The sequence below is a fragment of the Poecile atricapillus genome, chromosome W (genome assembly GCF_030490865.1).
Source record: "Poecile atricapillus isolate bPoeAtr1 chromosome W, bPoeAtr1.hap1, whole genome shotgun sequence".
NCBI lineage: Eukaryota > Metazoa > Chordata > Aves > Passeriformes > Paridae > Poecile > Poecile atricapillus.
This window is the reverse complement of record NC_081288.1, coordinates 71,715,046-72,003,403: the sequence shown is the minus strand read 5'-3', so window position 1 is coordinate 72,003,403 and position 288,358 is coordinate 71,715,046.

Genomic DNA, 288,358 nt, shown 5'->3' with positions numbered 1-288,358 from the left:
CAGCTGATCACACAGAAGAGGCTGCGCTGCAATTGCCTTTTCATTTGCAGCTTATAAACTGCACAGCCCACAATGAAACAATTCCACTTCCTTCTGTGCTACATACAGGATCACATTCTCTCAGTCTCTAAGAGCCAGGACCCCCAGCGGAGCTCTTCCCTGCGCTGCTCCTACACCAATGAGGCCGGAGCCGCAAACAGCTTGGCTTTTTCCCTGGCACCGTCTGCCAGCGCTCATCAAAATAACCACACGATGGCGCTGTCGACTAACAAAAGAAGGAAACGCACCGAGGCCAGCTCCAAAGGACAGAGCCGAGTTGGAAACGTCCCTGCCCTCAAATTAACTGTGCCAGGAAAAAAAGACTTTGCTGATCTTCCCCCTCCAAGTGTGCAAACACTTTTGCACCACACTCAAAGGGCAACACGAAATCCTCTGCCCTAACAAACATTTTCACTCTCGCAGAGTCCGGTAACAAACTCAAAGACATCCGCTCAACAAATGTGCCAGCGGAGAGAGAAAGTTCTTTGCTGCCTACAATTTCAGCTTCACCCATCAAACAATGAACACACACCCTGCTATTGGCACTTTTCTTTTCAGCTCTACGCTCCTAAGCTTTCAGTCTCAGAGTCAAGATCCGAGCAGCATGGCAACAGGGACTACTCACACACTAAAGCTACAAGGACAAAAAGCTCAACAACTTGCTGTCTAGATTCCCACTGTCAGTTCAACAGCTCTAACCCACAGGGAAACCTCTTGGGAAAAACCTTTAAATTCACTGAGACCACCCAAAGTGCCCATCCAAACTTAATTTCTTTGCCAAAGAGAAGAACAAGAAGCTCATTTCAAGAGAAAGGGCATCCCCTCCTCCAAAATCCAAAACATCCAGTGACTGATCCCATACAATGGTGTCAGAACACTCTTACTAGAGGCAGACAGCCTTCCAAAGATGGATACTGACTCAATGACTGTACAAATTGAGGGAGTGCTTCCAAATATGCCGGCACAAGAAGCTGCTGTCGTCCTTGAGCTGCGCGACACAGCTTCTTATCTGCACCTCCAACTCTGGGGCTACGTGCTTTCCTTCCCATGAGAAAGCATTGCCATTCTCCTTCAGGAACTTACCAAGCCAAGCTGTATGCCATGTCCTGTACTATGTCCAACAATGGCTCCTGCACAGAAGGGTCTACGACATAAATATCTTGCTGGACTATACCTCCTCATGGTACCTTTAACGCCTGCCCTATTACATTGTCACTATATCTTTTACTTGCCAAGGAAAGGCACTCAGAGTCACTTGGCCTTGCCTTGCCTTTGATGCTGTGGCTAGTCTACTCTTGTTTTGCTTGCTTGCTTATGTGTGCCTTGCCTGGCAAGACCTAGAAAGACCTTCCTTGCTTTGCTTTGCCTTGCCTACCGCTCTTTGCAATGCAAACCAAGTGTAGGCGCAATTGTAGGCAAGTCAAGGGAGAAGCTGACAAGGCTGGAGCCATGAGGGGCAAGCAAATGGAGTGGTAGGTGAGAGAAGGCCCAGAACTTCTAGGCAAGGATGGGCATAGGAAGGCCAGGCAGAAACAGGAAGGGCTAGGCAAGGCTAGGTTTCCCTGGAGGAAAGCAGTAGGCAGGTCAAGTGTGGGCATAGGCACTGGAGGGAGTGCAAGGCTAGGGAGGCAAGGCAGGGCAAGGCAAGGAAACTTTGGGGTCACCAAGGCAAGACAAATGAGAGGTACATTCAAAGACTGCTGGTACACAAAAGGGGCTAGGACAGACTTCTCTGGCTGGCCTTGATCTCACATGGGCCATCTCTAATCTGCACCTAAAACACTTGGATTACCTGCTTTCCTTGGTATACAAAAGAACTGTCATTCTGGTCCTGAAGCACAAAGGTGAAATGTGAATTTTATGTCCAAAATTCAAGACATGTAAGGATAGGTGCCAGAAGCAAGCTGCCAGGACAGATGGGTGTGCTTGCACGTGACCTCTTTTGGGCTTCCTCTCACATGCTCCTGAAACGCTGGAGGTACGTGAAAGCCTTGAGAGTCCTAGGAGAAGCAGGCAGGGCAAGGCAAGATGAAGAAATTCCGCAAAAAGAGGGGTATTGAATTCCAGGTGGGGGACGAGTGAGCAAGGGAATGCAAGGCAAGGGAGAGGAGAGGTTCAAAGGTAACGCCAAGAAAAGTGGTGGCTTTGCCAGGCAAGACAAAGGAGAGGCAAGCAAGGCAATGAGAGTCCTAGAAGGAGAAGGAAATGAAAGATTGGAGCTGGACAAATGGGAAGGGAAACCGGACAAAGTGGCAAGGGGGATGGGTGGTGCAAGGCACTGGACTGGTAGGAAGGGCAAGGGAAAGACATGGATGGGTCAGGAAGGAAGAGGAAAACAATGGCCAGGAATGACAAAGAAATGCAAGGTTGGATAGGAAAGGAAAGGCAAGGCAATGTAGGGAAGGGGTAGGCCAGACAATGGGTGTCTTAAGAGGAAGAGTATGCATAGCAAGGCCAAGAGAAAAGCGGTAAAGAAGTTAGCGTGGGGGATAGGTGAGTGTAGCTGAGAAAGAAAGAAAGTGCCTCATTCCAGTATGTATGTATGTATGTGTGTGTGAAGTTTGCAGGATGTAAAGCAGAGACTTGATGGTGGAGTGAAAGGATGCTTTTGAATACACGTGGCAAGGTCCAAGCAAACTATTTGTCTTGGCACATCTGTGTCCCATAAACTTCTTAGTTTAGATTCAGACTGTAAGCGGGACAGAGAACACCCCTAAAATTACAGCTGAGCAAGAAAGCAGGTCGCATCAGCATGTTTTAAAGGAAGCAGTTTTTTTGTGTGAGAAGAAAATGGACATATGAGACTCCAGCAGTATCGACGTTCAGCTTAGAAGCAAAGTGCAATGATTCCGTACAAACTCTGAAAATGAAACGCAGCAATAAAAAGGCAATGGGACATGTCAGCGAAAGCTTTGTGGCCAAGCAGGGTGAGATGTTTGAAGCAGAACCACAGTTTGGTTTCACTAAGGATCCATCATGGTGGATTGCAAACATGTGCCAAGACAACACATATTCTGCAGCTGTTGCAGCTCTCCGCAGGAACACTAGCGCTTTCCCTTAGACTCTAAAATGCAGAGAAATGGCCTGCGCAGCGCAGAAGCTATTTGTGCTGCTTGTACACCTCTTCCAACCGCTCAGTGGAAACTATTGCGCCTGCCTTTAGACTCTGAGATCCAGAGAACACAATGGTAGAGGCAGTGGTGGAGAATGGAAGGAGAGAGTGAAGTTTGATGAGTGAGTTTGATGTGACTTATGTGGAGCACGCAGAAAATGTAGCCCTGTACTGGTTTTTACACCTGGAGCCTATTTCTGTAAGACATTTCAGGTGGACATTTTTGATCAAGAAGCCAGAGTGAAAAAATTGACAGCAGGTCTCTCTGGGAAAGAAAAAGCAGCAAGGTGTCGTGTGCCATTTAAATGCTGCTATAAGAAGGGCGTACTTTCGCAGCATCTCTCTTGACACTTCTATCTGTGTAATCTCTAGCTGCTTGGACACAGCGGCACTGAAAATAATTGCACTGCAAATACCAAGTTACACAGGGAAAAAGGGTAGGTCAGCAAATGCCTTCTGTCCTGGCACATCTCTCAGTCAGAACTCCAGCTGAAAAATTTTGCTGTAATGATGGACTTTGCCACTTGGAGAGAATTTATATAGTTGGGAAGAAGCATTCAAAGCCCTAGTGCATTTCATCTATTTTACGGACTGCAAAGGCTCTATAAAGGCCAGCGCTAGCTTTTTTTTGGACTTTTTCTTTTTGAGTAGCTGCTGGACGTTTTGAAGCGGTTTGGGATCTGCTAGAGTGCAAGGTAATACATAGAGTTTGAGGAAAGTGATATACACATTTTATATCTCCAGGGAGGTGGATGCAGTTCAGTGTGTGCGAGTTACATGTTGAGCAGCTGATCACACAGAAAAGAAGAGGCTGCGCTGCAATTGCCTTTTCATTTGCAGCTTATAAACTGCACAGCCCACAATGAAACAATTCCACTTCCTTCTGTGCTACATACAGGATCACATTCTCTCAGTCTCTAAGAGCCAGGACCCCCAGCAGAGCTCTTCCCTGCGCTGCTCCTACACCAATGAGGCCGGAGCCGCAAACAGCTTGGCTTTTTCCCTGGCACCGTCTGCCAGCGCTCATCAAAATAACCACACGATGGCGCTGTCGACTAACAAAAGAAGGAAACGCACCGAGGCCAGCTCCAAAGGACAGAGCCGAGTTGGAAACGTCCCTGCTCTCAAATTAACTGTGCCAGGAAAAAAAGACTTTGCTGATCTTCCCCCTCCAACTGTGCAAACACTTTTGCACCACACTCAAAGGGCAACACAAAATCCTCTGCCCTAACAAACATTTTCACTCTCGCAGAGTCCAGTAACAAACTCAAAGACATCCGCTCACCAAATGTGCCAGCTGAGAGAGAAAGTTCTTTGCTGCCTACAATTTCAACTTCACCCATCAAACAATGAACACACACCCTGCTATTGGCACTTTTCTTTTCAGCTCTACGCTCCTAAGCTTTCAGTCTCAGAGTCAAGATCCAAGCAGCATGGCAACAGGGACTACTCACACACTAAAGCTACAAGGACAAAAAGCTCAACAACTTGGTGTCTAGATTCCCACTGTCAGTTCAACATCTCTAACCCACAGGGAAACCTCTTGGGAAAAACCTTTACATTCACTGAGACCACCCAAAGTGCCCATCCAAACTTAATTTCTTTGCCAAAGAGAAGAACAAGAAGCTCATTTCAAGAGAAATGGCATCCCCTCCTCCATAATCCAAAACATACAGTGACTGATCCCATACAATGGTGTCAGAACACTCTTACTAGAGGCAGACAGCCTTCCAAAGATGGATACTGACTCAATGACTGTACAAATTGAGGGAGTGCTTCCAAATATGCCGGCACAAGAAGCTGCTGTCGTCCTTGAGCTGCGCGACACAGCTTCTTATCTGCACCTCCAACTCTGGGGCTACGTGCTTTCCTTCCCATGAGAAAGCATTGCCATTCTCCTTCAGGAACTTACCAAGCCAAACTGTATGCCATGTCCTGTACTATGTCCAACAATGGCTCCTGCACAGAAGGGTCTACGACATAAATATCTTGCTGGACTATACCTCTTCATGGTTCCTTTAACGCCTGCCCTATTACATTGTCACTATATCTTTTTCTTGCCAAGGAAAGGCACTCAGAGTCACTTGGCCTTGCCTTGCCTTTGATGCTGTGGCTAGTCTACTCTTGTTTTGCTTGCTTGCTTATGTGTGCCTTGCCTGGCAAGACCTAGAAAGACCTTCCTTGCTTTGCTTTGCCTTGCCTACCGCTCTTTGCAATGCAAACCAAGTGTAGGCGCAATTGTAGGCAAGTCAAGGGAGAAGCTGACAAGGCTGGAGCCATGAGGGGCAAGCAAATGGAGTGGTAGGTGAGAGAAGGCCCAGAACTTCTAGGCAAGGATGGGCATAGGAAGGCCAGGCAGAAACAGGAAGGCCTAGGCAAGGCTAGGTTTCCCTGGAGGAAAGCAGTAGGCAGGTCAAGTGTGGGCATAGGCACTGGAGGGAGTGCAAGGCTAGGGAGGCAAGGCAGGGCAAGGCAAGGAAACTTTTGGGTCACCAAGGCAAGACAAATGAGAGGTACATTCAAAGACTGCTGGTACACAAAAGGGGCTAGGACAGACTTCTCTGGCTGGCCTTGATCTCACATGGGCCATCTCTAATCTGCACCTAAAACACTTGGATTACCTGCTTTCCTTGGTATACAAAAGAACTGTCATTCTGGTCCTGAAGCACAAAGGTGAAATGTGAATTTTATGTCCAAATATCAAGACATGTAAGGATAGGTGCCAGAAGCAAGCTGCCAGGACAGATGGGTGTGCTTGCACGTGACCTCTTTTGGGCTTCCTCTCACATGCTCCTGAAACGCTGGAGGTACGTGAAAGCCTTGAGAGTCCTAGGAGAAGCAGGCAGGGCAAGGCAAGATGAAGAAATGCCGCAAAAAGAGGGGTATTGAATTCCAGGTGGGGGACGAGTGAGCAAGGGAATGCAAGGCAAGGGAGAGGAGAGGTTCAAAGGTAACGCCAAGAAAAGTGGTGGCTTTGCCAGGCAAGACAAAGGAGAGGCAAGCAAGGCAATGAGAGTCCTAGAAGGAGAAGGAAATGAAAGATTGGAGCTGGACAAAGGGGAAGGGAAACTGGACAAAGTGGCAAGGGGGATGGGTGGTGCAAGGCACTGGACTGGTAGGAAGGGCAAGGGAAAGACATGGATGGGTCAGGAAGGAAGAGGAAAACAATGGCCAGGAATGACAAAGAAATGCAAGGTTGGATAGGAAAGGAAAGGCAAGGCAATGTAGGGAAGGGGTAGGCCAGACAATGGGTGTCTTAAGAGGAAAGTATGCATAGCAAGGCCAAGAGAAAAGCGGTAAAGAAGTTAGCGTGGGGGATAGGTGAGTGTAGCTGAGAAAGAAAGAAAGTGCCTCATTCCAGTATGTATGTATGTATGTGTGTGTGAAGTTTGCAGGATGTAAAGCAGAGACTTGATGGTGGAGTGAAAGGATGCTTTTGAATACACGTGGCAAGGTCCAAGCAAACTATTTGTCTTGGCACATCTGTGTCCCATAAACTTCTTAGTTTAGATTCAGACTGTAAGCGGGACAGAGAACACCCCTAAAATTACAGCTGAGCAAGAAAGCAGGTCGCATCAGCATGTTTTAAAGGAAGCAGTTTTTTTGTGTGAGAAGAAAATGGACATATGAGACTCCAGCAGTATCGACGTTCAGCTTAGAAGCAAAGCGCAATGATTCCGTACAAACTCTGAAAATGAAACGCAGCAATAAAAAGGCAATGGGACATGTCAGCGAAAGCTTTGTGGCCAAGCAGGGTGAGATGTTTGAAGCAGAACCACAGTTTGGTTTCACTAAGGATCCATCATGGTGGATTGCAAACATGTGCCAAGACAACACATATTCTGCAGCTGTTGCAGCTCTTTGCGGGAACACTAGCGCTTTCCCTTAGACTCTAAAATGCAGAGAAATGGCCTGCGCAGCGCAGAAGCTATTTGTGCTGCTTGTACACCTCTTCCAACCCCTCAGTGGAAACTATTGCGCCTGCCTTTAGACTCTGAGATCCAGAGAACACAATGGTAGAGGCAGTGGAGAATGGAAGGAGAGAGTGAAGTTTGATGAGTGAGTTTGATGTGACTTATGTGGAGCACGCAGAAAATGTAGCCCCGTACTGGTTTTTACACCTGGAGCCTATTTCTGTAAGACATTTCAGGTGGACATTTTTGATCAAGAAGCCAGAGTGAAAAAATTGACAGCAGGTCTCTCTGGGAAAGAAAAAGCAGCAAGGCGTCGTGTGCCATTTAAATGCTGCTATAAGAAGGGCGTACTTTCGCAGCATCTCTCTTGACACTTCTATCTGTGTAATCTCTAGCTGCTTGGACACAGCGACACTGAAAATAATTGTACTGCAAATACCAAGTTACACAGGGAAAAAGGGTAGGTCAGCAAATGCCTTCTGTCCTGGCACATCTCTCAGTCAGAACTCCAGCTGAAAAATTTTGCTGTAATGATGGACTTTGCCACTTGGAGAGAATTTATATAGTTGGGAAGAAGCATTCAAAGCCCTAGTGCATTTTGTCTATTTTACGGACTGCAAGGGCACTATAAAGACCAGCGCTAGCTTTTTGTTGGACTTTTTCTTTTTGAGTAGCTGCTGGACGTTTTGAAGCGGTTTGGGATCTGCTAGAGTGCAAGGTAATACATAGAGTTTGAGGAAAGTGATGTACACATTTTATATCTCCAGGGAGGTGGATGCAGTTCAGTGTGTGCGAGTTACATGTTGAGCAGCTGATCACACAGAAAAGAAGAGGCTGCGCTGCAATTGCCTTTTCATTTGCAGCTTATAAACTGCACAGCCCACAATGAAACAATTCCACTTCCTTCTGTGCTACATACAGGATCACATTCTCTCAGTCTCTAAGAGCCAGGACCCCCAGCGGAGCTCTTCCCTGCGCTGCTCCTACACCAATGAGGCCGGAGCCGCAAACAGCTTGGCTTTTTCCCTGGCACCGTCTGCCAGCGCTCATCAAAATAACCACACGATGGCGCTGTCGACTAACAAAAGAAGGAAACGCACCGAGGCCAGCTCCAAAGGACAGAGCCGAGTTGGAAACGTCCCTGCTCTCAAATTAACTGTGCCAGGAAAAAAAGACTTTGCTGATCTTCCCCCTCCAAGTGTGCAAACACTTTTGCACCACACTCAAAGGGCAACACAAAATCCTCTGCCCTAACAAACATTTTCACTCTCGCAGAGTCCAGTAACAAACTCAAAGACATCCGCTCAACAAATGTGCCAGCGGAGAGAGAAAGTTCTTTTCTGCCTACAATTTCAGCTTCACCCATCAAACAATGAACACACACCCTGCTATTGGCACTTTTCTTTTCAGCTCTACGCTCCTAAGCTTTCAGTCTCAGAGTCAAGATCCAAGCAGCATGGCAACAGGGACTACTCACACACTAAAGCTACAAGGACAAAAAAGCTCAACAACTTGGTGTCTAGATTCCCACTGTCAGTTCAACAGCTCTAACCCACAGGGAAACCTCTTGGGAAAAACCTTTAAATTCACTGAGACCACCCAAAATGCCCATCCAAACTTAATTTCTTTGCCAAAGAGAAGAACAAGAAGCTCATTTCAAGAGAAATGGCATCCCCTCCTCCATAATCCAAAACATCCAGTGACTGATCCCATACAATGGTGTCAGAACACTCTTACTAGAGGCAGACAGCCTTCCAAAGATGGATACTGACTCAATGACAGTACAAATTGAGGGAGTGCTTCCAAATATGCCGGCACAAGAAGCTGCTGTCGTCCTTGAGCTGCGCGACACAGCTTCTTATCTGCACCTCCAACTCTGGGGCTACGTGCTTTCCTTCCCATGAGAAAGCATTGCCATTCTCTTTCAGGAACTTACCAAGCCAAGCTGTATGCCATGTCCTGTACTATGTCCAACAATGGCTCCTGCACAGAAGGGTCTACGACATAAATATCTCTCTGGACTATACCTCCTCATGGTACCTTTAACGCCTGCCCTATTACATTGTCACTATATCTTTTACTTGCCAAGGAAAGGCACTCAGAGTCACTTGGCCTTGCCTTTGATGCTGTGGCTAATCTACTCTTGTTTTGCTTGCTTGCTTATGTGTGCCTTGCCTGGCAAGACCTAGAAAGACCTTCCTTGCTTTGCTTTGCCTTGCCTACCGCTCTTTGCAATGCAAACCAAGTGTAGGCGCAATTGTAGGCAAGTCAAGGGAGAAGCTGACAAGGCTGGAGCCATGAGGGGCAAGCAAATGGAGTGGTAGGTGAGAGAAGGCCCAGAACTTCTAGGCAAGGATGGGCATAGGAAGGCCAGGCAGAAACAGGAAGGCCTAGGCAAGGCTAGGTTTCCCTGGAGGAAAGCAGTCAAGTGTGGGCAGGTCAAGGGTGGGCGTAGGCACTGGAGGGAGTGCAAGGCTAGGGAGGCAAGGCAGGGCAAGGCAAGGAAACTTTGGGGTCACCAAGGCAAGACAAATGAGAGGTACATTCAAAGACTGCTGGTACACAAAAGGGGCTAGGACAGACTTCTCTGGCTGGCCTTGATCTCACATGGGCCATCTCTAATCTGCACCTAAAACACTTGGATTACCTGCTTTCCTTGGTATACAAAAGAACTGTCATTCTGGTCCTGAAGCGCAAAGGTGAAATGTGAATTTTATGTCCAAAATTCAAGACATGTAAGGATAGGTGCCAGAAGCAAGCTGCCAGGACAGATGGGTGTGCTTGCACGTGACCTCTTTTGGGCTTCCTCTCACATGCTCCTGAAACGCTGGAGGTACGTGAAAGCCTTGAGAGTCCTAGGAGAAGCAGGCAGGGCAAGGCAAGATGAAGAAATGCCGCAAAAAGAGGGGTATTGAATTCCAGGTGGGGGACGAGTGAGCAAGGGAATGCAAGGCAAGGGAGAGGAGAGGTTCAAAGGTAACGCCAAGAAAAGTGGTGGCTTTGCCAGGCAAGACAAAGGAGAGGCAAGCAAGGCAATGAGAGTCCTAGAAGGAGAAGGAAATGAAAGATTGAAGCTGGACAAAGGGGAAGGGAAACTGGACAAAGTGGCAAGGGGGATGGGTGGTGCAAGGCACTGGACTGGTAGGAAGGGCAAGGGAAAGACATGGATGGGTCAGGAAGGAAGAGGAAAACAATGGCCAGGAACGACAAAGAAATGCAAGGTTGGATAGGAAAGGAAAGGCAAGGCAATGTAGGGAAGGGGTAGGCCAGACAATGGGTGTCTTAAGAGGAAAAGTATGCATAGCAAGGCCAAAAGAAAAGCGGTAAAGAAATTAGCGTGGGGGATAGGTGAGTGTAGCTGAGAAGGAAAGAAAGAAAGTGCCTCATTCCAGTATGTATGTATGTATGTGTGTGTGAAGTTTGCAGGATGTAAAGCAGAAGAAAGCAGTGACGTGATGGTGGAGTAAAGGGATGCTTTTGAATACACGTGGCAAGGTCCAAGCAAACTATTTGTCTTGGCACATCTGTGTCCCATAAACTTCTTAGTTTAGATTCAGACTGTAAGCGGGACAGAGAACACCCCTAAAATTACAGCTGAGCAAGAAAGCAGGTCGCATCAGCATGTTTTAAAGGAAGCAGTTTTTTTGTGTGAGAAGAAAATGGACATATGAGACTCCAGCAGTATGGACGTTCAGCTTAGAAGCAAAGTGCAATGATTCCGTACAAACTCTGAAAATGAAACGCAGCAATAAAAAGGCAATGGGACATGTCAGCGAAAGCTTTGTGGCCAAGCAGGGTGAGATGTTTGAAGCAGAACCACAGTTTGGTTTCACTAAGGATCCATCATGGTGGATTGCAAACATGTGCCAAGACAACACATATTCTGCAGCTGTTGCAGCTCTTTGCGGGAACACTAGCGCTTTCCCTTAGACTCTAAAATGCAGAGAAATGGCCTGCGCAGCGCAGAAGCTATTTGTGCTGCTTGTACACCTCTTCCAACCCCTCAGTGGAAACTATTGCGCCTGCCTTTAGACTCTGAGATCCAGAGAACACAATGGTAGAGGCAGTGGAGAATGGAAAGAGAGAGTGAAGTTTGATGAGTGAGTTTGATGTGACTTATGTGGAGCACGCAGAAAATGTAGCCCCGTACTGGTTTTTACACCTGGAGCCTATTTCTGTAAGACACTTCAGGTGGACATTTTTGATCAAGAAGCCAGAGTGAAAAAATTGACAGCAGGTCTCTCTGGGAAAGAAAAAGCAGCAAGGCATCGTGTGCCATTTAAATGCTGCTATAAGAAGGGCGTACTTTAGCAGCATCTCTCTTGACACTTCTATCTATGTAATCTCTAGCTGCTTGGACACAGCGGCACTGAAAATAATTGTACTGCAAATACCAAGTTACACAGGGAAAAAGGGTAGGTCAGCAAATGCCTTCTGTCCTGGCACATCTCTCAGTCAGAACTCCAGCTGAAAAATTTTGCTGTAATGATGGACTTTGCCACTTGGAGAGAATTTATATAGTTGGGAAGAAGCATTCAAAGCCCTAGTGCATTTCGTCTATTTTACGGACTGCAAAGGCACTCTAAAGGCCAGCACTAGCTTTTTGTTGGACTTTTTCTTTTTGAGTAGCTGCTGGACGTTTTGAAGCGGTTTGGGATCTGCTAGAGTGCAAGGTAATACATAGAGTTTGAGGAAAGTGATATACACATTTTATATCTCCAGGGAGGTGGATGCAGTTCAGTGTGTGCGAGTTACATGTTGAGCAGCTGATCACACAGAAAAGAAGAGGCTGCGCTGCAATTGCCTTTTCATTTGCAGCTTATAAACTGCACAGCCCACAATGAAACAATTCCACTTCCTTCTGTGCTACATACAGGATCACATTCTCTCAGTCTCTAAGTGCCAGGACACCCAGCGGAGCTCTTCCCTGCGCTGCTCCTACACCAATGAGGCCGGAGCCGCAAACAGCTTGGCTTTTTCCCTGGCACCGTCTGCCAGCGCTCATCAAAATAACCACACGATGGCGCTGTCGACTAACAAAAGAAGGAAACGCACCGAGGCCAGCTCCAAAGGACAGAGCCGAGTTGGAAACGTCCCTGCTCTCAAATTAACTGTGCCAGGAAAAAAAGACTTTGCTGATCTTCCCCCTCCAACTGTGCAAACACTTTTGCACCACACTCAAAGGGCAACACGAAATCCTCTGCCCTAACAAACATTTTCACTCTCGCAGAGTCCGGTAACAAACTCAAAGACATCCGCTCAACAAATGTGCCAGCGGAGAGAGAAAGTTCTTTGCTGCCTACAATTTCAGCTTCACCCATCAAACAATAAACACACACCCTGCTATTGGCACTTTTCTTTTCAGCTCTACGCTCCTAAGCTTTCAGTCTCAGAGTCAAGATCCCAGCAGCATGGCAACAGGGACTACTCACACACTAAAGCTACAAGGACAAAAAGCTCAACAACTTGCTGTCTAGATTCCCACTGTCAGTTCAACAGCTCTAACCCACAGGGAAACCTCTTGGGAAAAACCTTTAAATTCACTGAGACCACCCAAAGTGCCCATCCAAACTTAATTTCTTTGCCAAAGCGAAGAACAAGAAGCTCATTTCAAGAGAAATGGCATCCCCTTCTCCAAAATCCAAAACATCCAGTGACTGATCCCATACAATGGTGTCAGAACACTCTTACTAGAGGCAGACAGCCTTCCAAAGATGGATACTGACTCAATGACTGTACAAATTGAGGGAGTGCTTCCAAATATGCCGGCACAAGAAGCTGCTGTCGTCCTTGAGCTGCGCGACACAGCTTCTTATCTGCACCTCCAACTCTGGGGCTATGTGCTTTCCTTCCCATGAGAAAGCATTGCCATTCTCCTTCAGGAACTTACCAAGCCAAACTGTATGCCATGTCCTGTAGTATGTCCAACAATGGCTCCTGCACAGAAGGGTCTACGACATAAATATCTTGCTGGACTATACCTCCTCATGGTACCTTTAACGCCTGCCCTATTACATTGTCACTATATCTTTTACTTGCCAAGGAAAGGCACTCAGAGTCACTTGGCCTTGCCTTGCCTTTGATGCTGTGGCTAGTCTACTCTTGTTTTGCTTGCTTGCTTATGTGTGCCTTGCCTGGCAAGACCTAGAAAGACCTTCCTTGCTTTGCTTTGCCTTGCCTACCGCTCTTTGCAATGCAAACCAAGTGTAGGCGCAATTGTAGGCAAGTCAAGGGAGAAGCTGACAAGGCTGGAGCCATGAGGGGCAAGCAAATGGAGTGGTAGGTGAGAGAAGGCCCAGAACTTCTAGGCAAGGATGGGCATAGGAAGGCCAGGCAGAAACAGGAGGGGCTAGGCAAGGCTAGGTTTCCCTGGAGGAAAGCAGTAGGCAGATCAAGTGTGGGCGTAGGCACTGGAGGGAGTGCAAGGCTAGGGAGGCAAGGCAGGGCAAGGCAAGGAAACTTTTGGGTCACCAAGGCAAGACAAATGAGAGGTACATTCAAAGACTGCTGGTACACAAAAGGGGCTAGGACAGACTTCTCTGGCTGGCCTTGATCTCACATGGGCCATCTCTAATCTGCACCTAAAACACTTGGATTACCTGCTTTCCTTGGTATACAAAAGAACTGTCATTCTGGTCCTGAAGCGCAAAGGTGAAATGTGAATTTTATGTCCAAAATTCAAGACATGTAAGGATAGGTGCCAGAAGCAAGCTGCCAGGACAGATGGGTGTGCTTGCACGTGACCTCTTTTAGGCTTCCTCTCACATGCTCCTGAAACGCTGGAGGTACGTGAAAGCCTTGAGAGTCCTAGGAGAAGCAGGCAGGACAAGGCTAGATGAAAAAATTCTGCAAAAAGAGGGGTATTGAATTCCAGGTGGGGGACGAGTGAGCAAGGGAATGCAAGGCAAGGGAGAGGAGAGGTTCAAAGGTAACGCCAAGAAAAGTGGTGGCTTTGCCAGGCAAGACAAAGGAGAGGCAAGCAAGGCAATGAGAGTCCTAGAAGGAGAAGGAAATGAAAGATTGGAGCTGGACAAAGGGGAAGGGAAACCGGACAAAGTGGCAAGGGGGATGGGTGGTGCAAGGCACTGGACTGGTAGGAAGGGCAAGGGAAAGACATGGATGGGTCAGGAAGGAAGAGGAAAACAATGGCCAGGAATGACAAAGAAATGCAAGGTTGGATAGGAAAGGAAAGGCAAGGCAATGTAGGGAAGGGGTAGGCCAGACAATGGGTGTCTTAAGAGGAAAAGTATGCATAGCAAGGCCAAGAAAAAAGCGGTAAAGAAGTTAGCGTGGGGGATAGGTGAGTGTAGCTGAGAAAGAAAGAAAGAAAGTGTCTCATTCCAGTATGTATGTATGCATGTGTGTGTGAAGTTTGCAGGATGTAAAGCAGAGACTTGATGGTGGAGTGAAAGGATGCTTTTGAATACACGTGGCAAGGTCCAAGCAAACTATTTGTCTTGGCACATCTGTGTCCCATAAACTTCTTAGTTTAGATTCAGACTGTAAGCGGGACAGAGAACACCCCTAAAATTACAGCTGAGCAAGAAAGCAGGTCGCATCAGCATGTTTTAAAGGAAGCAGTTTTTTTGTGTGAGAAGAAAATGGACATATGAGACTCCAGCAGTATGGACGTTCAGCTTAGAAGCAAAGTGCAATGATTCCGTACAAACTCTGAAAATGAAACGCAGCAATAAAAAGGCAATGGGACATGTCAGCGAAAGCTTTGTGGCCAAGCAGGGTGAGATGTTTGAAGCAGAACCACAGTTTGGTTTCACTAAGGATCCATCATGGTGGATTGCAAACATGTGCCAAGACAACACATATTCTGCAGCTGTTGCAGCTCTCCGCAGGAACACTAGCGCTTTCCCTTAGACTCTAAAATGCAGAGAAATGGCCTGCGCAGCGCAGAAGCTATTTGTGCTGCTTGTACACCTCTTCCAACCCCTCAGTGGAAACTATTGCGCCTGCCTTTAGACTCTGAGATCCAGAGAACACAATGGTAGAGGCAGTGGAGAATGGAAGGAGAGAGTGAAGTTTGATGAGTGAGTTTGATGTGACTTATGTGGAGCACGCAGAAAATGTAGCCCCGTACTGGTTTTTACACCTGGAGCCTATTTCTGTAAGACATTTCAGGTGGACATTTTTGATCAAGAAGCCAGAGTGAAAAAATTGACAGCAGGTCTCTCTGGGAAAGAAAAAGCAGCAAGGCGTCGTGTGCCATTTAAATGCTGCTATAAGAAGGGCGTACTTCAGCAGCATCTCTCTTGACACTTTTATCTGTGTAATCTCTAGCTGCTTGGACACAGCGACACTGAAAATAATTGTACTGCAAATACCAAGTGACACAGGGAAAAAGGGTAGGTCAGCAAATGCCTTCTGTCCTGGCACATCTCTCAGTCAGAACTCCAGCTGAAAAATTTTGCTGTAATGATGGACTTTGCCACTTGGAGAGAATTTATATAGTTGGGAAGAAGCATTCAAAGCCCTAGTGCATTTCGTCTATTTTACGGACTGCAAAGGCACTCTAAAGACCAGCACTAGCTTTTTGTTGGACTTTTTCTTTTTGAGTAGCTGCTGGACGTTTTGAAGCGGTTTGGGATCTGCTAGAGTGCAAGGTAATACATAGAGTTTGAGGAAAGTGATATACACATTTTATATCTCCAGGGAGGTGGATGCAGTTCAGTGTGTGCGAGTTACATGTTGAGCAGCTGATCACACAGAAAAGAAGAGGCTGCGCTGCAATTGCCTTTTCATTTGCAGCTTATAAACTGCACAGCCCACAATGAAACAATTCCACTTCCTTCTGTGCTACATACAGGATCACATTCTCTCAGTCTCTAAGAGCCAGGACCCCCAGCGGAGCTCTTCCCTGCGCTGCTCCTACACCAATGAGGCCGGAGCCGCAAACAGCTTGGCTTTTTCCCTGGCACCGTCTGCCAGCGCTCATCAAAATAACCACACGATGGCGCTGTCGACTAACAAAAGAAGGAAACGCACCGAGGCCAGCTCCAAAGGACAGAGCCGAGTTGGAAACGTCCCTGCTCTCAAATTAACTGTGCCAGGAAAAAAAGACTTTGCTGATCTTCCCCCTCCAAGTGTGCAAACACTTTTGCACCACACTCAAAGGGCAACACGAAATCCTCTGCCCTAACAAACATTTTCACTCTCGCAGAGTCCGGTAACAAACTCAAAGACATCCGCTCAACAAATGTGCCAGCGGAGAGAGAAAGTTCTTTGCTGCCTACAATTTCAGCTTCACCCATCAAACAATAAACACACACCCTGCTATTGGCACTTTTCTTTTCAGCTCTACGCTCCTAAGCTTTCAGTCTCAGAGTCAAGATCCAAGCAGCACGGCAACAGGGACTACTCACACACTAAAGCTACAAGGACAAAAAGCTCAACAACTTGGTGTCTAGATTCCCACTGTCAGTTCAACAGCTCTAACCCACAGGGAAACCTCTTGGGAAAAACCTTTAAATTCACTGAGACCACCCAAAGTGCCCATCCAAACTTAATTTCTTTGCCAAAGCGAATAACAAGAAGCTCATTTCAAGAGAAATGGCATCCCCTCCTCCAAAATCCAAAACATCCAGTGACTGATCCCATACAATGGTGTCAGAACACTCTTACTAGAGGCAGACAGCCTTCCAAAGATGGATACTGACTCAATGACTGTACAAATTGAGGGAGTGCTTCCAAATATGCCGGCACAAGAAGCTGCTGTCGTCCTTGAGCTGCGCGACACAGCTTCTTATCTGCACCTCCAACTCTGGGGCTACGTGCTTTCCTTCCCATGAGAAAGCATTGCCATTCTCCTTCAGGAACTTACCAAGCCAAGCTGTATGCCATGTCCTGTACTATGTCCAACAATGGCTCCTGCACAGAAGGGTCTACGACATAAATATCTTGCTGGACTATACCTCCTCATGGTACCTTTAACGCCTGCCCTATTACATTGTCACTATATCTTTTACTTGCCAAGGAAAGGCACTCAGAGTCACTTGGCCTTGCCTTGCCTTTGATGCTGTGGCTAGTCTACTCTTGTTTTGCTTGCTTGCTTATGTGTGCCTTGCCTGGCAAGACCTAGAAAGACCTTCCTTGCTTTGCTTTGCCTTGCCTACCGCTCTTTGCAATGCAAACCAAGTGTAGGCGCAATTGTAGGCAAGTCAAGGGAGAAGCTGACAAGGCTGGAGCCATGAGGGGCAAGCAAATGGAGTGGTAGGTGAGAGAAGGCCCAGAACTTCTAGGCAAGGATGGGCATAGGAAGGCCAGGCAGAAACAGGAAGGCCTAGGCAAGGCTAGGTTTCCCCGGAGGAAAGCAGTAGGCAGGTCAAGTGTGGGCATAGGCACTGGAGGGAGTGCAAGGCTAGGGAGGCAAGGCAGGGCAAGGCAAGGAAACTTTTGGGTCACCAAGGCAAGACAAATGAGAGGTACATTCAAAGACTGCTGGTACACAAAAGGGGCTAGGACAGACTTCTCTGTCTGGCCTTGATCTCACATGGGCCATCTCTAATCTGCACCTAAAACACTTGGATTACCTGCTTTCCTTGGTATACAAAAGAACTGTCATTCTGGTCCTGAAGCGCAAAGGTGAAATGTGAATTTTATGTCCAAAATTCAAGACATGTAAGGATAGGTGCCAGAAGCAAGCTGCCAGGACAGATGGGTGTGCTTGCACGTGACCTCTTTTGGGCTTTCTCTCACATGCTCCTGAAACGCTGGAGGTACGTGAAAGCCTTGAGAGTCTTAGGAGAAGCAGGCAAGGCAAGGCAAGATGAAGAAATGCAGCAAAAAGAGGGGTATTGAATTCCAGGTGGGGGACGAGTGAGCAAGGGAATGCAAGGCAAGGGAGAGGAGAGGTTCAAAGGTAACGCCAAGAAAAGTGGTGGCTTTGCCAGGCAAGACAAAGGAGAGGCAAGCAAGGCAATGAGAGTCCTAGAAGGAGAAGGAAATGAAAGATTGGAGCTGGACAAAGGGGAAGGGAAACCGGACAAAGTGGCAAGGGGGATGGGTGGTGCAAGGCACTGGACTGGTAGGAAGGGCAAGGGAAAGACATGGATGGGTCAGGAAGGAAGAGGAAAACAATGGCCAGGAATGACAAAGAAATGCAAGGTTGGATAGGAAAGGAAAGGCAAGGCAATGTAGGGAAGGGGTAGGCCAGACAATGGGTGTCTTAAGAGGAAAAGTATGCATAGCAAGGCCAAGAGAAAAGCGGTAAAAAAGTTAGCGTGGGGGATAGGTGAGTGTAGCTGAGAAAGAAAGAAAGAAAGAAAGTGCCTCATTCCAGTATGTATGTATGTATGTGTGTGTGAAGTTTGCAGGATGTAAAGCAGAGACTTGATGGTGGAGTGAAAGGATGCTTTTGAATACACGTGGCAAGGTCCAAGCAAACTATTTGTCTTGGCACATCTGTGTCCCATAAACTTCTTAGTTTAGATTCAGACTGTAAGCGGGACAGAGAACACCCCTAAAATTACAGCTGAGCAAGAAAGCAGGTCGCATCAGCATGTTTTAAAGGAAGCAGTTTTTTTGTGTGAGAAGAAAATGGACATATGAGACTCCAGCAGTATCGACGTTCAGCTTAGAAGCAAAGTGCAATGATTCCGTACAAACTCTGAAAATGAAACGCAGCAATAAAAAGGCAATGGGACATGTCAGCGAAAGCTTTGTGGCCAAGCAGGGTGAGATGTTTGAAGCAGAACCACAGTTTGGTTTCACTAAGGATCCATCATGGTGGATTGCAAACATGTGCCAAGACAACACATATTCTGCAGCTGTTGCAGCTCTCCGCAGGAACACTAGCGCTTTCCCTTAGACTCTAAAATGCAGAGAAATGGCCTGCGCAGCGCAGAAGCTATTTGTGCTGCTTGTACACCTCTTCCAACCCCTCAGTGGAAACTATTACGCCAGCCTTTAGACTCTGAGATCCAGAGAAAACAGTGGTAGAGGCAGTGGAGAATGGAAGGAGAGAGCGAAGTTTGATGAGTGAGTTTGATGTGACTTATGTGGAGCACGCAGAAAATGTAGCCCCGTACTGGTTTTTACACCTGGAGCCTATTTCTGTAAGACATTTCAGGTGGACATTTTTGATCAAGAAGCCAGAGTGAAAAAATTGACAGCAGGTCTCTCTGGGAAAGAAAAAGCAACAAGGCGTTGTGTGCCATTTAAATGCTGCTATAAGAAGGGCGTACTTTAGCAGCATCTCTATTGACACTTCTATCTGTGTAATCTCTAGCTGCTTGGACACAGCGACACTGAAAATAATTGTACTGCAAATACCAAGTTACACAGGGAAAAAGGGTAGGTCAGCAAATGCCTTCTGTCCTGGCACATCTCTCAGTCAGAACTCCAGCTGAAAAATTTTGCTGTAATGATGGACTTTGCCACTTGGAGAGAATTTATATAGTTGGGAAGAAGCATTCAAAGCCCTAGTGCATTTCGTCTATTTTACGGACTGCAAAGGCACTATAAAGGCCAGCACTAGCTTTTTGTTGGACTTTTTCTTTTTGAGTAGCTGCTGGACGTTTTGAAGCGGTTTGGGATCTGCTAGAGTGCAAGGTAATACATAGAGTTTGAGGAAAGTGATATACACATTTTATATCTCCAGGGAGGTGGATGCAGTTCAGTGTGTGCGAGTTACATGTTGAGCAGCTGATCACACAGAAAAGAAGAGGCTGCGCTGCAATTGCCTTTTCATTTGCAGCTTATAAACTGCACAGCCCACAATGAAACAATTCCACTTCTTTCTGTGCTACATACAGGGTCACATTCTCTCAGTCTCTAAGAGCCAGGACCCCCAGCGGAGCTCTTCCCTGCGCTGCTCCTACACCAATGAGGCCGGAGCCGCAAACAGCTTGGCTTTTTCCCTGGCACCGTCTGCCAGCGCTCATCAAAATAACCACACGATGGCGCTGTCGACTAACAAAAGAAGGAAACGCACCGAGGCCAGCTCCAAAGGACAGAGCCGAGTTGGAAACGTCCCTGCTCTCAAATTAACTGTGCCAGGAAAAAAAGACTTTGCTGATCTTCCCCCTCCAAGTGTGCAAACACTTTTGCACCACACTCAAAGGGCAACACGAAATCCTCTGCCCTAACAAACATTTTCACTCTCGCAGAGTCCGGTAACAAACTCAAAGACATCCGCTCAACAAATGTGCCAGCGGAGAGAGAAAGTTCTTTGCTGCCTACAATTTCAGCTTCACCCATCAAACAATAAACACACACCCTGCTATTGGCACTTTTCTTTTCAGCTCTACGCTCCTAAGCTTTCAGTCTCAGAGTCAAGATCCAAGCAGCACGGCAACAGGGACTACTCACACACTAAAGCTACAAGGACAAAAAGCTCAACAACTTGCTGTCTAGATTCCCACTGTCAGTTCAACAGCTCTAACCCACAGGGAAACCTCTTGGGAAAAACCTTTAAATTCACTGAGACCACCCAAAGTGCCCATCCAAACTTAATTTCTTTGCCAAAGAGAAGAACAAGAAGCTCATTTCAAGAGAAAGGGCATCCCCTCCTCCAAAATCCAAAACATCCAGTGACTGATCCCATACAATGGTGTCAGAACACTCTTACTAGAGGCAGACAGCCTTCCAAAGATGGATACTGACTCAATGACTGTACAAATTGAGGGAGTGCTTCCAAATATGCCGGCACAAGAAGCTGCTGTCGTCCTTGAGCTGCGCGACACAGCTTCTTATCTGCACCTCCAACTCTGGGGCTACGTGCTTTCCTTCCCATGAGAAAGCATTGCCATTCTCCTTCAGGAACTTACCAAGCCAAGCTGTATGCCATGTCCTGTACTATGTCCAACAATGGCTCCTGCACAGAAGGGTCTACGACATAAATATCTTGCTGGACTATACCTCCTCATGGTACCTTTAACGCCTGCCCTATTACATTGTCACTATATCTTTTACTTGCCAAGGAAAGGCACTCAGAGTCACTTGGCCTTGCCTTGCCTTTGATGCTGTGGCTAGTCTACTCTTGTTTTGCTTGCTTGCTTATGTGTGCCTTGCCTGGCAAGACCTAGAAAGACCTTCCTTGCTTTGCTTTGCCTTGCCTACCGCTCTTTGCAATGCAAACCAAGTGTAGGCGCAATTGTAGGCAAGTCAAGGGAGAAGCTGACAAGGCTGGAGCCATGAGGGGCAAGCAAATGGAGTGGTAGGTGAGAGAAGGCCCAGAACTTCTAGGCAAGGATGGGCATAGGAAGGCCAGGCAGAAACAGGAAGGCCTAGGCAAGGCTAGGTTTCCCCGGAGGAAAGCAGTAGGCAGGTCAAGTGTGGGAGTAGGCACTGGAGGGAGTGCAAGGCTAGGGAGGCAAGGCAGGGCAAGGCAAGGAAACTTTGGGGTCACCAAGGCAAGACAAATGAGAGGTACATTCAAAGACTGCTGGTACACAAAAGGGGCTAGGACAGACTTCTCTGGCTGGCCTTGATCTCACATGGGCCATCTCTAATCTGCACCTAAAACACTTGGATTACCTGCTTTCCTTGGTATACAAAAGAACTGTCATTCTGGTCCTGTAGTGCAAAGGTGAAATGTGAATTTTATGTCCAAAATTCAAGACATGTAAGGATAGGTGCCAGAAGCAAGCTGCCAGGACAGATGGGTGTGCTTGCACGTGACCTCTTTTGGGCTTTCTCTCACATGCTCCTGAAACGCTGGAGGTACGTGAAAGCCTTGAGAGTCCTAGGAGAAGCAGGCAAGGCAAGGCAAGATGAAGAAATGCAGCAAAAAGAGGGGTATTGAATTCCAGGTGGGGGACGAGTGAGCAAGGGAATGCAAGGCAAGGGAGAGGAGAGGTTCAAAGGTAACGCCAAGAAAAGTGGTGGCTTTGCCAGGCAAGACAAAGGAGAGGCAAGCAAGGCAATGAGAGTCCTAGAAGGAGAAGGAAATGAAAGATTGGAGCTGGACAAAGGGGAAGGGAAACTGGACAAAGTGGCAAGGGGGATGGGTGGTGCAAGGCACTGGACTGGTAGGAAGGGCAAGGGAAAGACATGGATGGGTCAGGGAGGAAGAGGAAAACAATGGCCAGGAATGACAAAGAAATGCAAGGTTGGATAGGAAAGGAAAGGCAAGGCAATGTAGGGAAGGGGTAGGCCAGACAATGGGTGTCTTAAGAGGAAAAGTATGCATAGCAAGGCCAAGAGAAAAGCGGTAAAGAAGTTAGCGTGGGGGATAGGTGAGTGTAGCTGAGAAAGAAAGAAAGAAAGAAAGTGCCTCATTCCAGTTTGTATGTATGTATGTGTGTGTGAAGTTTGCAGGATGTAAAGCAGAGACTTGATGGTGGAGTGAAAGGATGCTTTTGAATACACGTGGCAAGGTCCAAGCAAACTATTTGTCTTGGCACATCTGTGTCCCATAAACTTCTTAGTTTAGATTCAGACTGTAAGCGGGACAGAGAACACCCCTAAAATTACAGCTGAGCAAGAAAGCAGGTCGCATCAGCATGTTTTAAAGGAAGCAGTTTTTTTGTGTGAGAAGAAAATGGACATATGAGACTCCAGCAGTATCGACATTCAGCTTAGTAGCAAAGTGCAATGATTCCGTACAAACTCTGAAAATGAAACGCAGCAATAAAAAGGCAATGGGACATGTCAGCGAAAGCTTTGTGGCCAAGCAGGGTGAGATATTTGAAGCAGAACCACAGTTTGGTTTCACTAAGGATCCATCATGGTGGATTGCAAACATGTGCCAAGACAACACATATTCTGCAGCTGTTGCAGCTCTCCGCAGGAACACTAGCGCTTTCCCTTAGACTCTAAAATGCAGAGAAATGGCCTGCGCAGCGCAGAAGCTATTTGTGCTGCTTGTACACCTCTTCCAACCCCTCAGTGGAAACTATTACGCCAGCCTTTAGACTCTGAGATCCAGAGAATACAATGGTAGAGGCAGTGGAGAATGGAAGGAGAGAGCGAAGTTTGATGAGTGAGTTTGATGTGACTTATGTGGAGCACGCAGAAAATGTAGCCCCGTACTGGTTTTTACACCTGGAGCCTATTTCTGTAAGACATTTCAGGTGGACATTTTTGATCAAGAAGCCAGAGTGAAAAAATTGACAGCAGGTCTCTCTGGGAAAGAAAAAGCAGCAAGGCGTCGTGTGCCATTTAAATGCTGCTATAAGAAGGGCGTACTTTAGCAGCATCTCTCTTGACACTTCTATCTGTGTAATCTCTAGCTGCTTGGACACAGCGACACTGAAAATAATTGTACTGCAAATACCAAGTTACACAGGGAAAAAGGGTAGGTCAGCAAATGCCTTCTGTCCTGGCACATCTCTCAGTCAGAACTCCAGCTGAAAAATTTTGCTGTAATGATGGACTTTGCCACTTGGAGAGAATTTATATAGTTGGGAAGAAGCATTCAAAGCCCTAGTGCATTTCGTCCATTTTACGGACTGCAAAGGCACTCTAAAGGTCAGCACTAGCTTTTTGTTGGACTTTTTCTTTTTGAGTAGCTGCTGGACGTTTTGAAGCGGTTTGGGATCTGCTAGAGTGCAAGGTAATACATAGAGTTTGAGGAAAGTGATATACACATTTTATATCTCCAGGGAGGTGGATGCAGTTCAGTGTGTGCGAGTTACATGTTGAGCAGCTGATCACACAGAAAAGAAGAGGCTGCGCTGCAATTGCCTTTTCATTTGCAGCTTATAAACTGCACAGCCCACAATGAAACAATTCCACTTCCTTCTGTGCTACATACAGGATCACATTCTCTCAGTCTCTAAGAGCCAGGACCCCCAGCGGAGCTCTTCCCTGCGCTGCTCCTACACCAATGAGGCCGGAGCCGCAAACAGCTTGGCTTTTTCCCTGGCACCGTCTGCCAGCGCTCATCAAAATAACCACACGATGGCGCTGTCGACTAACAAAAGAAGGAAACGCACCGAGGCCAGCTCCAAAGGACAGAGCCGAGTTGGAAACGTCCCTGCTCTCAAATTAACTGTGCCAGGAAAAAAAGACTTTGCTGATCTTCCCCCTCCAAGTGTGCAAACACTTTTGCACCACACTCAAAGGGCAACACGAAATCCTCTGCCCTAACAAACATTTTCACTCTCGCAGAGTCCGGTAACAAACTCAAAGACATCCGCTCAACAAATGTGCCAGCGGAGAGAGAAAGTTCTTTGCTGCCTACAATTTCAGCTTCACCCATCAAACAATGAACACACTCCTTGCTATTGGCACTTTTCTTTTCAGCTCTACGCTCCTAAGCTTTCAGTCTCAGAGTCAAGATCCAAGCAGCACGGCAACAGGAACTACTCACACACTAAAGCTACAAGGACAAAAAGCTCAACAACTTGCTGTCTAGATTCCCACTGTCAGTTCAACAGCTCTAACCCACAGGGAAACCTCTTGGGAAAAACCTTTAAATTCACTGAGACCACCCAAAGTGCCCATCCAAACTTAATTTCTTTGCCAAAGAGAAGAACAAGAAGCTCATTTCAAGAGAAATGGCATCCCCTCCTCCAAAATCCAAAACATCCAGTGACTGATCCCATACAATGGTGTCAGAACACTCTTACTAGAGGCAGACAGCCTTCCAAAGATGGATACTGACTCAATGACTGTACAAATTGAGGGAGTGCTTCCAAATATGCCGGCACAAGAAGCTGCTGTCGTCCTTGAGCTGCGCGACACAGCTTCTTATCTGCACCTCCAACTCTGGGGCTACGTGCTTTCCTTCCCATGAGAAAGCATTGCCATTCTCCTTCAGGAACTTACCAAGCCAAGCTGTATGCCATGTCCTGTACTATGTCCAACAATGGCTCCTGCACAGAAGGGTCTACGACATAAATATCTTGCTGGACTATACCTCCTCATGGTACCTTTAACGCCTGCCCTATTACATTGTCACTATAACTTTTACTTGCCAAGGAAAGGCACTCAGAGTCACTTGGCCTTGCCTTGCTTTTGATGCTGTGGCTAGTCTACTCTTGTTTTGCTTGCTTGCTTATGTGTGCCTTGCCTGGCAAGACCTAGAAAGACCTTCCTTGCTTTGCTTTGCCTTGCCTACCGCTCTTTGCAATGCAAACCAAGTGTAGGCGCAATTGTAGGCAAGTCAAGGGAGAAGCTGGCAAGGCTGGAGCCATGAGGGGCAAGCAAATGGAGTGGTAGGTGAGAGAAGGCCCAGAACTTCTAGGCAAGGATGGGCATAGGAAGGCCAGGCAGAAACAGGAAGGGCTAGGCAAGGACAGGTTTCCCTGGAGGAAAGCAGTAGGCAGGTCAAGTGTGGGCGTAGGCACTGGAGGGAGTGCAAGGCTAGGGAGGCAAGGCAGGGCAAGGCAAGGAAACTTTTGGGTCACCAAGGCAAGACAAATGAGAGGTACATTCAAAGACTGCTGGTACACAAAAGGGGCTAGGACAGACTTCTCTGGCTGGCCTTGATCTCACATGGGCCATCTCTAATCTGCACCTAAAGCACATGGCTTACCTGCTTTCCTTGGTATACAAAAGAACTGTCATTCTGGTCCTGAAGCGCAAAGGTGAAATGTGAATTTCATGTCCAAAATTCAAGAAATGTAAGGATAGGTGCCAGAAGCAAGCTGCCAGGACAGATGGGTGTGCTTGCACGTGACCTCTTTTGGGCTTCCTCTCACATGCTCCTGAAACGCTGGAGGTACGTGAAAGCCTTGAGAGTCCTAGGAGAAGCAGGCAGGGCAAGGCAAGATGAAGAAATTCCGCAAAAAGAGGGGTATTGAATTCCAGGTGGGGGACGAGTGAGCAAGGGAATGCAAGGCAAGGGAGAGGAGAGGTTCAAAGGTAACGCCAAGAAAAGTGGTGGCTTTACCAGGCAAGACAAAGGAGAGGCAAGCAAGGCAATGAGAGTCCTAGAAGGAGAAGGAAATGAAAGATTGGAGCTGGACAAAGGGGAAGGGAAACTGGACAAAGTGGCAAGGGGGATGGGTGGTGCAAGGCACTGGACTGGTAGGAAGGGCAAGGGAAAGACATGGATGGGTCAGGAAGGAAGAGGAAAACAATGGCCAGGAATGACAAAGAAATGCAAGGTTGGATAGGAAAGGAAAGGCAAGGCAATGTAGGGAAGGGGTAGGCCAGACAATGGGTGTCTTAAGAGGAAAAGTATGCATAGCAAGGCCAAGAGAAAAGCGGTAAAGAAGTTAGCGTGGGGGATAGGTGAGTGTAGCTGAGAAAGAAAGAAACAAAGTGCCTCATTCCAGTTTTTATGTATGTATGTGTGTGTGAAGTTTGCTGGATGTAAAGCAGAGACTTTATAGTGGGGTGAAAGGATGCTTTTGAATACACGTGGCAAGGTCCAAGCAAACTATTTGTCTTGGCACATCTGTGTCCCATAAACTTCTTAGTTTAGATTCAGACTGTAAGCGGGACAGAGAACACCCCTAAAATTACAGCTGAGCAAGAAAGCAGGTCGCATCAGCATGTTTTAAAGGAAGCAGTTTTTTTGTGTGAGAAGAAAATGGACATATGAGACTCCAGCAGTATCGACGTTCAGCTTAGAAGCAAAGTGCAATGATTCCGTACAAACTCTGAAAATGAAACGCAGCAATAAAAAGGCAATGGGACATGTCAGCGAAAGCTTTGTGGCCAAGCAGGGTGAGATGTTTGAAGCAGAACCACAGTTTGGTTTCACTAAGGATCCATCATGGTGGATTGCAAACATGTGCCAAGACAACACATATTCTGCAGCTGTTGCAGCTCTCCGCAGGAACACTAGCGCTTTCCCTTAGACTCTAAAATGCAGAGAAATGGCCTGCGCAGCGCAGAAGCTATTTGTGCTGCTTGTACACCTCTTCCAACCCCTCAGTGGAAACTATTGCGCCTGCCTTTAGACTCTGAGATCCAGAGAACACAATGGTAGAGGCAGTGGAGAATGGAAGGAGAGAGTGAAGTTTGATGAGTGAGTTTGATGTGACTTATGTGGAGCACGCAGAAAATGTAGCCCCGTACTGGTTTTTACACCTGGAGCCTATTTCTGTAAGACATTTCAGGTGGACATTTTTGATCAAGAAGCCAGAGTGAAAAAATTGACAGCAGGTGTCTGTGGGAAAGAAAAAGCAGCAAGGCGTCGTGTGCCATTTAAATGCTGCTATAAGAAGGGCGTACTTTAGCAGCATCTCTCTTGACACTTCTATCTGTGTAATCTCTAGCTGCTTGGACACAGCGACACTGAAAATAATTGTACTGCAAATACCAAGTTACACAGGGAAAAAGGGTGGGTCAGCAAATGCCTTCTGTCCTGGCACATCTCTCAGTCAGAACTCCAGCTGAAAAATTTTGCTGTAATGATGGACTTTGCCACTTGGAGAGAATTTATATAGTTGCGAAGAAGCATTCAAAGCCCTAGTGCATTTTGTCTATTTTACGGACTGCAAAGGCACTCTAAAGGCCAGCACTAGCTTTTTGTTGGACTTTTTCTTTTTGAGTAGCTGCTGGACGTTTTGAAGCGGTTTGGGATCTGCTAGTGTGCAAGGTAATACATAGAGTTTGAGGAAAGTGATATACACATTTTATATCTCCAGGGAGGTGGATGCAGTTCAGTGTGTGCGAGTTACATGTTGAGCAGCTGATCACACAGAAAAGAAGAGGCTGCGCTGCAATTGCCTTTTCATTTGCAGCTTATAAACTGCACAGCCCACAATGAAACAATTCCACTTCCTTCTGTGCTACATACAGGATCACATCCTCTCAGTCTCTAAGAGCCAGGACCCCCAGCGGAGCTCTTCCCTGCGCTGCTCCTACACCAATGAGGCCGGAGCCGCAAACAGCTTGGCTTTTTCCCTGGCACCGTCTGCCAGCGCTCATCAAAATAACCACACGATGGCGCTGTCGACTAACAAAAGAAGGAAACGCACCGAGGCCAGCTCCAAAGGACAGAGCCGAGTTGGAAACGTCCCTGCTCTCAAATTAACTGTGCCAGGAAAAAAAGACTTTGCTGATCTTCCCCCTCCAAGTGTGCAAACACTTTTGCACCACACTCAAAAGGCAACACGAAATCCTCTGCCCTAACAAACATTTTCACTCTCGCAGAGTCCGGTAACAAACTCAAAGACATCCGCTCAACAAATGTGCCAGCGGAGAGAGAAAGTTCTTTGCTGCCTACAATTTCAACTTCACCCATCAAACAATGAACACACACCCTGCTATTGGCACTTTTCTTTTCAGCTCTACGCTCCTAAGCTTTCAGTCTCAGAGCCAAGATCCAAGCAGCATGGCAACAGGGACTACTCACACACTAAAGCTACAAGGACAGAAAGCTCAACAACTTGCTGTCTATGTTCCCACTGTCAGTTCAACAGCTCTAACCCACAGGGAAACCTCTTGGGAAAAACCTTTAAATTCACTGAGACCACCCAAAGTGCCCATCCAAACTTAATTTCTTTGCCAAAGAGAAGAACAAGAAGCTCATTTCAAGAGAAAGGGCATCCCCTCCTCCAAAATCCAAAACATCCAGTGACTGATCCCATACAATGGTGTCAGAACACTCTTACTAGAGGCAGACAGCCTTCCAAAGATGGATACTGACTCAATGACTGTACAAATTGAGGGAGTGCTTCCAAATATGCCTGCACAAGAAGCTGCTGTCGTCCTTGGGCTGCGCGACACAGCTTCTTATCTGCACCTCCAACTCTGGGGCTACGTGCTTTCCTTCCCATGAGAAAGCATTGCCATTCTCCTTCAGGAACTTACCAAGCCAAGCTGTATGCCATGTCCTGTACTATGTCCAACAATGGCTCCTGCACAGAAGGGTCTACGACATAAATATCTTGCTGGACTATACCTCCTCATGGTACCTTTAACGCCTGCCCCATTACATTGTCACTATATCTTTTACTTGCCAAGGAAAGGCACTCAGAGTCACTTGGCCTTGCCTTGCCTTTGATGCTGTGGCTAGTCTACTCTTGTTTTGCTTGCTTGCTTATGTGTGCCTTGCCTGGCAAGACCTAGAAAAACCTTCCTTGCTTTGCTTTGCCTTGCCTACCGCTCTTTGCGATGCAAACCAAGTGTAGGCGCAATTGTAGGCAAGTCAAGGGAGAAGCTGACAAGGCTGGAGCCATGAGGGGCAAGCAAATGGAGTGGTGGGTGAGAGAAGGCCCAGAACTTCTAGGCAAGGATGGGCATAGGAAGGCCAGGCAGAAACAGGAAGGCCTAGGCAAGGCTAGGTTTCCCTGGAGGAAAGCAGTCAAGTGTGGGCAGGTCAAGTGTGGGCGTAGGCACTGGAGGGAGTGCAAGGCTAGGGAGGCAAGGCAGGGCAAGGCAAGGAAACTTTTGGGTCACCAAGGCAAGACAAATGAGAGGTACATTCAAAGACTGCTGGTACACAAAAGGGGCTAGGACAGACTTCTCTGGCTGGCCTTGATCTCACATGGGCCATCTCTAATCTGCACCTAAAGCACATGGCTTACCTGCTTTCCTTGGTATACAAAAGAACTGTCATTCTGGTCCTGAAGCGCAAAGGTGAAATGTGAATTTCATGTCCAAAATTCAAGAAATGTAAGGATAGGTGCCAGAAGCAAGCTGCCAGGACAGATGGGTGTGCTTGCACGTGACCTCTTTTGGGCTTCCTCTCACATGCTCCTGAAACGCTGGAGGTACGTGAAAGCCTTGAGAGTCCTAGGAGAAGCAGGCAGGGCAAGGCAAGATGAAGAAATTCCGCAAAAAGAGGGGTATTGAATTCCAGGTGGGGGACGAGTGAGCAAGGGAATGCAAGGCAAGGGAGAGGAGAGGTTCAAAGGTAACGCCAAGAAAAGTGGTGGCTTTACCAGGCAAGACAAAGGAGAGGCAAGCAAGGCAATGAGAGTCCTAGAAGGAGAAGGAAATGAAAGATTGGAGCTGGACAAAGGGGAAGGGAAACTGGACAAAGTGGCAAGGGGAATGGGTGGTGCAAGGCACTGGACTGGTAGGAAGGGCAAGGGAAAGACATGGATGGGTCAGGAAGGAAGAGGAAAACAATGGCCAGGAATGACAAAGAAATGCAAGGTTGGATAGGAAAGGAAAGGCAAGGCAATGTAGGGAAGGGGTAGGCCAGACAATGGGTGTCTTAAGAGGAAAAGTATGCATAGCAAGGCCAAGAGAAAAGCGGTAAAGAAGTTAGCGTGGGGGATAGGTGAGTGTAGCTGAGAAAGAAAGAAACAAAGTGCCTCATTCCAGTTTTTATGTATGTATGTGTGTGTGAAGTTTGCTGGATGTAAAGCAGAGACTTTATAGTGGGGTGAAAGGATGCTTTTGAATACACGTGGCAAGGTCCAAGCAAACTATTTGTCTTGGCACATCTGTGTCCCATAAACTTCTTAGTTTAGATTCAGACTGTAAGCGGGACAGAGAACACCCCTAAAATTACAGCTGAGCAAGAAAGCAGGTCGCATCAGCATGTTTTAAAGGAAGCAGTTTTTTTGTGTGAGAAGAAAATGGACATATGAGACTCCAGCAGTATCGACGTTCAGCTTAGAAGCAAAGTGCAATGATTCCGTACAAACTCTGAAAATGAAACGCAGCAATAAAAAGGCAATGGGACATGTCAGCGAAAGCTTTGTGGCCAAGCAGGGTGAGATGTTTGAAGCAGAACCACAGTTTGGTTTCACTAAGGATCCATCATGGTGGATTGCAAACATGTGCCAAGACAACACATATTCTGCAGCTGTTGCAGCTCTCCGCAGGAACACTAGCGCTTTCCCTTAGACTCTAAAATGCAGAGAAATGGCCTGCGCAGCGCAGAAGCTATTTGTGCTGCTTGTACACCTCTTCCAACCCCTCAGTGGAAACTATTGCGCCTGCCTTTAGACTCTGAGATCCAGAGAACACAATGGTAGAGGCAGTGGAGAATGGAAGGAGAGAGTGAAGTTTGATGAGTGAGTTTGATGTGACTTATGTGGAGCACGCAGAAAATGTAGCCCCGTACTGGTTTTTACACCTGGAGCCTATTTCTGTAAGACATTTCAGGTGGACATTTTTGATCAAGAAGCCAGAGTGAAAAAATTGACAGCAGGTCTCTCTGGGAAAGAAAAAGCAGCAAGGCGTCGTGTGCCATTTAAATGCTGCTATAAGAAGGGCGTACTTTAGCAGCATCTCTCTTGACACTTCTATCTGTGTAATCTCTAGCTGCTTGGACACAGCGACACTGAAAATAATTGTACTGCAAATACCAAGTTACACAGGGAAAAAGGGTGGGTCAGCAAATGCCTTCTGTCCTGGCACATCTCTCAGTCAGAACTCCAGCTGAAAAATTTTGCTGTAATGATGGACTTTGCCACTTGGAGAGAATTTATATAGTTGCGAAGAAGCATTCAAAGCCCTAGTGCATTTTGTCTATTTTACGGACTGCAAAGGCACTCTAAAGGCCAGCACTAGCTTTTTGTTGGACTTTTTCTTTTTGAGTAGCTGCTGGACGTTTTGAAGCGGTTTGGGATCTGCTAGTGTGCAAGGTAATACATAGAGTTTGAGGAAAGTGATATACACATTTTATATCTCCAGGGAGGTGGATGCAGTTCAGTGTGTGCGAGTTACATGTTGAGCAGCTGATCACACAGAAAAGAAGAGGCTGCGCTGCAATTGCCTTTTCATTTGCAGCTTATAAACTGCACAGCCCACAATGAAACAATTCCACTTCCTTCTGTGCTACATACAGGATCACATCCTCTCAGTCTCTAAGAGCCAGGACCCCCAGCGGAGCTCTTCCCTGCGCTGCTCCTACACCAATGAGGCCGGAGCCGCAAACAGCTTGGCTTTTTCCCTGGCACCGTCTGCCAGCGCTCATCAAAATAACCACACGATGGCGCTGTCGACTAACAAAAGAAGGAAACGCACCGAGGCCAGCTCCAAAGGACAGAGCCGAGTTGGAAACGTCCCTGCTCTCAAATTAACTGTGCCAGGAAAAAAAGACTTTGCTGATCTTCCCCCTCCAAGTGTGCAAACACTTTTGCACCACACTCAAAAGGCAACACGAAATCCTCTGCCCTAACAAACATTTTCACTCTCGCAGAGTCCGGTAACAAACTCAAAGACATCCGCTCAACAAATGTGCCAGCGGAGAGAGAAAGTTCTTTGCTGCCTACAATTTCAACTTCACCCATCAAACAATGAACACACACCCTGCTATTGGCACTTTTCTTTTCAGCTCTACGCTCCTAAGCTTTCAGTCTCAGAGCCAAGATCCAAGCAGCATGGCAACAGGGACTACTCACACACTAAAGCTACAAGGACAGAAAGCTCAACAACTTGCTGTCTATGTTCCCACTGTCAGTTCAACAGCTCTAACCCACAGGGAAACCTCTTGGGAAAAACCTTTAAATTCACTGAGACCACCCAAAGTGCCCATCCAAACTTAATTTCTTTGCCAAAGAGAAGAACAAGAAGCTCATTTTAAGAGAAAGGGCATCCCCTCCTCCAAAATCCAAAACATCCAGTGACTGATCCCATACAATGGTGTCAGAACACTCTTACTAGAGGCAGACAGCCTTCCAAAGATGGATACTGACTCAATGACTGTACAAATTGAGGGAGTGCTTCCAAATATGCCTGCACAAGAAGCTGCTGTCGTCCTTGGGCTGCGCGACACAGCTTCTTATCTGCACCTCCAACTCTGGGGCTACGTGCTTTCCTTCCCATGAGAAAGCATTGCCATTCTCCTTCAGGAACTTACCAAGCCAAGCTGTATGCCATGTCCTGTACTATGTCCAACAATGGCTCCTGCACAGAAGGGTCTACGACATAAATATCTTGCTGGACTATACCTCCTCATGGTACCTTTAACGCCTGCCCCATTACATTGTCACTATATCTTTTACTTGCCAAGGAAAGGCACTCAGAGTCACTTGGCCTTGCCTTGCCTTTGATGCTGTGGCTAGTCTACTCTTGTTTTGCTTGCTTGCTTATGTGTGCCTTGCCTGGCAAGACCTAGAAAAACCTTCCTTGCTTTGCTTTGCCTTGCCTACCGCTCTTTGCGATGCAAACCAAGTGTAGGCGCAATTGTAGGCAAGTCAAGGGAGAAGCTGACAAGGCTGGAGCCATGAGGGGCAAGCAAATGGAGTGGTGGGTGAGAGAAGGCCCAGAACTTCTAGGCAAGGATGGGCATAGGAAGGCCAGGCAGAAACAGGAAGGCCTAGGCAAGGCTAGGTTTCCCTGGAGGAAAGCAGTCAAGTGTGGGCAGGTCAAGTGTGGGCGTAGGCACTGGAGGGAGTGCAAGGCTAGGGAGGCAAGGCAGGGCAAGGCAAGGAAACTTTTGGGTCACCAAGGCAAGACAAATGAGAGGTACATTCAAAAACTGCTGGTACACAAAAGGGGCTAGGACAGACTTCTCTGGCTGGCCTTGATCTCACATGGGCCATCTCTAATCTGCACCTAAAACACTTGGATTACCTGCTTTCCTTGGTATACAAAAGAACTGTCATTCTGGTCCTGAAGCGCAAAGGTGAAATGTGAATTTTATGTCCAAAATTCAAGACATGTAAGGATAGGTGCCAGAAGCAAGCTGCCAGGACAGATGGGTGTGCTTGCACGTGACCTCTTTTGGGCTTCCTCTCACATGCTCCTGAAACGCTGGAGGTACGTGAAAGCCTTGAGAGTCCTAGGAGAAGCAGGCAGGGCAAGGCAAGATGAAGAAATTCCGCAAAAAGAGGGGTATTGAATTCCAGGTGGGGGACGAGTGAGCAAGGGAATGCAAGGCAAGGGAGAGGAGAGGAGAGGTTCAAAGGTAACGCCAAGAAAAGTGGTGGCTTTGCCAGGCAAGACAAAGGAGAGGCAAGCAAGGCAATGAGAGTCCTAGAAGGAGAAGGAAATGAAAGATTGGAGCTGGACAAAGGGGAAGGGAAACTGGACAAAGTGGCAAGGGGGATGGGTGGTGCAAAGCACTGGACTGGTAGGAAGGGCAAGGGAAAGACATGGATGGGTCAGGAAGGAAGAGGAAAACAATGGCCAGGAATGACAAAGAAATGCAAGGTTGGATAGGAAAGGAAAGGCAAGGCAATGTAGGGAAGGGGTAGGCCAGACAATGGGTGTCTTAAGAGGAAAAGTATGCATAGCAAGGCCAAGAGAAAAGCGGTAAAGAAGTTAGCGTGGGGGATAGGTGAGTGTAGCTGAGAAAGAAAGAAAGAAAGTGCCTCATTCCAGTTTGTATGTATGTATGTGTGTGTGAAGTTTGCAGGATGTAAAGCAGAAGAAAGCAGTGGCGTGATGGTGGTGTGAAAGGATGCTTTTGAATACACGTGGCAAGGTCCAAGCAAACTATTTGTCTTGGCACATCTGTGTCCCATAAACTTCTTAGTTTAGATTCAGACTGTAAGCGGGACAGAGAACACCCCTAAAATTACAGCTGAGCAAGAAAGCAGGTCGCATCAGCATGTTTTAAAGGAAGCAGTTTTTTTGTGTGAGAAGAAAATGGACATATGAGACTCCAGCAGTATGGACGTTCAGCTTAGAAGCAAAGTGCAATGATTCCGTACAAACTCTGAAAATGAAACGCAGCAATAAAAAGGCAATGGGACATGTCAGCGAAAGCTTTGTGGCCAAGCAGGGTGAGATGTTTGAAGCAGAACCACAGTTTGGTTTCACTAAGGATCCATCATGGTGGATTGCAAACATGTGCCAAGACAACACATATTCTGCAGCTGTTGCAGCTCTCCGCAGGAACACTAGCGCTTTCCCTTAGACTCTAAAATGCAGAGAAATGGCCTGCGCAGCGCAGAAGCTATTTGTGCTGCTTGTACACCTCTTCCAACCCCTCAGTGGAAACTATTGCGCCTGCCTTTAGACTCTGAGATCCAGAGAACACAAGGGTAGAGGCAGTGGAGAATGGAAGGAGAGAGTGAAGTTTGATGAGTGAGTTTGATGTGACTTATGTGGAGCACGCAGAAAATGTAGCCCCGTACTGGTTTTTACACCTGGAGCCTATTTCTGTAAGACATTTCAGGTGGACATTTTTGATCAAGAAGCCAGAGTGAAAAAATTGACAGCAGGTGTCTGTGGGAAAGAAAAAGCAGCAAGGCGTCGTGTGCCATTTAAATGCTGCTATAAGAAGGGCGTACTTTAGCAGCATCTCTCTTGACACTTCTATCTGTGTAATCTCTAGCTGCTTGGACACAGCGACACTGAAAATAATTGTACTGCAAATACCACGTTACACAGGGAAAAAGGGTAGGTGAGCAAATGCCTTCTGTCCTGGCACATCTCTCAGTCAGAACTCCAGCTGAAAAATTTTGCTGTAATGATGGACTTTGCCACTTGGAGAGAATTTATATAGTTGGGAAGAAGCATTCAAAGCCCTAGTGCATTTCGTCTATTTTACGGACTGCAAGGGCACTCTAAAGGCCAGCACTAGCTTTTTGTTGGACTTTTTGAGTAGCTGCTGGATGTTTTGAAGCGGTTTGGGATCTGCTAGAGTGCAAGGTAATACATAGAGTTTGAGGAAAGTGATATACACATTTTATATCTCCAGGGAGGTAGATGCAGTTCAGTGTGTGCGAGTTACATGTTGAGCAGCTGATCACACAGAAAAGAAGAGGCTGCGCTGCAATTGCCTTTTCATTTGCAGCTTATAAACTGCACAGCCCACAATGAAACAATTCCACTTCCTTCTGTGCTACATACAGGATCACATTCTCTCAGTCTCTAAGAGCCAGGACCCCCAGCGGAGCTCTTCCCTGCGCTGCTCCTACACCAATGAGGCCGGAGCCGCAAACAGCTTGGCTTTTTCCCTGGCACCGGCTGCCAGCGCTCATCAAAATAACCACACGATGGCGCTGTCGACTAACAAAAGAAGGAAACGCACCGAGGCCAGCTCCAAAGGACAGAGCCGAGTTGGAAACGTCCCTGCTCTCAAATTAACTGTGCCAGGAAAAAAAGACTTTGCTGATCTTCCCCTTCCAAGTGTGCAAACACTTTTGCACCACACTCAAAGGGCAACACGAAATCCTCTGCCCTAACAAACATTTTCACTCTCGCAGAGTCCGGTAACAAACTCAAAGACATCCGCTCAACAAATGTGCCAGCGGAGAGAGAAAGTTCTTTGCTGCCTACAATTTCAGCTTCACCCATCAAACAATGAACACACACCCTGCTATTGGCACTTTTCTTTTCAGCTCTACGCTCCTAAGCTTTCAGTCTCAGAGTCAAGATCCAAGCAGCATGGCAACAGGGACTACTCACACACTAAAGCTACAAGGACAAAAAGCTCAACAACTTGCTGTCTAGATTCCCACTGTCAGTTCAACAGCTCTAACCCACAGGGAAACCTCTTGGGAAAAACCTTTAAATTCACTGAGACCACCCAAAGTGCCCATCCAAACTTAATTTCTTTGCCAAAGAGAAGAACAAGAAGCTCATTTCAAGAGAAAGGGCATCCCCTCCTCCAAAATCCAAAACATCCAGTGACTGATCCCATACAATGGTGTCAGAACACTCTTACTAGAGGCAGACAGCCTTCCAAAGATGGATACTGACTCAACGACTGTACAAATTGAGGGAGTGCTTCCAAATATGCCGGCACAAGAAGCTGCTGTCGTCCTTGAGCTGCGCGACACAGCTTCTTATCTGCACCTCCAACTCTGGGGCTACGTGCTTTCCTTCCCATGAGAAAGCATTGCCATTCTCCTTCAGGAACTTACCAAGCCAAGCTGTATGCCATGCCCTGTACTATGTCCAACAATGGCTCCTGCACAGAAGGGTCTACGACATAAATATCTTGCTGGACTATACCTCCTCATGGTACCTTTAACGCCTGCCCTATTACATTGTCACTATATCTTTTACTTGCCAAGGAAAGGCACTCAGAGTCACTTGGCCTTGCCTTGCCTTTGATGCTGTGGCTAGTCTACTCTTGTTTTGCTTGCTTGCTTATGTGTGCCTTGCCTGGCAGGACCTAGAAAGACCGTCCTTGCTTTGCTTTGCCTTGCCTACCGCTCTTTGCAATGCAAACCAAGTGTAGGCGAAATTGTAGGCAAGTCAAGGGAGAAGCTGACAAGGCTGGAGCCATGAGGAGCAAGCAAATGGAGTGGTAGGTGAGAGAAGGCCCAGAACTTCTAGGCAAGGATGGGCATAGGAAGGCCAGGCAGAAACAGGAAGGCCTAGGCAAGGCTAGGTTTCCCCGTAGGAAAGCAGTCCAGTGTGGGCAGGTCAAGTGTGGGCGTAGGCACTGGAGGGAGTGCAAGGCTAGGGAGGCAAGGCAGGGCAAGGCAAGGAAACTTTTGGGTCACCAAGGCAAGACAAATGAGAGGTACATTCAAAGACTGCTGGTACACAAAAGGGGCTAGGACAGACTTCTCTGGCTGGCCTTGATCTCACATGGGCCATCTCTAATCTGCACCTAAAACACTTGGATTACCTGCTTTCCTTGGTATACAAAAGAACTGTCATTCTGGTCCTGAAGCGCAAAGGTGAAATGTGAATTTTATGTCCAAAATTCAAGACATGTAAGGATAGGTGCCAGAAGCAAGCTGCCAGGACAGATGGGTGTGCTTGCACGTGACCTCTTTTGGGCTTCCTCTCACATGCTCCTGAAACGCTGGAGGTACGTGAAAGCCTTGAGAGTCCTAGGAGAAGCAGGCAGGGCAAGGCAAGATGAAGAAATGCCGCAAAAAGAGGGGTATTGAATTCCAGGTGGGGGACGAGTGAGCAAGGGAATGCAAGGCAAGGGAGAGGAGAGGTTCAAAGGTAACGCCAAGAAAAGTGGTGGCTTTGCCAGGCAAGACAAAGGAGAGGCAAGCAAGGCAATGAGAGTCCTAGAAGGAGAAGGAAATGAAAGATTGGAGCTGGACAAAGGGGAAGGGAAACTGGACAAAGTGGCAAGGGGGATGGGTGGTGCAAGGCACTGGACTGGTAGGAAGGGCAAGGGAAAGACATGGATGGGTCAGGAAGGAAGAGGAAAACAATGGCCAGGAATGACAAAGAAATGCAAGGTTGGATAGGAAAGGAAAGGCAAGGCAATGTAGGGAAGGGGTAGGCCAGACAATGGGTGTCTTAAGAGGAAAAGTATGCATAGCAAGGCCAAGAGAAAAGCGGTAAAGAAGTTAGCGTGGGGGATAGGTGAGTGTAGCTGAGAAAGAAAAAAGTGCCTCATTCCAGTTTGTATGTATGTATGTGTGTGTGAAGTCTGCAGGATGTAAAGCAGAAGAAAGCAGTGACGTGATGGTGGAGTGAAAGGATGCTTTTGAATACACGTGGCAAGGTCCAAGCAAACTATTTGTCTTGGCACATCTGTGTCCCATAAACTTCTTAGTTTAGATTCAGACTGTAAGCGGGACAGAGAACACCCCTAAAATTACAGCTGAGCAAGAAAGCAGGTCGCATCAGCATGTTTTAAAGGAAGCAGTTTTTTTGTGTGAGAAGAAAATGGACATATGAGACTCCAGCAGTATGGACGTTCAGCTTAGAAGCAAAGTGCAATGATTCCGTACAAACTCTGAAAATGAAACGCAGCAATAAAAAGGCAATGGGACATGTCAGCGAAAGCTTTGTGGCCAAGCAGGGTGAGATGTTTGAAGCAGAACCACAGTTTGGTTTCACTAAGGATCCATCATGGTGGATTGCAAACATGTGCCAAGACAACACATATTCTGCAGCTGTTGCAGCTGTCCACAGGAACACTAGCGCTTTCCCTTAGACTCTAAAATGCAGAGAAATGGCCTGCGCAGCGCAGAAGCTATTTGTGCTGCTTGTACACCTCTTCCAACCCCTCAGTGGAAACTATTGCGCCTGCCTTTAGACTCTGAGATCCAGAGAACACAAGGGTAGAGGCAGTGGAGAATGGAAGGAGAGAGTGAAGTTTGATGAGCGAGTTTGATGTGACTTATGTGGAGCACGCAGAAAATGTAGCCCCGTACTGGTTTTTACACCTGGAGCCTATTTCTGTAAGACATTTCAGGTGGACATTTTTGATCAAGAAGCCAGAGTGAAAAAATTGACAGCGGGTCTCTCTAGGAAAGAAAAAGCAGCAAGGAGTCGTGTGCCATTTAAATGCTGCTATAAGAAGGGCGTACTTTAGCAGCATCTCTCTTGACACTTCTATCTGTGTAATCTCTAGCTGCTTGGACACAGCGACACTGAAAATAATTGTACTGCAAATACCACGTTACACAGGGAAAAAGGGTAGGTCAGCAAATGCCTTCTGTCCTGGCACATCTCTCAGTCAGAACTCCAGCTGAAAAATTTTGCTGTAATGATGGACTTTGCCACTTGGAGAGAATTTATATAGTTGGGAAGAAGCATTCAAAGCCCTAGTGCATTTCGTCTATTTTACGGACTGCAAGGGCACTATAAAGGCCAGCACTAGCTTTTTGTTGGACTTTTTGAGTAGCTGCTGGACGTTTTGAAGCGGTTTGGGATCTGCTAGAGTGCAAGGTAATACATAGAGTTTGAGGAAAGTGATATACACATTTTATATCTCCAGGGAGGTAGATGCAGTTCAGTGTGTGCGAGTTACATGTTGAGCAGCTGATCACACGGAAAAGAAGAGGCTGCGCTGCAATTGCCTTTTCATTTGCAGCTTATAAACTGCACAGCCCACAATGAAACAATTCCACTTCCTTCTGTGCTACATACAGGATCACATTCTCTCAGTCTCTAAGAGCCAGGACCCCCAGCGGAGCTCTTCCCTGCGCTGCTCCTACACCAATGAGGCCGGAGCCGCAAACAGCTTGGCTTTTTCCCTGGCACCGTCTGCCAGCGCTCATCAAAATAACCACACGATGGCGCTGTCGACTAACAAAAGAAGGAAACGCACCGAGGCCAGCTCCAAAGGACAGAGCCGAGTTGGAAACGTCCCTGCTCTCAAATTAACTGTGCCAGGAAAAAAAGACTTTGCTGATCTTCCCCTTCCAAGTGTGCAAACACTTTTGCACCACACTCAAAGGGCAACACGAAATCCTCTGCCCTAACAAACATTTTCACTCTCGCAGAGTCCGGTAACAAACTCAAAGACATCCGCTCAACAAATGTGCCAGCGGAGAGAGAAAGTTCTTTGCTGCCTACAATTTCAGCTTCACCCATCAAACAATGAACACACACCCTGCTATTGGCACTTTTCTTTTCAGCTCTACGCTCCTAAGCTTTCAGTCTCAGAGTCAAGATCCAAGCAGCATGGCAACAGGGACTACTCACACACTAAAGCTACAAGGACAAAAAGCTCAACAACTTGGTGTCTAGATTCCCACTGTCAGTTCAACAGCTCTAACCCACAGGGAAACCTCTTGAGAAAAACCTTTAAATTCACTGAGACCACCCAAAGTGCCCATCCAAACTTAATTTCTTTGCCAAAGAGAAGAACAAGAAGCTCATTTCAAGAGAAAGGGCATCCCCTCCTCCAAAATCCAAAACATCCAGTGACTGATCCCATACAATGGTGTCAGAACACTCTTACTAGAGGCAGACAGCCTTCCAAAGATGGATACTGACTCAACGACTGTACAAATTGAGGGAGTGCTTCCAAATATGCCGGCACAAGAAGCTGCTGTCGTCCTTGAGCTGCGCGACACAGCTTCTTATCTGCACCTCCAACTCTGGGGCTACGTGCTTTCCTTCCCATGAGAAAGCATTGCCATTCTCCTTCAGGAACTTACCAAGCCAAGCTGTATGCCATGTCCTGTACTATGTCCAACAATGGCTCCTGCACAGAAGGGTCTACGACATAAATATCTTGCTGGACTATACCTCCTCATGGTACCTTTAACGCCTGCCCTATTACATTGTCACTATATCTTTTACTTGCCAAGGAAAGGCACTCAGAGTCACTTGGCCTTGCCTTGCCTTTGATGCTGTGGCTAGTCTACTCTTGTTTTGCTTGCTTGCTTATGTGTGCCTTGCCTGGCAAGACCTAGAAAGACCTTCCTTGCTTTGCTTTGCCTTGCCTACCGCTCTTTGCAATGCAAACCAAGTGTAGGCGAAATTGTAGGCAAGTCAAGGGAGAAGCTGACAAGGCTGGAGCCATGAGGAGCAAGCAAATGGAGTGGTAGGTGAGAGAAGGCCCAGAACTTCTAGGCAAGGATGGGCATAGGAAGGCCAGGCAGAAACAGGAAGGCCTAGGCAAGGCTAGGTTTCCCCGGAGGAAAGCAGTCCAGTGTGGGCAGGTCAAGTGTGGGCGTAGGCACTGGAGGGAGTGCAAGGCTAGGGAGGCAAGGCAGGGCAAGGCAAGGAAACTTTTGGGTCACCAAGGCAAGACAAATGAGAGGTACATTCAAAGACTGCTGGTACACAAAAGGGGCTAGGACAGACTTCTCTGGCTGGCCTTGATCTCACATGGGCCATCTCTAATCTGCACCTAAAACACTTGGATTACCTGCTTTCCTTGGTATACAAAAGAACTGTCATTCTGGTCCTGAAGCGCAAAGGTGAAATGTGAATTTTATGTCCAAAATTCAAGACATGTAAGGATAGGTGCCAGAAGCAAGCTGCCAGGACAGATGGGTGTGCTTGCACGTGACCTCTTTTGGGCTTCCTCTCACATGCTCCTGAAACGCTGGAGGTACGTGAAAGCCTTGAGAGTCCTAGGAGAAGCAGGCAGGGCAAGGCAAGATGAAGAAATGCAGCAAAAAGAGGGGTATTGATTTCCAGGTGGGGGACGAGTGAGCAAGGGAATGCAAGGCAAGGGAGAGGAGAGGTTCAAAGGTAACGCCAAGAAAAGTGGTGGCTTTGCCAGGCAAGACAAAGGAGAGGCAAGCAAGGCAATGAGAGTCCTAGAAGGACAAGGAAATGAAAGATTGGAGCTGGACAAAGGGGAAGGGAAACTGGACAAAGTGGCAAGGGGGATGGGTGGTGCAAGGCACTGGACTGGTAGGAAGGGCAAGGGAAAGACATGGATGGGTCAGGAAGGAAGAGGAAAACAATGGCCAGGAATGACAAAGAAATGCAAGGTTGGATAGGAAAGGAAAGGCAAGGCAATGTAGGGAAGGGGTAGGCCAGACAATGGGTGTCTTAAGAGGAAAAGTATGCATAGCAAGGCCAAGAGAAAAGCGGTAAAGAAGTTAGCGTGGGGGATAGGTGAGTGTAGCTGAGAAAGAAAAAAGTGCCTCATTCCAGTTTGTATGTATGTATGTGTGTGTGAAGTCTGCAGGATGTAAAGCAGAAGAAAGCAGTGACGTGATGGTGGAGTGAAAGGATGCTTTTGAATACACGTGGCAAGGTCCAAGCAAACTATTTGTCTTGGCACATCTGTGTCCCATAAACTTCTTAGTTTAGATTCAGACTGTAAGCGGGACAGAGAACACCCCTAAAATTACAGCTGAGCAAGAAAGCAGGTCGCATCAGCATGTTTTAAAGGAAGCAGTTTTTTTGTGTGAGAAGAAAATGGACATATGAGACTCCAGCAGTATGGACGTTCAGCTTAGAAGCAAAGTGCAATGATTCCGTACAAACTCTGAAAATGAAACGCAGCAATAAAAAGGCAATGGGACATGTCAGCGAAAGCTTTGTGGCCAAGCAGGGTGAGATGTTTGAAGCAGAACCACAGTTTGGTTTCACTAAGGATCCATCATGGTGGATTGCAAACATGTGCCAAGACAACACATATTCTGCAGCTGTTGCAGCTCTCCGCAGGAACACTAGCGCTTTCCCTTAGACTCTAAAATGCAGAGAAATGGCCTGCGCAGCGCAGAAGCTATTTGTGCTGCTTGTACACCTCTTCCAACCCCTCAGTGGAAACTATTGCGCCTGCCTTTAGACTCTGAGATCCAGAGAACACAATGGTAGAGGAAGTGGTGGAGAATGGAAGGAGAGAGTGAAGTTTGATGAGTGAGTTTGATGTGACTTATGTGGAGCACGCAGAAAATGTAGCCCCGTACTGGTTTTTACACCTGGAGCCTATTTCTGTAAGACATTTCAGGTGGACATTTTTGATCAAGAAGCCAGAGTGAAAAAATTGACAGCGGGTCTCTCTAGGAAAGAAAAAGCAGCAAGGAGTCGTGTGCCATTTAAATGCTGCTATAAGAAGGGCGTACTTTAGCAGCATCTCTCTTGACACTTCTATCTGTGTAATCTCTAGCTGCTTGGACACAGCGACACTGAAAATAATTGTACTGCAAATACCACGTTACACAGGGAAAAAGGGTAGGTCAGCAAATGCCTTCTGTCCTGGCACATCTCTCAGTCAGAACTCCAGCTGAAAAATTTTGCTGTAATGATGGACTTTGCCACTTGGAGAGAATTTATATAGTTGGGAAGAAGCATTCAAAGCCCTAGTGCATTTCGTCTATTTTACGGACTGCAAGGGCACTCTAAAGGCCAGCACTAGCTTTTTGTCGGACTTTTTGAGTAGCTGCTGGACGTTTTGAAGCGGTTTGGGATCTGCTAGAGTGCAAGGTAATACATAGAGTTTGAGGAAAGTGATATACACATTTTATATCTCCAGGGAGGTGGATGCAGTTCAGTGTGTGCGAGTTACATGTTGAGCAGCTGATCACACAGAAAAGAAGAGGCTGCGCTGCAATTGCCTTTTCATTTGCAGCTTATAAACTGCACAGCCCACAATGAAACAATTCCACTTCCTTCTGTGCTACATACAGGATCACATTCTCTCCGTCTCTAAGAGCCAGGACCCCCAGCGGAGCTCTTCCCTGCGCTGCTCCTACACCAATGAGGCCGGAGCCGCAAACAGCTTGGCTTTTTCCCTGGCACCGTCTGCCAGCGCTCATCAAAATAACCACACGATGGCGCTGTCGACTAACAAAAGAAGGAAACGCACCGAGGCCAGCTCCAAAGGACAGAGCCGAGTTGGAAACGTCCCTGCTCTCAAATTAACTGTGCCAGGAAAAAAAGACTTTGCTGATCTTCCCCTTCCAAGTGTGCAAACACTTTTGCACCACACTCAAAGGGCAACACGAAATCCTCTGCCCTAACAAACATTTTCACTCTCGCAGAGTCCGGTAACAAACTCAAAGACATCCGCTCAACAAATGTGCCAGCGGAGAGAGAAAGTTCTTTGCTGCCTACAATTTCAGCTTCACCCATCAAACAATGAACACACACCCTGCTATTGGCACTTTTCTTTTCAGCTCTACGCTCCTAAGCTTTCAGTCTCAGAGTCAAGATCCAAGCAGCATGGCAACAGGGACTACTCACACACTAAAGCTACAAGGACAAAAAGCTCAACAACTTGCTGTCTAGATTCCCACTGTCAGTTCAACAGCTCTAACCCACAGGGAAACCTCTTGGGAAAAACCTTTAAATTCACTGAGACCACCCAAAGTGCCCATCCAAACTTAATTTCTTTGCCAAAGAGAAGAACAAGAAGCTCATTTCAAGAGAAATGGCATCCCCTCCTCCAAAATCCAAAACATCCAGTGACTGATCCCATACAATGGTGTCAGAACACTCTTACTAGAGGCAGACAGCCTTCCAAAGATGGATACTGACTCAACGACTGTACAAATTGAGGGAGTGCTTCCAAATATGCCGGCACAAGAAGCTGCTGTCGTCCTTGAGCTGCGCGACACAGCTTCTTATCTGCACCTCCAACTCTGGGGCTACGTGCTTTCCTTCCCATGAGAAAGCATTGCCATTCTCCTTCAGGAACTTACCAAGCCAAGCTGTATGCCATGCCCTGTACTATGTCCAACAATGGCTCCTGCACAGAAGGGTCTACGACATAAATATCTTGCTGGACTATACCTCCTCATGGTACCTTTAACGCCTGCCCTATTACATTGTCACTATATCTTTTACTTGCCAAGGAAAGGCACTCAGAGTCACTTGGCCTTGCCTTGCCTTTGATGCTGTGGCTAGTCTACTCTTGTTTTGCTTGCTTGCTTATGTGTGCCTTGCCTGGCAAGACCTAGAAAGACCTTCCTTGCTTTGCTTTGCCTTGCCTACCGCTCTTTGCAATGCAAACCAAGTGTAGGCGCAATTGTAGGCAAGTCAAGGGAGAAGCTGACAAGGCTGGAGCCATGAGGGGCAAGCAAATGGAGTGGTAGGTGAGAGAAGGCCCAGAACTTCTAGGCAAGGATGGGCATAGGAAGGCCAGGCAGAAACAGGAAGGCCTAGGCAAGGCTAGGTTTCCCTGGAGGAAAGCAGTCCAGTGTGGGCAGGTCAAGTGTGGGCGTAGGCACTGGAGGGAGTGCAAGGCTAGGGAGGCAAGGCAGGGCAAGGCAAGGAAACTTTTGGGTCACCAAGGCAAGACAAATGAGAGGTACATTCAAAGACTGCTGGTACACAAAAGGGGCTAGGACAGACTTCTCTGGCTGGCCTTGATCTCACATGGGCCATCTCTAATCTGCACCTAAAACACTTGGATTACCTGCTTTCCTTGGTATACAAAAGAACTGTCATTCTGGTCCTGAAGCGCAAAGGTGAAATGTGAATTTTATGTCCAAAATTCAAGACATGTAAGGATAGGTGCCAGAAGCAAGCTGCCAGGACAGATGGGTGTGCTTGCACGTGACCTCTTTTGGGCTTCCTCTCACATGCTCCTGAAACGCTGGAGGTACGTGAAAGCCTTGAGAGTCCTAGGAGAAGCAGGCAGGGCAAGGCAAGATGAAGAAATTCCGCAAAAAGAGGGGTATTGAATTCCAGGTGGGGGACGAGTGAGCAAGGGAATGCAAGGCAAGGGAGAGGAGAGGAGAGGTTCAAAGGTAACGCCAAGAAAAGTGGTGGCTTTGCCAGGCAAGACAAAGGAGAGGCAAGCAAGGCAATGAGAGTCCTAGAAGGAGAAGGAAATGAAAGATTGGAGCTGGACAAAGGGGAAGGGAAACTGGACAAAGTGGCAAGGGGGATGGGTGGTGCAAGGCACTGAACTGGTAGGAAGGGCAAGGGAAAGACATGGATGGGTCAGGAAGGAAGAGGAAAACAATGGCCAGGAATGACAAAGAAATGCAAGGTTGGATAGGAAAGGAAAGGCAAGGCAATGTAGGGAAGGGGTAGGCCAGACAATGGGTGTCTTAAGAGGAAAAGTATGCATAGCAAGGCCAAGAGAAAAGCGGTAAAGAAGTTAGCGTGGGGGATAGGTGAGTGTAGCTGAGAAAGAAAGAAAGAAAGTGCCTCATTCCAGTTTTTATGTATGTATGTGTGTGTGAAGTCTGTAGGATGTAAAGCAGAAGAAAGCAGTGACTTGATGGTGGAGTGAAAGGATGCTTTTGAATACACGTGGCAAGGTCCAAGCAAACTATTTGTCTTGGCACATCTGTGTCCCATAAACTTCTTAGTTTAGATTCAGACTGTAAGCGGGACAGAGAACACCCCTAAAATTACAGCTGAGCAAGAAAGCAGGTCGCATCAGCATGTTTTAAAGGAAGCAGTTTTTTTGTGTGAGAAGAAAATGGACATATGAGACTCCAGCAGTATGGACGTTCAGCTTAGAAGCAAAGTGCAATGATTCCGTACAAACTCTGAAAATGAAACGCAGCAATAAAAAGGCAATGGGACATGTCAGCGAAAGCTTTGTGGCCAAGCAGGGTGAGATGTTTGAAGCAGAACCACAGTTTGGTTTCACTAAGGATCCATCATGGTGGATTGCAAACATGTGCCAAGACAACACATATTCTGCAGCTGTTGCAGCTGTCCGCAGGAACACTAGTGCTTTCCCTTAGACTCTAAAATGCAGAGAAATGGCCTGCGCAGCGCAGAAGCTATTTGTGCTGCTTGTACACCTCTTCCAACCCCTCAGTGGAAACTATTGCGCCTGCCTTTAGACTCTGAGATCCAGAGAACACAAGGGTAGAGGCAGTGGAGAATGGAAGGAGAGAGTGAAGTTTGATGAGTGAGTTTGATGTGACTTATGTGGAGCACGCAGAAAATGTAGCCCCGTACTGGTTTTTACACCTGGAGCCTATTTCTGTAAGACATTTCAGGTGGACATTTTTGATCAAGAAGCCAGAGTGAAAAAATTGACAGCGGGTCTCTCTAGGAAAGAAAAAGCAGCAAGGCATCGTGTGCCATTTAAATGCTGCTATAAGAAGGGCGTACTTTAGCAGCATCTCTCTTGACACTTCTATCTGTGTAATCTCTAGCTGCTTGGACACAGCGACACTGAAAATAATTGTACTGCAAATACCACGTTACACAGGGAAAAAGGGTAGGTGAGCAAATGCCTTCTGTCCTGGCACATCTTACAGTCAGAACTCCAGCTGAAAAATTTTGCTGTAATGATGGACTTTGCCACTTGGAGAGAATTTATATAGTTGGGAAGAAGCATTCAAAGCCCTAGTGCATTTCGTCTATTTTACGGACTGCAAGGGCACTATAAAGGCCAGCACTAGCTTTTTGTTGGACTTTTTGAGTAGCTGCTGGACGTTTTGAAGCGGTTTGGGATCTGCTAGAGTGCAAGGTAATACATAGAGTTTGAGGAAAGTGATATACACATTTTATATCTCCAGGGAGGTAGATGCAGTTCAGTGTGTGCGAGTTACATGTTGAGCAGCTGATCACACAGAAAAGAAGAGGCTGCGCTGCAATTGCCTTTTCATTTGCAGCTTATAAACTGCACAGCCCACAATGAAACAATTCCACTTCCTTCTGTGCTACATACAGGATCACATTCTCTCAGTCTCTAAGAGCCAGGACCCCCAGCGGAGCTCTTCCCTGCGCTGCTCCTACACCAATGAGGCCGGAGCCGCAAACAGCTTGGCTTTTTCCCTGGCACCGTCTGCCAGCGCTCATCAAAATAACCACACGATGGCGCTGTCGACTAACAAAAGAAGGAAACGCACCGAGGCCAGCTCCAAAGGACAGAGCCGAGTTGGAAACGTCCCTGCTCTCAAATTAACTGTGCCAGGAAAAAAAGACTTTGCTGATCTTCCCCCTCCAAGTGTGCAAACACTTTTGCACCACACTCAAAGGGCAACACAAAATCCTCTGCCCTAACAAACATTTTCACTCTCGCAGAGTCCGGTAACAAACTCAAAGACATCCGCTCAACAAATGTGCCAGCGGAGAGAGAAAGTTCTTTGCTGCCTACAATTTCAGCTTCACCCATCAAACAATGAACACACACCCTGCTATTGGCACTTTTCTTTTCAGCTCTACGCTCCTAAGCTTTCAGTCTCAGAGTCAAGATCCAAGCAGCATGGCAACAGGGACTACTCACACACTAAAGCTACAAGGACAAAAAGCTCAACAACTTGGTGTCTAGATTCCCACTGTCAGTTCAACAGCTCTAACCCACAGGGAAACCTCTTGGGAAAAACCTTTAAATTCACTGAGACCACCCAAAGTGCCCATCCAAACTTAATTTCTTTGCCAAAGAGAAGAACAAGAAGCTCATTTCAAGAGAAAGGGCATCCCCTCCTCCAAAATCCAAAACATCCAGTGACTGATCCCATACAATGGTGTCAGAACACTCTTACTAGAGGCAGACAGCCTTCCAAAGATGGATACTGACTCAACGACTGTACAAATTGAGGGAGTGCTTCCAAATATGCCGGCACAAGAAGCTGCTGTCGTCCTTGAGCTGCGCGACACAGCTTCTTATCTGCACCTCCAACTCTGGGGCTACGTGCTTTCCTTCCCATGAGAAAGCATTGCCATTCTCCTTCAGGAACTTACCAAGCCAAGCTGTATGCCATGCCCTGTACTATGTCCAACAATGGCTCCTGCACAGAAGGGTCTACGACATAAATATCTTGCTGGACTATACCTCCTCATGGTACCTTTAACGCCTGCCCTATTACATTGTCACTATATCTTTTACTTGCCAAGGAAAGGCACTCAGAGTCACTTGGCCTTGCCTTGCCTTTGATGCTGTGGCTAGTCTACTCTTGTTTTGCTTGCTTGCTTATGTGTGCCTTGCCTGGCAAGACCTAGAAAGACCTTCCTTGCTTTGCTTTGCCTTGCCTACCGCTCTTTGCAATGCAAACCAAGTGTAGGCGAAATTGTAGGCAAGTCAAGGGAGAAGCTGACAAGGCTGGAGCCATGAGGAGCAAGCAAATGGAGTGGTAGGTGAGAGAAGGCCCAGAACTTCTAGGCAAGGATGGGCATAGGAAGGCCAGGCAGAAACAGGAAGGCCTAGGCAAGGCTAGGTTTCCCCGGAGGAAAGCAGTCCAGTGTGGGCAGGTCAAGTGTGGGCGTAGGCACTGGAGGGAGTGCAAGGCTAGGGAGGCAAGGCAGGGCAAGGCAAGGAAACTTTTGGGTCACCAAGGCAAGACAAATGAGAGGTACATTCAAAGACTGCTGGTACACAAAAGGGGCTAGGACAGACTTCTCTGGCTGGCCTTGATCTCACATGGGCCATCTCTAATCTGCACCTAAAACACTTGGATTACCTGCTTTCCTTGGTATACAAAAGAACTGTCATTCTGGTCCTGAAGCGCAAAGGTGAAATGTGAATTTTATGTCCAAAATTCAAGACATGTAAGGATAGGTGCCAGAAGCAAGCTGCCAGGACAGATGGGTGTGCTTGCACGTGACCTCTTTTGGGCTTCCTCTCACATGCTCCTGAAACGCTGGAGGTACGTGAAAGCCTTGAGAGTCCTAGGAGAAGCAGGCAGGGCAAGGCAAGATGAAGAAATTCCGCAAAAAGAGGGGTATTGAATTCCAGGTGGGGGACGAGTGAGCAAGGGAATGCAAGGCAAGGGAGAGGAGAGGTTCAAAGGTAACGCCAAGAAAAGTGGTGGCTTTGCCAGGCAAGACAAAGGAGAGGCAAGCAAGGCAATGAGAGTCCTAGAAGGACAAGGAAATGAAAGATTGGAGCTGGACAAAGGGGAAGGGAAACTGGACAAAGTGGCAAGGGGGATGGGTGGTGCAAGGCACTGGACTGGTAGGAAGGGCAAGGGAAAGACATGGATGGGTCAGGAAGGAAGAGGAAAACAATGGCCAGGAATGACAAAGAAATGCAAGGTTGGATAGGAAAGGAAAGGCAAGGCAATGTAGGGAAGGGGTAGGCCAGACAATGGGTGTCTTAAGAGGAAAAGTATGCATAGCAAGGCCAAGAGAAAAGCGGTAAAGAAGTTAGCGTGGGGGATAGGTGAGTGTAGCTGAGAAAGAAAGAAAGTGCCTCATTCCAGCTTGTATGTATGTATGTGTGTGTGAAGTTTGCAGGATGTAAAGCAGAGACTTGATGGTGGAGTGAAAGGATGCTTTTGAATACACGTGGCAAGGTCCAAGCAAACTATTTGTCTTGGCACATCTGTGTCCCATAAACTTCTTAGTTTAGATTCAGACTGTAAGCGGGACAGAGAACACCCCTAAAATTACAGCTGAGCAAGAAAGCAGGTCGCATCAGCATGTTTTAAAGGAAGCAGTTTTTTTGTGTGAGAAGAAAATGGACATATGAGACTCCAGCAGTATGGACGTTCAGCTTAGAAGCAAAGTGCAATGATTCCGTACAAACTCTGAAAATGAAACGCAGCAATAAAAAGGCAATGGGACATGTCAGCGAAAGCTTTGTGGCCAAGCAGGGTGAGATGTTTGAAGCAGAACCACAGTTTGGTTTCACTAAGGATCCATCATGGTGGATTGCAAACATGTGCCAAGACAACACATATTCTGCAGCTGTTGCAGCTCTCCGCAGGAACACTAGCGCTTTCCCTTAGACTCTAAAATGCAGAGAAATGGCCTGCGCAGCGCAGAAGCTATTTGTGCTGCTTGTACACCTCTTCCAACCCCTCAGTGGAAACTATTGCGCCTGCCTTTAGACTCTGAGATCCAGAGAACACAATGGTAGAGGCAGTGGTATAGAATGGAAGGAGAGAGTGAAGTTTGATGAGTGAGTTTGATGTGACTTATGTGGAGCACGCAGAAAATGTAGCCCCGTACTGGTTTTTACACCTGGATTCTATTTCTCTAAGACATTTCAGGTGGACATTTTTGATCAAGAAGCCAGAGTGAAAAAATTGACAGCAGGTCTCTCTGGGAAAGAAAAAGCAGCAAGGCGTCGTGTGCCATTTAAATGCTGCTATAAGAAGGGCGTACTTTAGCAGCATCTCGACATTTCTATCTGTGTAATCTCTAGCTGCTTGGACACAGCGACACTGAAAATAATTGTACTGCAAATACCAAGTTACACAGGGAAAAAGGGAAGGTCAGCAAATGCCTTCTGTCCTGGCACATCTCTCAGTCAGAACTCCAGCTGAAAAATTTTGCTGTAATGATGGACTTTGCCACTTGGAGAGAATTTATATAGTTGGGAAGAAGCATTCAAAGCCCTAGTGCATTTCGTCTATTTTACGGACTGCAAGGGCACTCTAAAGGCCAGCACTAGCTTTTTGTCGGACTTTTTGAGTAGCTGCTGGAAGTTTTGAAGTGGTTTGGGATCTGCTAGAGTGCAAGGTAATACATAGAGTTTGAGGAAAGTGATATACACATTTTATATCTCCAGGGAGGTGGATGCAGTTCAGTGTGTGCGAGTTACATGTTGAGCAGCTGATCACACAGAAAAGAAGAGGCTGCGCTGCAATTGCCTTTTCATTTGCAGCTTATAAACTGCACAGCCCACAATGAAACAATTCCACTTCCTTCTGTGCTACATACAGGATCACATTCTCTCCGTCTCTAAGAGCCAGGACCCCCAGCGGAGCTCTTCCCTGCGCTGCTCCTACACCAATGAGGCCGGAGCCGCAAACAGCTTGGCTTTTTCCCTGGCACCGTCTGCCAGCGCTCATCAAAATAACCACACGATGGCGCTGTCGACTAACAAAAGAAGGAAACGCACCGAGGCCAGCTCCAAAGGACAGAGCCGAGTTGGAAACGTCCCTGCTCTCAAATTAACTGTGCCAGGAAAAAAAGACTTTGCTGATCTTCCCCCTCCAAGTGTGCAAACACTTTTGCACCACACTCAAAGGGCAACACGAAATCCTCTGCCCTAACAAACATTTTCACTCTCGCAGAGTCCGGTAACAAACTCAAAGACATCCGCTCAACAAATGTGCCAGCGGAGAGAGAAAGTTCTTTGCTGCCTACAATTTCAGCTTCACCCATCAAATAATGAACACACACCCTGCTATTGGCACTTTTCTTTTCCGCTCTACGCTCCTAAGCTTTCAGTCTCAGAGTCAAGATCCAAGCAGCATGGCAACAGGGACTACTCACACACTAAAGCTACAAGGACAAAAAGCTCAACAACTTGCTGTCTAGATTCCCACTGTCAGTTCAACAGCTCTAACCCACAGGGAAACCTCTTGGGAAAAACCTTTAAATTCACTGAGACCACCCAAAGTGCCCATCCAAACTTAATTTCTTTGCCAAAGAGAAGAACAAGAAGCTCATTTCAAGAGAAATGGCATCCCCTCCTCCAAAATCCAAAACATCCAGTGACTGATCCCATACAATGGTGTCAGAACACTCTTACTAGAGGCAGACAGCCTTCCAAAGATGGATACTGACTCAATGACTGTACAAATTGAGGGAGTGCTTCCAAATATGCCGGCACAAGAAGCTGCTGTCGTCCTTGAGCTGCGCGACACAGCTTCTTATCTGCACCTCCAACTCTGGGGCTACGTGCTTTCCTTCCCATGAGAAAGCATTGCCATTCTCCTTCAGGAACTTACCAAGCCAAGCTGTATGCCATGTCCTGTACTATGTCCAACAATGGCTCCTGCACAGAAGGGTCTACGACATAAATATCTTGCTGGACTATACCTCCTCATGGTACCTTTAACGCCTGCCCCATTACATTGTCACTATATCTTTTACTTGCCAAGGAAAGGCACTCAGAGTCACTTGGCCTTGCCTTGCCTTTGATGCTGTGGCTAGTCTACTCTTGTTTTGCTTGCTTGCTTATGTGTGCCTTGCCTGGCAAGACCTAGAAAGACCTTCCTTGCTTTGCTTTGCCTTGCCTACCGCTCTTTGCAATGCAAACCAAGTGTAGGCGCAATTGTAGGCAAGTCAAGGGAGAAGCTGACAAGGCTGGAGCCATGAGGGGCAAGCAAATGGAGTGGTAGGTGAGAGAAGGCCCAGAACTTCTAGGCAAGGATGGGCATAGGAAGGCCAGGCAGAAACAGGAAGGCCTAGGCAAGGCTAGGTTTCCCTGGAGATAAGCAGTCAAGTGTGGGCAGGTCAAGGGTGGGCGTAGGCACTGGAGGGAGTGCAAGGCTAGGGAGGCAAGGCAGGGCAAGGCAAGGAAACTTTGGGGTCACCAAGGCAAGACAAATGAGAGGTACATTCAAAGACTGCTGGTACACAAAAGGGGCTAGGACAGACTTCTCTGGCTGGCCTTGATCTCACATGGGCCATCTCTAATCTGCACCTAAAACACTTGGATTACCTGCTTTCCTTGGTATACAAAAGAACTGTCATTCTGGTCCTGAAGCGCAAAGGTGAAATGTGAATTTTATGTCCAAAATTCAAGACATGTAAGGATAGGTGCCAGAAGCAAGCTGCCAGGACAGATGGGTGTGCTTGCACGTGACCTCTTTTGGGCTTCCTCTCACATGCTCCTGAAACGCTGGAGGTACGTGAAAGCCTTGAGAGTCCTAGGAGAAGCAGGCAGGGCAAGGCAAGATGAAGAAATTCCGCAAAAAGAGGGGTATTGAATTCCAGGTGGGGGACGAGTGAGCAAGGGAATGCAAGGCAAGGGAGAGGAGAGGTTCAAAGGTAACGCCAAGAAAAGTGGTGGCTTTGCCAGGCAAGACAAAGGAGAGGCAAGCAAGGCAATGAGAGTCCTAGAAGGAGAAGGAAATGAAAGATTGGAGCTGGACAAAGGGGAAGGGAAACTGGACAAAGTGGCAAGGGGGATGGGTGGTGCAAGGCACTGGACTGGTAGGAAGGGCAAGGGAAAGACATGGATGGGTCAGGAAGGAAGAGGAAAACAATGGCCAGGAATGACAAAGAAATGCAAGGTTGGATAGGAAAGGAAAGGCAAGGCAATGTAGGGAAGGGGTAGGCCAGACAATGGGTGTCTTAAGAGGAAAAGTATGCATAGCAAGGCCAAGAGAAAAGCGGTAAAGAAGTTAGCGTGGGGGATAGGTGAGTGTAGCTGAGAAAGAAAAAAGTGGCTCATTCCAGTTTGTATGTATGTATGTGTGTGTGAAGTCTGCAGGATGTAAAGCAGAAGAAAGCAGTGACGTGATGGTGGAGTGAAAGGATGCTTTTGAATACACGTGGCAAGGTCCAAGCAAACTATTTGTCTTGGCACATCTGTGTCCCATAAACTTCTTAGTTTAGATTCAGACTGTAAGCGGGACAGAGAACACCCCTAAAATTACAGCTGAGCAAGAAAGCAGGTCGCATCAGCATGTTTTAAAGGAAACAGTTTTTTTGTGTGAGAAGAAAATGGACATATGAGACTCCAGCAGTATCGACGTTCAGCTTAGAAGCAAAGTGCAATGATTCCGTACAAACTCTGAAAATGAAACGCAGCAATAAAAAGGCAATGGGACATGTCAGCGAAAGCTTTGTGGCCAAGCAGGGTGAGATGTTTGAAGCAGAACCACAGTTTGGTTTCACTAAGGATCCATCATGGTGGATTGCAAACATGTGCCAAGACAACACATATTCTGCAGCTGTTGCAGCTCTCCGCAGGAACACTAGCGCTTTCCCTTAGACTCTAAAATGCAGAGAAATGGCCTGCGCAGCGCAGAAGCTATTTGTGCTGCTTGTACACCTCTTCCAACCCCTCAGTGGAAACTATTGCGCCTGCCTTTAGACTCTGAGATCCAGAGAACACAATGGTAGAGGCAGTGGAGAATGGAAGGAGAGAGTGAAGTTTGATGAGTGAGATTGATGTGACTTATGTGGAGCACGCAGAAAATGTAGCCCCGTACTGGTTTTTACACCTGGAGCCTATTTCTGTAAGACATTTCAGGTGGACATTTTTGATCAAGAAGCCAGAGTGAAAAAATTGACAGCAGGTCTCTCTGGGAAAGAAAAAGCAGCAAGGCGTCGTGTGCCATTTAAATGCTGCTATAAGAAGGGCATACTTTAGCAGCATCTCTCTTGACACTTCTATCTGTGTAATCTCTAGCTGCTTGGACACAGCGACACTGAAAATAATTGTACTGCAAATACCAAGTTACACAGGGAAAAAGGGTAGGTCAGCAAATGCCTTCTGTCCTGGCACATCTCTCAGTCAGAACTCCAGCTGAAAAATTTTGCTGTAATGATGGACTTTGCCACTTGGAGAGAATTTATATAGTTGGGAAGAAACATTCAAAGCCCTAGTGCATTTCGTCTAGTTTACGGACTGCAAAGGCACTATGAAGGCCAGCACTAGCTTTTTGTTGGACTTTTTCTTTTTGAGTAGCTGCTGGACGTTTTGAAGCGGTTTGGGATCTGCTAGAGTGCAAGGTAATACATAGAGTTTGAGGAAAGTGATATACACATTTTATATCTCCAGGGAGGTGGATGCAGTTCAGTGTGTGCGAGTTACATGTTGAGCAGCTGATCACACAGAAAAGAAGAGGCTGCGCTGCAATTGCCTTTTCATTTGCAGCTTATAAACTGCACAGCCCACAATGAAACAATTCCACTTCCTTCTGTGCTACATACAGGATCACATTCTCTCAGTCTCTAAGAGCCAGGACCCCCAGCGGAGCTCTTCCCTGCGCTGCTCCTACACCAATGAGGCCGGAGCCGCAAACAGCTTGGCTTTTTCCCTGGCACCGGCTGCCAGCGCTCATCAAAATAACCACACGATGGCGCTGTCGACTAACAAAAGAAGGAAACGCACCGAGGCCAGCTCCAAAGGACAGAGCCGAGTTGGAAACGTCCCTGCTCTCAAATTAACTGTGCCAGGAAAAAAAGACTTTGCTGATCTTCCCCCTCCAAGTGTGCAAACACTTTTGCACCACACTCAAAGGGCAACACGAAATCCTCTGCCCTAACAAACATTTTCACTCTCGCAGAGTCCGGTAACAAACTCAAAGACATCCGCTCAACAAATGTGCCAGCTGAGAGAGAAAGTTCTTTGCTGCCTACAATTTCAACTTCACCCATCAAACAATGAACACACACCCTGCTATTAGCACTTTTCTTTTCTGCTCTACGCTCCTAAGCTTTCAGTCTCAGAGTCAAGATCCAAGCAGCATGGCAACAGGGACTACTCACACACTAAATCTACAAGGACAAAAAGCTCAACAACTTGGTGTCTAGATTCCCACTGTCAGTTCAACAGCTCTAACCCACAGGGAAACCTCTTGGGAAAAACCTTTAAATTCACTGAGACCACCCAAAGTGCCCATCCAAACTTAATTTCTTTGCCAAAGCGAATAACAAGAAGCTCATTTCAAGAGAAATGGCATCCCCTCCTCCAAAATCCAAAACATCCAGTGACTGATCCCATACAATGGTGTCAGAACACTCTTACTAGAGGCAGACAGCCTTCCAAAGATGGATACTGACTCAATGACTGTACAAATTGAGGGAGTGCTTCCAAATATGCCGGCACAAGAAGCTGCTGTCGTCCTTGAGCTGCGCGACACAGCTTCTTATCTGCACCTCCAACTCTGGGGCTACGTGCTTTCCTTCCCATGAGAAAGCATTGCCATTCTCCTTCAGGAACTTACCAAGCCAAGCTGTATGCCATGTCCTGTACTATGTCCAACAATGGCTCCTGCACAGAAGGGTCTACGACATAAATATCTTGCTGGACTATACCTCCTCATGGTACCTTTAACGCCTGCCCTATTACATTGTCACTATATCTTTTACTTGCCAAGGAAAGGCACTCAGAGTCACTTGGCCTTGCCTTGCCTTTGATGCTGTGGCTAGTCTACTCTTGTTTTGCTTGCTTGCTTATGTGTGCCTTGCCTGGCAAGACTTAGAAAGACCTTCCTTGCTTTGCTTTGCCTTGCCTACCGCTCTTTGCAATGCAAACCAAGTGTAGGCGCAATTGTAGGCGAGTCAAGGGAGAAACTGACAAGGCTGGAGCCATGAGGGGCAAGCAAATGGAGTGGTAGGTGAGAGAAGGCCCAGAACTTCTAGGCAAGGATGGGCATAGGAAGGCCAGGCAGAAACAGGAAGGCCTAGACAAGGCTAGGTTTCCCTGGAGATAAGCAGTCAAGTGTGGGCAGGTCAAGTGTGGGCGTAGGCACTGGAGGGAGTGCAAGGCTAGGGAGGCAAGGCAGGGCAAGGCAAGGAAACTTTGGGGTCACCAAGGCGAGACAAATGAGAGGTACATTCAAAGACTGCTGGTACACAAAAGGGGCTAGGACAGACTTCTCTGTCTGGCCTTGATCTCATATGGGCCATCTCTAATCTGCACCTAATACACTTGGATTACCTGCTTTCCTTGGTATACAAAAGAACTGTCATTCTGGTCCTGAAGCGCAAAGGTGAAATGTGAATTTTATGTCCAAAATTCAAGACATGTAAGGATAGGTGCCAGAAGCAAGCTGCCAGGACAGATGGGTGTGCTTGCACGTGACCTCTTTTGGGCTTCCTCTCACATGCTCCTGAAACGCTGGAGGTACGTGAAAGCCTTGAGAGTCCTAGGAGAAGCAGGCAGGGCAAGGCAAGATGAAGAAATTCCGCAAAAAGAGGGGTATTGAATTCCAGGTGGGGGACGAGTGAGCAAGGGAATGCAAGGCAAGGGAGAGGAGAGGTTCAAAGGGAACGCCAAGAAAAGTGGTGGCTTTGCCAGGCAAGACAAAGGAGAGGCAAGCAAGGCAATGAGAGTCCTAGAAGGAGAAGGAAATGAAAGATTGGAGCTGGACAAAGGGGAAGGGAAACTGGACAAAGTGGCAAGGGGGATGGGTGGTGCAAGGCACTGGACTGGTAGGAAGGGCAAGGGAAAGACATGGATGGGTCAGGAAGGAAGAGGAAAACAATGGCCAGGAATGACAAAGAAATGCAAGGTTGGATAGGAAAGGAAAGGCAAGGCAATGTAGGGAAGGGGTAGGCCAGACAATGGGTGTCTTAAGAGGAAAAGTATGCATAGCAAGGCCAAGAGAAAAGCGGTAAAGATGTTAGCGTGGGGGATAGGTGAGTGTAGCTGAGAAAGAAAGAAAATGCCTCATTCCAGTTTGTATGTATGTATGTGTGTGTGAAGTTTGCAGGATGTAAAGCAGAAGAAAGCAGTGACTTGATGGTGGAGTGAATGGATGCTTTTGAATACACGTGGCAAGGTCCAAGCAAACTATTTGTCTTGGCACATCTGTGTCCCATAAACTTCTTGGTTTAGATTCAGACTGTAAGCGGGACAGAGAACACCCCTAAAATTACAGCTGAGCAAGAAAGCAGGTCGCATCAGCATGTTTTAAAGGAAGCAGTTTTTTTGTGTGAGAAGAAAATGGACATATGAGACTCCAGCAGTATCGACGTTCAGCTTAGAAGCAAAGTGCAATGATTCCGTACAAACTCTGAAAATGAAACGCAGCAATAAAAAGGCAATGGGACATGTCAGCGAAAGCTTTGTGGCCAAGCAGGGTGAGATGTTTGAAGCAGAACCACAGTTTGGTTTCACTAAGGATCCATCATGGTGGATTGCAAACATGTGCCAAGACAACACATATTCTGCAGCTGTTGCAGCTCTCCGCAGGAACACTAGCGCTTTCCCTTAGACTCTAAAATGCAGAGAAATGGCCTGCGCAGCGCAGAAGCTATTTGTGCTGCTTGTACACCTCTTCCAACCCCTCAGTGGAAACTATTGCGCCTGCCTTTAGACTCTGAGATCCAGAGAACACAATGGTAGAGGCAGTGGAGAATGGAAGGAGAGAGTGAAGTTTGATGAGTGAGTTTGATGTGACTTATGTGGAGCACGCAGAAAATGTAGCCCCGTACTGGTTTTTACACCTGGAGCCTATTTCTGTAAGACATTTCAGGTGGACATTTTTGATCAAGAAGCCAGAGTGAAAAAATTGACAGCAGGTCTCTCTGGGAAAGAAAAAGCAGCAAGGCGTCGTGTGCCATTTAAATGCTGCTATAAGAAGGGCATACTTTAGCAGCATCTCTCTTGACACTTCTATCTGTGTAATCTCTAGCTGCTTGGACACAGCGACACTGAAAATAATTGTACTGCAAATACCAAGTTACACAGGGAAAAAGGCTAGGTCAGCAAATGCCTTCTGTCCTGGCACATCTCTCAGTCAGAACTCCAGCTGAAAAATTTTGCTGTAATGATGGACTTTGCCACTTGGAGAGAATTTATATAGTTGGGAAGAAACATTCAAAGCCCTAGTGCATTTCGTCTAGTTTACGGACTGCAAAGGCACTATGAAGGCCAGCACTAGCTTTTTGTTGGACTTTTTCTTTTTGAGTAGCTGCTGGACGTTTTGAAGCGGTTTGGGATCTGCTAGAGTGCAAGGTAATACATAGAGTTTGAGGAAAGTGATATACACATTTTATATCTCCAGGGAGGTGGATGCAGTTCAGTGTGTGCGAGTTACATGTTGAGCAGCTGATCACACAGAAAAGAAGAGGCTGCGCTGCAATTGCCTTTTCATTTGCAGCTTATAAACTGCACAGCCCACAATGAAACAATTCCACTTCTTTCTGTGCTACATACAGGATCACATTCTCTCAGTCTCTAAGAGCCAGGACCCCCAGCGGAGCTCTTCCCTGCGCTGCTCCTACACCAATGAGGCCGGAGCCGCAAACAGCTTGGCTTTTTCCCTGGCACCGTCTGCCAGCGCTCATCAAAATAACCACACGATGGCGCTGTCGACTAACAAAAGAAGGAAACGCACCGAGGCCAGCTCCAAAGGACAGAGCCGAGTTGGAAACGTCCCTGCTCTCAAATTAACTGTGCCAGGAAAAAAAGACTTTTCTGATCTTCCCCCTCCAAGTGTGCAAACACTTTTGCACCACACTCAAAGGGCAACACAAAATCCTCTGCCCTAACAAACATTTTCACTCTCGCAGAGTCCGGTAACAAACTCAAAGACATCCGCTCAACAAATGTGCCAGCTGAGAGAGAAAGTTCTTTGCTGCCTACAATTTCAACTTCACCCATCAAACAATGAACACACACCCTGCTATTAGCACTTTTCTTTTCTGCTCTACGCTCCTAAGCTTTCAGTCTCAGAGTCAAGATCCAAGCAGCATGGCAACAGGGACTACTCACACACTAAAGCTACAAGGACAAAAAGCTCAACAACTTGGTGTCTAGATTCCCACTGTCAGTTCAACAGCTCTAACCCACAGGGAAACCTCTTGGGAAAAACCTTTAAATTCACTGAGACCACCCAAAGTGCCCATCCAAACTTAATTTCTTTGCCAAAGAGAAGAACAAGAAGCTCATTTCAAGAGAAATGGCATCCCCTCCTCCAAAATCCAAAACATCCAGTGACTGATCCCATACAATGGTGTCAGAACACTCTTACTAGAGGCAGACAGCCTTCCAAAGATGGATACTGACTCAATGACTGTACAAATTGAGGGAGTGCTTCCAAATATGCCGGCACAAGAAGCTGCTGTCGTCCTTGAGCTGCGCGACACAGCTTCTTATCTGCACCTCCAACTCTGGGGCTACGTGCTTTCCTTCCCATGAGAAAGCATTGCCATTCTCCTTCAGGAACTTACCAAGCCAAGCTGTATGCCATGTCCTGTACTATGTCCAACAATGGCTCCTGCACAGAAGGGTCTACGACATAAATATCTTGCTGGACTATACCTCCTCATGGTACCTTTAACGCCTGCCCTATTACATTGTCACTATATCTTTTACTTGCCAAGGAAAGGCACTCAGAGTCACTTGGCCTTGCCTTGCCTTTGATGCTGTGGCTAGTCTACTCTTGTTTTGCTTGCTTGCTTATGTGTGCCTTGCCTGGCAAGACCTAGAAAGACCTTCCTTGCTTTGCTTTGCCTTGCCTACCGCTCTTTGCAATGCAAACCAAGTGTAGGCGCAATTGTAGGCAAGTCAAGGGAGAAACTGACAAGGCTGGAGCCATGAGGGGCAAGCAAATGGAGTGGTAGGTGAGAGAAGGCCCAGAACTTCTAGGCAAGGATGGGCATAGGAAGGCCAGGCAGAAACAGGAAGGCCTAGGCAAGGCTAGGTTTCCCCAGAGGAAAGCAGTAGGCAGGTCAAGTGTGGGCGTAGGCACTGGAGGGAGTGCAAGGCTAGGGAGGCAAGGCAGGGCAAGGCAAGGAAACTTTGGGGTCACCAAGGCAAGACAAATGAGAGGTACATTCAAAGACTGCTGGTACACAAAAGGGGCTAGGACAGACTTCTCTGGCTGGCCTTGATCTCACATGGGCCATCTCTAATCGGCACCTAAAACACTTGGATTACCTGCTTTCCTTGGTATACAAAAGAACTGTCATTCTGGTCCTGAAGCGCAAAGGTGAAATGTGAATTTTATGTCCAAAATTCAAGACATGTAAGGATAGGTGCCAGAAGCAAGCTGCCAGGACAGATGGGTGTGCTTGCACGTGACCTCTTTTGGGCTTCCTCTCACATGCTCCTGAAACGCTGGAGGTACGTGAAAGCCTTGAGAGTCCTAGGAGAAGCAGGCAGGGCAAGGCAAGATGAAGAAATGCCGCAAAAAGAGGGGTATTGAATTCCAGGTGGGGGACGAGTGAGCAAGGGAATGCAAGGCAAGGGAGAGGAGAGGTTCAAAGGTAACGCCAAGAAAAGTGGTGGCTTTTCCAGGCAAGACAAAGGAGAGGCAAGCAAGGCAATGAGAGTCCTAGAAGGAGAAGGAAATGAAAGATTGGAGCTGGACAAAGGGGAAGGGAAACTGGACAAAGTGGCAAGGGGGATGGGTGGTGCAAGGCACTGGACTGGTAGGAAGGGCAAGGGAAAGACATGGATGGGTCAGGAAGGAAGAGAAAAACAATGGCCAGGAATGACAAAGAAATGCAAGGTTGGATAGGAAAGGAAAGGCAAGGCAATGTAGGGAAGGGGTAGGCCAGACAATGGGTGTCTTAAGAGGAAAAGTATGCATAGCAAGGCCAAGAGAAAAGCGGTAAAGAAGTTAGCGTGGGGGATAGGTGAGTGTAGCTGAGAAAGAAAGAAAATGCCTCATTCCAGTTTGTATGTATGTATGTGTGTGTGAAGTTTGCAGGATGTAAAGCAGAAGAAAGCAGTGACTTGATGGTGGAGTGAATGGATGCTTTTGAATACACGTGGCAAGGTCCAAGCAAACTATTTGTCTTGGCACATCTGTGTCCCATAAACTTCTTGGTTTAGATTCAGACTGTAAGCGGGACAGAGAACACCCCTAAAATTACAGCTGAGCAAGAAAGCAGGTCGCATCAGCATGTTTTAAAGGAAGCAGTTTTTTTGTGTGAGAAGAAAATGGACATATGAGACTCCAGCAGTATCGACGTTCAGCTTAGAAGCAAAGTGCAATGATTCCGTACAAACTCTGAAAATGAAACGCAGCAATAAAAAGGCAATGGGACATGTCAGCGAAAGCTTTGTGGCCAAGCAGGGTGAGATGTTTGAAGCAGAACCACAGTTTGGTTTCACTAAGGATCCATCATGGTGGATTGCAAACATGTGCCAAGACAACACATATTCTGCAGCTGTTGCAGCTCTCCGCAGGAACACTAGCGCTTTCCCTTAGACTCTAAAATGCAGAGAAATGGCCTGCGCAGCGCAGAAGCTATTTGTGCTGCTTGTACACCTCTTCCAACCCCTCAGTGGAAACTATTGCGCCTGCCTTTAGACTCTGAGATCCAGAGAACACAATGGTAGAGGCAGTGGAGAATGGAAGGAGAGAGTGAAGTTTGATGAGTGAGTTTGATGTGACTTATGTGGAGCACGCAGAAAATGTAGCCCCGTACTGGTTTTTACACCTGGAGCCTATTTCTGTAAGACATTTCAGGTGGACATTTTTGATCAAGAAGCCAGAGTGAAAAAATTGACAGCAGGTCTCTCTGGGAAAGAAAAAGCAGCAAGGCGTCGTGTGCCATTTAAATGCTGCTATAAGAAGGGCATACTTTAGCAGCATCTCTCTTGACACTTCTATCTGTGTAATCTCTAGCTGCTTGGACACAGCGACACTGAAAATAATTGTACTGCAAATACCAAGTTACACAGGGAAAAAGGGTAGGTCAGCAAATGCCTTCTGTCCTGGCACATCTCTCAGTCAGAACTCCAGCTGAAAAATTTTGCTGTAATGATGGACTTTGCCACTTGGAGAGAATTTATATAGTTGGGAAGAAACATTCAAAGCCCTAGTGCATTTCGTCTAGTTTACGGACTGCAAAGGCACTATGAAGGCCAGCACTAGCTTTTTGTTGGACTTTTTCTTTTTGAGTAGCTGCTGGACGTTTTGAAGCGGTTTGGGATCTGCTAGAGTGCAAGGTAATACATAGAGTTTGAGGAAAGTGATATACACATTTTATATCTCCAGGGAGGTGGATGCAGTTCAGTGTGTGCGAGTTACATGTTGAGCAGCTGATCACACAGAAAAGAAGAGGCTGCGCTGCAATTGCCTTTTCATTTGCAGCTTATAAACTGCACAGCCCACAATGAAACAATTCCACTTCCTTCTGTGCTACATACAGGATCACATTCTCTCAGTCTCTAAGAGCCAGGACCCCCAGCGGAGCTCTTCCCTGCGCTGCTCCTACACCAATGAGGCCGGAGCCGCAAACAGCTTGGCTTTTTCCCTGGCACCGTCTGCCAGCGCTCATCAAAATAACCACACGATGGCGCTGTCGACTAACAAAAGAAGGAAACGCACCGAGGCCAGCTCCAAAGGACAGAGCCGAGTTGGAAACGTCCCTGCTCTCAATTTAACTGTGCCAGGAAATAAAGACTTTGCTGATCTTCCCCCTCCAAGTGTGCAAACACTTTTGCACCACACTCAAAGGGCAACACGAAATCCTCTGCCCTAACAAACATTTTCACTCTCGCAGAGTCCGGTAACAAACTCAAAGACATCCGCTCAACAAATGTGCCAGCTGAGAGAGAAAGTTCTTTGCTGCCTACAATTTCAACTTCACCCATCAAACAATGAACACACACCCTGCTATTAGCACTTTTCTTTTCTGCTCTACGCTCCTAAGCTTTCAGTCTCAGAGTCAAGATCCAAGCAGCATGGCAACAGGGACTACTCACACACTAAAGCTACAAGGACAAAAAGCTCAACAACTTGGTGTCTAGATTCCCACTGTCAGTTCAACAGCTCTAACCCACAGGGAAACCTCTTGGGAAAAACCTTTAAATTCACTGAGACCACCCAAAGTGCCCATCCAAACTTAATTTCTTTGCCAAAGAGAAGAACAAGAAGCTCATTTCAAGAGAAATGGCATCCCCTCCTCCAAAATCCAAAACATCCAGTGACTGATCCCATACAATGGTGTCAGAACACTCTTACTAGAGGCAGACAGCCTTCCAAAGATGGATACTGACTCAATGACTGTACAAATTGAGGGAGTGCTTCCAAATATGCCGGCACAAGAAGCTGCTGTCGTCCTTGAGCTGCGCGACACAGCTTCTTATCTGCACCTCCAACTCTGGGGCTACGTGCTTTCCTTCCCATGAGAAAGCATTGCCATTCTCCTTCAGGAACTTACCAAGCCAAGCTGTATGCCATGTCCTGTACTATGTCCAACAATGGCTCCTGCACAGAAGGGTCTACGACATAAATATCTTGCTGGACTATACCTCCTCATGGTACCTTTAACGCCTGCCCTATTACATTGTCACTATATCTTTTACTTGCCAAGGAAAGGCACTCAGAGTCACTTGGCCTTGCCTTGCCTTTGATGCTGTGGCTAGTCTACTCTTGTTTTGCTTGCTTGCTTATGTGTGCCTTGCCTGGCAAGACCTAGAAAGACCTTCCTTGCTTTGCTTTGCCTTGCCTACCGCTCTTTGCAATGCAAACCAAGTGTAGGCGCAATTGTAGGCGAGTCAAGGGAGAAACTGACAAGGCTGGAGCCATGAGGGGCAAGCAAATGGAGTGGTAGGTGAGAGAAGGCCCAGAACTTCTAGGCAAGGATGGGCATAGGAAGGCCAGGCAGAAACAGGAAGGCCTAGGCAAGGCTAGGTTTCCCTGGAGATAAGCAGTCAAGTGTGGGCAGGTCAAGTGTGGGCGTAGGCACTGGAGGGAGTGCAAGGCTAGGGAGGCAAGGCAGGGCAAGGCAAGGAAACTTTGGGGTCACCAAGGCGAGACAAATGAGAGGTACATTCAAAGACTGCTGGTACACAAAAGGGGCTAGGACAGACTTCTCTGTCTGGCCTTGATCTCATATGGGCCATCTCTAATCTGCACCTAATACACTTGGATTACCTGCTTTCCTTGGTATACAAAAGAACTGTCATTCTGGTCCTGAAGCGCAAAGGTGAAATGTGAATTTTATGTCCAAAATTCAAGACATGTAAGGATAGGTGCCAGAAGCAAGCTGCCAGGACAGATGGGTGTGCTTGCACGTGACCTCTTTTGGGCTTCCTCTCACATGCTCCTGAAACGCTGGAGGTACGTGAAAGCCTTGAGAGTCCTAGGAGAAGCAGGCAGGGCAAGGCAAGATGAAGAAATGCAGCAAAAAGAGGGGTATTGAATTCCAGGTGGGGGACGAGTGAGCAAGGGAATGCAAGGCAAGGGAGAGGAGAGGTTCAAAGGTAACGCCAAGAAAAGTGGTGGCTTTGCCAGGCAAGACAAAGGAGAGGCAAGCAAGGCAATGAGAGTCCTAGAAGGAGAAGGAAATGAAAGATTGGAGCTGGACAAAGGGGAAGGGAAACTGGACAAAGTGGCAAGGGGGATGGGTGGTGCAAGGCACTGGACTGGTAGGAAGGGCAAGGGAAAGACATGGATGGGTCAGGAAGGAAGAGAAAAACAATGGCCAGGAATGACAAAGAAATGCAAGGTTGGATAGGAAAGGAAAGGCAAGGCAATGTAGGGAAGGGGTAGGCCAGACAATGGGTGTCTTAAGAGGAAAAGTATGCATAGCAAGGCCAAGAGAAAAGCGGTAAAGATGTTAGCGTGGGGGATAGGTGAGTGTAGCTGAGAAAGAAAGAAAATGCCTCATTCCAGTTTGTATGTATGTATGTGTGTGTGAAGTTTGCAGGATGTAAAGCAGAAGAAAGCAGTGACTTGATGGTGGAGTGAATGGATGCTTTTGAATACACGTGGCAAGGTCCAAGCAAACTATTTGTCTTGGCACATCTGTGTCCCATAAACTTCTTAGTTTAGATTCAGACTGTAAGCGGGACAGAGAACACCCCTAAAATTACAGCTGAGCAAGAAAGCAGGTCGCATCAGCATGTTTTAAAGGAAGCAGTTTTTTTGTGTGAGAAGAAAATGGACATATGAGACTCCAGCAGTATCGACGTTCAGCTTAGAAGCAAAGTGCAATGATTCCGTACAAACTCTGAAAATGAAACGCAGCAATAAAAAGGCAATGGGACATGTCAGCGAAAGCTTTGTGGCCAAGCAGGGTGAGATGTTTGAAGCAGAACCACAGTTTGGCTTCACTAAGGATCCATCATGGTGGATTGCAAACATGTGCCAAGACAACACATATTCTGCAGCTGTTGCAGCTCTCCGCAGGAACACTAGCGCTTTCCCTTAGGCTCTAAAATGCAGAGAAATGGCCTGCGCAGCGCAGAAGCTATTTGTGCTGCTTGTACACCTCTTCCAACCCCTCAGTGGAAACTATTGCGCCTGCCTTTAGACTCTGAGATCCAGAGAACACAATGGTAGAGGCAGTGGAGCATGGAAGGAGAGAGTGAAGTTTGATGAGTGAGTTTGATGTGACTTATGTGGAGCACGCAGAAAATGTAGCCCCGTACTGGTTTTTACACCTGGAGCCTATTTCTGTAAGACATTTCAGGTGGACATTTTTGATCAAGAATTCAGAGTGAAAAAATTGACAGCAGGTGTCTCTGGGAAAGAAAAAGCAGCAAGGCGTCGTGTGCCATTTAAATGCTGCTATAAGAAGGGCGTACTTTAGCAGCATCTCTCTTGACACTTCTATCTGTGTAATCTCTAGCTGCTTGGACACAGCGACACTGAAAATAATTGTACTGCAAATACCAAGTTACACAGGGAAAAAGGGTAGGTCAGCAAATGCCTTCTGTCCTGGCACATCTCTCAGTCAGAACTCCAGCTGAAAAATTTTGCTGTAATGATGGACTTTGCCACTTGGAGAGAATTTATATAGTTGGGAAGAAGCATTCAAAGCCCTAGTGCGTTTCGTCTATTTTACGGACTGCAAAGGCACTCTAAAGGCCAGCACTAGCTTTTTGTTGGACTTTTTGTTTTTGAGTAGCTGCTGGACGTTTTGAAGCGGTTTGGGATCTGCTAGAGTGCAAGGTAATACATAGAGTTTGAGGAAAGTGATATACACATTTTATATCTCCAGGGAGGTGGATGCAGTTCAGTGTGTGCGAGTTACATGTTGAGCAGCTGATCACACAGAAAAGAAGAGGCTGCGCTGCAATTGCCTTTTCATTTGCAGCTTATAAACTGCACAGCCCACAATGAAACAATTCCACTTCCTTCTGTGCTACATACAGGATCACATTCTCTCAGTCTCTAAGAGCCAGGACCCCCAGCGGAGCTCTTCCCTGCGCTGCTCCTACACCAATGAGGCCGGAGCCGCAAACAGCTTGGCTTTTTCCCTGGCACCGGCTGCCAGCGCTCATCAAAATAACCACACGATGGCGCTGTCGACTAACAAAAGAAGGAAACGCACCGAGGCCAGCTCCAAAGGACAGAGCCCAGTTGGAAACGTCCCTGCTCTCAAATTAACTGTGCCAGGAAAAAAAGACTTTGCTGATCTTCCCCCTCCAAGTGTGCAAACACTTTTGCACCACACTCAAAGGGCAACACGAAATCCTCTGCCCTAACAAACATTTTCACTCTCGCAGAGTCCGGTAACAAACTCAAAGACATCCGCTCAACAAATGTGCCAGTGGAGAGAGAAAGTTCTTTGCTGCCTACAATTTCAGCTTCACCCATCAAACAATGAACACACACCCTGCTATTGGCACTTTTCTTTTCTGCTCTACGCTCCTAAGCTTTCAGTCTCAGAGTCAAGATCCAAGCAGCATGGCAACAGGGACTACTCACACACTAAAGCTACAAGGACAGAAAGCTCAACAACTTGGTGTCTAGATTCCCACTGTCAGTTCAACAGCTCTAACCCACAGGGAAACCTCTTGGGAAAAACCTTTAAATTCACTGAGACCACCCAAAGTGCCCATCCAAACTTAATTTCTTTGCCAAAGAGAAGAACAAGAAGCTCATTACAAGAGAAATGGCATCCCCTCCTCCAAAATCCAAAACATCCAGTGACTGATCCCATACAATGGTGTCAGAACACTCTTACTAGAGGCAGACAGCCTTCCAAAGATGGATACTGACTCAATGACTGTACAAATTGAGGGAGTGCTTCCAAATATGCCGGCACAAGAAGCTGTTGTCGTCCTTGAGCTGCGCGACGCAGCTTCTTATCTGCACCTCCAACTCTGGGGCTACGTGCTTTCCTTCCCATGAGAAAGCATTGCCATTCTCCTTCAGGAACTTACCAAGCCAAACTGTATGCCATGTCCTGTACTATGTCCAACAATGGCTCCTGCACAGAAGGGTCTACGACATAAATATCTTGCTGGACTATACCTCCTCATGGTACCTTTAACGCCTGCCCTATTACATTGTCACTATATATTTTACTTGCCAAGGAAAGGCACTCAGAGTCACTTGGCCTTGCCTTGCCTTTGATGCTGTGGCTAGTCTACTCTTGTTTTGCTTGCTTGCTTATGTGTGCCTTGCCTGGCAAGACCTAGAAAGACCTTCCTTGCTTTGCTTTGCCTTGCCTACCGCTCTTTGCAATGCAAACCAAGTGTAGGCGCAATTGTAGGCAAGTCAAGGGAGAAGCTGACAAGGCTGGAGCCATGAGGGGCAAGCAAATGGAGTGGTAGGTGAGAGAAGGCCCAGAACTTCTAGGCAAGGATGGGCATAGGAAGGCCAGGCAGAAACAGGAGGGCCTAGGCAAGGCTAGGTTTCCCTGGAGGAAAGCAGTAGGCAGGTCAAGTGTGGGCGTAGGCACTGGAGGGAGTGCAAGGCTAGGGAGGCAAGGCAGGGCAAGGCAAGGAAACTTTGGGGTCACCAAGGCAAGACAAATGAGAGGTACATTCAAAGACTGCTGGTACACAAAAGGGGCTAGGACAGACTTCTCTGGCTGGCCTTGATCTCACATGGGCCATCTCTAATCTGCACCTAAAACACTTGGATTACCTGCTTTCCTTGGTATACAAAAGAACTGTCATTCTGGTCCTGAAGCGCAAAGGTGAAATGTGAATTTTATGTCCAAAATTCAAGACATGTAAGGATAGGTGCCAGAAGCAAGCTGCCAGGACAGATGGGTGTGCTTGCACGTGACCTCTTTTGGGCTTCCTCTCACATGCTCCTGAAACGCTGGAGGTACGTGAAAGCCTTGAGAGTCCTAGGAGAAGCAGGCAGGGCAAGGCAAGATGAAGAAATGCAGCAAAAAGGGGGGTATTGAATTCCAGGTGGGGGACGAGTGAGCAAGGGAATGCAAGGCAAGGGAGAGGAGAGGTTCAAAGGTAACGCCAAGAAAAGTGGTGGCTTTGCCAGGCAAGACAAAGGAGAGGCAAGCAAGGCAATGAGAGTCCTAGAAGGAGAAGGAAATGAAAGATTGGAGCTGGACAAAGGGGAAGGGAAACTGGACAAAGTGGCAAGGGGGATGGGTGGTGCAAGGCACTGGACTGGTAGGAAGGCCAAGGGAAAGACATGGATGGGTCAGGGAGGAAGAGGAAAACAATGGCCAGGAATGACAAAGAAATGCAAGGTTGGATAGGAAAGGAAAGGCAAGGCAATGTAGGGAAGGGGTAGGCCAGACAATGGGTGTCTTAAGAGGAAAAGTATGCATAGCAAGGCCAAGAGAAAAGCGGTAAAGAAGTTAGCGTGGGGGATAGGTGAGTGTAGCTGAGAAAGAAAGAAAGAAAGTGCCTCATTCCAGTATGTATGTATGTATGTGTGTGTGAAGTTTGCAGGATGTAAAGCAGAGACTTGATGGTGGAGTGAAAGGATGCTTTTGAATACACGTGGCAAGGTCCAAGCAAACTATTTGTCTTGGCACATCTGTGTCCCATAAACTTCTTAGTTTAGATTCAGACTGTAAGCGGGACAGAGAACACCCCTAAAATTACAGCTGAGCAAGAAAGCAGGTGGCATCAGCATGTTTTAGAGGAAGCAGTTTTTTTGTGTGAGAAGAAAATGGACATATGAGACTCCAGCAGTATCGACGTTCAGCTTAGAAGCAAAGTGCAATGATTCCGTACAAACTCTGAAAATGAAACGCAGCAATAAAAAGGCAATGGGACATGTCAGCGAAAGCTTTGTGGCCAAGCAGGGTGAGATGTTTGAAGCAGAACCACAGTTTGGTTTCACTAAGGATCCATCATGGTGGATTGCAAACATGTGCCAAGACAACACATATTCTGCAGCTGTTGCAGCTCTCCGCAGGAACACTAGCGCTTTCCCTTAGACTCTAAAATGCAGAGAAATGGCCTGCGCAGCGCAGAAGCTATTTGTGCTGCTTGTACACCTCTTCCAACCCCTCAGTGGAAACTATTGCGCCTGCCTTTAGACTCTGAGATCCAGAGAACACAATGGTAGAGGCAGTGGAGAATGGAAGGAGAGAGTGAAGTTTGATGAGTGAGTTTGATGTGACTTATGTGGAGCACGCAGAAAATGTAGTCCCGTACTGGTTTTTACACCTGGAGCCTATTTCTGTAAGACATTTCTGTAAGACATTTTTGATCAAGAAGCCAGAGTGAAAAAATTGACAGCAGGTGTCTCTGGGAAAGAAAAAGCAGCAAGGCGTCGTGTGCCATTTAAATGCTGCTATAAGAAGGGCGTACTTTAGCAGCATCTCTCTTGACACTTCTATCTGTGTAATCTCTAGCTGCTTGGACACAGCCACACTGAAAATAATTGTACTGCAAATACCAAGTTACACAGGGAAAAAGGGTAGGTCAGCAAATGCCTTCTGTCCTGGCACATCTCTCAGTCAGAACTCCAGCTGAAAAATTTTGCTGTAATGATGGACTTTGCCACTTGGAGAGAATTTATATAGTTGGGAAGAAGCATTCAAAGCCCTAGTGCATTTCGTCTATTTTACAAACTGCAAAGGCACTCTAAAGGCCAGCACTAGCTTTTTGTTGGACTTTTTCTTTTTGAGTAGCTGCTGGACGTTTTGAAGCGGTTTGGGATCTGCTAGAGTGCAAGGTAATACATAGAGTTTGAGGAAAGTGATATACACATTTTATATCTCCAGGGAGGTGGATGCAGTTCAGTGTGTGCGAGTTACATGTTGAGCAGCTGATCACACAGAAAAGAAGAGGCTGCGCTGCAATTGCCTTTTCATTTGCAGCTTATAAACTGCACAGCCCACAATGAAACAATTCCACTTCCTTCTGTGCTACATACAGGATCACATTCTCTCAGTCTCTAAGAGCCAGGACCCCCAGCGGAGCTCTTCCCTGCGCTGCTCCTACACCAATGAGGCCGGAGCCGCAAACAGCTTGGCTTTTTCCCTGGCACCGGCTGCCAGCGCTCATCAAAATAACCACACGATGGCGCTGTCCACTAACAAAAGAAGGAAACGCACCGAGGCCAGCTCCAAAGTGTCGCTGCCCGCTCGGCCCCTTTTTCCTCTGCTAGCTGTGGCCGATGTCAGCGGCAGGAGTGGGGAACCAGGCAAGCACTGCGAGGCTCAACCTGGAACCTCCAGAGCTCCTCTGCGCTCTGGCGTCGTGGCTCACAGGGCGACACGGGTTGTGACGAAGGGAGAAAGAGTGCTCAAGCTCACCCGATTTCCCAGGAACAAGTTTATTCCAACAGGTGCAGGGCTGGGATCACAGGGGAGAGGTCTGAGCCGAGACCCTGGGCACCCCCATGCGCCAGGTTTTAAGGACCGTGGGCGGCTCATATGGTGACCAATGGGACAACAGCAACGGAGGGGTTATGGGTGGGGATTACAATATGCAGGACCAATGGTAAGGACCCGGGGGGGGGGGAAAGCAACTGTACAATCAATGGGGCGTCGAGGAAGGGATGATAGGCAAGGAAAGAACTGGAACAAAAGGTGGGGGTTCACATAGATTGACAGGGCTTAGGGGCAGGATTGGGGTGATGGATGGGGAACAATCTGGAAAAATGGGAAGGGTTTACAATGATGGGCAACTGGGGACAAACCATTCTTTATGACCGGGGAGCAACTGGGGTAAACCACCTCTGAACTTAATAAAACCAAGCAATATGGGCGGCAACATCTCCCCCTTTCCTTTTAAGAAACAGAGGAAGGCGTGGGGTCTAGGGGAGCAGAGGGTACAGCAAGCCATTCGGGAGCGGGAGAGGGAGGAGGAGGAGGAGGGGAAAGAGGGTTTACATCAACATAGTTAACTTGCCGTGGGGGGGATAACAAAGAAAGGATGGATTGAATTAAACACTTCCGCAACACCGCGAATGTACCTAAAATAATAAAAAATTACAAAAACAATCTATAATATGGTCCTTATAACAGAAGAGAGCCATCCGGAGACACCCCATCCTGCAGGAGCACGGTGGCCAGTGCGACGTTCGGGGTGGTCATCCTTCTGATGGCTCTCTGAAAATAAAGGAAAACAAATACTTCAGTTAACATAAAGGGAGAGCAAAAAATCAATAGAGAAAAGGGGTTCGAGACATTCTCCCTCCTCGTCGCCCTCGGGGGTTACTGGGGCGGCCTGCACGGACGCAGCGACATCCTCTTGCTCATCTGGTGGCCTGGTAGGATGTTTTGGGACATAAGGTTTCACCCACTTTTGTGGGATCCACCTTAGTCCCTGGGGCGAGGAGACGCAAGCGTAACCTCGCCCCCAGGTCACCAGATCGAATGGACCCATGATCTTTTGGGTTTCTGGGTCCCGGACCAGCACTGGAGGGCGATGTTGGAGCTCGTAGTTGCTGGTGGAGTTAAAGTGCAGTGCCACCGGAGGATTGGGATTAGTATCAGTACAGTTCAGAAAATTGATAGTAAACAGCACCTTTGATAGCCTATCCTGAGGGGCGCAACCTTTCATTGAATCCCACTGACGTTTTAGGACGCGTTTGAGCGACTGGTGGGCTCGCTCCACAATCGCTTGGCCGGTGGGGGAGTGTGGGATGCCTCTCTTATGTGTCACTCCCCAACTCTGCAGGAATTCTTCCAGTTTTCTGGAAGTGTATGCTGGGCCATTATCTGTCTTTAGCTCTTTGGGGACCCCCAGCACAGAGAAAGCCTGCATGAGGTGCTTGCAGGCATGCTCGGCTTTCTCTCCTGTATGGGCAGAAGCAAAGACTGCCCCTGAGAAAGTGTCTATGGATACATGTACGAACTTCAGCCCGCCAAATTCGGGAATGTGAGTTATATCCATCTGCCACACCTCACAGCTCCCCAGGCCTCGAGGGTTCACCCCCGCCCCTAGAGAGGGCATGACGGTGGTCTGGCAATGGGGGCATGTGGCCACAATGGCTCTGGCCTGATCCCGCCGCAGGTGGAATTGGCGGACCAGGCCAGGCACATTCTGATGGAACATTTGGTGGCTCAGCTTAGCTTGTTGGAACCGATCGGGGAGCTGAGCCATGGAAACAGGGGCAGCGAGGGAATCAGCCATCTGGTTTCCCTCGGCTACTGGGCCGGGGAGATCTGTGTGCGACCTCACATGCATCACGAAAAATGGTTGCTTCCTGTGGGAAACAGTATATATTAATTTAGAAAGCAACTCGAACAATTTTGGGTTAGAGACCTCCTTCAGGGCAGCGTGTTCTGCTCTGGCAACCACCCCTGCAACATAGGCCGAATCAGTGACTAAATTGAAAGGTTCAGAGAACCTCTCAAAGGCCCTGACGACTGCATCCAACTCAGCAACCTGTGGAGATCCCTCCACATATTGAACATCTGCTTCCCACTGCTGAGTCTCAGGATTTCTCCAAGTCACCACAGACTTGTGAGATGCCCCGGATGCGTCAGTGAACACAGTCAGGGCTTTGAGGGGCTTCCTGCTCCGTACTTCTTTTGGAATTGGTTCGAATTTGGAATTGAAAAATTTGTGGGCAGGGGCATGAACAGAGACTTGGCCCTCAAAACTATCCAAAGCAATCTGGAGTGTCTCATTTTCCCGAAGTAACTGATTAAACATCTCTTTTGTCAGCTTATCTGGGGACTCTTTGTCCCGAGACAAGCTGACTGGTACCCGAATGCATGCAAAGTCGCACCCAGCCATCTCCCGAAGCCTGGCCCGAGCTCTCCCGATGAGCTGAGCCATCAGCTCCTGTGGCCGGGTGACACTTTTGGACCTTTGATGGCTCAAGAAAACCCACTCTATGATTAAGAGGGGATCCTTTGAGCCCTGGTCCCACTGAAAAATCAGCCCACTGAGGTGTGGCATTCTCCCGAGCACAATAAACTCAAAAGGCAGGGTCGGTTCGTACCGATGCGCCTGTCTTTCGACAAGCGCCTCTTCTACTTTCTCCAGGGCTTTCCTCGCTTCTGGGGTCAGGGTCCTGGGAGAACTCAGCTCCTTCTCCCCCTTCAAAAGTGTGAAGAGGGGGGCTAGGTCTTCAGTGGAAAGGCCCAGCCAAGGCCTGACCCAGTTTAAGGTCCCACACAGCGAGTGAAGGTCTGACAAGGTTTTCGGATTGCTGTTTATTGCTAATTTTTGAGGCACAACAGTCCTCTCAGCAATCCGCAGACCCAGATATTTCCAGGGTGGCATCCGTTGAACTTTATCCTCCTGGAGTTGAAAGCCTGCAGCTGTTAAAACTTTAACCACTCGGTCAAGTGATCGGGTGAGTAGATCGTCATGGGGGGCGCACACTAGGACATCATCCATATAGTGATGGATGATGACCTCCCCCATCTCTTTGCGCACGGGAGACAGCAATGAGGAGACATACCACTGGCAGATGGTGGGTGAATTTTTCATGCCTTGTGGCAACACCCGCCAGTGGAATCTCCTCATTGGGGCTTCTCGGTTGAGGGTGGGCACCGAGAAGGCAAACCGTGGGGCGTCATCAGGGTGCAAGGGAATTTGAAAGAAGCAGTCTTTTATATCAATTACGGCCAGATCCCAATTTCGGGGGAGCATCGTTGGGGTAAGCATCCCTGGTTGGAGGGGCCCCATGTCAACAATGATCTTATTGATGGCACGAAGGTCGTGAAGGAGCCGCCACTTGTCTTTCCCCGGCTTCCGGATAACAAATACCGGGGAGTTCCAAGGGCTGGTAGTCTCTACAATATTACCTTTTAATAATTGCTCCTCCACGAGCTCGTTGAGCGCCCTTAATTTGTCTTTTCGAAGCGGCCACTGATCAATCCAGATTGCTTCATCAGTGGTCCAATCAAGTTTTTGGAAGGGGCGCTCCACAGTGGCCGCTATTAAAAATCCCGAGGGGTTTTCGGGATTTCGATCTTTACCCCCCATTGTGACATAAGGTCTCTCCCCCACAAGGGAACCTGAAAATCCGCAACAAATGGGCGCAGGTTTGCCAATTGCCCATCCGGCCCCATAATTTGCACTACGCTCCTTGATACTTGCGCTAATTGAGTACCCCCTATACCCTGAATTTTCCCTGCCACAGGTTGCAGCTCCCAATGTGACAGCCATCTCCTCTGGGGGATGATCGTTACATCTGCCCCCGTATCAAGCAGACCCTTCAGATGGACAGATTCCGCACCCTGCTTGATGCTGCAATCGACGATGGGTTTGTCCTCACCCACTACTTCTGTCCAGTAGACGCCTGGTGCGTGGTCGTCCACTGGGACTCCCTCCGGGACAGGAATGTACTGGGCTATGATTTGCCCCTTCGGGAGAAAATATGGTGGGTGAATGCAGCGCGCTAAGAGGATGAGATCTTCCGGACCCTCTGGGAAGGTGATCGGGGAGATCTCAATCTCTGGGGGTGTGTGTTTAGTGTCCCCGATGGCGATGTACTTACAGTCACATCCAGTATTTTTCTTGCCTCCCTCCAGTGGATCCACAGCAACTACTGTCCAGTGCTGGGTTCGAAAGAGGATGTCCTTGGTGGTGGTTAGATGTCGCGTCCGGTTGGGTGTCCAAGCCTGATGTAAAAAGCCCCCCTCCCCCGCGAGACCTGCCCCATTTATTGCTTCGCGCGGGGCAGGCTCGCGCAGCTCCCCTAGTTTTTTTTTATTATTGTATTGCTTGCCCTCGCCCCCGCACTGCTCCCTTGGCTAGGATGCCCTGCCGGGCAGTCCCTAGCTAGATGTCCAGGTTGCCTGCAGCGGAAACACAGTGGTTGACGCGCTGGTGATGGTGGAAACTGCGTCACTGCTGCAGTAGGCGCTTGTCTCAACTGTTGCGGTGGGATGGCTCTGGACATCCCCATCATCGGCACCTTCTTGGAGCAGGCTTCGATGAGGATGTCTAGTGTCGGGGTTGGGTAGAGAGGCAAACTGAAAATTATCTGTTTACAAATGTCATTGGCATTGGCTTTCGCCACTTCTAATACAAGCTGTTCTTGTAGATTTGCCTCTTCTACTTGCTTCTCTGCCTGGGCTTGCAATCTATTGATAAACTTATTAAAAGGTTCATTAGGGAGCTGGAAAATACTCATTAAATTTATCTGGGGTCCCTCCTCAGGTAATGTATTGAAAACCTTTTCTGCGGCCTCCATGACTTTAATCAGGACAGGCCGGGGTAATACCCTGGCTTGCTCCTCTGGCTTGTCCCAATTTCCCTCACCGCACAAGTGATCTAAAGTCAGAGGGACTCCATCTATACATCCATCAATACTGTGCAAGAGGCTTGGAAGGATGGTCTCTAATGATCTCTTCCACCCCTGTTTCCACAACCTGAAGTCAGCTGTGGAAAGGAGGCAGGAAAACAACTCCTTCAGATCACTGGGCACCATTTCGTTCGCAGAAAAGGTAGCTTTTAATAGACCTTTAAAATATTCGCTACCCCTCCCGAACTCCTTCTGTGCCTTGCACAGCTCCTTCTTAGTTTGGAAGGAGAGGGCTTCCCATTCCCGGGACCGCCCACCCCTTCCACGAAAAGTCACCGGTGCGGCAATGGGGATTTCTACCTGTTCCGGGTTCTGGCTTCCAGGCTTACCATCTCCAGCTCCCAAAGCATGGGAACTGGATGTGGGACCGTGGGAACCGGAAGAAAGGGCGTGAGAACCAGGAGTCGGAGGGGGCGGGACTGGAGGACCGACTGAGGAGGAGGGCAAGGGGGAGGAGCGGCAATCAGAAAAGGCGGGGTTTAGGTGCATGACTTCAGAGGGGCCCGCCCCTGAGGAGGAGGAGGTTTTCGAGGGGAACTGGGTGGAGTTAGGGTAGGGAGAAAGGGTGGAGCCATGGAGGAAAGGGTTGTTCTTGGGGGTCTGAAAGGGATTATGGGGAGAAGAGGCACAAGGGAAGGTCCCAGCCATGTGGTCCCCGCCATCTTGTGACCTCCGGGAGCCCTTTTGAGGGTTAGGAGAGGGGTAGGGGAACACAGGGGAACATTGGAAACTGGGGGAAACTGAGGCACGGGGATCTGAGGGTGAAAACTGGGGACTTGCAACCTGGGAAATGTTTAGCTGAGGGTTTGTAACTGGGGAGACGGGGGAATGGAAAAGTGCTCTGGTAGCTTGGCCAGGGCTACCAGGGCAGGGGTTCTGGGAGAGACGTGGGGAGCCAGGGATCCTGTTACCCTTGGGGGAACCCTGAACAGGACAACTTGCCCTGCAGGTCGCTCCGCAGGTCTCCCTCAACTCGGGATCAGGGGGAGAGGAACACGGGGAAGGGAAAACTGGGGAAACTGGGGCAGTTTGTGGCTGTTGCTCCTGCATTTTTTTTTCTTTTATTACGGCAGACTGAATTAAGATAAACAATGTTACAAATTTGTCAGCCGATGTATCTCCTTCATTCACTAACTCTGTTAACTTTGTTCCGACTTCATTCCAAAACTCTACGGTGTTTGCTCTGTCTGGGGTGAAGTTGGGGAAATGCAGGAACAGCCATCTCACAAACTGTTTCACCCTCCCACGAGAAAACCGTCTACTCCCTCCCTCAAGGGTACCCACAACTTGGTAGAAAACTCTTTTTTGCTGTGCTGACAGACGTGCGCCCATCTTTCTAACCCCAGCACAGCAGTTCCCACCACCCCCTGCAGCTAAAGGCAAACGTAACAAAGTAAAAGTACGGGTCCGAACGGGCTACCCCACACTCCCTCCCCGAGGGATTCTCAACACACAGCAGGGGGAGCTGCACACCAACACACAGCAGGGGGAGCTGCACACACTTGCACACCCCCTCGTCCCCCACGTGGGGGCTACTCACCCAAGTCCGGACAGGTGCTGCAGGAGACGTCCACAAACCCCGAGGCGATCGTCGGCACGTCGACGGTTGCCGCCTCGATCCCCGGGAGCGGTACTCGACAGAAATGAGTCTGCTCTACCGGGGTAGCTGCCGCTCACAGTCTTTTGTAAAATCCACACAAGTGCGTAGATTCACCGACTTCTCCGGAGGACTCCACGCCTCACGAGAGGCCCCGCATTGAGCGCCAACTGTCGCTGCCCGCTCGGCCCCTTTTGCCTCGGCTAGCTGTGGCCGATGTCAGCGGCAGGAGTGGGGAACCAGGCAAGCACTGCGAGGCTCAACCTGGAACCTCCAGAGCTCCTCTGCGCTCTGGCGTCGTGGCTCACAGGGCGACACGGGTTGTGACGAAGGGAGAAAAAGTGCTCAAGCTCTCCCGATTTCCCATGAACAAGTTTATTCCAACAGGTGCAGGGCTGGGATCACAGGGGAGAGGTCTGAGCCGAGACCCTGGGCACCCCCATGCGCCAGGTTTTAAGGACCGTGGGCGGCTCATATGGTGACCAATGGGACAACAGGAACGGAGGGGTTATGGGTGGGGATTACAATATGCAGGACCAATGGTAAGGACCTGGGGGGGGGAAAGCAACTGTACAATCAATGGGGCATCGAGGAAGGGATGATAGGCAAGGAAAGAACTGGAACAAAAGGTGGGGGCTCACATAGATTGACAGGGCTTAGGGGCAGGATTGGGGTGATGGATGGGGAACAATCTGGAAAAATGGGAAGGGTTTACAATGATGGGCAACTGGGGACAAACCATTCTTTATGACCGGGGAGCAACTGGGGTAAACCACCTCTGAACAAAATAAAACCAAGCAATATGGGCGGCAACACCAAAGGACAGAGCCGAGTTGGAAACGTCCCTGCTCTCAAATTAACTGTGCCAGGAAAAAAAGACTTTGCTGATCTTCCCCCTCCAAGTGTGCAAACACTTTTGCACCACACTCAAAGGGCAACACGAAATCCTCTGCCCTAACAAACATTTTCACTCTCGCAGAGTCCGGTAACAAACTCAAAGACATCCGCTCAACAAATGTGCCAGCTGAGAGAGAAAGTTCTTTGCTGCCTACAATTTCAACTTCACCCATCAAACAATGAACACACACCCTGCTATTGACACTTTTCTTTTCAGCTCTACGCTCCTAAGCTTTCAGTCTCAGAGTCAAGATCCAAGCAGCATGGCAACAGGGACTACTCACACACTAAAGCTACAAGGACAAAAAGCTCAACAACTTGGTGTCTAGATTCCCACTGTCAGTTCAACAGCTCTAACCCACAGGGAAACCTCTTGGGAAAAACCTTTACATTCACTGAGACCACCCAAAGTGCCCATCCAAACTTAATTTCTTTGCCAAAGGGAAGAACAAGAAGCTCATTTCAAGAGAAATGGCATCCCCTCCTCCAAAATCCAAAACATCCAGTGACTGATCCCATACAATGGTGTCAGAACACTCTTACTAGAGGCAGACAGCCTTCCAAAGATGGATACTGACTCAATGACTGTACAAATTGAGGGAGTGCTTCCAAATATGCCGGCACAAGAAGCTGCTGTCGTCCTTGAGCTGCGCGACACAGCTTCTTATCTGCACCTCCAACTCTGGGGCTACGTGCTTTCCTTCCCATGAGAAAGCATTGCCATTCTCCTTCAGGAACTTACCAAGCCAAACTGTATGCCATGTCCTGTACTATGTCCAACAATGGCTCCTGCACAGAAGGGTCTACGACATAAATATCTTGCTGGGCTATACCTCCTCATGGTACCTTTAACGCCTGCCCTATTACATTGTCACTATATCTTTTACTTGCCAAGGAAAGGCACTCAGAGTCACTTGGCCTTGCCTTGCCTTTGATGCTGTGGCTAGTCTACTCTTGTTTTGCTTGCTTGCTTCCTTATGTGTGCCTTGCCTGGCAAGACCTAGAAAGACCTTCCTTGCTTTGCTTTGCCTTGCCTACCGCTCTTTGCAATGCAAACCAAGTGTAGGCGCAATTGTAGGCAAGTCAAGGGAGAAGCTGACAAGGCTGGAGCCATGAGGGGCAAGCAAATGGAGTGGTAGGTGAGAGAAGGCCCAGAACTTCTAGGCAAGGATGGGCATAGGAAGGCCAGGCAGAAACAGGAGGGGCTAGGCAAGGCTAGGTTTCCCTGGAGGAAAGCAGTAGGCAGGTCAAGTGTGGGCGTAGGCACTGGAGGGAGTGCAAGACTAGGGAGGCAAGGCAGGGCAAGGCAAGGAAACTTTTGGGTCACCAAGGCAAGACAAATGAGAGGTACATTCAAAGACTGCTGGTACACAAAAGGGGCTAGGACAGACTTCTCTGGCTGGCCTTGATCTCACATGGGCCATCTCTAATCTGCACCTAAAACACTTGGATTACCTGCTTTCCTTGGTATACAAAAGAACTGTCATTCTGGTCCTGAAGCGCAAAGGTGAAATGTGAATTTTATGTCCAAAATTCAAGACATGTAAGGATAGGTGCCAGAAGCAAGCTGCCAGGACAGATGGGTGTGCTTGCACGTGACCTCTTTTGGGCTTCCTCTCACATGCTCCTGAAATGCTGGAGGTACGTGAAAGCCTTGAGAGTCCTAGGAGAAGCAGGCAGGGCAAGGCAAGATGAAGAAATGCAGCAAAAAGAGGGGTATTGAATTCCAGGTGGGGGACGAGTGAGCAAGGGAATGCAAGGCAAGGGAGAGGAGAGGTTCAAAGGTAACGCCAAGAAAAGTGGTGGCTTTGCCAGGCAAGACAAAGGAGAGGCAGGCAAGGCAATGAGAGTCCCAGAAGGAGACGGAAATGAAAGATTGGAGCTGGACAAAGGGGAAGGGAAACTGGACAAAGTGGCAAGGGGGATGGGTGGTGCAAGGCACTGGACTGGTAGGAAGGGCAAGGGAAAGACATGGACGGGTCAGGAAGGAAGAGGAAAACAATAGCCAGGAATGACAAAGAAATGCAAGGTTGGATAGGAAAGGAAAGGCAAGGCAATGTAGGGAAGGGGTAGGCCAGACAATGGGTGTCTTAAGAGGAAAAGTATGCATAGCAAGGCCAAGAGAAAAGCGGTAAAGAAGTTAGCGTGGGGGATAGGTGAGTGTAGCTGAGAAAGAAAGAAAGAAAGTACCTCATTCCAGTTTGTATGTATGTATGTATGTGTGTGTGAAGTTTGCAGGATGTAAAGCAGAGACTTGATGGTGGAGTGAAAGGATGCTTTTGAATACACGTGGCAAGGTCCAAGCAAACTATTTGTCTTGGCACATCTGTGTCCCATAAACTTCTTAGTTTAGATTCAGACTGTAAGCGGGACAGAGAACACCCCTAAAATTACAGCTGAGCAAGAAAGCAGGTGGCATCAGCATGTTTTAGAGGAAGCAGTTTTTTTGTGTGAGAAGAAAATGGACATATGAGACTCCAGCAGTATCGACGTTCAGCTTAGAAGCAAAGTGCAATGATTCCGTACAAACTCTGAAAATGAAACGCAGCAATAAAAAGGCAATGGGACATGTCAGCGAAAGCTTTGTGGCCAAGCAGGGTGAGATGTTTGAAGCAGAACCACAGTTTGGTTTCACTAAGGATCCATCATGGTGGATTGCAAACATGTGCCAAGACAACACATATTCTGCAGCTGTTGCAGCTCTCCGCAGGAACACTAGCGCTTTCCCTTAGACTCTAAAATGCAGAGAAATGGCCTGCGCAGCGCAGAAGCTATTTGTGCTGCTTGTACACCTCTTCCAACCCCTCAGTGGAAACTATTGCGCCTGCCTTTAGACTCTGAGATCCAGAGAACACAATGGTAGAGGCAGTGGAGAATGGAAGGAGAGAGTGAAGTTTGATGAGTGAGTTTGATGTGACTTATGTGGAGCACGCAGAAAATGTAGCCCCGTACTGGTTTTTACACCTGGAGCCTATTTCTGTAAGACATTTCAGGTGGACATTTTTGATCAAGAAGCCAGAGTGAAAAAATTGACAGCAGGTGTCTCTGGGAAAGAAAAAGCAGCAAGGCGTCGTGTGCCATTTAAATGCTGCTATAAGAAGGGCATACTTTAGCAGCATCTCTCTTGACACTTCTATCTGTGTAATCTCTAGCTGCTTGGACACAGCGACACTGAAAATAATTGTACTGCAAATACCAAGTTACACAGGGAAAAAGGGTAGGTCAGCAAATGCCTTCTGTCCTGGCACATCTCTCAGTCAGAACTCCAGCTGAAAAATTTTGCTGTAATGATGGACTTTGCCACTTGGAGAGAATTTATATAGTTGGGAAGAAACATTCAAAGCCCTAGTGCATTTCGTCTATTTTACGGACTGCAAAGGCACTATGAAGGCCAGCCCTAGCTTTTTGTTGGACTTTTTCTTTTTGAGTAGCTGCTGGACGTTTTGAAGCGGTTTGGGATCTGCTAGAGTGCAAGGTAATACATAGAGTTTGAGGAAAGTGATATACACATTTTATATCTCCAGGGAGGTGGATGCAGTTCAGTGTGTGCGAGTTACATGTTGAGCAGCTGATCACACAGAAAAGAAGAGGCTGCGCTGCAATTGCCTTTTCATTTGCAGCTTATAAACTGCACAGCCCACAATGAAACAATTCCACTTCCTTCTGTGCTACATACAGGATCACATTCTCTCAGTCTCTAAGAGCCAGGACCCCCAGCGGAGCTCTTCCCTGCGCTGCTCCTACACCAATGAGGCCGGAGCCGCAAACAGCTTGGCTTTTTCCCTGGCACCGTCTGCCAGCGCTCATCAAAATAACCACACGATGGCGCTGTCGACTAACAAAAGAAGGAAACGCACCGAGGCCAGCTCCAAAGGACAGAGCCCAGTTGGAAACGTCCCTGCTCTCAAATTAACTGTGCCAGGAAAAAAAGACTTTGCTGATCTTCCCCCTCCAAGTGTGCAAACACTTTTGCACCACACTCAAAGGGCAACACGAAATCCTCTGCCCTAACAAACATTTTCACTCTCGCAGAGTCCGGTAACAAACTCAAAGACATCCGCTCAACAAATGTGCCAGCTGAGAAAGTTCTTTGCTGCCTACAATTTCAACTTCACCCATCAAACAATGAACACACACCCTGCTATTAGCACTTTTCTTTTCTGCTCTACGCTCCTAAGCTTTCAGTCTCAGAGTCAAGATCCAAGCAGCATGGCAACAGGGACTACTCACACACTAAAGCTACAAGGACAAAAAGCTCAACAACTTGCTGTCTAGATTCCCACTGTCAGTTCAACAGCTCTAACCCACAGGGAAACCTCTTGGGAAAAACCTTTAAATTCACTGAGACCACCCAAAGTGCCCATCCAAACTTAATTTCTTTGCCAAAGCGAATAACAAGAAGCTCATTTCAGGAGAAATGGAGTCCCCTCCTCCAAAATCCAAAACATCCAGTGACTGATCCCATACAATGGTGTCAGAACACTCTTACTAGAGGCAGACAGCCTTCCAAAGATGGATACTGACTCAATGACTGTACAAATTGAGGGAGTGCTTCCAAATATGCCGGCACAAGAAGCTGCTGTCGTCCTTGAGCTGCGCGACACAGCTTCTTATCTGCACCTCCAACTCTGGGGCTACGTGCTTTCCTTCCCATGAGAAAGCATTGCCATTCTCCTTCAGGAACTTACCAAGCCAAGCTGTATGCCATGTCCTGTACTATGTCCAACAATGGCTCCTGCACAGAAGGGTCTACGACATAAATATCTTGCTGGACTATACCTCCTCATGGTACCTTTAACGCCTGCCCTATTACATTGTCACTATATCTTTTACTTGCCAAGGAAAGGCACTCAGAGTCACTTGGCCTTGCCTTGCCTTTGATGCTGTGGCTAGTCTACTCTTGTTTTGCTTGCTTGCTTATGTGTGCCTTGCCTGGCAAGACCTAGAAAGACCTTCCTTGCTTTGCTTTGCCTTGCCTACCGCTCTTTGCAATGCAAACCAAGTGTAGGCGCAATTGTAGGCAAGTCAAGGGAGAAGCTGACAAGGCTGGAGCCATGAGGGGCAAGCAAATGGAGTGGTAGGTGAGAGAAGGCCCAGAACTTCTAGGCAAGGATGGGCATAGGAAGGCCAGGCAGAAACAGGAAGGCCTAGGCAAGGCTAGGTTTCCCTGGAGGAAAGCAGTCAAGTGTGGGCAGGTCAAGTGTGGGCGTAGGCACTGGAGGGAGTGCAAGGCTAGGGAGGCAAGGCAGGGCAAGGCAAGGAAACTTTGGGGTCACCAAGGCGAGACAAATGAGAGGTACATTCAAAGACTGCTGGTACACAAAAGGGGCTAGGACAGACTTCTCTGTCTGGCCTTGATCTCATATGGGCCATCTCTAATCTGCACCTAATACACTTGGATTACCTGCTTTCCTTGGTATACAAAAGAACTGTCATTCTGGTCCTGAAGCGCAAAGGTGAAATGTGAATTTTATGTCCAAAATTCAAGACATGTAAGGATAGGTGCCAGAAGCAAGCTGCCAGGACAGATGGGTGTGCTTGCACGTGACCTCTTTTGGGCTTCCTCTCACATGCTCCTGAAACGCTGGAGGTACGTGAAAGCCTTGAGAGTCCTAGGAGAAGCAGGCAGGGCAAGGCAAGATGAAGAAATGCCGCAAAAAGAGGGGTATTGAATTCCAGGTGGGGGACGAGTGAGCAAGGGAATGCAAGGCAAGGGAGAGGAGAGGTTCAAAGGTAACGCCAAGAAAAGTGGTGGCTTTGCCAGGCAAGACAAAGGAGAGGCAAGCAAGGCAATGAGAGTCCTAGAAGGAGAAGGAAATGAAAGATTGGAGCTGGACAAAGGGGAAGGGAAACTGGACAAAGTGGCAAGGGGGATGGGTGGTGCAAGGCACTGGACTGGTAGGAAGGGCAAGGGAAAGACATGGATGGGTCAGGAAGGAAGAGGAAAACAATGGCCAGGAATGACAAAGAAATGCAAGGTTGGATAGGAAAGGAAAGGCAAGGCAATGTAGGGAAGGGGTAGGCCAGACAATGGGTGTCTTAAGAGGAAAAGTATGCATAGCAAGGCCAAGAGAAAAGCGGTAAAGAAGTTAGCGTGGGGGATAGGTGAGTGTAGCTGAGAAAGAAAGAAAATGCCTCATTCCAGTTTGTATGTATGTATGTGTGTGTGAAGTTTGCAGGATGTAAAGCAGAAGAAAGCAGTGACTTGATGGTGGAGTGAATGGATGCTTTTGAATACACGTGGCAAGGTCCAAGCAAACTATTTGTCTTGGCACATCTGTGTCCCATAAACTTCTTAGTTTAGATTCAGACTGTAAGCGGGACAGAGAACACCCCTAAAATTACAGCTGAGCAAGAAAGCAGGTCGCATCAGCATGTTTTAAAGGAAGCAGTTTTTTTGTGTGAGAAGAAAATGGACATATGAGACTCCAGCAGTATCGACGTTCAGCTTAGAAGCAAAGTGCAATGATTCCGTACAAACTCTGAAAATGAAACGCAGCAATAAAAAGGCAATGGGACATGTCAGCGAAAGCTTTGTGGCCAAGCAGGGTGAGATGTTTGAAGCAGAACCACAGTTTGGTTTCACTAAGGATCCATCATGGTGGATTGCAAACATGTGCCAAGACAACACATATTCTGCAGCTGTTGCAGCTCTCCGCAGGAACACTAGCGCTTTCCCTTAGACTCTAAAATGCAGAGAAATGGCCTGCGCAGCGCAGAAGCTATTTGTGCTGCTTGTACACCTCTTCCAACCCCTCAGTGGAAACTATTGCGCCTGCCTTTAGACTCTGAGATCCAGAGAACACAATGGTAGAGGAAGTGGTGGAGAATGGAAGGAGAGAGTGAAGTTTGATGAGTGAGTTTGATGTGACTTATGTGGAGCACGCAGAAAATGTAGCCCCGTACTGGTTTTTACACCTGGAGCCTATTTCTGTAAGACATTTCAGGTGGACATTTTTGATCAAGAAGCCAGAGTGAAAAAATTGACAGCGGGTCTCTCTGGGAAAGAAAAAGCAGCAAGGCGTCGTGTGCCATTTAAATGCTGCTATAAGAAGGGCGTACTTTAGCAGCATCTCTCTTGACACTTCTATCTGTGTAATCTCTAGCTGCTTGGACACAGCCACACTGAAAATAATTGTACTGCAAATACCAAGTTACACAGGGAAAAAGGGTAGGTCAGCAAATGCCTTCTGTCCTGGCACATCTCTCAGTCAGAACTCCAGCTGAAAAATTTTGCTGTAATGATGGACTTTGCCACTTGGAGAGAATTTATATAGTTGGGAAGAAACATTCAAAGCCCTAGTGCATTTCGTCTATTTTACAGACTGCAAAGGCACTATAATACCCAGCACTAGCTTTTTGTTGGACTTTTTCGTTTTGAGTAGCTGCTGGACGTTTTGAAGCGGTTTGGGATCTGCTAGAGTGCAAGGTAATACATAGAGTTTGAGGAAAGTGATATACACATTTTATATCTCCAGGGAGGTGGATGCAGTTCAGTGTGTGCGAGTTACATGTTGAGCAGCTGATCACACAGAAAAGAAGAGGCTGCGCTGCAATTGCCTTTTCATTTGCAGCTTATAAACTGCACAGCCCACAATGAAACAATTCCACTTCCTTCTGTGCTACATACAGGATCACATTCTCTCAGTCTCTAAGAGCCAGGACCCCCAGCGGAGCTCTTCCCTGCGCTGCTCCTACACCAATGAGGCCGGAGCCGCAAACAGCTTGGCTTTTTCCCTGGCACCGGCTGCCAGCGCTCATCAAAATAACCACACGATGGCGCTGTCGACTAACAAAAGAAGGAAACGCACCGAGGCCAGCTCCAAAGGACAGAGCCGAGTTGGAAACGTCCCTGCTCTCAAATTAACTGTGCCAGGAAAAAAAGACTTTGCTGATCTTCCCCCTCCAAGTGTGCAAACACTTTTGCACCACACTCAAAGGGCAACACGAAATCCTCTGCCCTAACAAACATTTTCACTCTCGCAGAGTCCGGTAACAAACTCAAAGACATCCGCTCAACAAATGTGCCAGCGGAGAGAGAAAGTTCTTTGCTGCCTACAATTTCAGCTTCACCCATCAAACAATGAACACACACCCTGCTATTGGCACTTTTCTTTTCAGCTCTACGCTCCTAAGCTTTCAGTCTCAGAGTCAAGATCCAAGCAGCATGGCAACAGGGACTACTCACACACTAAAGCTACAAGGACAAAAAGCTCAACAACTTGGTGTCTAGATTCCCACTGTCAGTTCAACAGCTCTAACCCACAGGGAAACCTCTTGGGAAAAACCTTTAAATTCACTGAGACCACCCAAAGTGCCCATCCAAACTTAATTTCTTTGCCAAAGAGAAGAACGAGAAGCTCATTTCAAGAGAAAGGGCATCCCCTCCTCCAAAATCCAAAACATCCAGTGACTGATCCCATACAATGGTGTCAGAACACTCTTACTAGAGGCAGACAGCCTTCCAAAGATGGATACTGACTCAATGACTGTACAAATTGAGGGAGTGCTTCCAAATATGCCGGCACAAGAAGCTGCTGTCGTCCTTGAGCTGCGCGACACAGCTTCTTATCTGCACCTCCAACTCTGGGGCTACGTGCTTTCCTTCCCATGAGAAAGCATTGCCATTCTCCTTCAGGAACTTACCAAGCCAAGCTGTATGCCATGTCCTGTAATATGTCCAACAATGGCTCCTGCACAGAAGGGTCTACGACATAAATATCTCTCTGGACTATACCTCCTCATGGTACCTTTAACGCCTGCCCTATTACATTGTCACTATATCTTTTACTTGCCAAGGAAAGGCACTCAGAGTCACTTGGCCTTGCCTTGCCTTTGATGCTGTGGCTAGTCTACTCTTGTTTTGCTTGCTTGCTTATGTGTGCCTTGCCTGGCAAGACCTAGGAAGACCTTCCTTGCTTTGCTTTGCCTTGCCAACCGCTCTTTGCAATGCAAACCAAGTGTAGGCGCAATTGTAGGCAAGTCAAGGGAGAAGCTGACAAGGCTGGAGCCATGAGGGGCAAGCAAATGGAGTGGTAGGTGAGAGAAGGCCCAGAACTTCTTGGCAAGGATGGGCATAGGAAGGCCAGGCAGAAACAGGAAGGCCTAGGCAAGGCTAGGTTTCCCTGGAGGAAAGCAGTCAAGTGTGGGCAGGTCAAGTGTGGGCGTAGGCACTGGAGGGAGTGCAAGGCTAGGGAGGCAAGGCAGGGCAAGGCAAGGAAACTTTTGGGTCACCAAGGCAAGACAAATGAGAGGTACATTCAAAGACTGCTGGTACACCAAAGAAGCTAGGACACACTTCTCTGGCTGGCCTTGATCTCACATGGGCCATCTCTAATCTGCACCTAAAACACTTGGATTACCTGCTTTCCTTGGTATACAAAAGAACTGTCATTCTGGTCCTGAAGCGCAAAGGTGAAATGTGAATTTTATGTCCAAAATTCAAGACATGTAAGGATAGGTGCCAGAAGCAAGCTGCCAGGACAGATGGGTGTGCTTGCACGTGACCTCTTTTGGGCTTCCTCTCACATGCTCCTGAAACGCTGGAGGTACGTGAAAGCCTTGAGAGTCCTAGGAGAAGCAGGCAGGGCAAGGCAAGATGAAGAAATGCCGCAAAACGAGGGGTATTGAATTCCAGGTGGGGGACGAGTGAGCAAGGGAATGCAAGGCAAGGGAGAGGAGAGGTTCAAAGGCAACGCCAAGAAAAGTGGTGGCTTTGCCAGGCAAGACAAAGGAGAGGCAAGCAAGGCAATGAGAGTCCTAGAAGGAGAAGGAAATGAAAGATTGGAGCTGGACAAAGAGGAAGGGAAACCGGACAAAGTGGCAAGGGGGATGGGTGGTGCAAGGCACTGGACTGGTAGGAAGGGCAAGGGAAAGACATGGATGGGTCAGGAAGGAAGAGGAAAACAATGGCCAGGAATGACAAAGAAATGCAAGGTTGGATAGGAAAGGAAAGGCAAGGCAATGTAGGGAAGGGGTAGGCCAGACAATGGGTGTCTTAAGAGGAAAAGCATGCATAGCAAGGCCAAGAGAAAAGCGGTAAAGAAGTTAGCGTGGGGGATAGGTGAGTGTAGCTGAGAAAGAAAGAAAGAAAGAAAGAAAGTGCCTCATTCCAGTATGTATGTATGTATGTATGTGTGTGTGAAGTTTGCAGGATGTAAAGTAGAGACTTGATGGTGGAGTGAATGGATGCTTTTGAATACACGTGGCAAGGTCCAAGCAAACTATTTGTCTTGGCACATCTGTGTCCCATAAACTTCTTAGTTTAGATTCAGACTGTAAGCGGGACAGAGAACACCCCTAAAATTACAGCTGAGCAAGAAAGCAGGTCGCATCAGCATGGTTTAAAGGAAGCATTTTTTTTGTGTGAGAAGAAAATGGACATATGAGACTCCAGCAGTATCGACGTTCAGCTTAGAAGCAAAGTGCAATGATTCCGTACAAACTCTGAAAATGAAACGCAGCAATAAAAAGGCAATGGGACATGTCAGCGAAAGCTTTGTGGCCAAGCAGGGTGAGATGTTTGAAGCAGAACCACAGTTTGGTTTCACTAAGGATCCATCATGGTGGATTGCAAACATGTGCCAAGACAACACATATTCTGCAGCTGTTGCAGCTCTCCGCAGGAACACTAGCGCTTTCCCTTAGACTCTAAAATGCAGAGAAATGGCCTGCGCAGCGCAGAAGCTATTTGTGCTGCTTGTACACCTCTTCCAACCCCTCAGTGGAAACTATTGTGCCTGCCTTTAGACTCTGAGATCCAGAGAACACAATGGTAGAGGCAGTGGAGAATGGAAGGAGAGAGTGAAGTTTGATGAGTGAGTTTGATGTGACTTATGTGGAGCACGCAGAAAATGTAGCCCCGTACTGGTTTTTACACCTGGAGCCTATTTCTGTAAGACATTTCAGGTGGACATTTTTGATCAAGAAGCCAGAGTGAAAAAATTGACAGCAGGTCTCTCTGGGAAAGAAAAAGCAGCAAGGCGTCGTGTGCCATTTAAATGCTGCTATAAGAAGGGCATACTTTAGCAGCATCTCTCTTGACACTTCTATCTGTGTAATCTCTAGCTGCTTGGACACAGCGACACTGAAAATAATTGTACTGCAAATACCAAGTTACACAGGGAAAAAGGGTAGGTCAGCAAATGCCTTCTGTCCTGGCACATCTCTCAGTCAGAACTCCAGCTGAAAAATTTTGCTGTAATGATGGACTTTGCCACTTGGAGAGAATTTATATAGTTGGGAAGAAACATTCAAAGCCCTAGTGCATTTCGTCTATTTTACGGACTGCAAAGGCACTATGAAGGCCAGCCCTAGCTTTTTGTTGGACTTTTTGAGTAGCTGCTGGACGTTTTGAAGCGGTTTGGGATCTGCTAGAGTGCAAGGTAATACATAGAGTTTGAGGAAAGTGATATACACATTTTATATCTCCAGGGAGGTGGATGCAGTTCAGTGTGTGCGAGTTACATGTTGAGCAGCTGATCACACAGAAAAGAAGAGGCTGCGCTGCAATTGCCTTTTCATTTGCAGCTTATAAACTGCACAGCCCACAATGAAACAATTCCACTTCCTTCTGTGCTACATACAGGATCACATTCTCTCAGTCTCTAAGAGCCAGGACCCCCAGCGGAGCTCTTCCCTGCGCTGCTCCTACACCAATGAGGCCGGAGCCGCAAACAGCTTGGCTTTTTCCCTGGCACCGGCTGCCAGCGCTCATCAAAATAACCACACGATGGCGCTGTCGACTAACAAAAGAAGGAAACGCACCGAGGCCAGCTCCAAAGGACAGAGCCGAGTTGGAAACGTCCCTGCTCTCAAATTAACTGTGCCAGGAAAAAAAGACTTTGCTGATCTTCCCCCTCCAAGTGTGCAAACATTTTTGCACCACACTCAAAGGGCAACACAAAATCCTCTGCCCTAACAAACATTTTCACTCTCGCAGAGTCCGGTAACAAACTCAAAGACATCCGCTCAACAAATGTGCCAGCTGAGAGAGAAAGTTCTTTGCTGCCTACAATTTCAACTTCACCCATCAAACAATGAACACACACCCTGCTATTAGCACTTTTCTTTTCTGCTCTACGCTCCTAAGCTTTCAGTCTCAGAGTCAAGATCCAAGCAGCATGGCAACAGGGACTACTCACACACTAAAGCTACAAGGACAAAAAGCTCAACAACTTGCTGTCTAGATTCCCACTGTCAGTTCAACAGCTCTAACCCACAGGGAAACCTCTTGGGAAAAACCTTTAAATTCACTGAGACCACCCAAAGTGCCCATCCAAACTTAATTTCTTTGCCAAAGCGAATAACAAGAAGCTCATTTCAGGAGAAATGGCATCCCCTCCTCCAAAATCCAAAACATCCAGTGACTGATCCCATACAATGGTGTCAGAACACTCTTACTAGAGGCAGACAGCCTTCCAAAGATGGATACTGACTCAATGACGGTACAAATTGAGGGAGTGCTTCCAAATATGCCGGCACAAGAAGCTGCTGTCGTCCTTGAGCTGCGCGACACAGCTTCTTATCTGCACCTCCAACTCTGGGGCTACGTGCTTTCCTTCCCATGAGAAAGCATTGCCATTCTCCTTCAGGAACTTACCAAGCCAAACTGTACGCCATGTCCTGTACTATGTCCAACAATGGCTCCTGCACAGAAGGGTCTACGACATAAATATCTTGCTGGACTATACCTCCTCATGGTACCTTTAACGCCTGCCCTATTACATTGTCACTATATCTTTTACTTGCCAAGGAAAGGCACTCAGAGTCACTTGGCCTTGCCTTGCCTTTGATGCTGTGGCTAGTCTACTCTTGTTTTGCTTGCTTGCTTATGTGTGCCTTGCCTGGCAAGACCTAGAAAGACCTTCCTTGCTTTGCTTTGCCTTGCCTACCGCTCTTTGCAATGCAAACCAAGTGTAGGCGCAATTGTAGGCGAGTCAAGGGAGAAACTGACAAGGCTGGAGCCATGAGGGGCAAGCAAATGGAGTGGTAGGTGAGAGAAGGCCCAGAACTTCTAGGCAAGGATGGGCATAGGAAGGCCAGGCAGAAACAGGAAGGCCTAGGCAAGGCTAGGTTTCCCTGGAGGAAAGCAGTCAAGTGTGGGCAGGTCAAGTGTGGGCGTAGGCACTGGAGGGAGTGCAAGGCTAGGGAGGCAAGGCAGGGCAAGGCAAGGAAACTTTGGGGTCACCAAGGCGAGACAAATGAGAGGTACATTCAAAGACTGCTGGTACACAAAAGGGGCTAGGACAGACTTCTCTGTCTGGCCTTGATCTCATATGGGCCATCTCTAATCTGCACCTAATACACTTGGATTACCTGCTTTCCTTGGTATACAAAAGAACTGTCATTCTGGTCCTGAAGCGCAAAGGTGAAATGTGAATTTTATGTCCAAAATTCAAGACATGTAAGGATAGGTGCCAGAAGCAAGCTGCCAGGACAGATGGGTGTGCTTGCACGTGACCTCTTTTGGGCTTCCTCTCACATGCTCCTGAAACGCTGGAGGTACGTGAAAGCCTTGAGAGTCCTAGGAGAAGCAGGCAGGGCAAGGCAAGATGAAGAAATTCCGCAAAAAGAGGGGTATTGAATTCCAGGTGGGGGACGAGTGAGCAAGGGAATGCAAGGCAAGGGAGAGGAGAGGTTCAAAGGTAACGCCAAGAAAAGTGGTGGCTTTGCCAGGCAAGACAAAGGAGAGGCAAGCAAGGCAATGAGAGTCCTAGAAGGAGAAGGAAATGAAAGATTGGAGCTGGACAAAGGGGAAGGGAAACTGGACAAAGTGGCAAGGGGGATGGGTGGTGCAAGGCACTGGACTGGTAGGAAGGGCAAGGGAAAGACATGGATGGGTCAGGAAGGAAGAGGAAAACAATGGCCAGGAATGACAAAGAAATGCAAGGTTGGATAGGAAAGGAAAGGCAAGGCAATGTAGGGAAGGGGTAGGCCAGACAATGGGTGTCTTAAGAGGAAAAGTATGCATAGCAAGGCCAAGAGAAAAGCGGTAAAGAAGTTAGCGTGGGGGATAGGTGAGTGTAGCTGAGAAAGAAAGAAAATGCCTCATTCCAGTTTGTATGTATGTATGTGTGTGTGAAGTTTGCAGGATGTAAAGCAGAAGAAAGCAGTGACTTGATGGTGGAGTGAATGGATGCTTTTGAATACACGTGGCAAGGTCCAAGCAAACTATTTGTCTTGGCACATCTGTGTCCCATAAACTTCTTAGTTTAGATTCAGACTGTAAGCGGGACAGAGAACACCCCTAAAATTACAGCTGAGCAAGAAAGCAGGTCGCATCAGCATGTTTTAAAGGAAGCAGTTTTTTTGTGTGAGAAGAAAATGGACATATGAGACTCCAGCAGTATCGACGTTCAGCTTAGAAGCAAAGTGCAATGATTCCGTACAAACTCTGAAAATGAAACGCAGCAATAAAAAGGCAATGGGACATGTCAGCGAAAGCTTTGTGGCCAAGCAGGGTGAGATGTTTGAAGCAGAACCACAGTTTGGTTTCACTAAGGATCCATCATGGTGGATTGCAAACATGTGCCAAGACAACACATATTCTGCAGCTGTTGCAGCTCTCCGCAGGAACACTAGCGCTTTCCCTTAGACTCTAAAATGCAGAGAAATGGCCTGCGCAGCGCAGAAGCTATTTGTGCTGCTTGTACACCTCTTCCAACCCCTCAGTGGAAACTATTGCGCCTGCCTTTAGACTCTGAGATCCAGAGAACACAATGGTAGAGGCAGTGGAGAATGGAAGGAGAGAGTGAAGTTTGATGAGTGAGATTGATGTGACTTATGTGGAGCACGCAGAAAATGTAGCCCCGTACTGGTTTTTACACCTGGAGCCTATTTCTGTAAGACATTTCAGGTGGACATTTTTGATCAAGAAGCCAGAGTGAAAAAATTGACAGCAGGTCTCTCTGGGAAAGAAAAAGCAGCAAGGCGTCGTGTGCCATTTAAATGCTGCTATAAGAAGGGCGTACTTTAGCAGCATCTCTCTTGACACTTCTATCTGTGTAATCTCTAGCTGCTTGGACACAGCCACACTGAAAATAATTGTACTGCAAATACCAAGTTACACAGGGAAAAAGGGTAGGTCAGCAAATGCCTTCTGTCCTGGCACATCTCTCAGTCAGAACTCCAGCTGAAAAATTTTGCTGTAATGATGGACTTTGCCACTTGGAGAGAATTTATATAGTTGGGAAGAAACATTCAAAGCCCTAGTACATTTCGTCTATTTTACGGACTGCAAAGGCACTATGAAGGCCAGCCCTAGCTTTTTGTTGGACTTTTTGAGTAGCTGCTGGACGTTTTGAAGCGGTTTGGGATCTGCTAGAGTGCAAGGTAATACATAGAGTTTGAGGAAAGTGATATACACATTTTATATCTCCAGGGAGGTGGATGCAGTTCAGTGTGTGCGAGTTACATGTTGAGCAGCTGATCACACAGAAAAGAAGAGGCTGCGCTGCAATTGCCTTTTCATTTGCAGCTTATAAACTGCACAGCCCACAATGAAACAATTCCACTTCCTTCTGTGCTACATACAGGATCACATTCTCTCAGTCTCTAAGAGCCAGGACCCCCAGCGGAGCTCTTCCCTGCGCTGCTCCTACACCAATGAGGCCGGAGCCGCAAACAGCTTGGCTTTTTCCCTGGCACCGTCTGCCAGCGCTCATCAAAATAACCACACGATGGCGCTGTCGACTAACAAAAGAAGGAAACGCACCGAGGCCAGCTCCAAAGGACAGAGCCCAGTTGGAAACGTCCCTGCTCTCAAATTAACTGTGCCAGGAAAAAAAGACTTTGCTGATCTTCCCCCTCCAAGTGTGCAAACACTTTTGCACCACACTCAAAGGGCAACACGAAATCCTCTGCCCTAACAAACATTTTCACTCTCGCAGAGTCCGGTAACAAACTCAAAGACATCCGCTCAACAAATGTGCCAGCGGAGAGAGAAAGTTCTTTGCTGCCTACAATTTCAGCTTCACCCATCAAACAATGAACACACACCCTGCTATTGGCACTTTTCTTTTCAGCTCTACGCTCCTAAGCTTTCAGTCTCAGAGTCAAGATCCAAGCAGCATGGCAACAGGGACTACTCACACACTAAAGCTACAAGGACAAAAAGCTCAACAACTTGGTGTCTAGATTCCCACTGTCAGTTCAACAGCTCTAACCCACAGGGAAACCTCTTGGGAAAAACCTTTAAATTCACTGAGACCACCCAAAGTGCCCATCCAAACTTAATTTCTTTGCCAAAGAGAAGAACGAGAAGCTCATTTCAAGAGAAAGGGCATCCCCTCCTCCAAAATCCAAAACATCCAGTGACTGATCCCATACAATGGTGTCAGAACACTCTTACTAGAGGCAGACAGCCTTCCAAAGATGGATACTGACTCAATGACTGTACAAATTGAGGGAGTGCTTCCAAATATGCCGGCACAAGAAGCTGCTGTCGTCCTTGAGCTGCGCGACACAGCTTCTTATCTGCACCTCCAACTCTGGGGCTACGTGCTTTCCTTCCCATGAGAAAGCATTGCCATTCTCCTTCAGGAACTTACCAAGCCAAGCTGTATGCCATGTCCTGTAATATGTCCAACAATGGCTCCTGCACAGAAGGGTCTACGACATAAATATCTCTCTGGACTATACCTCCTCATGGTACCTTTAACGCCTGCCCTATTACATTGTCACTATATCTTTTACTTGCCAAGGAAAGGCACTCAGAGTCACTTGGCCTTGCCTTGCCTTTGATGCTGTGGCTAGTCTACTCTTGTTTTGCTTGCTTGCTTATGTGTGCCTTGCCTGGCAAGACCTAGGAAGACCTTCCTTGCTTTGCTTTGCCTTGCCAACCGCTCTTTGCAATGCAAACCAAGTGTAGGCGCAATTGTAGGCAAGTCAAGGGAGAAGCTGACAAGGCTGGAGCCATGAGGGGCAAGCAAATGGAGTGGTAGGTGAGAGAAGGCCCAGAACTTCTTGGCAAGGATGGGCATAGGAAGGCCAGGCAGAAACAGGAAGGCCTAGGCAAGGCTAGGTTTCCCTGGAGGAAAGCAGTCAAGTGTGGGCAGGTCAAGTGTGGGCGTAGGCACTGTAGGGAGTGCAAGGCTAGGGAGGCAAGGCAGGGCAAGGCAAGGAAACTTTTGGGTCACCAAGGCAAGACAAATGAGAGGTACATTCAAAGACTGCTGGTACACCAAAGGGGCTAGGACACACTTCTCTGGCTGGCCTTGATCTCACATGGGCCATCTCTAATCTGCACCTAAAACACTTGGATTACCTGCTTTCCTTGGTATACAAAAGAACTGTCATTCTGGTCCTGAAGCGCAAAGGTGAAATGTGAATTTTATGTCCAAAATTCAAGACATGTAAGGATAGGTGCCAGAAGCAAGCTGCCAGGACAGATGGGTGTGCTTGCACGTGACCTCTTTTGGGCTTCCTCTCACATGCTCCTGAAACGCTGGAGGTACGTGAAAGCCTTGAGAGTCCTAGGAGAAGCAGGCAGGGCAAGGCAAGATGAAGAAATGCCGCAAAACGAGGGGTATTGAATTCCAGGTGGGGGACGAGTGAGCAAGGGAATGCAAGGCAAGGGAGAGGAGAGGTTCAAAGGCAACGCCAAGAAAAGTGGTGGCTTTGCCAGGCAAGACAAAGGAGAGGCAAGCAAGGCAATGAGAGTCCTAGAAGGAGAAGGAAATGAAAGATTGGAGCTGGACAAAGGGGAAGGGAAACCGGACAAAGTGGCAAGGGGGATGGGTGGTGCAAGGCACTGGACTGGTAGGAAGGGCAAGGGAAAGACATGGATGGGTCAGGAAGGAAGAGGAAAACAATGGCCAGGAATGACAAAGAAATGCAAGGTTGGATAGGAAAGGAAAGGCAAGGCAATGTAGGGAAGGGGTAGGCCAGACAATGGGTGTCTTAAAAGGAAAAGCATGCATAGCAAGGCCAAGAGAAAAGCGGTAAAGAAGTTAGCGTGGGGGATAGGTGAGTGTAGCTGAGAAAGAAAGAAAGAAAGAAAGAAAGTGCCTCATTCCAGTATGTATGTATGTATGTATGTGTGTGTGAAGTTTGCAGGATGTAAAGTAGAGACTTGATGGTGGAGTGAATGGATGCTTTTGAATACACGTGGCAAGGTCCAAGCAAACTATTTGTCTTGGCACATCTGTGTCCCATAAACTTCTTAGTTTAGATTCAGACTGTAAGCGGGACAGAGAACACCCCTAAAATTACAGCTGAGCAAGAAAGCAGGTCGCATCAGCATGGTTTAAAGGAAGCATTTTTTTTGTGTGAGAAGAAAATGGACATATGAGACTCCAGCAGTATCGACGTTCAGCTTAGAAGCAAAGTGCAATGATTCCGTACAAACTCTGAAAATGAAACGCAGCAATAAAAAGGCAATGGGACATGTCAGCGAAAGCTTTGTGGCCAAGCAGGGTGAGATGTTTGAAGCAGAACCACAGTTTGGTTTCACTAAGGATCCATCATGGTGGATTGCAAACATGTGCCAAGACAACACATATTCTGCAGCTGTTGCAGCTCTCCGCAGGAACACTAGCGCTTTCCCTTAGACTCTAAAATGCAGAGAAATGGCCTGCGCAGCGCAGAAGCTATTTGTGCTGCTTGTACACCTCTTCCAACCCCTCAGTGGAAACTATTGTGCCTGCCTTTAGACTCTGAGATCCAGAGAACACAATGGTAGAGGCAGTGGAGAATGGAAGGAGAGAGTGAAGTTTGATGAGTGAGTTTGATGTGACTTATGTGGAGCACGCAGAAAATGTAGCCCCGTACTGGTTTTTACACCTGGAGCCTATTTCTGTAAGACATTTCAGGTGGACATTTTTGATCAAGAAGCCAGAGTGAAAAAATTGACAGCAGGTCTCTCTGGGAAAGAAAAAGCAGCAAGGCGTCGTGTGCCATTTAAATGCTGCTATAAGAAGGGCATACTTTAGCAGCATCTCTCTTGACACTTCTATCTGTGTAATCTCTAGCTGCTTGGACACAGCGACACTGAAAATAATTGTACTGCAAATACCAAGTTACACAGGGAAAAAGGGTAGGTCAGCAAATGCCTTCTGTCCTGGCACATCTCTCAGTCAGAACTCCAGCTGAAAAATTTTGCTGTAATGATGGACTTTGCCACTTGGAGAGAATTTATATAGTTGGGAAGAAACATTCAAAGCCCTAGTGCATTTCGTCTATTTTACGGACTGCAAAGGCACTATGAAGGCCAGCCCTAGCTTTTTGTTGGACTTTTTGAGTAGCTGCTGGACGTTTTGAAGCGGTTTGGGATCTGCTAGAGTGCAAGGTAATACATAGAGTTTGAGGAAAGTGATATACACATTTTATATCTCCAGGGAGGTGGATGCAGTTCAGTGTGTGCGAGTTACATGTTGAGCAGCTGATCACACAGAAAAGAAGAGGCTGCGCTGCAATTGCCTTTTCATTTGCAGCTTATAAACTGCACAGCCCACAATGAAACAATTCCACTTCCTTCTGTGCTACATACAGGATCACATTCTCTCAGTCTCTAAGAGCCAGGACCCCCAGCGGAGCTCTTCCCTGCGCTGCTCCTACACCAATGAGGCCGGAGCCGCAAACAGCTTGGCTTTTTCCCTGGCACCGGCTGCCAGCGCTCATCAAAATAACCACACGATGGCGCTGTCGACTAACAAAAGAAGGAAACGCACCGAGGCCAGCTCCAAAGGACAGAGCCGAGTTGGAAACGTCCCTGCTCTCAAATTAACTGTGCCAGGAAAAAAAGACTTTGCTGATCTTCCCCCTCCAAGTGTGCAAACATTTTTGCACCACACTCAAAGGGCAACACAAAATCCTCTGCCCTAACAAACATTTTCACTCTCGCAGAGTCCGGTAACAAACTCAAAGACATCCGCTCAACAAATGTGCCAGCTGAGAGAGAAAGTTCTTTGCTGCCTACAATTTCAACTTCACCCATCAAACAATGAACACACACCCTGCTATTAGCACTTTTCTTTTCTGCTCTACGCTCCTAAGCTTTCAGTCTCAGAGTCAAGATCCAAGCAGCATGGCAACAGGGACTACTCACACACTAAAGCTACAAGGACAAAAAGCTCAACAACTTGCTGTCTAGATTCCCACTGTCAGTTCAACAGCTCTAACCCACAGGGAAACCTCTTGGGAAAAACCTTTAAATTCACTGAGACCACCCAAAGTGCCACTCCAAACTTAATTTCTTTGCCAAAGCGAATAACAAGAAGCTCATTTCAGGAGAAATGGCATCCCCTCCTCCAAAATCCAAAACATCCAGTGACTGATCCCATACAATGGTGTCAGAACACTCTTACTAGCGGCAGACAGCCTTCCAAAGATGGATACTGACTCAATGACGGTACAAATTGAGGGAGTGCTTCCAAATATGCCGGCACAAGAAGCTGCTGTCGTCCTTGAGCTGCGCGACACAGCTTCTTATCTGCACCTCCAACTCTGGGGCTACGTGCTTTCCTTCCCATGAGAAAGCATTGCCATTCTCCTTCAGGAACTTACCAAGCCAAACTGTACGCCATGTCCTGTACTATGTCCAACAATGGCTCCTGCACAGAAGGGTCTACGACATAAATATCTTGCTGGACTATACCTCCTCATGGTACCTTTAACGCCTGCCCTATTACATTGTCACTATATCTTTTACTTGCCAAGGAAAGGCACTCAGAGTCACTTGGCCTTGCCTTGCCTTTGATGCTGTGGCTAGTCTACTCTTGTTTTGCTTGCTTGCTTATGTGTGCCTTGCCTGGCAAGACCTAGAAAGACCTTCCTTGCTTTGCTTTGCCTTGCCTACCGCTCTTTGCAATGCAAACCAAGTGTAGGCGCAATTGTAGGCGAGTCAAGGGAGAAACTGACAAGGCTGGAGCCATGAGGGGCAAGCAAATGGAGTGGTAGGTGAGAGAAGGCCCAGAACTTCTAGGCAAGGATGGGCATAGGAAGGCCAGGCAGAAACAGGAAGGGCTAGGCAAGGCTAGGTTTCCCTGGAGGAAAGCAGTCAAGTGTGGGCAGGTCAAGTGTGGGCGTAGGCACTGGAGGGAGTGCAAGGCTAGGGAGGCAAGGCAGGGCAAGGCAAGGAAACTTTGGGGTCACCAAGGCGAGACAAATGAGAGGTACATTCAAAGACTGCTGGTACACAAAAGGGGCTAGGACAGACTTCTCTGTCTGGCCTTGATCTCATATGGGCCATCTCTAATCTGCACCTAATACACTTGGATTACCTGCTTTCCTTGGTATACAAAAGAACTGTCATTCTGGTCCTGAAGCGCAAAGGTGAAATGTGAATTTTATGTCCAAAATTCAAGACATGTAAGGATAGGTGCCAGAAGCAAGCTGCCAGGACAGATGGGTGTGCTTGCACGTGACCTCTTTTGGGCTTCCTCTCACATGCTCCTGAAACGCTGGAGGTACGTGAAAGCCTTGAGAGTCCTAGGAGAAGCAGGCAGGGCAAGGCAAGATGAAGAAATGCCGCAAAAAGAGGGGTATTGAATTCCAGGTGGGGGACGAGTGAGCAAGGGAATGCAAGGCAAGGGAGAGGAGAGGTTCAAAGGTAACGCCAAGAAAAGTGGTGGCTTTGCCAGGCAAGACAAAGGAGAGGCAAGCAAGGCAATGAGAGTCCTAGAAGGAGAAGGAAATGAAAGATTGGAGCTGGACAAAGGGGAAGGGAAACTGGACAAAGTGGCAAGGGGGATGGGTGGTGCAAGGCACTGGACTGGTAGGAAGGGCAAGGGAAAGACATGGATGGGTCAGGAAGGAAGAGGAAAACAATGGCCAGGAATGACAAAGAAATGCAAGGTTGGATAGGAAAGGAAAGGCAAGGCAATGTAGGGAAGGGGTAGGCCAGACAATGGGTGTCTTAAGAGGAAAAGTATGCATAGCAAGGCCAAGAGAAAAGCGGTAAAGAAGTTAGCGTGGGGGATAGGTGAGTGTAGCTGAGAAAGAAAGAAAATGCCTCATTCCAGTTTGTATGTATGTATGTGTGTGTGAAGTTTGCAGGATGTAAAGCAGAAGAAAGCAGTGACTTGATGGTGGAGTGAATGGATGCTTTTGAATACACGTGGCAAGGTCCAAGCAAACTATTTGTCTTGGCACATCTGTGTCCCATAAACTTCTTAGTTTAGATTCAGACTGTAAGCGGGACAGAGAACACCCCTAAAATTACAGCTGAGCAAGAAAGCAGGTCGCATCAGCATGTTTTAAAGGAAGCAGTTTTTTTGTGTGAGAAGAAAATGGACATATGAGACTCCAGCAGTATCGACGTTCAGCTTAGAAGCAAAGTGCAATGATTCCGTACAAACTCTGAAAATGAAACGCAGCAATAAAAAGGCAATGGGACATGTCAGCGAAAGCTTTGTGGCCAAGCAGGGTGAGATGTTTGAAGCAGAACCACAGTTTGGTTTCACTAAGGATCCATCATGGTGGATTGCAAACATGTGCCAAGACAACACATATTCTGCAGCTGTTGCAGCTCTCCGCAGGAACACTAGCGCTTTCCCTTAGACTCTAAAATGCAGAGAAATGGCCTGCGCAGCGCAGAAGCTATTTGTGCTGCTTGTACACCTCTTCCAACCCCTCAGTGGAAACTATTGCGCCTGCCTTTAGACTCTGAGATCCAGAGAACACAATGGTAGAGGCAGTGGAGAATGGAAGGAGAGAGTGAAGTTTGATGAGTGAGATTGATGTGACTTATGTGGAGCACGCAGAAAATGTAGCCCCGTACTGGTTTTTACACCTGGAGCCTATTTCTGTAAGACATTTCAGGTGGACATTTTTGATCAAGAAGCCAGAGTGAAAAAATTGACAGCAGGTCTCTCTGGGAAAGAAAAAGCAGCAAGGCGTCGTGTGCCATTTAAATGCTGCTATAAGAAGGGCGTACTTTAGCAGCATCTCTCTTGACACTTCTATCTGTGTAATCTCTAGCTGCTTGGACACAGCGACACTGAAAATAATTGTACTGCAAATACCAAGTTACACAGGGAAAAAGGGTAGGTCAGCAAATGCCTTCTGTCCTGGCACATCTCTCAGTCAGAACTCCAGCTGAAAAATTTTGCTGTAATGATGGACTTTGCCACTTGGAGAGAATTTATATAGTTGGGAAGAAACATTCAAAGCCCTAGTACATTTCGTCTATTTTACGGACTGCAAAGGCACTATGAAGGCCAGCCCTAGCTTTTTGTTGGACTTTTTGAGTAGCTGCTGGACGTTTTGAAGCGGTTTGGGATCTGCTAGAGTGCAAGGTAATACATAGAGTTTGAGGAAAGTGATATACACATTTTATATCTCCAGGGAGGTGGATGCAGTTCAGTGTGTGCGAGTTACATGTTGAGCAGCTGATCACACAGAAAAGAAGAGGCTGCGCTGCAATTGCCTTTTCATTTGCAGCTTATAAACTGCACAGCCCACAATGAAACAATTCCACTTCCTTCTGTGCTACATACAGGATCCCATTCTCTCAGTCTCTAAGAGCCAGGACCCCCAGCGGAGCTCTTCCCTGCGCTGCTCCTACACCAATGAGGCCGGAGCCGCAAACAGCTTGGCTTTTTCCCTGGCACCGTCTGCCAGCGCTCATCAAAATAACCACACGATGGCGCTGTCGACTAACAAAAGAAGGAAACGCACCGAGGCCAGCTCCAAAGGACAGAGCCGAGTTGGAAACGTACCTGCTCTCAAATTAACTGTGCCAGGAAAAAAAGACTTTGCTGATCTTCCCCTTCCAAGTGTGCAAACACTTTTGCACCACACTCAAAGGGCAACACGAAATCCTCTGCCCTAACAAACATTTTCACTCTCGCAGAGTCCGGTAACAAACTCAAAGACATCCGCTCAACAAATGTGCCAGCTGAGAGAGAAAGTTCTTTGCTGCCTACAATTTCAACTTCACCCATCAAACAATGAACACACACCCTGCTATTAGCACTTTTCTTTTCTGCTCTACGCTCCTAAGCTTTCAGTCTCAGAGTCAAGATCCAAGCAGCATGGCAACAGGGACTACTCACACACTAAAGCTACAAGGACAAAAAGCTCAACAACTTGCTGTCTAGATTCCCACTGTCAGTTCAACAGCTCTAACCCACAGGGAAACCTCTTGGGAAAAACCTTTAAATTCACTGAGACCACCCAAAGTGCCCATCCAAACTTAATTTCTTTGCCAAAGCGAATAACAAGAAGCTCATTTCAAGAGAAATGGCATCCCCTCCTCCAAAATCCAAAACATCCAGTGACTGATCCCATACAATGGTGTCAGAACACTCTTACTAGAGGCAGACAGCCTTCCAAAGATGGATACTGACTCAATGACTGTACAAATTGAGGGAGTGCTTCCAAATATGCCGGCACAAGAAGCTGCTGTCGTCCTTGAGCTGCGCGACACAGCTTCTTATCTGCACCTCCAACTCTGGGGCTACGTGCTTTCCTTCCCATGAGAAAGCATTGCCATTCTCCTTCAGGAACTTACCAAGCCAAACTGTACGCCATGTCCTGTACTATGTCCAACAATGGCTCCTGCACAGAAGGGTCTACGACATAAATATCTTGCTGGACTATACCTCCTCATGGTACCTTTAACGCCTGCCCTATTACATTGTCACTATATCTTTTACTTGCCAAGGAAAGGCACTCAGAGTCATTTGGCCTTGCCTTGCCTTTGATGCTGTGGCTAGTCTACTCTTGTTTTGCTTGCTTGCTTATGTGTGCCTTGCCTGGCAAGACCTAGAAAGACCTTCCTTGCTTTGCTTTGCCTTGCCTACCGCTCTTTGCAATGCAAACCAAGTGTAGGCGCAATTGTAGGCGAGTCAAGGGAGAAACTGACAAGGCTGGAGCCATGAGGGGCAAGCAAATGGAGTGGTAGGTGAGAGAAGGCCCAGAACTTCTAGGCAAGGATGGGCATAGGAAGGCCAGGCAGAAACTGGAAGGCCTAGGCAAGGCTAGGTTTCCCTGGAGGAAAGCAGTCAAGTGTGGGCAGGTCAAGTGTGGGCGTAGGCACTGGAGGGAGTGCAAGGCTAGGGAGGCAAGGCAGGGCAAGGCAAGGAAACTTTGGGGTCACCAAGGCAAGACAAATGAGAGGTACATTCAAAGACTGCTGGTACACAAAAGGGGCTAGGACAGACTTCTCTGTCTGGCCTTGATCTCATATGGGCCATCTCTAATCTGCACCTAATACACTTGGATTACCTGCTTTCCTTGGTATACAAAAGAACTGTCATTCTGGTCCTGAAGCGCAAAGGTGAAATGTGAATTTTATGTCCAAAATTCAAGACATGTAAGGATAGGTGCCAGAAGCAAGCTGCCAGGACAGATGGGTGTGCTTGCACGTGACCTCTTTTGGGCTTCCTCTCACATGCTCCTGAAACGCTGGAGGTACGTGAAAGCCTTGAGAGTCCTAGGAGAAGCAGGCAGGGCAAGGCAAGATGAAGAAATTCCGCAAAAAGAGGGGTATTGAATTCCAGGTGGGGGACGAGTGAGCAAGGGAATGCAAGGCAAGGGAGAGGAGAGGTTCAAAGGTAACGCCAAGAAAAGTGGTGGCTTTGCCAGGCAAGACAAAGGAGAGGCAAGCAAGGCAATGAGAGTCCTAGAAGGAGAAGGAAATGAAAGATTGGAGCTGGACAAAGGGGAAGGGAAACTGGACAAAGTGGCAAGGGGGATGGGTGGTGCAAGGCACTGGACTGGTAGGAAGGGCAAGGGAAAGACATGGATGGGTCAGGAAGGAAGAGGAAAACAATGGCCAGGAATGACAAAGAAATGCAAGGTTGGATAGGAAAGGAAAGGCAAGGCAATGTAGGGAAGGGGTAGGCCAGACAATGGGTGTCTTAAGAGGAAAAGTATGCATAGCAAGGCCAAGAGAAAAGCGGTAAAGAAGTTAGCGTGGGGGATAGGTGAGTGTAGCTGAGAAAGAAAGAAAATGCCTCATTCCAGTTTGTATGTATGTATGTGTGTGTGAAGTTTGCAGGATGTAAAGCAGAAGAAAGCAGTGACTTGATGGTGGAGTGAATGGATGCTTTTGAATACACGTGGCAAGGTCCAAGCAAACTATTTGTCTTGGCACATCTGTGTCCCATAAACTTCTTAGTTTAGATTCAGACTGTAAGCGGGACAGAGAACACCCCTAAAATTACAGCTGAGCAAGAAAGCAGGTCGCATCAGCATGTTTTAAAGGAAGCAGTTTTTTTGTGTGAGAAGAAAATGGACATATGAGACTCCAGCAGTATCGACGTTCAGCTTAGAAGCAAAGTGCAATGATTCCGTACAAACTCTGAAAATGAAACGCAGCAATAAAAAGGCAATGGGACATGTCAGCGAAAGCTTTGTGGCCAAGCAGGGTGAGATGTTTGAAGCAGAACCACAGTTTGGTTTCACTAAGGATCCATCATGGTGGATTGCAAACATGTGCCAAGACAACACATATTCTGCAGCTGTTGCAGCTCTCCGCAGGAACACTAGCGCTTTCCCTTAGACTCTAAAATGCAGAGAAATGGCCTGCGCAGCGCAGAAGCTATTTGTGCTGCTTGTACACCTCTTCCAACCCCTCAGTGGAAACTATTGCGCCTGCCTTTAGACTCTGAGATCCAGAGAACACAATGGTAGAGGCAGTGGAGAATGGAAGGAGAGAGTGAAGTTTGATGAGTGAGATTGATGTGACTTATGTGGAGCACGCAGAAAATGTAGCCCCGTACTGGTTTTTACACCTGGAGCCTATTTCTGTAAGACATTTCAGGTGGACATTTTTGATCAAGAAGCCAGAGTGAAAAAATTGACAGCAGGTCTCTCTGGGAAAGAAAAAGCAGCAAGGCGTCGTGTGCCATTTAAATGCTGCTATAAGAAGGGCGTACTTTAGCAGCATCTCTCTTGACACTTCTATCTGTGTAATCTCTAGCTGCTTGGACACAGCGACACTGAAAATAATTGTACTGCAAATACCAAGTTACACAGGGAAAAAGGGTAGGTCAGCAAATGCCTTCTGTCCTGGCACATCTCTCAGTCAGAACTCCAGCTGAAAAATTTTGCTGTAATGATGGACTTTGCCACTTGGAGAGAATTTATATAGTTGGGAAGAAACATTCAAAGCCCTAGTACATTTCGTCTATTTTACGGACTGCAAAGGCACTATGAAGGCCAGCCCTAGCTTTTTGTTGGACTTTTTGAGTAGCTGCTGGACGTTTTGAAGCGGTTTGGGATCTGCTAGAGTGCAAGGTAATACATAGAGTTTGAGGAAAGTGATATACACATTTTATATCTCCAGGGAGGTGGATGTAGTTCAGTGTGTGCGAGTTACATGTTGAGCAGCTGATCACACAGAAAAGAAGAGGCTGCGCTGCAATTGCCTTTTCATTTGCAGCTTATAAACTGCACAGCCCACAATGAAACAATTCCACTTCCTTCTGTGCTACATACAGGATCACATTCTCTCAGTCTCTAAGAGCCAGGACCCCCAGCGGAGCTCTTCCCTGCGCTGCTCCTACACCAATGAGGCCGGAGCCGCAAACAGCTTGGCTTTTTCCCTGGCACCGTCTGCCAGCGCTCATCAAAATAACCACACGATGGCGCTGTCGACTAACAAAAGAAGGAAACGCACCGAGGCCAGCTCCAAAGGACAGAGCCCAGTTGGAAACGTCCCTGCTCTCAAATTAACTGTGCCAGGAAAAAAAGACATTGCTGATCTTCCCCCTCCAAGTGTGCAAACACTTTTGCACCACACTCAAAGGGCAACACAAAATCCTCTGCCCTAACAAACATTTTCACTCTCGCAGAGTCCGGTAACAAACTCAAAGACATCCGCTCAACAAATGTGCCAGCTGAGAGAGAAAGTTCTTTGCTGCCTACAATTTCAACTTCACCCATCAAACAATGAACACACACCCTGCTATTAGCACTTTTCTTTTCTGCTCTACGCTCCTAAGCTTTCAGTCTCAGAGTCAAGATCCAAGCAGCATGGCAACAGGGACTACTCACACACTAAAGCTACAAGGACAAAAAGCTCAACAACTTGCTGTCTAGATTCCCACTGTCAGTTCAACAGCTCTAACCCACAGGGAAACCTCTTGGGAAAAACCTTTAAATTCACTGAGACCACCCAAAGTGCCCATCCAAACTTAATTTCTTTGCCAAAGCGAATAACAAGAAGCTCATTTCAGGAGAAATGGAGTCCCCTCCTCCAAAATCCAAAACATCCAGTGACTGATCCCATACAATGGTGTCAGAACACTCTTACTAGAGGCAGACAGCCTTCCAAAGATGGATACTGACTCAATGACTGTACAAATTGAGGGAGTGCTTCCAAATATGCCGGCACAAGAAGCTGCTGTCGTCCTTGAGCTGCGCGACACAGCTTCTTATCTGCACCTCCAACTCTGGGGCTACGTGCTTTCCTTCCCATGAGAAAGCATTGCCATTCTCCTTCAGGAACTTACCAAGCCAAACTGTACGCCATGTCCTGTACTATGTCCAACAATGGCTCCTGCACAGAAGGGTCTACGACATAAATATCTTGCTGGACTATACCTCCTCATGGTACCTTTAACGCCTGCCCTATTACATTGTCACTATATCTTTTACTTGCCAAGGAAAGGCACTCAGAGTCACTTGGCCTTGCCTTGCCTTTGATGCTGTGGCTAGTCTACTCTTGTTTTGCTTGCTTGCTTATGTGTGCCTTGCCTGGCAAGACCTAGAAAGACCTTCCTTGCTTTGCTTTGCCTTGCCTACCGCTCTTTGCAATGCAAACCAAGTGTAGGCGCAATTGTAGGCGAGTCAAGGGAGAAACTGACAAGGCTGGAGCCATGAGGGGCAAGCAAATGGAGTGGTAGGTGAGAGAAGGCCCAGAACTTCTAGGCAAGGATGGGCATAGGAAGGCCAGGCAGAAACAGGAAGGCCTAGGCAAGGCTAGGTTTCCCTGGAGGAAAGCAGTCAAGTGTGGGCAGGTCAAGTGTGGGCGTAGGCACTGGAGGGAGTGCAAGGCTAGGGAGGCAAGGCAGGGCAAGGCAAGGAAACTTTGGGGTCACCAAGGCAAGACAAATGAGAGGTACATTCAAAGACTGCTGGTACACAAAAGGGGCTAGGACAGACTTCTCTGTCTGGCCTTGATCTCATATGGGCCATCTCTAATCTGCACCTAATACACTTGGATTACCTGCTTTCCTTGGTATACAAAAGAACTGTCATTCTGGTCCTGAAGCGCAAAGGTGAAATGTGAATTTTATGTCCAAAATTCAAGACATGTAAGGATAGGTGCCAGAAGCAAGCTGCCAGGACAGATGGGTGTGCTTGCACGTGACCTCTTTTGGGCTTCCTCTCACATGCTCCTGAAACGCTGGAGGTACGTGAAAGCCTTGAGAGTCCTAGGAGAAGCAGGCAGGGCAAGGCAAGATGAAGAAATTCCGCAAAAAGAGGGGTATTGAATTCCAGGTGGGGGACGAGTGAGCAAGGGAATGCAAGGCAAGGGAGAGGAGAGGTTCAAAGGTAACGCCAAGAAAAGTGGTGGCTTTGCCAGGCAAGACAAAGGAGAGGCAAGCAAGGCAATGAGAGTCCTAGAAGGAGAAGGAAATGAAAGATTGGAGCTGGACAAAGGGGAAGGGAAACTGGACAAAGTGGCAAGGGGGATGGGTGGTGCAAGGCACTGGACTGGTAGGAAGGGCAAGGGAAAGACATGGATGGGTCAGGAAGGAAGAGGAAAACAATGGCCAGGAATGACAAAGAAATGCAAGGTTGGATAGGAAAGGCAAGGCAATGTAGGGAAGGGGTAGGCCAGACAATGGGTGTCTTAAGAGGAAAAGTATGCATAGCAAGGCCAAGAGAAAAGCGGTAAAGAAGTTAGCGTGGGGGATAGGTGAGTGTAGCTGAGAAAGAAAGAAAATGCCTCATTCCAGTTTGTATGTATGTATGTGTGTGTGAAGTTTGCAGGATGTAAAGCAGAAGAAAGCAGTGACTTGATGGTGGAGTGAATGGATGCTTTTGAATACACGTGGCAAGGTCCAAGCAAACTATTTGTCTTGGCACATCTGTGTCCCATAAACTTCTTAGTTTAGATTCAGACTGTAAGCGGGACAGAGAACACCCCTAAAATTACAGCTGAGCAAGAAAGCAGGTCGCATCAGCATGTTTTAAAGGAAGCAGTTTTTTTGTGTGAGAAGAAAATGGACATATGAGACTCCAGCAGTATCGACGTTCAGCTTAGAAGCAAAGTGCAATGATTCCGTACAAACTCTGAAAATGAAACGCAGCAATAAAAAGGCAATGGGACATGTCAGCGAAAGCTTTGTGGCCAAGCAGGGTGAGATGTTTGAAGCAGAACCACAGTTTGGTTTCACTAAGGATCCATCATGGTGGATTGCAAACATGTGCCAAGACAACACATATTCTGCAGCTGTTGCAGCTCTCCGCAGGAACACTAGCGCTTTCCCTTAGACTCTAAAATGCAGAGAAATGGCCTGCGCAGCGCAGAAGCTATTTGTGCTGCTTGTACACCTCTTCCAACCCCTCAGTGGAAACTATTGCGCCTGCCTTTAGACTCTGAGATCCAGAGAACACAATGGTAGAGGCAGTGGAGAATGGAAGGAGAGAGTGAAGTTTGATGAGTGAGTTTGATGTGACTTATGTGGAGCACGCAGAAAATGTAGCCCCGTACTGGTTTTTACACCTGGAGCCTATTTCTGTAAGACATTTCAGGTGGACATTTTTGATCAAGAAGCCAGAGTGAAAAAATTGACAGCGGGTCTCTCTGGGAAAGAAAAAGCAGCAAGGCGTCGTGTGCCATTTAAATGCTGCTATAAGAAGGGCATACTTTAGCAGCATCTCTCTTGACACTTCTATCTGTGTAATCTCTAGCTGCTTGGACACAGCGACACTGAAAATAATTGTACTGCAAATACCAAGTTACACAGGGAAAAAGGGTAGGTCAGCAAATGCCTTCTGTCCTGGCACATCTCTCAGTCAGAACTCCAGCTGAAAAATTTTGCTGTAATGATGGACTTTGCCACTTGGAGAGAATTTATATAGTTGGGAAGAAACATTCAAAGCCCTAGTACATTTCGTCTATTTTACGGACTGCAAAGGCACTATGAAGGCCAGCCCTAGCTTTTTGTTGGACTTTTTGAGTAGCTGCTGGACGTTTTGAAGCGGTTTGGGATCTGCTAGAGTGCAAGGTAATACATAGAGTTTGAGGAAAGTGATATACACATTTTATATCTCCAGGGAGGTGGATGTAGTTCAGTGTGTGCGAGTTACATGTTGAGCAGCTGATCACACAGAAAAGAAGAGGCTGCGCTGCAATTGCCTTTTCATTTGCAGCTTATAAACTGCACAGCCCACAATGAAACAATTCCACTTCCTTCTGTGCTACATACAGGATCACATTCTCTCAGTCTCTAAGAGCCAGGACCCCCAGCGGAGCTCTTCCCTGCGCTGCTCCTACACCAATGAGGCCGGAGCCGCAAACAGCTTGGCTTTTTCCCTGGCACCGTCTGCCAGCGCTCATCAAAATAACCACACGATGGCGCTGTCGACTAACAAAAGAAGGAAACGCACCGAGGCCAGCTCCAAAGGACAGAGCCCAGTTGGAAACGTCCCTGCTCTCAAATTAACTGTGCCAGGAAAAAAAGACTTTGCTGATCTTCCCCCTCCAAGTGTGCAAACATTTTTGCACCACACTCAAAGGGCAACACAAAATCCTCTGCCCTAACAAACATTTTCACTCTCGCAGAGTCCGGTAACAAACTCAAAGACATCCGCTCAACAAATGTGCCAGCTGAGAGAGAAAGTTCTTTGCTGCCTACAATTTCAACTTCACCCATCAAACAATGAACACACACCCTGCTATTAGCACTTTTCTTTTCTGCTCTACGCTCCTAAGCTTTCAGTCTCAGAGTCAAGATCCAAGCAGCATGGCAACAGGGACTACTCACACACTAAAGCTACAAGGACAAAAAGCTCAACAACTTGCTGTCTAGATTCCCACTGTCAGTTCAACAGCTCTAACCCACAGGGAAACCTCTTGGGAAAAACCTTTAAATTCACTGAGACCACCCAAAGTGCCCATCCAAACTTAATTTCTTTGCCAAAGCGAATAACAAGAAGCTCATTTCAGGAGAAATGGAGTCCCCTCCTCCAAAATCCAAAACATCCAGTGACTGATCCCATACAATGGTGTCAGAACACTCTTACTAGAGGCAGACAGCCTTCCAAAGATGGATACTGACTCAATGACTGTACAAATTGAGGGAGTGCTTCCAAATATGCCGGCACAAGAAGCTGCTGTCGTCCTTGAGCTGCGCGACACAGCTTCTTATCTGCACCTCCAACTCTGGGGCTACGTGCTTTCCTTCCCATGAGAAAGCATTGCCATTCTCCTTCAGGAACTTACCAAGCCAAACTGTACGCCATGTCCTGTACTATGTCCAACAATGGCTCCTGCACAGAAGGGTCTACGACATAAATATCTTGCTGGACTATACCTCCTCATGGTACCTTTAACGCCTGCCCTATTACATTGTCACTATATCTTTTACTTGCCAAGGAAAGGCACTCAGAGTCACTTGGCCTTGCCTTGCCTTTGATGCTGTGGCTAGTCTACTCTTGTTTTGCTTGCTTGCTTATGTGTGCCTTGCCTGGCAAGACCTAGAAAGACCTTCCTTGCTTTGCTTTGCCTTGCCTACCGCTCTTTGCAATGCAAACCAAGTGTAGGCGCAATTGTAGGCGAGTCAAGGGAGAAACTGACAAGGCTGGAGCCATGAGGGGCAAGCAAATGGAGTGGTAGGTGAGAGAAGGCCCAGAACTTCTAGGCAAGGATGGGCATAGGAAGGCCAGGCAGAAACAGGAAGGCCTAGGCAAGGCTAGGTTTCCCTGGAGGAAAGCAGTCAAGTGTGGGCAGGTCAAGTGTGGGCGTAGGCACTGGAGGGAGTGCAAGGCTAGGGAGGCAAGGCAGGGCAAGGCAAGGAAACTTTGGGGTCACCAAGGCAAGACAAATGAGAGGTACATTCAAAGACTGCTGGTACACAAAAGGGGCTAGGACAGACTTCTCTGTCTGGCCTTGATCTCATATGGGCCATCTCTAATCTGCACCTAATACACTTGGATTACCTGCTTTCCTTGGTATACAAAAGAACTGTCATTCTGGTCCTGAAGCGCAAAGGTGAAATGTGAATTTTATGTCCAAAATTCAAGACATGTAAGGATAGGTGCCAGAAGCAAGCTGCCAGGACAGATGGGTGTGCTTGCACGTGACCTCTTTTGGGCTTCCTCTCACATGCTCCTGAAACGCTGGAGGTACGTGAAAGCCTTGAGAGTCCTAGGAGAAGCAGGCAGGGCAAGGCAAGATGAAGAAATTCCGCAAAAAGAGGGGTATTGAATTCCAGGTGGGGGACGAGTGAGCAAGGGAATGCAAGGCAAGGGAGAGGAGAGGTTCAAAGGTAACGCCAAGAAAAGTGGTGGCTTTGCCAGGCAAGACAAAGGAGAGGCAAGCAAGGCAATGAGAGTCCTAGAAGGAGAAGGAAATGAAAGATTGGAGCTGGACAAAGGGGAAGGGAAACTGGACAAAGTGGCAAGGGGGATGGGTGGTGCAAGGCACTGGACTGGTAGGAAGGGCAAGGGAAAGACATGGATGGGTCAGGAAGGAAGAGGAAAACAATGGCCAGGAATGACAAAGAAATGCAAGGTTGGATAGGAAAGGAAAGGCAAGGCAATGTAGGGAAGGGGTAGGCCAGACAATGGGTGTCTTAAGAGGAAAAGTATGCATAGCAAGGCCAAGAGAAAAGCGGTAAAGAAGTTAGCGTGGGGGATAGGTGAGTGTAGCTGAGAAAGAAAGAAAATGCCTCATTCCAGTTTGTATGTATGTATGTGTGTGTGAAGTTTGCAGGATGTAAAGCAGAAGAAAGCAGTGACTTGATGGTGGAGTGAATGGATGCTTTTGAATACACGTGGCAAGGTCCAAGCAAACTATTTGTCTTGGCACATCTGTGTCCCATAAACTTCTTAGTTTAGATTCAGACTGTAAGCGGGACAGAGAACACCCCTAAAATTACAGCTGAGCAAGAAAGCAGGTCGCATCAGCATGTTTTAAAGGAAGCAGTTTTTTTGTGTGAGAAGAAAATGGACATATGAGACTCCAGCAGTATCGACGTTCAGCTTAGAAGCAAAGTGCAATGATTCCGTACAAACTCTGAAAATGAAACGCAGCAATAAAAAGGCAATGGGACATGTCAGCGAAAGCTTTGTGGCCAAGCAGGGTGAGATGTTTGAAGCAGAACCACAGTTTGGTTTCACTAAGGATCCATCATGGTGGATTGCAAACATGTGCCAAGACAACACATATTCTGCAGCTGTTGCAGCTCTCCGCAGGAACACTAGCGCTTTCCCTTAGACTCTAAAATGCAGAGAAATGGCCTGCGCAGCGCAGAAGCTATTTGTGCTGCTTGTACACCTCTTCCAACCCCTCAGTGGAAACTATTGCGCCTGCCTTTAGACTCTGAGATCCAGAGAACACAATGGTAGAGGCAGTGGAGAATGGAAGGAGAGAGTGAAGTTTGATGAGTGAGATTGATGTGACTTATGTGGAGCACGCAGAAAATGTAGCCCCGTACTGGTTTTTACACCTGGAGCCTATTTCTGTAAGACATTTCAGGTGGACATTTTTGATCAAGAAGCCAGAGTGAAAAAATTGACAGCAGGTCTCTCTGGGAAAGAAAAAGCAGCAAGGCGTCGTGTGCCATTTAAATGCTGCTATAAGAAGGGCGTACTTTAGCAGCATCTCTCTTGACACTTCTATCTGTGTAATCTCTAGCTGCTTGGACACAGCGACACTGAAAATAATTGTACTGCAAATACCAAGTTACACAGGGAAAAAGGGTAGGTCAGCAAATGCCTTCTGTCCTGGCACATCTCTCAGTCAGAACTCCAGCTGAAAAATTTTGCTGTAATGATGGACTTTGCCACTTGGAGAGAATTTATATAGTTGGGAAGAAACATTCAAAGCCCTAGTACATTTCGTCTATTTTACGGACTGCAAAGGCACTATGAAGGCCAGCCCTAGCTTTTTGTTGGACTTTTTGAGTAGCTGCTGGACGTTTTGAAGCGGTTTGGGATCTGCTAGAGTGCAAGGTAATACATAGAGTTTGAGGAAAGTGATATACACATTTTATATCTCCAGGGAGGTGGATGTAGTTCAGTGTGTGCGAGTTACATGTTGAGCAGCTGATCACACAGAAAAGAAGAGGCTGCGCTGCAATTGCCTTTTCATTTGCAGCTTATAAACTGCACAGCCCACAATGAAACAATTCCACTTCCTTCTGTGCTACATACAGGATCACATTCTCTCAGTCTCTAAGAGCCAGGACCCCCAGCGGAGCTCTTCCCTGCGCTGCTCCTACACCAATGAGGCCGGAGCCGCAAACAGCTTGGCTTTTTCCCTGGCACCGTCTGCCAGCGCTCATCAAAATAACCACACGATGGCGCTGTCGACTAACAAAAGAAGGAAACGCACCGAGGCCAGCTCCAAAGGACAGAGCCCAGTTGGAAACGTCCCTGCTCTCAAATTAACTGTGCCAGGAAAAAAAGACTTTGCTGATCTTCCCCCTCCAAGTGTGCAAACATTTTTGCACCACACTCAAAGGGCAACACAAAATCCTCTGCCCTAACAAACATTTTCACTCTCGCAGAGTCCGGTAACAAACTCAAAGACATCCGCTCAACAAATGTGCCAGCTGAGAGAGAAAGTTCTTTGCTGCCTACAATTTCAACTTCACCCATCAAACAATGAACACACACCCTGCTATTAGCACTTTTCTTTTCTGCTCTACGCTCCTAAGCTTTCAGTCTCAGAGTCAAGATCCAAGCAGCATGGCAACAGGGACTACTCACACACTAAAGCTACAAGGACAAAAAGCTCAACAACTTGCTGTCTAGATTCCCACTGTCAGTTCAACAGCTCTAACCCACAGGGAAACCTCTTGGGAAAAACCTTTAAATTCACTGAGACCACCCAAAGTGCCCATCCAAACTTAATTTCTTTGCCAAAGCGAATAACAAGAAGCTCATTTCAGGAGAAATGGAGTCCCCTCCTCCAAAATCCAAAACATCCAGTGACTGATCCCATACAATGGTGTCAGAACACTCTTACTAGAGGCAGACAGCCTTCCAAAGATGGATACTGACTCAATGACTGTACAAATTGAGGGAGTGCTTCCAAATATGCCGGCACAAGAAGCTGCTGTCGTCCTTGAGCTGCGCGACACAGCTTCTTATCTGCACCTCCAACTCTGGGGCTACGTGCTTTCCTTCCCATGAGAAAGCATTGCCATTCTCCTTCAGGAACTTACCAAGCCAAACTGTACGCCATGTCCTGTACTATGTCCAACAATGGCTCCTGCACAGAAGGGTCTACGACATAAATATCTTGCTGGACTATACCTCCTCATGGTACCTTTAACGCCTGCCCTATTACATTGTCACTATATCTTTTACTTGCCAAGGAAAGGCACTCAGAGTCACTTGGCCTTGCCTTGCCTTTGATGCTGTGGCTAGTCTACTCTTGTTTTGCTTGCTTGCTTATGTGTGCCTTGCCTGGCAAGACCTAGAAAGACCTTCCTTGCTTTGCTTTGCCTTGCCTACCGCTCTTTGCAATGCAAACCAAGTGTAGGCGCAATTGTAGGCGAGTCAAGGGAGAAACTGACAAGGCTGGAGCCATGAGGGGCAAGCAAATGGAGTGGTAGGTGAGAGAAGGCCCAGAACTTCTAGGCAAGGATGGGCATAGGAAGGCCAGGCAGAAACAGGAAGGCCTAGGCAAGGCTAGGTTTCCCTGGAGGAAAGCAGTCAAGTGTGGGCAGGTCAAGTGTGGGCGTAGGCACTGGAGGGAGTGCAAGGCTAGGGAGGCAAGGCAGGGCAAGGCAAGGAAACTTTGGGGTCACCAAGGCAAGACAAATGAGAGGTACATTCAAAGACTGCTGGTACACAAAAGGGGCTAGGACAGACTTCTCTGTCTGGCCTTGATCTCATATGGGCCATCTCTAATCTGCACCTAATACACTTGGATTACCTGCTTTCCTTGGTATACAAAAGAACTGTCATTCTGGTCCTGAAGCGCAAAGGTGAAATGTGAATTTTATGTCCAAAATTCAAGACATGTAAGGATAGGTGCCAGAAGCAAGCTGCCAGGACAGATGGGTGTGCTTGCACGTGACCTCTTTTGGGCTTCCTCTCACATGCTCCTGAAACGCTGGAGGTACGTGAAAGCCTTGAGAGTCCTAGGAGAAGCAGGCAGGGCAAGGCAAGATGAAGAAATTCCGCAAAAAGAGGGGTATTGAATTCCAGGTGGGGGACGAGTGAGCAAGGGAATGCAAGGCAAGGGAGAGGAGAGGTTCAAAGGTAACGCCAAGAAAAGTGGTGGCTTTGCCAGGCAAGACAAAGGAGAGGCAAGCAAGGCAATGAGAGTCCTAGAAGGAGAAGGAAATGAAAGATTGGAGCTGGACAAAGGGGAAGGGAAACTGGACAAAGTGGCAAGGGGGATGGGTGGTGCAAGGCACTGGACTGGTAGGAAGGGCAAGGGAAAGACATGGATGGGTCAGGAAGGAAGAGGAAAACAATGGCCAGGAATGACAAAGAAATGCAAGGTTGGATAGGAAAGGCAAGGCAATGTAGGGAAGGGGTAGGCCAGACAATGGGTGTCTTAAGAGGAAAAGTATGCATAGCAAGGCCAAGAGAAAAGCGGTAAAGAAGTTAGCGTGGGGGATAGGTGAGTGTAGCTGAGAAAGAAAGAAAATGCCTCATTCCAGTTTGTATGTATGTATGTGTGTGTGAAGTTTGCAGGATGTAAAGCAGAAGAAAGCAGTGACTTGATGGTGGAGTGAATGGATGCTTTTGAATACACGTGGCAAGGTCCAAGCAAACTATTTGTCTTGGCACATCTGTGTCCCATAAACTTCTTAGTTTAGATTCAGACTGTAAGCGGGACAGAGAACACCCCTAAAATTACAGCTGAGCAAGAAAGCAGGTCGCATCAGCATGTTTTAAAGGAAGCAGTTTTTTTGTGTGAGAAGAAAATGGACATATGAGACTCCAGCAGTATCGACGTTCAGCTTAGAAGCAAAGTGCAATGATTCCGTACAAACTCTGAAAATGAAACGCAGCAATAAAAAGGCAATGGGACATGTCAGCGAAAGCTTTGTGGCCAAGCAGGGTGAGATGTTTGAAGCAGAACCACAGTTTGGTTTCACTAAGGATCCATCATGGTGGATTGCAAACATGTGCCAAGACAACACATATTCTGCAGCTGTTGCAGCTCTCCGCAGGAACACTAGCGCTTTCCCTTAGACTCTAAAATGCAGAGAAATGGCCTGCGCAGCGCAGAAGCTATTTGTGCTGCTTGTACACCTCTTCCAACCCCTCAGTGGAAACTATTGCGCCTGCCTTTAGACTCTGAGATCCAGAGAACACAATGGTAGAGGCAGTGGAGAATGGAAGGAGAGAGTGAAGTTTGATGAGTGAGTTTGATGTGACTTATGTGGAGCACGCAGAAAATGTAGCCCCGTACTGGTTTTTACACCTGGAGCCTATTTCTGTAAGACATTTCAGGTGGACATTTTTGATCAAGAAGCCAGAGTGAAAAAATTGACAGCGGGTCTCTCTGGGAAAGAAAAAGCAGCAAGGCGTCGTGTGCCATTTAAATGCTGCTATAAGAAGGGCATACTTTAGCAGCATCTCTCTTGACACTTCTATCTGTGTAATCTCTAGCTGCTTGGACACAGCGACACTGAAAATAATTGTACTGCAAATACCAAGTTACACAGGGAAAAAGGGTAGGTCAGCAAATGCCTTCTGTCCTGGCACATCTCTCAGTCAGAACTCCAGCTGAAAAATTTTGCTGTAATGATGGACTTTGCCACTTGGAGAGAATTTATATAGTTGGGAAGAAACATTCAAAGCCCTAGTACATTTCGTCTATTTTACGGACTGCAAAGGCACTATGAAGGCCAGCCCTAGCTTTTTGTTGGACTTTTTGAGTAGCTGCTGGACGTTTTGAAGCGGTTTGGGATCTGCTAGAGTGCAAGGTAATACATAGAGTTTGAGGAAAGTGATATACACATTTTATATCTCCAGGGAGGTGGATGTAGTTCAGTGTGTGCGAGTTACATGTTGAGCAGCTGATCACACAGAAAAGAAGAGGCTGCGCTGCAATTGCCTTTTCATTTGCAGCTTATAAACTGCACAGCCCACAATGAAACAATTCCACTTCCTTCTGTGCTACATACAGGATCACATTCTCTCAGTCTCTAAGAGCCAGGACCCCCAGCGGAGCTCTTCCCTGCGCTGCTCCTACACCAATGAGGCCGGAGCCGCAAACAGCTTGGCTTTTTCCCTGGCACCGTCTGCCAGCGCTCATCAAAATAACCACACGATGGCGCTGTCGACTAACAAAAGAAGGAAACGCACCGAGGCCAGCTCCAAAGGACAGAGCCCAGTTGGAAACGTCCCTGCTCTCAAATTAACTGTGCCAGGAAAAAAAGACTTTGCTGATCTTCCCCCTCCAAGTGTGCAAACATTTTTGCACCACACTCAAAGGGCAACACAAAATCCTCTGCCCTAACAAACATTTTCACTCTCGCAGAGTCCGGTAACAAACTCAAAGACATCCGCTCAACAAATGTGCCAGCTGAGAGAGAAAGTTCTTTGCTGCCTACAATTTCAACTTCACCCATCAAACAATGAACACACACCCTGCTATTAGCACTTTTCTTTTCTGCTCTACGCTCCTAAGCTTTCAGTCTCAGAGTCAAGATCCAAGCAGCATGGCAACAGGGACTACTCACACACTAAAGCTACAAGGACAAAAAGCTCAACAACTTGCTGTCTAGATTCCCACTGTCAGTTCAACAGCTCTAACCCACAGGGAAACCTCTTGGGAAAAACCTTTAAATTCACTGAGACCACCCAAAGTGCCCATCCAAACTTAATTTCTTTGCCAAAGCGAATAACAAGAAGCTCATTTCAGGAGAAATGGAGTCCCCTCCTCCAAAATCCAAAACATCCAGTGACTGATCCCATACAATGGTGTCAGAACACTCTTACTAGAGGCAGACAGCCTTCCAAAGATGGATACTGACTCAATGACTGTACAAATTGAGGGAGTGCTTCCAAATATGCCGGCACAAGAAGCTGCTGTCGTCCTTGAGCTGCGCGACACAGCTTCTTATCTGCACCTCCAACTCTGGGGCTACGTGCTTTCCTTCCCATGAGAAAGCATTGCCATTCTCCTTCAGGAACTTACCAAGCCAAACTGTACGCCATGTCCTGTACTATGTCCAACAATGGCTCCTGCACAGAAGGGTCTACGACATAAATATCTTGCTGGACTATACCTCCTCATGGTACCTTTAACGCCTGCCCTATTACATTGTCACTATATCTTTTACTTGCCAAGGAAAGGCACTCAGAGTCACTTGGCCTTGCCTTGCCTTTGATGCTGTGGCTAGTCTACTCTTGTTTTGCTTGCTTGCTTATGTGTGCCTTGCCTGGCAAGACCTAGAAAGACCTTCCTTGCTTTGCTTTGCCTTGCCTACCGCTCTTTGCAATGCAAACCAAGTGTAGGCGCAATTGTAGGCGAGTCAAGGGAGAAACTGACAAGGCTGGAGCCATGAGGGGCAAGCAAATGGAGTGGTAGGTGAGAGAAGGCCCAGAACTTCTAGGCAAGGATGGGCATAGGAAGGCCAGGCAGAAACAGGAAGGCCTAGGCAAGGCTAGGTTTCCCTGGAGGAAAGCAGTCAAGTGTGGGCAGGTCAAGTGTGGGCGTAGGCACTGGAGGGAGTGCAAGGCTAGGGAGGCAAGGCAGGGCAAGGCAAGGAAACTTTGGGGTCACCAAGGCAAGACAAATGAGAGGTACATTCAAAGACTGCTGGTACACAAAAGGGGCTAGGACAGACTTCTCTGTCTGGCCTTGATCTCATATGGGCCATCTCTAATCTGCACCTAATACACTTGGATTACCTGCTTTCCTTGGTATACAAAAGAACTGTCATTCTGGTCCTGAAGCGCAAAGGTGAAATGTGAATTTTATGTCCAAAATTCAAGACATGTAAGGATAGGTGCCAGAAGCAAGCTGCCAGGACAGATGGGTGTGCTTGCACGTGACCTCTTTTGGGCTTCCTCTCACATGCTCCTGAAACGCTGGAGGTACGTGAAAGCCTTGAGAGTCCTAGGAGAAGCAGGCAGGGCAAGGCAAGATGAAGAAATTCCGCAAAAAGAGGGGTATTGAATTCCAGGTGGGGGACGAGTGAGCAAGGGAATGCAAGGCAAGGGAGAGGAGAGGTTCAAAGGTAACGCCAAGAAAAGTGGTGGCTTTGCCAGGCAAGACAAAGGAGAGGCAAGCAAGGCAATGAGAGTCCTAGAAGGAGAAGGAAATGAAAGATTGGAGCTGGACAAAGGGGAAGGGAAACTGGACAAAGTGGCAAGGGGGATGGGTGGTGCAAGGCACTGGACTGGTAGGAAGGGCAAGGGAAAGACATGGATGGGTCAGGAAGGAAGAGGAAAACAATGGCCAGGAATGACAAAGAAATGCAAGGTTGGATAGGAAAGGAAAGGCAAGGCAATGTAGGGAAGGGGTAGGCCAGACAATGGGTGTCTTAAGAGGAAAAGTATGCATAGCAAGGCCAAGAGAAAAGCGGTAAAGAAGTTAGCGTGGGGGATAGGTGAGTGTAGCTGAGAAAGAAAGAAAATGCCTCATTCCAGTTTGTATGTATGTATGTGTGTGTGAAGTTTGCAGGATGTAAAGCAGAAGAAAGCAGTGACTTGATGGTGGAGTGAATGGATGCTTTTGAATACACGTGGCAAGGTCCAAGCAAACTATTTGTCTTGGCACATCTGTGTCCCATAAACTTCTTAGTTTAGATTCAGACTGTAAGCGGGACAGAGAACACCCCTAAAATTACAGCTGAGCAAGAAAGCAGGTCGCATCAGCATGTTTTAAAGGAAGCAGTTTTTTTGTGTGAGAAGAAAATGGACATATGAGACTCCAGCAGTATCGACGTTCAGCTTAGAAGCAAAGTGCAATGATTCCGTACAAACTCTGAAAATGAAACGCAGCAATAAAAAGGCAATGGGACATGTCAGCGAAAGCTTTGTGGCCAAGCAGGGTGAGATGTTTGAAGCAGAACCACAGTTTGGTTTCACTAAGGATCCATCATGGTGGATTGCAAACATGTGCCAAGACAACACATATTCTGCAGCTGTTGCAGCTCTCCGCAGGAACACTAGCGCTTTCCCTTAGACTCTAAAATGCAGAGAAATGGCCTGCGCAGCGCAGAAGCTATTTGTGCTGCTTGTACACCTCTTCCAACCCCTCAGTGGAAACTATTGCGCCTGCCTTTAGACTCTGAGATCCAGAGAACACAATGGTAGAGGCAGTGGAGAATGGAAGGAGAGAGTGAAGTTTGATGAGTGAGATTGATGTGACTTATGTGGAGCACGCAGAAAATGTAGCCCCGTACTGGTTTTTACACCTGGAGCCTATTTCTGTAAGACATTTCAGGTGGACATTTTTGATCAAGAAGCCAGAGTGAAAAAATTGACAGCAGGTCTCTCTGGGAAAGAAAAAGCAGCAAGGCGTCGTGTGCCATTTAAATGCTGCTATAAGAAGGGCGTACTTTAGCAGCATCTCTCTTGACACTTCTATCTGTGTAATCTCTAGCTGCTTGGACACAGCGACACTGAAAATAATTGTACTGCAAATACCAAGTTACACAGGGAAAAAGGGTAGGTCAGCAAATGCCTTCTGTCCTGGCACATCTCTCAGTCAGAACTCCAGCTGAAAAATTTTGCTGTAATGATGGACTTTGCCACTTGGAGAGAATTTATATAGTTGGGAAGAAACATTCAAAGCCCTAGTACATTTCGTCTATTTTACGGACTGCAAAGGCACTATGAAGGCCAGCCCTAGCTTTTTGTTGGACTTTTTGAGTAGCTGCTGGACGTTTTGAAGCGGTTTGGGATCTGCTAGAGTGCAAGGTAATACATAGAGTTTGAGGAAAGTGATATACACATTTTATATCTCCAGGGAGGTGGATGTAGTTCAGTGTGTGCGAGTTACATGTTGAGCAGCTGATCACACAGAAAAGAAGAGGCTGCGCTGCAATTGCCTTTTCATTTGCAGCTTATAAACTGCACAGCCCACAATGAAACAATTCCACTTCCTTCTGTGCTACATACAGGATCACATTCTCTCAGTCTCTAAGAGCCAGGACCCCCAGCGGAGCTCTTCCCTGCGCTGCTCCTACACCAATGAGGCCGGAGCCGCAAACAGCTTGGCTTTTTCCCTGGCACCGTCTGCCAGCGCTCATCAAAATAACCACACGATGGCGCTGTCGACTAACAAAAGAAGGAAACGCACCGAGGCCAGCTCCAAAGGACAGAGCCCAGTTGGAAACGTCCCTGCTCTCAAATTAACTGTGCCAGGAAAAAAAGACATTGCTGATCTTCCCCCTCCAAGTGTGCAAACACTTTTGCACCACACTCAAAGGGCAACACAAAATCCTCTGCCCTAACAAACATTTTCACTCTCGCAGAGTCCGGTAACAAACTCAAAGACATCCGCTCAACAAATGTGCCAGCTGAGAGAGAAAGTTCTTTGCTGCCTACAATTTCAACTTCACCCATCAAACAATGAACACACACCCTGCTATTAGCACTTTTCTTTTCTGCTCTACGCTCCTAAGCTTTCAGTCTCAGAGTCAAGATCCAAGCAGCATGGCAACAGGGACTACTCACACACTAAAGCTACAAGGACAAAAAGCTCAACAACTTGCTGTCTAGATTCCCACTGTCAGTTCAACAGCTCTAACCCACAGGGAAACCTCTTGGGAAAAACCTTTAAATTCACTGAGACCACCCAAAGTGCCCATCCAAACTTAATTTCTTTGCCAAAGCGAATAACAAGAAGCTCATTTCAGGAGAAATGGAGTCCCCTCCTCCAAAATCCAAAACATCCAGTGACTGATCCCATACAATGGTGTCAGAACACTCTTACTAGAGGCAGACAGCCTTCCAAAGATGGATACTGACTCAATGACTGTACAAATTGAGGGAGTGCTTCCAAATATGCCGGCACAAGAAGCTGCTGTCGTCCTTGAGCTGCGCGACACAGCTTCTTATCTGCACCTCCAACTCTGGGGCTACGTGCTTTCCTTCCCATGAGAAAGCATTGCCATTCTCCTTCAGGAACTTACCAAGCCAAACTGTACGCCATGTCCTGTACTATGTCCAACAATGGCTCCTGCACAGAAGGGTCTACGACATAAATATCTTGCTGGACTATACCTCCTCATGGTACCTTTAACGCCTGCCCTATTACATTGTCACTATATCTTTTACTTGCCAAGGAAAGGCACTCAGAGTCACTTGGCCTTGCCTTGCCTTTGATGCTGTGGCTAGTCTACTCTTGTTTTGCTTGCTTGCTTATGTGTGCCTTGCCTGGCAAGACCTAGAAAGACCTTCCTTGCTTTGCTTTGCCTTGCCTACCGCTCTTTGCAATGCAAACCAAGTGTAGGCGCAATTGTAGGCGAGTCAAGGGAGAAACTGACAAGGCTGGAGCCATGAGGGGCAAGCAAATGGAGTGGTAGGTGAGAGAAGGCCCAGAACTTCTAGGCAAGGATGGGCATAGGAAGGCCAGGCAGAAACAGGAAGGCCTAGGCAAGGCTAGGTTTCCCTGGAGGAAAGCAGTCAAGTGTGGGCAGGTCAAGTGTGGGCGTAGGCACTGGAGGGAGTGCAAGGCTAGGGAGGCAAGGCAGGGCAAGGCAAGGAAACTTTGGGGTCACCAAGGCAAGACAAATGAGAGGTACATTCAAAGACTGCTGGTACACAAAAGGGGCTAGGACAGACTTCTCTGTCTGGCCTTGATCTCATATGGGCCATCTCTAATCTGCACCTAATACACTTGGATTACCTGCTTTCCTTGGTATACAAAAGAACTGTCATTCTGGTCCTGAAGCGCAAAGGTGAAATGTGAATTTTATGTCCAAAATTCAAGACATGTAAGGATAGGTGCCAGAAGCAAGCTGCCAGGACAGATGGGTGTGCTTGCACGTGACCTCTTTTGGGCTTCCTCTCACATGCTCCTGAAACGCTGGAGGTACGTGAAAGCCTTGAGAGTCCTAGGAGAAGCAGGCAGGGCAAGGCAAGATGAAGAAATTCCGCAAAAAGAGGGGTATTGAATTCCAGGTGGGGGACGAGTGAGCAAGGGAATGCAAGGCAAGGGAGAGGAGAGGTTCAAAGGTAACGCCAAGAAAAGTGGTGGCTTTGCCAGGCAAGACAAAGGAGAGGCAAGCAAGGCAATGAGAGTCCTAGAAGGAGAAGGAAATGAAAGATTGGAGCTGGACAAAGGGGAAGGGAAACTGGACAAAGTGGCAAGGGGGATGGGTGGTGCAAGGCACTGGACTGGTAGGAAGGGCAAGGGAAAGACATGGATGGGTCAGGAAGGAAGAGGAAAACAATGGCCAGGAATGACAAAGAAATGCAAGGTTGGATAGGAAAGGCAAGGCAATGTAGGGAAGGGGTAGGCCAGACAATGGGTGTCTTAAGAGGAAAAGTATGCATAGCAAGGCCAAGAGAAAAGCGGTAAAGAAGTTAGCGTGGGGGATAGGTGAGTGTAGCTGAGAAAGAAAGAAAATGCCTCATTCCAGTTTGTATGTATGTATGTGTGTGTGAAGTTTGCAGGATGTAAAGCAGAAGAAAGCAGTGACTTGATGGTGGAGTGAATGGATGCTTTTGAATACACGTGGCAAGGTCCAAGCAAACTATTTGTCTTGGCACATCTGTGTCCCATAAACTTCTTAGTTTAGATTCAGACTGTAAGCGGGACAGAGAACACCCCTAAAATTACAGCTGAGCAAGAAAGCAGGTCGCATCAGCATGTTTTAAAGGAAGCAGTTTTTTTGTGTGAGAAGAAAATGGACATATGAGACTCCAGCAGTATCGACGTTCAGCTTAGAAGCAAAGTGCAATGATTCCGTACAAACTCTGAAAATGAAACGCAGCAATAAAAAGGCAATGGGACATGTCAGCGAAAGCTTTGTGGCCAAGCAGGGTGAGATGTTTGAAGCAGAACCACAGTTTGGTTTCACTAAGGATCCATCATGGTGGATTGCAAACATGTGCCAAGACAACACATATTCTGCAGCTGTTGCAGCTCTCCGCAGGAACACTAGCGCTTTCCCTTAGACTCTAAAATGCAGAGAAATGGCCTGCGCAGCGCAGAAGCTATTTGTGCTGCTTGTACACCTCTTCCAACCCCTCAGTGGAAACTATTGCGCCTGCCTTTAGACTCTGAGATCCAGAGAACACAATGGTAGAGGCAGTGGAGAATGGAAGGAGAGAGTGAAGTTTGATGAGTGAGTTTGATGTGACTTATGTGGAGCACGCAGAAAATGTAGCCCCGTACTGGTTTTTACACCTGGAGCCTATTTCTGTAAGACATTTCAGGTGGACATTTTTGATCAAGAAGCCAGAGTGAAAAAATTGACAGCGGGTCTCTCTGGGAAAGAAAAAGCAGCAAGGCGTCGTGTGCCATTTAAATGCTGCTATAAGAAGGGCATACTTTAGCAGCATCTCTCTTGACACTTCTATCTGTGTAATCTCTAGCTGCTTGGACACAGCGACACTGAAAATAATTGTACTGCAAATACCAAGTTACACAGGGAAAAAGGGTAGGTCAGCAAATGCCTTCTGTCCTGGCACATCTCTCAGTCAGAACTCCAGCTGAAAAATTTTGCTGTAATGATGGACTTTGCCACTTGGAGAGAATTTATATAGTTGGGAAGAAACATTCAAAGCCCTAGTACATTTCGTCTATTTTACGGACTGCAAAGGCACTATGAAGGCCAGCCCTAGCTTTTTGTTGGACTTTTTGAGTAGCTGCTGGACGTTTTGAAGCGGTTTGGGATCTGCTAGAGTGCAAGGTAATACATAGAGTTTGAGGAAAGTGATATACACATTTTATATCTCCAGGGAGGTGGATGTAGTTCAGTGTGTGCGAGTTACATGTTGAGCAGCTGATCACACAGAAAAGAAGAGGCTGCGCTGCAATTGCCTTTTCATTTGCAGCTTATAAACTGCACAGCCCACAATGAAACAATTCCACTTCCTTCTGTGCTACATACAGGATCACATTCTCTCAGTCTCTAAGAGCCAGGACCCCCAGCGGAGCTCTTCCCTGCGCTGCTCCTACACCAATGAGGCCGGAGCCGCAAACAGCTTGGCTTTTTCCCTGGCACCGTCTGCCAGCGCTCATCAAAATAACCACACGATGGCGCTGTCGACTAACAAAAGAAGGAAACGCACCGAGGCCAGCTCCAAAGGACAGAGCCCAGTTGGAAACGTCCCTGCTCTCAAATTAACTGTGCCAGGAAAAAAAGACTTTGCTGATCTTCCCCCTCCAAGTGTGCAAACATTTTTGCACCACACTCAAAGGGCAACACAAAATCCTCTGCCCTAACAAACATTTTCACTCTCGCAGAGTCCGGTAACAAACTCAAAGACATCCGCTCAACAAATGTGCCAGCTGAGAGAGAAAGTTCTTTGCTGCCTACAATTTCAACTTCACCCATCAAACAATGAACACACACCCTGCTATTAGCACTTTTCTTTTCTGCTCTACGCTCCTAAGCTTTCAGTCTCAGAGTCAAGATCCAAGCAGCATGGCAACAGGGACTACTCACACACTAAAGCTACAAGGACAAAAAGCTCAACAACTTGCTGTCTAGATTCCCACTGTCAGTTCAACAGCTCTAACCCACAGGGAAACCTCTTGGGAAAAACCTTTAAATTCACTGAGACCACCCAAAGTGCCCATCCAAACTTAATTTCTTTGCCAAAGCGAATAACAAGAAGCTCATTTCAGGAGAAATGGAGTCCCCTCCTCCAAAATCCAAAACATCCAGTGACTGATCCCATACAATGGTGTCAGAACACTCTTACTAGAGGCAGACAGCCTTCCAAAGATGGATACTGACTCAATGACTGTACAAATTGAGGGAGTGCTTCCAAATATGCCGGCACAAGAAGCTGCTGTCGTCCTTGAGCTGCGCGACACAGCTTCTTATCTGCACCTCCAACTCTGGGGCTACGTGCTTTCCTTCCCATGAGAAAGCATTGCCATTCTCCTTCAGGAACTTACCAAGCCAAACTGTACGCCATGTCCTGTACTATGTCCAACAATGGCTCCTGCACAGAAGGGTCTACGACATAAATATCTTGCTGGACTATACCTCCTCATGGTACCTTTAACGCCTGCCCTATTACATTGTCACTATATCTTTTACTTGCCAAGGAAAGGCACTCAGAGTCACTTGGCCTTGCCTTGCCTTTGATGCTGTGGCTAGTCTACTCTTGTTTTGCTTGCTTGCTTATGTGTGCCTTGCCTGGCAAGACCTAGAAAGACCTTCCTTGCTTTGCTTTGCCTTGCCTACCGCTCTTTGCAATGCAAACCAAGTGTAGGCGCAATTGTAGGCGAGTCAAGGGAGAAACTGACAAGGCTGGAGCCATGAGGGGCAAGCAAATGGAGTGGTAGGTGAGAGAAGGCCCAGAACTTCTAGGCAAGGATGGGCATAGGAAGGCCAGGCAGAAACAGGAAGGCCTAGGCAAGGCTAGGTTTCCCTGGAGGAAAGCAGTCAAGTGTGGGCAGGTCAAGTGTGGGCGTAGGCACTGGAGGGAGTGCAAGGCTAGGGAGGCAAGGCAGGGCAAGGCAAGGAAACTTTGGGGTCACCAAGGCAAGACAAATGAGAGGTACATTCAAAGACTGCTGGTACACAAAAGGGGCTAGGACAGACTTCTCTGTCTGGCCTTGATCTCATATGGGCCATCTCTAATCTGCACCTAATACACTTGGATTACCTGCTTTCCTTGGTATACAAAAGAACTGTCATTCTGGTCCTGAAGCGCAAAGGTGAAATGTGAATTTTATGTCCAAAATTCAAGACATGTAAGGATAGGTGCCAGAAGCAAGCTGCCAGGACAGATGGGTGTGCTTGCACGTGACCTCTTTTGGGCTTCCTCTCACATGCTCCTGAAACGCTGGAGGTACGTGAAAGCCTTGAGAGTCCTAGGAGAAGCAGGCAGGGCAAGGCAAGATGAAGAAATTCCGCAAAAAGAGGGGTATTGAATTCCAGGTGGGGGACGAGTGAGCAAGGGAATGCAAGGCAAGGGAGAGGAGAGGTTCAAAGGTAACGCCAAGAAAAGTGGTGGCTTTGCCAGGCAAGACAAAGGAGAGGCAAGCAAGGCAATGAGAGTCCTAGAAGGAGAAGGAAATGAAAGATTGGAGCTGGACAAAGGGGAAGGGAAACTGGACAAAGTGGCAAGGGGGATGGGTGGTGCAAGGCACTGGACTGGTAGGAAGGGCAAGGGAAAGACATGGATGGGTCAGGAAGGAAGAGGAAAACAATGGCCAGGAATGACAAAGAAATGCAAGGTTGGATAGGAAAGGCAAGGCAATGTAGGGAAGGGGTAGGCCAGACAATGGGTGTCTTAAGAGGAAAAGTATGCATAGCAAGGCCAAGAGAAAAGCGGTAAAGAAGTTAGCGTGGGGGATAGGTGAGTGTAGCTGAGAAAGAAAGAAAATGCCTCATTCCAGTTTGTATGTATGTATGTGTGTGTGAAGTTTGCAGGATGTAAAGCAGAAGAAAGCAGTGACTTGATGGTGGAGTGAATGGATGCTTTTGAATACACGTGGCAAGGTCCAAGCAAACTATTTGTCTTGGCACATCTGTGTCCCATAAACTTCTTAGTTTAGATTCAGACTGTAAGCGGGACAGAGAACACCCCTAAAATTACAGCTGAGCAAGAAAGCAGGTCGCATCAGCATGTTTTAAAGGAAGCAGTTTTTTTGTGTGAGAAGAAAATGGACATATGAGACTCCAGCAGTATCGACGTTCAGCTTAGAAGCAAAGTGCAATGATTCCGTACAAACTCTGAAAATGAAACGCAGCAATAAAAAGGCAATGGGACATGTCAGCGAAAGCTTTGTGGCCAAGCAGGGTGAGATGTTTGAAGCAGAACCACAGTTTGGTTTCACTAAGGATCCATCATGGTGGATTGCAAACATGTGCCAAGACAACACATATTCTGCAGCTGTTGCAGCTCTCCGCAGGAACACTAGCGCTTTCCCTTAGACTCTAAAATGCAGAGAAATGGCCTGCGCAGCGCAGAAGCTATTTGTGCTGCTTGTACACCTCTTCCAACCCCTCAGTGGAAACTATTGCGCCTGCCTTTAGACTCTGAGATCCAGAGAACACAATGGTAGAGGCAGTGGAGAATGGAAGGAGAGAGTGAAGTTTGATGAGTGAGTTTGATGTGACTTATGTGGAGCACGCAGAAAATGTAGCCCCGTACTGGTTTTTACACCTGGAGCCTATTTCTGTAAGACATTTCAGGTGGACATTTTTGATCAAGAAGCCAGAGTGAAAAAATTGACAGCGGGTCTCTCTGGGAAAGAAAAAGCAGCAAGGCGTCGTGTGCCATTTAAATGCTGCTATAAGAAGGGCATACTTTAGCAGCATCTCTCTTGACACTTCTATCTGTGTAATCTCTAGCTGCTTGGACACAGCGACACTGAAAATAATTGTACTGCAAATACCAAGTTACACAGGGAAAAAGGGTAGGTCAGCAAATGCCTTCTGTCCTGGCACATCTCTCAGTCAGAACTCCAGCTGAAAAATTTTGCTGTAATGATGGACTTTGCCACTTGGAGAGAATTTATATAGTTGGGAAGAAACATTCAAAGCCCTAGTACATTTCGTCTATTTTACGGACTGCAAAGGCACTATGAAGGGCAGCCCTAGCTTTTTGTTGGACTTTTTGAGTAGCTGCTGGACGTTTTGAAGCGGTTTGGGATCTGCTAGAGTGCAAGGTAATACATAGAGTTTGAGGAAAGTGATATACACATTTTATATCTCCAGGGAGGTGGATGTAGTTCAGTGTGTGCGAGTTACATGTTGAGCAGCTGATCACACAGAAAAGAAGAGGCTGCGCTGCAATTGCCTTTTCATTTGCAGCTTATAAACTGCACAGCCCACAATGAAACAATTCCACTTCCTTCTGTGCTACATACAGGATCACATTCTCTCAGTCTCTAAGAGCCAGGACCCCCAGCGGAGCTCTTCCCTGCGCTGCTCCTACACCAATGAGGCCGGAGCCGCAAACAGCTTGGCTTTTTCCCTGGCACCGTCTGCCAGCGCTCATCAAAATAACCACACGATGGCGCTGTCGACTAACAAAAGAAGGAAACGCACCGAGGCCAGCTCCAAAGGACAGAGCCCAGTTGGAAACGTCCCTGCTCTCAAATTAACTGTGCCAGGAAAAAAAGACATTGCTGATCTTCCCCCTCCAAGTGTGCAAACACTTTTGCACCACACTCAAAGGGCAACACAAAATCCTCTGCCCTAACAAACATTTTCACTCTCGCAGAGTCCGGTAACAAACTCAAAGACATCCGCTCAACAAATGTGCCAGCTGAGAGAGAAAGTTCTTTGCTGCCTACAATTTCAACTTCACCCATCAAACAATGAACACACACCCTGCTATTAGCACTTTTCTTTTCTGCTCTACGCTCCTAAGCTTTCAGTCTCAGAGTCAAGATCCAAGCAGCATGGCAACAGGGACTACTCACACACTAAAGCTACAAGGACAAAAAGCTCAACAACTTGCTGTCTAGATTCCCACTGTCAGTTCAACAGCTCTAACCCACAGGGAAACCTCTTGGGAAAAACCTTTAAATTCACTGAGACCACCCAAAGTGCCCATCCAAACTTAATTTCTTTGCCAAAGCGAATAACAAGAAGCTCATTTCAGGAGAAATGGAGTCCCCTCCTCCAAAATCCAAAACATCCAGTGACTGATCCCATACAATGGTGTCAGAACACTCTTACTAGAGGCAGACAGCCTTCCAAAGATGGATACTGACTCAATGACTGTACAAATTGAGGGAGTGCTTCCAAATATGCCGGCACAAGAAGCTGCTGTCGTCCTTGAGCTGCGCGACACAGCTTCTTATCTGCACCTCCAACTCTGGGGCTACGTGCTTTCCTTCCCATGAGAAAGCATTGCCATTCTCCTTCAGGAACTTACCAAGCCAAACTGTACGCCATGTCCTGTACTATGTCCAACAATGGCTCCTGCACAGAAGGGTCTACGACATAAATATCTTGCTGGACTATACCTCCTCATGGTACCTTTAACGCCTGCCCTATTACATTGTCACTATATCTTTTACTTGCCAAGGAAAGGCACTCAGAGTCACTTGGCCTTGCCTTGCCTTTGATGCTGTGGCTAGTCTACTCTTGTTTTGCTTGCTTGCTTATGTGTGCCTTGCTGGCAAGACCTAGAAAGACCTTCCTTGCTTTGCTTTGCCTTGCCTACCGCTCTTTGCAATGCAAACCAAGTGTAGGCGCAATTGTAGGCGAGTCAAGGGAGAAACTGACAAGGCTGGAGCCATGAGGGGCAAGCAAATGGAGTGGTAGGTGAGAGAAGGCCCAGAACTTCTAGGCAAGGATGGGCATAGGAAGGCCAGGCAGAAACAGGAAGGCCTAGGCAAGGCTAGGTTTCCCTGGAGGAAAGCAGTCAAGTGTGGGCAGGTCAAGTGTGGGCGTAGGCACTGGAGGGAGTGCAAGGCTAGGGAGGCAAGGCAGGGCAAGGCAAGGAAACTTTGGGGTCACCAAGGCGAGACAAATGAGAGGTACATTCAAAGACTGCTGGTACACAAAAGGGGCTAGGACAGACTTCTCTGTCTGGCCTTGATCTCATATGGGCCATCTCTAATCTGCACCTAATACACTTGGATTACCTGCTTTCCTTGGTATACAAAAGAACTGTCATTCTGGTCCTGAAGCGCAAAGGTGAAATGTGAATTTTATGTCCAAAATTCAAGACATGTAAGGATAGGTGCCAGAAGCAAGCTGCCAGGACAGATGGGTGTGCTTGCACGTGACCTCTTTTGGGCTTCCTCTCACATGCTCCTGAAACGCTGGAGGTACGTGAAAGCCTTGAGAGTCCTAGGAGAAGCAGGCAGGGCAAGGCAAGATGAAGAAATTCCGCAAAAAGAGGGGTATTGAATTCCAGGTGGGGGACGAGTGAGCAAGGGAATGCAAGGCAAGGGAGAGGAGAGGTTCAAAGGGAACGCCAAGAGAAGTGGTGGCTTTGCCAGGCAAGACAAAGGAGAGGCAAGCAAGGCAATGAGAGTCCTAGAAGGAGAAGGAAATGAAAGATTGGAGCTGGACAAAGGGGAAGGGAAACTGGACAAAGTGGCAAGGGGGATGGGTGGTGCAAGGCACTGGACTGGTAGGAAGGGCAAGGGAAAGACATGGATGGGTCAGGAAGGAAGAGGAAAACAATGGCCAGGAATGACAAAGAAATGCAAGGTTGGATAGGAAAGGAAAGGCAAGGCAATGTAGGGAAGGGGTAGGCCAGACAATGGGTGTCTTAAGAGGAAAAGTATGCATAGCAAGGCCAAGAGAAAAGCGGTAAAGATGTTAGCGTGGGGGATAGGTGAGTGTAGCTGAGAAAGAAAGAAAATGCCTCATTCCAGTTTGTATGTATGTATGTGTGTGTGAAGTTTGCAGGATGTAAAGCAGAAGAAAGCAGTGACTTGATGGTGGAGTGAATGGATGCTTTTGAATACACGTGGCAAGGTCCAAGCAAACTATTTGTCTTGGCACATCTGTGTCCCATAAACTTCTTAGTTTAGATTCAGACTGTAAGCGGGACAGAGAACACCCCTAAAATTACAGCTGAGCAAGAAAGCAGGTCGCATCAGCATGTTTTAAAGGAAGCAGTTTTTTTGTGTGAGAAGAAAATGGACATATGAGACTCCAGCAGTATTGACGTTCAGCTTAGAAGCAAAGTGCAATGATTCCGTACAAACTCTGAAAATGAAACGCAGCAATAAAAAGGCAATGGGACATGTCAGCGAAAGCTTTGTGGCCAAGCAGGGTGAGATGTTTGAAGCAGAACCACAGTTTGGTTTCACTAAGGATCCATCATGGTGGATTGCAAACATGTGCCAAGACAACACATATTCTGCAGCTGTTGCAGCTCTCCGCAGGAACACTAGCGCTTTCCCTTAGACTCTAAAATGCAGAGAAATGGCCTGCGCAGCGCAGAAGCTATTTGTGCTGCTTGTACACCTCTTCCAACCCCTCAGTGGAAACTATTGCGCCTGCCTTTAGACTCTGAGATCCAGAGAACACAATGGTAGAGGCAGTGGAGAATGGAAGGAGAGAGTGAAGTTTGATGAGTGAGTTTGATGTGACTTATGTGGAGCACGCAGAAAATGTAGCCCCGTACTGGTTTTTACACCTGGAGCCTATTTCTGTAAGACATTTCAGGTGGACATTTTTGATCAAGAAGCCAGAGTGAAAAAATTGACAGCGGGTCTCTCTGGGAAAGAAAAAGCAGCAAGGCGTCGTGTGCCATTTAAATGCTGCTATAAGAAGGGCATACTTTAGCAGCATCTCTCTTGACACTTCTATCTGTGTAATCTCTAGCTGCTTGGACACAGCGACACTGAAAATAATTGTACTGCAAATACCAAGTTACACAGGGAAAAAGGGTAGGTCAGCAAATGCCTTCTGTCCTGGCACATCTCTCAGTCAGAACTCCAGCTGAAAAATTTTGCTGTAATGATGGACTTTGCCACTTGGAGAGAATTTATATAGTTGGGAAGAAACATTCAAAGCCCTAGTGCATTTCGTCTATTTTACGGACTGCAAAGGCACTATGAAGGCCAGCCCTAGCTTTTTGTTGGACTTTTTGAGTAGCTGCTGGACGTTTTGAAGCGGTTTGGGATCTGCTAGAGTGCAAGGTAATACATAGAGTTTGAGGAAAGTGATATACACATTTTATATCTCCAGGGAGGTGGATGTAGTTCAGTGTGTGCGAGTTACATGTTGAGCAGCTGATCACACAGAAAAGAAGAGGCTGCGCTGCAATTGCCTTTTCATTTGCAGCTTATAAACTGCACAGCCCACAATGAAACAATTCCACTTCCTTCTGTGCTACATACAGGATCACATTCTCTCAGTCTCTAAGAGCCAGGACCCCCAGCGGAGCTCTTCCCTGCGCTGCTCCTACACCAATGAGGCCGGAGCCGCAAACAGCTTGGCTTTTTCCCTGGCACCGTCTGCCAGCGCTCATCAAAATAACCACACGATGGCGCTGTCGACTAACAAAAGAAGGAAACGCACCGAGGCCAGCTCCAAAGGACAGAGCCCAGTTGGAAACGTCCCTGCTCTCAAATTAACTGTGCCAGGAAAAAAAGACATTGCTGATCTTCCCCCTCCAAGTGTGCAAACACTTTTGCACCACACTCAAAGGGCAACACAAAATCCTCTGCCCTAACAAACATTTTCACTCTCGCAGAGTCCGGTAACAAACTCAAAGACATCCGCTCAACAAATGTGCCAGCTGAGAGAGAAAGTTCTTTGCTGCCTACAATTTCAACTTCACCCATCAAACAATGAACACACACCCTGCTATTAGCACTTTTCTTTTCTGCTCTACGCTCCTAAGCTTTCAGTCTCAGAGTCAAGATCCAAGCAGCATGGCAACAGGGACTACTCACACACTAAAGCTACAAGGACAAAAAGCTCAACAACTTGCTGTCTAGATTCCCACTGTCAGTTCAACAGCTCTAACCCACAGGGAAACCTCTTGGGAAAAACCTTTAAATTCACTGAGACCACCCAAAGTGCCCATCCAAACTTAATTTCTTTGCCAAAGCGAATAACAAGAAGCTCATTTCAGGAGAAATGGAGTCCCCTCCTCCAAAATCCAAAACATCCAGTGACTGATCCCATACAATGGTGTCAGAACACTCTTACTAGAGGCAGACAGCCTTCCAAAGATGGATACTGACTCAATGACTGTACAAATTGAGGGAGTGCTTCCAAATATGCCGGCACAAGAAGCTGCTGTCGTCCTTGAGCTGCGCGACACAGCTTCTTATCTGCACCTCCAACTCTGGGGCTACGTGCTTTCCTTCCCATGAGAAAGCATTGCCATTCTCCTTCAGGAACTTACCAAGCCAAACTGTACGCCATGTCCTGTACTATGTCCAACAATGGCTCCTGCACAGAAGGGTCTACGACATAAATATCTTGCTGGACTATACCTCCTCATGGTACCTTTAACGCCTGCCCTATTACATTGTCACTATATCTTTTACTTGCCAAGGAAAGGCACTCAGAGTCACTTGGCCTTGCCTTGCCTTTGATGCTGTGGCTAGTCTACTCTTGTTTTGCTTGCTTGCTTATGTGTGCCTTGCTGGCAAGACCTAGAAAGACCTTCCTTGCTTTGCTTTGCCTTGCCTACCGCTCTTTGCAATGCAAACCAAGTGTAGGCGCAATTGTAGGCGAGTCAAGGGAGAAACTGACAAGGCTGGAGCCATGAGGGGCAAGCAAATGGAGTGGTAGGTGAGAGAAGGCCCAGAACTTCTAGGCAAGGATGGGCATAGGAAGGCCAGGCAGAAACAGGAAGGCCTAGGCAAGGCTAGGTTTCCCTGGAGGAAAGCAGTCAAGTGTGGGCAGGTCAAGTGTGGGCGTAGGCACTGGAGGGAGTGCAAGGCTAGGGAGGCAAGGCAGGGCAAGGCAAGGAAACTTTGGGGTCACCAAGGCGAGACAAATGAGAGGTACATTCAAAGACTGCTGGTACACAAAAGGGGCTAGGACAGACTTCTCTGTCTGGCCTTGATCTCATATGGGCCATCTCTAATCTGCACCTAATACACTTGGATTACCTGCTTTCCTTGGTATACAAAAGAACTGTCATTCTGGTCCTGAAGCGCAAAGGTGAAATGTGAATTTTATGTCCAAAATTCAAGACATGTAAGGATAGGTGCCAGAAGCAAGCTGCCAGGACAGATGGGTGTGCTTGCACGTGACCTCTTTTGGGCTTCCTCTCACATGCTCCTGAAACGCTGGAGGTACGTGAAAGCCTTGAGAGTCCTAGGAGAAGCAGGCAGGGCAAGGCAAGATGAAGAAATGCCGCAAAAAGAGGGGTATTGAATTCCAGGTGGGGGACGAGTGAGCAAGGGAATGCAAGGCAAGGGAGAGGAGAGGTTCAAAGGGAACGCCAAGAGAAGTGGTGGCTTTGCCAGGCAAGACAAAGGAGAGGCAAGCAAGGCAATGAGAGTCCTAGAAGGAGAAGGAAATGAAAGATTGGAGCTGGACAAAGGGGAAGGGAAACCAAACAAAGTGGCAAGGGGGATGGGTGGTGCAAGGCACTGGACTGGTAGGAAGGGCAAGGGAAAGACATGGATGGGTCAGGAAGGAAGAGGAAAACAATGGCCAGGAATGACAAAGAAATGCAAGGTTGGATAGGAAAGGAAAGGCAAGGCAATGTAGGGAAGGGGTAGGCCAGACAATGGGTGTCTTAAGAGGAAAAGTATGCATAGCAAGGCCAAGAGAAAAGCGGTAAAGATGTTAGCGTGGGGGATAGGTGAGTGTAGCTGAGAAAGAAAGAAAATGCCTCATTCCAGTTTGTATGTATGTATGTGTGTGTGAAGTTTGCAGGATGTAAAGCAGAAGAAAGCAGTGACTTGATGGTGGAGTGAATGGATGCTTTTGAATACACGTGGCAAGGTCCAAGCAAACTATTTGTCTTGGCACATCTGTGTCCCATAAACTTCTTAGTTTAGATTCAGACTGTAAGCGGGACAGAGAACACCCCTAAAATTACAGCTGAGCAAGAAAGCAGGTCGCATCAGCATGTTTTAAAGGAAGCAGTTTTTTTGTGTGAGAAGAAAATGGACATATGAGACTCCAGCAGTATCAACGTTCAGCTTAGAAGCAAAGTGCAATGATTCCGTACAAACTCTGAAAATGAAACGCAGCAATAAAAAGGCAATGGGACATGTCAGCGAAAGCTTTGTGGCCAAGCAGGGTGAGATGTTTGAAGCAGAACCACAGTTTGGTTTCACTAAGGATCCATCATGGTGGATTGCAAACATGTGCCAAGACAACACATATTCTGCAGCTGTTGCAGCTCTCCGCTTTCCCTTAGACTCTAAAATGCAGAAAAATGGCCTGCGCAGCGCAGAAGCTATTTGTGCTGCTTGTACACCTCTTCCAACCCCTCAGTGGAAACTATTGCGCCTGCCTTTAGACTCTGAGATCCAGAGAACACAATGGTAGAGGCAGTGGAGAATGGAAGGAGAGAGTGAAGTTTGATGAGTGAGTTTGATGTGACTTATGTGGAGCACGCAGAAAATGTAGCCCCGTACTGGTTTTTACACCTGGAGCCTATTTCTGTAAGACATTTCAGGTGGACATTTTTGATCAAGAAGCCAGAGTGAAAAAATTGACAGCAGGTCTCTCTGGGAAAGAAAAAGCAGCAAGGCGTCGTGTGCCATTTAAATGCTGCTATAAGAAGGGCGTACTTTAGCAGCATCTCTCTTGACACTTCTATCTGTGTAATCTCTAGCTGCTTGGACACAGCGACACTGAAAATAATTGTACTGCAAATACCAAGTTACACAGGGAAAAAGGGTAGGTCAGCAAATGCCTTCTGTCCTGGCACATCTCTCAGTCAGAACTCCAGCTGAAAAATTTTGCTGTAATGATGGACTTTGCCACTTGGAGAGAATTTATATAGTTGGGAAGAAACATTCAAAGCCCTAGTGCATTTCGTCTATTTTACGGACTGCAAAGGCACTATGAAGGCCAGCCCTAGCTTTTTGTTGGACTTTTTCTTTTTGAGTAGCTGCTGGACGTTTTGAAGCGGTTTGGGATCTGCTAGAGTGCAAGGTAATACATAGAGTTTGAGGAAAGTGATATACACATTTTATATCTCCAGGGAGGTGGATGCAGTTCAGTGTGTGCGAGTTACACGTTGAGCAGCTGATCACACAGAAAAGAAGAGGCTGCGCTGCAATTGCCTTTTCATTTGCAGCTTATAAACTGCACAGCCCACAATGAAACAATTCCACTTCCTTCTGTGCTACATACAGGATCACATTCTCTCAGTCTCTAAGAGCCAGGACCCCCAGCGGAGCTCTTCCCTGCGCTGCTCCTACACCAATGAGGCCGGAGCCGCAAACAGCTTGGCTTTTTCCCTGGCACCGTCTGCCAGCGCTCATCAAAATAACCACACGATGGCGCTGTCGACTAACAAAAGAAGGAAACGCACCAAGGCCAGCTCCAAAGGACAGAGCCGAGTTGGAAACGTCCCTGCTCTCAAATTAACTGTGCCAGGAAAAAAAGACTTTGCTGATCTTCCCCCTCCAAGTGTGCAAACACTTTTGCACCACACTCAAAGGGCAACACAAAATCCTCTGCCCTAACAAACATTTTCACTCTCGCAGAGTCCGGTAACAAACTCAAAGACATCCGCTCAACAAATGTGCCAGCTGAGAGAGAAAGTTCTTTGCTGCCTACAATTTCAACTTCACCCATCAAACAATGAACACACACCCTGCTATTAGCACTTTTCTTTTCTGCTCTACGCTCCTAAGCTTTCAGTCTCAGAGTCAAGATCCAAGCAGCATGGCAACAGGGACTACTCACACACTAAAGCTACAAGGACAAAAAGCTCAACAACTTGCTGTCTAGATTCCCACTGTCAGTTCAACAGCTCTAACCCACAGGGAAACCTCTTGGGAAAAACCTTTAAATTCACTGAGACCACCCAAAGTGCCCATCCAAACTTAATTTCTTTGCCAAAGCGAATAACAAGAAGCTCATTTCAAGAGAAATGGCATCCCCTCCTCCAAAATCCAAAACATCCAGTGACTGATCCCATACAATGGTGTCAGAACACTCTTACTAGAGGCAGACAGCCTTCCAAAGATGGATACTGACTCAATGACTGTACAAATTGAGGGAGTGCTTCCAAATATGCCGGCACAAGAAGCTGCTGTCGTCCTTGAGCTGCGCGACACAGCTTCTTATCTGCACCTCCAACTCTGGGGCTACGTGCTTTCCTTCCCATGAGAAAGCATCGCCATTCTCCTTCAGGAACTTACCAAGCCAAACTGTACGCCATGTCCTGTACTATGTCCAACAATGGCTCCTGCACAGAAGGGTCTACGACATAAATATCTTGCTGGACTATACCTCCTCATGGTACCTTTAACGCCTGCCCTATTACATTGTCACTATATCTTTTACTTGCCAAGGAAAGGCACTCAGAGTCACTTGGCCTTGCCTTGCCTTTGATGCTGTGGCTAGTCTACTCTTGTTTTGCTTGCTTGCTTATGTGTGCCTTGCCTGGCAAGACCTAGAAAGACCTTCCTTGCTTTGCTTTGCCTTGCCTACCGCTCTTTGCAATGCAAACCAAGTGTAGGCGCAATTGTAGGCGAGTCAAGGGAGAAACTGACAAGGCTGGAGCCATGAGGGGCAAGCAAATGGAGTGGTAGGTGAGAGAAGGCCCAGAACTTCTAGGCAAGGATGGGCATAGGAAGGCCAGGCAGAAACAGGAAGGCCTAGGCAAGGCTAGGTTTCCCTGGAGGAAAGCAGTCAAGTGTGGGCAGGTCAAGTGTGGGCGTAGGCACTGGAGGGAGTGCAAGGCTAGGGAGGCAAGGCAGGGCAAGGCAAGGAAACTTTGGGGTCACCAAGGCAAGACAAATGAGAGGTACATTCAAAGACTGCTGGTACACAAAAGGGGCTAGGACAGACTTCTCTGTCTGGCCTTGATCTCATATGGGCCATCTCTAATCTGCACCTAATACACTTGGATTACCTGCTTTCCTTGGTATACAAAAGAACTGTCATTCTGGTCCTGAAGCGCAAAGGTGAAATGTGAATTTTATGTCCAAAATTCAAGACATGTAAGGATAGGTGCCAGAAGCAAGCTGCCAGGACAGATGGGTGTGCTTGCACGTGACCTCTTTTGGGCTTCCTCTCACATGCTCCTGAAACGCTGGAGGTACGTGAAAGCCTTGAGAGTCCTAGGAGAAGCAGGCAGGGCAAGGCAAGATGAAGAAATTCCGCAAAAAGAGGGGTATTGAATTCCAGGTGGGGGACGAGTGAGCAAGGGAATGCAAGGCAAGGGAGAGGAGAGGTTCAAAGGTAACGCCAAGAAAAGTGGTGGCTTTGCCAGGCAAGACAAAGGAGAGGCAAGCAAGGCAATGAGAGTCCTAGAAGGAGAAGGAAATGAAAGATTGGAGCTGGACAAAGGGGAAGGGAAACTGGACAAAGTGGCAAGGGGGATGGGTGGTGCAAGGCACTGGACTGGTAGGAAGGGCAAGGGAAAGACATGGATGGGTCAGGAAGGAAGAGGAAAACAATGGCCAGGAATGACAAAGAAATGCAAGGTTGGATAGGAAAGGCAAGGCAATGTAGGGAAGGGGTAGGCCAGACAATGGGTGTCTTAAGAGGAAAAGTATGCATAGCAAGGCCAAGAGAAAAGCGGTAAAGAAGTTAGCGTGGGGGATAGGTGAGTGTAGCTGAGAAAGAAAGAAAATGCCTCATTCCAGTTTGTATGTATGTATGTGTGTGTGAAGTTTGCAGGATGTAAAGCAGAAGAAAGCAGTGACTTGATGGTGGAGTGAATGGATGCTTTTGAATACACGTGGCAAGGTCCAAGCAAACTATTTGTCTTGGCACATCTGTGTCCCATAAACTTCTTAGTTTAGATTCAGACTGTAAGCGGGACAGAGAACACCCCTAAAATTACAGCTGAGCAAGAAAGCAGGTCGCATCAGCATGTTTTAAAGGAAGCAGTTTTTTTGTGTGAGAAGAAAATGGACATATGAGACTCCAGCAGTATCGACGTTCAGCTTAGAAGCAAAGTGCAATGATTCCGTACAAACTCTGAAAATGAAACGCAGCAATAAAAAGGCAATGGGACATGTCAGCGAAAGCTTTGTGGCCAAGCAGGGTGAGATGTTTGAAGCAGAACCACAGTTTGGTTTCACTAAGGATCCATCATGGTGGATTGCAAACATGTGCCAAGACAACACATATTCTGCAGCTGTTGCAGCTCTCCGCAGGAACACTAGCGCTTTCCCTTAGACTCTAAAATGCAGAGAAATGGCCTGCGCAGCGCAGAAGCTATTTGTGCTGCTTGTACACCTCTTCCAACCCCTCAGTGGAAACTATTGCGCCTGCCTTTAGACTCTGAGATCCAGAGAACACAATGGTAGAGGCAGTGGAGAATGGAAGGAGAGAGTGAAGTTTGATGAGTGAGTTTGATGTGACTTATGTGGAGCACGCAGAAAATGTAGCCCCGTACTGGTTTTTACACCTGGAGCCTATTTCTGTAAGACATTTCAGGTGGACATTTTTGATCAAGAAGCCAGAGTGAAAAAATTGACAGCAGGTCTCTCTGGGAAAGAAAAAGCAGCAAGGCGTCGTGTGCCATTTAAATGCTGCTATAAGAAGGGCATACTTTAGCAGCATCTCTCTTGACACTTCTATCTGTGTAATCTCTAGTTGCTTGGACACAGCGACACTGAAAATAATTGTACTGCAAATACCAAGTTACACAGGGAAAAAGGCTAGGTCAGCAAATGCCTTCTGTCCTGGCACATCTCTCAGTCAGAACTCCAGCTGAAAAATTTTGCTGTAATGATGGACTTTGCCACTTGGAGAGAATTTATATAGTTGGGAAGAAACATTCAAAGCCCTAGTGCATTTCGTCTATTTTACGGACTGCAAAGGCACTATGAAGGCCAGCCCTAGCTTTTTGTTGGACTTTTTCTTTTTGAGTAGCTGCTGGACGTTTTGAAGCGGTTTGGGATCTGCTAGAGTGCAAGGTAATACATAGAGTTTGAGGAAAGTGATATACACATTTTATATCTCCAGGGAGGTGGATGCAGTTCAGTGTGTGCGAGTTACACGTTGAGCAGCTGATCACACAGAAAAGAAGAGGCTGCGCTGCAATTGCCTTTTCATTTGCAGCTTATAAACTGCACAGCCCACAATGAAACAATTCCACTTCCTTCTGTGCTACATACAGGATCCCATTCTCTCAGTCTCTAAGAGCCAGGACCCCCAGCGGAGCTCTTCCCTGCGCTGCTCCTACACCAATGAGGCCGGAGCCGCAAACAGCTTGGCTTTTTCCCTGGCACCGTCTGCCAGCGCTCATCAAAATAACCACACGATGGCGATGTCGACTAACAAAAGAAGGAAACGCACCGAGGCCAGCTCCAAAGGACAGAGCCCAGTTGGAAACGTCCCTGCTCTCAAATTAACTGTGCCAGGAAAAAAAGACTTTGCTGATCTTCCCCCTCCAAGTGTGCAAACACTTTTGCACCACACTCAAAGGGCAACACAAAATCCTCTGCCCTAACAAACATTTTCACTCTCGCAGAGTCCGGTAACAAACTCAAAGACATCCGCTCAACAAATGTGCCAGCTGAGAGAGAAAGTTCTTTGCTGCCTACAATTTCAACTTCACCCATCAAACAATGAACACACACCCTGCTATTAGCACTTTTCTTTTCTGCTCTACGCTCCTAAGCTTTCAGTCTCAGAGTCAAGATCCAAGCAGCATGGCAACAGGGACTACTCACACACTAAAGCTACAAGGACAAAAAGCTCAACAACTTGCTGTCTAGATTCCCACTGTCAGTTCAACAGCTCTAACCCACAGGGAAACCTCTTGGGAAAAACCTTTAAATTCACTGAGACCACCCAAAGTGCCCATTCAAACTTAATTTCTTTGCCAAAGAGAAGAACAAGAAGCTCATTTCAAGAGAAATGGCATCCCCTCCTCCAAAATCCAAAACATCCAGTGACTGATCCCATACAATGGTGTCAGAACACTCTTACTAGAGGCAGACAGCCTTCCAAAGATGGATACTGACTCAATGACTGTACAAATTGAGGGAGTGCTTCCAAATATGCCGGCACAAGAAGCTGCTGTCGTCCTTGAGCTGCGCGACACAGCTTCTTATCTGCACCTCCAACTCTGGGGCTACGTGCTTTCCTTCCCATGAGAAAGCATTGCCATTCTCCTTCAGGAACTTACCAAGCCAAGTTGTATGCCATGTCCTGTACTATGTCCAACAATGGCTCTTGCACAGAAGGGTCTACGACATAAATATCTTGCTGGACTATACCTCCTCATGGTACCTTTAACGCCTGCCCTATTACATTGTCACTATATCTTTTACTTGCCAAGGAAAGGCACTCAGAGTCACTTGGCCTTGCCTTGCCTTTGATGCTGTGGCTAGTCTACTCTTGTTTTGCTTGCTTGCTTATGTGTGCCTTGCCTGGCAAGACCTAGAAAGACCTTCCTTGCTTTGCTTTGCCTTGCCTACCGCTCTTTGCAATGCAAACCAAGTGTAGGCGCAATTGTAGGCAAGTCAAGGGAGAAGCTGACAAGGCTGGAGCCATGAGGGGCAAGCAAATGGAGTGGTAGGTGAGAGAAGGCCCAGAACTTCTAGGCAAGGATGGGCATAGGAAGGCCAGGCAGAAACAGGAAGGCCTAGGCAAGGCTAGGTTTCCCTGGAGGAAAGCAGTCAAGTGTGGGCAGGTCAAGTGTGGGCGTAGGCACTGGAGGGAGTGCAAGGCTAGGGAGGCAAGGCAGGGCAAGGCAAGGAAACTTTGGGGTCACTAAGGCAAGCCAAATGAGAGGTACATTCAAAGACTGCTGGTACACAAAAGGGGCTAGGACAGACTTCTCTGTCTGGCCTTGATCTCATATGGGCCATCTCTAATCTGCACCTAATACACTTGGATTACCTGCTTTCCTTGGTATACAAAAGAACTGTCATTCTGGTCCTGAAGCGCAAAGGTGAAATGTGAATTTTATGTCCAAAATTCAAGACATGTAAGGATAGGTGCCAGAAGCAAGCTGCCAGGACAGATGGGTGTGCTTGCACGTGACCTCTTTTGGGCTTCCTCTCACATGCTCCTGAAACGCTGGAGGTACGTGAAAGCCTTGAGAGTCCTAGGAGAAGCAGGCAGGGCAAGGCAAGATGAAGAAATGCCGCAAAAAGAGGGGTATTGAATTCCAGGTGGGGGACGAGTGAGCAAGGGAATGCAAGGCAAGGGAGAGGAGAGGTTCAAAGGTAACGCCAAGAAAAGTGGTGGCTTTTCCAGGCAAGACAAAGGAGAGGCAAGCAAGGCAATGAGAGTCCTAGAAGGAGAAGGAAATGAAAGATTGGAGCTGGACAAAGGGGAAGGGAAACTGGACAAAGTGGCAAGGGGGATGGGTGGTGCAAGGCACTGGACTGGTAGGAAGGGCAAGGGAAAGACATGGATGGGTCAGGAAGTGTCTTGGTTCTAGAAGACAGGTGTCTGCTAGGGAGAGCAGGAGCCTCTCTTGGGATGAAAGAATGTAGACTCCCTCTTTCTGAATTATTATAATTTTGAAATCAGGGGCTTTCAGGCAGAGATCTGGGGATAGGAATAACAGTTCTTTACTAGTATAACCAGGTAAACAAACAAACAATAACTACAGTAATAACAAGAAAACAGAACCAGGGACCCCGGGACAGCTTTCTCGGCTGAGACGGGATGGAGGAGAGGCTTTGTTTTCACAAACTCTTCGGGCAGTCAGTCCCGGTGCTTCTGCAGGGCTCTGAGGAAACAGTCGGCTGGGACAGCAGGGACGAGCTGCGATCCTGGGCTGGTGGATGAGGTGTATCAGCAGCTCCACGGCGATGCCTGGCAGGACAGCGGGTGCGAGGCCACTAACCAAGAGGGGAGAAGGAGAAGAAGCAGCTCCGCGACCCAGCGCACGAACGTCCTTCTTCTCCGAAGCCGAGGAAAAAAAGCCAGCCAAAAACTGTCCCCACCCTCCTTTTTCTGCCCCCTTCCCCGCCACTCTGGGCCCGGCTACTCTTTGTTTTTTGTGAGCACCCTTAAGTACCGGTAGTTAGGTTTCTCAGCACATAATGGGTAAAAATTCCCACCTAACCCTCAACACTATCCACCCCGAATTTTTTCCATACCAAAATGTTACATCAAATATTAAACCTTTAAATTATACACTAACACATACTACTTTAACTATATACATATGTACATGCAGATACAGATAAAAGCACAGTGTCATGGGTAGTTCACCCTAAAACTAGGTCTCCTTGAGGTATGCACCGGGTCTCTCCATCTTTTTGCATCACCCACTAAGTGCAACCCGGTCCTTGAGCAAAGACAACCCCACGGATTGGATTGTCTTTGCTGGAGGCAGAATTAACCCAAACAGTTTTTTTCAGCATACCTCTCATATGTACCACTGGAACCTTATCTCCATCTGTCGTTCTAAAGGGCTCAGATTGGGCAGGGCCTGCTCGGTTAGTGGAACCTCGGGTGTTCACTAACCATGTGGCTTTTGCTAAATTAATCTCCCAGTTCTTGAAAGTTCCCCCACCCAGCGCCTTCAAGCTGGTTTTAAGCAGGCCATTGCACCGTTTAACTTTTCCAGCAGCGGGTGCATGGTAGGGGATATGATACACCCACTCAATGCCATGTTCTCTAGCCCAGCTGTTTATAAGGCTGTTCTTGAAATGAGTCTCATTGTCTGACTCAATCCTCTCAGGGGTGCCATGCCTCCAAAGGACCTGCTTTTCAAGTCCCAGGATGGTGTTCCGGGCTGTAGCATGAGGCACAGGGTAGGTTTCCAACCATCTAGTGGTGGCTTCTACCATGGTGAGCACATAGCGCTTGCCTTGGCGGGTTTGGGGCAGTGTGATGTAGTCAATCTGCCAGGCCTCTCCATACTTGTATCTGGACCACCGCTCACCGTACCAGAGGGGCTTTAACCGCTTGGCCTGCTTGATCGTGGCACACGTCTCACAGTCATGGATAACCTGAGAAATACTGTCCATGGTTAGATCTACCCCTCGGTCTCGTGCCCACTTATAGGTGGCATCTCTACCCTGATGACCTGAGGCGTCATGGGCTCATCGAGCTAGGAACAACTCTCCCTTGTGTTGCCAATCTAAGTCTGTCTTTGACACCTCTATCTTTGCAGCCTGATCCACCTGCTCATTGTTTCGGTGCTCTTCATTAGCCCTACTCTTGGGGACATGGGCATTTACATGACGGACCCTCACAGACAGTTTCTCTACCCTGGTGGCGATGTCTTTCCACTCATCAGCAGCTCAGATTGGCTTTCTTCTGCGTTGCCAGTTGGCCTTTTTCCACCTTTCTAACCATCCCCACAGAGCGTTGGCTACCATCCATGAATCTGTGTAGAGGTAGAGCTTTGGCCACCTCTCTCTTTCAGCAATGTCCAGGGCCAGTTGAACAGCTTTGAGTTCAGCAAGTTGGCTTGATTTACCTTCTCTTTCAGTGGCTTCTGCGACCTGTCGTGTGGGGCTCCATACGGCTGCTTTTTACTTCCGGTTCATCCCTACGATGCGACAGGAACCATCAGTGAACAGAGCGTAGCGTGTTTCTTCTGCTGGCAGCTGGTTATACGGTGGAGCTTCTTCAGCCCGTGTCACTTGTTCCTGCTCCTCTTCATCAGTGAGACCAAAGTTTTCACCTTCAGGCCAGTTTGTAATTATCTCCAAAATCCTAGGGCGATTTGGGTTTCTAATACGGGCGCGCTGCGTGATGAGGGCGATCCACTTGCTCCATGTAGCGTCGGTGGCATGGTGAGTAGCAGGAACTTTTCCTTTAAACATCCACCCCAGCACTGGCAGTCGGGGTGCCAGGAGGAGTTGTGCTTCTGTGCCAATCACTTCTGAGGCGGCTTGGACTCTTTCATAGGCAGCTAAGATTTCCTTCTCTGTAGGAGTGTAGTTGGTTTCGGACCTTCTGTAGCTTCGGCTCCAGAATCTCAGTGGTCGGCCTCGAGTTTCCTCAGGCACTTTCTGCCAAAGGCTCCAGGACAAACCATTGTTCTCAGCTGCAGAGTAGAGCACGTTCTTCACGTCTGGTCCTGTCCTGACTGGGCCAAGGGCTACTGCATGAGCAATCTCCTGTTTGATCTGAGCAAAGGCTTGCTGCTGTTCAGGGCCCCAGTGGAAATCATTCTTTTTTCGGGTAACCAGGTAGAGAGGGCTCACGATTTGGCTGTATTCAGGAATGTGCATCCTCCAAAAACTTATGGCACTTAGGAAAGCTTGTGTTTCCTTCTTGTTGGCTGGTGGAGACATTGCAGTGATCTTATTGACGACCTCAGTGGGAATCTGACGCCGCCCATCTTGCCACTTTACTCCCAGGAACTGGATCTCTCGAGCAGGTCCTTTGACTTTGTTCTTCTTGATGGCAAAGCCGGCTTCTAGCAGAATCTGGATGATCTTTTCTCCTTTCTCAAATACTTCTACTGCTGTGTTCTTCCACACAATGATGTCATCAATGTACTGCAGATGTTCTGGAGCTTCACCCTTTTCCAGGGCAGCCTGGATCAGTCCATGGCAGATGGTGGGGCTGTGCTTCCACCCCTGGGGCAGTCGGTTCTAGGTGTACTGCACTCTCCTCCACGTGAAGGCAAACTGAGGCCTGCATTCTGCTGCCAAGGGAATGGAGAAAAATGCATTAGCAATGTCGATAGTGGCATACCACTTCGCTGCTTTGGACTCCAGCTCATACTGGAGCTCCAGCATGTCCGGCACGGCAGCGCTCAGCGGTGGAGTCACTTCATTCAATGCACGATAGTCCACAGTCAATCTCCATTCTCTGTCAGACTTGCGCACAGGCTAGATGGGGCTGTTGAAGGGTGAGTGGGTTTTGCTGACCACCCCTTGGCTCTCTAGTTCTCGGATCATCTTGTGGATGGGGATCACAGCATCTCGATTTGTCCTATACTGTCGGCGGTGCACCGTCGAGGTGGCAATTGGCACTCGCTGTTCTTCCACCTTCAGGAGTCTTACTGCAGATGGGTTCTCTGATAGTCCAGGCAAGGTGTTCAATTGCTTAATGTCCTCTGCCTCCACAGCAGCTATTCCAAAAGCTCACCTGAGTCCCTTTGGGTCTTTGTAATAGCCATTTCGAAGGAAGTCCATGCCCAGAATACACGGGGCTTCTGGGCCAGTCACAATGGGATGTTTCTGCCACTCTTTCCCAGTCAGGCTCACCTCAGCTTCTAACAGAGTCAATTGCTGCGATCCCTCCGTCACCCCAGCAATGGAAACAGGTTCTGCCCCTACATGTCCTGACGGCATTAGGGTACACTGTGCACCAGTATCAACTAAAGCTTCGTATTTTTGTGGCTCTGATGTGCCAGGCCATCGGATCCACACCGTCTAAAAGACCCGGTTTTCCCGTGCCTCTTCCTGGCTAGAGGCAGGGCCCCTCTAGCACTGGTCATCCTCTCCTCTCTGGGCATACATGCTAGAGGTTCTTTCAAGGGGATCATCCTCTTTTCTGTAATATCTGGCAGTTTCGTCACGGGAGGCTGAGGCTACCTTCACTTTAGTGGAACTTTTCTGGTTACTGGTTCCCTGCCTGAGTTGACGCACTCGTGCTGCCAGGGCAGAAGTGGGTTTCCCATCCCACTTTCCCATGTCTTCTCCATGGTCACGTAGAAAGAACCACAGCTCAGTTCGTGAGGTGTACCCTCTCTCTCTAGCTGGGGGACGTGGGGCTTGGAGTTTTGGGCTTGTGACCCGCACTGGTGCCATATGGGAACTGCTCTTCCTCATCTCTTCCCTCATTTCCCTCATCTCCTCTTTGAGTTCCTTAATCACAGCAGAAATCTTAGCCTGATGTGGGCCATGGACCATACTGTCATAATTTCTAAGCTTGGTGGCAACAGAACCCACCGTCTCTCGGCCGTTATCGGCATTAATCGTTGCAATATAGGTGGTGTAGTCACGTGGCCCTAGATTTGCCAGACTCCACAACATCTGCCCAGTGCACCTGACTTTGTCGGGGTCATTATCATGCTGTCTACCCCTTCCAAAAAGGACCTCTAATATCGCCACTTCTCTCAGCTGTTGGATCTCTTCCTCAATGGTTTTCCATTCCCTTCTATGATAGTGCTCCTCTATTCTCTCTCTATGGACAAACCTTTCTCTTACACTCATCAAAAGCCGCTCCCAGAGGGAAAGGGGCCCTTGCTCCCTGACAAATATCTGATTCACACCTGAGTCTTGCGTCAAGGGTCTCACATTCCTTGCCTCACCACCATCCAGCTGCACGCCTGTACCCATAAGGTCCCAGACTCGAAGTAACCAGGTGGTATAAGGCTCACGCCCCCGCCTCACAATGTCTTTTTGTAACTTACGGAGACTGTCATATGTCAGAGACTCAGTGATGATTTCAACTTCTGGCTCCCCTGTGGGTTGTGAGGACTTTCCTTTCTTATCCTTATCAGCAGGGTGCTGTGATTTCATCTTAGACTTCCTCGTTTCCACAGGGGCAACAGCTGCTGGCTGTGACTGCCCTTGTGGTTCAGCTGGAACCTGGACGGTTGTAACATCTGTGGGTTCCACTGCTGCACCATCAGACTCTCCCTCTTTGGGGCAGGGGAAGGGTTTCCCAGCAGCTGAGTAAATGCACTCCTTTAGCATCTGGCTCATCTCATGCATCTCCTTCACCAGCACCCCCACCCACCCTGGGTGGTTCATTTCTGAGGTGGGCTGTGGGGCAGGGGCAGGCTCTGGAGCAGCACTCTCTGTCTCTGGGGCAGGGGCAGGCTCTGGGGCAGCACTCCCTGTCTCTGGGGCAGGGGCAGGCTCTGGAGCAGCACTCCCTGTCTCTGGGGCTGTGCCAGGCTCTGGAGCAGCACCTCCGGTCTCTTTCCCTTTGTCTCTGAAGGCTAGGTAGAACAGGCCTATCAGCAACACCAGCTACTGTATGATGTCATTAGCATCTAGAGAAGATTTTAACCCTTTGAAAACTGGCGGGGTAGGCCCAAGGAACTGGGTGAAAGGTTGGGAGAAAATTTCCCCAGCTGTCTTTTTCTCTCAGTAGGTACCATTATTAAAGTAACTTGAAAACCATCCAGTTAGTGTGTGACAGTTCTGAATCCATGAGCCCGCCGTCTAGAGGACGTTAAACATCCATGAATTCCTCACCTTATCAACCCACAAAACAAGCTGGATAATAGCTACAGTAGCCTTAGTTATAGGACCCATATTTAGGTAAGGTGCAGTAAATGGGAGAAATATAGCTGTGACCACATGGCCCACGAACCTGGGTAAGCTAAACAGCATGGTTCTACCTAACAAGGTTTCTAAATCCAGCACACAAAAGTTAGGTTATTTAAGAACTGTTATTCTTTTTTTGCTCTTTTTCTCTCAGTGCCCCACGTTGGGCGCCAAAATCTGTCTTGGTTCTAGAAGACAGGTGTCTGCTAGGGAGAGCAGGAGCCTCCCTTGGGATGAAAGAATGTAGACCCCCTCCCTCTGAATTATTATAATTTTGAAATCAGGGGCTTTCAGGCAGAGATCTGGGGATAGGAATAACAGTTCTTTACTAGTATAACCAGGTAAACAAACAAACAATAACTACAGCAATAACAAGAAAACAGAACCAGGGACCCCGGGACAGCTTTCTCGGCTGAGACGGGATGGAGGAGAGGCTTTGTTTTCACAAACTCCTCGGGCAGTCAGTCCCGGTGCTTCTGCAGGGCTCTGAGGAAACAGTCGGCTGGGACAGCAGGGACGAGCTGCGATCCTGGGCTGGTGGATGAGGTGTATCAGCAGCTCCACGGCGATGCCTGGCAGGACAGCGGGTGCGAGGCCACTAACCAAGAGGGGAGAAGGAGAAGAAGCAGCTCCGCGACCCAGCGCACGAACGTCCTTCTTACCCGAAGCCGAGGAAAAAAAGCCAGCCAAAAACTGTCCCCACCCTCCTTTTTCTGCCCCCTTCCCCGCCACCCTGGGCCCGGCTACTCTTTGTTCTTCGTGAGCACCCTTAAGTACCGGTAGTTAGGTTTCTCAGCACATAATGGGTAAAAATTCCCACCTAACCCTCAACAGGAAGGAAGAGGAAAACAATGGCCAGGAATGACAAAGAAATGCAAGGTTGGATAGGAAAGGAAAGGCAAGGCAATGTAGGGAAGGGGTAGGCCAGACAATGGGTGTCTTAAGAGGAAAAGTATGCATAGCAAGGCCAAGAGAAAAGCGGTAAAGAAGTTAGCGTGGGGGATAGGTGAGTGTAGCTGAGAAAGAAAGAAAATGCCTCATTCCAGTTTGTATGTATGTATGTGTGTGTGAAGTTTGCAGGATGTAAAGCAGAAGAAAGCAGTGACTTGATGGTGGAGTGAATGGATGCTTTTGAATACACGTGGCAAGGTCCAAGCAAACTATTTGTCTTGGCACATCTGTGTCCCATAAACTTCTTAGTTTAGATTCAGACTGTAAGCGGGACAGAGAACACCCCTAAAATTACAGCTGAGCAAGAAAGCAGGTCGCATCAGCATGTTTTAAAGGAAGCAGTTTTTTTGTGTGAGAAGAAAATGGACATATGAGACTCCAGCAGTATCGACGTTCAGCTTAGAAGCAAAGTGCAATGATTCCGTACAAACTCTGAAAATGAAACGCAGCAATAAAAAGGCAATGGGACATGTCAGCGAAAGCTTTGTGGCCAAGCAGGGTGAGATGTTTGAAGCAGAACCACAGTTTGGCTTCACTAAGGATCCATCATGGTGGATTGCAAACATGTGCCAAGACAACACATATTCTGCAGCTGTTGCAGCTCTCCGCAGGAACACTAGCGCTTTCCCTTAGACTCTAAAATGCAGAGAAATGGCCTGCGCAGCGCAGAAGCTATTTGTGCTGCTTGTACACCTCTTCCAACCCCTCAGTGGAAACTATTGCGCCTGCCTTTAGACTCTGAGATCCAGAGAACACAATGGTAGAGGCAGTGGAGAATGGAAGGAGAGAGTGAAGTTTGATGAGTGAGTTTGATGTGACTTATGTGGAGCACGCAGAAAATGTAGCCCCGTACTGGTTTTTACACCAGGAGCCTATTTCTGTAAGACATTTCAGGTGGACATTTTTGATCAAGAAGCCAGAGTGAAAAAATTGACAGCAGGTCTCTCTGGGAAAGAAAAAGCAGCAAGGCGTCGTGTGCCATTTAAATGCTGCTATAAGAAGGGCGTACTTTAGCAGCATCTCTCTTGACACTTCTATCTGTGTAATCTCTAGCTGCTTGGACACAGCGACACTGAAAATAATTGTACTGCAAATACCAAGTTACACAGGGAAAAAGGGTAGGTCAGCAAATGCCTTCTGACCTGGCACATCTCTCAGTCAGAACTCCAGCTGAAAAATTTTGCTGTAATGATGGACTTTGCCACTTGGAGAGAATTTATATAGTTGGGAAGAAGCATTCAAAGCCCTAGTGCGTTTCGTCTATTTTACGGACTGCAAAGGCACTCTAAAGGCCAGCACTAGCTTTTTGTTGGACTTTTTCTTTTTGAGTAGCTGCTGGACGTTTTGAAGCGGTTTGGGATCTGCTAGAGTGCAAGGTAATACATAGAGCTTGAGGAAAGTGATATACACATTTTATATCTCCAGGGAGGTGGATGCAGTTCAGTGTGTGCGAGTTACATGTTGAGCAGCTGATCACACAGAAAAGAAGAGGCTGCGCTGCAATTGCCTTTTCATTTGCAGCTTATAAACTGCACAGCCCACAATGAAACAATTCCACTTCCTTCTGTGCTACATACAGGATCACATTCTCTCAGTCTCTAAGAGCCAGGACCCCCAGCGGAGCTCTTCCCTGCGCTGCTCCTACACCAATGAGGCCGGAGCCGCAAACAGCTTGGCTTTTTCCCTGGCACCGTCTGCCAGCGCTCATCAAAATAACCACACGATGGCGCTGTCGACTAACAAAAGAAGGAAACGCACTGAGGCCAGCTCCAAAGGACAGAGCCCAGTTGGAAACGTCCCTGCTCTCAAATTAACTGTGCCAGGAAAAAAAGACTTTGCTGATCTTCCCCCTCCAAGTGTGCAAACACTTTTGCACCACACTCAAAGGGCAACACAAAATCCTCTGCCCTAACAAACATTTTCACTCTCGCAGAGTCCGGTAACAAACTCAAAGACATCCGCTCAACAAATGTGCCAGCGGAGAGAGAAAGTTCTTTGCTGCCTACAATTTCAGCTTCACCCATCAAACAATGAACACACACCCTGCTATTGGCACTTTTCTTTTCTGCTCTACGCTCCTAAGCTTTCAGTCTCAGAGTCAAGATCCAAGCAGCATGGCAACAGGGACTACTCACACACTAAATCTACAAGGACAAAAAGCTCAACAACTTGGTGTCTAGATTCCCACTGTCAGTTCAACAGCTCTAACCCACAGGGAAACCTCTTGGGAAAAACCTTTAAATTCACTGAGACCACCCAAAGTGCCCATTCAAACTTAATTTCTTTGCCAAAGAGAAGAACAAGAAGCTCATTTCAAGAGAAATGGCATCCCCTCCTCCAAAATCCAAAACATCCAGTGACTGATCCCATACAATGGTGTCAGAACACTCTTACTAGAGGCAGACAGCCTTCCAAAGATGGATACTGACTCAATGACTGTACAAATTGAGGGAGTGCTTCCAAATATGCCGGCACAAGAAGCTGTTGTCGTCCTTGAGCTGCGCGACGCAGCTTCTTATCTGCACCTCCAACTCTGGGGCTACGTGCTTTCCTTCCCATGAGAAAGCATTGCCATTCTCCTTCAGGAACTTACCAAGCCAAACTGTATGCCATGTCCTGTACTATGTCCAACAATGGCTCCTGCACAGAAGGGTCTACGACATAAATATCTCTCTGGACTATACCTCCTCATGGTACCTTTAACGCCTGCCCTATTACATTGTCACTATATCTTTTACTTGCCAAGGAAAGGCACTCAGAGTCACTTGGCCTTGCCTTGCCTTTGATGCTGTGGCTAGTCTACTCTTGTTTTGCTTGCTTGCTTATGTGTGCCTTGCCTGGCAAGACCTAGAAAGACCTTCCTTGCTTTGCTTTGCCTTGCCTACCGCTCTTTGCAATGCAAACCAAGTGTAGGCGCAATTGTAGGCAAGTCAAGGGAGAAGCTGACAAGGCTGGAGCCATGAGGGGCAAGCAAATGGAGTGGTAGGTGAGAGAAGGCCCAGAACTTCTAAGCAAGGATGGGCATAGGAAGGCCAGGCAGAAACAGGAGGGGCTAGGCAAGGCTAGGTTTCCCTGGAGGAAAGCAGTAGGCAGGTCAAGTGTGGGCGTAGGCACTGGAGGGAGTGCAAGACTAGGGAGGCAAGGCAGGGCAAGGCAAGGAAACTTTTGGGTCACCAAGGCAAGACAAATGAGAGGTACATTCAAAGACTGCTGGTACACAAAAGGGGCTAGGACAGACTTCTCTGTCTGGCCTTGATCTCACATGGGCCATCTCTAATCTGCACCTAAAACACTTGGATTACCTGCTTTCCTTGGTATACAAAAGAATTGTCATTCTGGTCCTGAAGCGCAAAGGTGAAATGTGAATTTTATGTCCAAAATTCAAGACATGTAAGGATAGGTGCCAGATGCAAGCTGCCAGGACAGATGGGTGTGCTTGCACGTGACCTCTTTTGGGCTTCCTCTCACATGCTCCTGAAACGCTGGAGGTACGTGAAAGCCTTGAGAGTCCTAGGAGAAGCAGGCAGGGCAAGGCAAGATGAAGAAATGCAGCAAAAAGAGGGGTATTGAATTCCAGGTGGGGGACGAGTGAGCAAGGGAATGCAAGGCAAGGGAGAGGAGAGGTTCAAAGGTAACGCCAAGAAAAGTGGTGGCTTTGCCAGGCAAGACAAAGGAGAGGCAAGCAAGGCAATGAGAGTCCTAGAAGGAGAAGGAAATGAAAGATTGGAGCTGGACAAAGGGGAAGGGAAACTGGACAAAGTGGCAAGGGGGATGGGTGGTGCAAGGCACTGGACTGGTAGGAAGGGCAAGGGAAAGACATGGATGGGTCAGGGAGGAAGAGGAAAACAATGGCCAGGAATGACAAAGAAATGCAAGGTTGGATAGGAAAGGAAAGGCAAGGCAATGTAGGGAAGGGGTAGGCCAGACAATGGGTGTCTTAAGAGGAAATGTATGCATAGCAAGGCCAAGAGAAAAGCGGTAAAGAAGTTAGCGTGGGGGATAGGTGAGTGTAGCTGAGAAAGAAAGAAAGAAAGAAAGTGCCTCATTCCAGTTTGTATGTATGTATGTGTGTGTGAAGTTTGCAGGATGTAAAGCAGAGACTTGATGGTGGAGTGAAAGGATGCTTTTGAATACACGTGGCAAGGTCCAAGCAAACTATTTGTCTTGGCAATCTGTGTCCCATAAACTTCTTAGTTTAGATTCAGACTGTAAGCGGGACAGAGAACACCCCTAAAATTACAGCTGAGCAAGAAAGCAGGTCGCATCAGCATGTTTTAGAGGAAGCAGTTTTTTTGTGTGAGAAGAAAATGGACATATGAGACTCCAGCAGTATCGACTTTCAGCTTAGAAGCAAAGTGCAATGATTCCGTACAAACTCTGAAAATGAAACGCAGCAATAAAAAGGCAATGGGACATGTCAGCGAAAGCTTTGTGGCCAAGCAGGGTGAGATGTTTGAAGCAGAACCACAGTTTGGTTTCACTAAGGATCCATCATGGTGGATTGCAAACATGTGCCAAGACAACACATATTCTGCAGCTGTTGCAGCTCTCCGCAGGAACACTAGCGCTTTCCCTTAGACTCTAAAATGCAGAGAAATGGCCTGCGCAGCGCAGAAGCTATTTGTGCTGCTTGTACACCTCTTCCAACCCCTCAGTGGAAACTATTGCGCCTGCCTTTAGACTCTGAGATCCAGAGAACACAATGGTAGAGGCAGTGGAGAATGGAAGGAGAGAGTGAAGTTTGATGAGTGAGTTTGATGTGACTTATGTGGAGCACGCAGAAAATGTAGTCCCGTACTGGTTTTTACACCTGGAGCCTATTTCTGTAAGACATTTCAGGTGGACATTTTTGATCAAGAAGCCAGAGTGAAAAAATTGACAGCAGGTCTCTCTGGGAAAGAAAAAGCAGCAAGGCGTCGTGTGCCATTTAAATGCTGCTATAAGAAGGGCGTACTTTAGCAGCATCTCTCTTGACACTTCTATCTGTGTAATCTCTAGCTGCTTGGACACAGCGACACTGAAAATAATTGTACTGCAAATACCAAGTTACACAGGGAAAAAGGCTAGGTCAGCAAATGCCTTCTGTCCTGGCACATCTCTCAGTCAGAACTCCAGCTGAGAAATTTTGCTGTAATGATGGACTTTGCCACTTGGAGAGAATTTATATAGTTGGGAAGAAGCATTCAAAGCCCTAGTGCATTTCGTCTATTTTACAAACTGCAAAGGCACTCTAAAGGCCAGCACTAGCTTTTTGTTGGACTTTTTCTTTTTGAGTAGCTGCTGGACGTTTTGAAGCGGTTTGGGATCTGCTAGAGTGCAAGGTAATACATAGAGTTTGAGGAAAGTGATATACACATTTTATATCTCCAGGGAGGTGGATGCAGTTCAGTGTGTGCGAGTTACATGTTGAGCAGCTGATCACACAGAAAAGAAGAGGCTGCGCTGCAATTGCCTTTTCATTTGCAGCTTATAAACTGCACAGCCCACAATGAAACAATTCCACTTCCTTCTGTGCTACATACAGGATCACATTCTCTCAGTCTCTAAGAGCCAGGACCCCCAGCGGAGCTCTTCCCTGCGCTGCTCCTACACCAATGAGGCCGGAGCCGCAAACAGCTTGGCTTTTTCCCTGGCACCGGCTGCCAGCGCTCATCAAAATAACCACACGATGGCGCTGTCGACTAACAAAAGAAGGAAACGCACCGAGGCCAGCTCCAAAGTGTCGCTGCCTGCTCGGCCCCTTTTGCCTCGGCTAGCTGTGGCCGATGTCAGCGGCAGGAGTGGGGAACCAGGCAAGCACTGCGAGGCTCAACCTGGAACCTCCAGAGCTCCTCTGCGCTCTGGCGTCGTGGCTCACAGGGCGACACGGGTTGTGACGAAGGGAGAAAGAGTGCTCAAGCTCTCCCGATTTCCCATGAACAAGTTTATTCCAACAGGTGCAGGGCTGGGATCACAGGGGAGAGGTCTGAGCCGAGACCCTGGGCACCCCCATGCGCCAGGTTTTAAGGACCGTGGGCGGCTCATATGGTGACCAATGGGACAACAGCAACGGAGGGGTTATGGGTGGGGATTACAATATGCAGGACCAATGGTAAGGACCCGGGGGGGGGGAAAGCAACTGTACAATCAATGGGGCGTCGAGGAAGGGATGATAGGCAAGGAAAGAACTGGAACAAAAGGTGGGGGTTCACATAGATTGACAGGGCTTAGGGGCAGGATTGGGGTGATGGATGGGGAACACTCTGGAAAAATGGGAAGGGTTTACAATGATGGGCAACTGGGGACAAACCATTCTTTATGACCGGGGAGCAACTGGGGTAAACCACCTCTGAACTAAATGAAACCAAGCAATATGGGCGGCAACATCTCCCTTTTTCCTTTTAAGAAACAGAGGAAGGCGTGGGGTCTAGGGGAGCAGAGGGTACAGCAAACCATTCGGGAGCGGGAGAGGGAGGAGGAGGAGGAGGGGAAAGAGGGTTTACATCAACATAGTTAACTTGCCGTGGGGGGGATAACAAAGAAAGGATGGATTGAATTAAACACTTCCGCAACACCGCGAATGTACCTAAAATAATAAAAAATTACAAAAACAATCTATAATATGGTCCTTATAACAGAAGAGAGCCATCCGGAGACACCCCATCCTGCAGGAGCACGGTGGCCAGTGCGACGTTCGGGGTGGTCATCCTTCTGATGGCTCTCTGAAAATAAAGGAAAACAAATACTTCAGTTAACATAAAGGGAGAGCAAAAAATCAATAGAGAAAAGGGGTTCGAGACATTCTCCCTCCTCGTCGCCCTCGGGGGTTACTGGGGCGGCCTGCACGGACGCAGCGACATCCTCTTGCTCATCTGGTGGCCTGGTAGGATGTTTTGGGACATAAGGTTTCACCCACTTTTGTGGGATCCACCTTAGTCCCTGGGGCGAGGAGACGCAAGCGTAACCTCGCCCCCAGGTCACCAGATCGAATGGACCCATGATCTTTTGGGTTTCTGGGTCCCGGACCAGCACTGGAGGGCGATGTTGGAGCTCGTAGTTGCTGGTGGAGTTAAAGTGCAGTGCCACCGGAGGATTGGGATTAGTATCAGTACAGTTCAGAAAATTGATAGTAAACAGCGCCTTTGATAGCCTATCCTGAGGGGCGCAACCTTTCATTGAATCCCACTGACGTTTTAGGATGCGTTTGAGCGACTGGTGGGCTCGCTCCACAATCGCTTGGCCGGTGGGGGAGTGTGGGATGCCTCTCTTATGTGTCACTCCCCAACTCTGCAGGAATTCTTCCAGTTTTCTGGAAGTGTATGCTGGGCCATTATCTGTCTTTAGCTCTTTGGGGACCCCCAGCACAGAGAAAGCCTGCATGAGGTGTTTGCAGGCATGCTCGGCTTTCTCTCCTGTATGGGCAGAAGCAAAGACTGCCCCTGTGAAAGTGTCTATGGATACATGTACGAACTTCAGCCCGCCAAATTCGGGAATGTGAGTTATATCCATCTGCCACACCTCACAGCTCCCCAGGCCTCGAGGGTTCACCCCCGCCCCTAGAGAGGGCATGACGGTGGTCTGGCAATGGGGGCATGTGGCCACAATGGCTCTGGCCTGATCCCGCCGCAGGTGGAATTGGCGGACCAGGCCAGGCACATTCTGATGGAACATTTGGTGGCTCAGCTTAGCTTGTTGGAACCGATCGGGGAGCTGAGCCATGGAAACAGGGGCAGCGAGGGAATCAGCCATCTGGTTTCCCTCGGCTACTGGGCCGGGGAGATCTGTGTGCGACCTCACATGCATCACGAAAAATGGTTGCTTCCTGTGGGAAACAGTATATATTAATTTAGAAAGCAACTCGAACAATTTTGGGTTAGAGACCTCCTTCAGGGCAGCGTGTTCTGCTCTGGCAACCACCCCTGCAACATAGGCCGAATCAGTGACTAAATTGAAAGGTTCAGAGAACCTCTCAAAGGCCCTGACGACTGCATCCAACTCAGCAACCTGTGGAGATCCCTCCACATATTGAACATCTGCTTCCCACTGCTGAGTCTCAGGATTTCTCCAAGTCACCACAGACTTGTGAGATGCCCCGGATGCGTCAGTGAACACAGTCAGGGCTTTGAGGGGCTTCCTGCTCCGTACTTCTTTTGGAATTGGTTCGAATTTGGAATTGAAAAATTTGTGGGCAGGGGCATGAACAGAGACTTGGCCCTCAAAACTATCCAAAGCAATCTGGAGTGTCTCATTTTCCCGAAGTAACTGATTAAACATCTCTTTTGTCAGCTTATCTGGGGACTCTTTGTCCCGAGACAAGCTGACTGGTACCCGAATGCATGCAAAGTCGCACCCAGCCATCTCCCGAAGCCTGGCCCGAGCTCTCCCGATGAGCTGAGCCATCAGCTCCTGTGGCCGGGTGACACTTTTGGACCTTTGATGGCTCAAGAAAACCCACTCTATGATTAAGAGGGGATCCTTTGAGCCCTGGTCCCACTGAAAAATCAGCCCACTGAGGTGTGGCATTCTCCCGAGCACAATAAACTCAAAAGGCAGGGTCGGTTCGTACCGATGCGCCTGTCTTTCGACAAGCGCCTCTTCTACTTTCTCCAGGGCTTTCCTCGCTTCTGGGGTCAGGGTCCTGGGAGAACTCAGCTCCTTCTCCCCCTTCAAAAGTGTGAAGAGGGGGGCTAGGTCTTCAGTGGAAAGGCCCAGCCAAGGCCTGACCCAGTTTAAGGTCCCACACAGCGAGTGAAGGTCTGACAAGGTTTTCGGATTGCTGTTTATTGCTAATTTTTGAGGCACAACAGTCCTCTCAGCAATCCGCAGACCCAGATATTTCCAGGGTGGCATCCGTTGAACTTTATCCTCCTGGAGTTGAAAGCCTGCAGCTGTTAAAACTTTAACCACTCGGTCAAGTGATCGGGTGAGTAGATCGTCATGGGGGGCGCACACTAGGACATCATCCATATAGTGATGGATGATGACCTCCCCCATCTCTTTGCGCACGGGAGACAGCAATGAGGAGACATACCACTGGCAGATGGTGGGTGAATTTTTCATGCCTTGTGGCAACACCCGCCAGTGGAATCTCCTCATTGGGGCTTCTCGGTTGAGGGTGGGCACCGAGAAGGCAAACCGTGGGGCGTCATCAGGGTGCAAGGGAATTTGAAAGAAGCAGTCTTTTATATCAATTACGGCCAGATCCCAATTTCGGGGGAGCATCGTTGGGGTAAGCATCCCTGGTTGGAGGGGCCCCATGTCAACAATGATCTTATTGATGGCACGAAGGTCGTGAAGGAGCCGCCACTTGTCTTTCCCCGGCTTCCGGATAACAAATACCGGGGAGTTCCAAGGGCTGGTAGTCTCTACAATATTACCTTTTAATAATTGCTCCTCCACGAGCTCGTTGAGCGCCCTTAATTTGTCTTTTCGAAGCGGCCACTGATCAATCCAGATTGCTTCATCAGTGGTCCAATCAAGTTTTTGGAAGGGGCGCTCCACAGTGGCCGCTATTAAAAATCCCGAGGGGTTTTCGGGATTTCGATCTTTACCCCCCATTGTGACATAAGGTCTCTCCCCCACAAGGGAACCTGAAAATCCGCAACAAATGGGCGCAGGTTTGCCAATTGCCCATCCGGCCCCATAATTTGCACTACGCTCCTTGATACTTGCGCTAATTGAGTACCCCCTATACCCTGAATTTTCCCTGCCACAGGTTGCAGCTCCCAATGTGACAGCCATCTCCTCTGGGGGATGATCGTTACATCTGCCCCCGTATCAAGCAGACCCTTCAGATGGACAGATTCCGCACCCTGCTTGATGCTGCAATCGACGATGGGTTTGTCCTCACCCACTACTTCTGTCCAGTAGACGCCTGGTGCGTGGTCGTCCACTGGGACTCCCTCCGGGACAGGAATGTACTGGGCTATGATTTGCCCCTTCGGGAGAAAATATGGTGGGTGAATGCAGCGCGCTAAGAGGATGAGATCTTCCGGACCCTCTGGGAAGGTGATCGGGGAGATCTCAATCTCTGGGGGTGTGTGTTTAGTGTCCCCGATGGCGATGTACTTACAGTCACATCCAGTATTTTTCTTGCCTCCCTCCAGTGGATCCACAGCAACTACTGTCCAGTGCTGGGTTCGAAAGAGGATGTCCTTGGTGGTGGTTAGATGTCGCGTCCGGTTGGGTGTCCAAGCCTGATGTAAAAAGCCCCCCTCCCCCGCGAGACCTGCCCCATTTATTGCTTCGCGCGGGGCAGGCTCGCGCAGCTCCCCTAGTTTTTTTTTATTATTGTATTGCTTGCCCTCGCCCCCGCACTGCTCCCTTGGCTAGGATGCCCTGCCGGGCAGTCCCTAGCTAGATGTCCAGGTTGCCTGCAGCGGAAACACAGTGGTTGACGCGCTGGTGATGGTGGAAACTGCGTCACTGCTGCAGTAGGCGCTTGTCTCAACTGTTGCGGTGGGATGGCTCTGGACATCCCCATCATCGGCACCTTCTTGGAGCAGGCTTCAATGAGGATGTCTAGTGTCGGGGTTGGGTAGAGAGGCAAACTGAAAATTATCTGTTTACAAATGTCATTGGCATTGGCTTTCGCCACTTCTAATACAAGCTGTTCTTGTAGATTTGCCTCTTCTACTTGCTTCTCTGCCTGGGCTTGCAATCTATTGATAAACTTATTAAAAGGTTCATTAGGGAGCTGGAAAATACTCATTAAATTTATCTGGGGTCCCTCCTCAGGTAATGTATTGAAAACCTTTTCTGCGGCCTCCATGACTTTAATCAGGACAGGCCGGGGTAATACCCTGGCCTGCTCCTCTGGCTTGTCCCAATTTCCCTCACCGCACAAGTGATCTAAAGTCAGAGGGACTCCATCTATACATCCATCAATACTGTGCAAGAGGCTTGGAAGGATGGTCTCTAATGATCTCTTCCACCCCTGTTTCCACAACCTGAAGTCAGCTGTGGAAAGGAGGCAGGAAAACAACTCCTTCAGATCACTGGGCACCATTTCGTTCGCAGAAAAGGTAGCTTTTAATAGACCTTTAAAATATTCGCTACCCCTCCCGAACTCCTTCTGTGCCTTGCACAGCTCCTTCTTAGTTTGGAAGGAGAGGGCTTCCCATTCCCGGGACCGCCCACCCCTTCCACGAAAAGTCACCGGTGCGGCAAGGGGGATTTCTACCTGTTCCGGGTTCTGGCTTCCAGGCTTACCATCTCCAGCTCCCAAAGCATGGGAACTGGATGTGGGACCGTGGGAACCGGAAGAAAGGGCGTGAGAACCAGGAGTCGGAGGGGGCGGGACTGGAGGACCGACTGAGGAGGAGGGCAAGGGGGAGGAGCGGCAATCAGAAAAGGCGGGGTTTAGGTGCATGACTTCAGAGGGGCCCGCCCCTGAGGAGGAGGAGGTTTTCGAGGGGAACTGGGTGGAGTTAGGGTAGGGAGAAAGGGTGGAGCCATGGAGGAAAGGGTTGTTCTTGGGGGTCTGAAAGGGATTATGGGGAGAAGAGGCACAAGGGAAGGTCCCAGCCATGTGGTCCCCGCCATCTTGTGCCCTCCGGGAGCCCTTTTGAGGGTTAGGAGAGGGGTAGGGGAACACAGGGGAACATTGGAAACTGGGGGAAACTGAGGCACGGGGATCTGAGGGTGAAAACTGGGGACTTGCAACCTGGGAAATGTTTAGCTGAGGGTTTGTAACTGGGGAGACGGGGGAATGGAAAAGTGCTCTGGTAGCTTGGCCAGGGCTACCAGGGCAGGGGTTCTGGGAGAGACGTGGGGAGCCAGGGATCCTGTTACCCTTGGGGGAACCCTGAACAGGACAACTTGCCCTGCAGGTCGCTCCGCAGGTCTCCCTCAACTCGGGATCAGGGGGAGAGGAACACGGGGATGGGAAAACTGGGGAAACTGGGGCAGTTTGTGGCTGTTGCTCCTGCATTTTTTTTTCTTTTATTACGGCAGACTGAATTAAGATAAACAATGTTACAAATTTGTCAGCCGATGTATCTCCTTCATTCACTAACTCTGTTAACTTTGTTCCGACTTCATTCCAAAACTCTACGGTGTTTGCTCTGTCTGGGGTGAAGTTGGGGAAATGCAGGAACAGCCATCTCACAAACTGTTTCACCCTCCCACGAGAAAACCGTCTACTCCCTCCCTCAAGGGTACCCACAACTTGGTAGAAAACTCTTTTTTGCTGTGCTGACAGACGTGCGCCCATCTTTCTAACCCCAGCACAGCAGTTCCCACCACCCCCTGCAGCTAAAGGCAAACGTAACAAAGTAAAAGTACGGGTCCGAACGGGCTACCCCACACTCCCTCCCCGAGGGATTCTCAACACACAGCAGGGGGAGCTGCACACCAACACACAGCAGGGGGAGCTGCACACACTTGCACACCCCCTCGTCCCCCACGTGGGGGCTACTCACCCAAGTCCGGACAGGTGCTGCAGGAGACGTCCAAAAACCCCGAGGCGATCGTCGGCACGTCGACGGTTGCCGCCTCGATCCCCGGGAGCGGTACTCGACAGAAATGAGTCTGCTCTACCGGGGTAGCTGCCGCTCACAGTCTTTTGTAAAATCCACACAAGTGCGTAGATTCACCGACTTCTCCGGGGGTCTCCACGCCTCACGAGAGGCCCCGAGTTGAGCGCCAACTGTCGCTGCCCGCTCGGCCCCTTTTGCCTGGGCTAGCTGTGGCCGATGTCAGCGGCAGGAGTGGGGAACCAGGCAAGCACTGCGAGGCTCAACCTGGAACCTCCAGAGCTCCTCTGCGCTCTGGCGTCGTGGCTCACAGGGCGACACGGGTTGTGACGAAGGGAGAAAGAGTGCCCAAGCTCTCCCGATTTCCCAGGAACAAGTTTATTCCAACAGGTGCAGGGCTGGGATCACAGGGGAGAGGTCTGAGCCGAGACCCTGGGCACCCCCATGCGCCAGGTTTTAAGGACCGTGGGCGGCTCATATGGTGACCAATGGGACAACAGGAACGGAGGGGTTATGGGTGGGGATTACAATATGCAGGACCAATGGTAAGGACCCGGGGGGGGGGAAAGCAACTGTACAATCAATGGGGCATCGAGGAAGGGATGATAGGCAAGGAAAGAACTGGAACAAAAGGTGGGGGTTCACATAGATTGACAGGGCTTAGGGGCAGGATTGGGGTGATGGATGGGGAACACTCTGGAAAAATGGGAAGGGTTTACAATGATGGGCAACTGGGGACAAACCATTCTTTATGACCGGGGAGCAACTGGGGTAAACCACCTCTGAACTAAATAAAACCAAGCAATATGGGCGGCAACACCAAAGGACAGAGCCGAGTTGGAAACGTCCCTGCTCTCAAATTAACTGTGCCAGGAAAAAAAGACTTTGCTGATCTTCCCCCTCCAAGTGTGCAAACACTTTTGCACCACACTCAAAGGGCAACACGAAATCCTCTGCCCTAACAAACATTTTCACTCTCGCAGAGTCCGGTAACAAACTCAAAGACATCCGCTCAACAAATGTGCCAGCTGAGAGAGAAAGTTCTTTGCTGCCTACAATTTCAACTTCACCCATCAAACAATGAACACACACCCTGCTATTGACACTTTTCTTTTCAGCTCTACGCTCCTAAGCTTTCAGTCTCAGAGTCAAGATCCAAGCAGCATGGCAACAGGGACTACTCACACACTAAAGCTACAAGGACAAAAAGCTCAACAACTTGGTGTCTAGATTCCCACTGTCAGTTCAACAGCTCTAACCCACAGGGAAACCTCTTGGGAAAAACCTTTAAATTCACTGAGACCACCCAAAGTGCCCATCCAAACTTAATTTCTTTGCCAAAGAGAAGAACAAGAAGCTCATTTCAAGAGAAATGGCATCCCCTCCTCCAAAATCCAAAACATCCAGTGACTGATCCCATACAATGGTGTCAGAACACTCTTACTAGAGGCGGACAGCCTTCCAAAGATGGATACTGACTCAATGACTGTACAAATTGAGGGAGTGCTTCCAAATATGCCGGCACAAGAAGCTGCTGTCGTCCTTGATCTGCGCGTCACAGCTTCTTATCTGCACCTCCAACTCTGGGGCTACGTGCTTTCCTTCCCATGAGAAAGCATTGCCATTCTCCTTCAGGAACTTACCAAGCCAAACTGTATGCCATGTCCTGTACTATGTCCAACAATGGCTCCTGCACAGAAGGGTCTACGACATAAATATCTTGCTGGACTATACCTCCTCATGGTACCTTTAACGCCTGCCCTATTACATTGTCACTATATCTTTTACTTGCCAAGGAAAGGCACTCAGAGTCACTTGGCCTTGCCTTGCCTTTGATGCTGTGGCTAGTCTACTCTTGTTTTGCTTGCTTGCTTCCTTATGTGTGCCTTGCCTGGCAAGACCTAGAAAGACCTTCCTTGCTTTGCTTTGCCTTGCCTACCGCTCTTTGCAATGCAAACCAAGTGTAGGCGCAATTGTAGGCAAGTCAAGGGAGAAGCTGACAAGGCTGGAGCCATGAGGGGCAAGCAAATGGAGTGGTAGGTGAGAGAAGGCCCAGAACTTCTAGGCAAGGATGGGCATAGGAAGGCCAGGCAGAAACAGGAAGGCCTAGGCAAGGCTAGGTTTCCCTGGAGGAAAGCAGTAGGCAGGTCAAGTGTGGGCATAGGCACTGGAGGGAGTGCAAGACTAGGGAGGCAAGGCAGGGCAAGGCAAGGCAACTTTTGGGTCACCAAGGCAAGACAAATGAGAGGTACATTCAAAGACTGCTGGTACACAAAAGGGGCTAGGACAGACTTCTCTGTCTGGCCTTGATCTCACATGGGCCATCTCTAATCGGCACCTAAAACACTTGGATTACCTGCTTTCCTTGGTATACAAAAGAACTGTCATTCTGGTCCTGAAGCGCAAAGGTGAAATGTGAATTTTATGTCCAAAATTCAAGACATGTAAGGATAGGTGCCAGAAGCAAGCTGCCAGGACAGATGGGTGTGCTTGCACGTGACCTCTTTTGGGCTTCCTCTCACATGCTCCTGAAATGCTGGAGGTACGTGAAAGCCTTGAGAGTCCTAGGAGAAGCAGGCAGGGCAAGGCAAGATGAAGAAATGCCGCAAAAAGAGGGGTATTGAATTCCAGGTGGGGGACGAGTGAGCAAGGGAATGCAAGGCAAGGGAGAGGAGAGGTTCAAAGGTAACGCCAAGAAAAGTGGTGGCTTTGCCAGGCAAGACAAAGGAGAGGCAAGCAAGGCAATGAGAGTCCTAGAAGGAGAAGGAAATGAAAGATTGGAGCTGGACAAAGGGGAAGGGAAACTGGACAAAGTGGCAAGGGGGATGGGTGGTGCAAGGCACTGGACTGGTAGGAAGGGCAAGGGAAAGACATGGATGGGTCAGGAAGGAAGAGGAAAACAATGGCCAGGAATGACAAAGAAATGCAAGGTTGGATAGGAAAGGAAAGGAAAGGCAATGTAGGGAAGGGGTAGGCCAGACAATGGGTGTCTTAAGAGAAAAAGTATGCATAGCAAGGCCAAGAGAAAAGCGGTAAAGAAGTTAGCGTGGGGGATAGGTGAGTGTAGCTGAGAAAGAAAGAAAGAAAGTGCCTCATTCCAGTATGTATGTATGTATGTGTGTGTGAAGTTTGCAGGATGTAAAGCAGAGACTTGATGGTGGAGTGAAAGGATGCTCTTGAATACACGTGGCAAGGTCCAAGCAAACTATTTGTCTTGGCACATCTGTGTCCCATAAACTTCTTAGTTTAGATTCAGACTGTAAGCGGGACAGAGAACACCCCTAAAATTACAGCTGAGCAAGAAAGCAGGTCGCATCAGCATGTTTTAAAGGAAGCAGTTTTTTTGTGTGAGAAGAAAATGGACATATGAGACTCCAGCAGTATCGACGTTCAGCTTAGAAGCAAAGTGCAATGATTCCGTACAAACTCTGAAAATGAAACGCAGCAATAAAAAGGCAATGGGACATGTCAGCGAAAGCTTTGTGGCCAAGCAGGGTGAGATGTTTGAAGCAGAACCACAGTTTGGTTTCACTAAGGATCCATCATGGTGGATTGCAAACATGTGCCAAGACAACACATATTCTGCAGCTGTTGCAGCTCTCCGCAGGAACACTAGCGCTTTCCCTTAGGCTCTAAAATGCAGAGAAATGGCCTGCGCAGCGCAGAAGCTATTTGTGCTGCTTGTACACCTCTTCCAACCCCTCAGTGGAAACTATTGCGCCTGCCTTTAGACTCTGAGATCCAGAGAACACAATGGTAGAGGCAGTGGAGAATGGAAGGAGAGAGTGAAGTTTGATGAGTGAGTTTGATGTGACTTATGTGGAGCACGCAGAAAATGTAGCCCCGTACTGGTTTTTACACCTGGAGCCTATTTCTGTAAGACATTTCAGGTGGACATTTTTGATCAAGAAGCCAGAGTGAAAAAATTGACAGCAGGTGTCTCTGGGAAAGAAAAAGCAGCAAGGCGTCGTGTGCCATTTAAATGCTGCTATAAGAAGGGCGTACTTTAGCAGCATCTCTCTTGACACTTCTATCTGTGTAATCTCTAGCTGCTTGGACACAGCGACACTGAAAATAATTGTACTGCAAATACCAAGTTACACAGGGAAAAAGGCTAGGTCAGCAAATGCCTTCTGTCCTGGCTCATCTCTCAGTCAGAACTCCAGCTGAAAAATTTTGCTGTAATGATGGACTTTGCCACTTGGAGAGAATTTATATAGTTGGGAAGAAGCATTCAAAGCCCTAGTGCATTTCGTCTATTTTACAAACTGCAAAGGCACTCTAAAGGCCAGCACTAGCTTTTTGTTGGACTTTTTCTTTTTGAGCAGCTGCTGGACGTTTTGAAGCGGTTTGGGATCTGCTAGAGTGCAAGGTAATACATAGAGTTTGAGGAAAGTGATATACACATTTTATATCTCCAGGGAGGTGGATGCAGTTCAGTGTGTGCGAGTTACATGTTGAGCAGCTGATCACACAGAAAAGAAGAGGCTGCGCTGCAATTGCCTTTTCATTTGCAGCTTATAAACTGCACAGCCCACAATGAAACAATTCCACTTCCTTCTGTGCTACATACAGGATCACATTCTCTCAGTCTCTAAGAGCCAGGACCCCCAGCGGAGCTCTTCCCTGCGCTGCTCCTACACCAATGAGGCCGGAGCCGCAAACAGCTTGGCTTTTTCCCTGGCACCGTCTGCCAGCGCTCATCAAAATAACCACACGATGGCGCTGTCGACTAACAAAAGAAGGAAACGCACCGAGGCCAGCTCCAAAGGACAGAGCCGAGTTGGAAACGTCCCTGCTCTCAAATTAACTGTGCCAGGAAAAAAAGACTTTGCTGATCTTCCCCCTCCAAGTGTGCAAACACTTTTGCACCACACTCAAAGGGCAACACGAAATCCTCTGCCCTAACAAACATTTTCACTCTCGCAGAGTCCGGTAACAAACTCAAAGACATCCGCTCAACAAATGTGCCAGCGGAGAGAGAAAGTTCTTTGCTGCCTACAATTTCAACTTCACCCATCAAACAATGAACACACACCCTGCTATTGACACTTTTCTTTTCAGCTCTACGCTCCTAAGCTTTCAGTCTCAGAGTCAAGATCCAAGCAGCATGGCAACAGGGACTACTCACACACTAAAGCTACAAGGACAAAAAGCTCAACAACTTGGTGTCTAGATTCCCACTGTTAGTTCAACAGCTCTAACCAACAGGGAAACCTCTTGGGAAAAACCTTTAAATTCACTGAGACCACCCAAAGTGCCCATCCAAACTTAATTTCTTTGCCAAAGAGAAGAACAAGAAGCTCATTTCAGGAGAAATGGCATCCCCTCCTCCAAAATCCAAAACATCCAGTGACTGATCCCATACAATGGTGTCAGAACACTCTTACTAGAGGCAGACAGCCTTCCAAAGATGGATACTGACTCAATGACTGTACAAATTGAGGGAGTGCTTCCAAATATGCCGGCACAAAAAGCTGCTGTCGTCCTTGAGCTGCGCGACACAGCTTCTTATCTGCACCTCCAACTCTGGGGCTACGTGCTTTCCTTCCCATGAGAAAGCATTGCCATTCTCCTTCAGGAACTTACCAAACCAAGCTGTATGCCATGTCCTGTACTATGTCCAACAATGGCTCCTGCACAGAAGGGTCTACGACATAAATATCTTGCTGGACTATACCTCCTCATGGTACCTTTAACGCCTGCCCTATTACATTGTCACTATATCTTTTACTTGCCAAGGAAAGGCACTCAGAGTCACTTGGCCTTGCCTTGCCTTTGATGCTGTGGCTAGTCTACTCTTGTTTTGCTTGCTTGCTTATGTGTGCCTTGCCTGGCAAGACCTAGAAAGTCCTTCCTTGCTTTGCTTTGCCTTGCCTACCACTCTTTGCAATGCAAACCAAGTGTAGGCGCAATTGTAGGCAAGTCAAGGGAGAAGCTGACAAGGCTGGAGCCATGAGGGGCAAGCAAATGGAGTGGTAGGTGAGAGTAGGCCCAGAACTTCTAGGCAAGGATGGGCATAGGAAGGCCAGGCAGAAACAGGAAGGCCTAGGCAAGGCTAGGTTTCCCTGGAGGAAAGCAGTAGGCAGGTCAAGTGTGGGCGTAGGCACTGGAGGGAGTGCAAGGCTAGGGAGGCAAGGCAGGGCAAGGCAAGGAAACTTTGGGGTCACCAAGGCAAGACAAATGAGAGGTACATTCAAAGACTGCTGGTACACAAAAGGGGCTAGGACAGACTTCTCTGGCTGGCCTTGATCTCACATGGGCCATCTCTAATCGGCACCTAAAACACTTGGATTACCTGCTTTCCTTGGTATACAAAAGAACTGTCATTCTGGTCCTGAAGTGCAAAAGTGAAATGTGAATTTTATGTCCAAAATTCAAGACATGTAAGGATAGGTGCCAGAAGCAAGCTGCCAGGACAGATGGGTGTGCTTGCACGTGACCTCTTTTGGGCTTCCTCTCACATGCTCCTGAAACGCTGGAGGTACGTGAAAGCCTTGAGAGTCCTAGGAGAAGCAGGCAAGGCAAGGCAAGATGAAGAAATGCCGCAAAAAGAGGGGTATTGAATTCCAGGTGGGGGACGAGTGAGCAAGGGAATGCAAGGCAAGGGAGAGGAGAGGTTCAAAGGGAACGCCAAGAAAAGTGGTGGCTTTGCCAGGCAAGACAAAGGAGAGGCAAGCAAGGCAATGAGAGTCCTAGAAGGAGAAGGAAATGAAAGATTGGAGCTGGACAAAGGGGAAGGGAAACTGGACAAAGTGGCAAGGGGGATGGGTGGTGCAAGGCACTGGACTGGTAGGAAGGGCAAGGGAAAGACATGGATGGGTCAGGAAGGAAGAGGAAAACAATGGCCTGGAATGACAAAGAAATGCAAGGTTGGATAGGAAAGGAAAGGAAAGGCAATGTAGGGAAGGGGTAGGCCAGACAATGGGTGTCTTAAGAGGAAAAGTATGCATAGCAAGGCCAAGAGAAAAGCGGTAAAGAAGTTAGCGTGGGGGATAGGTGAGTGTAGCTGAGAAAGAAAGAAAGTGCCTCATTCCAGTTTGTATGTATGTATGTGTGTGTGAAGTTTGCAGGATGTAAAGCAGAAGAAAGCAGTGACTTGATGGTGGAGTGAAAGGATGCTTTTGAATACACGTGGCAAGGTCCAAGCAAACTATTTGTCTTGGCACATCTGTGTCCCATAAACTTCTTAGTTTAGATTCAGACTGTAAGCGGGACAGAGAACACCCCTAAAATTACAGCTGAGCAAGAAAGCAGGTCGCATCAGCATGTTTTAAAGGAAGCAGTTTTTTTGTGTGAGAAGAAAATGGACATATGAGACTCCAGCAGTATCGACGCTCAGCTTAGAAGCAAAGTGCAATGATTCCGTACAAACTCTGAAAATAAAACGCAGCAATAAAAAGGCGATGGGACATGTCAGCGAAAGCTTTGTGGCCAAGCAGGGTGAGATGTTTGAAGCAGAACCACAGTTTGGTTTCACTAAGGATCCATCATGGTGGATTGCAAACATGTGCCAAGACAACACATATTCTGCAGCTGTTGCAGCTCTCCGCAGGAACACTAGCGCTTTCCCTTAGACTCTAAAATGCAGAGAAATGGCCTGCGCAGTGCAGAAGCTATTTGTGCTGCTTGTACACCTCTTCCAACCCCTCAGTGGAAACTATTGCGCCTGCCTTTAGACTCTGAGATCAAGAGAACACAATGGTAGAGGCAGTGGAGAATGGAAGGAGAGAGTGAAGTTTGATGAGTGAGTTTGATGTGACTTATGTGGAGCACGCAGAAAATGTAGCCCCGTACTGGTTTTTACACCTGGAGCCTATTTCTGTAAGACATTTCAGGTGGACATTTTTGATCCAGAAGCCAGAGTGAAAAAATTGACAGCAGGTCTCTGTGGGAAAGAAAAAGCAGCAAGGCGTCGTGTGCCATTTAAATGCTGCTATAAGAAGGGCGTACTTTAGCAGCATCTCTCTTGACACTTCTATCTGTGTAATCTCTAGCTGCTTGGACACAGCGACACTGAAAATAATTGTACTGCAAATACCAAGTTACACAGGGAAAAAGGGTAGGTCAGCAAATGCCTTCTGTCCTGGCACATCTCTCAGTCAGAACTCCAGCTGAAAAATTTTGCTGTAATGATGGACTTTGCCACTTGGAGAGAATTTATATAGTTGGGAAGAAGCATTCAAAGCCCTAGTGCATTTCGTCTATTTTACAAACTGCAAAGGCACTCTAATGGCCAGCACTAGCTTTTTGTTGGACTTTTTCTTTTTGAGTAGCTGCTGGACGTTTTGAAGCGGTGTGGGATCTGCTAGAGTGCAAGGTAATACATAGAGTTTGAGGAAAGTGATATACACATTTTATATCTCCAGGGAGGTGGATGCAGTTCAGTGTGTGCGAGTTACATGTTGAGCAGCTGATCACACAGAAAAGAAGAGGCTGTGCTGCAATTGCCTTTTCACTTGCAGCTTATAAACTGCACAGCCCACAATGAAACAATTCCACTTCCTTCTGTGCTACATACAGGATCACATTCTCTCAGTCTCTAAGAGCCAGGACCCCCAGCGGAGCTCTTCCCTGCGCTGCTCCTACACCAATGAGGCCGGAGCCGCAAACAGCTTGGCTTTTTCCCTGGCACCGTCTGCCAGCGCTCATCAAAATAACCACACGATGGCGCTGTCGACTAACAAAAGAAGGAAACGCACCGAGGCCAGCTCCAAAGGACAGAGCCCAGTTGGAAACGTCCCTGCTCTCAAATTAACTGTGCCAGGAAAAAAAGACTTTGCTGATCTTCCCCCTCCAAGTGTGCAAACACTTTTGCACCACACTCAAAGGGCAACACGAAATCCTCTGCCCTAACAAACATTTTCACTCTCGCAGAGTCCGGTAACAAACTCAAAGACATCCGCTCAACAAATGTGCCAGCGGAGAGAGAAAGTTCTTTGCTGCCTACAATTTCAACTTCACCCATCAAACAATGAACACACACCCTGCTATTGGCACTTTTCTTTTCAGCTCTACGCTCCTAAGCTTTCAGTCTCAGAGTCAAGATCCAAGCAGCATGGCAACAGGGACTACTCACACACTAAAGCTACAAGGACAAAAAGCTCAACAACTTGGTGTCTAGATTCCCACTGTCAGTTCAACAGCTCTAACCAACAGGGAAACCTCTTGGGAAAAACCTTTAAATTCACTGAGACCACCCAAAGTGCCCATCCAAACTTAATTTCTTTGCCAAAGAGAAGAACAAGAAGCTCATTTCAGGAGAAATGGCATCCCCTCCTCCAAAATCCAAAACATCCAGTGACTGATCCCATACAATGGTGTCAGAACACTCTTACTAGAGGCAGACAGCCTTCCAAAGATGGATACTGACTCAATGACTGTACAAATTGAGGGAGTGCTTCCAAATATGCCGGCACAAAAAGCTGCTGTCGTCCTTGAGCTGCGCGACACAGCTTCTTATCTGCACCTCCAACTCTGGGGCTACGTGCTTTCCTTCCCATGAGAAAGCATTGCCATTCTCCTTCAGGAACTTACCAAACCAAGCTGTATGCCATGTCCTGTACTATGTCCAACAATGGCTCCTGCACAGAAGGGTCTACGACATAAATATCTTGCTGGACTATACCTCCTCATGGTACCTTTAACGCCTGCCCTATTACATTGTCACTATATCTTTTACTTGCCAAGGAAAGGCACTCAGAGTCACTTGGCCTTGCCTTGCCTTTGATGCTGTGGCTAGTCTACTCTTGTTTTGCTTGCTTGCTTATGTGTGCCTTGCCTGGCAAGACCTAGAAAGTCCTTCCTTGCTTTGCTTTGCCTTGCCTACCACTCTTTGCAATGCAAACCAAGTGTAGGCGCAATTGTAGGCAAGTCAAGGGAGAAGCTGACAAGGCTGGAGCCATGAGGGGCAAGCAAATGGAGTGGTAGGTGAGAGTAGGCCCAGAACTTCTAGGCAAGGATGGGCATAGGAAGGCCAGGCAGAAACAGGAAGGCCTAGGCAAGGCTAGGTTTCCCTGGAGGAAAGCAGTAGGCAGGTCAAGTGTGGGCGTAGGCACTGGAGGGAGTGCAAGGCTAGGGAGGCAAGGCAGGGCAAGGCAAGGAAACTTTGGGGTCACCAAGGCAAGACAAATGAGAGGTACATTCAAAGACTGCTGGTACACAAAAGGGGCTAGGACAGACTTCTCTGGCTGGCCTTGATCTCACATGGGCCATCTCTAATCGGCACCTAAAACACTTGGATTACCTGCTTTCCTTGGTATACAAAAGAACTGTCATTCTGGTCCTGAAGTGCAAAAGTGAAATGTGAATTTTATGTCCAAAATTCAAGACATGTAAGGATAGGTGCCAGAAGCAAGCTGCCAGGACAGATGGGTGTGCTTGCACGTGACCTCTTTTGGGCTTCCTCTCACATGCTCCTGAGACGCTGGAGGTACGTGAAAGCCTTGAGAGTCCTAGGAGAAGCAGGCAAGGCAAGGCAAAATGAAGAAATGCCGCAAAAAGAGGGGTATTGAATTCCAGGTGGGGGACGAGTGAGCAAGGGAATGCAAGGCAAGGGAGAGGAGAGGTTCAAAGGGAACGCCAAGAAAAGTGGTGGCTTTGCCAGGCAAGACAAAGGAGAGGCAAGCAAGGCAATGAGAGTCCTAGAAGGAGAAGGAAATGAAAGATTGGAGCTGGACAAAGGGGAAGGGAAACTGGACAAAGTGGCAAGGGGGATGGGTGGTGCAAGGCACTGGACTGGTAGGAAGGGCAAGGGATAGACATGGGTGGGTCAGGAAGGAAGAGGAAAACAATGGCCAGGAATGACAAAGAAATGCAAGGTTGGATAGGAAAGGAAAGGAAAGGCAATGTAGGGAAGGGGTAGGCCAGACAATGGGTGTCTTAAGAGGAAAAGTATGCATAGCAAGGCCAAGAGAAAAGCGGTAAAGAAGTTAGCGTGGGGGATAGGTGAGTGTAGCTGAGAAAGAAAGAAAGTGCCTCATTCCAGTTTGTATGTATGTATGTGTGTGTGAAGTTTGCAGGATGTAAAGCAGAAGAAAGCAGTGACTTGATGGTGGAGTGAAAGGATGCTTTTGAATACACGTGGCAAGGTCCAAGCAAACTATTTGTCTTGGCACATCTGTGTCCCATAAACTTCTTAGTTTAGATTCAGACTGTAAGCGGGACAGAGAACACCCCTAAAATTACAGCTGAGCAAGAAAGCAGGTCGCATCAGCATGTTTTAAAGGAAGCAGTTTTTTTGTGTGAGAAGAAAATGGACATATGAGACTCCAGCAGTATCGACGCTCAGCTTAGAAGCAAAGTGCAATGATTCCGTACAAACTCTGAAAATAAAACGCAGCAATAAAAAGGCGATGGGACATGTCAGCGAAAGCTTTGTGGCCAAGCAGGGTGAGATGTTTGAAGCAGAACCACAGTTTGGTTTCACTAAGGATCCATCATGGTGGATTGCAAACATGTGCCAAGACAACACATATTCTGCAGCTGTTGCAGCTCTCCGCAGGAACACTAGCGCTTTCCCTTAGACTCTAAAATGCAGAGAAATGGCCTGCGCAGTGCAGAAGCTATTTGTGCTGCTTGTACACCTCTTCCAACCCCTCAGTGGAAACTATTGCGCCTGCCTTTAGACTCTGAGATCAAGAGAACACAATGGTAGAGGCAGTGGAGAATGGAAGGAGAGAGTGAAGTTTGATGAGTGAGTTTGATGTGACTTATGTGGAGCACGCAGAAAATGTAGCCCCGTACTGGTTTTTACACCTGGAGCCTATTTCTGTAAGACATTTCAGGTGGACATTTTTGATCCAGAAGCCAGAGTGAAAAAATTGACAGCAGGTCTCTGTGGGAAAGAAAAAGCAGCAAGGCATCGTGTGCCATTTAAATGCTGCTATAAGAAGGGCGTACTTTAGCAGCATCTCTCTTGACACTTCTATCTGTGTAATCTCTAGCTGCTTGGACACAGCGACACTGAAAATAATTGTACTGCAAATACCAAGTTACACAGGGAAAAAGGGTAGGTCAGCAAATGCCTTCTGTCCTGGCACATCTCTCAGTCAGAACTCCAGCTGAAAAATTTTGCTGTAATGATGGACTTTGCCACTTGGAGAGAATTTATATAGTTGGGAAGAAGCATTCAAAGCCCTAGTGCATTTCGTCTATTTTACAAACTGCAAAGGCACTCTAATGGCCAGCACTAGCTTTTTGTTGGACTTTTTCTTTTTGAGTAGCTGCTGGACGTTTTGAAGCGGTGTGGGATCTGCTAGAGTGCAAGGTAATACATAGAGTTTGAGGAAAGTGATATACACATTTTATATCTCCAGGGAGGTGGATGCAGTTCAGTGTGTGCGAGTTACATGTTGAGCAGCTGATCACACAGAAAAGAAGAGGCTGTGCTGCAATTGCCTTTTCACTTGCAGCTTATAAACTGCACAGCCCACAATGAAACAATTCCACTTCCTTCTGTGCTACATACAGGATCACATTCTCTCAGTCTCTAAGAGCCAGGACCCCCAGCGGAGCTCTTCCCTGCGCTGCTCCTACACCAATGAGGCCGGAGCCGCAAACAGCTTGGCTTTTTCCCTGGCACCGTCTGCCAGCGCTCATCAAAATAACCACACGATGGCGCTGTCGACTAACAAAAGAAGGAAACGCACCGAGGCCAGCTCCAAAGGACAGAGCCCAGTTGGAAACGTCCCTGCTCTCAAATTAACTGTGCCAGGAAAAAAAGACTTTGCTGATCTTCCCCCTCCAAGTGTGCAAACACTTTTGCACCACACTCAAAGGGCAACACAAAATCCTCTGCCCTAACAAACATTTTCACTCTCGCAGAGTCCGGTAACAAACTCAAAGACATCCGCTCAACAAATGTGCCAGCGGAGAGAGAAAGTTCTTTGCTGCCTACAATTTCAACTTCACCCATCAAACAATGAACACACACCCTGCTATTGACACTTTTCTTTTCAGCTCTACGCTCCTAAGCTTTCAGTCTCAGAGTCAAGATCCAAGCAGCATGGCAACAGGGACTACTCACACACTAAAGCTACAAGGACAAAAAGCTCAACAACTTGGTGTCTAGATTCCCACTGTCAGTTCAACAGCTCTAACCCACAGGGAAACCTCTTGGGAAAAACCTTTAAATTCACTGAGACCACCCAAAGTGCCCATCCAAACTTAATTTCTTTGCCAAAGAGAAGAACAAGAAGCTCATTTCAAGAGAAATGGCATCCCCTCCTCCAAAATCCAAAACATCCAGTGACTGATCCCATACAATGGTGTCAGAACACTCTTACTAGAGGCAGACAGCCTTCCAAAGATGGATACTGACTCAATGACTGTACAAATTGAGGGAGTGCTTCCAAATATGCCGGCACAAGAAGCTGCTGTCGTCCTTGAGCTGCGCGACAGCAGCTTCTTATCTGCACCTCCAACTCTGGGGCTACGTGCTTTCCTTCCCATGAGAAAGCATTGCCATTCTCCTTCAGGAACTTACCAAACCAAGCTGTATGCCATGTCCTGTACTATGTCCAACAATGGCTCCTGCACAGAAGGGTCTACGACATAAATATCTTGCTGGACTATACCTCCTCATGGTACCTTTAACGCCTGCCCTATTACATTGTCACTATATCTTTTACTTGCCAAGGAAAGGCACTCAGAGTCACTTGGCCTTGCCTTGCCTTTGATGCTGTGGCTAGTCTACTCTTGTTTTGCTTGCTTGCTTCCTTATGTGTGCCTTGCCTGGCAAGACCTAGAAAGACCTTCCTTGCTTTGCTTTGCCTTGCCTACCGCTCTTTGCAATGCAAACCAAGTGTAGGCGCAATTGTAGGCAAGTCAAGGGAGAAGTTGACAAGGCTGGAGCCATGAGGGGCAAGCAAATGGAGTGGTAGGTGAGAGAAGGCCCAGAACTTCTAGGCAAGGATGGGCATAGGAAGGCCAGGCAGAAACAGGAAGGCCTAGGCAAGGCTAGGTTTCCCTGGAGGAAAGCAGTCAAGTGTGGGCAGGTCAAGTGTGGGCGTAGGCACTGGAGGGAGTGCAAGGCTAGGGAGGCAAGGCAGGGCAAGGCAAGGAAACTTTGGGGTCACCAAGGCAAGACAAATGAGAGGTACATTCAAAGACTGCTGGTACACAAAAGGGGCTAGGACAGACTTCTCTGGCTGGCCTTGATCTCATATGGGCCATCTCTAATCTGCACCTAAAACACTTGGATTACCTGCTTTCCTTGGTATACAAAAGAACTGTCATTCTGGTCCTGAAGCGCAAAGGTGAAATGTGAATTTTATGTCCAAAATTCAAGACATGTAAGGATAGGTGTCAGAAGCAAGTTGCCAGGACAGATGGGTGTGCTTGCACGTGACCTCTTTTGGGCTTCCTCTCACATGCTCCTGAAACGCTGGAGGTACGTGAAAGCCTTGAGAGTCCTAGGAGAAGCAGGCAGGGCAAGGCAAGATGAAGAAATGCCGCAAAAAGAGGGGTATTGAATTCCAGGTGGGGGACGAGTGAGCAAGGGAATGCAAGGCAAGGGAGAGGAGAGGTTCAAAGGTAACGCCAAGAAAAGTGGTGGCTTTGCCAGGCAAGACAAAGGAGAGGCAAGCAAGGCAATGAGAGTCCTAGAAGGAGAAGGAAATGAAAGATTGGAGCTGGACAAATGGGAAGGGAAACTGGACAAAGTGGCAAGGGGGATGGGTGGTGCAAGGCACTGGACTGGTAGGAAGGGCAAGGGAAAGACATGGATGGGTCAGGAAGGAAGAGGAAAACAATGGCCAGGAATGACAAAGAAATGCAAGGTTGGATAGGAAAGGAAAGGCAAGGCAATGTAGGGAAGGGGTAGGCCAGACAATGGGTGTCTTAAGAGGAAAAGTATGCATAGCAAGGCCAAGAGAAAAGCGGTAAAGAAGTTAGCGTGGGGGATAGGTGAGTGTAGCTGAGAAAGAAAGAAAGAAAGTGCCTCATTCCAGTTTGTATGTATGTATGTGTGTGTGAAGTTTGCAGGATGTAAAGCAGAAGAAAGCAGTGACTTGATGGTGGAGTGAAAGGATGCTTTTGAATACACGTGGCAAGGTCCAAGCAAACTATTTGTCTTGGCACATCTGTGTCCCATAAACTTCTTAGTTTAGATTCAGACTGTAAGCGGGACAGAGAACACCCCTAAAATTACAGCTGAGCAAGAAAGCAGGTCGCATCAGCATGTTTTAAAGGAAGCAGTTTTTTTGTGTGAGAAGAAAATGGACATATGAGACTCCAGCAGTATCGACGCTCAGCTTAGAAGCAAAGTGCAATGATTCCGTACAAACTCTGAAAATAAAACGCAGCAATAAAAAGGCGATGGGACATGTCAGCGAAAGCTTTGTGGCCAAGCAGGGTGAGATGTTTGAAGCAGAACCACAGTTTGGTTTCACTAAGGATCCATCATGGTGGATTGCAAACATGTGCCAAGACAACACATATTCTGCAGCTGTTGCAGCTCTCCGCAGGAACACTAGCGCTTTCCCTTAGACTCTAAAATGCAGAGAAATGGCCTGCGCAGCGCAGAAGCTATTTGTGCTGCTTGTACACCTCTTCCAACCCCTCAGTGGAAACTATTGCGCCTGCCTTTAGACTCTGAGATCAAGAGAACACAATGGTAGAGGCAGTGGAGAATGGAAGGAGAGAGTGAAGTTTGATGAGTGAGTTTGATGTGACTTATGTGGAGCACGCAGAAAATGTAGCCCCGTACTGGTTTTTACACCTGGAGCCTATTTCTGTAAGACATTTCAGGTGGACATTTTTGATCCAGAAGCCAGAGTGAAAAAATTGACAGCAGGCGTCTCTGGGAAAGAAAAAGCAGCAAGGCGTCGTGTGCCATTTAAATGCTGCTATAAGAAGGGCGTACTTTAGCAGCATCTCTCTTGACACTTCTATCTGTGTAATCTCTAGCTGCTTGGACACAGCGACACTGAAAATAATTGTACTGCAAATACCAAGTTACACAGGGAAAAAGGGTAGGTCAGCAAATGCCTTCTGTCCTGGCACATCTCTCAGTCAGAACTCCAGCTGAAAAATTTTGCTGTAATGATGGACTTTGCCACTTGGAGAGAATTTATATAGTTGGGAAGAAGCATTCAAAGCCCTAGTGCATTTCGTCTATTTTCCGGACTGCAAAGGCACTATAACGGCCAGCACTAGCTTTTTGTTGGACTTTTTCTTTTTGAGTAGCTGCTGGACGTTTTGAAGCGGTTTGGGATCTGCTAGAGTGCAAGGTAATACATAGAGTTTGAGGAAAGTGATATACACATTTTATATCTCCAGGGAGGTGGATGCAGTTCAGTGTGTGCGAGTTACATGTTGAGCAGCTGATCACACAGAAAAGAAGAGGCTGCGCTGCAATTGCCTTTTCATTTGCAGCTTATAAACTGCACAGCCTACAATGAAACAATTCCACTTCCTTCTGTGCTTCATACAGGATCACATTCTCTCAGTCTCTAAGAGCCAGGACCCCCAGCGGAGCTCTTCCCTGCGCTGCTCCTACACCAATGAGGCCGGAGCCGCAAACAGCTTGGCTTTTTCCCTGGCACCGTCTGCCAGCGCTCATCAAAATAACCACACGATGGCGCTGTCGACTAACAAAAGAAGGAAACGCACCGAGGCCAGCTCCAAAGGACAGAGCCCAGTTGGAAACGTCCCTGCTCTCAAATTAACTGTGCCAGGAAAAAAAGACTTTGCTGATCTTCCCCCTCCAAGTGTGCAAACATTTTTGCACCACACTCAAAGGGCAACACGAAATCCTCTGCCCTAACAAACATTTTCACTCTCGCAGAGTCCGGTAACAAACTCAAAGACATCCGCTCAACAAATGTGCCAGCTGAGAGAGAAAGTTCTTTGCTGCCTACAATTTCAACTTCACCCATCAAACAATGAACACACACCCTGCTATTAGCACTTTTCTTTTCAGCTCTACGCTCCTAAGCTTTCAGTCTCAGAGTCAAGATCCAAGCAGCACGGCAACAGGGACTACTCACACACTAAAGCTACAAGGAGAAAAAGCTCAACAACTTGGTGTCTAGATTCCCACTGTCAGTTCAACAGCTCTAACCCACAGGGAAACCTCTTGGGAAAAACCTTTAAATTCACTGAGACCACCCAAAGTGCCCATCCAAACTTAATTTCTTTGCCAAAGAGAAGAACAAGAAGCTCATTTCAGGAGAAATGGAGTCCCCTCCTCAAAAATCCAAAACATCCAGTGACTGATCCCATACAATGGTGTCAGAACACTCTTACTAGAGGCAGACAGCCTTCCAAAGATGGATACTGACTCAATGACTGTACAAATTGAGGGAGTGCTTCCAAATATGCCGGCACAAAAAGCTGCTGTCGTCCTTGAGCTGCGCGACACAGCTTCTTATCTGCACCTCCAACTCTGGGGCTACGTGCTTTCCTTCCCATGAGAAAGCATTGCCATTCTCCTTCAGGAACTTACCAAGCCAAGCTGTATGCCATGTCCTGTACTATGTCCAACAATGGCTCCTGCACAGAAGGGTCTACGACATAAATATCTTGCTGGACTATACCTCCTCATGGTACCTTTAACGCCTGCCCTATTACATTGTCACTATATCTTTTACTTGCCAAGGAAAGGCACTCAGAGTCACTTGGCCTTGCCTTGCCTTTGATGCTGTGGCTAGTCTACTCTTGTTTTGCTTGCTTGCTTATGTGTGCCTTGCCTGGCAAGACCTAGAAAGTCCTTCCTTGCTTTGCTTTGCCTTGCCTACCACTCTTTGCAATGCAAACCAAGTGTAGGCGCAATTGTAGGCAAGTCAAGGGAGAAGCTGACAAGGCTGGAGCCATGAGGGGCAAGCAAATGGAGTGGTAGGTGAGAGAAGGCCCAGAACTTCTAGGCAAGGATGGGCATAGGAAGGCCAGGCAGAAACAGGAAGGCCTAGGCAAGGCTAGGTTTCCCTGGAGGAAAGCAGTAGGCAGGTCAAGTGTGGGCGTAGGCACTGGAGGGAGTGCAAGGCTAGGGAGGCAAGGCAGGGCAAGGCAAGGAAACTTTGGGGTCACCAAGGCAAGACAAATGAGAGGTACATTCAAAGACTGCTGGTACACAAAAGGGGCTAGGACAGACTTCTCTGGCTGGCCTTGATCTCATATGGGCCATCTCTAATCGGCACCTAAAACACTTGGATTACCTGCTTTCCTTGGTATACAAAAGAACTGTCATTCTGGTCCTGAAGTGCAAAAGTGAAATGTGAATTTTATGTCCAAAATTCAAGACATGTAAGGATAGGTGCCAGAAGCAAGCTGCCAGGACAGATGGGTGTGCTTGCACGTGACCTCTTTTGGGCTTCCTCTCACATGCTCCTGAAACGCTGGAGGTACGTGAAAGCCTTGAGAGTCCTAGGAGAAGCAGGCAAGGCAAGGCAAGATGAAGAAATTCCGCAAAAAGAGGGGTATTGAATTCCAGGTGGGGGACGAGTGAGCAAGGGAATGCAAGGCAAGGGAGAGGAGAGGTTCAAAGGGAACGCCAAGAAAAGTGGTGGCTTTGCCAGGCAAGACAAAGGAGAGGCAAGCAAGGCAATGAGAGTCCTAGAAGGAGAAGGAAATGAAAGATTGGAGCTGGACAAAGGGGAAGGGAAACTGGACAAAGTGGCAAGGGGGATGGGTGGTGCAAGGCACTGGACTGGTAGGAAGGGCAAGGGATAGACATGGGTGGGTCAGGAAGGAAGAGGAAAACAATGGCCAGGAATGACAAAGAAATGCAAGGTTGGATAGGAAAGGAAAGGAAAGGCAATGTAGGGAAGGGGTAGGCCAGACAATGGGTGTCTTAAGAGGAAAAGTATGCATAGCAAGGCCAAGAGAAAAGCGGTAAAGAAGTTAGCGTGGGGGATAGGTGAGTGTAGCTGAGAAAGAAAGAAAGTGCCTCATTCCAGTTTGTATGTATGTATGTGTGTGTGAAGTTTGCAGGATGTAAAGCAGAAGAAAGCAGTGACTTGATGGTGGAGTGAAAGGATGCTTTTGAATACACGTGGCAAGGTCCAAGCAAACTATTTGTCTTGGCACATCTGTGTCCCATAAACTTCTTAGTTTAGATTCAGACTGTAAGCGGGACAGAGAACACCCCTAAAATTACAGCTGAGCAAGAAAGCAGGTCGCATCAGCATGTTTTAAAGGAAGCAGTTTTTTTGTGTGAGAAGAAAATGGACATATGAGACTCCAGCAGTATCGACGCTCAGCTTAGAAGCAAAGTGCAATGATTCCGTACAAACTCTGAAAATAAAACGCAGCAATAAAAAGGCGATGGGACATGTCAGCGAAAGCTTTGTGGCCAAGCAGGGTGAGATGTTTGAAGCAGAACCACAGTTTGGTTTCACTAAGGATCCATCATGGTGGATTGCAAACATGTGCCAAGACAACACATATTCTGCAGCTGTTGCAGCTCTCCGCAGGAACACTAGCGCTTTCCCTTAGACTCTAAAATGCAGAGAAATGGCCTGCGCAGTGCAGAAGCTATTTGTGCTGCTTGTACACCTCTTCCAACCCCTCAGTGGAAACTATTGCGCCTGCCTTTAGACTCTGAGATCAAGAGAACACAATGGTAGAGGCAGTGGAGAATGGAAGGAGAGAGTGAAGTTTGATGAGTGAGTTTGATGTGACTTATGTGGAGCACGCAGAAAATGTAGCCCCGTACTGGTTTTTACACCTGGAGCCTATTTCTGTAAGACATTTCAGGTGGACATTTTTGATCCAGAAGCCAGAGTGAAAAAATTGACAGCAGGTCTCTGTGGGAAAGAAAAAGCAGCAAGGCATCGTGTGCCATTTAAATGCTGCTATAAGAAGGGCGTACTTTAGCAGCATCTCTCTTGACACTTCTATCTGTGTAATCTCTAGCTGCTTGGACACAGCGACACTGAAAATAATTGTACTGCAAATACCAAGTTACACAGGGAAAAAGGGTAGGTCAGCAAATGCCTTCTGTCCTGGCACATCTCTCAGTCAGAACTCCAGCTGAAAAATTTTGCTGTAATGATGGACTTTGCCACTTGGAGAGAATTTATATAGTTGGGAAGAAGCATTCAAAGCCCTAGTGCATTTCGTCTATTTTACAAACTGCAAAGGCACTCTAATGGCCAGCACTAGCTTTTTGTTGGACTTTTTCTTTTTGAGTAGCTGCTGGACGTTTTGAAGCGGTGTGGGATCTGCTAGAGTGCAAGGTAATACATAGAGTTTGAGGAAAGTGATATACACATTTTATATCTCCAGGGAGGTGGATGCAGTTCAGTGTGTGCGAGTTACATGTTGAGCAGCTGATCACACAGAAAAGAAGAGGCTGTGCTGCAATTGCCTTTTCACTTGCAGCTTATAAACTGCACAGCCCACAATGAAACAATTCCACTTCCTTCTGTGCTACATACAGGATCACATTCTCTCAGTCTCTAAGAGCCAGGACCCCCAGCGGAGCTCTTCCCTGCGCTGCTCCTACACCAATGAGGCCGGAGCCGCAAACAGCTTGGCTTTTTCCCTGGCACCGTCTGCCAGCGCTCATCAAAATAACCACACGATGGCGCTGTCGACTAACAAAAGAAGGAAACGCACCGAGGCCAGCTCCAAAGGACAGAGCCCAGTTGGAAACGTCCCTGCTCTCAAATTAACTGTGCCAGGAAAAAAAGACTTTGCTGATCTTCCCCCTCCAAGTGTGCAAACACTTTTGCACCACACTCAAAGGGCAACACAAAATCCTCTGCCCTAACAAACATTTTCACTCTCGCAGAGTCCGGTAACAAACTCAAAGACATCCGCTCAACAAATGTGCCAGCGGAGAGAGAAAGTTCTTTGCTGCCTACAATTTCAACTTCACCCATCAAACAATGAACACACACCCTGCTATTGACACTTTTCTTTTCAGCTCTACGCTCCTAAGCTTTCAGTCTCAGAGTCAAGATCCAAGCAGCATGGCAACAGGGACTACTCACACACTAAAGCTACAAGGACAAAAAGCTCAACAACTTGGTGTCTAGATTCCCACTGTCAGTTCAACAGCTCTAACCCACAGGGAAACCTCTTGGGAAAAACCTTTAAATTCACTGAGACCACCCAAAGTGCCCATCCAAACTTAATTTCTTTGCCAAAGAGAAGAACAAGAAGCTCATTTCAAGAGAAATGGCATCCCCTCCTCCAAAATCCAAAACATCCAGTGACTGATCCCATACAATGGTGTCAGAACACTCTTACTAGAGGCAGACAGCCTTCCAAAGATGGATACTGACTCAATGACTGTACAAATTGAGGGAGTGCTTCCAAATATGCCGGCACAAGAAGCTGCTGTCGTCCTTGAGCTGCGCGACAGCAGCTTCTTATCTGCACCTCCAACTCTGGGGCTACGTGCTTTCCTTCCCATGAGAAAGCATTGCCATTCTCCTTCAGGAACTTACCAAACCAAGCTGTATGCCATGTCCTGTACTATGTCCAACAATGGCTCCTGCACAGAAGGGTCTACGACATAAATATCTTGCTGGACTATACCTCCTCATGGTACCTTTAACGCCTGCCCTATTACATTGTCACTATATCTTTTACTTGCCAAGGAAAGGCACTCAGAGTCACTTGGCCTTGCCTTGCCTTTGATGCTGTGGCTAGTCTACTCTTGTTTTGCTTGCTTGCTTCCTTATGTGTGCCTTGCCTGGCAAGACCTAGAAAGACCTTCCTTGCTTTGCTTTGCCTTGCCTACCGCTCTTTGCAATGCAAACCAAGTGTAGGCGCAATTGTAGGCAAGTCAAGGGAGAAGTTGACAAGGCTGGAGCCATGAGGGGCAAGCAAATGGAGTGGTAGGTGAGAGAAGGCCCAGAACTTCTAGGCAAGGATGGGCATAGGAAGGCCAGGCAGAAACAGGAAGGCCTAGGCAAGGCTAGGTTTCCCTGGAGGAAAGCAGTCAAGTGTGGGCAGGTCAAGTGTGGGCGTAGGCACTGGAGGGAGTGCAAGGCTAGGGAGGCAAGGCAGGGCAAGGCAAGGAAACTTTGGGGTCACCAAGGCAAGACAAATGAGAGGTACATTCAAAGACTGCTGGTACACAAAAGGGGCTAGGACAGACTTCTCTGGCTGGCCTTGATCTCATATGGGCCATCTCTAATCTGCACCTAAAACACTTGGATTACCTGCTTTCCTTGGTATACAAAAGAACTGTCATTCTGGTCCTGAAGCGCAAAGGTGAAATGTGAATTTTATGTCCAAAATTCAAGACATGTAAGGATAGGTGTCAGAAGCAAGTTGCCAGGACAGATGGGTGTGCTTGCACGTGACCTCTTTTGGGCTTCCTCTCACATGCTCCTGAAACGCTGGAGGTACGTGAAAGCCTTGAGAGTCCTAGGAGAAGCAGGCAGGGCAAGGCAAGATGAAGAAATGCCGCAAAAAGAGGGGTATTGAATTCCAGGTGGGGGACGAGTGAGCAAGGGAATGCAAGGCAAGGGAGAGGAGAGGTTCAAAGGTAACGCCAAGAAAAGTGGTGGCTTTGCCAGGCAAGACAAAGGAGAGGCAAGCAAGGCAATGAGAGTCCTAGAAGGAGAAGGAAATGAAAGATTGGAGCTGGACAAATGGGAAGGGAAACTGGACAAAGTGGCAAGGGGGATGGGTGGTGCAAGGCACTGGACTGGTAGGAAGGGCAAGGGAAAGACATGGATGGGTCAGGAAGGAAGAGGAAAACAATGGCCAGGAATGACAAAGAAATGCAAGGTTGGATAGGAAAGGAAAGGCAAGGCAATGTAGGGAAGGGGTAGGCCAGACAATGGGTGTCTTAAGAGGAAAAGTATGCATAGCAAGGCCAAGAGAAAAGCGGTAAAGAAGTTAGCGTGGGGGATAGGTGAGTGTAGCTGAGAAAGAAAGAAAGAAAGTGCCTCATTCCAGTTTGTATGTATGTATGTGTGTGTGAAGTTTGCAGGATGTAAAGCAGAAGAAAGCAGTGACTTGATGGTGGAGTGAAAGGATGCTTTTGAATACACGTGGCAAGGTCCAAGCAAACTATTTGTCTTGGCACATCTGTGTCCCATAAACTTCTTAGTTTAGATTCAGACTGTAAGCGGGACAGAGAACACCCCTAAAATTACAGCTGAGCAAGAAAGCAGGTCGCATCAGCATGTTTTAAAGGAAGCAGTTTTTTTGTGTGAGAAGAAAATGGACATATGAGACTCCAGCAGTATCGACGCTCAGCTTAGAAGCAAAGTGCAATGATTCCGTACAAACTCTGAAAATAAAACGCAGCAATAAAAAGGCGATGGGACATGTCAGCGAAAGCTTTGTGGCCAAGCAGGGTGAGATGTTTGAAGCAGAACCACAGTTTGGTTTCACTAAGGATCCATCATGGTGGATTGCAAACATGTGCCAAGACAACACATATTCTGCAGCTGTTGCAGCTCTCCGCAGGAACACTAGCGCTTTCCCTTAGACTCTAAAATGCAGAGAAATGGCCTGCGCAGCGCAGAAGCTATTTGTGCTGCTTGTACACCTCTTCCAACCCCTCAGTGGAAACTATTGCGCCTGCCTTTAGACTCTGAGATCAAGAGAACACAATGGTAGAGGCAGTGGAGAATGGAAGGAGAGAGTGAAGTTTGATGAGTGAGTTTGATGTGACTTATGTGGAGCACGCAGAAAATGTAGCCCCGTACTGGTTTTTACACCTGGAGCCTATTTCTGTAAGACATTTCAGGTGGACATTTTTGATCCAGAAGCCAGAGTGAAAAAATTGACAGCAGGCGTCTCTGGGAAAGAAAAAGCAGCAAGGCGTCGTGTGCCATTTAAATGCTGCTATAAGAAGGGCGTACTTTAGCAGCATCTCTCTTGACACTTCTATCTGTGTAATCTCTAGCTGCTTGGACACAGCGACACTGAAAATAATTGTACTGCAAATACCAAGTTACACAGGGAAAAAGGGTAGGTCAGCAAATGCCTTCTGTCCTGGCACATCTCTCAGTCAGAACTCCAGCTGAAAAATTTTGCTGTAATGATGGACTTTGCCACTTGGAGAGAATTTATATAGTTGGGAAGAAGCATTCAAAGCCCTAGTGCATTTCGTCTATTTTCCGGACTGCAAAGGCACTATAACGGCCAGCACTAGCTTTTTGTTGGACTTTTTCTTTTTGAGTAGCTGCTGGACGTTTTGAAGCGGTTTGGGATCTGCTAGAGTGCAAGGTAATACATAGAGTTTGAGGAAAGTGATATACACATTTTATATCTCCAGGGAGGTGGATGCAGTTCAGTGTGTGCGAGTTACATGTTGAGCAGCTGATCACACAGAAAAGAAGAGGCTGCGCTGCAATTGCCTTTTCATTTGCAGCTTATAAACTGCACAGCCTACAATGAAACAATTCCACTTCCTTCTGTGCTTCATACAGGATCACATTCTCTCAGTCTCTAAGAGCCAGGACCCCCAGCGGAGCTCTTCCCTGCGCTGCTCCTACACCAATGAGGCCGGAGCCGCAAACAGCTTGGCTTTTTCCCTGGCACCGTCTGCCAGCGCTCATCAAAATAACCACACGATGGCGCTGTCGACTAACAAAAGAAGGAAACGCACCGAGGCCAGCTCCAAAGGACAGAGCCCAGTTGGAAACGTCCCTGCTCTCAAATTAACTGTGCCAGGAAAAAAAGACTTTGCTGATCTTCCCCCTCCAAGTGTGCAAACATTTTTGCACCACACTCAAAGGGCAACACGAAATCCTCTGCCCTAACAAACATTTTCACTCTCGCAGAGTCCGGTAACAAACTCAAAGACATCCGCTCAACAAATGTGCCAGCTGAGAGAGAAAGTTCTTTGCTGCCTACAATTTCAACTTCACCCATCAAACAATGAACACACACCCTGCTATTAGCACTTTTCTTTTCAGCTCTACGCTCCTAAGCTTTCAGTCTCAGAGTCAAGATCCAAGCAGCACGGCAACAGGGACTACTCACACACTAAAGCTACAAGGAGAAAAAGCTCAACAACTTGGTGTCTAGATTCCCACTGTCAGTTCAACAGCTCTAACCCACAGGGAAACCTCTTGGGAAAAACCTTTAAATTCACTGAGACCACCCAAAGTGCCCATCCAAACTTAATTTCTTTGCCAAAGAGAAGAACAAGAAGCTCATTTCAGGAGAAATGGAGTCCCCTCCTCAAAAATCCAAAACATCCAGTGACTGATCCCATACAATGGTGTCAGAACACTCTTACTAGAGGCAGACAGCCTTCCAAAGATGGATACTGACTCAATGACTGTACAAATTGAGGGAGTGCTTCCAAATATGCCGGCACAAAAAGCTGCTGTCGTCCTTGAGCTGCGCGACACAGCTTCTTATCTGCACCTCCAACTCTGGGGCTACGTGCTTTCCTTCCCATGAGAAAGCATTGCCATTCTCCTTCAGGAACTTACCAAGCCAAGCTGTATGCCATGTCCTGTACTATGTCCAACAATGGCTCCTGCACAGAAGGGTCTACGACATAAATATCTTGCTGGACTATACCTCCTCATGGTACCTTTAACGCCTGCCCTATTACATTGTCACTATATCTTTTACTTGCCAAGGAAAGGCACTCAGAGTCACTTGGCCTTGCCTTGCCTTTGATGCTGTGGCTAGTCTACTCTTGTTTTGCTTGCTTGCTTATGTGTGCCTTGCCTGGCAAGACCTAGAAAGTCCTTCCTTGCTTTGCTTTGCCTTGCCTACCACTCTTTGCAATGCAAACCAAGTGTAGGCGCAATTGTAGGCAAGTCAAGGGAGAAGCTGACAAGGCTGGAGCCATGAGGGGCAAGCAAATGGAGTGGTAGGTGAGAGAAGGCCCAGAACTTCTAGGCAAGGATGGGCATAGGAAGGCCAGGCAGAAACAGGAAGGCCTAGGCAAGGCTAGGTTTCCCTGGAGGAAAGCAGTAGGCAGGTCAAGTGTGGGCGTAGGCACTGGAGGGAGTGCAAGGCTAGGGAGGCAAGGCAGGGCAAGGCAAGGAAACTTTGGGGTCACCAAGGCAAGACAAATGAGAGGTACATTCAAAGACTGCTGGTACACAAAAGGGGCTAGGACAGACTTCTCTGGCTGGCCTTGATCTCATATGGGCCATCTCTAATCGGCACCTAAAACACTTGGATTACCTGCTTTCCTTGGTATACAAAAGAACTGTCATTCTGGTCCTGAAGTGCAAAAGTGAAATGTGAATTTTATGTCCAAAATTCAAGACATGTAAGGATAGGTGCCAGAAGCAAGCTGCCAGGACAGATGGGTGTGCTTGCACGTGACCTCTTTTGGGCTTCCTCTCACATGCTCCTGAAACGCTGGAGGTACGTGAAAGCCTTGAGAGTCCTAGGAGAAGCAGGCAAGGCAAGGCAAGATGAAGAAATTCCGCAAAAAGAGGGGTATTGAATTCCAGGTGGGGGACGAGTGAGCAAGGGAATGCAAGGCAAGGGAGAGGAGAGGTTCAAAGGGAACGCCAAGAAAAGTGGTGGCTTTGCCAGGCAAGACAAAGGAGAGGCAAGCAAGGCAATGAGAGTCCTAGAAGGAGAAGGAAATGAAAGATTGGAGCTGGACAAAGGGGAAGGGAAACTGGACAAAGTGGCAAGGGGGATGGGTGGTGCAAGGCACTGGACTGGTAGGAAGGGCAAGGGATAGACATGGGTGGGTCAGGAAGGAAGAGGAAAACAATGGCCAGGAATGACAAAGAAATGCAAGGTTGGATAGGAAAGGAAAGGAAAGGCAATGTAGGGAAGGGGTAGGCCAGACAATGGGTGTCTTAAGAGGAAAAGTATGCATAGCAAGGCCAAGAGAAAAGCGGTAAAGAAGTTAGCGTGGGGGATAGGTGAGTGTAGCTGAGAAAGAAAGAAAGTGCCTCATTCCAGTTTGTATGTATGTATGTGTGTGTGAAGTTTGCAGGATGTAAAGCAGAAGAAAGCAGTGACTTGATGGTGGAGTGAAAGGATGCTTTTGAATACACGTGGCAAGGTCCAAGCAAACTATTTGTCTTGGCACATCTGTGTCCCATAAACTTCTTAGTTTAGATTCAGACTGTAAGCGGGACAGAGAACACCCCTAAAATTACAGCTGAGCAAGAAAGCAGGTCGCATCAGCATGTTTTAAAGGAAGCAGTTTTTTTGTGTGAGAAGAAAATGGACATATGAGACTCCAGCAGTATCGACGCTCAGCTTAGAAGCAAAGTGCAATGATTCCGTACAAACTCTGAAAATAAAACGCAGCAATAAAAAGGCGATGGGACATGTCAGCGAAAGCTTTGTGGCCAAGCAGGGTGAGATGTTTGAAGCAGAACCACAGTTTGGTTTCACTAAGGATCCATCATGGTGGATTGCAAACATGTGCCAAGACAACACATATTCTGCAGCTGTTGCAGCTCTCCGCAGGAACACTAGCGCTTTCCCTTAGACTCTAAAATGCAGAGAAATGGCCTGCGCAGTGCAGAAGCTATTTGTGCTGCTTGTACACCTCTTCCAACCCCTCAGTGGAAACTATTGCGCCTGCCTTTAGACTCTGAGATCAAGAGAACACAATGGTAGAGGCAGTGGAGAATGGAAGGAGAGAGTGAAGTTTGATGAGTGAGTTTGATGTGACTTATGTGGAGCACGCAGAAAATGTAGCCCCGTACTGGTTTTTACACCTGGAGCCTATTTCTGTAAGACATTTCAGGTGGACATTTTTGATCCAGAAGCCAGAGTGAAAAAATTGACAGCAGGTCTCTGTGGGAAAGAAAAAGCAGCAAGGCATCGTGTGCCATTTAAATGCTGCTATAAGAAGGGCGTACTTTAGCAGCATCTCTCTTGACACTTCTATCTGTGTAATCTCTAGCTGCTTGGACACAGCGACACTGAAAATAATTGTACTGCAAATACCAAGTTACACAGGGAAAAAGGGTAGGTCAGCAAATGCCTTCTGTCCTGGCACATCTCTCAGTCAGAACTCCAGCTGAAAAATTTTGCTGTAATGATGGACTTTGCCACTTGGAGAGAATTTATATAGTTGGGAAGAAGCATTCAAAGCCCTAGTGCATTTCGTCTATTTTACAAACTGCAAAGGCACTCTAATGGCCAGCACTAGCTTTTTGTTGGACTTTTTCTTTTTGAGTAGCTGCTGGACGTTTTGAAGCGGTGTGGGATCTGCTAGAGTGCAAGGTAATACATAGAGTTTGAGGAAAGTGATATACACATTTTATATCTCCAGGGAGGTGGATGCAGTTCAGTGTGTGCGAGTTACATGTTGAGCAGCTGATCACACAGAAAAGAAGAGGCTGTGCTGCAATTGCCTTTTCACTTGCAGCTTATAAACTGCACAGCCCACAATGAAACAATTCCACTTCCTTCTGTGCTACATACAGGATCACATTCTCTCAGTCTCTAAGAGCCAGGACCCCCAGCGGAGCTCTTCCCTGCGCTGCTCCTACACCAATGAGGCCGGAGCCGCAAACAGCTTGGCTTTTTCCCTGGCACCGTCTGCCAGCGCTCATCAAAATAACCACACGATGGCGCTGTCGACTAACAAAAGAAGGAAACGCACCGAGGCCAGCTCCAAAGGACAGAGCCCAGTTGGAAACGTCCCTGCTCTCAAATTAACTGTGCCAGGAAAAAAAGACTTTGCTGATCTTCCCCCTCCAAGTGTGCAAACACTTTTGCACCACACTCAAAGGGCAACACAAAATCCTCTGCCCTAACAAACATTTTCACTCTCGCAGAGTCCGGTAACAAACTCAAAGACATCCGCTCAACAAATGTGCCAGCGGAGAGAGAAAGTTCTTTGCTGCCTACAATTTCAACTTCACCCATCAAACAATGAACACACACCCTGCTATTGACACTTTTCTTTTCAGCTCTACGCTCCTAAGCTTTCAGTCTCAGAGTCAAGATCCAAGCAGCATGGCAACAGGGACTACTCACACACTAAAGCTACAAGGACAAAAAGCTCAACAACTTGGTGTCTAGATTCCCACTGTCAGTTCAACAGCTCTAACCCACAGGGAAACCTCTTGGGAAAAACCTTTAAATTCACTGAGACCACCCAAAGTGCCCATCCAAACTTAATTTCTTTGCCAAAGAGAAGAACAAGAAGCTCATTTCAAGAGAAATGGCATCCCCTCCTCCAAAATCCAAAACATCCAGTGACTGATCCCATACAATGGTGTCAGAACACTCTTACTAGAGGCAGACAGCCTTCCAAAGATGGATACTGACTCAATGACTGTACAAATTGAGGGAGTGCTTCCAAATATGCCGGCACAAGAAGCTGCTGTCGTCCTTGAGCTGCGCGACAGCAGCTTCTTATCTGCACCTCCAACTCTGGGGCTACGTGCTTTCCTTCCCATGAGAAAGCATTGCCATTCTCCTTCAGGAACTTACCAAACCAAGCTGTATGCCATGTCCTGTACTATGTCCAACAATGGCTCCTGCACAGAAGGGTCTACGACATAAATATCTTGCTGGACTATACCTCCTCATGGTACCTTTAACGCCTGCCCTATTACATTGTCACTATATCTTTTACTTGCCAAGGAAAGGCACTCAGAGTCACTTGGCCTTGCCTTGCCTTTGATGCTGTGGCTAGTCTACTCTTGTTTTGCTTGCTTGCTTCCTTATGTGTGCCTTGCCTGGCAAGACCTAGAAAGACCTTCCTTGCTTTGCTTTGCCTTGCCTACCGCTCTTTGCAATGCAAACCAAGTGTAGGCGCAATTGTAGGCAAGTCAAGGGAGAAGTTGACAAGGCTGGAGCCATGAGGGGCAAGCAAATGGAGTGGTAGGTGAGAGAAGGCCCAGAACTTCTAGGCAAGGATGGGCATAGGAAGGCCAGGCAGAAACAGGAAGGCCTAGGCAAGGCTAGGTTTCCCTGGAGGAAAGCAGTCAAGTGTGGGCAGGTCAAGTGTGGGCGTAGGCACTGGAGGGAGTGCAAGGCTAGGGAGGCAAGGCAGGGCAAGGCAAGGAAACTTTGGGGTCACCAAGGCAAGACAAATGAGAGGTACATTCAAAGACTGCTGGTACACAAAAGGGGCTAGGACAGACTTCTCTGGCTGGCCTTGATCTCATATGGGCCATCTCTAATCTGCACCTAAAACACTTGGATTACCTGCTTTCCTTGGTATACAAAAGAACTGTCATTCTGGTCCTGAAGCGCAAAGGTGAAATGTGAATTTTATGTCCAAAATTCAAGACATGTAAGGATAGGTGTCAGAAGCAAGTTGCCAGGACAGATGGGTGTGCTTGCACGTGACCTCTTTTGGGCTTCCTCTCACATGCTCCTGAAACGCTGGAGGTACGTGAAAGCCTTGAGAGTCCTAGGAGAAGCAGGCAGGGCAAGGCAAGATGAAGAAATGCCGCAAAAAGAGGGGTATTGAATTCCAGGTGGGGGACGAGTGAGCAAGGGAATGCAAGGCAAGGGAGAGGAGAGGTTCAAAGGTAACGCCAAGAAAAGTGGTGGCTTTGCCAGGCAAGACAAAGGAGAGGCAAGCAAGGCAATGAGAGTCCTAGAAGGAGAAGGAAATGAAAGATTGGAGCTGGACAAATGGGAAGGGAAACTGGACAAAGTGGCAAGGGGGATGGGTGGTGCAAGGCACTGGACTGGTAGGAAGGGCAAGGGAAAGACATGGATGGGTCAGGAAGGAAGAGGAAAACAATGGCCAGGAATGACAAAGAAATGCAAGGTTGGATAGGAAAGGAAAGGCAAGGCAATGTAGGGAAGGGGTAGGCCAGACAATGGGTGTCTTAAGAGGAAAAGTATGCATAGCAAGGCCAAGAGAAAAGCGGTAAAGAAGTTAGCGTGGGGGATAGGTGAGTGTAGCTGAGAAAGAAAGAAAGAAAGTGCCTCATTCCAGTTTGTATGTATGTATGTGTGTGTGAAGTTTGCAGGATGTAAAGCAGAAGAAAGCAGTGACTTGATGGTGGAGTGAAAGGATGCTTTTGAATACACGTGGCAAGGTCCAAGCAAACTATTTGTCTTGGCACATCTGTGTCCCATAAACTTCTTAGTTTAGATTCAGACTGTAAGCGGGACAGAGAACACCCCTAAAATTACAGCTGAGCAAGAAAGCAGGTCGCATCAGCATGTTTTAAAGGAAGCAGTTTTTTTGTGTGAGAAGAAAATGGACATATGAGACTCCAGCAGTATCGACGCTCAGCTTAGAAGCAAAGTGCAATGATTCCGTACAAACTCTGAAAATAAAACGCAGCAATAAAAAGGCGATGGGACATGTCAGCGAAAGCTTTGTGGCCAAGCAGGGTGAGATGTTTGAAGCAGAACCACAGTTTGGTTTCACTAAGGATCCATCATGGTGGATTGCAAACATGTGCCAAGACAACACATATTCTGCAGCTGTTGCAGCTCTCCGCAGGAACACTAGCGCTTTCCCTTAGACTCTAAAATGCAGAGAAATGGCCTGCGCAGCGCAGAAGCTATTTGTGCTGCTTGTACACCTCTTCCAACCCCTCAGTGGAAACTATTGCGCCTGCCTTTAGACTCTGAGATCAAGAGAACACAATGGTAGAGGCAGTGGAGAATGGAAGGAGAGAGTGAAGTTTGATGAGTGAGTTTGATGTGACTTATGTGGAGCACGCAGAAAATGTAGCCCCGTACTGGTTTTTACACCTGGAGCCTATTTCTGTAAGACATTTCAGGTGGACATTTTTGATCCAGAAGCCAGAGTGAAAAAATTGACAGCAGGCGTCTCTGGGAAAGAAAAAGCAGCAAGGCGTCGTGTGCCATTTAAATGCTGCTATAAGAAGGGCGTACTTTAGCAGCATCTCTCTTGACACTTCTATCTGTGTAATCTCTAGCTGCTTGGACACAGCGACACTGAAAATAATTGTACTGCAAATACCAAGTTACACAGGGAAAAAGGGTAGGTCAGCAAATGCCTTCTGTCCTGGCACATCTCTCAGTCAGAACTCCAGCTGAAAAATTTTGCTGTAATGATGGACTTTGCCACTTGGAGAGAATTTATATAGTTGGGAAGAAGCATTCAAAGCCCTAGTGCATTTCGTCTATTTTCCGGACTGCAAAGGCACTATAACGGCCAGCACTAGCTTTTTGTTGGACTTTTTCTTTTTGAGTAGCTGCTGGACGTTTTGAAGCGGTTTGGGATCTGCTAGAGTGCAAGGTAATACATAGAGTTTGAGGAAAGTGATATACACATTTTATATCTCCAGGGAGGTGGATGCAGTTCAGTGTGTGCGAGTTACATGTTGAGCAGCTGATCACACAGAAAAGAAGAGGCTGCGCTGCAATTGCCTTTTCATTTGCAGCTTATAAACTGCACAGCCTACAATGAAACAATTCCACTTCCTTCTGTGCTTCATACAGGATCACATTCTCTCAGTCTCTAAGAGCCAGGACCCCCAGCGGAGCTCTTCCCTGCGCTGCTCCTACACCAATGAGGCCGGAGCCGCAAACAGCTTGGCTTTTTCCCTGGCACCGTCTGCCAGCGCTCATCAAAATAACCACACGATGGCGCTGTCGACTAACAAAAGAAGGAAACGCACCGAGGCCAGCTCCAAAGGACAGAGCCCAGTTGGAAACGTCCCTGCTCTCAAATTAACTGTGCCAGGAAAAAAAGACTTTGCTGATCTTCCCCCTCCAAGTGTGCAAACATTTTTGCACCACACTCAAAGGGCAACACGAAATCCTCTGCCCTAACAAACATTTTCACTCTCGCAGAGTCCGGTAACAAACTCAAAGACATCCGCTCAACAAATGTGCCAGCTGAGAGAGAAAGTTCTTTGCTGCCTACAATTTCAACTTCACCCATCAAACAATGAACACACACCCTGCTATTAGCACTTTTCTTTTCAGCTCTACGCTCCTAAGCTTTCAGTCTCAGAGTCAAGATCCAAGCAGCACGGCAACAGGGACTACTCACACACTAAAGCTACAAGGAGAAAAAGCTCAACAACTTGGTGTCTAGATTCCCACTGTCAGTTCAACAGCTCTAACCCACAGGGAAACCTCTTGGGAAAAACCTTTAAATTCACTGAGACCACCCAAAGTGCCCATCCAAACTTAATTTCTTTGCCAAAGAGAAGAACAAGAAGCTCATTTCAGGAGAAATGGAGTCCCCTCCTCAAAAATCCAAAACATCCAGTGACTGATCCCATACAATGGTGTCAGAACACTCTTACTAGAGGCAGACAGCCTTCCAAAGATGGATACTGACTCAATGACTGTACAAATTGAGGGAGTGCTTCCAAATATGCCGGCACAAAAAGCTGCTGTCGTCCTTGAGCTGCGCGACACAGCTTCTTATCTGCACCTCCAACTCTGGGGCTACGTGCTTTCCTTCCCATGAGAAAGCATTGCCATTCTCCTTCAGGAACTTACCAAGCCAAGCTGTATGCCATGTCCTGTACTATGTCCAACAATGGCTCCTGCACAGAAGGGTCTACGACATAAATATCTTGCTGGACTATACCTCCTCATGGTACCTTTAACGCCTGCCCTATTACATTGTCACTATATCTTTTACTTGCCAAGGAAAGGCACTCAGAGTCACTTGGCCTTGCCTTGCCTTTGATGCTGTGGCTAGTCTACTCTTGTTTTGCTTGCTTGCTTATGTGTGCCTTGCCTGGCAAGACCTAGAAAGTCCTTCCTTGCTTTGCTTTGCCTTGCCTACCACTCTTTGCAATGCAAACCAAGTGTAGGCGCAATTGTAGGCAAGTCAAGGGAGAAGCTGACAAGGCTGGAGCCATGAGGGGCAAGCAAATGGAGTGGTAGGTGAGAGAAGGCCCAGAACTTCTAGGCAAGGATGGGCATAGGAAGGCCAGGCAGAAACAGGAAGGCCTAGGCAAGGCTAGGTTTCCCTGGAGGAAAGCAGTAGGCAGGTCAAGTGTGGGCGTAGGCACTGGAGGGAGTGCAAGGCTAGGGAGGCAAGGCAGGGCAAGGCAAGGAAACTTTGGGGTCACCAAGGCAAGACAAATGAGAGGTACATTCAAAGACTGCTGGTACACAAAAGGGGCTAGGACAGACTTCTCTGGCTGGCCTTGATCTCATATGGGCCATCTCTAATCGGCACCTAAAACACTTGGATTACCTGCTTTCCTTGGTATACAAAAGAACTGTCATTCTGGTCCTGAAGTGCAAAAGTGAAATGTGAATTTTATGTCCAAAATTCAAGACATGTAAGGATAGGTGCCAGAAGCAAGCTGCCAGGACAGATGGGTGTGCTTGCACGTGACCTCTTTTGGGCTTCCTCTCACATGCTCCTGAAACGCTGGAGGTACGTGAAAGCCTTGAGAGTCCTAGGAGAAGCAGGCAAGGCAAGGCAAGATGAAGAAATTCCGCAAAAAGAGGGGTATTGAATTCCAGGTGGGGGACGAGTGAGCAAGGGAATGCAAGGCAAGGGAGAGGAGAGGTTCAAAGGGAACGCCAAGAAAAGTGGTGGCTTTGCCAGGCAAGACAAAGGAGAGGCAAGCAAGGCAATGAGAGTCCTAGAAGGAGAAGGAAATGAAAGATTGGAGCTGGACAAAGGGGAAGGGAAACTGGACAAAGTGGCAAGGGGGATGGGTGGTGCAAGGCACTGGACTGGTAGGAAGGGCAAGGGAAAGACATGGATGGGTCAGGAAGGAAGAGGAAAACAATGGCCAGGAATGAAAAAGAAATGAAAGGTTGGATAGGAAAGGAAAGGCAAGGCAATGTAGGGAAGGGGTAGGCCAGACAATGGGTGTCTTAAGAGGAAAAGTATGCATAGCAAGGCCAAGAGAAAAGCGGTAAAGAAGTTAGCGTGGGGGATAGGTGAGTGTAGCTGAGAAAGAAAGAAAGTGCCTCATTCCAGTTTGTATGTATGTATGTGTGTGTGAAGTTTGCAGGATGTAAAGCAGAAGAAAGCAGTGACTTGATGGTGGAGTGAAAGGATGCTTTTGAATACACGTGGCAAGGTCCAAGCAAACTATTTGTCTTGGCACATCTGTGTCCCATAAACTTCTTAGTTTAGATTCAGACTGTAAGCGGGACAGAGAACACCCCTAAAATTACAGCTGAGCAAGAAAGCAGGTCGCATCAGCATGTTTTAAAGGAAGCAGTTTTTTTGTGTGAGAAGAAAATGGACATATGAGACTCCAGCAGTATCGACGCTCAGCTTAGAAGCAAAGTGCAATGATTCCGTACAAACTCTGAAAATAAAACGCAGCAATAAAAAGGCGATGGGACATGTCAGCGAAAGCTTTGTGGCCAAGCAGGGTGAGATGTTTGAAGCAGAACCACAGTTTGGTTTCACTAAGGATCCATCATGGTGGATTGCAAACATGTGCCAAGACAACACATATTCTGCAGCTGTTGCAGCTCTCCGCAGGAACACTAGCGCTTTCCCTTAGACTCTAAAATGCAGAGAAATGGCCTGCGCAGCGCAGAAGCTATTTGTGCTGCTTGTACACCTCTTCCAACCCCTCAGTGGAAACTATTGCGCCTGCCTTTAGACTCTGAGATCCAGAGAACACAATGGTAGAGGCAGTGGAGAATGGAAGGAGAGAGTGAAGTTTGATGAGTGAGTTTGATGTGACTTATGTGGAACACGCAGAAAATGTAGCCCCGTACTGGTTTTTACACCTGGAGCCTATTTCTGTAAGACATTTCAGGTGGACATTTTTGATCCAGAAGCCAGAGTGAAAAAATTGACAGCAGGTCTCTCTGGGAAAGAAAAAGCAGCAAGGCGTCGTGTGCCATTTAAATGCTGCTATAAGAAGGGCGTACTTTAGCAGCATCTCTCTTGACACTTCTATCTGTGTAATCTCTAGCTGCTTGGACACAGCGACACTGAAAATAATTGTACTGCAAATACCAAGTTACACAGGGAAAAAGGGTAGGTCAGCAAATGCCTTCTGTCCTGGCACATCTCTCAGTCAGAACTCCAGCTGAAAAATTTTGCTGTAATGATGGACTTTGCCACTTGGAGAGAATTTATATAGTTGGGAAGAAGCATTCAAAGCCCTAGTGCATTTCGTCTATTTTACAAACTGCAAAGGCACTCTAATGGCCAGCACTAGCTTTTTGTTGGACTTTTTCTTTTTGAGTAGCTGCTGGACGTTTTGAAGCGGTGTGGGATCTGCTAGAGTGCAAGGTAATACATAGAGTTTGAGGAAAGTGATATACACATTTTATATCTCCAGGGAGGTGGATGCAGTTCAGTGTGTGCGAGTTACATGTTGAGCAGCTGATCACACAGAAAAGAAGAGGCTGTGCTGCAATTGCCTTTTCACTTGCAGCTTATAAACTGCACAGCCCACAATGAAACAATTCCACTTCCTTCTGTGCTACATACAGGATCACATTCTCTCAGTCTCTAAGAGCCAGGACCCCCAGCGGAGCTCTTCCCTGCGCTGCTCCTACACCAATGAGGCCGGAGCCGCAAACAGCTTGGCTTTTTCCCTGGCACCGTCTGCCAGCGCTCATCAAAATAACCACACGATGGCGCTGTCGACTAAAAAAAGAAGGAAACACACCGAGGCCAGCTCCAAAGGACAGAGCCGAGTTGGAAACGTCCCTGCTCTCAAATTAACTGTGCCAGGAAAAAAAGACTTTGCTGATCTTCCCCCTCCAAGTGTGCAAACACTTTTGCACCACACTCAAAGGGCAACACGAAATCCTCTGCCCTAACAAACATTTTCACTCTCGCAGAGTCCGGTAACAAACTCAAAGACATCCGCTCAACAAATGTGCCAGCGGAGAGAGAAAGTTCTTTGCTGCCTACAATTTCAACTTCACCCATCAAACAATGAACACACACCCTGCTATTGGCACTTTTCTTTTCAGCTCTACGCTCCTAAGCTTTCAGTCTCAGAGTCAAGATCCAAGCAGCATGGCAACAGGGACTACTCACACACTAAAGCTACAAGGACAAAAAGCTCAACAACTTGGTGTCTAGATTCCCACTGTCAGTTCAACAGCTCTAACCCACAGGGAAACCTCTTGGGAAAAACCTTTAAATTCACTGAGACCACCCAAAGTGCCCATCCAAACTTAATTTCTTTGCCAAAGAGAAGAACAAGAAGCTCATTTCAAGAGAAATGGCATCCCCTCCTCCAAAATCCAAAACATCCAGTGACTGATCCCATACAATGGTGTCAGAACACTCTTACTAGAGGCAGACAGCCTTCCAAAGATGGATACTGACTCAATGACTGTACAAATTGAGGGAGTGCTTCCAAATATGCCGGCACAAGAAGCTGCTGTCGTCCTTGAGCTGCGCGACAGCAGCTTCTTATCTGCACCTCCAACTCTGGGGCTACGTGCTTTCCTTCCCATGAGAAAGCATTGCCATTCTCCTTCAGGAACTTACCAAACCAAGCTGTATGCCATGTCCTGTACTATGTCCAACAATGGCTCCTGCACAGAAGGGTCTACGACATAAATATCTTGCTGGACTATACCTCCTCATGGTACCTTTAACGCCTGCCCTATTACATTGTCACTATATCTTTTACTTGCCAAGGAAAGGCACTCAGAGTCACTTGGCCTTGCCTTGCCTTTGATGCTGTGGCTAGTCTACTCTTGTTTTGCTTGCTTGCTTATGTGTGCCTTGCCTGGCAAGACCTAGAAAGACCTTCCTTGCTTTGCTTTGCCTTGCCTACCGCTCTTTGCAATGCAAACCAAGTGTAGGCGCAATTGTAGGCAAGTCAAGGGAGAAGTTGACAAGGCTGGAGCCATGAGGGGCAAGCAAATGGAGTGGTAGGTGAGAGAAGGCCCAGAACTTCTAGGCAAGGATGGGCATAGGAAGGCCAGGCAGAAACAGGAAGGCCTAGGCAAGGCTAGGTTTCCCTGGAGGAAAGCAGTCAAGTGTGGGCAGGTCAAGTGTGGGCGTAGGCACTGGAGGGAGTGCAAGGCTAGGGAGGCAAGGCAGGGCAAGGCAAGGAAACTTTGGGGTCACCAAGGCAAGACAAATGAGAGGTACATTCAAAGACTGCTGGTACACAAAAGGGGCTAGGACAGACTTCTCTGGCTGGCCTTGATCTCATATGGGCCATCTCTAATCTGCACCTAAAACACTTGGATTACCTGCTTTCCTTGGTATACAAAAGAACTGTCATTCTGGTCCTGAAGCGCAAAGGTGAAATGTGAATTTTATGTCCAAAATTCAAGACATGTAAGGATAGGTGTCAGAAGCAAGTTGCCAGGACAGATGGGTGTGCTTGCACGTGACCTCTTTTGGGCTTCCTCTCACATGCTCCTGAAACGCTGGAGGTACGTGAAAGCCTTGAGAGTCCTAGGAGAAGCAGGCAGGGCAAGGCAAGATGAAGAAATGCCGCAAAAAGAGGGGTATTGAATTCCAGGTGGGGGACGAGTGAGCAAGGGAATGCAAGGCAAGGGAGAGGAGAGGTTCAAAGGTAACGCCAAGAAAAGTGGTGGCTTTGCCAGGCAAGACAAAGGAGAGGCAAGCAAGGCAATGAGAGTCCTAGAAGGAGAAGGAAATGAAAGATTGGAGCTGGACAAATGGGAAGGGAAACTGGACAAAGTGGCAAGGGGGATGGGTGGTGCAAGGCACTGGACTGGTAGGAAGGGCAAGGGAAAGACATGGATGGGTCAGGAAGGAAGAGGAAAACAATGGCCAGGAATGACAAAGAAATGAAAGGTTGGATAGGAAAGGAAAGGCAAGGCAATGTAGGGAAGGGGTAGGCCAGACAATGGGTGTCTTAAGAGGAAAAGTATGCATAGCAAGGCCAAGAGAAAAGCGGTAAAGAAGTTAGCGTGGGGGATAGGTGAGTGTAGCTGAGAAAGAAAGAAAGAAAGTGCCTCATTCCAGTTTGTATGTATGTATGTGTGTGTGAAGTTTGCAGGATGTAAAGCAGAAGAAAGCAGTGACTTGATGGTGGAGTGAAAGGATGCTTTTGAATACACGTGGCAAGGTCCAAGCAAACTATTTGTCTTGGCACATCTGTGTCCCATAAACTTCTTAGTTTAGATTCAGACTGTAAGCGGGACAGAGAACACCCCTAAAATTACAGCTGAGCAAGAAAGCAGGTCGCATCAGCATGTTTTAAAGGAAGCAGTTTTTTTGTGTGAGAAGAAAATGGACATATGAGACTCCAGCAGTATCGACGCTCAGCTTAGAAGCAAAGTGCAATGATTCCGTACAAACTCTGAAAATAAAACGCAGCAATAAAAAGGCGATGGGACATGTCAGCGAAAGCTTTGTGGCCAAGCAGGGTGAGATGTTTGAAGCAGAACCACAGTTTGGTTTCACTAAGGATCCATCATGGTGGATTGCAAACATGTGCCAAGACAACACATATTCTGCAGCTGTTGCAGCTCTCCGCAGGAACACTAGCGCTTTCCCTTAGACTCTAAAATGCAGAGAAATGGCCTGCGCAGTGCAGAAGCTATTTGTGCTGCTTGTACACCTCTTCCAACCCCTCAGTGGAAACTATTGCGCCTGCCTTTAGACTCTGAGATCAAGAGAACACAATGGTAGAGGCAGTGGAGAATGGAAGGAGAGAGTGAAGTTTGATGAGTGAGTTTGATGTGACTTATGTGGAGCACGCAGAAAATGTAGCCCCGTACTGGTTTTTACACCTGGAGCCTATTTCTGTAAGACATTTCAGGTGGACATTTTTGATCCAGAAGCCAGAGTGAAAAAATTGACAGCAGGCGTCTCTGGGAAAGAAAAAGCAGCAAGGCGTCGTGTGCCATTTAAATGCTGCTATAAGAAGGGCGTACTTTAGCAGCATCTCTCTTGACACTTCTATCTGTGTAATCTCTAGCTGCTTGGACACAGCGACACTGAAAATAATTGTACTGCAAATACCAAGTTACACAGGGAAAAAGGGTAGGTCAGCAAATGCCTTCTGTCCTGGCACATCTCTCAGTCAGAACTCCAGCTGAAAAATTTTGCTGTAATGATGGACTTTGCCACTTGGAGAGAATTTATATAGTTGGGAAGAAGCATTCAAAGCCCTAGTGCATTTCGTCTATTTTCCGGACTGCAAAGGCACTATAACGGCCAGCACTAGCTTTTTGTTGGACTTTTTCTTTTTGAGTAGCTGCTGGACGTTTTGAAGCGGTTTGGGATCTGCTAGAGTGCAAGGTAATACATAGAGTTTGAGGAAAGTGATATACACATTTTATATCTCCAGGGAGGTGGATGCAGTTCAGTGTGTGCGAGTTACATGTTGAGCAGCTGATCACACAGAAAAGAAGAGGCTGCGCTGCAATTGCCTTTTCATTTGCAGCTTATAAACTGCACAGCCTACAATGAAACAATTCCACTTCCTTCTGTGCTTCATACAGGATCACATTCTCTCAGTCTCTAAGAGCCAGGACCCCCAGCGGAGCTCTTCCCTGCGCTGCTCCTACACCAATGAGGCCGGAGCCGCAAACAGCTTGGCTTTTTCCCTGGCACCGTCTGCCAGCGCTCATCAAAATAACCACACGATGGCGCTGTCGACTAACAAAAGAAGGAAACGCACCGAGGCCAGCTCCAAAGGACAGAGCCCAGTTGGAAACGTCCCTGCTCTCAAATTAACTGTGCCAGGAAAAAAAGACTTTGCTGATCTTCCCCCTCCAAGTGTGCAAACATTTTTGCACCACACTCAAAGGGCAACACGAAATCCTCTGCCCTAACAAACATTTTCACTCTCGCAGAGTCCGGTAACAAACTCAAAGACATCCGCTCAACAAATGTGCCAGCTGAGAGAGAAAGTTCTTTGCTGCCTACAATTTCAACTTCACCCATCAAACAATGAACACACACCCTGCTATTAGCACTTTTCTTTTCAGCTCTACGCTCCTAAGCTTTCAGTCTCAGAGTCAAGATCCAAGCAGCACGGCAACAGGGACTACTCACACACTAAAGCTACAAGGAGAAAAAGCTCAACAACTTGGTGTCTAGATTCCCACTGTCAGTTCAACAGCTCTAACCCACAGGGAAACCTCTTGGGAAAAACCTTTAAATTCACTGAGACCACCCAAAGTGCCCATCCAAACTTAATTTCTTTGCCAAAGAGAAGAACAAGAAGCTCATTTCAGGAGAAATGGAGTCCCCTCCTCAAAAATCCAAAACATCCAGTGACTGATCCCATACAATGGTGTCAGAACACTCTTACTAGAGGCAGACAGCCTTCCAAAGATGGATACTGACTCAATGACTGTACAAATTGAGGGAGTGCTTCCAAATATGCCGGCACAAAAAGCTGCTGTCGTCCTTGAGCTGCGCGACACAGCTTCTTATCTGCACCTCCAACTCTGGGGCTACGTGCTTTCCTTCCCATGAGAAAGCATTGCCATTCTCCTTCAGGAACTTACCAAGCCAAGCTGTATGCCATGTCCTGTACTATGTCCAACAATGGCTCCTGCACAGAAGGGTCTACGACATAAATATCTTGCTGGACTATACCTCCTCATGGTACCTTTAACGCCTGCCCTATTACATTGTCACTATATCTTTTACTTGCCAAGGAAAGGCACTCAGAGTCACTTGGCCTTGCCTTGCCTTTGATGCTGTGGCTAGTCTACTCTTGTTTTGCTTGCTTGCTTATGTGTGCCTTGCCTGGCAAGACCTAGAAAGTCCTTCCTTGCTTTGCTTTGCCTTGCCTACCACTCTTTGCAATGCAAACCAAGTGTAGGCGCAATTGTAGGCAAGTCAAGGGAGAAGCTGACAAGGCTGGAGCCATGAGGGGCAAGCAAATGGAGTGGTAGGTGAGAGAAGGCCCAGAACTTCTAGGCAAGGATGGGCATAGGAAGGCCAGGCAGAAACAGGAAGGCCTAGGCAAGGCTAGGTTTCCCTGGAGGAAAGCAGTAGGCAGGTCAAGTGTGGGCGTAGGCACTGGAGGGAGTGCAAGGCTAGGGAGGCAAGGCAGGGCAAGGCAAGGAAACTTTGGGGTCACCAAGGCAAGACAAATGAGAGGTACATTCAAAGACTGCTGGTACACAAAAGGGGCTAGGACAGACTTCTCTGGCTGGCCTTGATCTCACATGGGCCATCTCTAATCGGCACCTAAAACACTTGGATTACCTGCTTTCCTTGGTATACAAAAGAACTGTCATTCTGGTCCTGAAGTGCAAAAGTGAAATGTGAATTTTATGTCCAAAATTCAAGACATGTAAGGATAGGTGCCAGAAGCAAGCTGCCAGGACAGATGGGTGTGCTTGCACGTGACCTCTTTTGGGCTTCCTCTCACATGCTCCTGAAACGCTGGAGGTACGTGAAAGCCTTGAGAGTCCTAGGAGAAGCAGGCAAGGCAAGGCAAGATGAAGAAATGCCGCAAAAAGAGGGGTATTGAATTCCAGGTGGGGGACGAGTGAGCAAGGGAATGCAAGGCAAGGGAGAGGAGAGGTTCAAAGGTAACGCCAAGAAAAGTGGTGGCTTTGCCAGGCAAGACAAAGGAGAGGCAAGCAAGGCAATGAGAGTCCTAGAAGGAGAAGGAAATGAAAGATTGGAGCTGGACAAAGGGGAAGGGAAACTGGACAAAGTGGCAAGGGGGATGGGTGGTGCAAGGCACTGGACTGGTAGGAAGGGCAAGGGAAAGACATGGATGGGTCAGGAAGGAAGAGGAAAACAATGGCCAGGAATGAAAAAGAAATGAAAGGTTGGATAGGAAAGGAAAGGCAAGGCAATGTAGGGAAGGGGTAGGCCAGACAATGGGTGTCTTAAGAGGAAAAGTATGCATAGCAAGGCCAAGAGAAAAGCGGTAAAGAAGTTAGCGTGGGGGATAGGTGAGTGTAGCTGAGAAAGAAAGAAAGTGCCTCATTCCAGTTTGTATGTATGTATGTGTGTGTGAAGTTTGCAGGATGTAAAGCAGAAGAAAGCAGTGACTTGATGGTGGAGTGAAAGGATGCTTTTGAATACACGTGGCAAGGTCCAAGCAAACTATTTGTCTTGGCACATCTGTGTCCCATAAACTTCTTAGTTTAGATTCAGACTGTAAGCGGGACAGAGAACACCCCTAAAATTACAGCTGAGCAAGAAAGCAGGTCGCATCAGCATGTTTTAAAGGAAGCAGTTTTTTTGTGTGAGAAGAAAATGGACATATGAGACTCCAGCAGTATCGACGCTCAGCTTAGAAGCAAAGTGCAATGATTCCGTACAAACTCTGAAAATAAAACGCAGCAATAAAAAGGCGATGGGACATGTCAGCGAAAGCTTTGTGGCCAAGCAGGGTGAGATGTTTGAAGCAGAACCACAGTTTGGTTTCACTAAGGATCCATCATGGTGGATTGCAAACATGTGCCAAGACAACACATATTCTGCAGCTGTTGCAGCTCTCCGCAGGAACACTAGCGCTTTCCCTTAGACTCTAAAATGCAGAGAAATGGCCTGCGCAGCGCAGAAGCTATTTGTGCTGCTTGTACACCTCTTCCAACCCCTCAGTGGAAACTATTGCGCCTGCCTTTAGACTCTGAGATCCAGAGAACACAATGGTAGAGGCAGTGGAGAATGGAAGGAGAGAGTGAAGTTTGATGAGTGAGTTTGATGTGACTTATGTGGAACACGCAGAAAATGTAGCCCCGTACTGGTTTTTACACCTGGAGCCTATTTCTGTAAGACATTTCAGGTGGACATTTTTGATCCAGAAGCCAGAGTGAAAAAATTGACAGCAGGTCTCTCTGGGAAAGAAAAAGCAGCAAGGAGTCGTGTGCCATTTAAATGCTGCTATAAGAAGGGCGTACTTTAGCAGCATCTCTCTTGACACTTCTATCTGTGTAATCTCTAGCTGCTTGGACACAGCGACACTGAAAATAATTGTACTGCAAATACCAAGTTACACAGGGAAAAAGGGTAGGTCAGCAAATGCCTTCTGTCCTGGCACATCTCTCAGTCAGAACTCCAGCTGAAAAATTTTGCTGTAATGATGGACTTTGCCACTTGGAGAGAATTTATATAGTTGGGAAGAAGCATTCAAAGCCCTAGTGCATTTCGTCTATTTTACAAACTGCAAAGGCACTCTAATGGCCAGCACTAGCTTTTTGTTGGACTTTTTCTTTTTGAGTAGCTGCTGGACGTTTTGAAGCGGTGTGGGATCTGCTAGAGTGCAAGGTAATACATAGAGTTTGAGGAAAGTGATATACACATTTTATATCTCCAGGGAGGTGGATGCAGTTCAGTGTGTGCGAGTTACATGTTGAGCAGCTGATCACACAGAAAAGAAGAGGCTGCGCTGCAATTGCCTTTTCATTTGCAGCTTATAAACTGCACAGCCCACAATGAAACAATTCCACTTCCTTCTGTGCTACATACAGGATCACATTCTCTCAGTCTCTAAGAGCCAGGACCCCCAGCGGAGCTCTTCCCTGCGCTGCTCCTACACCAATGAGGCCGGAGCCGCAAACAGCTTGGCTTTTTCCCTGGCACCGTCTGCCAGCGCTCATCAAAATAACCACACGATGGCGCTGTCGACTAACAAAAGAAGGAAACGCACCGAGGCCAGCTCCAAAGGACAGAGCCGAGTTGGAAACGTCCCTGCTCTCAAATTAACTGTGCCAGGAAAAAAAGACTTTGCTGATCTTCCCCCTCCAAGTGTGCAAACACTTTTGCACCACACTCAAAGGGCAACACGAAATCCTCTGCCCTAACAAACATTTTCACTCTCGCAGAGTCCGGTAACAAACTCAAAGACATCCGCTCAACAAATGTGCCAGCGGAGAGAGAAAGTTCTTTGCTGCCTACAATTTCAACTTCACCCATCAAACAATGAACACACACCCTGCTATTGACACTTTTCTTTTCAGCTCTACGCTCCTAAGCTTTCAGTCTCAGAGTCAAGATCCAAGCAGCATGGCAACAGGGACTACTCACACACTAAAGCTACAAGGACAAAAAGCTCAACAACTTGGTGTCTAGATTCCCACTGTCAGTTCAACAGCTCTAACCCACAGGGAAACCTCTTGGGAAAAACCTTTAAATTCACTGAGACCACCCAAAGTGCCCATCCAAACTTAATTTCTTTGCCAAAGAGAAGAACAAGAAGCTCATTTCAAGAGAAATGGCATCCCCTCCTCCAAAATCCAAAACATCCAGTGACTGATCCCATACAATGGTGTCAGAACACTCTTACTAGAGGCAGACAGCCTTCCAAAGATGGATACTGACTCAATGACTGTACAAATTGAGGGAGTGCTTCCAAATATGCCGGCACAAGAAGCTGCTGTCGTCCTTGAGCTGCGCGACAGCAGCTTCTTATCTGCACCTCCAACTCTGGGGCTACGTGCTTTCCTTCCCATGAGAAAGCATTGCCATTCTCCTTCAGGAACTTACCAAGCCAAGCTGTATGCCATGTCCTGTACTATGTCCAACAATGGCTCCTGCACAGAAGGGTCTACGACATAAATATCTTGCTGGACTATACCTCCTCATGGTACCTTTAACGCCTGCCCTATTACATTGTCACTATATCTTTTACTTGCCAAGGAAAGGCACTCAGAGTCACTTGGCCTTGCCTTGCCTTTGATGCTGTGGCTAGTCTACTCTTGTTTTGCTTGCTTGCTTATGTGTGCCTTGCCTGGCAAGACCTAGAAAGACCTTCCTTGCTTTGCTTTGCCTTGCCTACCGCTCTTTGCAATGCAAACCAAGTGTAGGCGCAATTGTAGGCAAGTCAAGGGAGAAGTTGACAAGGCTGGAGCCATGAGGGGCAAGCAAATGGAGTGGTAGGTGAGAGAAGGCCCAGAACTTCTAGGCAAGGATGGGCATAGGAAGGCCAGGCAGAAACAGGAAGGCCTAGGCAAGGCTAGGTTTCCCTGGAGGAAAGCAGTCAAGTGTGGGCAGGTCAAGTGTGGGCGTAGGCACTGGAGGGAGTGCAAGGCTAGGGAGGCAAGGCAGGGCAAGGCAAGGAAACTTTGGGGTCACCAAGGCAAGACAAATGAGAGGTACATTCAAAGACTGCTGGTACACAAAAGGGGCTAGGACAGACTTCTCTGGCTGGCCTTGATCTCATATGGGCCATCTCTAATCTGCACCTAAAACACTTGGATTACCTGCTTTCCTTGGTATACAAAAGAACTGTCATTCTGGTCCTGAAGCGCAAAGGTGAAATGTGAATTTTATGTCCAAAATTCAAGACATGTAAGGATAGGTGTCAGAAGCAAGTTGCCAGGACAGATGGGTGTGCTTGCACGTGACCTCTTTTGGGCTTCCTCTCACATGCTCCTGAAACGCTGGAGGTACGTGAAAGCCTTGAGAGTCCTAGGAGAAGCAGGCAGGGCAAGGCAAGATGAAGAAATTCCGCAAAAAGAGGGGTATTGAATTCCAGGTGGGGGACGAGTGAGCAAGGGAATGCAAGGCAAGGGAGAGGAGAGGTTCAAAGGTAACGCCAAGAAAAGTGGTGGCTTTTCCAGGCAAGACAAAGGAGAGGCAAGCAAGGCAATGAGAGTCCTAGAAGGAGAAGGAAATGAAAGATTGGAGCTGGACAAATGGGAAGGGAAACTGGACAAAGTGGCAAGGGGGATGGGTGGTGCAAGGCACTGGACTGGTAGGAAGGGCAAGGGAAAGACATGGATGGGTCAGGAAGGAAGAGGAAAACAATGGCCAGGAATGAAAAAGAAATGAAAGGTTGGATAGGAAAGGAAAGGCAAGGCAATGTAGGGAAGGGGTAGGCCAGACAATGGGTGTCTTAAGAGGAAAAGTATGCATAGCAAGGCCAAGAGAAAAGCGGTAAAGAAGTTAGCGTGGGGGATAGGTGAGTGTAGCTGAGAAAGAAAGAAAGTGCCTCATTCCAGTTTGTATGTATGTATGTGTGTGTGAAGTTTGCAGGATGTAAAGCAGAAGAAAGCAGTGACTTGATGGTGGAGTGAAAGGATGCTTTTGAATACACGTGGCAAGGTCCAAGCAAACTATTTGTCTTGGCACATCTGTGTCCCATAAACTTCTTAGTTTAGATTCAGACTGTAAGCGGGACAGAGAACACCCCTAAAATTACAGCTGAGCAAGAAAGCAGGTGGCATCAGCATGTTTTAAAGGAAGCAGTTTTTTTGTGTGAGAAGAAAATGGACATATGAGACTCCAGCAGTATCGACGCTCAGCTTAGAAGCAAAGTGCAATGATTCCGTACAAACTCTGAAAATAAAACGCAGCAATAAAAAGGCGATGGGACATGTCAGCGAAAGCTTTGTGGCCAAGCAGGGTGAGATGTTTGAAGCAGAACCACAGTTTGGTTTCACTAAGGATCCATCATGGTGGATTGCAAACATGTGCCAAGACAACACATATTCTGCAGCTGTTGCAGCTCTCCGCAGGAACACTAGCGCTTTCCCTTAGACTCTAAAATGCAGAGAAATGGCCTGCGCAGCGCAGAAGCTATTTGTGCTGCTTGTACACCTCTTCCAACCCCTCAGTGGAAACTATTGCGCCTGCCTTTAGACTCTGAGATCCAGAGAACACAATGGTAGAGGCAGTGGAGAATGGAAGGAGAGAGTGAAGTTTGATGAGTGAGTTTGATGTGACTTATGTGGAACACGCAGAAAATGTAGCCCCGTACTGGTTTTTACACCTGGAGCCTATTTCTGTAAGACATTTCAGGTGGACATTTTTGATCCAGAAGCCAGAGTGAAAAAATTGACAGCAGGTCTCTCTGGGAAAGAAAAAGCAGCAAGGAGTCGTGTGCCATTTAAATGCTGCTATAAGAAGGGCGTACTTTAGCAGCATCTCTCTTGACACTTCTATCTGTGTAATCTCTAGCTGCTTGGACACAGCGACACTGAAAATAATTGTACTGCAAATACCAAGTTACACAGGGAAAAAGGGTAGGTCAGCAAATGCCTTCTGTCCTGGCACATCTCTCAGTCAGAACTCCAGCTGAAAAATTTTGCTGTAATGATGGACTTTGCCACTTGGAGAGAATTTATATAGTTGGGAAGAAGCATTCAAAGCCCTAGTGCATTTCGTCTATTTTACAAACTGCAAAGGCACTCTAATGGCCAGCACTAGCTTTTTGTTGGACTTTTTCTTTTTGAGTAGCTGCTGGACGTTTTGAAGCGGTGTGGGATCTGCTAGAGTGCAAGGTAATACATAGAGTTTGAGGAAAGTGATATACACATTTTATATCTCCAGGGAGGTGGATGCAGTTCAGTGTGTGCGAGTTACATGTTGAGCAGCTGATCACACAGAAAAGAAGAGGCTGCGCTGCAATTGCCTTTTCATTTGCAGCTTATAAACTGCACAGCCCACAATGAAACAATTCCACTTCCTTCTGTGCTACATACAGGATCACATTCTCTCAGTCTCTAAGAGCCAGGACCCCCAGCGGAGCTCTTCCCTGCGCTGCTCCTACACCAATGAGGCCGGAGCCGCAAACAGCTTGGCTTTTTCCCTGGCACCGTCTGCCAGCGCTCATCAAAATAACCACACGATGGCGCTGTCGACTAAAAAAAGAAGGAAACACACCGAGGCCAGCTCCAAAGGACAGAGCCGAGTTGGAAACGTCCCTGCTCTCAAATTAACTGTGCCAGGAAAAAAAGACTTTGCTGATCTTCCCCCTCCAAGTGTGCAAACACTTTTGCACCACACTCAAAGGGCAACACGAAATCCTCTGCCCTAACAAACATTTTCACTCTCGCAGAGTCCGGTAACAAACTCAAAGACATCCGCTCAACAAATGTGCCAGCGGAGAGAGAAAGTTCTTTGCTGCCTACAATTTCAACTTCACCCATCAAACAATGAACACACACCCTGCTATTGACACTTTTCTTTTCAGCTCTACGCTCCTAAGCTTTCAGTCTCAGAGTCAAGATCCAAGCAGCATGGCAACAGGGACTACTCACACACTAAAGCTACAAGGACAAAAAGCTCAACAACTTGGTGTCTAGATTCCCACTGTCAGTTCAACAGCTCTAACCCACAGGGAAACCTCTTGGGAAAAACCTTTAAATTCACTGAGACCACCCAAAGTGCCCATCCAAACTTAATTTCTTTGCCAAAGAGAAGAACAAGAAGCTCATTTCAAGAGAAATGGCATCCCCTCCTCCAAAATCCAAAACATCCAGTGACTGATCCCATACAATGGTGTCAGAACACTCTTACTAGAGGCAGACAGCCTTCCAAAGATGGATACTGACTCAATGACTGTACAAATTGAGGGAGTGCTTCCAAATATGCCGGCACAAGAAGCTGCTGTCGTCCTTGAGCTGCGCGACAGCAGCTTCTTATCTGCACCTCCAACTCTGGGGCTACGTGCTTTCCTTCCCATGAGAAAGCATTGCCATTCTCCTTCAGGAACTTACCAAGCCAAGCTGTATGCCATGTCCTGTACTATGTCCAACAATGGCTCCTGCACAGAAGGGTCTACGACATAAATATCTTGCTGGACTATACCTCCTCATGGTACCTTTAACGCCTGCCCTATTACATTGTCACTATATCTTTTACTTGCCAAGGAAAGGCACTCAGAGTCACTTGGCCTTGCCTTGCCTTTGATGCTGTGGCTAGTCTACTCTTGTTTTGCTTGCTTGCTTATGTGTGCCTTGCCTGGCAAGACCTAGAAAGACCTTCCTTGCTTTGCTTTGCCTTGCCTACCGCTCTTTGCAATGCAAACCAAGTGTAGGCGCAATTGTAGGCAAGTCAAGGGAGAAGTTGACAAGGCTGGAGCCATGAGGGGCAAGCAAATGGAGTGGTAGGTGAGAGAAGGCCCAGAACTTCTAGGCAAGGATGGGCATAGGAAGGCCAGGCAGAAACAGGAAGGCCTAGGCAAGGCTAGGTTTCCCTGGAGGAAAGCAGTCAAGTGTGGGCAGGTCAAGTGTGGGCGTAGGCACTGGAGGGAGTGCAAGGCTAGGGAGGCAAGGCAGGGCAAGGCAAGGAAACTTTGGGGTCACCAAGGCAAGACAAATGAGAGGTACATTCAAAGACTGCTGGTACACAAAAGGGGCTAGGACAGACTTCTCTGGCTGGCCTTGATCTCATATGGGCCATCTCTAATCTGCACCTAAAACACTTGGATTACCTGCTTTCCTTGGTATACAAAAGAACTGTCATTCTGGTCCTGAAGCGCAAAGGTGAAATGTGAATTTTATGTCCAAAATTCAAGACATGTAAGGATAGGTGTCAGAAGCAAGTTGCCAGGACAGATGGGTGTGCTTGCACGTGACCTCTTTTGGGCTTCCTCTCACATGCTCCTGAAACGCTGGAGGTACGTGAAAGCCTTGAGAGTCCTAGGAGAAGCAGGCAGGGCAAGGCAAGATGAAGAAATTCCGCAAAAAGAGGGGTATTGAATTCCAGGTGGGGGACGAGTGAGCAAGGGAATGCAAGGCAAGGGAGAGGAGAGGTTCAAAGGTAACGCCAAGAAAAGTGGTGGCTTTTCCAGGCAAGACAAAGGAGAGGCAAGCAAGGCAATGAGAGTCCTAGAAGGAGAAGGAAATGAAAGATTGGAGCTGGACAAATGGGAAGGGAAACTGGACAAAGTGGCAAGGGGGATGGGTGGTGCAAGGCACTGGACTGGTAGGAAGGGCAAGGGAAAGACATGGATGGGTCAGGAAGGAAGAGGAAAACAATGGCCAGGAATGACAAAGAAATGCAAGGTTGGATAGGAAAGGAAAGGCAAGGCAATGTAGGGAAGGGGTAGGCCAGACAATGGGTGTCTTAAGAGGAAAAGTATGCATAGCAAGGCCAAGAGAAAAGCGGTAAAGAAGTTAGCGTGGGGGATAGGTGAGTGTAGCTGAGAAAGAAAGTGCCTCATTCCAGTTTGTATGTATGTATGTGTGTGTGAAGTTTGCAGGATGTAAAGCAGAAGAAAGCAGTGACTTGATGGTGGAGTGAAAGGATGCTTTTGAATACACGTGGCAAGGTCCAAGCAAACTATTTGTCTTGGCACATCTGTGTCCCATAAACTTCTTAGTTTAGATTCAGACTGTAAGCGGGACAGAGAACACCCCTAAAATTACAGCTGAGCAAGAAAGCAGGTGGCATCAGCATGTTTTAAAGGAAGCAGTTTTTTTGTGTGAGAAGAAAATGGACATATGAGACTCCAGCAGTATCGACGCTCAGCTTAGAAGCAAAGTGCAATGATTCCGTACAAACTCTGAAAATAAAACGCAGCAATAAAAAGGCGATGGGACATGTCAGCGAAAGCTTTGTGGCCAAGCAGGGTGAGATGTTTGAAGCAGAACCACAGTTTGGTTTCACTAAGGATCCATCATGGTGGATTGCAAACATGTGCCAAGACAACACATATTCTGCAGCTGTTGCAGCTCTCCGCAGGAACACTAGCGCTTTCCCTTAGACTCTAAAATGCAGAGAAATGGCCTGCGCAGCGCAGAAGCTATTTGTGCTGCTTGTACACCTCTTCCAACCCCTCAGTGGAAACTATTGCGCCTGCCTTTAGACTCTGAGATCCAGAGAACACAATGGTAGAGGCAGTGGAGAATGGAAGGAGAGAGTGAAGTTTGATGAGTGAGTTTGATGTGACTTATGTGGAACACGCAGAAAATGTAGCCCCGTACTGGTTTTTACACCTGGAGCCTATTTCTGTAAGACATTTCAGGTGGACATTTTTGATCCAGAAGCCAGAGTGAAAAAATTGACAGCAGGTCTCTCTGGGAAAGAAAAAGCAGCAAGGAGTCGTGTGCCATTTAAATGCTGCTATAAGAAGGGCGTACTTTAGCAGCATCTCTCTTGACACTTCTATCTGTGTAATCTCTAGCTGCTTGGACACAGCGACACTGAAAATAATTGTACTGCAAATACCAAGTTACACAGGGAAAAAGGGTAGGTCAGCAAATGCCTTCTGTCCTGGCACATCTCTCAGTCAGAACTCCAGCTGAAAAATTTTGCTGTAATGATGGACTTTGCCACTTGGAGAGAATTTATATAGTTGGGAAGAAGCATTCAAAGCCCTAGTGCATTTCGTCTATTTTACAAACTGCAAAGGCACTCTAATGGCCAGCACTAGCTTTTTGTTGGACTTTTTCTTTTTGAGTAGCTGCTGGACGTTTTGAAGCGGTGTGGGATCTGCTAGAGTGCAAGGTAATACATAGAGTTTGAGGAAAGTGATATACACATTTTATATCTCCAGGGAGGTGGATGCAGTTCAGTGTGTGCGAGTTACATGTTGAGCAGCTGATCACACAGAAAAGAAGAGGCTGCGCTGCAATTGCCTTTTCATTTGCAGCTTATAAACTGCACAGCCCACAATGAAACAATTCCACTTCCTTCTGTGCTACATACAGGATCACATTCTCTCAGTCTCTAAGAGCCAGGACCCCCAGCGGAGCTCTTCCCTGCGCTGCTCCTACACCAATGAGGCCGGAGCCGCAAACAGCTTGGCTTTTTCCCTGGCACCGTCTGCCAGCGCTCATCAAAATAACCACACGATGGCGCTGTCGACTAACAAAAGAAGGAAACGCACCGAGGCCAGCTCCAAAGGACAGAGCCCAGTTGGAAACGTCCCTGCTCTCAAATTAACTGTGCCAGGAAAAAAAGACTTTGCTGATCTTCCCCCTCCAAGTGTGCAAACACTTTTGCACCACACTCAAAGGGCAACACGAAATCCTCTGCCCTAACAAACATTTTCACTCTCGCAGAGTCCGGTAACAAACTCAAAGACATCCGCTCAACAAATGTGCCAGCGGAGAGAGAAAGTTCTTTGCTGCCTACAATTTCAACTTCACCCATCAAACAATGAACACACACCCTGCTATTGACACTTTTCTTTTCAGCTCTACGCTCCTAAGCTTTCAGTCTCAGAGTCAAGATCCAAGCAGCATGGCAACAGGGACTACTCACACACTAAAGCTACAAGGACAAAAAGCTCAACAACTTGGTGTCTAGATTCCCACTGTCAGTTCAACAGCTCTAACCCACAGGGAAACCTCTTGGGAAAAACCTTTAAATTCACTGAGACCACCCAAAGTGCCCATCCAAACTTAATTTCTTTGCCAAAGAGAAGAACAAGAAGCTCATTTCAAGAGAAATGGCATCCCCTCCTCCAAAATCCAAAACATCCAGTGACTGATCCCATACAATGGTGTCAGAACACTCTTACTAGAGGCAGACAGCCTTCCAAAGATGGATACTGACTCAATGACTGTACAAATTGAGGGAGTGCTTCCAAATATGCCGGCACAAGAAGCTGCTGTCGTCCTTGAGCTGCGCGACAGCAGCTTCTTATCTGCACCTCCAACTCTGGGGCTACGTGCTTTCCTTCCCATGAGAAAGCATTGCCATTCTCCTTCAGGAACTTACCAAGCCAAGCTGTATGCCATGTCCTGTACTATGTCCAACAATGGCTCCTGCACAGAAGGGTCTACGACATAAATATCTTGCTGGACTATACCTCCTCATGGTACCTTTAACGCCTGCCCTATTACATTGTCACTATATCTTTTACTTGCCAAGGAAAGGCACTCAGAGTCACTTGGCCTTGCCTTGCCTTTGATGCTGTGGCTAGTCTACTCTTGTTTTGCTTGCTTGCTTATGTGTGCCTTGCCTGGCAAGACCTAGAAAGACCTTCCTTGCTTTGCTTTGCCTTGCCTACCGCTCTTTGCAATGCAAACCAAGTGTAGGCGCAATTGTAGGCAAGTCAAGGGAGAAGTTGACAAGGCTGGAGCCATGAGGGGCAAGCAAATGGAGTGGTAGGTGAGAGAAGGCCCAGAACTTCTAGGCAAGGATGGGCATAGGAAGGCCAGGCATAAACAGGAAGGCCTAGGCAAGGCTAGGTTTCCCTGGAGGAAAGCAGTCAAGTGTGGGCAGGTCAAGTGTGGGCGTAGGCACTGGAGGGAGTGCAAGGCTAGGGAGGCAAGGCAGGGCAAGGCAAGGAAACTTTGGGGTCACCAAGGCAAGACAAATGAGAGGTACATTCAAAGACTGCTGGTACACAAAAGGGGCTAGGACAGACTTCTCTGGCTGGCCTTGATCTCATATGGGCCATCTCTAATCTGCACCTAAAACACTTGGATTACCTGCTTTCCTTGGTATACAAAAGAACTGTCATTCTGGTCCTGAAGCGCAAAGGTGAAATGTGAATTTTATGTCCAAAATTCAAGACATGTAAGGATAGGTGTCAGAAGCAAGTTGCCAGGACAGATGGGTGTGCTTGCACGTGACCTCTTTTGGGCTTCCTCTCACATGCTCCTGAAACGCTGGAGGTACGTGAAAGCCTTGAGAGTCCTAGGAGAAGCAGGCAGGGCAAGGCAAGATGAAGAAATTCCGCAAAAAGAGGGGTATTGAATTCCAGGTGGGGGACGAGTGAGCAAGGGAATGCAAGGCAAGGGAGAGGAGAGGTTCAAAGGTAACGCCAAGAAAAGTGGTGGCTTTTCCAGGCAAGACAAAGGAGAGGCAAGCAAGGCAATGAGAGTCCTAGAAGGAGAAGGAAATGAAAGATTGGAGCTGGACAAATGGGAAGGGAAACTGGACAAAGTGGCAAGGGGGATGGGTGGTGCAAGGCACTGGATTGGTAGGAAGGGCAAGGGAAAGACATGGATGGGTCAGGAAGGAAGAGGAAAACAATGGCCAGGAATGACAAAGAAATGCAAGGTTGGATAGGAAAGGAAAGGCAAGGCAATGTAGGGAAGGGGTAGGCCAGACAATGGGTGTCTTAAGAGGAAAAGTATGCATAGCAAGGCCAAGAGAAAAGCGGTAAAGAAGTTAGCGTGGGGGATAGGTGAGTGTAGCTGAGAAAGAAAGAAAGTGCCTCATTCCAGTTTGTATGTATGTATGTGTGTGTGAAGTTTGCAGGATGTAAAGCAGAAGAAAGCAGTGACTTGATGGTGGAGTGAAAGGATGCTTTTGAATACACGTGGCAAGGTCCAAGCAAACTATTTGTCTTGGCACATCTGTGTCCCATAAACTTCTTAGTTTAGATTCAGACTGTAAGCGGGACAGAGAACACCCCTAAAATTACAGCTGAGCAAGAAAGCAGGTCGCATCAGCATGTTTTAAAGGAAGCAGTTTTTTTGTGTGAGAAGAAAATGGACATATGAGACTCCAGCAGTATCGACGCTCAGCTTAGAAGCAAAGTGCAATGATTCCGTACAAACTCTGAAAATAAAACGCAGCAATAAAAAGGCGATGGGACATGTCAGCGAAAGCTTTGTGGCCAAGCAGGGTGAGATGTTTGAAGCAGAACCACAGTTTGGTTTCACTAAGGATCCATCATGGTGGATTGCAAACATGTGCCAAGACAACACATATTCTGCAGCTGTTGCAGCTCTCCGCAGGAACACTAGCGCTTTCCCTTAGACTCTAAAATGCAGAGAAATGGCCTGCGCAGCGCAGAAGCTATTTGTGCTGCTTGTACACCTCTTCCAACCCCTCAGTGGAAACTATTGCGCCTGCCTTTAGACTCTGAGATCCAGAGAACACAATGGTAGAGGCAGTGGAGAATGGAAGGAGAGAGTGAAGTTTGATGAGTGAGTTTGATGTGACTTATGTGGAACACGCAGAAAATGTAGCCCCGTACTGGTTTTTACACCTGGAGCCTATTTCTGTAAGACATTTCAGGTGGACATTTTTGATCAAGAAGCCAGAGTGAAAAAATTGACAGCAGGTCTCTCTGGGAAAGAAAAAGCAGCAAGGCGTCGTGTGCCATTTAAATGCTGCTATAAGAAGGGCGTACTTTAGCAGCATCTCTCTTGACACTTCTATCTGTGTAATCTCTAGCTGCTTGGACACAGCGACACTGAAAATAATTGTACTGCAAATACCAAGTTACACAGGGAAAAAGGGTAGGTCAGCAAATGCCTTCTGTCCTGGCACATCTCTCAGTCAGAACTCCAGCTGAAAAATTTTGCTGTAATGATGGACTTTGCCACTTGGAGAGAATTTATATAGTTGGGAAGAAGCATTCAAAGCCCTAGTGCATTTCGTCTATTTTACGGACTGCAAAGGCACTCTAAAGGCCAGCACTAGCTTTTTGTTGGACTTTTTGAGTAGCTGCTGGACGTTTTGAAGCGGTTTGGGATCTGCTAGAGTGCAAGGTAATACATAGAGTTTGAGGAAAGTGATATACACATTTTATATCTCCAGGGAGGTGGATGCAGTTCAGTGTGTGCGAGTTACATGTTGAGCAGCTGATCACACAGAAAAGAAGAGGCTGCGCTGCAATTGCCTTTTCATTTGCAGCTTATAAACTGCACAGCCCACAATGAAACAATTCCACTTCCTTCTGTGCTACATACAGGATCACATTCTCTCAGTCTCTAAGAGCCAGGACCCTTAGCGGAGCTCTTCCCTGCGCTGCTCCTACACCAATGAGGCCGGAGCCGCAAACAGCTTGGCTTTTTCCCTGGCACCGTCTGCCAGCGCTCATCAAAATAACCACACGATGGCGCTGTCGACTAACAAAAGAAGGAAACGCACCGAGGCCAGCTCCAAAGGACAGAGCCGAGTTGGAAACGTCCCTGCTCTCAAATTAACTGTGCCAGGAAAAAAAGACTTTGCTGATCTTCTTCTCCAAGTGTGCAAACATTTTTGCACCACACTCAAAGGGCAACACGAAATCCTCTGCCCTAACAAACATTTTCACTCTCGCAGAGTCCGGTAACAAACTCAAAGACATCCGCTCAACAAATGTGCCAGCGGAGAGAGAAAGTTCTTTGCTGCCTACAATTTCAACTTCACCCATCAAACAATGAACACACACCCTGCTATTGACACTTTTCAGCTCTAAGCTCCTAAGCTTTCAGTCTCAGAGTCAAGATCCAAGCAGCATGGCAACAGGGACTACTCACACACTAAAGCTACAAGGACAAAAAGCTCAACAACTTGGTGTCTAGATTCCCACTGTTAGTTCAAATGCTCTAACCCACAGGGAAACCTCTTGGGAAAAACCTTTAAATTCACTGAGACCACCCAAAGTGCCCATCCAAACTTAATTTCTTTGCCAAAGAGAAGAACAAGAAGCTCATTTCAAGAGAAATGGCATCCCCTCCTCCAAAATCCAAAACATCCAGTGACTGATCCCATACAATGGTGTCAGAACACTCTTACTAGAGGCAGACAGCCTTCCAAAGATGGATACTGACTCAATGACTGTACAAATTGAGGGAGTGCTTCCAAATATGCCGGCACAAGAAGCTGCTGTCGTCCTTGAGCTGCGCGACACAGCTTCTTATCTGCACCTCCAACTCTGGGGCTACGTGCTTTCCTTCCCATGAGAAAGCATTGCCATTCTCCTTCAGGAACTTACCAAGCCAAACTGTATGCCATGTCCTGTACTATGTCCAACAATGGCTCCTGCACAGAAGGGTCTACGACATAAATATCTTGCTGGACTATACCTCCTCATGGTACCTTTAACGCCTGCCCTATTACATTGTCACTATATCTTTTACTTGCCAAGGAAAGGCACTCAGAGTCACTTGGCCTTGCCTTGCCTTTGATGCTGTGGCTAGTCTACTCTTGTTTTGCTTGCTTGCTTATGTGTGCCTTGCCTGGCAAGACCTAGAAAGTCCTTCCTTGCTTTGCTTTGCCTTGCCTACCACTCTTTGCAATGCAAACCAAGTGTAGGCGCAATTGTAGGCAAGTCAAGGGAGAAGCTGACAAGGCTGGAGCCATGAGGGGCAAGCAAATGGAGTGGTAGGTGAGAGAAGGCCCAGAACTTCTAGGCAAGGATGGGCATAGGAAGGCCAGGCAGAAACAGGAGGGGCTAGGCAAGGCTAGGTTTCCCTGGAGGAAAGCAGTAGGCAGGTCAAGTGTGGGCGTAGGCACTGGAGGGAGTGCAAGGCTAGGGAGGCAAGGCAGGGCAAGGCAAGGAAACTTTGGGGTCACCAAGGCAAGACAAATGAGAGGTACATTCAAAGACTGCTGGTACACAAAAGGGGCTAGGACAGACTTCTCTGGCTGGCCTTGATCTCACATGGGCCATCTCTAATCTGCACCTAAAACACTTGGATTACCTGCTTTCCTTGGTATACAAAAGAACTGTCATTCTGGTCCTGAAGCGCAAAGGTGAAATGTGAATTTTATGTCCAAAATTCAAGACATGTAAGGATAGGTGCCAGAAGCAAGCTGCCAGGACAGATGGGTGTGCTTGCACGTGACCTCTTTTGGGCTTCCTCTCACATGCTCCTGAAACGCTGGAGGTACGTGAAAGCCTTGAGAGTCCTAGGAGAAGCAGGCAAGGCAAGGCAAGATGAAGAAATGCCGCAAAAAGAGGGGTATTGAATTCCAGGTGGGGGACGAGTGAGCAAGGGAATGCAAGGCAAGGGAGAGGAGAGGTTCAAAGGTAACGCCAAGAAAAGTGGTGGCTTTGCCAGGCAAGACAAAGGAGAGGCAAGCAAGGCAATGAAAGTCCTAGAAGGAGAAGGAAATGAAAGATTGGAGCTGGACAAAGGGGAAGGGAAACTGGACAAAGTGGCAAGGGGGATGGGTGGTGCAAGGCACTGGATTGGTAGGAAGGGCAAGGGAAAGACATGGATGGGTCAGGAAGGAAGAGGAAAACAATGGCCTGGAATGACAAAGAAATGCAAGGTTGGATAGGAAAGGAAAGGAAAGGCAATGTAGGGAAGGGGTAGGCCAGACAATGGGTGTCTTAAGAGAAAAAGTATGCATAGCAAGGCCAAGAGAAAAGCGGTAAAGAAGTTAGCGTGGGGGATAGGTGAGTGTAGCTGAGAAAGAAAGAAAGAAATTGCCTCATTCCAGTATGTATGTATGTATGTGTGTGTGAAGTTTGCAGGATGTAAAGCAGAGACTTGATGGTGGAGTGAAAGGATGCTCTTGAATACACGTGGCAAGGTCCAAGCAAACTATTTGTCTTGGCACATCTGTGTCCCATAAACTTCTTAGTTTAGATTCAGACTGTAAGCGGGACAGAGAACACCCCTAAAATTACAGCTGAGCAAGAAAGCAGGTCGCATCAGCATGTTTTAAAGGAAGCAGTTTTTTTGTGTGAGAAGAAAATGGACATATGAGACTCCAGCAGTATCGACGTTCTGCTTAGAAGCAAAGTGCAATGATTCCGTACAAACTCTGAAAATGAAACGCAGCAATAAAAAGGCAATGGGACATGTCAGCGAAAGCTTTGTGGCCAAGCAGGGTGAGATGTTTGAAGCAGAACCACAGTTTGGTTTCACTAAGGATCCATCATGGTGGATTGCAAACATGTGCCAAGACAACATATATTCTGCAGCTGTTGCAGCTCTCCGCAGGAACACTAGCGCTTTCCCTTAGACTCTAAAATGCAGAGAAATGGCCTGCGCAGCGCAGAAGCTATTTGTGCTGCTTGTACACCTCTTCCAACCCCTCAGTGGAAACTATTGCGCCTGCCTTTAGACTCTGAGATCCAGAGAACACAATGGTAGAGGCAGTGGAGAATGGAAGGAGAGAGTGAAGTTTGATGAGTGAGTTTGATGTGACTTATGTGGAACACGCAAAAAATGTAGCCCCGTACTGGTTTTTACACCTGGAGCCTATTTCTGTAAGACATTTCAGGTGGACATTTTTGATCAAGAAGCCAGAGTGAAAAAACTGACAGCAGGTCTCTCTGGGAAAGAAAAAGCAGCAAGGCGTCGTGTGCCATTTAAATGCTGCTATAAGAAGGGCGTACTTTAGCAGCATCTCTCTTGACACTTCTATCTGTGTAATCTCTAGCTGCTTGGACACAGCGACACTGAAAATAATTGTACTGCAAATACCAAGTTACACAGGGAAAAAGGGTAGGTCAGCAAATGCCTTCTGTCCTGGCACATCTCTCAGTCAGAACTCCAGCTGAAAAATTTTGCTCTAATGATGGACTTTGCCACTTGGAGAGAATTTATATAGTTGGGAAGAAGCATTCAAAGCCCTAGTGCATTTCATCTATTTTACGGACTGCAAAGGCACTCTAAAGGCCAGCACTAGCTTTTTGTTGGACTTTTTGAGTAGCTGCTGGACGTTTTGAAGCGGTTTGGGATCTGCTAGAGTGCAAGGTAATACATAGAGTTTGAGGAAAGTGATATACACATTTTATATCTCCAGGGAGGTGGATGCAGTTCAGTGTGTGCGAGTTACATGTTGAGCAGCTGATCACACAGAAAAGAAGAGGCTGCGCTGCAATTGCCTTTTCATTTGCAGCTTATAAACTGCACAGCCCACAATGAAACAATTCCACTTCCTTCTGTGCTACATACAGGATCACATTCTCTCAGTCTCTAAGAGCCAGGACCCTTAGCGGAGCTCTTCCCTGCGCTGCTCCTACACCAATGAGGCCGGAGCCGCAAACAGCTTGGCTTTTTCCCTGGCACCGTCTGCCAGCGCTCATCAAAATAACCACACGATGGCGCTGTCGACTAACAAAAGAAGGAAACGCACCGAGGCCAGCTCCAAAGGACAGAGCCCAGTTGGAAACGTCCCTGCTCTCAAATTAACTGTGCCAGGAAAAAAAGACTTTGCTGATCTTCCCCCTCCAAGTGTGCAAACACTTTTGCACCACACTCAAAGGGCAACACGAAATCCTCTGCCCTAACAAACATTTTCACTCTCGCAGAGTCCGGTAACAAACTCAAAGACATCCGCTCAACAAATGTGCCAGCGGAGAGAGAAAGTTCTTTGCTGCCTACAATTTCAACTTCACCCATCAAACAATGAACACACACCCTGCTATTGACACTTTTCAGCTCTAAGCTCCTAAGCTTTCAGTCTCAGAGTCAAGATCCAAGCAGCATGGCAACAGGGACTACTCACACACTAAAGCTACAAGGACAAAAAGCTCAACAACTTGGTGTCTAGATTCCCACTGTTAGTTCAAATGCTCTAACCCACAGGGAAACCTCTTGGGAAAAACCTTTAAATTCACTGAGACCACCCAAAGTGCCCATCCAAACTTAATTTCTTTGCCAAAGAGAAGAACAAGAAGCTCATTTCAAGAGAAATGGCATCCCCTCCTCCAAAATCCAAAACATCCAGTGACTGATCCCATACAATGGTGTCAGAACACTCTTACTAGAGGCAGACAGCCTTCCAAAGATGGATACTGACTCAATGACTGTACAAATTGAGGGAGTGCTTCCAAATATGCCGGCACAAGAAGCTGCTGTCGTCCTTGAGCTGCGCGACACAGCTTCTTATCTGCACCTCCAACTCTGGGGCTACGTGCTTTCCTTCCCATGAGAAAGCATTGCCATTCTCCTTCAGGAACTTACCAAGCCAAACTGTATGCCATGTCCTGTACTATGTCCAACAATGGCTCCTGCACAGAAGGGTCTACGACATAAATATCTTGCTGGACTATACCTCCTCATGGTTCCTTTAACGCCTGCCCTATTACATTGTCACTATATCTTTTACTTGCCAAGGAAAGGCACTCAGAGTCACTTGGCCTTGCCTTGCCTTAGATGCTGTGGCTAGTCTACTCTTGTTTTGCTTGCTTGCTTATGTGTGCCTTGCCTGGCAAGACCTAGAAAGACCTTCCTTGCTTTGCTTTGCCTTGCCTACCGCTCTTTGCAATGCAAACCAAGTGTAGGCGCAATTGTAGGCAAGTCAAGGGAGAAGCTGACAAGGCTGGAGCCATGAGGGGCAAGCAAATGGAGTGGTAGGTGAGAGAAGGCCCAGAACTTCTAGGCAAGGATGGGCATAGGAAGGCCAGGCAGAAACAGGAAGGCCTAGGCAAGGCTAGGTTTCCCTGGAGGAAAGCAGTAGGCAGGTCAAGTGTGGGCGTAGGCGCTGGAGGGAGTGCAATGCTAGGGAGGCAAGGCAGGGCAAGGCAAGGAAACTTTGGGGTCACCAAGGCAAGACAAATGAGAGGTACATTCAAAGACTGCTGGTACACAAAAGGGGCTAGGACAGACTTCTCTGGCTGGCCTTGATCTCACAAGGGCCATCTCTAATCTACACCTAAAACACTTGGATTACCTGCTTTCCTTGGAATACAAAAGAACTGTCATTCTGGTCCTGAAGCGCAAAGGTGAAATGTGAATTTTATGTCCAAAATTCAAGACATGTAAGGATAGGTGCCAGAAGCAAGCTGCCAGGACAGATGGGTGTGCTTGCACGTCACCTCTTTTGGGCTTCCTCTCACATGCTCCTGAAACGCTGGAGGTACGTGAAAGCCTTGAGAGTCCTAGGAGAAGCAGGCAGGGCAAAGCAAGATGAAGAAATGCCGCAAAAAGAGGCGTATTGAATTCCAGGTGGGGCACGAGTGAGCAAGGGAATGCAAGGCAAGGGAGAGGAGAGGTTCAAAGGTAATGCCAAGAAAAGTGGTAGCTTTGCCAGGCAAGACAAAGGAGAGGCAAGCAAGGCAATGAGAGTCCTAGAAGGAAAAGGAAATGAAAGATTGGAACTGGACAAAGGGGAAGGGAAACTGGACAAAGTGGCAAGGGGGATGGGTGGTGCAAGGCACTGGATTGGTAGGAAGGGCAAGGGAAAGACATGGATGGGTCAGGAAGGAAGAGGAAAACAATGGCCTGGAATGACAAAGAAATGCAAGGTTGGATAGGAAAGGAAAGGAAAGGCAATGTAGGGAAGGGGTAGGCCAGACAATGGGTGTCTTAAGAGAAAAAGTATGCATAGCAAGGCCAAGAGAAAAGCGGTAAAGAAGTTAGCGTGGGGGATAGGTGAGTGTAGCTGAGAAAGAAAGAAAGAAATTGCCTCATTCCAGTATGTATGTATGTATGTGTGTGTGAAGTTTGCAGGATGTAAAGCAGAGACTTGATGGTGGAGTGAAAGGATGCTCTTGAATACACGTGGCAAGGTCCAAGCAAACTATTTGTCTTGGCACATCTGTGTCCCATAAACTTCTTAGTTTAGATTCAGACTGTAAGCGGGACAGAGAACACCCCTAAAATTACAGCTGAGCAAGAAAGCAGGTCGCATCAGCATGTTTTAAAGGAAGCAGTTTTTTTGTGTGAGAAGAAAATGGACATATGAGACTCCAGCAGTATCGACGTTCTGCTTAGAAGCAAAGTGCAATGATTCCGTACAAACTCTGAAAATGAAACGCAGCAATAAAAAGGCAATGGGACATGTCAGCGAAAGCTTTGTGGCCAAGCAGGGTGAGATGTTTGAAGCAGAACCACAGTTTGGTTTCACTAAGGATCCATCATGGTGGATTGCAAACATGTGCCAAGACAACACATATTCTGCAGCTGTTGCAGCTCTCCGCAGGAACACTAGCGCTTTCCCTTAGACTCTAAAATGCAGAGAAATGGCCTGCGCAGCGCAGAAGCTATTTGTGCTGCTTGTACACCTCTTCCAACCCCTCAGTGGAAACTATTGCGCCTGCCTTTAGACTCTGAGATCCAGAGAACACAATGGTAGAGGCAGTGGAGAATGGAAGGAGAGAGTGAAGTTTGATGAGTGAGTTTGATGTGACTTATGTGGAACACGCAAAAAATGTAGCCCCGTACTGGTTTTTACACCTGGAGCCTATTTCTGTAAGACATTTCAGGTGGACATTTTTGATCAAGAAGCCAGAGTGAAAAAACTGACAGCAGGTCTCTCTGGGAAAGAAAAAGCAGCAAGGCGTCGTGTGCCATTTAAATGCTGCTATAAGAAGGGCGTACTTTAGCAGCATCTCTCTTGACACTTCTATCTGTGTAATCTCTAGCTGCTTGGACACAGCGACACTGAAAATAATTGTACTGCAAATACCAAGTTACACAGGGAAAAAGGCTAGGTCAGCAAATGCCTTCTGTCCTGGCACATCTCTCAGTCAGAACTCCAGCTGAAAAATTTTGCTGTAATGATGGACTTTGCCACTTGGAGAGAATTTATATAGTTGGGAAGAAGCATTCAAAGCCCTAGTGCATTTCGTCTATTTTACGGACTGCAAAGGCACTCTAAAGGCCAGCACTAGCTTTTTGTTGGACTTTTTGAGTAGCTGCTGGACGTTTTGAAGCGGTTTGGGATCTGCTAGAGTGCAAGGTAATACATAGAGTTTGAGGAAAGTGATATACACATTTTATATCTCCAGGGAGGTGGATGCAGTTCAGTGTGTGCGAGTTACATGTTGAGCAGCTGATCACACAGAAAAGAAGAGGCTGCGCTGCAATTGCCTTTTCATTTGCAGCTTATAAACTGCACAGCCCACAATGAAACAATTCCACTTCCTTCTGTGCTACATACAGGATCACATTCTCTCAGTCTCTAAGAGCCAGGACCCTTAGCGGAGCTCTTCCCTGCGCTGCTCCTACACCAATGAGGCCGGAGCCGCAAACAGCTTGGCTTTTTCCCTGGCACCGTCTGCCAGCGCTCATCAAAATAACCACACGATGGCGCTGTCGACTAACAAAAGAAGGAAACGCACCGAGGCCAGCTCCAAAGGACAGAGCCGAGTTGGAAACGTCCCTGCTCTCAAATTAACTGTGCCAGGAAAAAAAGACTTTGCTGATCTTCCCCCTCCAAGTGTGCAAACACTTTTGCACCACACTCAAAGGGCAACACGAAATCCTCTGCCCTAACAAACATTTTCACTCTCGCAGAGTCCGGTAACAAACTCAAAGACATCCGCTCAACAAATGTGCCAGCGGAGAGAGAAAGTTCTTTGCTGCCTACAATTTCAACTTCACCCATCAAACAATGAACACACACCCTGCTATTGACACTTTTCAGCTCTAAGCTCCTAAGCTTTCAGTCTCAGAGTCAAGATCCAAGCAGCATGGCAACAGGGACTACTCACACACTAAAGCTACAAGGACAAAAAGCTCAACAACTTGGTGTCTAGATTCCCACTGTTAGTTCAAATGCTCTAACCCACAGGGAAACCTCTTGGGAAAAACCTTTAAATTCACTGAGACCACCCAAAGTGCCCATCCAAACTTAATTTCTTTGCCAAAGAGAAGAACAAGAAGCTCATTTCAAGAGAAATGGCATCCCCTCCTCCAAAATCCAAAACATCCAGTGACTGATCCCATACAATGGTGTCAGAACACTCTTACTAGAGGCAGACAGCCTTCCAAAGATGGATACTGACTCAATGACTGTACAAATTGAGGGAGTGCTTCCAAATATGCCGGCACAAGAAGCTGCTGTCGTCCTTGAGCTGCGCGACACAGCTTCTTATCTGCACCTCCAACTCTGGGGCTACGTGCTTTCCTTCCCATGAGAAAGCATTGCCATTCTCCTTCAGGAACTTACCAAGCCAAACTGTATGCCATGTCCTGTACTATGTCCAACAATGGCTCCTGCACAGAAGGGTCTACGACATAAATATCTTGCTGGACTATACCTCCTCATGGTACCTTTAACGCCTGCCCTATTACATTGTCACTATATCTTTTACTTGCCAAGGAAAGGCACTCAGAGTCACTTGGCCTTGCCTTGCCTTAGATGCTGTGGCTAGTCTACTCTTGTTTTGCTTGCTTGCTTATGTGTGCCTTGCCTGGCAAGACCTAGAAAGACCTTCCTTGCTTTGCTTTGCCTTGCCTACCGCTCTTTGCAATGCAAACCAAGTGTAGGCGCAATTGTAGGCAAGTCAAGGGAGAAGCTGACAAGGCTGGAGCCATGAGGGGCAAGCAAATGGAGTGGTAGGTGAGAGAAGGCCCAGAACTTCTAGGCAAGGATGGGCATAGGAAGGCCAGGCAGAAACAGGAAGGCCTAGGCAAGGCTAGGTTTCCCTGGAGGAAAGCAGTAGGCAGGTCAAGTGTGGGCGTAGGCGCTGGAGGGAGTGCAATGCTAGGGAGGCAAGGCAGGGCAAGGCAAGGAAACTTTGGGGTCACCAAGGCAAGACAAATGAGAGGTACATTCAAAGACTGCTGGTACACAAAAGGGGCTAGGACAGACTTCTCTGGCTGGCCTTGATCTCACAAGGGCCATCTCTAATCTACACCTAAAACACTTGGATTACCTGCTTTCCTTGGAATACAAAAGAACTGTCATTCTGGTCCTGAAGCGCAAAGGTGAAATGTGAATTTTATGTCCAAAATTCAAGACATGTAAGGATAGGTGCCAGAAGCAAGCTGCCAGGACAGATGGGTGTGCTTGCACGTCACCTCTTTTGGGCTTCCTCTCACATGCTCCTGAAACGCTGGAGGTACGTGAAAGCCTTGAGAGTCCTAGGAGAAGCAGGCAGGGCAAAGCAAGATGAAGAAATGCCGCAAAAAGAGGGGTATTGAATTCCAGGTGGGGCACGAGTGAGCAAGGGAATGCAAGGCAAGGGAGAGGAGAGGTTCAAAGGTAACGCCAAGAAAAGTGGTAGCTTTGCCAGGCAAGACAAAGGAGAGGCAAGCAAGGCAATGAGAGTCCTAGAAGGAGAAGGAAATGAAAGATTGGAACTGGACAAAGGGGAAGGGAAACTGGACAAAGTGGCAAGGGGGATGGGTGGTGCAAGGCACTGGACTGGTAGGAAGGGCAAGGGAAAGACATGGATGGGTCAGGAAGGAAAAGGAAAACAATGGCCTGGAATGACAAAAAAATGCAAGGTTGGATAGGAAAGGAAAGGCAAGGCAATGTAGGGAAGGGGTAGGCCAGACAATGGGTGTCTTAAGAGAAAAAGTATGCATAGCAAGGCCAAGAGAAAAGCGGTAAAGAAGTTAGCGTGGGGGATAGGTGAGTGTAGCTGAGAAAGAAAGAAAGAAAGTGCCTCATTCCAGTATGTATGTATGTATGTGTGTGTGAAGTTTGCAGGATGTAAAGCAGAGACTTGATGGTGGAGTGAAAGGATGCTCTTGAATACACGTGGCAAGGTCCAAGCAAACTATTTGTCTTGGCACATCTGTGTCCCATAAACTTCTTAGTTTAGATTCAGACTGTAAGCGGGACAGAGAACACCCCTAAAATTACAGCTGAGCAAGAAAGCAGGTCGCATCAGCATGTTTTAAAGGAAGCAGTTTTTTTGTGTGAGAAGAAAATGGACATATGAGACTCCAGCAGTATCGACGTTCTGCTTAGAAGCAAAGTGCAATGATTCCGTACAAACTCTGAAAATGAAACGCAGCAATAAAAAGGCAATGGGACATGTCAGCGAAAGCTTTGTGGCCAAGCAGGGTGAGATGTTTGAAGCAGAACCACAGTTTGGTTTCACTAAGGATCCATCATGGTGGATTGCAAACATGTGCCAAGACAACACATATTCTGCAGCTGTTGCAGCTCTCCGCAGGAACACTAGCGCTTTCCCTTAGGCTCTAAAATGCAGAGAAATGGCCTGCGCAGCGCAGAAGCTATTTGTGCTGCTTGTACACCTCTTCCAACCCCTCAGTGGAAACTATTGCGCCTGCCTTTAGACTCTGAGATCCAGAGAACACAATGGTAGAGGCAGTGGAGAATGGAAGGAGAGAGTGAAGTTTGATGAGTGAGTTTGATGTGACTTATGTGGAGCACGCAGAAAATGTAGCCCCGTACTGGTTTTTACACCTGGAGCCTATTTCTGTATAACATTTCAGGTGGACATTTTTGATCAAGAAGCCAGAGTGAAAAAACTGACAGCAGGTCTCTCTGGGAAAGAAAAAGCAGCAAGGCGTCGTGTGCCATTTAAATGCTGCTATAAGAAGGGCGTACTTTAGCAGCATCTCTCTTGACACTTCTATCTGTGTAATCTCTAGCTGCTTGGACACAGCAACACTGAAAATAATTGTACTGCAAATACCAAATTACACAGGGAAAAAGGGTAGGTCAGCAAATGTCTTCTGTCCTGGCACATCTCTCAGTCAGAACTCCAGCTGAAAAATTTTGCTGTAATGATGGACTTTGCCACTTGGAGAGAATTTATATAGTTGGGAAGAAGCATTCAAAGCCCTAGTGCATTTCGTCTATTTTATGGACTTCAAAGGCACTCTAAAGGCCAGCACTAGCTTTTTGTTGGACTTTTTGAGTAGCTGCTGGACGTTTTGAAGCGGTTTGGGATCTGCTAGAGTGCAAGGTAATACATAGAGTTTGAGGAAAGTGATATACACATTTTATATCTCCAGGGAGGTGGATGCAGTTCAGTGTGTGCGAGTTACATGTTGAGCAGCTGATCACACAGAAAAGAAGAGGCTGCGCTGCAATTGCCTTTTCATTTGCAGCTTATAAACTGCACAGCCCACAATGAAACAATTCCACTTCCTTCTGTGCTACATACAGGATCACATTCTCTCAGTCTCTAAGAGCCAGGACCCCCAGCGGAGCTCTTCCCTGCGCTGCTCCTACACCAATGAGGCCGGAGCCGCAAACAGCTTGGCTTTTTCCCTGGCACCGGCTGCCAGCGCTCATCAAAATAACCACACGATGGCGCTGTCGACTAACAAAAGAAGGAAACGCACCGAGGCCAGCTCCAAAGGACAGAGCCGAGTTGGAAACGTCCCTGCTCTCAAATTAACTGTGCCAGGAAAAAAAGACTTTGCTGATCTTCCCCCTCCAAGTGTGCAAACACTTTTGCACCACACTCAAAGGGCAACACGAAATCCTCTGCCCTAACAAACATTTTCACTCTCGCAGAGTCCGGTAACAAACTCAAAGACATCCGCTCAACAAATGTGCCAGCGGAGAGAGAAAGTTCTTTGCTGCCTACAATTTCAACTTCACCCATCAAACAATGAACACACACCCTGCTATTGGCACTTTTCTTTTCAGCTCTACGCTCCTAAGCTTTCAGTCTCAGAGTCAAGATCCAAGCAGCATGGCAACAGGGACTACTCACACACTAAAGCTACAAGGACAAAAAGCTCAACAACTTGGTGTCTAGATTCCCACTGTCAGTTCAACAGCTCTAACCCACAGGGAAACCTCTTGGGAAAAACCTTTAAATTCACTGAGACCACCCAAAGTGCCCATCCAAACTTAATTTCTTTGCCAAAGAGAAGAACAAGAAGCTCATTTCAAGAGAAATGGCATCCCCTCCTCCAAAATCCAAAACATCCAGTGACTGATCCCATACAATGGTGTCAGAACACTCTTACTAGAGGCAGACAGCCTTCCAAAGATGGATACTGACTCAATGACTGTACAAATTGAGGGAGTGCTTCCAAATATGCCGGCACAAGAAGCTGCTGTCGTCCTTGAGCTGCGCGACACAGCTTCTTATCTGCACCTCCAACTCTGGGGCTACGTGCTTTCCTTCCCATGAGAAAGCATTGCCATTCTCCTTCAGGAACTTACCAAGCCAAGCTGTATGCCATGTCCTGTACTATGTCCAACAATGGCTCCTGCACAGAAGGGTCTACGACATAAATATCTTGCTGGACTATACCTCCTCATAGTACCTTTAACGCCTGCCCTATTACATTGTCACTATATCTTTTACTTGCCAAGGAAAGGCACTCATAGTCACTTGGCCTTGCCTTGCCTTTGATGCTGTGGCTAGTCTACTCTTGTTTTGCTTGCTTGATTGCTTATGTGTGCCTTGCCTGGCAAGACCTAGAAAGACCTTCCTTGCTTTGCTTTGCCTTGCCTACCGCTCTTTGCAATGCAAACCAAGTGTAGGCGCAATTGTAGGCAAGTCAAGGGAGAAGCTGACAAGGCTGGAGCCATGAGGGGCAAGCAAATGGAGTGGTAGGTGAGAGAAGGCCCAGAACTTCTAGGCAAGGATGGGCATAGGAAGGCCAGGCAGAAACAGGAAGGCCTAGGCAAGGCTAGGTTTCCTTGGAGGAAAGCAGTAGGCAGGTCAAGTGTGGGCGTAGGCACTGGAGGGAATGCAAGGCTAGGGAGGCAAGGCAGGGCAAGGCAAGGAAACTTTTGGGTCACCAAGGCAAGACAAATGAGAGGTACATTCAAAGACTGCTGGTACACAAAAGGGGCTAGGACAGACTTCTCTGGCTGGCCTTGATCTCACATGGGCCATCTCTAATCTGCACCTAAAACACTTGGATTACCTGCTTTCCTTGGTATACAAAAGAACTGTCATTCTGGTCCTGAAGCGCAAAGGTGAAATGTGAATTTTATGTCCAAAATTCAAGACATGTAAGGATAGGTGCCAGAAGCAAGCTGCCAGGACAGATGGGTGTGCTTGCACGTGACCTCTTTTGGGCTTCCTCTCACATGCTCCTGAAACGCTGGAGGTACGTGAAAGCCTTGAGAGTCCTAGGAGAAGCAGGCAGGGCAAGGCAAGATGAAGAAATTCCGCAAAAAGAGGCGTATTGAATTCCAGGTGGGGGACGAGTGAGCAAGGGAATGCAAGGCAAGGGAGAGGAGAGGTTCAAAGGTAACGCCAAGAAAAGTGGTGGCTTTGCCAGGCAAGACAAAGGAGAGGCAAGCAAGGCAATGAGAGTCCTAGAAGGAGAAGGAAATGAAAGATTGGAGCTGGACAAAGGGGAAGGGAAACTGGACAAAGTGGCAAGGGGGATGGGTGGTGCAAGGCACTGGACTGGTAGGAAGGGCAAGGGAAAGACATGGATGGGTCAGGAAGGAAGAGGAAAAAAATGGCCATAAAATGACAAAGAAATGCAAGGTTGGATAGGAAAGGAAAGGCAAGGCAATGTAGGGAAGGGGTAGGCCAGACAATGGGTGTCTTAAGAGGAAAAGTATGCATAGCAAGGCCAAGAGAAAAGCGGTAAAGAAGTTAGCGTGGGGGATAGGTGAGTGTAGCTGAGAAAGAAAGAAAGAAAGTGCCTCATTCCAGTATGTATGTATGTATGTGTGTGTGAAGTTTGCAGGATGTAAAGCAGAGACTTGATGGTGGAGTGAAAGGATGCTTTTGAATACACGTGGCAAGGTCCAAGCAAACTATTTGTCTTGGCACATCTGTGTCCCATAAACTTCTTAGTTTAGATTCAGACTGTAAGCGGGACAGAGAACACCCCTAAAATTACAGCTGAGCAAGAAAGCAGGTCGCATCAGCATGTTTTAAAGGAAGCAGTTTTTTTGTGTGAGAAGAAAATGGACATATGAGACTCCAGCAGTATCGACGTTCAGCTTAGAAGCAAAGTGCAATGATTCCGTACAAACTCTGAAAATGAAACGCAGCAATAAAAAGGCAATGGGACATGTCAGCGAAAGCTTTGTGGCCAAGCAGGGTGAGATGTTTGAAGCAGAACCACAGTTTGGTTTCACTAAGGATCCATCATGGTGGATTGCAAACATGTGCCAAGACAACACATATTCTGCAGCTGTTGCAGCTCTCCGCAGGAACACTAGCGCTTTCCCTTAGGCTCTAAAATGCAGAGAAATGGCCTGCGCAGCGCAGAAGCTATTTGTGCTGCTTGTACACCTCTTCCAACCCCTCAGTGGAAACTATTGCGCCTGCCTTTAGACTCTGAGATCCAGAGAACACAATGGTAGAGGCAGTGGAGAATGGAAGGAGAGAGTGAAGTTTGATGAGTGAGTTTGATGTGACTTATGTGGAGCACGCAGAAAATGTAGCCCCGTACTGGTTTTTACACCTGGAGCCTATTTCTGTAAGACATTTCAGGTGGACATTTTTGATCCAGAAGCCAGAGTGAAAAAATTGACAGCAGGTCTCTCTGGGAAAGAAAAAGCAGCAAGGAGTCGTGTGCCATTTAAATGCTGCTATAAGAAGGGCGTACTTTAGCAGCATCTCTCTTGACACTTCTATCTGTGTAATCTCTAGCTGCTTGGACACAGCGACACTGAAAATAATTGTACTGCAAATACCAAGTTACACAGGGAAAAAGGGTAGGTCAGCAAATGCCTTCTGTCCTGGCACATCTCTCAGTCAGAACTCCAGCTGAAAAATTTTGCTGTAATGATGGACTTTGCCACCTGGAGAGAATTTATATAGTTGGGAAGAAGCATTCAAAGCCCTAGTGCATTTCGTCTATTTTACGGACTGCAAAGGCACTATGAAGGCCAGCACTAGCTTTTTGTTGGACTTTTTCTTTTTGAGTAGCTGCTGGACGTTTTGAAGCGGTTTGGGATCTGCTAGAGTGCAAGGTAATACATAGAGTTTGAGGAAAGTGATATACACATTTTATATCTCCAGGGAGGTGGATGCAGTTCAGTGTGTGCGAGTTACATGTTGAGCAGCTGATCACACAGAAAAGAAGAGGCTGCGCTGCAATTGCCTTTTCATTTGCAGCTTATAAACTGCACAGCCCACAATGAAACAATTCCACTTCCTTCTGTGCTACATACAGGATCACATTCTCTCAGTCTCTAAGAGCCAGGACCCCCAGCGGAGCTCTTCCCTGCGCTGCTCCTACACCAATGAGGCCGGAGCCGCAAACAGCTTGGCTTTTTCCCTGGCACCGTCTGCCAGCGCTCATCAAAATAACCACACGATGGCGCTGTCGACTAACAAAAGAAGGAAACGCACCGAGGCCAGCTCCAAAGGACAGAGCCGAGTTGGAAACGTCCCTGCTCTCAAATTAACTGTGCCAGGAAAAAAAGACTTTGCTGATCTTCTCCCTCCAAGTGTGCAAACACTTTTGCACCACACTCAAAGGGCAACACAAAATCCTCTGCCCTAACAAACATTTTCACTCTCGCAGAGTCCGGTAACAAACTCAAAGACATCCGCTCAACAAATGTGCCAGCGGAGAGAGAAAGTTCTTTGCTGCCTACAATTTCAGCTTCACCCATCAAACAATGAACACACACCCTGCTATTGGCACTTTTCTTTTCAGCTCTACGCTCCTAAGCTTTCAGTCTCAGAGTCAAGATCCAAGCAGCATGGCAACAGGGACTACTCACACACTAAAGCTACAAGGACAAAAAGCTCAACAACTTGGTGTCTAGATTCCCACTGTCAGTTCAACAGCTCTAACCCACAGGGAAACCTCTTGGGAAAAACCTTTAAATTCACTGAGACCACCCAAAGTGCCCATCCAAACTTAATTTCTTTGCCAAAGAGAAGAACAAGAAGCTCATTTCAAGAGAAATGGCATCCCCTCCTCCAAAATCCAAAACATCCAGTGACTGATCCCATACAATGGTGTCAGAACACTCTTACTAGAGGCAGACAGCCTTCCAAAGATGGATACTGACTCAATGACTGTACAAATTGAGGGAGTGCTTCCAAATATGCCGGCACAAGAAGCTGCTGTCGTCCTTGAGCTGCGCGACACAGCTTCTTATCTGCACCTCCAACTCTGGGGCTACGTGCTTTCCTTCCCATGAGAAAGCATTGCCATTCTCCTTCAGGAACTTACCAAGCCAAGCTGTATGCCATGTCCTGTACTATGTCCAACAATGGCTCCTGCACAGAAGGGTCTACGACATAAATATCTTGCTGGACTATACCTCCTCATGGTACCTTTAACGCCTGCCCTATTACATTGTCACTATATCTTTTACTTGCCAAGGAAAGGCACTCAGAGTCACTTGGCCTTGCCTTGCCTTTGATGCTGTGGCTAGTCTACTCTTGTTTTGCTTGCTTGCTTGCTTATGTGTGCCTTGCCTGGCAAGACCTAGAAAGACCTTCCTTGCTTTGCTTTGCCTTGCCTACCGCTCTTTGCAATGCAAACCAAGTGTAGGCGCAATTGTAGGCAAGTCAAGGGAGAAGCTGACAAGGCTGGAGCCATGAGGGGCAAGCAAATGGAGTGGTAGGTGAGAGAAGGCCCAGAACTTCTAGGCAAGGATGGGCATAGGAAGGCCAGGCAGAAACAGGAAGGCCTAGGCAAGGCTAGGTTTCCCTGGAGGAAAGCAGTAGGCAGGTCAAGTGTGGGCGTAGGCACTGGAGGGAGTGCAAGGCTAGGGAGGCAAGGCAGGGCAAGGCAAGGAAACTTTTGGGTCACCAAGGCAAGACAAATGAGAGGTACATTCAAAGACTGCTGGTACACAAAAGGGGCTAGGACAGACTTCTCTGGCTGGCCTTGATCTCACATGGGCCATCTCTAATCGGCACCTAAAACACTTGGATTACCTGCTTTCCTTGGTATACAAAAGAACTGTCATTCTGGTCCTGAAGCGCAAAGGTGAAATGTGAATTTTATGTCCAAAATTCAAGACATGTAAGGATAGGTGCCAGAAGCAAGCTGCCAGGACAGATGGGTGTGCTTGCACGTGACCTCTTTTGGGCTTCCTCTCACATGCTCCTGAAACGCTGGAGGTACGTGAAAGCCTTGAGAGTCCTAGGAGAAGCAGGCAGGGCAAGGCAAGATGAAGAAATTCTGCAAAAAGAGGCGTATTGAATTCCAGGTGGGGGACGAGTGAGCAAGGGAATGCAAGGCAAGGGAGAGGAGAGGTTCAAAGGTAACGCCAAGAAAAGTGGTGGCTTTGCCAGGCAAGACAAAGGAGAGGCAAGCAAGGCAATGAGAGTCCTAGAAGGAGAAGGAAATGAAAGATTGGAGCTGGACAAAGGGGAAGGGAAACTGGACAAAGTGGCAAGGGGGATGGGTGGTGCAAGGCACTGGACTGGTAGGAAGGGCAAGGGAAAGACATGGATGGGTCAGGAAGGAAGAGGAAAGCAATGGCCAGGAATGACAAAGAAATGCAAGGTTGGATAGGAAAGGAAAGGCAAGGCAATGTAGGGAAGGGGTAGGCCAGACAATGGGTGTCTTAAGAGGAAAAGTATGCATAGCAAGGCCAAGAGAAAAGCGGTAAAGAAGTTAGCGTGGGGGATAGGTGAGTGTAGCTGAGAAAGAAAGAAAGTGCCTCTTTCCAGTATGTATGTATGTATGTGTGTGTGAAGTTTGCAGGATGTAAAGCAGAGACTTGATGGTGGAGTAAATGGATGCTTTTGAATACACGTGGCAAGGTCCAAGCAAACTATTTGTCTTGGCACATCTGTGTCCCATAAACTTCTTAGTTTAGATTCAGACTGTAAGCGAGACAGAGAACACCCCTAAAATTACAGCTGAGCAAGAAAGCAGGTCGCATCAGCATGTTTTAAAGGAAGCAGTTTTTTTGTGTGAGAAGAAAATGGACATATGAGACTCCAGCAGTATCGACGTTCAGCTTAGAAGCAAAGTGCAATGATTCCGTACAAACTCTGAAAATGAAACGCGGCAATAAAAAGGCAATGGGACATGTCAGCGAAAGCTTTGTGGCCAAGCAGGGTGAGATGTTTGAAGCAGAACCACAGTTTGGTTTCACTAAGGATCCATCATGGTGGATTGCAAACATGTGCCAAGACAACACATATTCTGCAGCTGTTGCAGCTCTCCGCAGGAACACTAGCGCTTTCCCTTAGACTCTAAAATGCAGAGAAATGGCCTGCGCAACGCAGAAGCTATTTGTGCTGCTTGTACACCTCTTCCAACCCCTCAGTGGAAACTATTGCGCCTGCCTTTAGACTCTGAGATCCAGAGAACACAATGGTAGAGGCAGTGGAGAATGGAAGGAGAGAGTGAAGTTTGATGAGTGAGTTTGATGTGACTTATGTGGAGCACGCAGAAAATGTAGCCCCGTACTGGTTTTTACACCTGGAGCCTATTTCTGTAAGACATTTCAGGTGGACATTTTTGATCAAGAAGCCAGAGTGAAAAAATTGACAGCAGGTCTCTCTGGGAAAGAAAAAGCAGCAAGGAGTCGTGTGCCATTTAAATGCTGCTATAAGAAGGGCGTACTTTAGCAGCATCTCTCTTGACACTTCTATCTGTGTAATCTCTAGCTGCTTGGACACAGCGACACTGAAAATAATTGTACTGCAAATACCAAGTTACACAGGGAAAAAGGGTAGGTCAGCAAATGCCTTCTGTCCTGGCACATCTCTCAGTCAGAACTCCAGCTGAAAAATTTTGCTGTAAAGATGGACTTTGCCACCTGGAGAGAATTTATATAGTTGGGAAGAAGCATTCAAAGCCCTAGTGCATTTCGTCTATTTTACGGACTGCAAAGGCACTATAAAGGCCAGCACTAGCTTTTTGTTGGACTTTTTCTTTTTGAGTAGCTGCTGGACGTTTTGAAGCGGTTTGGGATCTGCTAGAGTGCAAGGTAATACATAGAGTTTGAGGAAAGTGATATACACATTTTATATCTCCAGGGAGGTGGATGCAGTTCAGTGTGTGCGAGTTACATGTTGAGCAGCTGATCACACAGAAAAGAAGAGGCTGCGCTGCAATTGCCTTTTCATTTGCAGCTTATAAACTGCACAGCCCACAATGAAACAATTCCACTTCCTTCTGTGCTACATACAGGATCACATTCTCTCAGTCTCTAAGAGCCAGGACCCCCAGCGGAGCTCTTCCCTGCGCTGCTCCTACACCAATGAGGCCGGAGCCGCAAACAGCTTGGCTTTTTCCCTGGCACCGTCTGCCAGCGCTCATCAAAATAACCACACGGTGGCGCTGTCGACTAACAAAAGAAGGAAACGCACCGAGGCCAGCTCCAAAGGACAGAGCCCAGTTGGAAACGTCCCTGCTCTCAAATTAACTGTGCCAGGAAAAAAAGACTTTGCTGATCTTCCCCCTCCAAGTGTGCAAACACTTTTGCACCACACTCAAAGGGCAACACAAAATCCTCTGCCCTAACAAACATTTTCACTCTCGCAGAGTCCGGTAACAAACTCAAAGACATCCGCTCAACAAATGTGCCAGCGGAGAGAGAAAGTTCTTTGCTGCCTACAATTTCAACTTCACCCATCAAACAATGAACACACACCCTGCTATTGGCACTTTTCTTTTCAGCTCTACGCTCCTAAGCTTTCAGTCTCAGAGTCAAGATCCAAGCAGCATGGCAACAGGGACTACTCACACACTAAAGCTACAAGGACAAAAAGCTCAACAACTTGGTGTCTAGATTCCCACTGTCAGTTCAACAGCTCTAACCCACAGGGAAACCTCTTGGGAAAAACCTTTACATTCACTGAGACCACCCAAAGTGCCCATCCAAACTTAATTTCTTTGCCAAAGAGAAGAACAAGAAGCTCATTTCAAGAGAAATGGCATCCCCTCCTCCAAAATCCAAAACATCCAGTGACTGATCCCATACAATGGTGTCAGAACACTCTTACTAGAGGCAGACAGCCTTCCAAAGATGGATACTGACTCAATGACTGTACAAATTGAGGGAGTGCTTCCAAATATGCCGGCACAAGAAGCTGCTGTCGTCCTTGAGCTGCGCGACACAGCTTCTTATCTGCACCTCCAACTCTGGGGCTACGTGCTTTCCTTCCCATGAGAAAGCATTGCCATTCTCCTTCAGGAACTTACCAAGCCAAGCTGTATGCCATGTCCTGTACTATGTCCAACAATGGCTCCTGCACAGAAGGGTCTACGACATAAATATCTTGCTGGACTATACCTCCTCATGGTACCTTTAACGCCTGCCCTATTACATTGTCACTATATCTTTTACTTGCCAAGGAAAGGCACTCAGAGTCACTTGGCCTTGCCTTGCCTTTGATGCTGTGGCTAGTCTACTCTTGTTTTGCTTTCTTGCTTGCTTATGTGTGCCTTGCCTGGCAAGACCTAGAAAGACCTTCCTTGCTTTGCTTTGCCTTGCCTACCGCTCTTTGCAATGCAAACCAAGTGTAGGCGCAATTGTAGGCAAGTCAAGGGAGAAGCTGACAAGGCTGGAGCCATGAGGGGCAAGCAAATGGAGTGGTAGGTGAGAGAAGGCCCAGAACTTCTAGGCAAGGATGGGCATAGGAAGGCCAGGCAGAAACAGGAAGGCCTAGGCAAGGCTAGGTTTCCCCGGAGGAAAGCAGTAGGCAGGTCAAGTGTGGGCGTAGGCACTGGAGAGAGTGCAAGGCTAGGGAGGCAAGGCAGGGCAAGGCAAGGAAACTTTTGGGTCACCAAGGCAAGACAAATGAGAGGTACATTCAAAGACTGCTGGTACACAAAAGGGGCTAGGACAGACTTCTCTGGCTGGCCTTGATCTCACATGGGCCATCTCTAATCGGCACCTAAAACACTTGGATTACCTGCTTTCCTTGGTATACAAAAGAACTGTCATTCTGGTCCTGAAGCGCAAAGGTGAAATGTGAATTTTATGTCCAAAATTCAAGACATGTAAGGATAGGTGCCAGAAGCAAGCTGCCAGGACAGATGGGTGTGCTTGCACGTGACCTCTTTTGGGCTTCCTCTCACATGCTCCTGAAACGCTGGAGGTACGTGAAAGCCTTGAGAGTCCTAGGAGAAGCAGGCAGGGCAAGGCAAGATGAAGAAATGCCGCAAAAAGAGGCGTATTGAATTCTAGGTGGGGGACGAGTGAGCAAGGGAATGCAAGGCAAGGGAGAGGAGAGGTTCAAAGGTAACGCCAAGAAAAGTGGTGGCTTTGCCAGGCAAGACAAAGGAGAGGCAAGCAAGGCAATGAGAGTCCTAGAAGGAGAAGGAAATGAAAGATTGGAACTGGACAAAGGGGAAGGGAAACTGGACAAAGTGGCAAGGGGGATGGGTGGTGCAAGGCACTGGACTGGTAGGAAGGGCAAGGGAAAGACATGGATGGGTCAGGAAGGAAGAGGAAAACAATGGCCAGGAATGACAAAGAAATGCAAGGTTGGATAGGAAAGGAAAGGCAAGGCAATGTAGGGAAGGGGTAGGCCAGACAATGGGTGTCTTAAGAGGAAAAGTATGCATAGCAAGGCCAAGAGAAAAGCGGTAAAGAAGTTAGCGTGGGGGATAGGTGAGTGTAGCTGAGAAAGAAAGAAAGAAAGAAAGTGCCTCATTCCAGTATGTATGTATGTATGTGTGTGTGAAGTTTGCAGGATGTAAAGCAGAGACTTGATGGTGGAGTGAAAGGATGCTTTTGAATACACGTGGCAAGGTCCAAGCAAACTATTTGTCTTGGCACATCTGTGTCCCATAAACGTCTTAGTTTAGATTCAGACTGTAAGCGGGACAGAGAACACCCCTAAAATTACAGCTGAGCAAGAAAGCAGGTCGCATCAGCATGTTTTAAAGGAAGCAGTTTTTTTGTGTGAGAAGAAAATGGACATATGAGACTCCAGCAGTATCCAGCAGTATCGACGTTCAGCTTAGAAGCAAAGTGCAATGATTCCGTACAAACTCTGAAAATGAAACGCAGCAATAAAAAGGCAATGGGACATGTCAGCGAAAGCTTTGTGGCCAAGCAGGGTGAGATGCTTGAAGCAGAACCATAGTTTAATTTCACTAAGGATCCATCATGGTGGATTGCAAACATGTGCCAAGACAACACATATTCTGCAGCTGTTGCAGCTCTCCGCAGGAACACTAGCGCTTTCCCTTAGGCTCTAAAATGCAGAGAAATGGCCTGCGCAGCGCAGAAGCTATTTGTGCTGCTTGTACACCTCTTCCAACCCCTCAGTGGAAACTATTGCGCCTGCCTTTAGACTCTGAGATCCAGAGAACACAATGGTAGAGGCAGTGGAGAATGGAAGGAGAGAGTGAAGTTTGATGAGTGAGTTTGATGTGACTTATGTGGAGCACGCAGAAAATGTAGCCCCGTACTGGTTTTTACACCTGGAGCCTATTTCTGTAAGACATTTCAGGTGGACATTTTTGATCAAGAAGCCAGAGTGAAAAAATTGACAGCAGGTCTCTCTGGGAAAGAAAAAGCAGCAAGGCGTTGTGTGCCATTTAAATGCTGCTATAAGAAGGGCGTACTTTAGCAGCATCTCTCTTGACACTTCTATCTGTGTAATCTCTAGCTGCTTGGACACAGCGACACTGAAAATAATTGTACTGCAAATACCAAGTTACACAGGGAAAAAGGGTAGGTCAGCAAATGCCTTCTGTCCTGGCACATCTCTCAGTCAGAACTCCAGCTGAAAAATTTTGCTGTAATGATGGACTTTGCCACTTGGAGAGAATTTATATAGTTGGGAAGAAACATTCAAAGCCCTAGTACATTTCGTCTATTTTACGGACTGCAAGGGCACTATAAAGACCAGAACTAGCTTTTTGTTGGACTTTTTGAGTATCTGCTGGATGCTTTGAAGCGGTTTGGGATCTGCTAGAGTGCAAGGTAATACATAGAGTTTGAGGAAAGTGATATACACATTTTATATCTCCAGGGAGGTGGATGCAGTTCAGTGTGTGCGAGTTACATGTTGAGCAGCTGATCACACAGAAAAGAAGAGGCTGCGCTGCAATTGCCTTTTCATTTGCAGCTTATAAACTGCACAGCCCACAATGAAACAATTCCACTTCCTTCTGTGCTACATACAGGATCACATTCTCTCAGTCTCTAAGAGCCAGGACCCCCAGCGGAGCTCTTCCCTGCGCTGCTCCTACACCAATGAGGCCGGAGCCGCAAACAGCTTGGCTTTTTCCCTGGCACCGTCTGCCAGCGCTCATCAAAATAACCACACGATGGCGCTGTCGACTAACAAAAGAAGGAAACGCACCGAGGCCAGCTCCAAAGGACAGAGCCGAGTTGGAAACGTCCCTGCTCTCAAATTAACTGTGCCAGGAAAAAAAGACTTTGCTGATCTTCCCCCTCCAAGTGTGCAAACACTTTTGCACCACACTCAAAGGGCAACACGAAATCCTCTGCCCTAACAAACATTTTCACTCTCGCAGAGTCCGGTAACAAACTCAAAGACATCCGCTCAACAAATGTGCCAGCGGAGAGAGAAAGTTCTTTGCTGCCTACAATTTCAGCTTCACCCATCAAACAATGAACACACACCCTGCTATTGGCACTTTTCTTTTCAGCTCTACGCTCCTAAGCTTTCAGTCTCAGAGTCAAGATCCAAGCAGCATGGCAACAGGGACTACTCACACACTAAAGCTACAAGGACAAAAAGCTCAACAACTTGGTGTCTAGATTCCCACTGTCAGTTCAACAGCTCTAACCCACAGGGAAACCTCTTGGGAAAAACCTTTAAATTCACTGAGACCACCCAAAGTGCCCATCCAAACTTAATTTCTTTGCCAAAGAGAAGAACAAGAAGCTCATTTCAAGAGAAATGGCATCCCCTCCTCCAAAATCCAAAACATCCAGTGACTGATCCCATACAATGGTGTCAGAACACTCTTACTAGAGGCAGACAGCCTTCCAAAGATGGATACTGACTCAATGACTGTACAAATTGAGGGAGTGCTTCCAAATATGCCGGCACAAGAAGCTGCTGTCGTCCTTGAGCTGCGCGACACAGCTTCTTATCTGCACCTCCAACTCTGGGGCTACGTGCTTTCCTTCCCATGAGAAAGCATTGCCATTCTCCTTCAGGAACTTACCAAGCCAAGCTGTATGCCATGTCCTGTACTATGTCCAACAATGGCTCCTGCACAGAAGGGTCTACGACATAAATATCTTGCTGGACTATACCTCCTCATGGTACCTTTAACGCCTGCCCTATTACATTGTCACTATATCTTTTACTTGCCAAGGAAAGGCACTCAGAGTCACTTGGCCTTGCCTTGCCTTTGATGCTGTGGCTAGTCTACTCTTGTTTTGCTTGCTTGCTTATGTGTGCCTTGCCTGGCAAGACCTAGAAAGACCTTCCTTGCTTTGCTTTGCCTTGCCTACCGCTCTTTGCAATGCAAACCAAGTGTAGGCGCAATTGTAGGCAAGTCAAGGGAGAAGCTGACAAGGCTGGTGCCATGAGGGGCAAGCAAATGGAGTGGTAGGTGAGAGAAGGCCCAGAACTTCTAGGCAAGGATGGGCATAGGAAGGCCAGGCAGAAACAGGAAGGCCTAGGCAAGGCTAGGTTTCCCCGGAGGAAAGCAGTAGGCAGGTCAAGTGTGGGCGTAGGCACTGGAGGGAGTGCAAGGCTAAGGAGGCAAGGCAGGGCAAGGCAAGGAAACTTTTGGGTCACCAAGGCAAGACAAATGAGAGGTACATTCAAAGACTGCTGGTACACAAAAGGGGCTAGGACAGACTTCTCTGTCTGGCCTTGATCTCACATGGGCCATCTCTAATCTGCACCTAAAACACTTGGATTACCTGCTTTCCTTGGTATACAAAAGAACTGTCATTCTGGTCCTGAAGCGCAAAGGTGAAATGTGAATTTTATGTCCAAAATTCAAGACATGTAAGGATAGGTGCCAGAAGCAAGCTGCCAGGACAGATGGGTGTGCTTGCACGTGACCTCTTTTGGGCTTCCTCTCACATGCTCCTGAAACGCTGGAGGTACGTGAAAGCCTTGAGAGTCCTAGGAGAATTAGGCAGGGCAAGGCAAGATGAAGAAATGCCGCAAAAAGAGGGGTATTGAATTCCAGGTGGGGGACGAGTGAGCAAGGGAATGCAAGGCAAGGGAGAGGAGAGGTTCAAAGGGAACGCCAAGAAAAGTGGTGGCTTTGCCAGGCAAGACAAAGGAGAGGCAAGCAAGGCAATGAGAGTCCTAGAAGGAGAAGGAAATGAAAGATTGGAGCTGGACAAAGGGGAAGGGAAACTGGACAAAGTGGCAAGGGGGATGGGTGGTGCAAGGCACTGGACTGGTAGGAAGGGCAAGGGAAAGACATGGATGGGTCAGGAAGGAAGAGGAAAACAATGGCCAGGAATGACAAAGAAATGCAAGGTTGGATAGGAAAGGAAAGGCAAGGCAATGTAGGGAAGGGGTAGGCCAGACAATGGGTGTCTTAAGAGGAAAAGTATGCATAGCAAGGCCAAGAGAAAAGCGGTAAAGAAGTTAGCGTGGGGGATAGGTGAGTGTAGCTGAGAAAGAAAGAAAGAAAGAAAGTGCCTCATTCCAGTATGTATGTATGTATGTGTGTGTGAAGTTTGCAGGATGTAAAGCAGAGACTTGATGGTGGAGTGAAAGGATGCTTTTGAATACACGTGGCAAGGTCCAAGCAAACTATTTGTCTTGGCACATCTGTGTCCCATAAACTTCTTAGTTTAGATTCAGACTGTAAGCGGGACAGAGAACACCCCTAAAATTACAGCTGAGCAAGAAAGCAGGTCGCATCAGCATGTTTTAAAGGAAGCAGTTTTTTTGTGTGAGAAGAAAATGGACATATGAGACTCCAGCAGTATCCAGCAGTATCGACGTTCAGCTTAGAAGCAAAGTGCAATGATTCCGTACAAACTCTGAAAATGAAACGCAGCAATAAAAAGGCAATGGGACATGTCAGCGAAAGCTTTGTGGCCAAGCAGGGTGAGATGTTTGAAGCAGAACCATAGTTTGGTTTCACTAAGGATCCATCATGGTGGATTGCAAACATGTGCCAAGACAACACATATTCTGCAGCTGTTGCAGCTCTCCGCAGGAACACTAGCGCTTTCCCTTAGGCTCTAAAATGCAGAGAAATGGCCTGCGCAGCGCAGAAGCTATTTGTGCTGCTTGTACACCTCTTCCAACCCCTCAGTGGAAACTATTGCGCCTGCCTTTAGACTCTGAGATCCAGAGAACACAATGGTAGAGGCAGTGGAGAATGGAAGGAGAGAGTGAAGTTTGATGAGTGAGTTTGATGTGACTTATGTGGAGCACGCAGAAAATGTAGCCCCGTACTGGTTTTTACACCTGGAGCCTATTTCTGTAAGACATTTCAGGTGGACATTTTTGATCAAGAAGCCAGAGTGAAAAAATTGACAGCAGGTCTCTCTGGGAAAGAAAAAGCAGCAAGGCGTCGTGTGCCATTTAAATGCTGCTATAAGAAGGGCGTACTTTAGCAGCATCTCTCTTGACACTTCTATCTGTGTAATCTCTAGCTGCTTGGACACAGCGACACTGAAAATAATTGTACTGCAAATACCAAGTTACACAGGGAAAAAGGGTAGGTCAGCAAATGCCTTCTGTCCTGGCACATCTCTCAGTCAGAACTCCAGCTGAAAAATTTTGCTGTAATGATGGACTTTGCCACTTGGAGAAAATTTATATAGTTGGGAAGAAGCATTCAAAGCCCTAGTGCATTTCGTCTATTTTACGGACTGCAAGGGCACTATAAAGGCCAGCACTAGCTTTTTGTTGGACTTTTTCTTTTTGAGTAGCTGCTGGACGTTTTGAAGCGGTTTGGGATCTGCTAGAGTGCAAGGTAATACATAGAGCTTGAGGAAAGTGATATACACATTTTATATCTCCAGGGAGGTGGATGCAGTTCAGTGTGTGCGAGTTACATGTTGAGCAGCTGATCACACAGAAAAGAAGAGGCTGCGCTGCAATTGCCTTTTCATTTGCAGCTTATAAACTGCACAGCCCACAATGAAACAATTCCACTTCCTTCTGTGCTACATACAGGATCACATTCTCTCAGTCTCTAAGAGCCAGGACCCCCAGCGGAGCTCTTCCCTGCGCTGCTCCTACACCAATGAGGCCGGAGCCGCAAACAGCTTGGCTTTTTCCCTGGCACCGTCTGCCAGCGCTCATCAAAATAACCACACGATGGCGCTGTCGACTAACAAAAGAAGGAAACGCACCGAGGCCAGCTCCAAAGGACAGAGCCGAGTTGGAAACGTCCCTGCTCTCAAATTAACTGTGCCAGGAAAAAAAGACTTTGCTGATCTTCCCCCTCCAAGTGTGCAAACACTTTTGCACCACACTCAAAGGGCAACACAAAATCCTCTGCCCTAACAAACATTTTCACTCTCGCAGAGTCCGGTAACAAACTCAAAGACATCCGCTCAACAAATGTGCCAGCGGAGAGAGAAAGTTCTTTGCTGCCTACAATTTCAGCTTCACCCATCAAACAATGAACACACACCCTGCTATTGGCACTTTTCTTTTCAGCTCTACGCTCCTAAGCTTTCAGTCTCAGAGTCAAGATCCAAGCAGCATGGCAACAGGGACTACTCACACACTAAAGCTACAAGGACAAAAAGCTCAACAACTTGGTGTCTAGATTCCCACTGTCAGTTCAACAGCTCTAACCCACAGGGAAACCTCTTGGGAAAAACCTTTAAATTCACTGAGACCACCCAAAGTGCCCATCCAAACTTAATTTCTTTGCCAAAGAGAAGAACAAGAAGCTCATTTCAAGAGAAATGGCATCCCCTCCTCCAAAATCCAAAACATCCAGTGACTGATCCCATACAATGGTGTCAGAACACTCTTACTAGAGGCAGACAGCCTTCCAAAGATGGATACTGACTCAATGACTGTACAAATTGAGGGAGTGCTTCCAAATATGCCGGCACAAGAAGCTGCTGTCGTCCTTGAGCTGCGCGACACAGCTTCTTATCTGCACCTCCAACTCTGGGGCTACGTGCTTTCCTTCCCATGAGAAAGCATTGCCATTCTCCTTCAGGAACTTACCAAGCCAAGCTGTATGCCATGTCCTGTACTATGTCCAACAATGGCTCCTGCACAGAAGGGTCTACGACATAAATATCTTGCTGGACTATACCTCCTCATGGTACCTTTAACGCCTGTCCTATTACATTGTCACTATATCTTTTACTTGCCAAGGAAAGGCACTCAGAGTCACTTGGCCTTGCCTTGCCTTTGATGCTGTGGCTAGTCTACTCTTGTTTTGCTTGCTTGCTTATGTGTGCCTTGCCTGGCAAGACCTAGAAAGACCTTCCTTGCTTTGCTTTGCCTTGCCTACCGCTCTTTGCAATGCAAACCAAGTGTAGGCGCAATTGTAGGCAAGTCAAGGGAGAAGCTGACAAGGCTGGTGCCATGAGGGGCAAGCAAATGGAGTGGTAGGTGAGAGAAGGCCCAGAACTTCTAGGCAAGGATGGGCATAGGAAGGCCAGGCAGAAACAGGAAGGCCTAGGCAAGGCTAGGTTTCCCCGGAGGAAAGCAGTAGGCAGGTCAAGTGTGGGCGTAGGCACTGGAGGGAGTGCAAGGCTAAGGAGGCAAGGCAGGGCAAGGCAAGGAAACTTTTGGGTCACCAAGGCAAGACAAATGAGAGGTACATTCAAAGACTGCTGGTACACAAAAGGGGCTAGGACAGACTTCTCTGGCTGGCCTTGATCTCACATGGGCCATCTCTAATCTGCACCTAAAACACTTGGATTACCTGCTTTCCTTGGTATACAAAAGAACTGTCATTCTGGTCCTGAAGCGCAAAGGTGAAATGTGAATTTTATGTCCAAAATTCAAGACATGTAAGGATAGGTGCCAGAAGCAAGCTGCCAGGACAGATGGGTGTGCTTGCACGTGACCTCTTTTGGGCTTCCTCTCACATGCTCCTGAAACGCTGGAGGTACGTGAAAGCCTTGAGAGTCCTAGGAGAAGCAGACAGGGCAAGGCAAGATGAAGAAATTCCACAAAAAGAGGCGTATTGAATTTTAGGTGGGGGACGAGTGAGCAAGGGAATGCAAGGCAAGGGAGAGGAGAGGTTCAAAGGTAACGCCAAGAAAAGTGGTGGCTTTGCCAGGCAAGACAAAGGAGAGGCAAGCAAGGCAATGAGAGTCCTAGAAGGAGAAGGAAATGAAAGATTGGAGCTGGACAAAGGGGAAGGGAAACTGGACAAAGTGGCAAGGGGGATGGGTGGTGCAAGGCACTGGACTGGTAGGAAGGGCAAGGGAAAGACATGGATGGGTCAGGAAGGAAGAGGAAAACAATGGCCAGGAATGACAAAGAAATGCAAGGTTGGATAGGAAAGGAAAGGCAAGGCAATGTAGGGAAGGGGTAGGCCAGACAATGGGTGTCTTAAGAGGAAAAGTATGCATAGCAAGGCCAAGAGAAAAGCGGTAAAGAAGTTAGCGTGGGGGATAGGTGAGTGTAGCTGAGAAAGAAAGAAAGAAAGAAAGTGCCTCATTCCAGTATGTATGTATGTATGTGTGTGTGAAGTTTGCAGGATGTAAAGCAGAGACTTGATGGTGGAGTGAAAGGATGCTTTTGAATACACGTGGCAAGGTCCAAGCAAACTATTTGTCTTGGCACATCTGTGTCCCATAAACTTCTTAGTTTAGATTCAGACTGTAAGCGGGACAGAGAACACCCCTAAAATTACAGCTGAGCAAGAAAGCAGGTCGCATCAGCATGTTTTAAAGGAAGCAGTTTTTTTGTGTGAGAAGAAAATGGACATATGAGACTCCAGCAGTATCCAGCAGTATCGACGTTCAGCTTAGAAGCAAAGTGCAATGATTCCGTACAAACTCTGAAAATGAAACGCAGCAATAAAAAGGCAATGGGACATGTCAGCGAAAGCTTTGTGGCCAAGCAGGGTGAGATGTTTGAAGCAGAACCATAGTTTGGTTTCACTAAGGATCCATCATGGTGGATTGCAAACATGTGCCAAGACAACACATATTCTGCAGCTGTTGCAGCTCTCCGCAGGAACACTAGCGCTTTCCCTTAGGCTCTAAAATGCAGAGAAATGGCCTGCGCAGCGCAGAAGCTATTTGTGCTGCTTGTACACCTCTTCCAACCCCTCAGTGGAAACTATTGCGCCTGCCTTTAGACTCTGAGATCCAGAGAACACAATGGTAGAGGCAGTGGAGAATGGAAGGAGAGAGTGAAGTTTGATGAGTGAGTTTGATGTGACTTATGTGGAGCACGCAGAAAATGTAGCCCCGTACTGGTTTTTACACCTGGAGCCTATTTCTGTAAGACATTTCAGGTGGACATTTTTGATCAAGAAGCCAGAGTGAAAAAATTGACAGCAGGTCTCTCTGGGAAAGAAAAAGCAGCAAGGCGTCGTGTGCCATTTAAATGCTGCTATAAGAAGGGCGTACTTTAGCAGCATCTCTCTTGACACTTCTATCTGTGTAATCTCTAGCTGCTTGGACACAGCGACACTGAAAATAATTGTACTGCAAATACCAAGTTACACAGGGAAAAAGGGTAGGTCAGCAAATGCCTTCTGTCCTGGCACATCTCTCAGTCAGAACTCCAGCTGAAAAATTTTGCTGTAATGATGGACTTTGCCACTTGGAGAAAATTTATATAGTTGGGAAGAAGCATTCAAAGCCCTAGTGCATTTCGTCTATTTTACGGACTGCAAGGGCACTATAAAGGCCAGCACTAGCTTTTTGTTGGACTTTTTCTTTTTGAGTAGCTGCTGGACGTTTTGAAGCGGTTTGGGATCTGCTAGAGTGCAAGGTAATACATAGAGCTTGAGGAAAGTGATATACACATTTTATATCTCCAGGGAGGTGGATGCAGTTCAGTGTGTGCGAGTTACATGTTGAGCAGCTGATCACACAGAAAAGAAGAGGCTGCGCTGCAATTGCCTTTTCATTTGCAGCTTATAAACTGCACAGCCCACAATGAAACAATTCCACTTCCTTCTGTGCTACATACAGGATCACATTCTCTCAGTCTCTAAGAGCCAGGACCCCCAGCGGAGCTCTTCCCTGCGCTGCTCCTACACCAATGAGGCCGGAGCCGCAAACAGCTTGGCTTTTTCCCTGGCACCGTCTGCCAGCGCTCATCAAAATAACCACACGATGGCGCTGTCGACTAACAAAAGAAGGAAACGCACCGAGGCCAGCTCCAAAGGACAGAGCCGAGTTGGAAACGTCCCTGCTCTCAAATTAACTGTGCCAGGAAAAAAAGACTTTGCTGATCTTCCCCCTCCAAGTGTGCAAACACTTTTGCACCACACTCAAAGGGCAACACAAAATCCTCTGCCCTAACAAACATTTTCACTCTCGCAGAGTCCGGTAACAAACTCAAAGACATCCGCTCAACAAATGTGCCAGCGGAGAGAGAAAGTTCTTTGCTGCCTACAATTTCAGCTTCACCCATCAAACAATGAACACACACCCTGCTATTGGCACTTTTCTTTTCAGCTCTACGCTCCTAAGCTTTCAGTCTCAGAGTCAAGATCCAAGCAGCATGGCAACAGGGACTACTCACACACTAAAGCTACAAGGACAAAAAGCTCAACAACTTGGTGTCTAGATTCCCACTGTCAGTTCAACAGCTCTAACCCACAGGGAAACCTCTTGGGAAAAACCTTTAAATTCACTGAGACCACCCAAAGTGCCCATCCAAACTTAATTTCTTTGCCAAAGAGAAGAACAAGAAGCTCATTTCAAGAGAAATGGCATCCCCTCCTCCAAAATCCAAAACATCCAGTGACTGATCCCATACAATGGTGTCAGAACACTCTTACTAGAGGCAGACAGCCTTCCAAAGATGGATACTGACTCAATGACTGTACAAATTGAGGGAGTGCTTCCAAATATGCCGGCACAAGAAGCTGCTGTCGTCCTTGAGCTGCGCGACACAGCTTCTTATCTGCACCTCCAACTCTGGGGCTACGTGCTTTCCTTCCCATGAGAAAGCATTGCCATTCTCCTTCAGGAACTTACCAAGCCAAGCTGTATGCCATGTCCTGTACTATGTCCAACAATGGCTCCTGCACAGAAGGGTCTACGACATAAATATCTTGCTGGACTATACCTCCTCATGGTACCTTTAACGCCTGTCCTATTACATTGTCACTATATCTTTTACTTGCCAAGGAAAGGCACTCAGAGTCACTTGGCCTTGCCTTGCCTTTGATGCTGTGGCTAGTCTACTCTTGTTTTGCTTGCTTGCTTATGTGTGCCTTGCCTGGCAAGACCTAGAAAGACCTTCCTTGCTTTGCTTTGCCTTGCCTACCGCTCTTTGCAATGCAAACCAAGTGTAGGCGCAATTGTAGGCAAGTCAAGGGAGAAGCTGACAAGGCTGGTGCCATGAGGGGCAAGCAAATGGAGTGGTAGGTGAGAGAAGGCCCAGAACTTCTAGGCAAGGATGGGCATAGGAAGGCCAGGCAGAAACAGGAAGGCCTAGGCAAGGCTAGGTTTCCCCGGAGGAAAGCAGTAGGCAGGTCAAGTGTGGGCGTAGGCACTGGAGGGAGTGCAAGGCTAAGGAGGCAAGGCAGGGCAAGGCAAGGAAACTTTTGGGTCACCAAGGCAAGACAAATGAGAGGTACATTCAAAGACTGCTGGTACACAAAAGGGGCTAGGACAGACTTCTCTGGCTGGCCTTGATCTCACATGGGCCATCTCTAATCTGCACCTAAAACACTTGGATTACCTGCTTTCCTTGGTATACAAAAGAACTGTCATTCTGGTCCTGAAGCGCAAAGGTGAAATGTGAATTTTATGTCCAAAATTCAAGACATGTAAGGATAGGTGCCAGAAGCAAGCTGCCAGGACAGATGGGTGTGCTTGCACGTGACCTCTTTTGGGCTTCCTCTCACATGCTCCTGAAACGCTGGAGGTACGTGAAAGCCTTGAGAGTCCTAGGAGAAGCAGACAGGGCAAGGCAAGATGAAGAAATTCCACAAAAAGAGGCGTATTGAATTTTAGGTGGGGGACGAGTGAGCAAGGGAATGCAAGGCAAGGGAGAGGAGAGGTTCAAAGGTAACGCCAAGAAAAGTGGTGGCTTTGCCAGGCAAGACAAAGGAGAGGCAAGCAAGGCAATGAGAGTCCTAGAAGGAGAAGGAAATGAAAGATTGGAGCTGGACAAAGGGGAAGGGAAACTGGACAAAGTGGCAAGGGGGATGGGTGGTGCAAGGCACTGGACTGGTAGGAAGGGCAAGGGAAAGACATGGATGGGTCAGGAAGGAAGAGGAAAACAATGGCCAGGAATGACAAAGAAATGCAAGGTTGGATAGGAAAGGAAAGGCAAGGCAATGTAGGGAAGGGGTAGGCCAGACAATGGGTGTCTTAAGAGGAAAAGTATGCATAGCAAGGCCAAGAGAAAAGCGGTAAAGAAGTTAGCGTGGGGGATAGGTGAGTGTAGCTGAGAAAGAAAGAAAGAAAGAAAGTGCCTCATTCCAGTATGTATGTATGTATGTGTGTGTGAAGTTTGCAGGATGTAAAGCAGAGACTTGATGGTGGAGTGAAAGGATGCTTTTGAATACACGTGGCAAGGTCCAAGCAAACTATTTGTCTTGGCACATCTGTGTCCCATAAACTTCTTAGTTTAGATTCAGACTGTAAGCGGGACAGAGAACACCCCTAAAATTACAGCTGAGCAAGAAAGCAGGTCGCATCAGCATGTTTTAAAGGAAGCAGTTTTTTTGTGTGAGAAGAAAATGGACATATGAGACTCCAGCAGTATCCAGCAGTATCGACGTTCAGCTTAGAAGCAAAGTGCAATGATTCCGTACAAACTCTGAAAATGAAACGCAGCAATAAAAAGGCAATGGGACATGTCAGCGAAAGCTTTGTGGCCAAGCAGGGTGAGATGTTTGAAGCAGAACCACAGTTTGGTTTCACTAAGGATCCATCATGGTGGATTGCAAACATGTGCCAAGACAACACATATTCTGCAGCTGTTGCAGCTCTCCGCAGGAACACTAGCGCTTTCCCTTAGGCTCTAAAATGCAGAGAAATGGCCTGCGCAGCGCAGAAGCTATTTGTGCTGCTTGTACACCTCTTCCAACCCCTCAGTGGAAACTATTGCGCCTGCCTTTAGACTCTGAGATCCAGAGAACACAATGGTAGAGGCAGTGGAGAATGGAAGGAGAGAGTGAAGTTTGATGAGTGAGTTTGATGTGACTTATGTGGAGCACGCAGAAAATGTAGCCCCGTACTGGTTTTTACACCTGGAGCCTATTTCTGTAAGACATTTCAGGTGGACATTTTTGATCAAGAAGCCAGAGTGAAAAAATTGACAGCAGGTCTCTCTGGGAAAGAAAAAGCAGCAAGGCGTCGTGTGCCATTTAAATGCTGCTATAAGAAGGGCGTACTTTAGCAGCATCTCTCTTGACACTTCTATCTGTGTAATCTCTAGCTGCTTGGACACAGCGACACTGAAAATAATTGTACTGCAAATACCAAGTTACACAGGGAAAAAGGGTAGGTCAGCAAATGCCTTCTGTCCTGGCACATCTCTCAGTCAGAACTCCAGCTGAAAAATTTTGCTGTAATGATGGACTTTGCCACTTGGAGAAAATTTATATAGTTGGGAAGAAGCATTCAAAGCCCTAGTGCATTTCGTCTATTTTACGGACTGCAAGGGCACTATAAAGGCCAGCACTAGCTTTTTGTTGGACTTTTTCTTTTTGAGTAGCTGCTGGACGTTTTGAAGCGGTTTGGGATCTGCTAGAGTGCAAGGTAATACATAGAGCTTGAGGAAAGTGATATACACATTTTATATCTCCAGGGAGGTGGATGCAGTTCAGTGTGTGCGAGTTACATGTTGAGCAGCTGATCACACAGAAAAGAAGAGGCTGCGCTGCAATTGCCTTTTCATTTGCAGCTTATAAACTGCACAGCCCACAATGAAACAATTCCACTTCCTTCTGTGCTACATACAGGATCACATTCTCTCAGTCTCTAAGAGCCAGGACCCCCAGCGGAGCTCTTCCCTGCGCTGCTCCTACACCAATGAGGCCGGAGCCGCAAACAGCTTGGCTTTTTCCCTGGCACCGTCTGCCAGCGCTCATCAAAATAACCACACGATGGCGCTGTCGACTAACAAAAGAAGGAAACGCACCGAGGCCAGCTCCAAAGGACAGAGCCGAGTTGGAAACGTCCCTGCTCTCAAATTAACTGTGCCAGGAAAAAAAGACTTTGCTGATCTTCCCCCTCCAAGTGTGCAAACACTTTTGCACCACACTCAAAGGGCAACACAAAATCCTCTGCCCTAACAAACATTTTCACTCTCGCAGAGTCCGGTAACAAACTCAAAGACATCCGCTCAACAAATGTGCCAGCGGAGAGAGAAAGTTCTTTGCTGCCTACAATTTCAGCTTCACCCATCAAACAATGAACACACACCCTGCTATTGGCACTTTTCTTTTCAGCTCTACGCTCCTAAGCTTTCAGTCTCAGAGTCAAGATCCAAGCAGCATGGCAACAGGGACTACTCACACACTAAAGCTACAAGGACAAAAAGCTCAACAACTTGGTGTCTAGATTCCCACTGTCAGTTCAACAGCTCTAACCCACAGGGAAACCTCTTGGGAAAAACCTTTAAATTCACTGAGACCACCCAAAGTGCCCATCCAAACTTAATTTCTTTGCCAAAGAGAAGAACAAGAAGCTCATTTCAAGAGAAATGGCATCCCCTCCTCCAAAATCCAAAACATCCAGTGACTGATCCCATACAATGGTGTCAGAACACTCTTACTAGAGGCAGACAGCCTTCCAAAGATGGATACTGACTCAATGACTGTACAAATTGAGGGAGTGCTTCCAAATATGCCGGCACAAGAAGCTGCTGTCGTCCTTGAGCTGCGCGACACAGCTTCTTATCTGCACCTCCAACTCTGGGGCTACGTGCTTTCCTTCCCATGAGAAAGCATTGCCATTCTCCTTCAGGAACTTACCAAGCCAAGCTGTATGCCATGTCCTGTACTATGTCCAACAATGGCTCCTGCACAGAAGGGTCTACGACATAAATATCTTGCTGGACTATACCTCCTCATGGTACCTTTAACGCCTGTCCTATTACATTGTCACTATATCTTTTACTTGCCAAGGAAAGGCACTCAGAGTCACTTGGCCTTGCCTTGCCTTTGATGCTGTGGCTAGTCTACTCTTGTTTTGCTTGCTTGCTTATGTGTGCCTTGCCTGGCAAGACCTAGAAAGACCTTCCTTGCTTTGCTTTGCCTTGCCTACCGCTCTTTGCAATGCAAACCAAGTGTAGGCGCAATTGTAGGCAAGTCAAGGGAGAAGCTGACAAGGCTGGTGCCATGAGGGGCAAGCAAATGGAGTGGTAGGTGAGAGAAGGCCCAGAACTTCTAGGCAAGGATGGGCATAGGAAGGCCAGGCAGAAACAGGAAGGCCTAGGCAAGGCTAGGTTTCCCCGGAGGAAAGCAGTAGGCAGGTCAAGTGTGGGCGTAGGCACTGGAGGGAGTGCAAGGCTAAGGAGGCAAGGCAGGGCAAGGCAAGGAAACTTTTGGGTCACCAAGGCAAGACAAATGAGAGGTACATTCAAAGACTGCTGGTACACAAAAGGGGCTAGGACAGACTTCTCTGGCTGGCCTTGATCTCACATGGGCCATCTCTAATCTGCACCTAAAACACTTGGATTACCTGCTTTCCTTGGTATACAAAAGAACTGTCATTCTGGTCCTGAAGCGCAAAGGTGAAATGTGAATTTTATGTCCAAAATTCAAGACATGTAAGGATAGGTGCCAGAAGCAAGCTGCCAGGACAGATGGGTGTGCTTGCACGTGACCTCTTTTGGGCTTCCTCTCACATGCTCCTGAAACGCTGGAGGTACGTGAAAGCCTTGAGAGTCCTAGGAGAAGTAGGCAGGGCAAGGCAAGATGAAGAAATGCCGCAAAAAGACGGGTATTGAATTTTAGGTGGGGGACGAGTGAGCAAGGGAATGCAAGGCAAGGGAGAGGAGAGGTTCAAAGGGAACGCCAAGAAAAGTGGTGGCTTTGCCAGGCAAGACAAAGGAGAGGCAAGCAAGGCAATGAGAGTCCTAGAAGGAGAAGGAAATGAAAGATTGGAGCTGGACAAAGGGGAAGGGAAACTGGACAAAGTGGCAAGGGGGATGGGTGGTGCAAGGCACTGGACTGGTAGGAAGGGCAAGGGAAAGACATGGATGGGTCAGGAAGGAAGAGGAAAACAATGGCCAGGAATGACAAAGAAATGCAAGGTTGGATAGGAAAGGAAAGGCAAGGCAATGTAGGGAAGGGGTAGGCCAGACAATGGGTGTCTTAAGAGGAAAAGTATGCATAGCAAGGCCAAGAGAAAAGCGGTAAAGAAGTTAGCGTGGGGGATAGGTGAGTGTAGCTGAGAAAGAAAGAAAGAAAGAAAGTGCCTCATTCCAGTATGTATGTATGTATGTGTGTGTGAAGTTTGCAGGATGTAAAGCAGAGACTTGATGGTGGAGTGAAAGGATGCTTTTGAATACACGTGGCAAGGTCCAAGCAAACTATTTGTCTTGGCACATCTGTGTCCCATAAACTTCTTAGTTTAGATTCAGACTGTAAGCGGGACAGAGAACACCCCTAAAATTACAGCTGAGCAAGAAAGCAGGTCGCATCAGCATGTTTTAAAGGAAGCAGTTTTTTTGTGTGAGAAGAAAATGGACATATGAGACTCCAGCAGTATCCAGCAGTATCGACGTTCAGCTTAGAAGCAAAGTGCAATGATTCCGTACAAACTCTGAAAATGAAACGCAGCAATAAAAAGGCAATGGGACATGTCAGCGAAAGCTTTGTGGCCAAGCAGGGTGAGATGTTTGAAGCAGAACCATAGTTTGGTTTCACTAAGGATCCATCATGGTGGATTGCAAACATGTGCCAAGACAACACATATTCTGCAGCTGTTGCAGCTCTCCGCAGGAACACTAGCGCTTTCCCTTAGGCTCTAAAATGCAGAGAAATGGCCTGCGCAGCGCAGAAGCTATTTGTGCTGCTTGTACACCTCTTCCAACCCCTCAGTGGAAACTATTGCGCCTGCCTTTAGACTCTGAGATCCAGAGAACACAATGGTAGAGGCAGTGGAGAATGGAAGGAGAGAGTGAAGTTTGATGAGTGAGTTTGATGTGACTTATGTGGAGCACGCAGAAAATGTAGCCCCGTACTGGTTTTTACACCTGGAGCCTATTTCTGTAAGACATTTCAGGTGGACATTTTTGATCAAGAAGCCAGAGTGAAAAAATTGACAGCAGGTCTCTCTGGGAAAGAAAAAGCAGCAAGGCGTTGTGTGCCATTTAAATGCTGCTATAAGAAGGGCGTACTTTAGCAGCATCTCTCTTGACACTTCTATCTGTGTAATCTCTAGCTGCTTGGACACAGCGACACTGAAAATAATTGTACTGCAAATACCAAGTTACACAGGGAAAAAGGGTAGGTCAGCAAATGCCTTCTGTCCTGGCACATCTCTCAGTCAGAACTCCAGCTGAAAAATTTTGCTGTAATGATGGACTTTGCCACTTGGAGAGAATTTATATAGTTGGGAAGAAACATTCAAAGCCCTAGTGCATTTCGTCTATTTTACGGACTGCAAGGGCACTATAAAGACCAGAACTAGCTTTTTGTTGGACTTTTTGAGTATCTGCTGGATGCTTTGAAGCGGTTTGGGATCTGCTAGAGTGCAAGGTAATACATAGAGTTTGAGGAAAGTGATATACACATTTTATATCTCCAGGGAGGTGGATGCAGTTCAGTGTGTGCGAGTTACATGTTGAGCAGCTGATCACACAGAAAAGAAGAGGCTGCGCTGCAATTGCCTTTTCATTTGCAGCTTATAAACTGCACAGCCCACAATGAAACAATTCCACTTCCTTCTGTGCTACATACAGGATCACATTCTCTCCGTCTCTAAGAGCCAGGACCCCCAGCGGAGCTCTTCCCTGCGCTGCTCCTACACCAATGAGGCCGGAGCCGCAAACAGCTTGGCTTTTTCCCTGGCACCGTCTGCCAGCGCTCATCAAAATAACCACACGATGGCGCTGTCGACTAACAAAAGAAGGAAACGCACCGAGGCCAGCTCCAAAGGACAGAGCCGAGTTGGAAACGTCCCTGCTCTCAAATTAACTGTGCCAGGAAAAAAAGACTTTGCTGATCTTCCCCCTCCAAGTGTGCAAACACTTTTGCACCACACTCAAAGGGCAACACGAAATCCTCTGCCCTAACAAACATTTTCACTCTCGCAGAGTCCGGTAACAAACTCAAAGACATCCGCTCAACAAATGTGCCAGCGGAGAGAGAAAGTTCTTTGCTGCCTACAATTTCAGCTTCACCCATCAAACAATGAACACACACCCTGCTATTGGCACTTTTCTTTTCAGCTCTACGCTCCTAAGCTTTCAGTCTCAGAGTCAAGATCCAAGCAGCATGGCAACAGGGACTACTCACACACTAAAGCTACAAGGACAAAAAGCTCAACAACTTGGTGTCTAGATTCCCACTGTCAGTTCAACAGCTCTAACCCACAGGGAAACCTCTTGGGAAAAACCTTTAAATTCACTGAGACCACCCAAAGTGCCCATCCAAACTTAATTTCTTTGCCAAAGAGAAGAACAAGAAGCTCATTTCAAGAGAAATGGCATCCCCTCCTCCAAAATCCAAAACATCCAGTGACTGATCCCATACAATGGTGTCAGAACACTCTTACTAGAGGCAGACAGCCTTCCAAAGATGGATACTGACTCAATGACTGTACAAATTGAGGGAGTGCTTCCAAATATGCCGGCACAAGAAGCTGCTGTCGTCCTTGAGCTGCGCGACACAGCTTCTTATCTGCACCTCCAACTCTGGGGCTACGTGCTTTCCTTCCCATGAGAAAGCATTGCCATTCTCCTTCAGGAACTTACCAAGCCAAGCTGTATGCCATGTCCTGTACTATGTCCAACAATGGCTCCTGCACAGAAGGGTCTACGACATAAATATCTTGCTGGACTATACCTCCTCATGGTACCTTTAACGCCTGTCCTATTACATTGTCACTATATCTTTTACTTGCCAAGGAAAGGCACTCAGAGTCACTTGGCCTTGCCTTGCCTTTGATGCTGTGGCTAGTCTACTCTTGTTTTGCTTGCTTGCTTATGTGTGCCTTGCCTGGCAAGACCTAGAAAGACCTTCCTTGCTTTGCTTTGCCTTGCCTACCGCTCTTTGCAATGCAAACCAAGTGTAGGCGCAATTGTAGGCAAGTCAAGGGAGAAGCTGACAAGGCTGGTGCCATGAGGGGCAAGCAAATGGAGTGGTAGGTGAGAGAAGGCCCAGAACTTCTAGGCAAGGATGGGCATAGGAAGGCCAGGCAGAAACAGGAAGGCCTAGGCAAGGCTAGGTTTCCCCGGAGGAAAGCAGTAGGCAGGTCAAGTGTGGGCGTAGGCACTGGAGGGAGTGCAAGGCTAAGGAGGCAAGGCAGGGCAAGGCAAGGAAACTTTTGGGTCACCAAGGCAAGACAAATGAGAGGTACATTCAAAGACTGCTGGTACACAAAAGGGGCTAGGACAGACTTCTCTGGCTGGCCTTGATCTCACATGGGCCATCTCTAATCTGCACCTAAAACACTTGGATTACCTGCTTTCCTTGGTATACAAAAGAACTGTCATTCTGGTCCTGAAGCGCAAAGGTGAAATGTGAATTTTATGTCCAAAATTCAAGACATGTAAGGATAGGTGCCAGAAGCAAGCTGCCAGGACAGATGGGTGTGCTTGCACGTGACCTCTTTTGGGCTTCCTCTCACATGCTCCTGAAACGCTGGAGGTACGTGAAAGCCTTGAGAGTCCTAGGAGAAGTAGGCAGGGCAAGGCAAGATGAAGAAATGCCGCAAAAAGACGGGTATTGAATTTTAGGTGGGGGACGAGTGAGCAAGGGAATGCAAGGCAAGGGAGAGGAGAGGTTCAAAGGGAACGCCAAGAAAAGTGGTGGCTTTGCCAGGCAAGACAAAGGAGAGGCAAGCAAGGCAATGAGAGTCCTAGAAGGAGAAGGAAATGAAAGATTGGAGCTGGACAAAGGGGAAGGGAAACTGGACAAAGTGGCAAGGGGGATGGGTGGTGCAAGGCACTGGACTGGTAGGAAGGGCAAGGGAAAGACATGGATGGGTCAGGAAGGAAGAGGAAAACAATGGCCAGGAATGACAAAGAAATGCAAGGTTGGATAGGAAAGGAAAGGCAAGGCAATGTAGGGAAGGGGTAGGCCAGACAATGGGTGTCTTAAGAGGAAAAGTATGCATAGCAAGGCCAAGAGAAAAGCGGTAAAGAAGTTAGCGTGGGGGATAGGTGAGTGTAGCTGAGAAAGAAAGAAAGAAAGAAAGTGCCTCATTCCAGTATGTATGTATGTATGTGTGTGTGAAGTTTGCAGGATGTAAAGCAGAGACTTGATGGTGGAGTGAAAGGATGCTTTTGAATACACGTGGCAAGGTCCAAGCAAACTATTTGTCTTGGCACATCTGTGTCCCATAAACTTCTTAGTTTAGATTCAGACTGTAAGCGGGACAGAGAACACCCCTAAAATTACAGCTGAGCAAGAAAGCAGGTCGCATCAGCATGTTTTAAAGGAAGCAGTTTTTTTGTGTGAGAAGAAAATGGACATATGAGACTCCAGCAGTATCCAGCAGTATCGACGTTCAGCTTAGAAGCAAAGTGCAATGATTCCGTACAAACTCTGAAAATGAAACGCAGCAATAAAAAGGCAATGGGACATGTCAGCGAAAGCTTTGTGGCCAAGCAGGGTGAGATGTTTGAAGCAGAACCATAGTTTGGTTTCACTAAGGATCCATCATGGTGGATTGCAAACATGTGCCAAGACAACACATATTCTGCAGCTGTTGCAGCTCTCCGCAGGAACACTAGCGCTTTCCCTTAGGCTCTAAAATGCAGAGAAATGGCCTGCGCAGCGCAGAAGCTATTTGTGCTGCTTGTACACCTCTTCCAACCCCTCAGTGGAAACTATTGCGCCTGCCTTTAGACTCTGAGATCCAGAGAACACAATGGTAGAGGCAGTGGAGAATGGAAGGAGAGAGTGAAGTTTGATGAGTGAGTTTGATGTGACTTATGTGGAGCACGCAGAAAATGTAGCCCCGTACTGGTTTTTACACCTGGAGCCTATTTCTGTAAGACATTTCAGGTGGACATTTTTGATCAAGAAGCCAGAGTGAAAAAATTGACAGCAGGTCTCTCTGGGAAAGAAAAAGCAGCAAGGCGTTGTGTGCCATTTAAATGCTGCTATAAGAAGGGCGTACTTTAGCAGCATCTCTCTTGACACTTCTATCTGTGTAATCTCTAGCTGCTTGGACACAGCGACACTGAAAATAATTGTACTGCAAATACCAAGTTACACAGGGAAAAAGGGTAGGTCAGCAAATGCCTTCTGTCCTGGCACATCTCTCAGTCAGAACTCCAGCTGAAAAATTTTGCTGTAATGATGGACTTTGCCACTTGGAGAGAATTTATATAGTTGGGAAGAAACATTCAAAGCCCTAGTGCATTTCGTCTATTTTACGGACTGCAAGGGCACTATAAAGACCAGAACTAGCTTTTTGTTGGACTTTTTGAGTATCTGCTGGATGCTTTGAAGCGGTTTGGGATCTGCTAGAGTGCAAGGTAATACATAGAGTTTGAGGAAAGTGATATACACATTTTATATCTCCAGGGAGGTGGATGCAGTTCAGTGTGTGCGAGTTACATGTTGAGCAGCTGATCACACAGAAAAGAAGAGGCTGCGCTGCAATTGCCTTTTCATTTGCAGCTTATAAACTGCACAGCCCACAATGAAACAATTCCACTTCCTTCTGTGCTACATACAGGATCACATTCTCTCCGTCTCTAAGAGCCAGGACCCCCAGCGGAGCTCTTCCCTGCGCTGCTCCTACACCAATGAGGCCGGAGCCGCAAACAGCTTGGCTTTTTCCCTGGCACCGTCTGCCAGCGCTCATCAAAATAACCACACGATGGCGCTGTCGACTAACAAAAGAAGGAAACGCACCGAGGCCAGCTCCAAAGGACAGAGCCGAGTTGGAAACGTCCCTGCTCTCAAATTAACTGTGCCAGGAAAAAAAGACTTTGCTGATCTTCCCCCTCCAAGTGTGCAAACACTTTTGCACCACACTCAAAGGGCAACACGAAATCCTCTGCCCTAACAAACATTTTCACTCTCGCAGAGTCCGGTAACAAACTCAAAGACATCCGCTCAACAAATGTGCCAGCGGAGAGAGAAAGTTCTTTGCTGCCTACAATTTCAGCTTCACCCATCAAACAATGAACACACACCCTGCTATTGGCACTTTTCTTTTCAGCTCTACGCTCCTAAGCTTTCAGTCTCAGAGTCAAGATCCAAGCAGCATGGCAACAGGGACTACTCACACACTAAAGCTACAAGGACAAAAAGCTCAACAACTTGGTGTCTAGATTCCCACTGTCAGTTCAACAGCTCTAACCCACAGGGAAACCTCTTGGGAAAAACCTTTAAATTCACTGAGACCACCCAAAGTGCCCATCCAAACTTAATTTCTTTGCCAAAGAGAAGAACAAGAAGCTCATTTCAAGAGAAATGGCATCCCCTCCTCCAAAATCCAAAACATCCAGTGACTGATCCCATACAATGGTGTCAGAACACTCTTACTAGAGGCAGACAGCCTTCCAAAGATGGATACTGACTCAATGACTGTACAAATTGAGGGAGTGCTTCCAAATATGCCGGCACAAGAAGCTGCTGTCGTCCTTGAGCTGCGCGACACAGCTTCTTATCTGCACCTCCAACTCTGGGGCTACGTGCTTTCCTTCCCATGAGAAAGCATTGCCATTCTCCTTCAGGAACTTACCAAGCCAAACTGTATGCCATGTCCTGTACTATGTCCAACAATGGCTCCTGCACAGAAGGGTCTACGACATAAATATCTTGCTGGACTATACCTCCTCATGGTACCTTTAACGCCTGTCCTATTACATTGTCACTATATCTTTTACTTGCCAAGGAAAGGCACTCAGAGTCACTTGGCCTTGCCTTGCCTTTGATGCTGTGGCTAGTCTACTCTTGTTTTGCTTGCTTGCTTATGTGTGCCTTGCCTGGCAAGACCTAGAAAGACCTTCCTTGCTTTGCTTTGCCTTGCCTACCGCTCTTTGCAATGCAAACCAAGTGTAGGCGCAATTGTAGGCAAGTCAAGGGAGAAGCTGACAAGGCTGGTGCCATGAGGGGCAAGCAAATGGAGTGGTAGGTGAGAGAAGGCCCAGAACTTCTAGGCAAGGATGGGCATAGGAAGGCCAGGCAGAAACAGGAAGGCCTAGGCAAGGCTAGGTTTCCCCGGAGGAAAGCAGTAGGCAGGTCAAGTGTGGGCGTAGGCACTGGAGGGAGTGCAAGGCTAAGGAGGCAAGGCAGGGCAAGGCAAGGAAACTTTTGGGTCACCAAGGCAAGACAAATGAGAGGTACATTCAAAGACTGCTGGTACACAAAAGGGGCTAGGACAGACTTCTCTGGCTGGCCTTGATCTCACATGGGCCATCTCTAATCTGCACCTAAAACACTTGGATTACCTGCTTTCCTTGGTATACAAAAGAACTGTCATTCTGGTCCTGAAGCACAAAGGTGAAATGTGAATTTTATGTCCAAAATTCAAGACATGTAAGGATAGGTGCCAGAAGCAAGCTGCCAGGACAGATGGGTGTGCTTGCACGTGACCTCTTTTGGGCTTCCTCTCACATGCTCCTGAAACGCTGGAGGTACGTGAAAGCCTTGAGAGTCCTAGGAGAAGTAGGCAGGGCAAGGCAAGATGAAGAAATGCCGCAAAAAGAGGGGTATTGAATTTTAGGTGGGGGACGAGTGAGCAAGGGAATGCAAGGCAAGGGAGAGGAGAGGTTCAAAGGTAACGCCAAGAAAAGTGGTGGCTTTGCCAGGCAAGACAAAGGAGAGGCAAGCAAGACAATGAGAGTCCTAGAAGGAGAAGGAAATGAAAGATTGGAGCTGGACAAAGGGGAAGGGAAACCGGACAAAGTGGCAAGGGGGATGGGTGGTGCAAGGCACTGGACTGGTAGGAAGGGCAAGGGAAAGACATGGATGGGTCAGGAAGGAAGAGGAAAACAATGGCCAGGAATGACAAAGAAATGCAAGGTTGGATAGGAAAGGAAAGGCAAGGCAATGTAGGGAAGGGGTAGGCCAGACAATGGGTGTCTTAAGAGGAAAAGTATGCATAGCAAGGCCAAGAGAAAAGCGGTAAAGAAGTTAGCATGGGGGATAGGTGAGTGTAGCTGAGAAAGAAAGAAAGTGCCTCATTCCAGTATGTATGTATGTATGTGTGTGTGAAGTTTGCAGGATGTAAAGCAGAGACTTGATGGTGGAGTGAAAGGATGCTTTTGAATACACGTGGCAAGGTCCAAGCAAACTATTTGTCTTGGCACATCTGTGTCCCATAAACTTCTTAGTTTAGATTCAGACTGTAAGCGGGACAGAGAACACCCCTAAAATTACAGCTGAGCAAGAAAGCAGGTCGCATCAGCATGTTTTAAAGGAAGCAGTTTTTTTGTGTGAGAAGAAAATGGACATATGAGACTCCAGCAGTATCGACGTTCAGCTTAGAAGCAAAGTGCAATGATTCCGTACAAACTCTGAAAATGAAACGCAGCAATAAAAAGGCAATGGGACATGTCAGCGAATGCTTTGTGGCCAAGCAGGGTGAGATGTTTGAAGCAGAACCACAGTTTGGTTTCACTAAGGATCCATCATGGTGGATTGCAAACATGTGCCAAGACAACACATATTCTGCAGCTGTTGCAGCTCTCCGCAGAAACACTAGCACTTTCCCTTAGGCTCTAAAATGCAGAGAAATGGCCTGTGCAGCGCAGAAGCTATTTGTGCTGCTTGTACACCTCTTCCAACCCCTCAGTGGAAACTATTGCGCCTGCCTTTAGACTCTGAGATCCAGAGAACACAATGGTAGAGGCAGTGGAGAATGGAAGGAGAGAGTGAAGTTTGATGAGTGAGTTTGATGTGACTTATGTGGAGCACGCAGAAAATGTAGCCCCGTACTGGTTTTTACACCTGGAGCCTATTTCTGTAAGACATTTCAGGTGGACATTTTTGATCAAGAAGCCAGAGTGAAAAAATTGACAGCAGGTCTCTCTAGGAAAGAAAAAGCAGCAAGGCGTCGTGTGCCATTTAAATGCTGCTATAAGAAGGGCGTACTTTAGCAGCATCTCTCTTGACACTTCTATCTGTGTAATCTCTAGCTGCTTGGACACAGCGACACTGAAAATAATTGTACTGCAAATACCAAGTTACACAGGGAAAAAGGGTAGGTCAGCAAATGCCTTCTGTCCTGGCACATCTCTCAGTCAGAACTCCAGCTGAAAAATTTTGCTGTAATGATGGACTTTGCCACTTGGAGAGAATTTATATAGTTGGGAAGAAGCATTCAAAGCCCTAGTGCATTTCGTCTATTTTACGGACTGCAAGGGCACTATAAAGGCCAGCACTAGCTTTTTGTTGGACTTTTTCTTTTTGAGTAGCTGCTGGACGTTTTGAAGCGGTTTGGGATCTGCTAGAGTGCAAGGTAATACATAGAGTTTGAGGAAAGTGATATACACATTTTATATCTCCAGGGAGGTGGATGCAGTTCAGTGTGTGCGAGTTACATGTTGAGCAGCTGATCACACAGAAAAGAAGAGGCTGCGCTGCAATTGCCTTTTCATTTGCAGCTTATAAACTGCACAGCCCACAATGAAACAATTCCACTTCCTTCTGTGCTACATACAGGATCACATTCTCTCAGTGTCTAAGAGCCAGGACCCCCAGCGGAGCTCTTCCCTGCGCTGCTCCTACACCAATGAGGCCGGAGCCGCAAACAGCTTGGCTTTTTCCCTGGCACCGTCTGCCAGCGCTCATCAAAATAACCACACGATGGCGCTGTCGACTAACAAAAGAAGGAAACGCACCGAGGCCAGCTCCAAAGGACAGAGCCGAGTTGGAAACGTCCCTGCTCTCAAATTAACTGTGCCAGGAAAAAAAGACTTTGCTGATCTTCCCCCTCCAAGTGTGCAAACACTTTTGCACCACACTCAAAGGGCAACACGAAATCCTCTGCCCTAACAAACATTTTCACTCTCGCAGAGTCCGGTAACAAACTCAAAGACATCCGCTCAACAAATGTGCCAGCGGAGAGAGAAAGTTCTTTGCTGCCTACAATTTCAGCTTCACCCATCAAACAATGAACACACACCCTGCTATTGGCACTTTTCTTTTCAGCTCTACGCTCCTAAGCTTTCAGTCTCAGAGTCAAGATCCAAGCAGCATGGCAACAGGGACTACTCACACACTAAAGCTACAAGGACAAAAAGCTCAACAACTTGGTGTCTAGATTCCCACTGTCAGTTCAACAGCTCTAACCCACAGGGAAACCTCTTGGGAAAAACCTTTAAATTCACTGAGACCACCCAAAGTGCCCATCCAAACTTAATTTCTTTGCCAAAGAGAAGAACAAGAAGCTCATTTCAAGAGAAATGGCATCCCCTCCTCCAAAATCCAAAACATCCAGTGACTGATCCCATACAATGGTGTCAGAACACTCTTACTAGAGGCAGACAGCCTTCCAAAGATGGATACTGACTCAATGACTGTACAAATTGAGGGAGTGCTTCCAAATATGCCGGCACAAGAAGCTGCTGTCGTCCTTGAGCTGCGCGACACAGCTTCTTATCTGCACCTCCAACTCTGGGGCTACGTGCTTTCCTTCCCATGAGAAAGCATTGCCATTCTCCTTCAGGAACTTACCAAGCCAAGCTGTATGCCATGTCCTGTACTATGTCCAACAATGGCTCCTGCACAGAAGGGTCTACGACATAAATATCTTGCTGGACTATACCTCCTCATAGTACCTTTAACGCCTGCCCTATTACATTGTCACTATATCTTTTACTTGCCAAGGAAAGGCACTCATAGTCACTTGGCCTTGCCTTGCCTTTGATGCTGTGGCTAGTCTACTCTTGTTTTGCTTGCTTGCTTATGTGTGCCTTGCCTGGCAAGACCTAGAAAGACCTTCCTTGCTTTGCTTTGCCTTGCCTACCGCTCTTTGCAATGCAAACCAAGTGTAGGCGCAATTGTAGGCAAGTCAAGGGAGAAGCTGACAAGGCTGGTGCCATGAGGGGCAAGCAAATGGAGTGGTAGGTGAGAGAAGGCCCAGAACTTCTAGGCAAGGATGGGCATAGGAAGGCCAGGCAGAAACAGGAAGGCCTAGGCAAGGCTAGGTTTCCCCGGAGGAAAGCAGTAGGCAGGTCAAGTGTGGGCGTAGGCACTGGAGGGAGTGCAAGGCTAAGGAGGCAAGGCAGGGCAAGGCAAGGAAACTTTTGGGTCACCAAGGCAAGACAAATGAGAGGTACATTCAAAGACTGCTGGTACACAAAAGGGGCTAGGACAGACTTCTCTGGCTGGCCTTGATCTCACATGGGCCATCTCTAATCTGCACCTAAAACACTTGGATTACCTGCTTTCCTTGGTATACAAAAGAACTGTCATTCTGGTCCTGAAGCACAAAGGTGAAATGTGAATTTTATGTCCAAAATTCAAGACATGTAAGGATAGGTGCCAGAAGCAAGCTGCCAGGACAGATGGGTGTGCTTGCACGTGACCTCTTTTGGGCTTCCTCTCACATGCTCCTGAAACGCTGGAGGTACGTGAAAGCCTTGAGAGTCCTAGGAGAAGTAGGCAGGGCAAGGCAAGATGAAGAAATGCCGCAAAAAGAGGGGTATTGAATTTTAGGTGGGGGACGAGTGAGCAAGGGAATGCAAGGCAAGGGAGAGGAGAGGTTCAAAGGTAACGCCAAGAAAAGTGGTGGCTTTGCCAGGCAAGACAAAGGAGAGGCAAGCAAGACAATGAGAGTCCTAGAAGGAGAAGGAAATGAAAGATTGGAGCTGGACAAAGGGGAAGGGAAACCGGACAAAGTGGCAAGGGGGATGGGTGGTGCAAGGCACTGGACTGGTAGGAAGGGCAAGGGAAAGACATGGATGGGTCAGGAAGGAAGAGGAAAACAATGGCCAGGAATGACAAAGAAATGCAAGGTTGGATAGGAAAGGAAAGGCAAGGCAATGTAGGGAAGGGGTAGGCCAGACAATGGGTGTCTTAAGAGGAAAAGTATGCATAGCAAGGCCAAGAGAAAAGCGGTAAAGAAGTTAGCATGGGGGATAGGTGAGTGTAGCTGAGAAAGAAAGAAAGTGCCTCATTCCAGTATGTATGTATGTATGTGTGTGTGAAGTTTGCAGGATGTAAAGCAGAGACTTGATGGTGGAGTGAAAGGATGCTTTTGAATACACGTGGCAAGGTCCAAGCAAACTATTTGTCTTGGCACATCTGTGTCCCATAAACTTCTTAGTTTAGATTCAGACTGTAAGCGGGACAGAGAACACCCCTAAAATTACAGCTGAGCAAGAAAGCAGGTCGCATCAGCATGTTTTAAAGGAAGCAGTTTTTTTGTGTGAGAAGAAAATGGACATATGAGACTCCAGCAGTATCGACGTTCAGCTTAGAAGCAAAGTGCAATGATTCCGTACAAACTCTGAAAATGAAACGCAGCAATAAAAAGGCAATGGGACATGTCAGCGAATGCTTTGTGGCCAAGCAGGGTGAGATGTTTGAAGCAGAACCACAGTTTGGTTTCACTAAGGATCCATCATGGTGGATTGCAAACATGTGCCAAGACAACACATATTCTGCAGCTGTTGCAGCTCTCCGCAGAAACACTAGCACTTTCCCTTAGGCTCTAAAATGCAGAGAAATGGCCTGTGCAGCGCAGAAGCTATTTGTGCTGCTTGTACACCTCTTCCAACCCCTCAGTGGAAACTATTGCGCCTGCCTTTAGACTCTGAGATCCAGAGAACACAATGGTAGAGGCAGTGGAGAATGGAAGGAGAGAGTGAAGTTTGATGAGTGAGTTTGATGTGACTTATGTGGAGCACGCAGAAAATGTAGCCCCGTACTGGTTTTTACACCTGGAGCCTATTTCTGTAAGACATTTCAGGTGGACATTTTTGATCAAGAAGCCAGAGTGAAAAAATTGACAGCAGGTCTCTCTAGGAAAGAAAAAGCAGCAAGGCGTCGTGTGCCATTTAAATGCTGCTATAAGAAGGGCGTACTTTAGCAGCATCTCTCTTGACACTTCTATCTGTGTAATCTCTAGCTGCTTGGACACAGCGACACTGAAAATAATTGTACTGCAAATACCAAGTTACACAGGGAAAAAGGGTAGGTCAGCAAATGCCTTCTGTCCTGGCACATCTCTCAGTCAGAACTCCAGCTGAAAAATTTTGCTGTAATGATGGACTTTGCCACTTGGAGAGAATTTATATAGTTGGGAAGAAGCATTCAAAGCCCTAGTGCATTTCGTCTATTTTACGGACTGCAAGGGCACTATAAAGGCCAGCACTAGCTTTTTGTTGGACTTTTTCTTTTTGAGTAGCTGCTGGACGTTTTGAAGCGGTTTGGGATCTGCTAGAGTGCAAGGTAATACATAGAGTTTGAGGAAAGTGATATACACATTTTATATCTCCAGGGAGGTGGATGCAGTTCAGTGTGTGCGAGTTACATGTTGAGCAGCTGATCACACAGAAAAGAAGAGGCTGCGCTGCAATTGCCTTTTCATTTGCAGCTTATAAACTGCACAGCCCACAATGAAACAATTCCACTTCCTTCTGTGCTACATACAGGATCACATTCTCTCAGTGTCTAAGAGCCAGGACCCCCAGCGGAGCTCTTCCCTGCGCTGCTCCTACACCAATGAGGCCGGAGCCGCAAACAGCTTGGCTTTTTCCCTGGCACCGTCTGCCAGCGCTCATCAAAATAACCACACGATGGCGCTGTCGACTAACAAAAGAAGGAAACGCACCGAGGCCAGCTCCAAAGGACAGAGCCGAGTTGGAAACGTCCCTGCTCTCAAATTAACTGTGCCAGGAAAAAAAGACTTTGCTGATCTTCCCCCTCCAAGTGTGCAAACACTTTTGCACCACACTCAAAGGGCAACACGAAATCCTCTGCCCTAACAAACATTTTCACTCTCGCAGAGTCCGGTAACAAACTCAAAGACATCCGCTCAACAAATGTGCCAGCGGAGAGAGAAAGTTCTTTGCTGCCTACAATTTCAGCTTCACCCATCAAACAATGAACACACACCCTGCTATTGGCACTTTTCTTTTCAGCTCTACGCTCCTAAGCTTTCAGTCTCAGAGTCAAGATCCAAGCAGCATGGCAACAGGGACTACTCACACACTAAAGCTACAAGGACAAAAAGCTCAACAACTTGGTGTCTAGATTCCCACTGTCAGTTCAACAGCTCTAACCCACAGGGAAACCTCTTGGGAAAAACCTTTAAATTCACTGAGACCACCCAAAGTGCCCATCCAAACTTAATTTCTTTGCCAAAGAGAAGAACAAGAAGCTCATTTCAAGAGAAATGGCATCCCCTCCTCCAAAATCCAAAACATCCAGTGACTGATCCCATACAATGGTGTCAGAACACTCTTACTAGAGGCAGACAGCCTTCCAAAGATGGATACTGACTCAATGACTGTACAAATTGAGGGAGTGCTTCCAAATATGCCGGCACAAGAAGCTGCTGTCGTCCTTGAGCTGCGCGACACAGCTTCTTATCTGCACCTCCAACTCTGGGGCTACGTGCTTTCCTTCCCATGAGAAAGCATTGCCATTCTCCTTCAGGAACTTACCAAGCCAAGCTGTATGCCATGTCCTGTACTATGTCCAACAATGGCTCCTGCACAGAAGGGTCTACGACATAAATATCTTGCTGGACTATACCTCCTCATAGTACCTTTAACGCCTGCCCTATTACATTGTCACTATATCTTTTACTTGCCAAGGAAAGGCACTCATAGTCACTTGGCCTTGCCTTGCCTTTGATGCTGTGGCTAGTCTACTCTTGTTTTGCTTGCTTGCTTGCTTATGTGTGCCTTGCCTGGCAAGACCTAGAAAGACCTTCCTTGCTTTGCTTTGCCTTGCCTACCGCTCTTTGCAATGCAAACCAAGTGTAGGCGCAATTGTAGGCAAGTCAAGGGAGAAGCTGACAAGGCTGGAGCCATGAGGGGCAAGCAAATGGAGTGGTAGGTGAGAGAAGGCCCAGAACTTCTAGGCAAGGATGGGCATAGGAAGGCCAGGCAGAAACAGGAAGGCCTAGGCAAGGCTAGGTTTCCTTGGAGGAAAGCAGTAGGCAGGTCAAGTGTGGGCGTAGGCACTGGAGGGAATGCAAGGCTAGGGAGGCAAGGCAGGGCAAGGCAAGGAAACTTTTGGGTCACCAAGGCAAGACAAATGAGAGGTACATTCAAAGACTGCTGGTACACAAAAGGGGCTAGGACAGACTTCTCTGGCTGGCCTTGATCTCACATGGGCCATCTCTAATCGGCACCTAAAACACTTGGATTACCTGCTTTCCTTGGTATACAAAAGAACTGTCATTCTGGTCCTGAAGCGCAAAGGTGAAATGTGAATTTTATGTCCAAAATTCAAGACATGTAAGGATAGGTGCCAGAAGCAAGCTGCCAGGACAGATGGGTGTGCTTGCACGTGACCTCTTTTGGGCTTCCTCTCACATGCTCCTGAAACGCTGGAGGTACGTGAAAGCCTTGAGAGTCCTAGGAGAAGCAGACAGGGCAAGGCAAGATGAAGAAATTCCACAAAAAGAGGCGTATTGAATTTTAGGTGGGGGACGAGTGAGCAAGGGAATGCAAGGCAAGGGAGAGGAGAGGTTCAAAGGTAACGCCAAGAAAAGTGGTGGCTTTGCCAGGCAAGACAAAGGAGAGGCAAGCAAGGCAATGAGAGTCCTAGAAGGAGAAGGAAATGAAAGATTGGAGCTGGACAAAGGGGAAGGGAAACTGGACAAAGTGGCAAGGGGGATGGGTGGTGCAAGGCACTGGACTGGTAGGAAGGGCAAGGGAAAGACATGGATGGGTCAGGAAGGAAGAGGAAAGCAATGGCCATAAAATGACAAAGAAATGCAAGGTTGGATAGGAAAGGAAAGGCAAGGCAATGTAGGGAAGGGGTAGGCCAGACGATGGGTGTCTTAAGAGAAAAAGTATGCATAGCAAGGCCAAGAGAAAAGCGGTAAAGAAGTTAGCGTGGGGGATAGGTAAGTGTAGCTGAGAAAGAAAGAAAGAAAGAAAGAAAGTGCCTCATTCCAGTATGTATGTATGTATGTGTGTGTGAAGTTTGCAGGATGTAAAGCAGAGACTTGATGGTGGAGTGAAAGGATGCTTTTGAATACACGTAGCAAGGTCCAAGCAAACTATTTGTCTTGGCACATCTGTGTCCCATAAACTTCTTAGTTTAGATTCAGACTGTAAGCGGGACAGAGAACACCCCTAAAATTACAGCTGAGCAAGAAAGCAGGTGGCATCAGCATGTTTTAAAGGAAGCAGTTTTTTTGTGTGAGAAAAAAATGGACATATGAGACTCCAGCAGTATCGACGTTCAGCTTAGAAGCAAAGTGCAATGATTCCGTACAAACTCTGAAAATGAAACGCGGCAATAAAAAGGCAATGGGACATGTCAGCGAAAGCTTTGTGGCCAAGCAGGGTGAGATGTTTGAAGCAGAACCACAGTTTGGTTTCACTAAGGATCCATCATGGTGGATTGCAAACATGTGCCAAGACAACACATATTCTGCAGCTGTTGCAGCTCTCCGCAGGAACACTAGCGCTTTCCCTTAGACTCTAAAATGCAGAGAAATGGCCTGCGCAACGCAGAAGCTATTTGTGCTGCTTGTACACCTCTTCCAACCCCTCAGTGGAAACTATTGCGCCTGCCTATAGGCTCTGAGATCCAGAGAACACAATGGTAGAGGCAGTGGAGAATGGAAGGAGAGAGTGAAGTTTGATGAGTGAGTTTGATGTGACTTATGTGGAGCACGCAGAAAATGTAGCCCCGTACTGGTTTTTACACCTGGAGCCTATTTCTGTAAGACATTTCAGGTGGACATTTTTGATCAAGAAGCCAGAGTGAAAAAATTGACAGCAGGTCTCTCTGGGAAAGAAAAAGCAGCAAGGCGTCGTGTGCCATTTAAATGCTGCTATAAGAAGGGCGTACTTTAGCAGCATCTCTCTTGACACTTCTATCTGTGTAATCTCTAGCTGCTTGGACACAGCGACACTGAAAATAATTGTACTGCAAATACCAAGTTACACAGGGAAAAAGGGTAGGTCAGCAAATGCCTTCTGTCCTGGCACATCTCTCAGTCAGAACTCCAGCTGAAAAATTTTGCTATAATGATGGACTTTGCCACTTGGAGAGAATTTATATAGTTGGGAAGAAGCATTCAAAGCCCTAGTGCATTTCATCTATTTTACGGACTGCAAAGGCACTATAAAGGCCAGCACGAGCTTTTTGTTGGACTTTTTCTTTTTGAGTAGCTGCTGGACGTTTTGAAGCGGTTTGGGATCTGCTAGAGTGCAAGGTAATACATAGAGTTTGAGGAAAGTGATATACACATTTTATATCTCCAAGGAGGTGGATGCAGTTCAGTGTGTGCGAGTTACATGTTGAGCAGCTGATCACACAGAAAAGAAGAGGCTGCGCTGCAATTGCCTTTTCATTTGCAGCTTATAAACTGCACAGCCCACAATGAAACAATTCCACTTCCTTCTGTGCTACATACAGGATTACATTCTCTCAGTCTCTAAGAGCCAGGACCCCCAGCGGAGCTCTTCCCTGCTCTGCTCCTACACCAATGAGGCCGGAGCCGCAAACAGCTTGGCTTTTTCCCTGGCACCGTCTGCCAGCGCTCATCAAAATAACTACACGATGGCGCTGTCGACTAACAAAAGAAGGAAACGCACCGAGGCCAGCTCCAAAGGACAGAGCCGAGTTGGAAACGTCCCTGCTCTCAAATTAACTGTGCCAGGAAAAAAAGACTTTGCTGATCTTCCCCCTCCAAGTGTGCAAACACTTTTGCACCACACTCAAAGGGCAACACAAAATCCTCTGCCCTAACAAACATTTTCACTCTCGCAGAGTCCGGTAACAAACTCAAAGACATCCGCTCAACAAATGTGCCAGCGGAGAGAGAAAGTTCTTTGCTGCCTACAATTTCAGCTTCACCCATCAAACAATGAACACACACCCTGCTATTGGCACTTTTCTTTTCAGCTCTACACTCCTAAGCTTTCAGTCTCAGAGTCAAGATCCAAGCAGCATGGCAACAGGGACTACTCACGCACTAAACTACAAGGACAAAAAGCTCAACAACTTGCTGTCTAGATTCCCACTGTCAGTTCAACAGCTCTAACCCACAGGGAAACCTCTTGGGAAAAACCTTTAAATTCACTGAGACCACCCAAAGTGCCCATCCAAACTTAATTTCTTTGCCAAAGAGAAGAACAAGAAGCTCATTTCAAGAGAAATGGCATCCCCTCCTCCAAAATCCAAAACATCCAGTGACTGATCCCATACAATGGTGTCAGAACACTCTTACTAGAGGCAGACAGCCTTCCAAAGATGGATACTGACTCAATGACTGTACAAATTGAGGGAGTGCTTCCAAATATGCCGGCACAAGAAGCTGCTGTCGTCCTTGAGCTGCGCGACACAGCTTCTTATCTGCACCTCCAACTCTGGGGCTACGTGCTTTCCTTCCCATGAGAAAGCATTGCCATTCTCCTTCAGGAACTTACCAAGCCAAGCTGTATGCCATGTCCTGTACTATGTCCAACAATGGCTCCTGCACAGAAGGGTCTACGACATAAATATCTTGCTGGACTATACCTCCTCATGGTACCTTTAACGCCTGCCCTATTACATTGTCACTATATCTTTTACTTGCCAAGGAAAGGCACTCAGAGTCACTTGGCCTTGCCTTGCCTTTGATGCTGTGGCTAGTCTACTCTTGTTTTGCTTGCTTGCTTATGTGTGCCTTGCCTGGCAAGACCTAGAAAGACCTTCCTTGCTTTGCTTTGCCTTGCCTACCGCTCTTTGCAATGCAAACCAAGTGTAGGCGCAATTGTAGGCAAGTCAAGGGAGAAGCTGACAAGGCTGGAGCCATGAGGGGCAAGCAAATGGAGTGGTAGGTGAGAGAAGGCCCAGAACTTCTAGGCAAGGATGGGCATAGGAAGGCCAGGCAGAAACAGGAGGGCCTAGGCAAGGCTAGGTTTCCCTGGAGGAAAGCAGTAGGCAGGTCAAGTGTGGGCGTAGGCACTGGAGGGAGTGCAAGGCTAGGGAGGCAAGGCAGGGCAAGGCAAGGAAACTTTTGGGTCACCAAGGCAAGACAAATGAGAGGTACATTCAAAGACTGCTGGTACACAAAAGGGGCTAGGACAGACTTCTCTGGCTGGCCTTGATCTCACATGGGCCATCTCTAATCGGCACCTAAAACACTTGGATTACCTGCTTTCCTTGGTATACAAAAGAACTGTCATTCTGGTCCTGAAGCGCAAAGGTGAAATGTGAATTTTATGTCCAAAATTCAAGACATGTAAGGATAGGTGCCAGAAGCAAGCTGCCAGGACAGATGGGTGTGCTTGCACGTGACCTCTTTTGGGCTTCCTCTCACATGCTCCTGAAACGCTGGAGGTACGTGAAAGCCTTGAGAGTCCTAGGAGAAGTAGGCAGGGCAAGGCAAGATGAAGAAATGCCGCAAAAAGAGGGGTATTGAATTTTAGGTGGGGGACGAGTGAGCAAGGGAATGCAAGGCAAGGGAGAGGAGAGGTTCAAAGGTAACGCCAAGAAAAGTGGTGGCTTTGCCAGGCAAGACAAAGGAGAGGCAAGCAAGACAATGAGAGTCCTAGAAGGAGAAGGAAATGAAAGATTGGAGCTGGACAAAGGGGAAGGGAAACCGGACAAAGTGGCAAGGGGGATGGGTGGTGCAAGGCACTGGACTGGTAGGAAGGGCAAGGGAAAGACATGGATGGGTCAGGAAGGAAGAGGAAAACAATGGCCAGGAATGACAAAGAAATGCAAGGTTGGATAGGAAAGGAAAGGCAAGGCAATGTAGGGAAGGGGTAGGCCAGACAATGGGTGTCTTAAGAGGAAAAGTATGCATAGCAAGGCCAAGAGAAAAGCGGTAAAGAAGTTAGCATGGGGGATAGGTGAGTGTAGCTGAGAAAGAAAGAAAGTGCCTCATTCCAGTATGTATGTATGTATGTGTGTGTGAAGTTTGCAGGATGTAAAGCAGAGACTTGATGGTGGAGTGAAAGGATGCTTTTGAATACACGTGGCAAGGTCCAAGCAAACTATTTGTCTTGGCACATCTGTGTCCCATAAACTTCTTAGTTTAGATTCAGACTGTAAGCGGGACAGAGAACACCCCTAAAATTACAGCTGAGCAAGAAAGCAGGTCGCATCAGCATGTTTTAAAGGAAGCAGTTTTTTTGTGTGAGAAGAAAATGGACATATGAGACTCCAGCAGTATCGACGTTCAGCTTAGAAGCAAAGTGCAATGATTCCGTACAAACTCTGAAAATGAAACGCAGCAATAAAAAGGCAATGGGACATGTCAGCGAATGCTTTGTGGCCAAGCAGGGTGAGATGTTTGAAGCAGAACCACAGTTTGGTTTCACTAAGGATCCATCATGGTGGATTGCAAACATGTGCCAAGACAACACATATTCTGCAGCTGTTGCAGCTCTCCGCAGAAACACTAGCACTTTCCCTTAGGCTCTAAAATGCAGAGAAATGGCCTGTGCAGCGCAGAAGCTATTTGTGCTGCTTGTACACCTCTTCCAACCCCTCAGTGGAAACTATTGCGCCTGCCTTTAGACTCTGAGATCCAGAGAACACAATGGTAGAGGCAGTGGAGAATGGAAGGAGAGAGTGAAGTTTGATGAGTGAGTTTGATGTGACTTATGTGGAGCACGCAGAAAATGTAGCCCCGTACTGGTTTTTACACCTGGAGCCTATTTCTGTAAGACATTTCAGGTGGACATTTTTGATCAAGAAGCCAGAGTGAAAAAATTGACAGCAGGTCTCTCTAGGAAAGAAAAAGCAGCAAGGCGTCGTGTGCCATTTAAATGCTGCTATAAGAAGGGCGTACTTTAGCAGCATCTCTCTTGACACTTCTATCTGTGTAATCTCTAGCTGCTTGGACACAGCGACACTGAAAATAATTGTACTGCAAATACCAAGTTACACAGGGAAAAAGGGTAGGTCAGCAAATGCCTTCTGTCCTGGCACATCTCTCAGTCAGAACTCCAGCTGAAAAATTTTGCTGTAATGATGGACTTTGCCACTTGGAGAGAATTTATATAGTTGGGAAGAAGCATTCAAAGCCCTAGTGCATTTCGTCTATTTTACGGACTGCAAGGGCACTATAAAGGCCAGCACTAGCTTTTTGTTGGACTTTTTCTTTTTGAGTAGCTGCTGGACGTTTTGAAGCGGTTTGGGATCTGCTAGAGTGCAAGGTAATACATAGAGTTTGAGGAAAGTGATATACACATTTTATATCTCCAGGGAGGTGGATGCAGTTCAGTGTGTGCGAGTTACATGTTGAGCAGCTGATCACACAGAAAAGAAGAGGCTGCGCTGCAATTGCCTTTTCATTTGCAGCTTATAAACTGCACAGCCCACAATGAAACAATTCCACTTCCTTCTGTGCTACATACAGGATCACATTCTCTCAGTCTCTAAGAGCCAGGACCCCCAGCGGAGCTCTTCCCTGCGCTGCTCCTACACCAATGAGGCCGGAGCCGCAAACAGCTTGGCTTTTTCCCTGGCACCGTCTGCCAGCGCTCATCAAAATAACCACACGATGGCGCTGTCGACTAACAAAAGAAGGAAACGCACCGAGGCCAGCTCCAAAGGACAGAGCCGAGTTGGAAACGTCCCTGCTCTCAAATTAACTGTGCCAGGAAAAAAAGACTTTGCTGATCTTCCCCCTCCAAGTGTGCAAACACTTTTGCACCACACTCAAAGGGCAACACAAAATCCTCTGCCCTAACAAACATTTTCACTCTCGCAGAGTCCGGTAACAAACTCAAAGACATCCGCTCAACAAATGTGCCAGCGGAGAGAGAAAGTTCTTTGCTGCCTACAATTTCAGCTTCACCCATCAAACAATGAACACACACCCTGCTATTGGCACTTTTCTTTTCAGCTCTACGCTCCTAAGCTTTCAGTCTCAGAGTCAAGATCCAAGCAGCATGGCAACAGGGACTACTCACACACTAAAGCTACAAGGACAAAAAGCTCAACAACTTGGTGTCTAGATTCCCACTGTCAGTTCAACAGCTCTAACCCACAGGGAAACCTCTTGGGAAAAACCTTTAAATTCACTGAGACCACCCAAAGTGCCCATCCAAACTTAATTTCTTTGCCAAAGAGAAGAACAAGAAGCTCATTTCAAGAGAAATGGCATCCCCTCCTCCAAAATCCAAAACATCCAGTGACTGATCCCATACAATGGTGTCAGAACACTCTTACTAGAGGCAGACAGCCTTCCAAAGATGGATACTGACTCAATGACTGTACAAATTGAGGGAGTGCTTCCAAATATGCCGGCACAAGAAGCTGCTGTCGTCCTTGAGCTGCGCGACACAGCTTCTTATCTGCACCTCCAACTCTGGGGCTACGTGCTTTCCTTCCCATGAGAAAGCATTGCCATTCTCCTTCAGGAACTTACCAAGCCAAGCTGTATGCCATGTCCTGTACTATGTCCAACAATGGCTCCTGCACAGAAGGGTCTACGACATAAATATCTTGCTGGACTATACCTCCTCATAGTACCTTTAACGCCTGCCCTATTACATTGTCACTATATCTTTTACTTGCCAAGGAAAGGCACTCATAGTCACTTGGCCTTGCCTTGCCTTTGATGCTGTGGCTAGTCTACTCTTGTTTTGCTTGCTTGCTTGCTTATGTGTGCCTTGCCTGGCAAGACCTAGAAAGACCTTCCTTGCTTTGCTTTGCCTTGCCTACCGCTCTTTGCAATGCAAACCAAGTGTAGGCGCAATTGTAGGCAAGTCAAGGGAGAAGCTGACAAGGCTGGAGCCATGAGGGGCAAGCAAATGGAGTGGTAGGTGAGAGAAGGCCCAGAACTTCTAGGCAAGGATGGGCATAGGAAGGCCAGGCAGAAACAGGAAGGCCTAGGCAAGGCTAGGTTTCCTTGGAGGAAAGCAGTAGGCAGGTCAAGTGTGGGCGTAGGCACTGGAGGGAATGCAAGGCTAGGGAGGCAAGGCAGGGCAAGGCAAGGAAACTTTTGGGTCACCAAGGCAAGACAAATGAGAGGTACATTCAAAGACTGCTGGTACACAAAAGGGGCTAGGACAGACTTCTCTGGCTGGCCTTGATCTCACATGGGCCATCTCTAATCGGCACCTAAAACACTTGGATTACCTGCTTTCCTTGGTATACAAAAGAACTGTCATTCTGGTCCTGAAGCGCAAAGGTGAAATGTGAATTTTATGTCCAAAATTCAAGACATGTAAGGATAGGTGCCAGAAGCAAGCTGCCAGGACAGATGGGTGTGCTTGCACGTGACCTCTTTTGGGCTTCCTCTCACATGCTCCTGAAACGCTGGAGGTACGTGAAAGCCTTGAGAGTCCTAGGAGAAGCAGACAGGGCAAGGCAAGATGAAGAAATTCCACAAAAAGAGGCGTATTGAATTTTAGGTGGGGGACGAGTGAGCAAGGGAATGCAAGGCAAGGGAGAGGAGAGGTTCAAAGGTAACGCCAAGAAAAGTGGTGGCTTTGCCAGGCAAGACAAAGGAGAGGCAAGCAAGGCAATGAGAGTCCTAGAAGGAGAAGGAAATGAAAGATTGGAGCTGGACAAAGGGGAAGGGAAACCGGACAAAGTGGCAAGGGGGATGGGTGGTGCAAGGCACTGGACTGGTAGGAAGGGCAAGGGAAAGACATGGATGGGTCAGGAAGGAAGAGGAAAACAATGGCCAGGAATGACAAAGAAATGCAAGGTTGGATAGGAAAGGAAAGGCAAGGCAATGTAGGGAAGGGGTAGGCCAGACAATGGGTGTCTTAAGAGGAAAAGTATGCATAGCAAGGCCAAGAGAAAAGCGGTAAAGAAGTTAGCATGGGGGATAGGTGAGTGTAGCTGAGAAAGAAAGAAAGTGCCTCATTCCAGTATGTATGTATGTATGTGTGTGTGAAGTTTGCAGGATGTAAAGCAGAGACTTGATGGTGGAGTGAAAGGATGCTTTTGAATACACGTGGCAAGGTCCAAGCAAACTATTTGTCTTGGCACATCTGTGTCCCATAAACTTCTTAGTTTAGATTCAGACTGTAAGCGGGACAGAGAACACCCCTAAAATTACAGCTGAGCAAGAAAGCAGGTCGCATCAGCATGTTTTAAAGGAAGCAGTTTTTTTGTGTGAGAAGAAAATGGACATATGAGACTCCAGCAGTATCGACGTTCAGCTTAGAAGCAAAGTGCAATGATTCCGTACAAACTCTGAAAATGAAACGCAGCAATAAAAAGGCAATGGGACATGTCAGCGAATGCTTTGTGGCCAAGCAGGGTGAGATGTTTGAAGCAGAACCACAGTTTGGTTTCACTAAGGATCCATCATGGTGGATTGCAAACATGTGCCAAGACAACACATATTCTGCAGCTGTTGCAGCTCTCCGCAGAAACACTAGCACTTTCCCTTAGGCTCTAAAATGCAGAGAAATGGCCTGTGCAGCGCAGAAGCTATTTGTGCTGCTTGTACACCTCTTCCAACCCCTCAGTGGAAACTATTGCGCCTGCCTTTAGACTCTGAGATCCAGAGAACACAATGGTAGAGGCAGTGGAGAATGGAAGGAGAGAGTGAAGTTTGATGAGTGAGTTTGATGTGACTTATGTGGAGCACGCAGAAAATGTAGCCCCGTACTGGTTTTTACACCTGGAGCCTATTTCTGTAAGACATTTCAGGTGGACATTTTTGATCAAGAAGCCAGAGTGAAAAAATTGACAGCAGGTCTCTCTAGGAAAGAAAAAGCAGCAAGGCGTCGTGTGCCATTTAAATGCTGCTATAAGAAGGGCGTACTTTAGCAGCATCTCTCTTGACACTTCTATCTGTGTAATCTCTAGCTGCTTGGACACAGCGACACTGAAAATAATTGTACTGCAAATACCAAGTTACACAGGGAAAAAGGGTAGGTCAGCAAATGCCTTCTGTCCTGGCACATCTCTCAGTCAGAACTCCAGCTGAAAAATTTTGCTGTAATGATGGACTTTGCCACTTGGAGAGAATTTATATAGTTGGGAAGAAGCATTCAAAGCCCTAGTGCATTTCGTCTATTTTACGGACTGCAAGGGCACTATAAAGGCCAGCACTAGCTTTTTGTTGGACTTTTTCTTTTTGAGTAGCTGCTGGACGTTTTGAAGCGGTTTGGGATCTGCTAGAGTGCAAGGTAATACATAGAGTTTGAGGAAAGTGATATACACATTTTATATCTCCAGGGAGGTGGATGCAGTTCAGTGTGTGCGAGTTACATGTTGAGCAGCTGATCACACAGAAAAGAAGAGGCTGCGCTGCAATTGCCTTTTCATTTGCAGCTTATAAACTGCACAGCCCACAATGAAACAATTCCACTTCCTTCTGTGCTACATACAGGATCACATTCTCTCAGTCTCTAAGAGCCAGGACCCCCAGCGGAGCTCTTCCCTGCGCTGCTCCTACACCAATGAGGCCGGAGCCGCAAACAGCTTGGCTTTTTCCCTGGCACCGTCTGCCAGCGCTCATCAAAATAACCACACGATGGCGCTGTCGACTAACAAAAGAAGGAAACGCACCGAGGCCAGCTCCAAAGGACAGAGCCGAGTTGGAAACGTCCCTGCTCTCAAATTAACTGTGCCAGGAAAAAAAGACTTTGCTGATCTTCCCCCTCCAAGTGTGCAAACACTTTTGCACCACACTCAAAGGGCAACACGAAATCCTCTGCCCTAACAAACATTTTCACTCTCGCAGAGTCCGGTAACAAACTCAAAGACATCCGCTCAACAAATGTGCCAGCGGAGAGAGAAAGTTCTTTGCTGCCTACAATTTCAGCTTCACCCATCAAACAATGAACACACACCCTGCTATTGGCACTTTTCTTTTCAGCTCTACGCTCCTAAGCTTTCAGTCTCAGAGTCAAGATCCAAGCAGCATGGCAACAGGGACTACTCACACACTAAAGCTACAAGGACAAAAAGCTCAACAACTTGGTGTCTAGATTCCCACTGTCAGTTCAACAGCTCTAACCCACAGGGAAACCTCTTGGGAAAAACCTTTAAATTCACTGAGACCACCCAAAGTGCCCATCCAAACTTAATTTCTTTGCCAAAGAGAAGAACAAGAAGCTCATTTCAAGAGAAATGGCATCCCCTCCTCCAAAATCCAAAACATCCAGTGACTGATCCCATACAATGGTGTCAGAACACTCTTACTAGAGGCAGACAGCCTTCCAAAGATGGATACTGACTCAATGACTGTACAAATTGAGGGAGTGCTTCCAAATATGCCGGCACAAGAAGCTGCTGTCGTCCTTGAGCTGCGCGACACAGCTTCTTATCTGCACCTCCAACTCTGGGGCTACGTGCTTTCCTTCCCATGAGAAAGCATTGCCATTCTCCTTCAGGAACTTACCAAGCCAAGCTGTATGCCATGTCCTGTACTATGTCCAACAATGGCTCCTGCACAGAAGGGTCTACGACATAAATATCTTGCTGGACTATACCTCCTCATAGTACCTTTAACGCCTGCCCTATTACATTGTCACTATATCTTTTACTTGCCAAGGAAAGGCACTCATAGTCACTTGGCCTTGCCTTGCCTTTGATGCTGTGGCTAGTCTACTCTTGTTTTGCTTGCTTGCTTGCTTATGTGTGCCTTGCCTGGCAAGACCTAGAAAGACCTTCCTTGCTTTGCTTTGCCTTGCCTACCGCTCTTTGCAATGCAAACCAAGTGTAGGCGCAATTGTAGGCAAGTCAAGGGAGAAGCTGACAAGGCTGGAGCCATGAGGGGCAAGCAAATGGAGTGGTAGGTGAGAGAAGGCCCAGAACTTCTAGGCAAGGATGGGCATAGGAAGGCCAGGCAGAAACAGGAAGGCCTAGGCAAGGCTAGGTTTCCTTGGAGGAAAGCAGTAGGCAGGTCAAGTGTGGGCGTAGGCACTGGAGGGAATGCAAGGCTAGGGAGGCAAGGCAGGGCAAGGCAAGGAAACTTTTGGGTCACCAAGGCAAGACAAATGAGAGGTACATTCAAAGACTGCTGGTACACAAAAGGGGCTAGGACAGACTTCTCTGGCTGGCCTTGATCTCACATGGGCCATCTCTAATCGGCACCTAAAACACTTGGATTACCTGCTTTCCTTGGTATACAAAAGAACTGTCATTCTGGTCCTGAAGCGCAAAGGTGAAATGTGAATTTTATGTCCAAAATTCAAGACATGTAAGGATAGGTGCCAGAAGCAAGCTGCCAGGACAGATGGGTGTGCTTGCACGTGACCTCTTTTGGGCTTCCTCTCACATGCTCCTGAAACGCTGGAGGTACGTGAAAGCCTTGAGAGTCCTAGGAGAAGCAGACAGGGCAAGGCAAGATGAAGAAATTCCACAAAAAGAGGCGTATTGAATTTTAGGTGGGGGACGAGTGAGCAAGGGAATGCAAGGCAAGGGAGAGGAGAGGTTCAAAGGTAACGCCAAGAAAAGTGGTGGCTTTGCCAGGCAAGACAAAGGAGAGGCAAGCAAGGCAATGAGAGTCCTAGAAGGAGAAGGAAATGAAAGATTGGAGCTGGACAAAGGGGAAGGGAAACTGGACAAAGTGGCAAGGGGGATGGGTGGTGCAAGGCACTGGACTGGTAGGAAGGGCAAGGGAAAGACATGGATGGGTCAGGAAGGAAGAGGAAAGCAATGGCCATAAAATGACAAAGAAATGCAAGGTTGGATAGGAAAGGAAAGGCAAGGCAATGTAGGGAAGGGGTAGGCCAGACGATGGGTGTCTTAAGAGAAAAAGTATGCATAGCAAGGCCAAGAGAAAAGCGGTAAAGAAGTTAGCGTGGGGGATAGGTAAGTGTAGCTGAGAAAGAAAGAAAGAAAGAAAGAAAGTGCCTCATTCCAGTATGTATGTATGTATGTGTGTGTGAAGTTTGCAGGATGTAAAGCAGAGACTTGATGGTGGAGTGAAAGGATGCTTTTGAATACACGTAGCAAGGTCCAAGCAAACTATTTGTCTTGGCACATCTGTGTCCCATAAACTTCTTAGTTTAGATTCAGACTGTAAGCGGGACAGAGAACACCCCTAAAATTACAGCTGAGCAAGAAAGCAGGTGGCATCAGCATGTTTTAAAGGAAGCAGTTTTTTTGTGTGAGAAAAAAATGGACATATGAGACTCCAGCAGTATCGACGTTCAGCTTAGAAGCAAAGTGCAATGATTCCGTACAAACTCTGAAAATGAAACGCGGCAATAAAAAGGCAATGGGACATGTCAGCGAAAGCTTTGTGGCCAAGCAGGGTGAGATGTTTGAAGCAGAACCACAGTTTGGTTTCACTAAGGATCCATCATGGTGGATTGCAAACATGTGCCAAGACAACACATATTCTGCAGCTGTTGCAGCTCTCCGCAGGAACACTAGCGCTTTCCCTTAGACTCTAAAATGCAGAGAAATGGCCTGCGCAACGCAGAAGCTATTTGTGCTGCTTGTACACCTCTTCCAACCCCTCAGTGGAAACTATTGCGCCTGCCTATAGGCTCTGAGATCCAGAGAACACAATGGTAGAGGCAGTGGAGAATGGAAGGAGAGAGTGAAGTTTGATGAGTGAGTTTGATGTGACTTATGTGGAGCACGCAGAAAATGTAGCCCCGTACTGGTTTTTACACCTGGAGCCTATTTCTGTAAGACATTTCAGGTGGACATTTTTGATCAAGAAGCCAGAGTGAAAAAATTGACAGCAGGTCTCTCTGGGAAAGAAAAAGCAGCAAGGCGTCGTGTGCCATTTAAATGCTGCTATAAGAAGGGCGTACTTTAGCAGCATCTCTCTTGACACTTCTATCTGTGTAATCTCTAGCTGCTTGGACACAGCGACACTGAAAATAATTGTACTGCAAATACCAAGTTACACAGGGAAAAAGGGTAGGTCAGCAAATGCCTTCTGTCCTGGCACATCTCTCAGTCAGAACTCCAGCTGAAAAATTTTGCTATAATGATGGACTTTGCCACTTGGAGAGAATTTATATAGTTGGGAAGAAGCATTCAAAGCCCTAGTGCATTTCATCTATTTTACGGACTGCAAAGGCACTATAAAGGCCAGCACGAGCTTTTTGTTGGACTTTTTCTTTTTGAGTAGCTGCTGGACGTTTTGAAGCGGTTTGGGATCTGCTAGAGTGCAAGGTAATACATAGAGTTTGAGGAAAGTGATATACACATTTTATATCTCCAAGGAGGTGGATGCAGTTCAGTGTGTGCGAGTTACATGTTGAGCAGCTGATCACACAGAAAAGAAGAGGCTGCGCTGCAATTGCCTTTTCATTTGCAGCTTATAAACTGCACAGCCCACAATGAAACAATTCCACTTCCTTCTGTGCTACATACAGGATCACATTCTCTCAGTCTCTAAGAGCCAGGACCCCCAGCGGAGCTCTTCCCTGCGCTGCTCCTACACCAATGAGGCCGGAGCCGCAAACAGCTTGGCTTTTTCCCTGGCACCGTCTGCCAGCGCTCATCAAAATAACCACACGATGGCGCTGTCGACTAACAAAAGAAGGAAACGCACCGAGGCCAGCTCCAAAGGACAGAGCCGAGTTGGAAACGTCCCTGCTCTCAAATTAACTGTGCCAGGAAAAAAAGACTTTGCTGATCTTCCCCCTCCAAGTGTGCAAACACTTTTGCACCACACTCAAAGGGCAACACAAAATCCTCTGCCCTAACAAACATTTTCACTCTCGCAGAGTCCGGTAACAAACTCAAAGACATCCGCTCAACAAATGTGCCAGCGGAGAGAGAAAGTTCTTTGCTGCCTACAATTTCAGCTTCACCCATCAAACAATGAACACACACCCTGCTATTGGCACTTTTCTTTTCAGCTCTACACTCCTAAGCTTTCAGTCTCAGAGTCAAGATCCAAGCAGCATGGCAACAGGGACTACTCACGCACTAAACTACAAGGACAAAAAGCTCAACAACTTGCTGTCTAGATTCCCACTGTCAGTTCAACAGCTCTAACCCACAGGGAAACCTCTTGGGAAAAACCTTTAAATTCACTGAGACCACCCAAAGTGCCCATCCAAACTTAATTTCTTTGCCAAAGAGAAGAACAAGAAGCTCATTTCAAGAGAAATGGCATCCCCTCCTCCAAAATCCAAAACATCCAGTGACTGATCCCATACAATGGTGTCAGAACACTCTTACTAGAGGCAGACAGCCTTCCAAAGATGGATACTGACTCAATGACTGTACAAATTGAGGGAGTGCTTCCAAATATGCCGGCACAAGAAGCTGCTGTCGTCCTTGAGCTGCGCGACACAGCTTCTTATCTGCACCTCCAACTCTGGGGCTACGTGCTTTCCTTCCCATGAGAAAGCATTGCCATTCTCCTTCAGGAACTTACCAAGCCAAGCTGTATGCCATGTCCTGTACTATGTCCAACAATGGCTCCTGCACAGAAGGGTCTACGACATAAATATCTTGCTGGACTATACCTCCTCATGGTACCTTTAACGCCTGCCCTATTACATTGTCACTATATCTTTTACTTGCCAAGGAAAGGCACTCAGAGTCACTTGGCCTTGCCTTGCCTTTGATGCTGTGGCTAGTCTACTCTTGTTTTGCTTGCTTGCTTATGTGTGCCTTGCCTGGCAAGACCTAGAAAGACCTTCCTTGCTTTGCTTTGCCTTGCCTACCGCTCTTTGCAATGCAAACCAAGTGTAGGCGCAATTGTAGGCAAGTCAAGGGAGAAGCTGACAAGGCTGGAGCCATGAGGGGCAAGCAAATGGAGTGGTAGGTGAGAGAAGGCCCAGAACTTCTAGGCAAGGATGGGCATAGGAAGGCCAGGCAGAAACAGGAGGGCCTAGGCAAGGCTAGGTTTCCCTGGAGGAAAGCAGTAGGCAGGTCAAGTGTGGGCGTAGGCACTGGAGGGAGTGCAAGGCTAGGGAGGCAAGGCAGGGCAAGGCAAGGAAACTTTTGGGTCACCAAGGCAAGACAAATGAGAGGTACATTCAAAGACTGCTGGTACACAAAAGGGGCTAGGACAGACTTCTCTGGCTGGCCTTGATCTCACATGGGCCATCTCTAATCGGCACCTAAAACACTTGGATTACCTGCTTTCCTTGGTATACAAAAGAACTGTCATTCTGGTCCTGAAGCGCAAAGGTGAAATGTGAATTTTATGTCCAAAATTCAAGACATGTAAGGATAGGTGCCAGAAGCAAGCTGCCAGGACAGATGGGTGTGCTTGCACGTGACCTCTTTTGGGCTTCCTCTCACATGCTCCTGAAACGCTGGAGATACGTGAAAGCCTTGAGAGTCCTAGGAGAAGCAGGCAGGGCAAGGCAAGATGAAGAAATGC